The sequence below is a fragment of the Sciurus vulgaris genome (assembly GCF_902686455.1).
Source record: "Sciurus vulgaris genome assembly, chromosome: 4".
Classification (NCBI taxonomy): Eukaryota; Metazoa; Chordata; class Mammalia; order Rodentia; family Sciuridae; genus Sciurus; species Sciurus vulgaris.
Genome location: NC_136464.1, coordinates 11717140 through 11955371, shown reverse-complemented (window position 1 = coordinate 11955371; position 238232 = coordinate 11717140). Strand labels below are relative to the sequence as shown.

The 238232-nt window shown below is 51.0% G+C and overlaps 2 protein-coding genes across 3 annotated transcripts; one reads left to right on the top strand and one right to left on the bottom strand.

Moving 5' to 3' along the window:
• Positions 1-1012: 1012 nt before the first annotated feature.
• PRDX3 (peroxiredoxin 3) lies at positions 1013-10111 on the bottom strand. The gene is made up of 7 exons (XM_079137171.1): positions 10009-10111; positions 8802-8937; positions 6330-6471; positions 5649-5784; positions 4439-4542; positions 2339-2504; positions 1013-1901 (listed from the first exon to the last, which is right to left on the bottom strand). The coding sequence occupies exons 1-7, from the start codon at positions 10042-10044 to the stop codon at positions 1848-1850; spliced, it is 774 nt and encodes a 257-aa protein (XP_078993297.1). The 5' UTR covers positions 10045-10111; the 3' UTR covers positions 1013-1847.
• Positions 10112-36075: 25964 nt separating this feature from the next.
• GRK5 (G protein-coupled receptor kinase 5) lies at positions 36076-233029 on the top strand. Of its 2 annotated transcripts, XM_079137153.1 has the most exons (16): positions 36077-36351; positions 119557-119652; positions 168634-168746; positions 179083-179160; positions 205188-205288; positions 207409-207501; positions 210897-210960; positions 211771-211911; positions 214618-214808; positions 216915-216952; positions 218530-218619; positions 219941-220149; positions 222815-222952; positions 226821-226958; positions 227471-227602; positions 230063-233029. In XM_079137153.1, the coding sequence occupies exons 1-16, from the start codon at positions 36300-36302 to the stop codon at positions 230159-230161; spliced, it is 1773 nt and encodes a 590-aa protein (XP_078993279.1). In that variant the 5' UTR covers positions 36077-36299; the 3' UTR covers positions 230162-233029. The 2 variants fall into 2 exon arrangements, with proteins under 2 accessions (XP_078993280.1, XP_078993279.1); XM_079137154.1 differs by lacking the exon at positions 119557-119652 and having other exon boundaries at positions 36076-36351.
• The last annotated feature ends 5203 nt before the right edge of the window (positions 233030-238232 follow it).

Here is a 238232-nt window from a genome sequence, read left to right as displayed (position 1 = left end):
CATTATACCCAGAAATACGCCCACTGCACCAGTGTTTCAGCAGGTGTACGGTCCCCGTTGGTTCTACCCTCACGGTGTCACAAAACTGACCCCGCTGGCCTGCCTCCCCACTTTGGATTGACCTCTAGCCTAGACTTTATTTTTTTTTGGTACCAGTTATTCAGGGTTTGAACCCAGGGGCTCTTAGCCACATCCCCAGCCCTTTTTAGAGTCTTTCTCAGTTTCTCAGGGCCTCTCCAAGTTGCTGAGGCTGGCTTTGAATTTGCGATCCTCCTGGGTCACTAGGATTACAAGCGTGCGCTGCAGTCTTTAGAAAACTGACTCTTCATGGCCTTCTGACAACCCTCCCTAGAACCCTGCAACTCTGCCCCAGACCCTCAATTCACCTAACTTCCCTAATACTCTATATTACTTTCTGTCGTTTATTGTGCTTTCCCTCTGCGTTGAGTGCATAAGGCTAGGTGTCTTTTTTATTCACTCTTATGCTTCCAAAGCAGTGCCTGGCACATGGTCGGCACTGAAATAATGAAATAATGTTTGCTGAAATAATGTTTCCATATCTGCCTAGCCCCTAAATGAGTCCCCGAGTGTGGGGCCAGTATCCCAATCATCTGTGTGGCTCCTGTGGCAAATGCCCAATAACTATTAGTTGACATAATCAGAGAAGGAAGAGTAGAGCCCAGAATAAGTTAATCCAACAGCTGATGTTAAAGATGCAAATACTCTGCTGGATGCAGTGGTGCCTGCTGTCCCTGCTGCTTGGGGGACTAAGGCAGGAGGAGCACAAGTTCAAAGCCAGTCTTAAGTGTGACCCCGTCTCAAAATAAAAAAATAAGGGCTAGGGACATAGCTCAGTGGGTAGAGTGCTTGCCTTGCGTGCACAAGGCCCTGGGTTCAATCCCCAGCACCACAAAAAAAATAAAAATAAAAAATAAAAAACGGGCTAGGGATATGGCTCAGTGATTAGGCACCCCTGCGTTCGATATCCAGTACCCCCCAAAAAAGATGCAAATATTTTAAAATGTTTATTTTTTATGATACATTTTACATTGAGCACTTCAAGAAAGCAAATAATTACAATAATTTCAAAAAAATCCCTAGGTTTAATAATTCAATGTATAAATTTTGCCTCATCAATATCTAGGAATAGCACTGCGCATGTGGCTCAGTGGTAGAGTGCCTGCCTATCATGCATGGTGTGCTGGATTTGATCCCAGCACTACCCAAAACAAATAAATCTAGGAATATATGTAGACACTAATTCACCTGAAGAGTAAAATAACTATGTAAACGATAAATCTCAGGACAGGGATCATGCATGATCAGTTAAGTCACTCTGCCACCGTGTTTTTTAAATAACATGATTCACTTTTCTTTCCATCACATGTACATCCATTTCGAGAGTTAACTTGGACTACTGAGGTTAATAATGTAAAACTATGATCTCTGTTGCGTTAAAAAAAAAAAAGCAGTTTAACATAAAGAAATTCAAGAAGAAATTTTCAGGACCCTTGATCAGAAGCTTTCAGTGCTTGTTGTGCTACTCAGGTGTAGACAAAGGTTCAAGTAAGGTTAAGAGAGTTTCCTTTATCCACTGAAGACCTGACCTAAGAAACAGGGAGGCAGGCCTTCGGGGAAACGTACCAGCCATCAGGATGTTCCCAACAACTTCTGATGTCCGCACCTATTGTCAGTCTTAGCCAGCGTTTCGAAACAAAACATAGTCATATTTATAAATGCAAGCATAATTAGGTTTTGCCTTCCATAAATAATCGTCTTTGAAATGCTGAAAAGGTTCCAGCTGTGGTTCTCTTCTGGCAGAAGCTGCAGGGGGCACAGGGGGCCATCTATGGATTTACCTTCTCAAAGTACTCTTTGGAAGCTGCTGGACTTGGCTTGATCTGAAAATACAGAAACATTCAGCTGTGTAACAGCGACTTTGGGAGCTGATAAGTTCCCAATTTTTAACATAAATTTATTTTTTTCTGCAGTGCTGGGGATTGAACTCGGGGGCACTGTACCACTACCCCCTAGCCCTTTTTGAGACAGCCCAGGCTAGCTTTCAACTTTTGACCCTCCTCCTCAGCCTCCCAAGTAGCTGGGATTATAGGCGTGTACCACCATGCCTGGTTTTCTTTATAATTTTTAAAAATCGGTCTGTTTTCTTCACAACATGTGGTCTCTGGCTTTGCACTTCCTCCCCAACTCTACAGCTTCACCCACTGTACAGTCTGTATCCTTGTTCCATGGTAGGTTCCCTTTGACAGATACTCCCTTAAGACAGAGAGGACCTGGGACCCTATGCTCGGGTCCCGTTACTTTTGGGAAAAGAACCTACTGTAGGGGAATCTGGTGTCCAGTTTGCTGGGCAGACTTCTCCATGGGTTTCCACAAACTGGAATGCCTTCACCAGGCGGAGAGTCTCTTCCACGCTCCGGCCCACAGGCAGATCGTTGACGCTCAGATGCTTGATGACTCCATTGGGGTCAATTATGAAGAGACCTCTGCATAATTTCAGAATTTCTCCTTTAGCACCTCAATAGTACCAGAACTAAAGTAACAATCTAACTTCTACACTCTTAGGTCTTTAGTTTTCCTTTTAATATGACATTTATTAAATTAAGTTCTGTCATATGTTTAAAATTGGAGTATATACTGTACAAAGAGCTCATCATCTCTTATAAGGATAGCAAATGATGCAGGACTGGACCAGGCCGCCATGGAAAGCATACAGTACAGTCCCTGAATGTCACACAGTATCTGAAAGTCACTGAACTAGAGAGAGCAAAGACCTCTTTACTTATTAATGACTTGGCCAACTTCTTTGAGCTGCTGTACCAAACCGTGGCAAGAAACCACAGGCAAAGGGGAAGGGACAGAGATGTATTTCATCTGTATCCAATAAGTATTTATTAAATGAGCAGAGTCTTGGATGGTTAGGGGGAAACCCCATGGGAAATATCTGTAGCAAGAGCAAGCTGGCCCCAGTCCACGAGAGAAGATGTGTGCTCCTCACGTCTCGTCACTCAGTGGTAGTGCGGAGGGCTGCCCGCCCGCTGTTGACTGTTCTCATGCTCCATGGTGCTGTTACTCTGATGCACTCAGTGGTTTTAACCCCACTCAGTGGTTTTAACAGTCCCTCTTTTTAGGATAGAGGAATTCCAAGTGGCAGGCACTCAAGGAAAAGACAAGTTAAAGAACAGTCCAGGTGACAGGGACTTGTCCCTCCCCAGGCCTGGTGCTTAGAGTCCAGGCTCTGAGGCTGAACCAGCCCTGGTAACTGCTTCTGGGGGGGAGCCCCTGGCAGCAGCAGAGGCAGAGCTGGAGGGTACAGGGCCCACAGACTCCAGAGGTTAACTTACTAGCCAGATGTAAGATCATTGGTAATCCCAATAATGAAACTGGTAGGGGGTGACTTCAAAATTAGCAGGACCCTAAGGGAAAATAAGCTGACACTCTTTCTCCTGCTGCTGCCAGTGTTGAGGGAGCCAGGCTGTGATTTATTAAAGGACAATCACAATGACCTTGGCATCAACCAGAGGCAACCCAGAGCTAAAATCTCAGGTGTAACCCAGGAGGAGAGTAGGTCAGAGGGCAGTGATGAGAGGGGGCAGGTTTCCTGAGTTCAGGGTGAGGTGCCTGGGGCTGGGGCCTCCTTCCTGAGGTCAGCTTCTGCTGGGTCCCTCCCTCCTGCTCTGTCCTCCGCAGGCCTTGGGACACCAGCGAGCTCTAAGGCTCCGCTCCGCCCCTCCTAGGAAGGCTGCGTCTGAGCATGTGACTGTAGGAGAATGAAGCTTCTCACACTCAAAGGAGTCGAGGTTTAGCCACAGAACAAGGGAGGGCAGAAAGGGCACTCTGAGGGAGACGTCAGCTGTAGTTAAAGGCAGACTGGACTCTAGAGGTAAATAACCTGCTCAAACACAGACATTAAGTAGCTGAGTTAAAAAAAAAAAAAAAAATCAAGCCCAGATTTACTTGATTCCAGGGACAGGAGACTGTCACCGTGCCAGAAGGTGGCCTCTTTGTCCCGCTACAACCCCTTCTCCAAACAGCCTGAGGGCTTCAATGCCAGGAGTGAACCCATGAAGGGCCTCCAGATGGTCTGGAGCAGCGTGCCCACGGACACGGACATCTTTCTCCAGGAAGAGACACAGGTTGTGGATGAAGCACACCTGTGTTGGTCATTCCTGAGAGATGGCCAGGTCCTCACAGGAGGATTTCATCAATGCTTGTTCGGACTAAAATTAAGGAATTTTTGTTTTTAAAAATGCTTTACTAAAATATTTTGTTTGGAAAAAAAAGAGAAAAGGAAAAAAAGACTTTCCACCACAGCAAAAACACACAACACACTTTGCCAGGGTCCATGTAAATTCTCTGTGGAGTAGGATTATGCTGAACACAGAAAACTATTTTGAATTCATAAGGAACAGACTCTTACCTGAGTGCAAGACCAGCACCTTCCAAAAGCACACCATAGTCCCGAGAAATTTGTTTGGTTAAATCTGACAAGAGTGCGATGTTCATGTGGCCCAAACCGCCATTCTAGTGAAAACACAAAGGTGACTGGCTGTCTGTGCCACTCTTACAACATTCTTGACCATGTAACAATGTTTGAGACCAACAAGTGGTAACAGGTAACAGTAACAGCACAAATGAATTCTTCCTGTTAAACCACTTCCTCCTGGAGCAGATACTGTTTTACGGATGAGGAAACTGAGGCACAAAAGGCTAAATTCCTTCCAAGCAAGATTTAAATTGAGCTGATACTATAGACTTTTCCTAATTCTTAAAACATTCTTTAAATTGAAGACCAATTTCTCAAACACAAAAATAGAGTAACAGACACTGAATACGATCACACAGAACAGTAAAACTGATCACACAGATCACCACAGTTCCATGCCACCCAGGGTACATGGCCTCTACAGAGTGTAGGCCTGAGGGGAGGCAAGAGACCCCAGCTGAGTTCCCTGTCTGCTAAACCTGTTTCCACAACTATTTGTACCATAAAAAATACAAGTGTAGTGAGCTGTGAATATATGTCAAGAAACGGTGTTCAGCAGACTCTGTAGGTAGTCTATAAACGACCCATTTTAGACGGGCCAAGCTTTGACAACTTCTAGGCTGTTTTTTCATGAGGCATTTCTGTTAAATAGTAAATGTCGGGGTGGGGAAGTCGGGAAATGGGAAGAGACTGGGCAATGGGTACAAAGTTACAATTAGGAGGACTAAGTTCAGGTGCTCTACTGCACAGCACAGTGACTACAGTTAATGACAGTATGTTCCAAACCAGATAAAAAAGAGGATTTTATATTTCCTCACCACCAAGAAATGATAAATATTTGAGGTAATGGATGTGTTAGTCTGATTTGATCTTTCCACAACATATGTACAGGTGTAACAAACCATTACATTGTACCATATAAATACATACAAGGTTTTGGGTTTTTTTTTCTGGTACTCGACCACCAAGCCACATCCCCAGCCCTACTTTGTACTTTACTTGGTCTCGCTGAGTTGCTTTGGCTGAGGTTGGCTTTGAACTTGCGATCCTCCTGCCTCAGAGTATATTATATATTATTTGTCAATTAAAAAATAAAATACACTTGGAAAAAGGCATGTGCAACGTAAAGTGAGCAAGGGCCTACCTTCCGCGGGGTGTTGATCCAGGCGAGGTGGGTGAAGTGTGAGTCCACCGAGACTGCAACCACTTCACAGTTCACGTCGTGAAACTCATTGGCTTTGTCACTGAAAGCAACGATTTCTGTAGGACACACAAAGGTGCTTGGAAGAAAGTAAAATGTTTTATCAGATAATTTAAAGTCAAGAATTTAAGATCTGAACAATAAGTGGCATAAAAACTAGCTTGATTTGCTTACAGGGGAAAAAGGCAAATCAGTTAACCATTCACAGCAGACTCCTGTGTTAACACCAGAAGAACTACTCTCTTCTATCACTTTCTTATTTAAGGAATTATACCATAAGTGGGAGGGCACATTTTAAGAATGTTTTTAAAAACTGAACTTGAATAAAGAAGCTTTATTAAAAAAAAAAAAAAAAACCCCTCATTTTATTATCCTTAGTCTTTCCCTAGACCAGCAAAAACACCTTCACAGACCGACCTAGGAAACCACTGCTCCAAAGCACCGAAGACTGAGCCATGTTAAGACACACCTGCAAAAGGAATGCCACCAGCTGCATTTACCACTCGTAAATTAGCCACAGATTAACTAGGCAATCAGTGACCAGTGGCCAGAAAGATTCCTCCCCTCCATTGGAAGAGCAACTGAAAACAAAACGACATGAAAAGGTGACAGAATCACACTTACAAATCCAAAGGGTAGAAGAAAAGCACCAAGTATTTCCCTTTAAAGTCATCAAGGCTTAGCTCTTTGAACTCTCCATTGACAACGGCAGTACCCTTAAAATAGGGCGCGTGCTGAGTGACAGCAGGAGCATGGTAGGAGGAACCTGAAAGAAGACCCACACCCACATGTAGTTCACCATTGGCTCTGCAGCATCCACGTGATTATATTTAAACTTCCCATGATAATTAATTTGCAATATAAATTGTTTAGCTGTATAAATCAATGAAGAAATTCAACTGTACTTCTTTTTTTTTTTTTTTTTTTGGGTACTGGGGATCAAACCCAGGGCCTTGTGCTTACAAGGCAAGCACTCTACCGACTGAGCTATCTCCCCAGCCCCTCAACTGTACTTCTTAAGTAAATTTTCCCTCCACAAAGTTCTCGATTGTGCACAAACTCAATTCAAAGTGCTATGGAGAAACTTCAAAGGGTTCAATCCCCAGGCCATAATAAATGAATAAACAAAAGGATGTGCACAGAAACCAAAAGAGGAAGACAAAGACAGAAGGGACAGAATGAAAAAAGACAAGAGACTTAGAGCGGGATTCTAAATATTGTTCAGATTCTGTCAAGGCCAAAGGCATGGAGGAATGGCAGGCACAGGTCGTGTGTGTCAAAGGAAATGCCTATGGCAGTTTGATTGGAATGAACAGAAGCTAAAGTCTGGAGGGAAGAACAGCTGGAGACACAGCAAGCAAGAATGATGGAAGGCCAGGCCTCCATGTCACACAGCTGAGTTTGCTCAGAAAGAGAGCACTGGGAGTCAGGGGGAGGTTTTTCTGAAGGAGATGGGCCAAGACAGCTGTTTTCAGGCAGATTAGTCTGGCCGGAGGGTAAAACTGATGGCAGGTGGTGATTTCAATTATCTAAGTAAGAGGTACTGAGGAGTGGCAGACAGAATGGGGGGGTGGGGGGGAGATGCAGGAGATATGTTAAAACCGTAAAGGAGGGCTGAGGTGTAGCTCAGGGGTAGAGTGCTTGCCTGGCATGCGCCAGACCCTGGGTTCGATCCCAGCACCACAATAAAAATACTAAAAAAGATTTGCTTCTGCCTGAGAATGGGAGGCAAAGGAGCTCCAGTATTAAATTGTTTAGGATTGACACCAAGAGAAACAGAAGGAGCTGCTGAGGGCAGGCGATTGGGACCAGTGGAGGAACTGTGGCATCAAATATCTACTAGAAGTATTTTCAAAACTGAAAAACTTGAGACATCTTGCCCACAAACACTAAAATACGTGCCCCCAAACCATTGCATATTAAACACATGCTTTTCTTAAAGGCAAGGCAAATGTTAAGGAGGTATTTTCAAGTACCACTGGTTGTCCGAGGCTGATCTTCACAAAGCCCAGTCTAGAGAATGGAGTAGAAAGCTCAAGAAATGTCTAGGCTTCACACAAATCTTGGAGAATGCCATCGAATAGGTCTGGTTCCTAAGGGGCCAGTTGGAGCCAGCAGACAGGTTTGGTTCCCTGAAGACGGGCCACCACTCATACCCCTTTTTACACAGGCGGCCCAAAAGGCATCTGAGTCCCCTCCATGCCTCTCAACAGAGGCAGCCAACAAGGAAATGCAACACAGGCTAGGGCAGTTTGTCTCAGTGATTCTCAGTCCTAGCTGCACATTAGAACTACCCGGGGAGCTTTTCAAAAATACGGAACTACTCGTCTCACCAGAGACTGACTTCACTTGTCTGGATGTGGAACTAAGGCACTGCTGTTTTATTTTATCCAGCTGTTTGTCTCTTTATTGGGCTATTATAATTCTTTGGCTATCTCAGATAATAATCCTTGTTAAATATATATTTTATGAATATTTTCTCCTAGGTTATGACTTGCCTGTTCATTTTTTCTTTTACTTTTTGTTTGTTTGTTTGTTTGGCAAGTACTGAGGATTGAATCCAGGGGTGCTTTACTACTCAGCAACATCCCATCCTTTTTATTTTAGACAGGATGTCACTAAGTTGCCTAGTACTTGCAGTCCTCCTACCTCAGCATCTTCAGGAGCTGGGATCACAGGAGCATGCAATTGTGCCTAGCATCTGTTCATTTTCTTCTTAGGGTTTTCTAATAGGCAGATCTTAAAGTTTTGATGAGGTCAGTTACCTACTGTTTGGACACAATTTCCCTGGGATCTGCCATTTCTGAACATCACCATGCACTGCTTTAATGCTCCAAGGAGCTGGGTGCAGCAGCCTGAGTAATCCCAACAACTCAGGATGCTGAAATAGACTGAGTTGAGGAAGTACCTCAGTGGTAGAGTACCTACTTAAGCCTGCGACCCTGGGCCAATCCCCAGTACTGTGCACCCCCTGCAATCCAAGAAAAAGCTCCCAGGAGTGTCTAATGGACAGCCAGGGGTCAGAGCTATTGTCCCGTCCAGAGAAAGTAATGTGTTTCCTTTACCTGAGTCCAACCATGGCATAGTAACACTTACTGGTACTGAAAGTGCAATTTGATAGAGCAGAGCCAGACCACTGTATGTTTGTCAAGTGTGTTCTCCTAGAAGCAACAGGTCTAAGGACTGCAGAAGCGGAAATGCCCCGAGAAACAGCACTCACATGTCGAGCAACCTGTAAAGAGAAACACTTTCTATGAGGAAGTCTTTCCAAATGGTGACTGAAGGCTGGCCTTGCTGAAAGGGCTTCATGCCCATGATGGCCTTAGCTGTCCTTGTCCCTGTGAACCAAAGACCACATCCAAACTCTTAAGAGCCTTTGACTCCCCGTGTTCTTAACATTCCCTTCTTTTTCCTTCTCCTTCAAGACTGTAAGGTGGAGGGAAACTAAGAACACAGACTCAAGGATCAAAAACTCCATACTCTTAAGAGCAACACAGAGGGTTAAAAAATTAGACTTGCCTAGGCCCCAGGTATTTAAGTCCCTTCCTTGCACTATCTGCCACGTGTGTTCTACCATGTCAAGGTTTTCCTTAGAAAAGGCAAGGTCTCTCCAGCCCAAAAGACAAGCAAATAAGTAGAGCAAAGTTCGGCCTCTGGGAAAGTTTGGACAGGCCTCAAGGGAAATGTGTGCTCAACTAACATCCAGCATGACGCAGGAAGAAGACGGGGCCGGCCGTGAACCCTACCAAGAGAAAGGAGAGGAGGCTGGGTAGCAAGAGGGCACTAGGAGAAAAGCAAGTAACAGAGAACACCCAAGGTGGGAGGAGAAAGTGGCTTTTGTTACTGTAGCACACTGTGTTTCCATCCACCATTTAAGACCACGCTCCAGCAACGCCTTGATTTAGCCATCGCTCTTTCCAACTTAAATAAGAGGAAAGTAAACTGAGGTTCAGAATGGCGAAGTCCCCTGCCCAAGGTCACTGAGTCGGTGACGGAAGCGGGACCGCCGACCAGGACGCCTGTCTCCAGCGCCAGAACCAGGTGCTTAAGGGGAGCTGGCCCTGGGGACCCGCGACTCCGGGCGCGGAGGGACTCCGGGACGCGACCGCCAGCGCCGGGTGGGGGAGGGGGCCCTGCGCAGGCGCAGGGGGCCCTCCGGGAGGAGGCCTCCGGTTCGTTACCCGCCGGCGCCCTCCCAGAGCGAGCAGCGGCCCCGGGCCCAGGAGAGCACGATCCCGCTCGGGAAGCAGGTCGCGGAGCCCCCCAGCCTTTCCGCACCTGTCCCCAGCTGGCAGCCACTCACCGAGGCCCGGAGCAACCTTCCCACCGCAGCCGCCATCTTCAGCGCACGCGGGAGTTGCGGGGTGGGCGGGGCGCGGAGGCGGGGCCTGGAGGGGGCGTGGCCTGGGCGGGCCCTCGGCGGGGCGGGGCCGGGCGGAGCCACCGCCTTCCTCCCGGTTGGGACTTCACCGGGAAAGTGTCCTTTCAGCCTTTGAGTAGCTGAACGCTTGACCTCCTTCTTGTCGCCCCCACCTAAGAACTAATCTAGGCAGGGAGCTAGATGCCTTTCTCCGCGTTTCCTACTGACTTGTTTTCTGGTTCAACTCGAGTGGATTGCCGTTCCTATCAGGTGTAAGAGAGCACTGCTGTTTCAGGCTCTGGCAGAGCGTCTGGCTTCTACAGGAAATGGAATTACTTATTAATTTAGCTTTAGTACGTTAATAAGGTGTGTGACTAAGGCATATCGAGGTTTGTTTGCCTGCAGACCTTTAGGATTGTGTCCTCTCTTCTCAAAATTGAAAGAATTGGGACAAATTTAAAATTTGACTTTTGCCAATTAAAGAAACCAGGGGCTCAGCACAGTACTTGGAAAAGCACCTCAAACATACACAAACATCACACAGTGGCCTCACAGTAAATGCGACAAATTGCAGTCTCTTAAGTTGATTTAACCCCAGGCACTCCATTACCAACTGGTTTCTCAAGTCTGCATGTCACCTGAATGTGATTTGCTTTTTCTTTCAACTAACTCACTTTTTAAAAACATAAATGAGTTTATTTGAAAGAAAATGGGGTTGAGGATATAGGTCAGTTGGTAGAGTGCTTGCCTCGCAAGCATAAGGCCCTGGGTTCAATCCCCAGCACCGCCAAAAAAAAAAAAAGTTGGATAACTTAAGTGGAAAAACTTACAACTTGCTGTACATAGCAAGTGATTTAAAATAATCACCCTAAAGCAAAATGTTATACAGTTCCAGCTGTGATGGCAAAACCAGACCTGATTGTCAAATGAAATTATAAAAATGTGATGGTAAGAAACCAGTGCCTGGGGAAGGGGTCTGTCTCTCTTCCCTCTGGCAGCCTTTCTTCAGGAAGCCTGATTGACCACAGGTCCCTACCTTTTGGATTATAGATAACTTCCCCTGGGAGGCAGGCTACTCTCCTTTGAAGTGTGAACGCATCTGTTGGAGGCTGCCACTGGCCCAAGGCTGGAGATTAATTGAAGACCTTGTAAAAGGAGCTTCCCTTACCACCCTGCTTCTGTAAACATGCTTCCTGCTACAAACCCCTGCACAATCGTATATCGGGTACACTAGAAAATTTATGACACTAGATAGCCTATAGATACCGTGAGAAACTGTGGATAGGGGCTCAGGATTTGGAGCTTTGTTTTTCCTCTGGGCCCACCAGGATAAAAGGCAGTTTGGTGTTCTCCTGTCCCAGGGCTACTTGCTGCTTCTCCACCAGTCTGTTTCCTGCAACACAGCTAGATACAGTCTGCCAAAAGTCCAAGCTCTTTTGTTACAAAGCGAGAATGAAAGAAGGTAGTTAGAGACATTCTAAGCTCACATCAGATCTTTTCATTGATGTAATCAGAAGGATTGAAAGAGAATTAAAAAGACAATAATTGAGATTTGATGTCATTTGTTCTTCTGCTCCCCCACTTCCCCCAGCAGCCTATTTCCTAAAATTATCTCAAGTAGCACCAGGTGCCACCATGGGCTCCTGCCCCCTGCTTTAGAAAGAACTGCTTTAGACTCAAGGAGACATGTCTTCCCAACTATTTCCGCTCAGCACCTGCCTTGTACTTAATTGGTGCTCATTATGTGTGTGTAGAGCAGATGATTGGAACCGGAAGGGGATCATATTGGAGCTCAACATGGAATGGAATATTATTCAGTCATAAAAATGAAGTACCAATACATACTACAACTGTATGACCTCAAAAGCATTATGCTAAGTGAAGGAAACCAGGCATAAAAAGTCACCTATTTTTGGTCTTATATGATAGACAATTGGTGCTTGCTAGGTCCTGTGAGGACAGTACTGACAGAATTTTCTTTTGGAGTGATGAAAATATTTGTGAACTAGGTGGAGATGTTGATTGTACATTGTGAATCATAAAGACACTTTAAAAAATTTTTGGGGGGCAGTACTAGTGATGAATGAACCAAGGGGTGCTTAACCACTGAGCCACATCCCCAGTCTTTTGGTTTTTATCTTTTATGTTGAGACAGGTTCTCGCTAATTTGCTTAGGGCCTCACTACATTGCTGAGACTGGCCTTGAATTTGCAATTCCTCCTTCCTCAGCCTCCCAAGTGATTTGGATTACAGGTGTGTATCATTGCACCCAAAAATGTTTTTAAGTGGTTAACTTTTTACCATGTGGCTTTCACTCAGCACAACAAAAAACAAAAGAAAAAACAGGGACATACAATAAATAAATAAATATACTGTAGTCTAGCCCAGTGATTTAATAGACAAGAAGATGGAGATTGTGGTTTTGGAAAGACCTTCCCTAAACCACATAGAGGAAGAACAAGAACCTGTCCCTGACGGTGGCCTGAGGTTCTCAAGAAGGGGAGCCTCAACTCAGGACACCAGGATCCTTCTTTTCTTTTCTTTTCTTTCTTTCTTTCTTTCTTTCTTTCTTTCTTTTTTTTTTTTTTTTTTTTTGCATTTTTAAATACTTTTTAGATATATGTGACAGTGGAGTGTATTTTGACATATTATATATGCATGGAGTATAACTCTCCATTCTTGTGGTTGTTGTATATGATGTGGAATTACACTGGTCATGTGTTCATATATGAACACAGGATAGTTATGTCCAGTTCATCCTACTGTCTTTCCTATACTCATCTTCTCTCCCTTCCCTTCATTTCCCTTTGTCTAATCCAATGAACTTCTGTTCTTCCTATCCCCTACCCCCTTATTGTGTGTTATCATCTGCATATCAGAGAATATTCAGTCTTTGATTTTTTTGGAATTGGCTTATTTTACTTAGCATGATAGTCTCCAGTTCCATCCATTTACCTGCAAATGCCACAATTTCATTCTTCTTTGTGGCTGAGTATTATTCCATTGCATATAAATGCCACATTTTCTTTATCCATTCTTCTGTTGAAGGGCACCTAGATTGGTTCCATAGCTTAGCTATTGTGAATTAGCTTCTGCAAACATTGATGTTGCTGCATCACTATAGTATGCTGATTTTCAGTCCTTTGGGTAAATGCCAAGGAGTGGGATAACTGGGTCAAATGGTGGTTCCATTCCAAGTTTTCTGAGGAATCTCCATACTGCTTTCCAGAGTGGTTGCACCAGTTTGCAGCAGCAATTGCAGTCCCACCAGCAATGTATGAGTGTGCCTTTTCCCCCACATCCTGGCCAATATTTATTGTTACTTATATTCTTGATAATTGCCATTCTGACTAGAGTGAAAAATCTCAGTGTAGTTTTAATTTGCATTTCTCTAATTGGTAGTGATGTTGAACATTTCTTTCATGTATTTCTTGACTGTTCGTGTTTCTTCTGGGAAATGCCTGTTCAGTTCCTTTGTCCATTTATTGATTGGGTTATTTGGGGGGGGGGGGGTTGGTGTTGAGTTTTTTGCATTCTTTATATATCCTGGAGTTTAATGCTGTATCTGAGGTGCAGGTGGCAAAGATTTTCTCTCATTCTGTAGGCTCTCTCTTCACATTCTTGATTGTTTCCCTTGATATAAAGAAACTTTTTAGTTTGATATCATCCCATTTACTGATTCTTGATTTTACTTCTTGCACTTTAGGAGTCTTGTTGAGAAAGTCACTTCCTAAGCTGACATGACAGAGTTGGGTCTACTTTTTCTTCTATTAGGCGCAGAGTCTCTAGTTTAATGCCCGTGTCCTTGATCCACTTTGAGTTGAGTTTTGTGCAGGGTGAGAGATAGGGGTTTAATTTCATTTTGGTACATAGGGATTTCCAGTTTTCCCAGCACCATTTGTTGAAGAGTCTATGTTTTCTCCAATGTACGTTTGTGGTGCCTTTGTCTAGTATGAGGTCACTGGATTTATGTGGGCTTGTCTCTGTGTCTTCTGTTCTGTTGCATTGGTCTTTCGTCTGTTTTGATGCTAGTACCATGCCATTTTTGTGACTGTGTCTGGTATTGTGATGCCTCCTGCTTCACTTTTCCTGCTAAGGATTGTTTTGGCTATTCTGGACCTCTTATTTTTCCAAATGAATTTCACGATGACAACGGGGTCCTTGATGTATGTGACAGAAAATAATTGAGCACAGTCAGATGCTGAGGTTTACTTAGGAGAGCAAGACATGAGCATTCCCGGGAGGAGGGACTTTGGGATTCTCCGCTCTCCTTTTGAAAGACACTGGGTAAGGGCTGGGTTTGGGAAGTTGTGTGGGTGACATCAGTCCTGGGGTCACAAGATGGATTGTGGTGGTCTGGCTGTTCTCAGGATCCTCAGTTTGATGTTCATTATCTGATCACTAGGTAATATTGGGAAAGGGCCCCAGACTGTAAGGGTCTGTATTTCCCTTTACTCAACGTATTCAAAATTCTGTGTACTTATGGGCTAATTCACAGTGCACAGAGCAAATTTTGCTAAGTGGATGAATTTCCAGTAACCTGAAGACTGTGAGTGAAGATGTGTAGATTTCCCAGAAATGTGGGTGTCAAGGCCAGGGAGGGAGAACTGGCGGCAGGGAGGGAAGGTCTGAAGACTGAGATTAAAGCTACGATCTCCTTGTTTTTCCTTTGTCTCCAGCTTACCTGCCTTTTTACACCTCTTTCCTACCTCAGAGCAGAACTCCCTCACACCTGACAGCCAGTGCGGCCTCAGAGCCAGTCACCAGCCCTGGGAGAGATGGCACGTGTCTTTGGCCTTCTCCTCTTTCCCTTCACACTGTGGTCTCCACACAGATGCCACAGCTCCCATTAAGACCAAGTGCAAGGCCAGGAAAAGCAGGCGCCCCGTCTCTTTCCTCCTGCCTGTAGGCCTTTGCTGCTCCCTCTCCCTCTCCTCCTGTGCTTTGCTTTGTTTTTTGGCGCTGGGGATTGGACCCACATGGTTCCACCACTGGGCCTCAGCCTTTCTATTTTTTATTTTAAGACAGGGTCTCACTGCATTGCTTAAGGCCTCACTCAATGGCGAAGGCTGTCCTTGAATTTGTGATCCGCCTGCCCCATGCTGCTGAGTCGGGGATCCCAGGCTCCCCCAGCACCTTGGAGGGCCCCTCTCTCCCAGGGTGCGCAGGCGTTGTTTAGTCCCCGCCCACAGGCTGCTGGGTTCAGGACTAAACTTCACCAAACCAGCAGGCGAGGGTGCGCCTCAAAGCTCAGCCCTTCCTGCCTGCGCTCAGCAGCAAACCCTGGATGCACGAAGGAGTGGGTTCTCCTGGGCCAAGCCTATTTTGGCTTAAAGGCAGGATGGCTTCCTGCCTCACCCTAGGTCCATCCTCCTGCAGGTTAGATGCATCTCCTGCATGCTTCCCACCGCACCCTGTTGTAGCCTCTGGAGTAATATACTGCCTCTCCTGCTCAGGTCCCAGCTAGAGGCCTCAGGTGTCTGATGGAAATTGTATCTACTACGAAGGTAATTTTAATCAGTTAATAAACATGTGTTGAACACATCCCTGGGGCCCTGCTCTAGAGCATTTCTGTGGACATCCAGAGAATACTGACCCAATCATATAAGGAACCAAAGTCCAAGATCCAACATTTTCAGGGGTATGAGAAAGGCTTGGTGGTGGAGCGTGGACAGCCTGGCTCCAACAGCAGTTGCCACTTAGGAGTCCGTGGCCTTGGGCAAGCTACTCGACTCTGCTGTTTCCCATCTGTAAAATGGGAATGAGATGACTACTTCCCACAAGGGCTACCTGAGGAATGAACGAGTTAATATTTCAAAGACATTTAGCACAGTCAGCAGGCACACAGTGTTTATTAAATGAAATAAAGGAGAAGTTCAGTGCTAGGAGAATTAGAAAAAGAGAGACCAAGAAGGCTCCATGGAGAAACCCATCAGTCCTGCTGCATGTGGAGGGACAATAGGGAAGGTCAAGGGGGAGATGACAGGCAGTAGTCAGTGACCTCCATTCCTTTGGTTTATTATCATCTTGGTGGACATCTGGTGAGCACGGGCCGCAGGGCCAGGCTCTGGTTTGGTGAACACAATGTTTCATGGAAATCTTCACACGAGCCTGGAGACGGTGCTGTGTTAATCTGTCATTCCCCTTTCATAGGTCAGGATGCTAGACTTGGGACTCTGACTCATTTGCCCAAAGTCCCACAGCTAGAAAGGGAAAGAGGCAGAATTTAACCCTGAACACTGACCGCGGAGCCCCTGTTCTCACCGCGAGCACCACCTGCTGCCGTGTTTGCTGGAGTAGACCGAGCCTCACAGATGCTGCTGTGAACAGGAAGGAGCACTGACCATCTCTCATCCTGCAGCAAAACCCCTGGAATACTCTCCTGCCGGGCTGGCTGGGGGTCCACTCCTTTATGCTCTTTTGGCTGAACAGTTCTAGTGGGTTCTGCCCCTGAAATTGATGCTCCTTGTCTTGGGGACTTGCCTGGATATTGTCTGCTGGACTCCCACCCCTCTTTTCCTTCTCTAGGATCTGTCTGCTCCTGTCTTCCTGTTTAACTTGTGGCACCCACTTAGTTGTTAAAATCATCTTCGGATATTGCCAAATGTCACCTGGAAACAAGTCACCCCAGTTGAAAACCACTGTTGTAATAGTAATGGAGCCACTGGGGCAGGTAATCAGATGCTTGCTCTGTCCCTGGTAGTCAGGAGGGCAGGGGATGTGTCCAAGGCGGTATGGCTACAATACTTAACTTTCTGCACCTCAGTTTCCACATCTGTAAAGCTCCTACCTCAGAGTATAAGCTGGGGGAGTGAGATAATGTCTGCATGCTGCTAGGGGGTGCTACGGTTTGGATAAATGTGCCCTGAAAGGGCCAGGTGTTAAAGGCTGGTCCCTGGGGTGGCGCTATTCAGAGGTGCTATGGACCTTAGAAGGAGAAGCCTCGTGGGAGGTCCTCAGCTGGTTGGGGACGTGCCCGAAGGGGATTGTAGAACTCTGGCCCCTTCTTTTTTTCTCTCTCTTTTGCTTCCTATTCATGAGGTGAGCACTTTGCTCTACCACATGTTCCCTTCCATTGGCATCCAGCACGCCCACCAGAGGCCCAAAGCAGTGGGACCACTCACTCTTGAACTAGAACCTCTAAAATTGTGAACCAAAATAAACCTTTTCTCCTTATAAGTTAGTTATCTCTGGTATTTGGTTATAGTAATGGAGAGCTAACTTGCACAGGGGCAGTAACCACAGAGTGTGTGTTAAATAAATGGTAAATCTAAGTCTGCCCTGAGACAGATAGAATGTTTTCCCAAACAAGAGCACAAGGTGGCTGAGGATAGGATATAGCTCAGTGGGTAGAATGCTTGCCAAGCACAAGGCCCTGGGTTCAATCCCCAGCATTGCAAAAACAAACAAACAAACAAATAAACAAAAAAACCAACACAGGCTTGATTTAACTTTGTTTATCTCAAAATGATTAAGGTCCTCTCCCTCATTTTATTCTGGAACGCAGGAGAGGCATTTGTGTGGACACTGATCCCCAAACAAGCTCATATTAGGATCTTCTGGAAGCTAAGAACACATAGATAAGGCAAGGAAGATACCAGGTACTGCCCACCTGCTCACCACAGCCTGTCTGCCTTGGCCTCCTCCTGCTGGCTCTGCTCTTACTCAGGAAACCCTGACATTTTTTTCCTTCAAAGCTCATATCAGACCACATATCAGACCTCCAAATACTTGAAACAGACTTTAGGTATGATTAAAAAGCCATCTTGAACTGGTGTGGGGGTGGGTGCCTATGATCTCGGTGCTCAAGAGACAGGAAGATCACAAGTTCAAAGCCAGCCTCAGCAACTTAGTGAGGCCCTTTCTCAAAACAAAAACTGGTGATAACAAAAAGGCTCAGTGATTGGTTGGGTGCCCCTGGATTCAATTCTCTGGTACCAAAAAAAGAAAAAAGAAAAAGAAAAGAAAGCCATCTTGCACCAGGTGCAGTGGTGCACACCTGTACTCATAGCTACTTGGGAGGCTGAGGCAGGAGGATCACAAGTTTAAGGCCAGTGGTAGAGGGCTTGCTTTACATGCACAAGGCCCTAGTTCAAGCCCCAGTACCTCCCCTGCCACACACACAGAGTCATCCTGACCATTTCTAAGATTGATACTGACTTCTGTTTCCTACTTGCTGGGTGTACAATAGCTTGGTACTTTTGAAAAACATTTCTTTGTCAGATGAGAAGACCTAACTTCCACTGTATTAGCTTGTGCATGACATTTTTAACATCTTTCTTTCTTTTCTTTTTTTTTTTTTTTTTTTTTTTTTTGCGGTTTATCTTTCAGTTCTTTATTTAATGGGCAAGGTGTTAAAGGGAGGGAAAGGAAAAATGTTTGGATGCAGGAGGAAGACCCATCAAAGTTATTAATGGAAAGCCAGGGGACAGTATTCTGGTGACATTTTAGCAAAGAATGTATAAGGGAAGCTTCTATTGAAAGCCATGACCTTTTATGAAATCTACAACAAAGAATGAGTAGTCTGCAGATTAAGAGAGCAGCATGAAACTGGGTGGGTGATAGCATTTCTTTTCCTTTAATGAAGTATAATAAATCAAAAGGTGATGCACGTTCTACTCAATCTACACTTCTCTGAAAACCTCTCTACCAATAAATTTTGCAATTATATATATTAAAAAAAGTCTGAAAACATGTATGACTCCATCCATACATTTTTTTTTTCTTGCTGTTTGTTATTCCTTATTTAAACTCCAGGTTCTCAATTCCCAGAAGACAAGAGTGGGGAGAAAAGAAAAAGGGGGAGAAGGGAGGGAGAGAGGGAGGAGAGGAGGGGTTGAGAGAGAGAGAGAGAGGGAGAGAGAGGTCTGTCTCATAGGAAGGGTCTCTGGGACTCCCTCCTATTCCATGTTTTCCTCGAAGATCCTTCAGGAATCCTCCACTGCAAGATGAACAGATGTGTCCTACTGCAGGTTTGACATTTGGCAGCGGTCCAAGAGAAAAAAACGTTCCACTTCTCCAACACTATCACCTATTCAAGCCATGCCACCATCCTTTGCAGACGGAAGGAGAGAGAGAGCCAAATGTCCTGGTATTCCAGGCCGGCTGAGAGGAGAATATCAAGTTGAACATCAGCATGAGCAATTGTCCCATGAGTGGTTCAGGTTGGGACAACTGGTTGACCTCGCTCGCTTTGTAATTTTTATTTCTATAAATCTCATCCATTCGACAGTCATTCCTTACATTCACATTTTAGGCATGCTCAACAGAATACTACTGTTTGCGTCTCACCAAGCACAGAGGCCCAACACAAAGCCCAATTCCCAGCCCTGTCTTCACCCATTGGAGATGAAGTCTCACTCTTATCACTCCTTGACCAAACAGAAAGCTGAGGCAGTCACCTGTGGCTAGATAGCTCGCCTCAAGTCACATGGCAATTCATCGGCTCAGGGACCAGTCAAACCTGGAACTCTCCAGGGTCTATGGGGATCTCCTTGTCTCCAGGTCCTCTGGTGTTGGCCACTTATCTTAAAAAGGATTGGAAAGCACTAGAATGTCTCAGAGGCCCAGAATTCCAAACAGGAGCCTTCCAATGGCATGTGAAGGCTTGCAAAGTTAGGGCCTCTAGTTAACCTTGGGCTGCAGTGAGCAGCCTCATCTGGAAGAAGCAGGTCCCTCACTAATCATCCCAAGAAAAGATGCACCAATATCAGGCTTCAGGGGAATGAGCAGCTGTTCTGCCATCCTGGTTAGACAGCGGTCCTGAGAAAGCACTGTGTGCAAGCCCTTCTCGCTCTCGTGGCTCCTGATGAAGCCCTGGAGTCTTTTGTCACCTTACCTGGGTCTAAACCATCCTGTGAACGTCTTGAACATAGAGTCGTGACTGCTCCCCTGATGGCCAAAGTGCTCTTTCCGGGCTCATTCTAAAAAAACAAATAAACAAGCAAAAAACTTTTAATTCAGCTTTCTCTGGCTGTCCCGACAAGGACCAATTGTTCCTCTAAAATGAAAAGCTGAGCTGCCTTACCCTCGTCGCCAAAGAGTAGAGCGTAAGTGGAATTCTCTCTTTTGAGTCAGGGAGAAGAAGTTTTGGATCTAGTGGAGGGGAAGGGAATTGAAGAGATACATGCTGCTTTTTATGATGATTAGGAAAATACCTCCCTGCAACCACAAGTTAACGTTCTGGAAGCTGGGGCTGCAATTACGGATGGCAAACCTTACTCTGGGTTTTGCTGAGTTCTTACTCTTTCCGTGGCAAAAAGCATTCGTTTTCTTTTCCCCTGGAAGAGGAGCCCTAGAATTGCTTCTCTACCCAGTTCAGGGAAGATGAAGTCTCAAAGCTGAGCCACGACTCCCTGTGCAGACCTCTGTCTTACCAGGCCCTCGTGTTCTCCTGCAGGATGTTACGCTTCTGCAAGACCATCTTCTGGAAGGCAGGTTGCAGTGGAGTGGGAAGAGTGAGGCTGTCCTCAGTTCAAGCTGCCGTGGACTGTTTCACCTTGCATAGTCTGAGTGCCTCACCCTGGGGGCATGGCTCGGTGTTAGAGGGGTGGTGCTTCCTGGTAGAGAGTCTGCTTGGCATGCGGGAGGCCCTGGGTTTGATTCCCAGCCCTGCAAAACAAAACACTCCCATCACAGGCCAGTTGTGAAGCGCCTGCCCAGGACAGCCCCTCACCTCCTGTTCATTTGTGCTGTGTAGCTCCCTCCTCCGCTCAGCCTCTACCCTGCTGTTCTTACTTCTCTGTTGTTCTCCCCCTTATCCTTATTGCCTGTCCTAATCCCCTTTTTCATAGTCTTTTTTTTTAAGTGCAGTTTGAAACTAAACTTGTGCAACCCTAAGCAAAGACAGTTTTCACACATCACTGTATTACTCTGTTTTTCATTACTGTAACAAAACATCTCAGGTTACTTCGTAAAGAAAAGAGGCTTATCAACAGGCGGGGGGGGGGGGGGCGGTGCACGCCTGTAATCCCAGGGGCTCAGGAGGCCGAGGCAGGAGGATTGTGAATTCAAAGCCAGCCTCAGCTATAGCGAGGCACTAAGCTACTCAGTGAGACCCTGTTTCTAAATAAAATACAAAATAGGACTGGGGATGTGGCTCAGGGGTCGAGTGCCCCTGAGTTCGATCCCGGGTGAAAGAGAGAAAGAAAGAGAGAAAGAAAAGAAGGAGGTTTATATAGTTCATAGTTCCAGAAGTTCAAGAACTATGGCAAACCTAGTGATGGCGTTCTTGTTGGTTCTTGGGGGCACAGGGCATCACATGGCAAGAGACAAGAAGTGTGAGAGTGTATGTGTGTCTGTCTGTCTGTCTGTCTGATCTCACTGGCGCTCTCTCTCTCTCTCTCTCTCTCTCTCTCTCTCTCTCTCTCTCTGTCTCTTTCTCCTAGTAAAGCCACTCGGATGAAATTCTGGGGCTCCACCCTAATGACCTTATCTAACCCTAATTACCTCCCATAGGCCCCACCTGTAAACCCGATAGTCAGTCTAAGCTTCCATTCTCTTAATACCTCAAAATTCAAATTAAATGTCAGCACACGAGGCTTTGGGGGACACCCTAACCTAGCAACCCTGCATCCCCATCCTCCACCCAACAATATCCCAGGACATGCTGGGAAGTTTGTTACAATCTACATCCATGTGCCATCATCTCCCAAGTCCACATCTTCTCTTGGGGCTCACTCTTGGCCTTGTACATTCTATAGATTTGGACATGTGTCCATCTTCAGAGTTTATACAATATAGTTTTACTGCCCTAAAAATGCTCTGGGCTCTGTCTATTTATTCTTCCTCCCCATCCCAAACATCTGACAATCTGCAATCTTTTAGAGTTGTCTCCAGCCCAGGCCTCTCCCTGGGGATGCCTCTTACACACCTCAGACTTCTCTAGCATGAAACCAGTCATCTTCTTCACTCAATCTGGTCTTCTCTGCCCAGACTCCCAATGTCCCAGGTCAGTAAATGTCCCCCATTCCATAGAAGCATTCGAGCTAGTGACAATAGAACATCAGAACGAGATGACTCATCGTTCTGAGCTCTGATGGGACACCATCGAGACACCTCAAAATATGACACCGTGGCCTTTGGAAGACACAAGGTCACTCTCTGACCTTTGCCTCCTCTTCTCCCCTGGAGTGGAATCCCCTGACCTTCCTTGGAGGAGACCCCCATTCCAGAGGTGTTTAACTTACACCCAGAGGAAAGGAATGTCCTTCCCTCTGAAGACAGGGACACAGAGAAGAAACTGAACAGGTCTTGCTAATCCTCCCTGGTTCATCTAGTGCCCCTGGGTCCGACCACACGGCTGCACACCTGTTTGCTCTTTTCAGACCTCAGCTGAAGGTCTTCGCGGCTCCTTCATTTCTTTGGGTCTTCGTTTCTGAAGGTTCACTTGCCTTAGGTACATTTGCTTTTCTTTTGCTAATCTGTCTTTTGTTGGGAGCGTTTCAGTTGTGAAATCTCCCCCGTGCAGTTCCTCCCTTCCTCTCCCCCAGATGACCTGCCAGCACCCAAAAGATACACTGTCTCACCGCCATTTACAGCTGCCTCAGTCCAGGCCACCTGCAAATTGCAAAGATTTTTTTTTTCTGTAGTGGGGATAGAACCCAGGGTCTCATGTGTGCTAGACTAGCATCCTACCACTGTGCTACATCCCCGACCCTTAAATTTTATTTAATTTTGAGACAGGGTCTTCCTAAGTTGCCCTTGAACTTGTGACCCTCCTTGCCTCAGTCTCCCAAGTAGCTGGCATTACAGGTGGGCACAACCAACCTGGCTTCCAAGGGTCTTTGGGGGTTCAGAAGGGCTTAGGTTACCTCCATAATGTGTGGTCTATTTTTATTTATTTATATTTTGTTTTGTGATGCCTGGGATAGAACCCAGGGCCATATGCATGGCAGGCAAGAGCTCTATCCCTGAACTACGTCCCCAGCCCTGAGGTGCATTTGCAGAGTGAGAACAAGATACAGGAAGGCCGACTCATTGACATCTCTCTACTATTCCTTAGACCCTGCCCCTTCTTTGGGCTGCAGAGACTTTCATCAGACAGGATCTGCATTTCTGTATGGAGATCTTTCTTCATAACTGCAGAACCCAGCCTGCCTGCTCCGTGAAAAGGCAAAGATGCTGGTGAATTAGCACCCTCTCCCAGCATCCCCAGAAATGGCTGGGTGGAGGGAGGTAGTGCAGAAATACTCCAGCTCCCTTGCCTCTGGGTGACAACCCAAGGCATGTGCTTCCCAAAGATTCCCCACAGATAAGTTCTAGTCTCCCCCTCCCCCCGCCCCCGTCGGGGTCACTTAACACGCCCTTTCCTGGCTGCCTACCCAACAAGCTACTTGCATTAGTGTCCTCGTCTCCAGACTGAGAGGGTCTTGCTAAGTTGCTGAGACTGGCCTCACACCTGTGGTCCTCCTGCCTCAGCCTCCCAAGATGCTGGGATTACAGGCGTGCACCACGGCATCCAGCACAGTGATTCGTCTTAAAATCTCAACCAGGTCACTTTCTGGTAAAAACCTTCAGTGGCCTCTCATTTCATTAGAGGAAAGCTCAGATTTGTACAAAACCTGAGCCCCTGCGGGTCTGTGCCTCTTCCTCCTTCCAGATGACTCCTTTGGGGAGCCTCCCCACCCCACTCCGACAGCCATATTGGTCCACTTCCACTTCCCCAACACCTGCCTCTCACCTTGGCACCTGCTGTCCTCTTTGATTGCTCTGGTCAATCATGCTTTTGCCTGCCACGTATCTGGCTGACTCCTCCTCATTATTTGGGCTGTGGCTTTGCCATCATCCTCGCCGACAGGACATTCCTAAGGACTGTGTCTGTTCTTCTCATGACCCCTTTTCTTTTTTGTCATTGGAAACTTACAATTGCAATTTCTTTGTGCATCTGGTTACTGGATGAATCGTGGTTTGTTTCTTAATCATCTCTTACACCTACCCTCGTTTGTAGATTAAATAACCATCTAATTCACTTTTTAAAGCCTCTCAAAACTCGAGAATATATTTTCTAAAAACAAGGATGGTCTTACATAATAACAACAGTACGACACTTAAGATGAGGAATTTTAATGCTATACACAGTCCATATTCAAATCTCATCAATTATCCCAAAATCTCTCTCTCTCTCTCTCTCTCTCTCTCTCTCTCTCTGTCTCTCTCTCTTTTGCAGTACATGGGATTGCTCCCAAGGTAGGGCTTTACCACTGGCTTACCACTGGTATGGCTTTTACACCCATAGTCCTTTTTATTTTTATTTTTAAATTCCGAGACAGGGTCTCTCTAAGTTACTGAAGCCGGCCTTGAAGTCAGCCTCAAAATTGCAATCCTCCTGCTTCAGTCTCCTAAGTGGCTGGGATTAGAGATGTGTGCCTGTTCCAGGCAGCAATGTCTTTGGAATAGACATCTCCACACTGTGATCCAATCCAAAATCTCACGTTGCTTTTAGTTGCCTTGTCTCTGATCTCCTTCCATCTGGACGGTTCCTTAGTCCTCTTTTATCTTCCTTGACCTTGACATTTTTGAACAGTCTGCCTCTTTTGTAGAAGGTCCCTCAGTTGTTTGTCTGATATTTCCTCATGATTAGATTCAGTTTAAATATTTCTGGCAGGAATACCACTGAAGCCTCCAGTGGTATTATGGAAATTACTGTCCCATAATTTAACGGATCTGTGATTGTTGGAGATTTGTGTTGTTTCAAATTTTTCTTCACATTAGAACCAATGCAGTGATGTTTATATAGCCTTATAGTCAAATCTTTGCTACCTTCTTCTCTATTACTATAGGGTGTGTTTCTAGAAAGGGAGCTTCTATAAGAACTGAGTGTTTTTGTGCTTTTGACATGTACTGACAAAACATCTTCCAGAAAGGCTGTGCTGAGTTACATTCCTTCTCCAGTAGTGGAAGTTTCTAGGAGATTCTGCCAATGTTGGATCCAAACCGTTTAAAATGCCCTTCTTATAGAAGTCTGTACATGTCTTCTACTCCATCTTCTTGCATGTGTGACTGGCTGGTCCTCAGAGCCCAGAGGCTGTTTAGGGGAAGGGATGGCACGTCTTCCTCATGTTTGTGGTCTCCCCTGGTGCCTAACTATACTTCCTGCTTTAACATCACTCAATAAATGTCCAAGAAAGGAAGGAAGAAATGATTGAATAATAACATATCACTGTCAGACTTTGCATTAACCTGCTGGGTTACTATCTTGGTTTGGGATGCTAGAATGGCCTGAACTAGGTGGGTTATAAACAACAGAAATTTATTCCTCACAGTTGTTGAGGCGGGAGGTCTGAGATAAAGAGCCAGTGTGGTTGGTTTCTAGTGAGGCCTGGGTTACAAAAGCCAGCCTCTCATCATTTCCTCACATGGCAGAGAGAGGGTGAGAGAGCTCTTTGGGATCCCTTTAAAAGGGCACCAATCCCATTCACAAGGGCTCCCCTGCCATAACCTAACCACCTCCCAAAGATTCCCCCTCCTATCATCACATTGGGAGTTAGGAATGCAGCCTATGAATTTGGGGGTTGGGCACAAACATTCAGTCCATGTAGCTACCCAAAATGTCACTAACTTTGGTGTCCCAAAGTCCCCAAACCAGAGCTTCTATTTGCCTAATAGTTCTGTTTGCAAGTAGTTCAACTCCCAGAAACCTCCTCGGTGCCCCATAGAATCTTCAGATTTGGTCAATGTGGATCCCGGGCTTGCTCTGCGCTTCTCAGCTCTCCTCTGGTCCTTCCTCCAGGAGCTTCTCTGGCCTGCACAGTTGTCTTCAGTGAAAGGCTTAGGGATAACAGACAGGAGCTGCTGTAAGTCAAGGATGGGAGTCACCCATAGGTTCTGTCTCCTTCCAGCTTCACAGGGGTCCCTTAGCGACCACTCCAGATTGTAGATTGAATGTTTCCCTCCTTGGAGATACTCTCTCCCCGCACCCTGCAGGGTACTCACCTGGGAGGACATCAGGTAGACTTCCCTTGATCTTCACTTTTCCTCCTCACCCCCCAGCCCCTAGCTTCTCTCAGAAAGACAAAGACCTCCAGGGGGTCACCCCCCAGTGAAGACTTCCTGTCTGGAGTAGTAAGCACCACAGCCATTTGGGGATTAAACCCGGGCCTCGCTAGGGCTAGTCAAGGGCTCACCCCTAAGCCACATCCCCAGGAATTGCACTATGGTTTAATTCCTCACAAGTCCCAACTTCTCCACTTCAAAGTGAAAAGTTGACCTGATTTTCATGTACTTCTTTGGTTTTTGTGGTGCTGGGATTTGAACCAAGGACTTTGCATAGTGGAGGACAAAAAACTCTACCACTGAGCTGCACTCCCAGTTCCTGATTTCCAAATAACTAAAAGCTCCTCAAAGTGTCTTTCCTAAACAAAAGAGCACTGATGAGCTTTTCCTACTGCAACAGAAAAAAAAAAAAAAAAAAAAAAAGTAAAAAGTTGATCTAAATAGTTTGTGACCCCTTTTAGTCACCAGTATTTCAGAAATATTGGTGCCTAGTCACAAAGCATGCAACATAAATACAAACCCTACCACTTTCCAAGGCTTTTATGGGCAACATCTCCCTGTTCTGTAGACTACTTAGTGAGGACCTCAAGTCTTGTTCAAAGTTGGGCACAGTGGTACATGGCTGTAATCCCAGGGACTAAGGAGGCTGAGGCAGAAGGATCGCAAATTTAAGGACAACCTCAGCAACTTACCAAGACTCTGTCTCAAAATAAAAAAAAAAAAAATGCAAAGAACTGAAGATGTGGCTCAGTGGTAAAGCACCTCTGGATTAAAAAAAATTTAAAAACAAAACAACAAAAACTCATTCAGGACAAAGCAGCTCCTCTTGTCCCCAAGGACTTGGGAGATGGGGCGAGAGGGTGAGAGGTTGCATACAGGTGGGGCAAGAGATTGTGCTGAAAATGAAGATGCTCCTCAGTGTTTGCCTTGTCCTTGGTCCTTCCCAAGTGTAAAAGATGACATGTCTCAAAGAGAGGAGGGATGAGAGGAACACCAGAAGGGAGGTTGGGAAGCAGCCTCTCCACGGCAGTGGGGTGGCAAATGTCCAATATGGACTTCCTAATGGGGGTGCTTGTGACGACCTAAAGCCGCTTTCCTTCTGAGTCCCTCTCCACCCTTAGGCAAGGCAGTTGGTGCCCTGTAGTCTCCAGTCCTGTTCCATTCTGCACGCTAATGCTTAGGTCCCTATTGGTTGATTACTCCCTCCTCTCTGTGTCTCCTTCTGCGGAGTCACCTGTGCCTGCAGACTCCAAGCCTCCTGCCACGTTTCTCTTTCAGGCAAAATCAGTGCCACTTGGTAAAGTCATTACCATTCTCCCATCACTCAAGCATACCACGCTACTCTGAATGGACATAACTTTCCTCTGTGCATATGTGAATACAGGGCCAGTGAAATGCCACATGTACAACCACAAGAACGGGATCCCAGTTAGAGTGAGTTCTACTCCATGTATGTGTAATATGTCAAAATGCACTTGACTGTCATGTGTATCTCGAAAGAACAAATTAAAACAAAAAAAAAGGTCCTTATAAGACAACCAAGTACCATTGCTAATTATGTCACCCTATTTTATTGATAAAAACTTCGTTGATAACTTTAGGGACATAATGACTGAATCACAGTAGTTACTATGTTATTATTCCATAATTTATTAAAAGTGGAGTGAATTGTTAAAGCATTTAAATAGTAGATATTTAACATGTATTTTGCTTTTTGTAGGAAATAGATTTCAAATATTGTTATTAATTGAAAATGTTATAACTCATTATGAGACAACTGTAGCACATCTGTATTATTCAAAATTGTACTAGAGAATCCAAAATAAAATTTAATGGAAAATATTAAAAAAAAAAAAAAAGAATACCATGCTGCTGAGTAGCGGTAATGCTGCATGGAATCAGGGCCTGGTCTTAAGTCCTGACTCTGAAACTTTCAGGGTCTTTTATTTCTTTGGCCTAAAATTTCCTTATCTCAAAAATTAGAATAGTAACACCTACCTCCTCATCAGGTAGGCACAAACATTTTGTGTACTGTATTCATTGTTGAGCAGATTGATGTCATCCATCACTTAGTCCAATCCAAGAACTCCTCAAACTTTTTTTTTTTGTAGTTGTAGATGGACAGACAGCATGGCTTTTTTTTTTTTTAATTGATTTATTTTTATGTGGTGCTAAGAATTGAACCCAGGGCCGAGTGCATGCTAGGCAAGCACTCTGCCACTGAGCTATAGTCTTAACCCTCCTCAAACTCTTAATTGGATTAATTTTTTTTTATTAAGGTAAAATTTACATGACATAAAATTGACTGCATTTTGTTTATCTGCTCATCCATTAATGCACATTTGGGTCATTTCTCCTCTTGTCTATTGTGAATAGTGTTGCTCTGAACATTTATGTACAAGTTTTTGTGTGAATATATGTTTTCAGTTCTCTTGGGTAGATACTTAGAAGTGGAAATGCTGAGTCATATATAACTATGTTTCACTTTTTCAGGAACTCTGATTTTTTTTTTTTTTTTTTTTGGGAAAGAAAAATAGAATGTTTAAAAAAAATCAATGGGGATGGAATTAATTCTCTATCTTGGTTGAGCTGGTGATTACACAAGTGTGTGCATATGTCTAAACTCAGAACCAAGCACCAAAAAAGAGTGAATTTCATTTCATTTTACTGTATGTCATTTGAAAGATTTATGACATAAAGAAAGAAATTCTCATTAACTCTGTGTGTGTGTGTGTGTGTGTGTGTGTGTGTGTGTTGCTGGGGATGGACCCAGGGCCTGGTACATTTCAGGCAGGCACTCCAGCACTGAGCCACATCCCTAGCCCTTCAGTAAATCTTTAAAAAATTAATATTTGTTACAGAAAAAGATGGGAGATAATGAACATATTCACCATTGGATGACTAGGGTTATAGTCCAGCCATCTAATGGACAGAATATTTTGTCATGCTTAGATAGAACAAGGCACAGCTGGGCACTGAGGTGCTGTAATCCCAGCAACTTGGGAGGCCTGAGGCAGGAGGATTGTAAATTCAAGGCCAGCCTCAGCAATTTATCGTGACCCTGTCTCAAAATAAAAAAAAAAATTAAAAGGCTGGGGTGTGGCTTGGTGGTAAACTGCCCCTGGGTTCAATCCCTGGTACAAAGAAAACCAAAACCAAAACCAAAGCCAGGCAGGTACTAGAGATGTAGCTTGGTGGGTAGAGCACTTGCCTAGCATATGTGAGGCCCTGGGTTCTGTCCCCAGGGTTGGGGAAAAGAAAGAAAGAAGGAAAGGAGGGAAGGAAGAAAGAAAGAAAGGAAGAAAGAACACCCAAGAAAAAATGAACAAAGCAGCCCATGTGTTACCATGTGGAACATTCTCTAGGATATATTGTGAAATGAAGAGAGAAGTGGAAGCAGGAACATGCTTCTGTTTATACACAGAAAGAATTCATGCATACAGGTCTGCATTCATAGGACATCTCTGGATGACATGTAAGAATGAGATGGCTGGCTGCCTCTGGAGCGGGTAACAGGGCCAGTGGGAAGGGCAGGAGCTGGACCTGCTTTGAACATGCACCCCTTGGGCATTTCCAGATTTGCACCCAGTGCTTCTGGGACCTATTTAACAATGTCTGTGTCCTTCCAAGATTCATGTGTTGGCATTAAGAGGTGCACCTTTGGGAGGTGACTAGGTCATGAGGATAGAGTCTTCATGAATGGATTATAAAAGAAACCCGAGGAAGCTTGCCATGTGAGGACACAGTAAGAAAGTGCCATCTATGAAAGAGAACCCTCACTAGACACCACAAATCCGTGGGTGTTTTGATCTTGGATTACTTCCCAGCCTCCAAAACTGCCAGCAGTAGACATCTTTGGTTAATAAATTACCCGGCCTAAGGTATGTATTTTGGTATAGAAGCCCAAAGAGACTGAGACAAACCATAACAAAAGTGTCTCCAGGCCAATCTCCTCTCATCTCCCACCAAACACAAAGAAGTCAGATTCAGCCTGGAGAGGAGAGGCTCATGGGTATCCCAGTCGGGTCCTGAAGCAAACATAGGTTAAGGAGCTGGAGCTACAACAAACAGATATGTTTTATGACCTGGTGACCACTTCATGAGCAGAATTCCCTTTGTAGTAGGTGGGAGTTGGCCCAGCATATTCATGGACCCATTTTAGACCACAACATGTGGAATCTGAGATCTCCTTTTGCTCTGTGGCAGCTGGCTGCAGCTCCCAGAGTCCATGCTAGATGGCATCCTCTCCCTATGCAGAAGACTGACAGCAATGTGGACCGGGCCACTACCAGTTCCTGCACGGCTCATTTCAGTGGCTCATTAGCCCACACCTCTGCTTTGAGATGTCACTACAGAAGAGAACCAACTGCTCCAAATCAACTGGGCAAATTAGATACTATAGTCTGTTAAACATAATTGTCAAAAGCTCAGTCTGTGTAAAGCATTATGTTCTTTAAACGCCAAGGATTTGCTAGGTTTCATTTGGCATATATCTAGCCAGCTGAGACTTCAATGTGGGAAAAAGTGCATCTTCCCTTGTGTGTGTGTGTGTGTGTGTGTGTGTGTGTGTGTGTCGGTCAATTAAATACTCACATACCTGTGATATAACCTGTCTTAGGACAATAATAGCTTTATTCTAAGGTTTCCAAGATAATTAGATGCAGTCTCTGGAGCAACAGAAAGTTTGTTAGTTTTGCATTTGGGTTGCCTTGTGAGCCCACCTCACCTATGAGTCATCTGGTTATAAGGGCTCCTAAGGTTCCAGTTAATTCAGTTTGCCTCCTGCTTCTAAGAAGTACTTCTGCTTTTATTAAGATTGCATCCACATTTCCATTCTAGGCTACCATGCAAAAGAAGTGAACCTGGCTTTGGTCATGTCATTCATTCATTCCATGACAGATGGCTGGTCATAAAAGGACCACAGGCGATAGGTGAGCTTATTTCGTGATCTATTAATGAAAAACCACAGGATGTTAACTAAACTACTGGAGAAGAGGCATTTTTCCCTCTCCTGCTCTGAAAGTGCAAAATTAATTTTTATGCTTTGTGTAATTTCTTTGCCAATTTGAACATTTTTCTTCCATCTAAATCTATTGACTATTCAGCACTAAACCAGGGATGGGGGAGCTCAACTTTCTTTGAGCCATTTTGTGGTAAATATCTTTGGTATTTCACTCAGTTTGAAAATTGAATTGAAACCGGTCTGCCTAATTTTTTTTAAAACTGGGTGACCACTTGAATTACTGGGTTGATAGTAGGAAACAGCCAGATTTGAGGACAGAGGTCCAATCAAAGACCTGGAAGTTGTAGGGACAAAGAGACTGCCTTTGGCTTTCTATAACAGATGGCTCTCTGATTCAGGAGGCCAGTCTCTTCTACTTTTCCCTTTAAACTCTGGTCTGGTGGGAATATGGGAATTTTGATAGTTAACTAGCATGGTGTAACAAGCACTGCCAGGCCTAGGTGGGGCTGAGGTGTGCCATCTGTGGTCCAAGTCAGCAAATATTACCAAATGCTTACCGTGTGTTAGCATGTACTAGATTCTACAGAGAAGAGAATCAAAAGGTGCAAAAGAAACATTTCAGGTCTCTGGGTAGAGAAGGTAAATACTTTCCTAAATAGCTAGCCTTGCCACTTATCGGTTGACCTTGGGCAACAGACCAAATTCTCTGAAGCTCAGTTTCCTTATTTACAGTAGAGGTGACAATTAGTGCCTGTCGGTATGACTGAGTGAGGAATAGAGGTTCTGGGTACATTAACAGGGTGAGTATTGGAGATAGGGTTTGTGTCAGGACTGAAAAAGACATCTCATTAAAATTTGTAACACCCCAGGGCCCCAGTAAGTCTACTGTGGGGACCCTCCTAACTGAACACAGTATCAGGGGAGATGATCTTTCTTTTTCCCTAAAGAAGACCATGTTAAATTACTTGGCACTTGTGTGGCTGGGACCATCAGCAGACAGGAGCATTTCAACAAGAATCTATTTGCAAGCTAACTGTAAAGTCTTTCTGTGGAGCTGGGTATTCAAAAATCTACAGGAAACAATCACCTGGCTATACCAGAGTGAAGCCTCACAGCAGGTTTATTAAGATTGGCTGGTTCATCTTGAAACCAAAGGCTGCAGGACTCCAGGTTTTGCTCAGAGGTCAGTTTTTTCCAGTGTGATACTTTCATGACTCCACATTTAACCAACATTATTGATTAGGATGAGACTATGGTTTGTTCCCTCTGACACTCATGTTGGAGTTTAATTCCCATTGTGAGGCATTTGGAGTGTGAACTTAATCTGACTATGATGTTTAGAGATGGGAGGTGGTTAGGGTTAGGTAAGCTCCTCAGGGTGCAGCACCCACGATTGAATCCTGGTGGCTATAGAAAAAGAGACAGACCTGAGGACATATGCACACTGCGTCCCTTATCTCTCACTAAGTGACATTCTGCACCACCTTTGGATTCTGCCAGCAAGATGGCCATCACCAGCTGTGACCCCTTGACTTTGGACTTCGAGAACTATGATCCAAAATAAACCTCTTTCATTAAAACTTATCTAGTCTGTGGAATTGTGTTATCATGACATAAATTGGACTAAGACAAATGAAAAAAAGTTTTTAGAAATGAGTCGACTTCAAACAAAACAAGTCAATAGAATGTAGGTAGGCTACATTCTATTGGTAACATTTTTAATGTCAAATTTGGTAACTACTGGGAGCCACTGATGAAGGGACTTTCAGAGTGGAGGGAAGGTGAACTGGAAGCCTCAGGCCTCCAACCCCCTTTCAGCTCCCATTTCTCCTCTCTGGGAATCCTGCGCGCCTGAAATCACCTCTTCCTCTGTTTGCAGGGTCCTTTGTGTGTGGCTACACAATGGCCTTCTTCTATTGTGGAGGTGACTGCCTCCTCACTTGCTTTCCTTCCTAGTGGTGGGCTCCCTGGGGAACTGTCTTGTACTGCCTGCAGTGCCTGGCACATAATAAAGTTTGCAGAAGAGAGTAAATGAGAGCTTGAAAGCTCTATATCCAGCTGCTTCCTGAGAATCCACAAGCTGAGACGCCAGCAAAGGAGGGAAACTCCAGTTCCAGCAGGATTCTGAATGTCAAAGTGATTATTCAGACAAAGGGAATCCACATTTTAGGATAAAGATAGGTTGTGGCTTCCCAGAAGAGCAGATTCCTATTTACAAGGACTCTGACCCAGGAGCTTTGCCCATGGGAGAAACAGGTGCCTATAGAATAAGATTCCCTGTTTCTTTTGCATTTTTGGTTGTATTAAAACTGAGTGCAGTTGCCTTCCGGGTATTTCCATCCCTCTCATTCTTACCAGTACCTTCCATTTGGACTTCTATTCTTGCTTTCAGCTGGCTTTCAACGAGTCCCTTCTTAGCTATTGATATTTAATAGATTATTCTTCCTTGAAGCAAACCCATTTTTCAAGAGGACTGTGAATTGTTAATACAGTTAATTGAAAGGAATGAAGCTATAATGGTGGAATTATGGACCAGAAGGGAAAACCCCTTGTAGTCCGAATCATTTAGTCAACTCCCTGCTTTGCCTTGTTCTGTTCACTCTGGCAGCCAAAGAGAACAGTCACAATCATGTCGTGCCTGCCAGCCTGAGACAGCTAGAAACCAAGTAGCAGACTCTGAGTCAGCCTACTGGGTTCAAATTTTGGACCCTTTACCTGTTAGTTATGTGACCCTAGGCAGATTAAATAACTCTATCTATAAGGTAGGATTATTCCCTATCTCTTCTGGGGATATGTTCATTGAAATAACCCAAGAAAACAGCAGAGGGCCTGGTCCCTAGTTGAGGATATGTAAATGCAATATCTTAATTTCCTCATGGAAGCACAGATATTTGACCTGCAATCATTTATTTTGTAAGCAGGGTGTATCACCCTGTATTGGAGGGAGAACTGGACAGGCTAACATCTTGCTGAGTGATCTGCAGGACTTATTTATTCTCTCTGGGTCTGTTTCCCATCTGCAAAATGAGGGGTGGGGGGAACAAGGATTTTGAGGGTTGCAAACACAAATGTCTATAGAGGCCAGACAAGTAAAATCACTGGAGACTTGGACTGATAAAAGAGTGGAGGGGACTATGATTAACTAAAGAACTTTGTTACTCAGAGTGTGGTCTATTGATCTGGAAGATTCAAAAAATGCCAAAATTTCTTGGAAATGATGAAATTTCATACTTCAGAACTACGTCTGCATTTTTTACTAGAATTGGCATTTGTATGAGATCACCAGGTGATTTGTAGGCACACGAAATTTCGAGGAGGTTACTATGGAGTATGAGCCATCTAAAGGTATTAAAATTTATTATTTTTTAAAATGTCAACCGAATGAACTTTGGGCTGCATTAGGCCTCAGGCTGCTGGCAAGTGTCCATTAGAGTTGGTGGGTTCTAATATGCTGCCAGCTTTTAAGAGACTTTCTTCCAAATAGAGTCCCTTTCATCAAAAATTAGTGCTCTGGGCATGTGGATAGGTGGCTAAGTCCAAGGACTGAGCTGCTCAGAACAGTATTTCCTGAAGCCCAAGGTGCCTAAGAAGTTATCTGTTCAACTCTGACTTCTGACAGGCAAACTGCCATTGGCCCTACTTTGCAGTAAAGTTAGGCCCACTGACCCAAATCCAGACACTAGGAAGTGGTGGCAGGAGGGTATTTCCACCAGAAAAGAAGACAATCCCGGGCTGCTGGAACCAGAGACCATTCCGCTATCCAAGGCCCGGAAAGTTTGTTCTCCATGCATAATTGTTCTTCGTTTCTCAGGGCACCTCCCTGCTATTTCCTTGCAGCCCTGGTGACAGAAGGTTTCCTCCTTCAGGACAGAGAAGGCCCACAGCAGCCTTCGGAACGGATATCCGGCCCGCAGCACGCAGAAGAGGCAATGGCCTCATTGTTCCCGGGGCCAAACGGCCCCGCCCCCAGCCCGTAGGACACTCGTCGCAGACCCTAGTTGACCGGAGAGATCTCATTTTCCGAGTGAGGCTTTCGGAGGAAGCAAGGAAGCGGGGCTGAGCCCAGAACGGGGTCTGCGGTTCTGAGCCTAACAGTGGACGGAGCTGAGCCCTGAGATAAACAAGTCCGGAATCTGAATGCATTTCCACACCGGCTCGGAGCTGGCCTGGCTGTTGCTCATTAACGCCCCACGGCGGACTCGGGCGATCCCGTCTGCCTTTTCATACCCTCATCTCAATGGGTCTGAGTGTAACGATGATAGTTGGTCTGCGGGCCCGAGAGCGCACGCAGATTTATTAGCAGAGCGCGCCACTTCCCACGCCGGGATCCCCGAATCCTCCGGCGCTGGGGGCGCGGCCCGCGTAGACCCGCCACCGCCTGGGGGCGCTCGGGCCGCGCGGCCACGAACACGGGCGCCGGGAGGCTGGCGACTCGTGGAGCCCTTCCCGCCCTCCGAGGAGACAAAGTGCACTTTTGTTAGGTCGCTGGCTCGTGTGCGTGTGCGACGGCGGGCAGTGGCCGGCCGGAGAGCGGGGCTCGGCCCCTCGTGGGCCGGCTGTGCTCTGAGAACGCGGGTTGAGGCGCGCAGCCGAGCCGACGGTCTTCCATCCGAGCACGCCCTGACCCGCACGGCTCCTGCCGGGCCGCGGCGCTTCGCCCGCCGCCGTGGCCTGTGGGCCCTGGGAAAAAAGTGAAGGGGGCGAGGGAGCCCCCGCCCCGCCCGGCCGGGATGCGACCGACTAGCCGGCGCCCGCAGCCGTCCTGGGGCACGTCTCGGGATCCCGCCGCCGCGCACCCGCCCCGCCCCGTGCGGGGCCAGGACTACAAGTCCCAGCAGGCCCTGCGCCTCTAGCGCCGCGGCGGGAGGTGCGTCCAGGCCGGCGCCTGCGCAGTGAAGGGGCCCGAGCTTGCGAGTACCACACCCCCGGGAGGGACGGAGGGGAGGCTGAAGCATCCGAAGCATTAAAGCATCCGAGGGAGCCGGAGGGGAGGAGAATGGAGTGACAGAGACACGCGGAGGGTGGGGGGTGGGGGGGAGAGTGTTGAGGGAGGGGGGAGGGGGGACACAGAGGGAGGAAGAAGCGGCGGCGGCGGCTCCTCTGTGCAGAGGGGGAAAACTCCGAGGGCTCGGAGCAGGAATAATGCGGTAGGCAAGGCGGGCTGCTGGCTCCCGGCTCCGGCAGCGCGGCGGCAGCCCGAGCAGCGGCAGCAGCAGCGGCAGCGCCCCAGGCGCTGACAGCCCCGCCGGCCGGCTCCTTCGCTGACCGCCGACTGTCAATGGAGCTGGAAAACATCGTGGCCAACACGGTCTTGCTGAAAGCCCGGGAAGGTAAGCGGCAGGGCTGGTGCGTGCCTGGCGCATTCACCGCGGGCCAGGGTGCGGGTGTCGGGCGGCGTGTGTGCTGGGGCTGTGCGCGAGCAGGATGCCCGCAGTGAGTTGGTTGCGAGCAGGACATCTCCGAGAGCTGCTCTGCAAACCCTTCAGGGGTCCTACCCTTGAACTCAGAGAATTTGAACTTGGGCAGAGAAGGGTGCAAGGATTAGGATGCTGAAATATTCCCTAGTTTCCAGCTCAAACCCTACACATCGTGCCCTCTAGGCAGCTGTTGAAAGGTCAGCTGAAAAAGCATTCTTTCGGGGAGAGCAAATAAAATAGCTTTTCGAGTCGGTCTGAGATGGTCTTGTGTGATTGGTGTGTGTGTGTGTGTGTGTGTGTGTGTGTGTGTGTGTGTGTGTTTGGGGGGTGTTGGAATTAGCAGAAGCCGAGTCTTTGCCTGTTCAGGCTGTTGATATAGACTATTGCTGGAAACCATCCGCTGGGAATGTTTCTTAGGGAAATCCCGTCGTGTGGAAGGAAACCTTTTAAAGGCAAAGTGAGATGTTGAGAAATTAGCATGTTCGTGGATTTACCAAAGGACGACTATGTAAATCACACGGAAAATAATTCAGAGGTTCAGAGGTGGTTATTACTATATCTTTCTGAGGTCAGGAGACAGATAAAACTGAATTATTTGGCTTGGGCTCGGTTAAGAAAGGTAAGTGTACTTAGATGCCTTTTGGATGTAAATCATGAAATTTCCTGCTTTTAACTGTCAGGAAATGTCATCTAAATGGAGTGGATAAGATCCTAAGTCATACCTATAAACATATTTTGACTCTTCCTTGATATAAAAAAAAGAAGAAGAAAAGTGGCCCAGAAACTTACATGTTTCCTAAAAGGCTTGTGTATACCTAAACATACATTTTAAGGAATACCTGGAATTTATGTAACATCTCTTTTGCCAAGATTCAGGTTCTGGTGTGCAGCTTTTTTATAAAAGGGGAAGTGGTTTTTCCCTTTCCTGGGAGGAGGCTTTATTTGATACCCAAGGTGGAAGACTAAGTAAGATCTTGACTTTAGAAGGATCCTCGGTGTGCAGCCCATGAAAATGCCATACCTACTTCTTAATATTTTCATTCACCCACTTTGATGAATGAAGGAAGAATTTCTGGCCAGCAATAAAACGATCCATGTTTATCCAGTCCATTCCATCCCTTGTGGCTCCGTACATGCTGTGCGGGTAGGTGATGTACAACCCGCTGTGAGCTGGGTTTCAGCAACTCAACCTGGTTCTTGTCGCACTTTCGCGGTCACTTGTCGCTCCAAAGCAGCCAGCAGCCACCCGGAAGGTTTGTTTTGAAAGCCCCAAAGGGAGGCAGTTCTTTGAAAATCCTGAGCAGAGTTTAAAATATGCAAGTCTGTCCCCCTCTCCCCTTGGCTCAGCTTTGCTGTGAACAGACTTTAAGGGGAGACAGTTACTTGGTGACTTCAAGTTCTAAGGCCTAAGATCTTTTTGTTTTGTTTCTTCCCCACCTAACTTGATATGTTTAGTGAACTAGATCAAGGTGTCCCCACTGGACAGGGTCTCCCCTGGGCCAGGCATGCAGTCCTGAAAGGGGAAGGGGGGGTGAGAGCCCCTGCCTGCAGCCTTTGCAGCCAGCCACCTAGTGGTGGGACACAGTTGTACATCCCAGGGTCCTAGGGCTGGGAAAGTTTTTACCCTCCCTCCATTCTGAAATTTCTTGGGAAATCTTTGTGTATGATGGTGCTGGAGGCCTTACAAGTTTCACTGGTTCCTCCTGTTGCCCAGGGACCCTGCTTCTCAGATTTGCTGTGTTGGACCTTTGTTTGCCTGGAGGGATGCTCTTTTCTTCTCTCAGCATTTGGTTGCTACTTTTAAAATGGTTTACTTAGATATCCATTATCCCCTTCTTCCCCTTCCCGGGTTGTTCTTCCCAGTGTTTTTCTCTGAAATGAATTTTCCGGCTGATATTTTTGCTTGTCAGGTTTCCAAATAGGTTTTTTTCAGTGCCTTAGGGAGGGACTGCAGGCCAGAAGCATGTGGAATGACTGACTCCCATTGGGGCAGAAGTACAGTGATTAGAAGTGCTTAAGAATGTGCCTTTCGCTTTTTTTCCTTTTAAAGTCTTTTTCAATTTTGCTGTGAGGTTTCGCTAGTCATCTCATGGTGAGAACTAGCTCTTGACGATGGCTTTCAAAAGGGGAGAGAGGGCTTTGCCTATAAGGACGCCGGGATTGACATGAATGAGAAATTGATCATTTACACGGAGGCTTCATTTTAAAATTTGCATTCTCCCCTTTCTCTATTATTTCTAGAGAGAATGTGCAATTTCAAGTCCTTCTATTTAATAAGGGTTGGGACTTTATGACAGGCTTAAACCCATATATCCTAAACACTGTGGAAGGTTTTAGAAGTAAAAGCAATTTATTTTTCTCTTTGCAGTGCTCTATTTGGGGTTATTCTATTAAATTTAGTAATTGTCCACATAACCATATTACATACATATTCAGAAATGAAAGCTTCAACCAGGTTAATGAAATAGCTAACATAAAATTTATAGGACATGAAAAAATAAAGTTGTTTTAAAATGTTTAAGAACACTTCTTAAATATTCTTGTGAAAGGTTACAGATGAGAAATAATTGGCAAATGTGCAATTTAGTTTAGTTCACTTAACAAAATACATTGTAAACAATTTAAAATGTGGCTTTCAAGTAAAAGTCACATTTGTCCCAAACAATAAAGAGACCTTGAAGAAAGACACACTTCGTGAATGCTGTAATTTGTAGTTGTCCATGTTGGTGGGTGACTTTGGAACCTATCATTTGATATTATTATTATACATTCTTAAAGGCAGATGACTTGTAAATTCATTGTACATTCAAATTCTTACCATAATAAGACATATCTAAACTAGAAAGCATTAATGAGGCAATGAAGTAGAAAACCAGTAAGTGGATTAAAGTAAAAATTATTCTTTTTAAATAATTAGAAAACAGCAATCAAGCTTCACCTTGTGACAGTTGTTTTAAAATAAGGAAAGACAGACATCTAAGTTTAAAATTCTAAGTCCACTGAAATGTATTTTGTGGGCTGTTTTTTTGTCCTGATCTCATAGGAAAACTTCAACTTGTTCACTCTTAGAGACTGTAGGTTACTCTTCTAAAAAATGGTTAAGGAAAAAAGAAATAAGTCGAGATTGAATTCATGCCAATTTATGGAAATGAGCTAAGTGATTAAGCATTTAATGCAAAAGAGACCCAGACTTACTCTTCTATCTATTTACATTTCAGAATTTCAGAAAATTGGCAGGCAAGCTAGTGTTGAAATAATGTTAGCAAAAAGAGTGTTTGCAGAGTGCCTTTTGTGTGTTTCTTTTTGATTTATTGTCGCAGTAAAAGTTTGATTTTTCCTCGGTCTAGATCTGCTGTCTCACTACCAAGGGAACCCTGTGAAGAAGAAACTTAGCAGGGACCCACCTTTCCTTTCCTTTCAGGCCCTTAGTAGCCATATCTGGTCAATAAAGATGTCAAAAGGCGTTTTGATCACCTTTTCCTGAGCTTGAGCCTAGCAAGCACCCAGTACAGGAACTGAGAAGTCAGGACGATGTGATGATTTTGCCATTTGTCACAAGAATATGCAAGAATAATTTTCTCAGATAACTCTGTGACTTGTTGGCCTGGATCTTCCTGATGATCAAGATTAGGGACCGGAGGGAATGTGGAACTGGGGCCAGGGGGAGAGGTTAGGGAGGGCAGCAGGAGGGAGTGAACTGGCATCCAGCCCTGGGAGGGGCAGGCTGGGCCTTGGGTAGACCTGACATTCCACAGCAGGGCCAAAGCCAGCGCCCACTACCCCACCTCTTTCCCCTGTACCCCTTGTTCCCTTGCAGAATTTCTTTTCACCGGCTGAACTGAAACACGGCTATAGTAAGTGATTAGTGCACTGAGATATCTGAAGCTCACAGCCCCCTAAGAGCTTCTCTGGGGAGGCAGACTTAACATCCTCCCACCTTCTCCCCCCTTGCCCACCCCTGCTCTCCCCTTCAATCTTAAGGCACAGAAGAGCAACAGCTTTCATCCTGGCAAAGGCCGCTCAGCGTGTGAAAGCGTCTGGCCTAATAAACACAATGCTGTTAAATGAAACTGCCTTTTATTTTTTTTGTGAATTTCCTTTTCAGTACTGACAGCTTGGAGGTAGAGAAACCAAAAGCAATGTTTTCAGAAGACCTTGCTTTCTAAAAGAAAGTTTTCAAATGATGATTGTAGTTAATCTAGCTGCCTGTTTTTATAATCATCAGATAAAGGCCCACAAGACTCTCGTCTTTCAGTAGCTTAGCTGCTTCTTGTCAGATTCTAAACTCTAAAAAGCATGATTCTTCCAGTGCCCAAACTAATCCTTGTTTAAATTATGTCTTCAGAAGCCATAACTCTTGTAGTGGCTTGCTAAATGATACCCTTTGGGTCTGCGCTGAAGGCTTTAAGAATTCCCAAGTGAATTTCAGGAACGGCTCTAGCACATGACTAAATTCACCTTTTTACCAAGGACCATTCAACCCATGTCTGGCAGAGCTCAATGTTCTTATGAAACCATTCAGGAATATTTAAAGTTAACATTTGTTAATATTTGTTTCTCAAGATGAAACATAATATTTAGTCATTTTTGAAATAAAAAAAAAAAAATCTTGGGCTGGGGGTATGACTAGTGGCAGATTGCATGCCCAGCATGTATGAGTCCCTGGGTTCCGTCATCTCCAGTACCACCACATACACACACAAAAGGCTGATGATGACAAAAAGGTATTATTGCCATAAATCATGCCATTCAGAGGGGAACCTTGAGAAAACAACAGAGAATCACTAGCACCAGGGGACAGGCTGAGAAGACAGTTAAGAGTGCCTTGAGTCCCTCCACCTTCACCTTGGGCCTGGTCCTTCACGTCAAAATAGAATAGTGAGGACAACGGGTCTTAAGATGTGATTTCAAATGACAAAAGTAGATTGTGGACTTTAAATATAAGGATAATTTCTACTTTAAAATATATCCTGTTTTACTTAAGTGTAAAACTTTTTAAAATTAAAATATCTTAAATATCGACAGGATTTCTTTTTCCAGGTTCCTTTTGCTGCTATTCAACCCTGGAGGAAGCATTCCATTTCGTATAAATCATGTTACTTTTTAAAGAGAAAGCTCTTACTTCCTGACTGGACCCGCCTCCACCCCCATTTCTCATTTTGAGAAAATGGCTCTTGTCTTTTGAAACTCTTTCAAGAGTAAATAAAGGCCTTATTCATTCATTCACCATTTGATTGTTGAAGAACCTTGGGCAGAGATGGCACTTTGGGTGTCAAACACAGCAGGAGATGCAGTTGGGTGCCACCAGTAACTTTTTTTTTTTTTTTTTTTTTTCGTGGTGCTAAGGATTGACCCCAGGGCCTTGTGCTTGTGAGGCAAGCACTCTACCAACTGAGTTATATTCCCCAGCCCCCACCAGTATCTTTTTAGCCTTTTTTTTTAAAAAACTTTTATTTACTTATTTATTTATTTATTTTTGTGGTGCTGGGATGGGGCATTTGCATGCCGGGGAAGTGCTCTCCTACTGAGCTACATCCCCAGCCCATTCTTACACTTTTAAACTTACGTAAACTAGATGTGAGCCCAAGTGGATTTTCCCCCCCAAAGAGCTGAAGCTGACTGTGACTTGAAGTCCAGGGACTGACTGACTGTTGTGTGAACCCTGTGGCTGGGGAGGCTGTATTGACTCTGCTGTGCCTAGAATTTGGACAACGACTGGAGGGCCAGTATGTGATTTAAGGATAATTAAAAGGTCATTCTTGAGGGATGGGCCTGAATCTGCAAGGCAACTGCTGATTTTCTATACCATTGTGTTTTTATGAAGGTTAGTCTGTACAAATGGAAACCACTAAAACAACAGCAGGAAGACCCTTTGGGTGACCAAGGCCAAGATCTGGGAAGAAAGCTGGTGTGTAGGGCTGCTTTCCACCCAGAGCTTTGGTGCCTCTCCAGGCAGAGGCCGGTGCAGGCTTATGCACGGTGATTCTGGTCTGGAGAGTGTGGCAGAAGCCTTCCTTTCTGTGTTGGGGTTGGGTTAGGTATGTCCTGTGACTGATCTGTCACTGGGGGTGACCTGAAAAGATTAAGGCATCTAGGCCTCTAACCAGTGCTTGTCCATTTGTGGTATCTACTAATTGCATGGCACTGTTCAGATTTAAGTAAAATAAATAGATAAATAATAAAAAGCCAGCTCCTCAAGTGTGCTAGGCACATTTCAGCATTCATTAGCCACATGAAGCGAGGGGCTGCCATTTCATACAGTGCAGTCTAGAACATTCCTGTCACTGCAGAAGGTTTGTTTGGATGGGGCAGCTCTGGAGTTTTATACGGGAACTGAGTATGATAACCCTGTAACTTCTGATGTGAAACACGAGGGAAAGATGAGAGGAGGGTGGGAGATGGAGACAGGAGAGAGATGGAGGAGGGGAACAAGAAAGATGAGAGGGGAAAATGGTAGGAGGGAAAGAGAGAACTTGGGAAGGGGAATTGGGAAGAGGCCCAGGAAGGGAGGGGGGCTGACCAACTTCTTGGGACCATTTCACCTAAGAGGAAAATGCCATTTGGGCACCATGTGGGTATTGATGGTGGTAAGCTGCACAATTCCTTTCCCTTCCTTTCTGTTTTATTTGTTTATTGTGGTGCTGGGGATTGAACCCCAGGCCTTGTGTATGCTAGGCAAATGCTCTACCCCTGAGCCACACCTGCAGCCCTCTGTTTTTATATTTTATTGAAAATGTTGCCTAAATGGAGCAATGAACTTTTCTGATTCAAACTAAACGCACTGTGTAGACACATACAGACCCCATGTTCCTCCTCAAAACTCCTAATGTGAGGATATTTTTGAAATAGTCATTAAGAAAAAACAAGTTGTGTAAGGACAGCAGATCCACAGAAGGAAGAAAAAGAAACTTCCACAGACTTCAAAAAAGTGATCTAAAATCAAGGCGAAAATAGGCAAAACAATTTGAAGGGCTGCCACTTCTTTCCAACAGGACAGACTGAAATAAGTAAGACCAGGAAGAAGATGTGTTTGAAGACGTCAAAGACAGACTGTTCTTGTAACCACTTCAAAATGGTTTCTCTTTCAGAACTGTTTCTTGTGAGATTTGAAACATTTTAGCAATAGCACACTTATAAAGGAAAGGAAAGCATTTGAAACAATTAAGCAGTTAGTTGCTTGTCTTCAGTGTCCAAGCCAGAGGAGCTATTTGAAATCGTGCCAGAGTCCACTGGTAATGTCCTCCTGACACGAGGCCATAATAAATCAGGCCATTTTGATAGGCCTGGCCATGTCTCTAGGAACTTGTAATCTGTGGAGGATCAATATTTTTTAAAAAGGCAATGATGACATGAACCTTTGAGGACAACGTCTGGGACCTGCATCGAAAGCAAAAGAAACTGTGATGAACAGATAAGAACATTCCTGCGTCTAGAGGTGGCAGAGGCCATAGGCAGTGGGGCCTTGGCTGAGTTAGGGCTTCTCAGCCTCCATTTCCAGAAGAGTACTCACCCCTGCCTGAACCGATGGGGAGCCCAGGAGCAAAGAAAGGGAGTCCAAGGTCATTTGAGCTGTGAACTTTTTATGAACCATTTAAGGTAGATCTCCCTCACTCTCCAAAGCATCTCCAAGACCAAAACAAATCTCTCTTCTCCCCTGTAATAACATAAGCCAAAAACCAAACTCATTTTTCAGGGTTTATGGTTTTTAAAATATAAATTCTCATGAGGTTGTAATTGTGGAAGAGAGCAGGTCTGTGTCAGAATCCCTGGGAAAGGAGACAAATTGAGAACATAATTTTCCTCACAGATCCTGATTTGAGAGCAGTTGGGTAAAGCAATCGCTACTAGGTGGTGAATGACTGATAGGTGAGTCTTTGCAGAAGGTGTTTCTGTTTTAAAAGTGCAACTGTGTATCAGCTCAAATGAGTCTGGATTGAGGGGCAGGTGGAATACATATATACCCTGTATACATGTGCACACATGCATGAACCTGTAAGGCTATAACCTTCCTGGAGTCCTGTTACCTGAGTTCTTCCTCCACCTTTACCCCTCCTCGTAATGCATCAAATGTGCAAGCCTAGCCTTTTGGTATTCTTCCTCCTAGCCAGGCTAGTGTCCAGAGACTTGTCCCTAATGGACAAAGCATTAAAGCAGGTGGGTGGTGGTGGTGGGGATATGATGGGAGGTTTGATGTGGGCCATGTAATTGGCAATGGTGCTACTTCCTTTTCCTGGCAGAACTCAGAGGGACGGTGGGTAGGCTAGTTCCAGCTTGGCATGGGCAGGTCACATCTGCCCCACATGCCCTTCCGACTCCTTAGACATCCTTGCCTTTAGGTACCTAAAGGCACCCAGTGGTGGCATCTTAGCTGTATGTCCAGGTTCTGTAGCTTTCTTTTCTTAAAAAGAAAGTAGAGGACTAGAGTGGGGGAGGTGGGAGGATTCCTCTGCCAGAGTCTCCTAGAGAGAAGGCATGAAGCAGCCTTTTTCCCTAGAAAAGCTCTCTCAGGGTTAATTACTTTCCATTTTTTAAAGTGCTAACGTGTTTGCATTTAGAAACATGCCAGCCTGTGTGAGTGTGTGTGTGTGTGTGTGTGTGTGTGTGTGTGTGTGTGTGTGTGTGGCATTAACTTTAGCACCTTTGTGAGGCAAGGGAGTCTCTGAGAACTGTGGACTTCCTTGGGGGCTGTTGTCGGACTCTGGGATACTGGCCAGGAGGTAGTATGATGTCACTGACTGATAATGAGGGGACAGGAAGTCAGGCCTTTGATCTGCTCCTGCAGAGGAGGTAAAACTCTGAACTTACCCACCTCAGGAAGGGAAGTGGGGTGAGGGATAGAATTACCCAGCTACAGGATGGAGAGTGCCCAGCCGGGTTGTTCGCCTGCATATTTGATTAAAAGTCTTGTGAAATCTCATTTGAAAATGGAATACTATCTTGGCTGAGTCTTAGCAGCACTTCTGAAATGGAAACAAGCTGAGAAGAGTCAATGAGTGGCCCAGGAGAAGCAGCTTTAAATGGTTGATGCAGAAATGTGTTCTGCTTGCTCAGTGTCCTTGGTTAATGTGCCTGGGAAGAGCATGGAGGGATGTACAGATGGCATCCCATGAGAAGGAACAAGGTCGGGAAGGGTGGGGTTTGGGGCGAGGGTAAAGAATTTAGCTGTTGACTTGAATGGCAAAGGATGCCCAGCACCCACTTTTTCAAAGGCCCGGTGCTATTGTGGGCGGATGCCACTTGGTCTGTGGCCACAGATTAGGGGTGTGCCTGGGACATAACAGGTGTTCAGAAGTTTCCAGAGTGAGTGATTGGTGAGAGTGGAGAGAGTAATATCTTAAAGAAAAGGCCCTGGTGGTATTGTAGATAGTTAGGAAATGTTTTGACCTGGTTAAGAAAAATTAGCTAGGTGTGGGGGTGCACGCCTGTAACTCCAGCAATTAGGGAGGCTGAGGCAGGAGAATTGCAAGTTCCAGGACAATCTTGGCAACTTAGAAGACCCTGTTGCAAAATAAAAAATAAAAATTAAATAAATAAATAAATAAATAAATAAATAAATAAAAATATGCTGGAGATGTAGTTCAGTGGTAATGTGCCCCTGGGTTCAACCCCTAGTACCAAAAAGGAGGGGAAAAGAAAAAAGAAAAGAAGGAAAAAGAAAAAGATTGATGAAGGGTCGAGGGCCAATAAGGAAATGCTTTCTAAATGTTTGTTTGGCAAGGTCCCCCGTGAGTTGGGCATGTTTTGTTTTTGTTATTTTGGCAGACATGAATGTGTTTGCATTTGACCAAACATTGGAGGTGATGGTTCTCCCTGTTTCCGAGGTTCTGTGTCAGTTTCCGAGGTTCTGTGTCAGTCGTAGGAGGTGCTTCCTGCTGATGACACTCATCCCTGGTTTGGCCCATCGAAGGTCTGTGGGATGTGATCTGCCCGTGCTTCTCACACCACTAGAGTGAGGCCAGCGATGGAAAGAAAGTGGGAAATGGAGCAGCCATGCTTCCAGACCCAGGAATGGCTCACGACCTGGTATTCAAAGGATGTAATCCTTAAAGAAAAATTGCCTTTCTGCTCATGGGTGGGGAGGCTGGATCCAATTAAAAACAAGGAAAACGTATGTTAACTCGAAGGAAAAATTTCTAAACAGTCAATTCTGTAATCTCTCTGAAGGGGAAGAGGCCAGCGTGGTGGTGCTTTATGGATGATGCCAAACCCTGTGATATATAATAATTAGTAACCGCTGGTTATCCTGCCACATGCTTCTTCTCCAAACCACTAACCATTGCTTGGGGTGGAATGCACCAGGCCTAGATATGTCCCCAGATGTCTTCCTTCAGCAGAGTCCAATTAGAGGGAATTTTTAAAATTAAAGCTTAATTCTTTAGAACAGATAGCAAAATATAAATTATGGAAGGAAAAGCCTGACTTCCTTGGACAGCTGACTGGGTTGCAAAGGTGAGGCCTGGGCTTGGGGTTCCTTCAAGTACGCTCGTTAGCTTACCATTCGGTGGCTCTCGGGTGGCTGGCTGTTTTATATCATGGTGCCTGGTGTTCACACTCATCTTTTTGGTAGTTTAAAAACATTTCAGGAATGACTGTGAGAAGGTAGAGGGTTTGAGAGGCCCAGCAGAGTCAAGTACTTCCTGGGTAAGGGCTGAGACTGGAACCTGGTTTGGAATTCATTGCCCTGAGAGGGCCTGTGCGCTCCACCTACCTACATGGGCTGTAAGAACGGGACCGTTCAGAGGGAACAAAATTCTGTTGGGAGGAGTCCTGAATTGGCTTCTGCCTCTTCTCTAGTACTACGAATCCAGCATCGGGTTGGTGCTTATTATCTACTGAACCCTGTGCTAGCCTCAGAGAACAAGAGGCATCTTAAGCATCTTTGTTCTAAAACAAATTTAAAAATTATCAGGCCCATTGGGGCTATTGTAGTATTTTGTATTTCCAGTTCTGTATTTATTCTCCATTGTTACAGATAAAGAATCAAGCTCGAGAGGTGAGTTGTGTACCCCAGAGCACCCTGTTATGTTAGTTCCAGAGCCTGGACCCAGTACCACACCTGGTCTGACTCTATTCCACCACAGCTGCTGTCCTCAGTAATTGTACAGCTATTTAGAACATCATTGCTAACGCACATGAGGCACTAAATGATGAATCAAGAGTGCAGCTGTGACTCACAGTGAACTAGGAGTCGTTCTATCCAGTTGTTAAGGTTTCAGAAAATCTGCACAGATAAGACCTGCTCTCTCAAGAAAATTCAGACAAAGCAAAAAGCATCAAGAAGTAAGTCAGACTCTCTCTACCAATCCACCACTGAGATGACAGCAGCCAGTGTCTAGGTGGATGCTTGCGGGTTCTCTGTGCGTGTACACACGTGAGCGAAGAGACGTAATTCTCCACAAATGGGATCCGTGTGTACATGCTGTTCTGCAGCTGTTTTCAGTCAACAGTATGTTGCAGAGCCTTTCCGTATCTGTGTTTATAGTTTCCCATGAAGTGAATGGGTGTTAGGAAAAACTGTGAGAGGCTTTGGAACCAAGTGTGTTTCAGTGGAATGCTGGCTATTTTCTTGCAGACCCTTAGGGGTTATCTGGTTCTAAGGAGGTCTGTGCCTTGATCGTCTCTGACTAGTTTTATATTTAACCAAGTCCCATGTAGGTCACTTAGGTTTTCCAATTTTCAAGTGTATTATAAGTAGTGTAGGAATAGCCTGCCCATTGTATATTTATCTTCAGGCACTTACTTTAAAGATCTTTAATCCCCCCTTCCCCTGTGGGAGTATCTGCCTAGTAACTTACTCCTTCCTTTGGGGAGAATAGTTGTAATTTCTGAAATAGAGTTAAGTGACCCTTGGGGTGGCCACAGCACATTTTCTTATGAGAAAAAAGCATGATGCATGTGTTGGGACATTTTTGAGACCTTTAGGACTTAACTTCCCTCACCTCTGAATAACCAGTCATATTTCCTGTGGTATTCAAAACTTGGATCAGGGAAATCAAGATGGAGATCAGTCCAAGACCTTACTTGTCGGTGACTCTTTGCATGTGTAAAGCAGGCAGGAAATACAGGTCCAGAAAACAAGGCTACAGCTTTGTAAAGAGGCCCTAAAGGGAATCCCATATTTCTTACTTTTAACCCTAGTTGCAACCCCATTGGGTAGACCTGGGAGTTGTGGCCTTTCTTGTTATTCTAACTTGAGACAGAAAGAAAACAAACACAGAGAAGTAAAGCCCTTTTCCGACATCACACAGCAAGGTCCCACTTCCCCTCTTTCCTCTGATGCTGACTTGTGGTTCTCACGTCTCAGACTTTTGTGTTTGGCTGCGTGCTGCACAGCTCTGCCGCAAAGGCAGCAGACAAGTCAATGCATTAGGACCCCAGTCAGAAACATTTTGAGGAAGGGGCGCTCTTTCCTCATCTTCTCTAAGGTGCTACAAGTGCCCCTGCTGGCTTCACTAATGTCCTCTGCTCTTTTTTTTTTTTTTTTTTTTTTTTTTTTTTGGGTGCTGGGGATCGAACCCAGGGCCTTGTGCTTGCAAGGCAAGCACTCTACCAACTGAGCTATCTCCCCAGCCCCCTCTGCTCCTCTTTATAGATGTTCTCCTCAGTGTAATTTTGTAGTTCTTCTGTCCACCGTCAGTAACTGCTTTGGTTGAAAGTTTGCATGTGATTTACCTATTTGGTTCCCACCCTGAGAATCGAAAGTACAAATAAAAACAGTACAAACCAAGTCCCAGGCCCTTCCTGCCCACTCTCCCTCCCTTCTAGATAAGCTTGGCAGGAGGGCATAGTCCAAAGCCCAGGGTCTTCAATAATTTTGTAAATATTAGAGGAGAGAATGGCATTTTCTTCCTGGAAACATTTGTGGGTGTGTGAGCTCATACTCTGGTGCTCATGGCTGCCTGGAAGCCACAGGGTGGTCCACAAGGAAAGGCCATCCCTTAATGGACAGGACTGAGACTTAGTGTCACCTATGGTTGCAGGAAGGAGCTCACTGTACTACAGCCAGTGCCTTCCCTGGAGAAGAGATTGAGGTCCAAAGGGAGTCTATGTGGGTTGCCACACCAGGGCAGAAACAATCTCTAAAACAGAACGGGTCCCCAGACCTGAATCTAAGAGCTCAGTAGCTCTAATAACACAGATTCCCAGGCTGTATGGGTTTTGTAGGGCTGCTGTAACAAAGTATCACAAACTGGGTAACTTAGAACAACAGACATGTATTGCCTTACAACTCTGGAGGCCAGAAGTCCAAAGTCAAGGTGTGGGCAGGGCCCTTCTTCCTTGGAAAGTGCTAATAAGGATCTGATTGGTTCCAGGCCTCTCTGCTTGGCTTGCAGATGACTGGTTGCTCCTTGTGCCCCTCCACTTCATCATCTCTGTTTCTGTGCCAATTCTCCTTTTTTATAAGGACACCATTTGCGTTGGATCAGGGCCCATCCTAAAGGCCTCATTTGCACTTGATGGCTTCTATAGAGGCCCTATTTCCAGATAACGTCACATTCTGAGACACTAGGGGTTAGGACTTGAGCATGTGAATTTTGAGGGGACAGAATTGAACCCATGACACAGGCCCTGCAGGTGGGTAGGAGGCTTATCTGGGGAGCCTGGCAATCTGTTCTAGAAACTCTCTAAGAGGCTCTCGGCTGAGCTAGGCATGGGAACTGCTCCTTGGTTTCTGGAGTCTCTTCTGAGACTGTCTTGGAGACTCAACCTCAGCGTGGCTCCTTGTACAGTGCTCTGCTCTGCAGTGCCCCTGTGGTTGGTTTCTGCCCTCTGCTCAGGTCTGTCTAGTGATGGAGAGAGAACCCATACCCTCTCCCAAGGAGCCCATCCCATTTTGAACTGTCAGATTAAACAGACAAACAAAATAACCCCGTCAGGTTAAAAAGATTATTATTATTTAAAAATATACACATATGCATCATATAGGCCTCTTGTGTCACTCATTAAATTGCAGATTCCCCAAGGGCTGGAACTAGGTCTTTTTCTATACATCTGCCTTGGCCTCACCTAATGCTGAAGTTATCCCATCTGCCTCTCAAGGCCAAGCATACCCAGTGCAGATTGACCAGTGGTTCCGGTTCTGCATTTGGAGACGTCAGGATGAATGCAGCACTCTTTGCTGCGGGGCCTGTCTAATACTAGATGACAACCGGATACCCACTGGAGAACTAAAGCCAGAACCCTGCCTCCAGATTCCCAGGCCCGGATCTGTTGTGTGCCACTGTGGCACAGAATCTGCTAATAAATAGCTGAGAACAGTGGTACCATTAATGTCTGGCAAAACTCAAAGAGCAGTTTAATAAGTCACCAGAAGTAGGATAAAGATACCCACTTTTATGGGCTGGGGTTGTGGCTCAGTGGTAGAGCACTTGCCTGGCACATGTGAAGCACTGGGTTTGATCCTCAGCACCACATAAAAATAAATAAAATAAAGGTATTATGTCCATCTACAACTAAAAATATTTTTAAGGAAAAGGATACCCATTCTTTTCTTCTTGAGGTTCTATGGCATCTTCTCTTGTTATTAAGTACACCACATTAACATGTTTCAGTTCCCACTGAAAGTGCTAGTAATGACTCTGTGAGAATTCGATAAGAAGGGAAAATGTGCACCGACATGCTGTGTGACCTTAGGCACATTGCTTGACTTCTTTAAGCCAAACTATCCTTGCAGTGTAAGTGTGCAGCTTGGCCTGGGTAATCTCTGGGGCTCCTTCAGCCTTCCAATCTCGAGAATTTGCTGGTTCATTTTTCACTGATAGTAATTCAATTGTGGGCACTTCCTAATAGAATTTGATATTAATTTGAAGAGCAGGCATTACACATTAAAATGAAAAGTACCCTGGAGGAAAGAATTAATAGCTGGGAGGGGTTCATGTGTAATAGAAACAAACAGGACAAAAACTTGTTACTGCCAATTTAACTGATGCCTACAGTCTAAGAAAGGGAAATGCATAATTCTAGTATTTTCTTTAGTGGATCATAGAAAGAAAAATTAAATAAAAAATAAAAATAAATAGTTTAATTGTTTTGCACTGTATTATCTTAATAAAGAATGTTCCTGGAAAGTTTTAGAATACACATTACTCTGGCCAAAGAGAACAATAAGTACATATTGTTCAGAAAATGTGAGCATTTTCCAGCTAGATGTGAGCGTTGGAAACCTTGCCATGTGGACTTGAAGCTGTCCCATGAAGAGTCAGATTGGTAGGTGGTTCCTTCTTTACAAGGCTTGTGATTGGCATCACTGTCGCCATCCACGGGGGACCAGCTGGGGGTGCGAATGGGCACTACAAGCCCTCCTGTGGGATCTGGGCAGATGCGGACCTGCTTCTTCATTTTCCTGCACTGTTTTGTCTAGATGTCTGCCTTATCTTGACAGGTGACACACAGATTTCATTGTCTAGGGTGATTCGAGGAGGACTGCTGGTTTTCTGCTGTTAAATTTCCTACAACCGAAGTCACAAAATATTGAGACCATGATTTGTGGCTGTTCTGTTGCTTTGTCCCTAACTTGCCCAAGGCCACCAGGCTAATAACTTAGCCTCTCTGCATCTTTATCATCACACAGGGATGATGCCCTATGATCATTAAGTCATAGAGACCCAATAACCATATGAATAAAAGTCCAGATGTAGACCCAGGTACATTTAAAAATTTAGCATATAATAAAGAAAGCATTTAAACCTATGGGGAAAGAGCCTTACTCAAGAAATGGGGCTCAGATTACTACCTAAATAATTGTTGGGAAAGATACAATGTTAGAATCCTACCCTAAACTAACTAAAACAAATTATAGATGCATTGATGATTTACAGTTTACAAAAATGAAACTATAAACATTAAGAAAATGTAGGAGAACATTTCTTATTTTGGGACATGGTGGTAAGAAAAAAGAAGTACATATTTGACAATTTTAAAAAGTTCTCTATGACAAATAAGATCATAACACAAGTTCAAAGTCAAGTGACAAGGTGGGAAAATAGCCTTAACATATAAGATACCTGCAAAAATCAATCAGAAAGAGGAAATACTAGTAAAGAAGTGAGCAAAGGACATGAAGAGGAAATTCACAAGAGAAGAGATAACTAGCACACAGGATAGATCAGGCAGGAGTCTTGGTTGCAAATGACAGCAAATCAGTCTGAACTAGTATAGACAAATGGGAAGCTGGGGTGAAGACTTTGGGGTATCTTCATTTCAAAAGAAGGGCAGGTGGTACAGGGCCACTTGCCTCTGACCCCTGCAACCTGGAACCTGGTGGCTCCTGGCATTCTTCAGCCTCTTGTCTACTTCTCTCCATCTGCTAGCTTCATAGTTTTTGACTGCTTTCTGCATATGATGGGGAAACCTGTTATGGTTTCACATTTTCCAGTTTCCACCAGTGGCCAGAGATTGGCACTTTGTTCCTCATTCTGATTTGAAAAATCTTAGGAAATGACTGGCCTGTCGTGTGTCCATTGATTATTCTGGAACAGTTAACTTAGATTGCAGGCCACAGGCATGAAGTCATAAAAGAACACAGCAGCTAGCTGGATGTGGTGGAACATGCTTGTAATCACAGAAACTCGGGAGGCTGAGACAAAGGATCACAAGTTTGAGGTCTGGCAACTTAGTGAGACCCTCTCTCTAAATAAATAAATAGGAGAGAGGGTATAACTCAGTGGGAGGGCACCCCTGGATTCAATCCTCATTACCACAAAGGGGAAAAAATATAACTCCTATTACCAACAAAGAGAATGATGAACTATGTGGGGAGATGGTTTCCAGGGGAAACCAGAGGGTGCTGGTCAGACAGGCAGTAGGTAGGGATCTGCCACATGTGAAAACTGTTTGCAGTTTCACTACTATAAATGGAAGACAAAATGCCTCATTATGAAAGAATGGGTAAATAGGTTCTTTCAAACATTACACAGCACTGCAGATAGGAGTGTAAATTGATAAGCCTGTCTCAAGGGCAGTTTGGCAGTACTTACATCAAAAGGTTTGTGTAACCCTTGACCTCGAAATTTCATTTCTAAGTCTTTATCTTAAGGAAATGTCAGGGTATAAATGACATGTAGGAGGTTGTTCAGTAGAGGGATTTTTTTTTTTTTTTCAATTGTAGATGGATACGATATCTTTATTTTTTTAATGTGGTGCTGAGAACTGAACCCATTGCCTCACACTTGCTAGGCAAGCACTCTTCCACTGAGCCCCAGCCCCAGCCCCAGCCCCAGCCCCAGCCCCAAGAGGGATTTTTAACAGTGAAATTGGAAACAATTTTAGTGCCCTACAGGAGAGCATTGTTAGAATGAATCTTGGCAGGTTAGCTAATGGGCTCATGTAGCCATTAAGAATTATAAAAATCAATTGTTATTGGCATACATAGATGATATCACAGTGGACAGGAGTTGGGGGGAGCCAAGCTATTTTCATTTGGGGAGGGGAAATGCCTTATAAATAAGACCACTTGAGCCAGGTGTGGTGGTGCATGCCTGTAATCCCAGAGGCAGGAGGATGGCAAGTTCAAAGCCAGCCTCAGCAACTTAGTGAGTCCCTAAGCAACTCAGTGAGAACCTATCTCTAAATAAAAGAGTAAAAGGACTGGGAATATGGCTCAAGTAAAGAGCCCTTGGGTTCAATCCCCAGTCCAGGGTGGGGGTTGCGGGGAGGGGAGCCCAAAACAGAAAAACACTTTGAAGGAACCATTAAGAAAGAAAATCCTTAAAAGAAAAATAAACATGCCAGGTCTCTGACCTGAGCCTGGGCTGTCCTCCTTAGCATTTCACCAGGGGAAATCATCCGATCATTCCAGCTGTGCTACTCCAAGGATTTTGAAAACTCTCCTTGGACCCTTTTTTTGACTGACTTGTTAGAAGGAATGTATGAAAACCCACCTTCGTGCATCTTGCACACTTTTTTTTTTTTTTTTTTGTGGTGTTGGGGATCGAACCCAGGGCCTTGTGTTTGTAAGGCAAGCACTCTACTGACTGAGCTATCTCCCCAGCCCCCTTGCATACTTTTTGCACTCTGCTCAAAGGTGACACATCTTTGTATTTCGAGTGTGAATTTGATTTGGGGCCAAGCCTTCATTGTTAGACTCCGTGCATGGAGCAGGCAGTCTGGGTAGTGACTCAAAACTGGGGAGTTGTGAGCAAGATGGAAGAGTGAGAGGAAGAATGGATGGGACCTTCCTAGTGCCCTGGGCAGGTTTGGGGTTTACCTAAAATTTCTGGGCACTCTCTTTGTTAAGCTGGACTCTTCTAGGTGTGCATGTGTGTGTATTTGCTTTTACGGTAGCCACCGTCGTGCACTTGATTTGATAAGATGACACTTTGTGGGAGGCGAGCACCGTGATTCTTGCTTGACAAGCTAGGGAGCTGATGAAGGCAGCTGACCGTGAGGAATCCTGTACCCAGGGATGTGCCAGCGGACGCTGGGTTCCTGTTAGCGCTATCTAGTGAACTAATGACCTACTAATGGGCAGGGAGGCTTTGGGAAGTGCAAAACCGGGAGTCCACTGAGCTGATAAGATTCAGGACCTCCGGGTGTGTGCGGCTGGGCTAGGTATTTCAGGAATGCAAGGATTAGAGACCCTGCTCTTCCCCCTCAGGGCGGATGTTCTTGTCTAATTGACGGAAGGATAGGTACTCGACCAATTCCCTTGCAAGGTAGATGCTAGGTACAAAGTCTCGGTGAGGACGGGGATCAGCAGTGTCAGAGAAGCCACCCTGGGCTGGTTCTTGAAGACAGGTGGCTAACGGTGTGAAGCAGGTGCCAGGCACTGTGAGGGATGGCATATAGAGATTGATGTATTTTTATGACAGTCTGATGTGTTAGGGATCATTGTTTTTGAGAGTCTAAAACACTTTTTCAAGGGCTCATGGGAGATAAGCATTGATGCTTGGATTTGACCCTCCAGCTTGTCTGTGGGGAGAATTCCTCTGCATGCCGTCACTGGTTGGAGTGCAGGGGACACAAAGTTTCCTGGCTGTGGGGAGGACAGAGTGGTACCATGGTGACTTGAAGGAACATTGCAAGGTGACTCTGTTTGCTTGGAGTACAGGCAGGCTAGAGAAGATGTCACATGGGAAGACTCTCAATGCCAGGCCAAGAAGTTGGGAGTTCACCTTTTGGGCAAAAGGGAGCCATGAGAGTCTTTGGGCAAAGGAGGCTGATAACAGCTGTGCTTGAAGACACCAGATCTGGCTGTAGAGACACCAGGTCTGATGGGCATTGGTTCTGGGAGGTATGTGGCCCCCTCCAGGGTCTGCAAAAGGGGGCCAGGGTAGATGAGAGCAGCTTTGGGGAGGCCGAGTAGATGGAACCTGGCGCCTTTGGGACTGGAGGTGAGTGGAAGGTCAGAACTATGAGATCTATGCCCAGGTGACATTGCAGGGTGCTGCGGACAGGCTGCTGGCCCTGGGTAAGGGGCAAGCTTGGCTTGGGCCTGCAGGTGGAATCGGCAGCATGGAGCCTCCTCCGGTGAGGCAGGGGTCCTCCAGGTCAGAGGCAGCGGCACATCAGCAACTTCAAAGACACATAGGAGGGTGGCATCTGCCATTTTGCTTGCCCAGCACCTGCTCCCTCTGCTGCTGACGGTACCTCCCTTGTTTCTTTGGGGGATATCGCTCTTCCCATGCTTCACCAACCCTGGGTGGGGATGACTCCGGCTGAGAGCATGTGACCCGCCCTGGCCAATCAGCGCCCTGATGCTCCCGCGGCCCTTAGGGACTGGTTCAGGGTCGGGGTAAGCTGCCTTCCTGCATGCCACAACCTGCGGGAGGTAAAGGCCGCCTGGTGCAGGCCACGTCTACGACCTTGGGGAGGAGGAGGGTATGAGGAAGGGGGAGAGACAGGACAGAGATATTGACCGAGAAATTGAGAGTCCTCATTGCGTTGATTTTGATCTCCAGCCATCCTGGGAGGCAGATGTGTACCCTCATGACTTCCTGTTTGGGCAAAATGATGACTAGATATAGTGAAAGGGTCATGACTCACTCAGGTGAGAAGCCACACCATTAGGGGACACGTGCTTTAAAGGAGGCAGGCACAGAGGGAAGGCATGGCTACATTTGCCCCCAACTTTGCACAGGGGCAGGTGCATTTGATGTTTGCCACAAACAATGCCATCCCCAACCTGGCTGCCCTGTGGGGCTCCAGTTGCAAGGGGGAAAGAAATCAGGAAATGTAACCAAGGTGTCAGGAACCATAGCTGTGTGAGCTGGGCAGTGGATTCCCCCCTGGGGCACACTGCTTCCATCCACATCTGCCCTTGCGGAAGCCTGGGCATGACCCTAAACTCAGGACATCCCAGCTCCTCTAGGGCTGAGTGAGCCTCCAGTTGGCCTTGGTTTCATCACTATCAGAATAGCTATAAACCCAGCTCAGAGCTTACACATGCCCTGGCCTCCTCTCACCTCCCTTTGGGGCAGATGCTATTTTTAACCCAATTCTACAGATAAGAAAATGGAGGCTCAGAGATTCCTAACATTTCCGAGGTCACTGTAAATAATGCAGGACCCGGGATTTGAACCCAGGCCCAGAGTCTGTGCCCTTTTACCCTCCATGCACCAGGACAACCTCATGTTGGTGAAAAAAGGAATCAAGCATAGCAGTTCATCCTCACTTTACATGTCTTACTTCATTCACTTCCCGCTGCAAACCTATTAGCTGGGTACAACTGGGGAATCTCATTTATACATGAGGAGATCGAGGCACAGAGGATTTAGGAATCTTGCCCAAATTCCACTGTCAGTAGGAGGCAGAAGTATATTTTGGGATTATGTTTTTCAGATGGATTTGAAATGCTAATGTGCTTTAAGTTTAATTTGGAAGCCAGGATGGGTGATAACTGTAATTTCTAAATCTGGCTTTCATCAATCGTGATGTTCTTCATGTGTAGATTTATATTAAAGAAGCAGATCAGGGGAGGGAACAGGGTGGACAGAGGAGAGTGGTGACTTGTCTATTGATGGAAAACCATATTCTAGAGCTCACTCACCAACATGTAAGGAACCAGACAATGTTAGAGCCAAAGATGAGGTTCGAAAACAAAGTCACACCAGTACGTCTATGCAAATTGGTTCCTTGGTGAGGAAAAAACCCGATGTACTACTGTTTGTGGGCCGTCTGAATGTGTTACGACTGCTGTGGAGGGGGAGTGTGTGTGTTTTTTTCTTTATTGAGGACCTATTACAGGACATATTTGGGTGCAGCAACTCCCCGAGGCTCATGAATTGGTTCAGAGACAAAAAGCATGAATCATTTTAATGTGAAGGTTCATGGACATCTGCTTGAGTAATTTCTGACACTTACAAAAAAATCTTTTTTGAGGGCTGGGGTTGTGGCTCAGTGCTAGAGCAGTTGCCTGGCATGTGTGATGCCCTGTGTTTGATTCTCAGCACTGCATATACATACGTACATACATACATACATACATACATACATACATACATACATAAAAATAAAGGTCCACTGACAACTAAAATTATTTTTAAAACACTTAAAAAATTTCAAAAAAAAATTTTTTTGAGTCTGTGTTATATTGAGGACTTAACAGTTTAAAGTAAGGTGGATTTGGGGACTGGTAGCCTATAAGCTTTGTGAGGGCCTGTGTGTTTACTGCTTTTTTCTGGGGTGGGGGGTGCCGGGGATTGAACTCAGGAGCACTCAACCACTGAGCCACATCCCCAGCCCTGTTTTGTATTTTATTTAGAGATAGGGGCTCGCTGGGTTTCATAAAGACTCGTTTTTGCTGAGGCTGACTTTGAACTTGCGATCCTCCTGTCTCAGCCTCCCGAGCCGCTGGGATTATAGGCGTGTGCCACTGTGCCCAGCCTGTTTATTGCATTTTATTGTGTGCCTATATGCAGTACCTGCTCCATAAATACTTTTTAAATAAATGGTGAGCGGAGGAATATCCAAATTTTGCCCCACGTCAGAGCACGTAGAGTCGGGCACAGTGGTAGCCTGCTCAAGGGAGACTGTCTACTCTCCGGCTCCAGCAGTGAGGGCCATGTTAATTAAGCACCTTTTGCTGGTTATTTGCTACTGACCCTGTGGTAAGTACCAAGTGCAGCTCACTGTGTTTCCTCTTATTTCACTGTTTCCTGCTCTGTTGCACAGGGAGCATTAATGCCCCGCCACCATTCTGCATTCTGTGTACAAGCATTCTATTAGGGTCATGCTGTCAGTAGGCCCATTTCACAGGTGAGGCGATTGAGGCCTACAGTAGTAATAACCGGTCCAACATCATGTCTCTTTTTAGTGTCGAAATCAATCAAAGGAGCATGACTCTTAAAGGGTGTTTGCTTCTCTGCTGTGTCTAGGGAGGGAGGTTCAGGCCTGTGGTGGACTTTTGTTCAGTCACTGGGGCTGGAGAGTTTTATGCTCGAAGGACTTCATGCTCAGTGTATCTCACATGTTTTTATTGGAAAAGGGCCACTGCCTGTCATCTCTCTTACAGATCCGATTAAAGCTGGCTGTAAAGGGAATTTCTGTAAAGTGAATGCAGGTAAAGTGAACACGAGTGAAGCAAATTCCATTTCCTGCCTAAAAAATAAGATTGCTCACAGAGAGGTCCCAGGAGGCCCCCCAGCCTGCAGAGGAGCTGGGCTGTGAGGAGTGGGGCTCTAGGACCTACCTGCTTTTGGTCATATCCCTATGCCCAGGCCTGGCTGTCCTCAGCTGTGGATGCTGCTCTCAGGACTGTATTTTGTGCAGATGTTAACAGTGCCTAGGAGTGCCGGGGTCCACTTTGCTGCTTATTGTCTAACTCGGAGGATATAATTGTGCAGAAAATTAAAAAAATAAGAATATCTCATATGACCTCCCTGATTTAAAATTGGTTATCTTTTTTGGGGCAAGATTCCCCTGTTTCCTCTTTTGTTACACCAAGCCCGCTTTACTCATTTCTGTCTCTTGACCGGCCTCTGGCTCCAGGGCTTCTCTCGTCTTCCATAGTGTATTTGCATTGCAAATTTTTTATGTAAAAAGAACACATTTTCCTTTTGACAGGCATAGGACTAACTTAAAATGTAAGTTCCATAGATACTGATTTTGTTCCTTTAGTGTGGAGAATAGACCAGGTTCCTACGTGGAGAATTCATAGAAAAAATATATGGGAACAGAGGAGACTCTAGGCATTACCTGGGTCCCCCATGCTAGGTCAGAGGATTTCCTTTAAGAAGTGAGAAGTTGCATGGTGGTGCATGTCTATAATTCAGTGACTCCGGAGGCTGAGGAAGGAGGATCATAAGTTCAAGGCCAGCTTCAGCAACTTACAGAGACCCTGTCTCAAAATAAAAAAAAAAGAAAAAAAAAAAAGGACCGGAATGTACTCAGTGTAAAGCACCCCTGGATTCAACCCCCAGTACAAAAACAAAAGAAGAAATAGAAGTTTACAAGGCTGAGGTGATAGTAATATTCTAGGAGAGGGCCTTAAACTCCAGGGAGATGGAGGGAGGAAGTGAGGCGGCCTAGAGTGGGTAAGATAGAGGTGGAAGACCCTCCCCTCTGCCTTCCTTACTCCCCAGGAGCATTCTGGGACAAAGGAAGTGGAAGCAGTGAGCGGGGAAGTAGCCCAGGCTTAAGCTGGTGAGGTGCTGTTTACAAGTCGTCACAGGAAAGACCGCTGTGGGCGGGCCCTTGCCCTCCCGTCTCTCTGTCAGGAGCTCTTGGGGGCAGGGGTGGGGCTCAAGATGGGGGATGGCAGTGGCTCTGAGATTTACTTCTTGCATTTCCTGTCTTTCCATTCAGAATCTTCCTGGGGGCTCAGGGGCCTATGGGCCAAGCTGAGGAGGAAGGGGATTTCTCCGTGAATGCACATGTCTGTTTCATGTTCCGAATATTTCCTGGGCCCAGAGAGGGTTTTCTGGTCTGAAGAGGACAGGATGCCCCTCGGAGTTCTGCCGGTGGAAGTGGCAGACTATGGGTTTCCTGGGTGGAGGGTGGACCGGAAGGAGTGGGGCCTTGGTCTGAAGATCTCAGTTGAACTTCGGACTGGCTGTCCTAGAGAGGTAGCACGATTTCCTCTGGAGGTTTAAAATAAAGAGCAGAGATTGGCTCCCATCTGGCTTGAAGGGTGTGGCCTGCCTGGTGCCCGGGTGGACCCCGTGATCTCCCCAGTCTTCTTTGTTCTGAGACTAGACACCCCACCCCTCATGGCCCTGAGAAATTCCTGGGAGGAGAGAGGTTTCTTCTCAGCTAATCAGGCTTACTGCTGGAAAAGAAAGCATCCTGAACCCTTCTGCTTCTTGGGCGACAGGCAGGAAGCGCCCACTCCACGCTGGCACCTCTGCCTGAGCTCTTGTCAGATGGGACAGCAGGGCTGTGGGTCCTCCAGACCCTGGGTTGACACACCCTGCTTGCTGTCTGGAACTGGTTAGCCACATTCTTCAGGGCTCTGATGTCTGATGAGAAAAGATGACCCCAGAGAAGAGAGATCTATGGCTAGAGTCAGGATTCAGTGTCTTCTCCCATCCTTGAAAGGGCCCTTGTTTGGACAATATATTTCAGGGTCCTTCTACCATGAAAGAGCAGAAGCAGCTCAGTAGAAAACTTGATTTTGGAAGGTGGGGGTAAGGTGTGGGGCATTTGGAAAACATGATTTTCCATATATAAATATTTTTTCTTTTTTTGGAATCTAGATGACACAACTTTCAGAATCCGACTTCTTGCTAGAAAGAGAGGGGTTTTTGTTTTCTGAGAAGTTTATTTAAAAAACCAAGTAGAATGTGAGTGCTCTAGCTGCCCATCAGTGGGGATAGGCAGCCCCTAAGGAGCTGAGAAGTCCATGATCGTGTACTGCACATCTGGAACTCCCAGGAATGCAGATGTGCTGGCCACAGGGCTCTGGGGATAGAGGGAGCAGAACTGTGCTGGAGCTGGCTGACCGCACTGGGGTCCACTTGGTCCATCTGTGACTAAAACTGATTGCCAGGGGTGGGGACGGGGAATTGAAAATTCTGTGTGCCCTCTCCTTGTCCACATCTTCCTGTGGAGCAGAGAGGCCTCCTTTGGCTTCGGCTTCCTCATCTGGAAAGTAGGGCGTGGACCGTCACTTGTCCCCAGGGCTTCCATGAGAACCTAAGGGAGGAAACAGAGGGTACAGGTGGGCCGGGATGAGCGACCCGTGAGGGGTTGGCTCTGTGGCTCCTGTGTGTTCACTGGGACTGCTGCCTCCATGGGCCAGGAGGATGTGACTCTCAAGCACCTTTGTGTCAGCGGTGCATGGCAGGTGGTCTGCAGCACACTCTTTCCAGCCCTGCCGGCTACCAACAGGTTCAATGAGGCTTTGCCAGAATGTTCACCTAGCTCTTCCTAACAGGGGCCTTTTTTCAGATTCTGTCCCACACTCCTGACCACAGACTTCTCAGGGAACATATATTTTTTGCTAAAGTGAAGCTGGCCTAGCTGTAGTAAGTTTTATGGCAGTGTGGTGTCATTGTGGAAATGGCATAGTGGCCGGCTCATAGTGGACATTCACTCATTGACCCAGTGAACAGGCCTTGCGCCTCCACTGTGCCCAGGCACTGGGGTCGCTGGGGTGCTAGGTAGATGTGGCCTTTTTCTTGATCCTGGAACTGGCCTTCTTCAGGGATAGCCTGCAGATAACACAAGTGAAGGGGAACCTTTGTCTTCTTAGGTTCAGTGCCTGGGGGCTACAAATTAAATTGACAAGAGACAGATGAACAAGTGGAAAACCCCCAGATTTAATGCATAACTTAGGCCTGGGAGTTCTCAAGGAAAAGTGGCTCCAGGAAGTGGTTGGAATCTAGGGCTTATATACCATCTTAGGCTCAGCAAAGGAAAATGGATTTGGGCAAGTTATGGGAAGGTAATGGGAAGAAATATGTAATAAATAAGGGTTGTTTAGTAAGAGTTATCTCAGGTGCTAAGAGTTGTCTAGTCATCTTCCTGCTATGGGAAGAGGAGGGAAAGATCTTTAAAGATGGAAATTTATGTCTTGCTTGTAGACAGACAATGGGGAAGGCAGAGAGCTAATTGCTTTCAGCTCAGAACAATCCCTTGCCAAAGTGGGGTGGCATATCCTGGGTCCCTCCATTAGTAACTTAGATTCTATTAAGGAAACATGGCTTGGAGACCAAAGATAGAGCACTGAGTGGAAAAGTTTTACTGCTGGGTGGGGAACCCAATCTAGCATTGATTCGGGGCTTGCAGGGATGCCGTCTATACCGGGAGAAAAGGCATAGGTTTTGCATGGCTCAGAACCCCTGAGTTGCATCCTCTTCGCATTTGGAAAGCCTCGTACTGAGCATCGGTGCGTGACTGGCCACCCCTGGGTTTGCAGCTCACTGAGTATGCAGCTGTCTACGAGTGGACTCCTGTGTACCACAGGGGCTACACCGGCATTGTAGTGCTCAGCTGTGTCTGTCGTGTACATGGTATGTAAAGACAGGATTGTGGCACCCAGTAAGGTCTGCACTGGGATCAGCAGGCTAGGGGGTCAGATCAGGTTTGTCTCATTCGATGAGTTATGTACCCACCCAAGATGAAAGTTGTCAAAATAATGTAGAAATGTGAAAAATAATATATGAACCCTGAAGCACAAGGAATAGAGCATTAAAAAAAATCCCAACTGTAGTACTCAGAAATCCTTTGGCAACAAGTGATATAAACTAAAACCTAATTAGTTTAAACAAAAATGAGAATTTATGGAGTCATGTGTCTGGGAATCCAAATGTATTTCTGGATTTCTGGATCCAAGGATTCAAACACTCTCCCTGGGGTTCTTTCTCCCCATCTCTCAGCTCTGTTTGTCTCTCCTCCACTTAATTCTTGCAAGGTCAGGAGGTCAAATAACAACTCATTTACGGGCCCCAAGGCCAATAATGCTTCTTTTCTGCAAGCCAGCAGGAAGTCATGGAAGGGACTCTTTGGTGACAGGCATCTGATCCTTTGCTGAACTTGGAAGGAGCAGAGGGTGAGGGGTGAGCTGGGGTCCTGTGGAGTGGTCATTACTGAAGCAGGGGATGAAGGCATGGCATGTGTGGAAAATTTCTTTTATCCCAAACCTGCAAGAATGAGGTGGGTCCTTGGTAGGACTCAAATGCATCGGTAACTTATCTGCCTTGGTGGTAGGAGCTTGGATTTTAAAGATGTATCTAATGATAGAAGTCACAGTGTATAAAATAGGATCATCTGGCCCAGAGGTGTCCTTCCTGCATGTTACAGTTGAAGCCCACCTTTGGCATATGCTGAAGCCTTGCTCCCATACAGCCAGGGTTTGGCACACTTCTCTATAAAGTGTAGATCATAAATGCTTTAGGCTGTGGGCCATTAGGCTCTGTTGTAGCTACCCAGTTCTACCATGGTAGCTTGAAAACTAAACAAACCATATGGCTGTGTGCCAATAAAACTTTATTTATAAAAACACATTCTACAAGATTTTGGCCCAGAGATATCCTGCCAACTCCTTGATATAGACATGACCAAATTTTTTTTCTTTCTTTTATTTTATGGTGGTACTGGGGATCAAATCCAGGGCCACATGCTGAAAATTATATATTCTCATAGGCCATAAGATGCTGCTCAAAATTGTATGTTTGCAAACCACATATCTGATAGGGGGCTAATATTAAAAAAAATCCAAAGAGGCCAGGTGTAGTGGTACATGCCTGTATTCCCAGTAACTTGGGAGGCTGTGGCAGGAGGATTGCAAGTTCAAGACGAGCCTTGGCAACTTAGTGAGACCCTCTGCAACTTAGCAAAGACCCTATCTCAAAATAAAAAATAAAAAGGAAACTGGGAATATAGTTAGTGTTAGAGTGCCCAGAGTTCAACCCCTAGTACCCACCACCCCAAATCTATCTATAACTCAATGACAGAAACCCAAATAATCTGATTTTAAAATGGGCAAAGGGCTTGAAAAGCTGTTTCTCCAAGGAAGACATACAGATAATCAATGGGTATGTGAAATGTTCAACTAATCATCAGGAAAATAAAGTCAAAACAATGACATGTCATTTCATACCAGTAATGATGGCCATTGTCAAAAAAAAAAGAAAAAAGAAAAGAATAAGTGTTGGTGAAGATGCAGAGAAATGGAAACCCTCGTGCCCTGTTGGTAAGTGTAAAATGTGCACCTGCATGAAAACAGTTTGGAGTTTCCTAAAAAACGTATTATAAATCGAATTACCATACGACCCAGCAACCTCACATCTGGGTGTTTATCCAAAAGAATCGAACTCCTATCTTGAGGAGATATCTGCATTTCCACATCCATTGAAGCATTATTCACAATAGCCAAAAGATGCAAACGACCTAATGTTCTATTGATGGATAAATGGGTAAAGAAAATGTGGTATACACGTATAACGGAATATTATTCAGCCTTAAGAAGAAGGAAATCCTGCTATAACTACAGGGGGAATGAACCTTGAGGACATTATGCTAAGCCAGTGTGATTCCACTCATATGAAGAACTTAAAGTGGCAAAGCTCATGGAGAATAGAATGGCCATTACCATGGGCAGCGGATGTTAAGTGGGTGTGGCTGTTCGGTTGTACAAGGGGAAACGTCCTAGAGCCTGCTGCCCAACATTGTGTTTACTGTTACAGTTCCATACTATACACTTGAAAATTGAGGAGGGTAGCCTGGCACTTGCCTGTCATCCCAGTGACTTGGAAAGCTGAGGCAGAAGGATTCCAAGTTTGAGACCAGCCTCAGCAACTTAGTGAGACCCTGTCTCAAAGTAAAAAATATAAAAGGACTGGGTGAACGCAGCTCTTGTTAAAGTTCCCTTGCGTTCAATCTTGAGTAGGAAAAAAAAAAAAAAAAAAAACAAAACTGAAGGGTAGGAGGATAGCCTCACGTCCTTAAAGCACTGCATACATATATATGTGTATGAAATAAAGTAATTTTATGACAGTTTATTTTTTTGTTTCTAACGTGGTGGGAAGTTTCGGGAAAACATAAACTTTATCCCATCACAGAACTGAGGAATCGGGATTGCCTCATCCAAAGAGATAAGTAATGTCCTATTGCAGTAGATAATCCTCAGTATTATCTACTGAGGATGTCTACCATGGCCACGTCGAAGAGGTGGCATCTGGAGGACACAGGAGATGGCCCAGTTCACACACTGATCAGGACATATTTTTCTTGGTGGTTTTGGCAATGCTTATAGTTATGCCACACATTGGGGATTAGGTTTTATTTTCAGTATTGGAGATTGAACCCAGGGGCACTCTACCACTGAGCTACATCTCCAGCCCTTTTTGTTTTTTATTTTGAGACAGGGTCTTGCTAACTTGCCCAGACTAGCTTTGAACTTGTGCTCCTCCTGCCTCAGCCGCTGGAGTAGCTGGAATTACAGGGGTGCACCATCAATCCGGCACAAATTTTGGATTAGGGTGGCATGGCTACTTGAGGCTTAAAGCTCCCTCTACACCCTCCAAACCAGGTGCTCCTTGGGTCTGAGAAGGAGCATTGTTTGGTCAACAGAGGGCTCTGGAAGCTCTGATAGGACTGTCACTTGAGAAGAGCAGGCTCCTCAGGGATTTGCATTTCAGCACCTTTAAACTTTTTCAACCAGCTGCTGTTTTAAGTAGCACACGATGGGGCCAGTGGAGGGCCCCTTGGGGATCCATGCAGATCCTAGAATGATTCTGAGCCCCAGAGGTCAGACTCAAGCACTAGTCCTGGCCTGAGGAGATGGGATTTCGAACTGAGCTCCTGTTTTCTGCAGCTGTGATTAGGTGATGCAAGGGCAGCCTGGAGTTTGGGGTCTGTGTGACCATCCCAGGTCATGGGACTCCAGGCCAGGGAGAACATTCCATTTGAATAAGATACATTTAATAAGAGCAATGGAAAATGGCAAACCTGGCTTAGGGAAAGGGAATGTGCTCTTTCATGTAAAACAAACAAACAAAAATATGTGACTGTGGGAAGCTTCCAACAAAATAAGATGACCTGAAGGCTGGATTTAAGAATTGGCACTGAGGGAAATCTCATTTCCACAGCCGATGACTCCCCCTTCAGCTATGTTCATGCCAGTAGAGCAAACAAAAATAACTTCATAAATGAGAGTGTATGCAGCCCAGCACGCTGCGCCCCGGCTGTCACACAGCGGATGAGAACCTGGAGACTCTGTTTACAAACCACATCCTTGGTCTAGAGAAGGCCAGATCAGGCACTCCTGCAAGTCTTTAGAAAAATCCCTCTAGATAGAGAATCATGGCCCAGCTTGCTTCTATCTTTTATGCCACCTTGTTTATTTATTTCCCTTTGGGAAGAATGTCTTTGTCCTGCCATAATTAATTGTAACCAGCTTTTGTTTAGATTGGGGTACATGGAAACTGCTCAGAGTGCTCCAAGTGTGTTTTCGAATGGTGTTTTGTAACTAGGACCTGAATTATTTTTTCTTTCATCACACAAGCAAGAGAAGGATGCATTTGGAATGGAAAAGATTCAAAGTATAGAGCCACATACATCCACAGGCAAGCATGAAAGCCCTCTCTGCCCTTCCTGGCTCTTGAGTGTTTATAGGTGTGCAAACGTGTACATACATGCGTATACACATGTACATAATTGCTGTCATTAAAATTGTTAATTCATAAATAGGGCCATGATGTGTGTATTGATGCACAACTTGCTATCTTCATTTAAAAGTACAGAGCTCCAAAGTGTCAGCCTGTGTGTGTGTGTGTGTGTGTGTGACCTTTTTAATTCTGCAGAGCATTCCATAATCTAAATTCCATTCATCATTTATCAAACTATTTCCTTACCCTTTCTTTTTGCCGGTAACTGGAGAATGATAGTGTGAGACTGTGTATGTATCCTGTGGAGCTTTTACTTCCTGGTGTTGAAACAGGACTTCCAACTAGGTGAAGACCTGGGCCACAGGTTGGCAGATTGCAGCTCTTTGGGCCAATCCCCTGTCCTTGTGTTTTTTGTGTGGTTCACAAGCCAAGAATGGTTCTTCATTTTTAAATGCTTGAAAAAAAAAAAAAAAAAAAAAAAAAAAAAAAAAAAAAAATTAAAAAGGATAAGTAGTTCCTGATGAATGGAATTCAACATTCAATATCGTAAGTAACGTTCCCTTGGGACTGAGCCATGCTCTTTGTTGACCTGCTGTCTGTGGCTGCTCTCTTGTTATAGTGGTTGGGACAGACCATATGGCCCCCCTAAAATATTTACCATCTGGCCTGTTACAGAAAACATTTGCTGACCCCTGACCTAGGGCAAGTTACTAATCTCTCCATGTCTCAGCCTTCTTTTTTGTTAAATGGAGATAATAAAAATACCTACTCTGTAGGATTTGGTGACTTAATACATCTATCTAATCAATATGTACAACACACCAGATGTGTGTGTGTGTATATATATATGATATATACATATATATATATGTATATATATATACACAAATTGCATGGAAAACTTTGCGTTTCGTGATTGCTCATTTAAGTTTGGCTATTATTATCGTATTGTTATTGCTGTCGTGACTCTGGGTGCACAGGTGTGAGGGCATCACTGATACCTGGAAGTGGGCCTAGGGTGAAGGAGGCATTGGTTAAGTACTACCAAATTGCCTTCCAGGTGGTCGTCACCAAATTATGCTTCTGCAGCAGAGCCTCTGCTATCCTGTCTCCTACGTGTGTGTGTGTGTGTGTGTGTGTGTGTGTGTTTAGTTGTCGATGGACACAATACCTTTATTTATTTATCTTTACATGGTGCTGAGGATAGAACTCAGCTCCTTGCATGTGCTAGGCAAGTGCTCTGCCATTGAGCCACACCCCCGCTCTTTCCTGGGTTCTTGACTCTGGTGGGGCTTGAGGCTCAGAAGGAAAGCTCAGCTGTGGAAGAGCTCAGTCTCGACCTCCATCAGGCTCCTTAGAGCCAGAAGATCCCCATCCCAGCACCGTGCGCAGGCCTTAGGCTGTCTCCTCGGTTCAGAACTGCTCGTCATTCGTTCAGGGAGGGCTCAGCTCTTGACCTTTAATTTTCATTTGACAGATGAAGAAGCCAGAGGACTTGGAGGAATGCAGCTCATTCCAGGTCTCGAAGCTCAGTGCAGAAGTGGGGTTTAAACCCAGATGTGGGAACCCCGTAGTACTTTCTACTCCACTCCCCTGACTTCCAGGAAGGTGGAAGCAGGTGTCAGACACACGACATTTTCTATCTGTGTGTCTTCCAAGTCAGCATCTTGGTCAGCGGGTCAGAGCTGCACAAAAAATGGGAAGCTCATTTTGGAGAGCAGGGCTCAGCCACGGCCACAGTTCTTGCCTGACCAGAGAGTTGGGGATCCTGCGTGTTGCTCTTTCTAGTAACCCAGTGCCCTGGTCTTCACTGCTCAGTCAAGCTGAGACCGAAGCAGTCCTGACAGATGGCCGTGGTCTGGGTGAACTGTGCCTTCCCAGGCCTCCCCTGCACACCAAGGGCCTTTGCTTGCAAGGCTATAGAACACAGAGCAAAGTTCCCCCACCCATTCCTGACCTGGGGCTCCAGGGAAATGTTTCTGGTTTTGTTTTCTGTGAGGAACAATTTGCATTTTTTCTCTTCCCTCCCCTTTTTCTCACATGGATGTTAAGAAACACCAAAATGCTGCTGGCCCCAAAACTGTCTGCATTTCAAACTCTTAATTTGCATAGACACTAGTTCTCTAGGCAGAATGTGAAGCATTTGACAGAGTTTCCCTGAAGGAACAAAAAACCACGGGTTGCTATTAAAACGGGGGCAGGCAGCTCCCACCAGCTGCGGAAGTCTTACCCCAGGTTTGAAGGCAACCAAGCTGCGTGTTGGTGACGTGCTGGTGATGTCACAAGGCCTTTCTGGGATGCTGAAGCTCATTAAGAATATACTCAGGACTTCGTCCTGATTTCACTCCCAACTGTTTTCCCAAAGGGTTGGCCCTCCAGTTTGCAGCCCTGTCACTCAGAGTTCCTGTAACAGAGGAGACGCCAGAGCTTTTTGATAGTCTGTGAGCATTTATCTGGCATTGTGATTGTCGTACACCCACATTATTTTCTTGCTCTCTTACAGGGCAATGATGTTAGGTGTCTGGGGGAAAGACAATTAAAGAAAAAAACCTTCCACTGGATATAGACTACGTAGGTTGTGAACTAGCACCATTGGCATTTGGGGCCATGGGATTCTTTGTCATGGGGGCTGGTCCGTGCACTGTAGGATGTTTAGTGGTACCTTTGGCCTTTACCCTCTAGATGGTGGGAGTACTCCTGTAGTTTTGACAACCAAAAATATCTCAGGATATTGCCAAATGATCCTTGGGAGGTGAAATTGCCCCAGGTTGAGAACTATTGGCTCAGGTTTGGTGGTCTTGAATTTGCACACTGGTGCGTCTGTGACCCCTCTGCACAGCAACGGGCAAATAGGGGCAGCTGTGTGGGAGCCAGACCGCCCTGGGAAGCATTGGGGTGTTGGGGGCGGGGCTGGAGGCCCAGCTGCTGATCCTGGGGTTGTCTGCAGCTGATGGATCTTCATGCTCTGATCCTGGGGAGCCCAGGCCTGTGATGCTCAGAGTCGCCCTGTTGTGCCCCCTTTGGGATTCTGAAGGGCATGGAGATGGTGAAGTTCCTGAGAGATGCTCCCTGCTGGATCCCAGTGGCCAGGACACAGCCTTTTCCTAGGGATGAGGGTGGGGTAGGTTCTGGTAGCATCTGTCTCTGGCTCATGTGTGTCTGTGAGAGCCCCATGTCCCAGGCCCTGGGTCCCAGGTACAGTGGGCTGTGTGACTGGGAAGGGGACAGTCCAGGTATTTTGAGGCCTGAGTTCCACCCCAGTGGCAGCTCAGCCCTGGGCTACTGTTTTCCACCTGGAACATTCCACCTTTCTCTTTTGTGCCTGGTTTATAGGCAAAGGTGGAGCCAAGAGCAGATGGCAGCGTGACTGCCTCCATTGGTTGTCAGCCCCGAGTTCCCGATCGGGGCGGTGGAGGCATGTCAGGGTCAGTTTGTGGCCTTTACCCCACCTTTGTAAGGCCCCAGAGGAGATGCCAGTAAAGAACATTCCTTTTCCCTGGACAAATTTGAGAGGCAAGGCCTTGGGAACTTGCCCTGATTTATCTGGAAGTCATCCTCCTCACCTGGGGCCAGTGAGCCAAGTGTCCAAAGGGCCAGGTGTTCTCAGAGAAGATGGAAGACACTGGGACACAAGGGTTATGGCCAGCGTGTTCTGCAGGGGCCCTGGCCCCACACCAGGTAGGATATGCTGCCTGGTTTTCCTGACCTGCCCTCAGTGCGCAGACCAGCTTCAGCCCTGGTGTGCTCACCCACTGATGAGGGTGCTGCTGCCTTGTCTTCTCAGCCTAGAGACAGCCCAGAGGTGGCAGCCCAGGGTGACATGGTAGCACCCACACCACCCACTGCTCCTCTGAGCTCAGGTCTGGGGGGCTCTTGAGATCATGGTGGCCTTTGATGGAGTCCCAGAATTCCAAGGAACAGACTCCCATGGATCAAGTGGGTTTTAGCCTTGCATCAGGACAGGAGCCACATAAGGCCACGACTTCTGCTGAGTCCTGCTCAGTGGTCTTCACAGCCCCTGCACCCTGCCAGGCTGTGGGTAAGAGGGACAAGCCTGCCTGCCCCCTCTTTATGTACGTATTTACTCAAAACTTTATTTAAATTTCCCCTTTTATTTTAAGCCAGAAGTTTGGACTCCTTGATGCAGCGGCTCTGCTTTCTGTGCCCAGTGATCGAGCCCAAGACCGGGGTGGGTGGTTCCCTGACGTGCTCACCAGGCACCGCCTTGCTGAGCCTGGGCCAATAGCCCGGGCTTTGTCCCTGGACACCCACTCGTTTGGAGGTCACAGCTCGCCATAAAAATGGTGTGAGTGGCCAGCTCTTTCTTCGCTGTGGCTCCGGGCAGCCCCACCCAGCTCTGGGATGGATGGAGGCCTGAGAGTGAGCTCCCTGCGAATCATGACACAATTCCAGAACTATGCAGCATCTGCGGGAGGCTGTGCAGCTCCGTCTGGGGGGCAGCCCCAGAGGGCCTCTGTGCTTGTGCTCCTGGTGGGTCTTTGCCTCAGGGTGTGTGCATGTGCACATGTGTGTGTGCACACTTAATCTTCAGATACTCACGTGGGCCCTTTCTGAGTGTCTCCTGGGAAAAGGAGAAGCAAAGAAAACTCTGCTACCTGAGGAAAATGCTTATGCCTTAAGTTAACGGGACTGGATGCTTCTTCAGGCTCTCTTGCTCTTAACCAAACCAAAACAAACCATGGTGGGAGAGGATGAACCGCAGTGGGGTCTTCTAGACTGGTGGTCATCCCGTGGAGTGACACTCCCATCTTCTAAGTGCCTTTGAGAAATGCTCTCAGAATCAGGCAGTGCTTGAGTTGGAGGAGACCTGAAAGGTCATGGTGGCCAAGTGGATCATTTTAAGGGAAGAGGACATTGAGGGCCCAGGAAGGCCATGACCCACCCAAGGGTTGCACAGCCAGAACTTGGATACGGTGTCCTGATGTCCAGGAAAGGGTTTCACCTGCGCTTCCCCCTTTACTTTTCAGACTGGCTATTGTGGTGGGTTTAGACAGCACCTCCTTTTGAACTCTGATTTTATTCATTTGGCAGTTCTGAGTGTCCCTTGGTATTCCGGGGTCTGGGGGTTGTGTGAGTGGGGAGCAGGCGGACCTGGTCCCTGTGCTTAAGGGGACCATCTAATGGCCACTCTGCCAGCAGGTGTGCTGACCCAGCCCAGGTCGTAGGGAGACAGAGGAGGTGGAGTTGGTGATAAGGGACTGAGGGTGCCAGTCCAGCCTCAGGACCTGGCCTCATCACCACTTGTAATCCCAAAGCACTTCCGTCACCCCAAGAAGAAACACCGTACCTGTTAGTAGTCATTCTCCATTTTTCCCACTGCAGCCGTGGCAACCACCAGTTTGTATTTTGCTTCTATGGATTTACTTATTCTGGACATTTCACAACGGAATTATGTACATGTAGCCTTTTGTATCGGATCTGTTTCACTTGGCATGCTTCCAGGCTCATCCGCGTTGTAGCCTGTGTACAGATTTCTCTTGATGGTCAGTCAAATAATATTCCACTGTGCGGCCATGCCAGCGTTTGTTTATCCATTCATCCACTGGTGCTCTTTTCATTTAAGTTCCAGTTACAGCCCCCAAGGTCCCCCGGCGTTCTCTGGTGACTGTTTGAAAGTTAATTCTAATTTCTCTAATGGACACATGGATCGACATTCTCCACCTGCTGGACTGGCTGTATTTGACCTGTTTCCAGGTGGCCTTAGGAGACATGGAAGAAGTAATTTTGAATCGCAAAGTGAATATTCTCTTCCCCTGCCCCCAAATCTGATATAGCTCCCCTGGGGGCGAGCGCCAGCAAGGGCAGCACTGTCACTCCTCAAGAGTATTGGGCCAGGTGGCCGAGCCCACGAAGGGAAGGCTGCTAGCGACGGGCTGTTGGTGACTCAGGTGAGTCTTTCCTTACAGCCACGCTTTGGTCATAGTGAGGAAGGTTGGGCCTCAGTTAGTCCAAGAGCATGTTTTGGGGTCCTTGCTTAGAGTATTGCCTTCGTTTTAAATTTTCCCATTGGTGTCATTTATGTACAGTGACATTTACCTTTTTAAAGCACACAGTTCTGTGACTCAGCAGATACACAGTCATGTGACTTGCTGCAGTCAGGAACTCTTTCATCCCCTCCTACCCACAACATGCTCTCAGACCCCTTTGTGGTCACCTCCTGCCCCTGGCAATCACTGGTCTGTCTTCTGTCCCCGTGTTTGTCTTTACAAGAATGTCACAGAAATGGAATCACACAGAAGGTGGCCTTTGGGGTCTGGTTTCTTTCACTTAGCACAGTGCCTTTGAGATCTCTCCACGTTGCTAGGTGTCAGTTCCTTTTTGATTCTGAGTAGTAAGCAGTCCATTGTTTGTTTATCTCTTCCCCAGTTGAAAGGCATTTGGGTTGTTTCCAATTTTTGGTGATAAAAAATAAAGCCACTACAAACATTCACAAACAGCTTTTTGTGTGAACATGAGTTTTCATTTGCTTGGGTAAAATACCCAGGAGTGGGATGGCTGGGTCATATGGTAGGTGGATATTTAGTTTTCAAGAAACTTCCAAGCTGTTACCAAAGAACTGTATAATTTTGCCCACCAACGATGAATGAGCATTCTCCTCTTTTGTTACTTCCAGGCCTCTGAATTGAGCAGAACCTGTGCTTGGCTTTCCAGTTGCAAGAAAAACACTCTGCCTATCACTCCTGTTTTAGTTTGGGTTTCCCAAAAGTGAACTCCAATGATTTGTATGTAAGTAGTGTATTTAGGTGGGTGGGGGTCCCAGGAAATTCCAGTAGGAGAGTTAAGTGACAGGAAAAGGAAGGATGCCGGTAAAGGTGGCATCACCTTACCATTTTGGTAACTGGTGATCTAGCCCCGCCGCCCCGCCCCCGACCCCTGACCCCGTCCAAGTCCTCTTCCAACCAAGGGTCCAGGGACTTGGCTTTCTGTAAACAACCCCATCAATCAACTGAGTGCTATGGTGGGCTTTGGTGGCTCTGTGGTGGCACTCCCAGCCTGTCCCGTGTGCAGGGAGACCTGGCTTTGGCAGCAGAATTGCAGGTGTCGGGTGCTGGGAAGTCTGGCCCAGGTGAGTCAGTGAAGGGCCCTCTTCTCAGGTCCCAGATGGTTCTGCTCTGCCCACTCCTTCCTCCAACATGCCCCTGTCCACCTGTGGCTTCCTCTCTGCCTCATAATTTCTGCTTATTGTGTGTCACTTCTTTATGTTCCCACTCCCAGCTGACTGCAGAGTTCCAACTCTCCCAAGAGAGAAGTTAGTCGGTGAGTCAGTCACTGCTTTTCTATTGAACAGAGCCCTCTCTTCAGGCCATCTGCAGCCACCCTGGCCATCTGGCAGCTGCCCTTGGGTCAGGTGGCCTGTCCTGGGCCACCAGCTCTGACTAGGGAGGTGGGGCATAGAGCTGAGAGCACCTCTGTCTACTTTAATCTCCCGTGCTGGTGGAATGTTCACCGTCTGCACTGGTGGTCAACCATGGGCCTGGGAGTGGCCTTGGTGTCTCTCTCCAGCATATAATGTGATGTAGCACTTTCTTCAGATCAGTTTTTTTAAAGTCAATTAATACCTGATTCAGAGTCTCTGTGATTCTGAATCCTTGAAACTTCCCTTTTTACCATCTGCTTAAAAACTTAGAATGTCGTCAGTTTGGGCAACTTCAGTTGCCCCATGGGCACCCACCTACTCCGTGCTGTCAACTGTAGGCGTGTAAGTTATCACTTTGCCCTCACACATTGCTTGGTGGCTGACTGGGCACACCTGAGGGTAGGGCTGACGCTGTCTCTTGGAGTTCAAAGCCACAGTGCGTCCATGATGCCGCCTGCAGTTCCTCAGTTCAGAGCCTGCCTGAAGGTTTTATGCCACCGTCTTCAACTTGATTTTACTATTGCTTTGTTTTGGCTTCAGGAAATGACCAAGAGACGCCTGATGAAAATTATTTTGGAGTCATTGTAATGGGATGGGGCCCCGCTTTGAGGAGCACCAGACAGGGAGTCATCTCTTGGCATCTGCTAGAATACGTTCTGTTCCATAGACCCATCAACTTGGGAAACAGGAATAAGTGATTCTTCTACTTTTCTACCATAAAAGTCTAAGGGTCCTTGCAAAGGAGGAAGTTAAGTCTCTTTTCAATCATGCTTTCAGTTCTTCCTCTCCGGTTCTTTTCCTCTTCTCTTCCCCTCTCTTCCAAGTATTAAAACCTCTTGGCTCATTACTGTGGGTCTTTCCTTTTCCTTAAAGAGGGCTGGGAGAGCGGCAGGTGGGAGGCACGCTGGAGAGAAGCTCAGGGAAGCTCAGGGCCGGCCCACTGGGCTCTGCATTTGTTACCCAAACTAGCTACGTGCCTGCCACCTCGAGCACCCGCCATGGGCATTTGTAGCTTGCTTCTCTGTCATTTTGCAGCCGGGTTCTTCTGAAGTCCAGCAAATGACTGTGATTAGGCGTGCTTCTCCCCACCACAGTGACGGAAGCCCAGCTCCAACTGGCTTAAGTAAACAAACAAACAAACAAACAACTCCAGGGAGCTCACTGGCTCATGAGTCTGAGAAGTTTGGCCCTGGGTGGGGCTTAAGTGATGTCATCTGGTGTTTGTCCCTCTCTGTTTCCTATCCGCCTCTCTGCAAAGCTGCTGGCTCTGCTTCTGAGTTTGGCCTCTTTCTCTTTTGCCCCTGCTCGCCCTTTTCCCCCTCATAGGAAACATGGCTAGCTGCTGTGTGTCCTGAAGTCTTGATCTTGGACTTGCAGCCTTCAGAACTGTTATTAAACAATAACGTCTAATTTCCTGTCTGTGGTACTTGTTACAGCAACCCTAGTGACCCATGCAGCTGGGTTCTCAGTCTCCACTAGAGAGCCTGGGTTCTGCTGTGCTAGAAGCAAGGAGTCCCTCCACTAGAAGCCATGTGCATATTTCCAGGCATTCTTGGTCCTTTCAGAAAGTCTAGACCCTGTCGATCCTAATCTAGACCACTGGGTCCTTCTATCATGAGCTGAGCTGCCTTGATTCCTTCTCTAGGCCCGTTAATGAGGGTTTCTGAGGGTCCCCAGCCCTGAGCTGAGCCAGGACCACCTGGAGACAGAGGACATCCCTAGCCTCTCCCAGGAGGTCAAGGTAAGGTAGTTGTGCCCACTGTCTCAGGGAAGTATATTTGAGGATGCTGCGGGCCTGCCCAGTCTGATTTCTTAACCTACTTTTAGAAACAATGCTGACAATAACAATACTTTTAAAAACAATGTTTTTTACCAAGGAGAGCCCTTCCCAAATGCCCAGCCGCCCTCCAATAAGCTTTTCCTTCCCTTTCATAACTTGTATGTTTTTAAGGGTTAGGAAGTTAAATAGTAAAGCCAGAGGGAGTGCAATATCTAGCCCTTGCAGCTGGGGCAGGAAGCAGGAAGGCCGACTCTCCATGGAGCCAAAGAGGCCTTCACGACGCTCATTGCCCTGCTGGTTGCAGGCAATGAGAGGGCTTTGTTTTGTTTTGTTTTGTTTTTTTGGGCACTGGGGATTGAACCCAGGGGCACTTTACCACTGAGCCACATCCCTAGCCCCTTTTGTTTTTTGTTTTGAGACAGTCCTGCTAAGTTGCTTAGGGCCTTGCTAAGTTGCTGAGGCTGACCTCGAATGCAGTGATCCTCCTGTGAGTCACTTGGATAACAAGTATGTGCCCCGTGCCTGGCCCAAGAGGGCCCTTCTTGCCACTTTTCCACTAAGTGTGGACTTGGTTAGTTGGTGGAGTTGGGGCAAGGTGGGGACATGTCTAGTTATCTGTAATTGGTACAGATGGTCTCTTCTATCAGCTTCCAGTCTAGGCGCTGGGGCCTTAAGTGATGGGTCAGCTGGACATTGGGCCCCTCTTGGCTCCTTGAACTGGCCAAGGCCAGGGATTTACATGCTGAGTTGGGCAGTCCTCCCCACAGGTGACAAGGGGCTGAAGGCTGAACTCAGGTCCCCTGATTTAGGGAGTGGGAAGGGTGACAGGTAGAGACAGAAAGCACTGGTCCAGTCTCGGTTCCAAAGCAAGGAGGTCCAGGCACTGCTCAGACCTGGGTTCTCCTCCATGGAATGGATCGGATGCCCTCTTGCATCTCGGAGCTGTGGAGGAATGGGTGTCCCTACTTGGCCTCCACACAGTGGTATGTGGGACAGGGGAGACTGATGGCAGTCCTTCCCAAGGTCCTGCCCAACTCAGTGGAAACTCAAGGTACTATTCACTGGAAACAGGTCACCTGGGGAGCCAAAGCTGACTGAATTCTGCAGTCAGCGGGAGAAGGGGAGAGTGCCTTTGCTTGTGCCGACCCCAGTGAGCATCCTCTCTGGGTAGAATTGGGGGTCTTGGCCACTGGCTGATTGTAACTCTCTTACCTCATTCCAGACTCTCCTAGGCAACTTTGTTCTCTAATTGAAACACAGAAACAACCAGCATCATTTCTAAACAGAGAGGGACTTTTCCCAGGAAGTTTGGTGACCTGGTGTGTTCTCTTCGCTTGTTGAAGCTTTGGCCTAGTCTCCCACGATCGGAGTGACTTGCTGCCGGAACAATCAACAGTAGTCAGGGCTACTTCCCACGAGCAGGAAGAACGGGTTCAGGTGGGTGTCCGGAAGGGTTTCATGAGCGCATCCGTAGACCCTTAAAAGGTGCCAAGGATTCCTGTGACTCCTGGTGTTGGGCCCAGTGATGAGAAGCAGTAAGGGCTGTGGTTCTGGAGCTGGCGGGGCAGGCCTTGTTCAGAGAGCACCATGCACCTGAATTCTGCAGGGGCAATTCTGCTTTCCAGGCCTCCTCAGAATTGCTAGCCCCAGGCCTGGGATGTGGACGTTGGAGGGGCCGTGCTGCCCTGCCCCTGCCTGCTCTGCCAGCTGCCCCCGTGCCAACCTGCTGTTTTGTTTGCTCCCTTTGGTCTCCATGAGTCCCTTGAAGGTGCTGGAGCTCCCTGCTGTGCTCTGTGTCCTCCACCCATCTGATTCCTTACGACTTCAGGGTTGGGCATAGGCAACCTTCTCAGGAGGCCTGCCTTCGCCGGCCTGTGTGGCTTGCTCCTTTGCAGACCACGCCCAGCACAGATGTTCTTCCTTGCAGCGCCCCCCCTTTCTTTCCTCCCCAGGGTTCAGAAAGTGCTGGTGTACCACGTGCTGTCGGCCTCTATCCCCCATCAGCTGGGTGTGGCCCCGTTGTGCCACCCACAGCCCCCTTTGCTGAGGTCCCTCAAAGCTGGGTGAATGCATGAGTTAGCTGGGGGCCGTCTCTAGGGAGCAGCAGTTCCTTGGGGGAGGCTGAGAGGTAAATGTGGCTTTTGTAGGTGAAAAAAAACAATAGGCGTTTTCCCTCCAGCAGCTCAAACCGCAGAGTGCTTGGCACTCTAATTCAAAGGGGGAAAAAACACTTAAGAAAGTTCTGGAAATTTCATCTGACTTTGAGTGAATGGGTATGCCCTGCCTCTGGAGGAACACAATGTGGAATTTGAACTCTACCCTACCTCAGAGAGAAGGCTGCAGCGATAGGGTGAATGCATTCAAATGTCAGGAGTGTTATTATTAGTTTTAATCTTATCTTTGTTAATAATAATAACAAGACCCGCCTAGAAGTTACTAAATAGCAGACAGGCGCTTCCGTGAGCCACACTGTCAGATAGCGCAGTGGACCTGGGGAGGCGGCGGGCCAGGGCCGGGGTGTTTTCAGGAAACCCCGCCCTGCTCACTGTGCAGCTACATCCTCCACCCGCAAAGGGCGCTGGTCATTCAGAGATGTCCTGCATGGCCATGGCCCCCTCGGACACTTGCATGGCCTCTTTGGAGGCTCTTTCATCCCCTCAAGCTGCCAACACAATAGGGTCTGCAGGTTTGAGAACTCCAGGCAGTTCTCTTTGCAGAGTCCTCTGGAGTCTTTCCCCTTCTATTGTCTGCTGTCCCAGAGACTGGCTCAAACAATGTGTTTCCTACAGATTTTGTTTGCCTGCATTGACTTCTTTGTTTTGCTCTAGTAAACAGACCTTAGCATATACAGATCTGTATATTTGACAAAGAGAAATCCGGAGCCCTGGACAGAGAGACTGCACTGAGTCACCAGCTCCTTGAACTTGAAGACCTTGGACGGTCAGAGCTTGTACATGACTCATGCCATCAGTGCTGGGCCTGTGTGAGTCTTCCATCGCCAGCTGTGGTGATGAGGGGGTGATGTGCCTGATGGGCGAGGGGAAGCAGATGTTTGAGTGCTAGGTTATGCTGAGGTGCAGCAGGTGGACTCTGGGCTCGGCTCTCAGGGCTTCTGTCTGAGCTAGCACCTTTTTTAGCTGTGTGAATTTGGGTACTTAGCCACTTAACGATGTCAATCCCCTTCTCTGTCAAAACAGAACCCCCTCAGGTTGTTGGGAGGCTAAAGGAGTTGTTATTTGGAGATCATTTGGCACAGAGCCTGCTCTTGTCATTTGTCTGTTGGACCCTGTTTTGTGGACTCTTCACAGTCTCTGGTCCTGCAGAGCTACTTGACTTGGAATGGAGTTTGAGTGTCTGTCCCTGAAGGTAGATATGATCGTTCTGGTTGTACAGGGTCTCTCCTTTCATCAAATGATTACGAATGCTGGGTGCAGTGGTATATGCCTGTAATCCCAGTGATTGGGAGGCTGAGGCCAGAAGATTGTAAGTTCAAGGCCAGCCTCAGCAATTTAGCAAGACCCTGTCTCAAGAACACCAACAACAGGCTGAGGCTGTATCTCAGTGTTACAGTGCTCAGTACCCACCCTCAAAAAAAGGAAAGAAAAAATGATTCAGAATGTTCTAAACTTCTATCTCATATGGGACCTGTTCCAACTGAACAGGGTGTAACCAAGGGCATAGATGCTGAATGGGACAGACCCAGGTTTGCACCCTGGCTCCTGCCCTTCCCACCTGCATGAGCTTGGATGGGCTCTTATCTTAGAGCCTTTCTCATGTGTGAAACAGTGCGTGATATCCTTCTTCACAGGGTGCCTGTGAACTTTAATGGCAAGGGGGATTTGTGAAGTGCTCTCTGGGGCTGGAACGGAGCTGGCTCACAGGGAGGGGTGTTGCCCTGGTCTATAGGGGGATGTCAGGGTACCATGGAATCTGGAGGGTAGGTCTGAGGAGATAATTGCAGTCTTTAACTTCCTCTTGCCTGACCCCATCTGATATTCAGGATGTATATGTCCTTTGCAGTCCCTGGAAACACAGGGAGGCATGGCCATCCAGGAGGGGCCTGAGCTGGCTGAAGAGCAGAGATTCCTGTCACTGAGAAAGCATCATGCAGAAGGTGGGACTCAGCATTCCCTTCTGATGGCTTTTAAAGCCCTTCTCAACCTGCTAAGATTCTTCTACAGAACCAAAGAGTACCCCCTCTGATGTCATGCACATATTCTACGTCGCAGAATGTGAACGAAACTAGACAGGGTGGCTTTACTCTTGAGAGGCCCCATGGGAGAGGAGATTGCCCAGGTTGGTGAGTAGACAGAACGTGGGTTTCCAGAAGGGACTTGGCACTTCACTCTAAGAGCACTAGAGGTGATGTGAGCTCTGTCCACTGGCACCCCTTCTGAGACTGGTCATGTCGGGGCCTGTGGTCACCCCTGGTGGCATAAAGGGGGTTTTGATGGCTCCCTCGTGGGATTCTGCCGCCTGCCTGGGTCAGCAGGTTGTGCACAACAGAGCATGTAGACTCTATGTGAGAGAGCGTGTAGACTCTACGTGACGTTCTAAAAAGGATTTCAAGTGAATCCATCTGTGATCACTGTGTGTAGTGGATGTTTAGGGCAGGATGCCAGCCTCAGGCTTCCTCAAGCCTCCCAGGGGACCCGGCACTGGTACCCTTAGGCCACAGGTTGTGTAGGCAGTGACTCTGACCCACAAAGTGGGACTCATTTCCCCAGGCATTGTCCCAATCGGCCACCTGCTTTTCAACTCTGTTTTGGGACTTTTGTCTGATGGTTGGGAAGTGGCTGAGTCGTGTATCTAGGGATTTTAATGGTGTCATCCTCATTTTTTATTGAGGGTTTCAAGTAGCTTCTCCTCTATTTCTTCAGCTAGCTGGAGCTGGGTTTGTGAGTGAGAGAACCCTGAGGCGTTTGGTTTGAAGCAAAGCTTGATTAGCCATTGGCACCTAATCGGAGACTGGTTCCAAGCTAGCCGTGCTGCCAAGGATGGGGACCTGGGCACTGGCCAACACCCGGCTTGTAACACTGACCTGCCAGATGACACGGGAGGCCACGGTCTCCCTGTGGCACAGAAATACAAACCACACTTACCTTTGAGATGTCTGACCCTGACAGGACTGGAACTATGAGCTTGCCAGCATGGCGCTCAGGGGTGGACTGCCCATGGATGTGGAAGGAAAAGCACCCAGGCTGGAGAAGAGCACCCTGGCCAGAGCTGTGCAGGGGGATCCAGTAGGTGTGGCCGTCATCCCAGGCTCCTATGGGGCCCTTACCTGCGCTTCCTGCAGCGGACATCAGCCCATTCATTCTGCCTGCTACCACCTGAGACTCAGGAGACTCGTCTGACCAAGGCAGTTGCTTGGCTTTTGTCTCATTTGGTGCCACTGCCAAGCCTCCTGAGGTGCAGGCTAGTGTCTCCTCCTCCAGACTATTACCTGAAGCCCTGTAGCCAGAGGCCAGAGGTAGACTCTGAGGCTCAGGCTGCAGCCCTGAGAACAGGGATGGGGCTGTCAGTCCCCGAGAGTTACAGCCTCTGTTGCGGCTCTCAGTGGTGGCCCTCGGCGAGTCTCTTGGCCTCTGCTGTCTGCAGGTTCTTATTGTTACAGGGAACTTGGGGGGGAAAGCAAAGATCCTTTAGTTTAAAATTTCTTAGAGCAATATTGCAAAACAGTTAAGGACCTAGGATTTGAATTCTGGTTTGGCCATATGCTTGCTTCCAAAAGCTCTCTGTTTCTTCATCTGTATAATGGGCTAATGATGGTCCCCACCTCCCTGGATTTGGGGAAGATGAGATGAGAGCAAAGTAAGTTCCTGTCACACTGGTATGCCTGGCTCAGTCGGGTACTTCTTCCCGCGTTATGAGTGTGACTGTCCTAGAAAGCTAGATAGCTGATTGTAGCTGAGGTTATAGCCAGAATGAGCCCCCAGAGCAAAACGACAAGGGGACTGGAGAACGTGCAGACTCTACACCCTTGGTCAGTATCTCTAGTTTCTCTTCTCCAAGCAGTGGAGCAGCTGTGACCTGTGCCTGACCTGTTAAAAACGGGACGGGCCACCTGGGAGGGGAGCCATTTCTTCACTTGGGGCAGACCAGGAAGCTGAGTGGCCTGCAGATGGTATTTCCTCTCTTGAAAAGACCCTTCTTTCACATCCATGTTCTCTGCATTTGAACTTCCCGATGGGGGAGACTTGATACAGGGAAGAATTCAGGGTGAGCCCTTTATTTCCTATGTAAACGATGGCCTTTGGCTCTGGAGTCCAGTCTGAATTCTCCAAGGCAATATTTTTTTTCCCCTGCAGTGGTTTTAAAGTCACACCATGCCAGGCTCTTGGCTGCTGCTGTTTCTGGCTGGTGACCCCAGTGAGATGCCAAGAAATTAGGTGGGTGCCTTTGGAAGGCTTTCAGAAACTGCTCATTGACATAGAAATGCAGCATTAGGGGAGGGGGAGAGCTGAGCCCAAGCTCCAGTGAGCACTGCGCTTAGCTTTTGGAATTCAGTCAGGGAAGACAGGAGGGGTGGGCAGTCTGGGGCCTGGCTTCTGGGTGATACTGAAGAAGCAACTGGGGTTGAGTGTGCACAGCTGTCTCACTCTGCACTAGGTTTTGAGAATGCCCCTGGTTGGGGTTTGAAGATGGTCTCTGTGTCCTGTCACCTTCATTTGCCAAATTAGAATTTCATGCCCCGGGGATGATGGAACTCCCTGGGCTTTTGTAAAGGATTTTTTTTTTTTTTTTTTTTTGGTACCAGAGATCGAGCCTAGAGGCACTTAACCACTGAGCCACATGCCCAGCCCATTAAAAATAATTTATCTAGAGACAGGGTCTTGCTGAGTTGCTCAGCGCCTTGCTAAGTTGCTGAAACTGGCTTTGAACTCGCAATTCTCCCGCCTCTGCCTCCTGAGCTTCTGGGATGAGATAGGCCTGTGCCATTGTGCCTGGCTGTCAAGAATGCATTTTTTAAAAAGTCAAATCACGAAGTGTTTTGGTTTCTTGAAGCCACTGTGCTTCAGCAACAGTCAGCAGAGGCAGGTAGAAGCCTCCAATAGGAGGGAGATGAGCTCTGCCTGTCAGTCAATGAGGTCTCGGAGGTGGGCTGAGCACCTCCCTTCCTTCTTCTCCCTTCCTCTCCCCAGTCCTCCATCCTTCACCCACGTATCCCCTTCCTTAGGTGTCGTGTTCATTTGCTACGGAGAATATAACCAAGTGCCACAGACTGGGCAGCGTGACTAGCAGAATTTTATTTTCCCCAAAGTCCAAGGTCGAGGTACCAACAGGGTTGGGCTGCTTGGAGTCTCTCTCCCCATGGCTTTGCACATGTCCTCGTTTTGCTGTGCCCTTACTTTGTCCCTCCTCTGTGCATTCATTCATGTTGTCATGTGCGTCCTTATCCCCTCTTGTTGTAAAGACACCAGTCACATTGGAATCGGGCCCACCCTATCAATTTTAACCTGACATAGGCTTCTCTTTAAAGGCCTTGTCTCTAAATACAGTCACATTCCAAGACCTTGTGGGTTAGGGCTTCAGCATATGATTTGGGGGACGCAGTTTAGTCCTTAACAGGAGCCAAGCCCTGAGCTAGAGGCTCCTGATAAAGAGATGAACTGGGCAGCCCTTCCCGGCCGAGCCCAACACCCTGGGGAGACAGGGCAGGAGGATCCAATCTTCTGGTGAAAGAAGACCCAGGAGGGGCTGGCTCTGGAACACAGAGTGGAAGGGTGATTAGGATAACTTGTGACAAAAGGGAGGACTTCCTATCCCTGTCCATGGTGCACCCTTCTAAGCGTGCTGTGGTCCTTGAGGAGTGAGCAAGTAGCGGTAGCCTGAACCCCCTGGCTCTGTGGCTAAGGCCAGCTCCGGCCCTGCAGGGAGAGATGGAGGCTGCGTGCCTGTGCTGACGTACATGCCAATGACTGCCTGGTGTTTTGGCCAGTGCCTTCCATGGAGGAACCTGCTCCACTTTCTGAGGCAATGAAGCAGCAGGGAAGGGTGTAAAAAATAGAGCGTCTATGGGAAAGTGTGAAGTCCTTGTTCTGTTGCTGAAGTTGTGACCTGGTGGTGGTGGTAGTGAAGGGGGACAGCCCAGCTGCACGGGCTCACTTTTTTTGTTTTAATGTTTTTATTAGTGCATGTAATTATACAAAATGGTGGAGTTGATTGTGACATATTCATGCGTGCATGTAATTTGCTCCAAATCATTCCCCAGTCCCTCCCCTTTCCTTCCTTTCCTCCCTTCCACTATTTTCCTTTTACTCTTTTGATCTTCCTTCTATTTATTGATATGTGTGTATACATTTTCATTATTGCATTAGAATTTTATGTAGAAGTGGGATTTATTACTTTATTCATATATGCATATAGCAAATTTGGTTGATTTTTATACCCCAGTTCTTCCCCTTTCCCTCTGTCCTTCCCTTCCCCTTGATCCGCTGCTTCTCCTCTGTTGATTCCCCTTTTATTTCATGAGCTCCCCCCTTTTTCTTTTTTTCTTTCTTTTCTTTTTTCTTTTTGTGATGCTGGGGATTGAACCCAGGACTTTGTGCATGCTAGGCAAGCACTCTACCACTGAGCCACATCCTCAACCCCTCCCCCATTATTTTTAAGTCTCCCCCCCCACCCCCCTCTGTAGCTTCTGTGTATGAGGGAAAACATTTGGCCCTTGAGTTTCTGAGTCTTGCTTATTTAACTTACCACTATGTTCTCCAGGACATCCGTTTACCCACAAAGGACATAATTTCATTCTTCTTTATGATTGTGTAGAACTCCATTGAGTATATGTATCATATTTTCTTTACCCATTCCTCTGTTGACAGACACCTAGGCTGGTTCTGTCTACCAGGTGTTATAAATTGTGCTACTGTAGACTTTGGAACGTTTGTATCACTAGAGTATGCTGATTTCAGTTCTTTTGAATAAACAGCAACAGCAAAAATAGCAGGATACACAAACAACATGCCCAAATCTGTAGCTTTACAATAATAAACCTCATGAAAAAGAAAACAATTACATTCACAGTAGTCTCAAAAAAAATGAAATACCTGGGAATAAATCTGACCAAGGAGGTGAAAGACCTCTAGATGAAAATTATAGAATGCCAAAGAAAGAAATTGAAGAAGACATTAGAAGATGGAAATGCTTCCCATGTTCATGAATAGGCAGACTCAATATTGTTAAAATGCCCATATCAATAAAAGTGATTTACAGATTCAATGCAATCCCCATCAAAATTCTAATGACACTCTTCATAGATCTAGAAAAATAGTACTAAAATTTGTATAGAAGACTCAGAATAGCCAAAGCAATCCTGTGCAATAAAAATGAGGGTGGAAGGGGCTGGAAATGTAGCTCAGTGCTCAGTGCTACCTGCCTAGTGTGTGTGAGGCCCTGGCTTCAGTCCTCACCACTGGGGGGAAAGAAGGTGGGGGCACCGGGAGGCTGGAGGCGTCACAGTCCTCACCCTGAAATTATACGACAAAACTACCATCACAAAACTAGCATGGTACTGGCATCAAAAACTGAAGACAAGCGGAAGAGAAGGAAGACACAGAGATGAACGCTCGCGGACAATCACCTCATCTGTGACAAAGTTGCCAAAAACGAAGATGAGTCATCGCATCTTTGACAATAGTGGGGACAAGGCAGCCTTTTAAAAACAAAGGTGCTGGGGACACTGGATATCCATCTGTAGGAGGACGAGCCTAGACCCCTGTCTGTCACTCCGTACAAAAGTCAACTCAAAGTGGATGAGAGCCCCAGGCATTAGACGAGAAACTGTACCACTGACAGGAGAAAAGGTGGGGCAACACTCCAACGAATAGGCGCAGGAACTGACTTTAATAAGACCTCTGAAATGCAAGAAATAGAACCAAGAATCAACAAGTGGGATAGCATCACCTTAAAAAGCTTCTGCACAGCCAAGGGAAAAAGCACATGCAGAGAGAGCCTGCAGAATGGCAGAAATCTTTGCCAGCTACCCTTCTGACAGAGGGTTAATATCCAGACTGCAGAAAGAACCCCAAAAACTTAACACCAAGACCCAAATAACTCAATCAGTAAATGAGCCCGTGAACTAAACAGACGTTTCTCAAAAGAACAAACACAAATGGCTAATGAACATGTGAGAAAATGTTGAACATCCTTGCCAATTAGGGAAATGCAAATCAAAATGGCACTGAGATTTCCTCTCACCCCAGTTAGAATGGCAGTCATCAAGAATATAAGTAACAATTAATGCTGGAGAGGATATGGGGAGGAAGGGGTATTTATCTACTGTTGGTGGAACTGCACATCAGTACAACCACTGGGGAAATCGTTATGGAGATTCCGCAGAAGTCTAGGAAGGGAGCCACTGTGTGACCCAGCTATCCCATGCTTTGGTATTTGTGCATTGACTTTTTTGATCGTTGGAGTCCTGTGTCTGGAACCCTACAACCAAGTACCTACAGTGTTGTTCTGGATTGCCTAGGTGTGGGCTGGGTTGAGATGGAAAAAGCCCTGAATGCAGAGGTAGGCAGAACTGGCTTCCCCTGTAGGCAAGGGGAAGTCCCTGCTCTATGCCTTGGGTGTTGGAGGCCTTGAACCTTTGACTCCAGGGAATTTCCCATATCAGTGAGAACACCTGTAATCAGGAGGCAAAAGACTTTAAAATTGGTGCAGGGACACATTATGTTCAGTAGGGGGTTAACCCCAGCATTTTTTGAATGTTTTCAGTCCGGTGAGAAACATGAGTGCCCGGATGTGCATATGGTCCATCCCGCAAGGCTGAGGCCTTCCACTCTTGTCCCTGCCTCGCACGCTCAGGGTGAAAGGATGGAAATACATGGGTGTATAAGTATTCGATTTCCTACTTTCAATTTTCTTGGGTATCCACTTAGAAGTGAAATTGCTGGATGAGATGGTAGCACTGTGTTTAATTTTTTTTTGGAGGCGGTATTGGGGATTAAACCCAGGGATGCTCTACCACTGAGCCACCCCTCACCCCATCCGCCTTTTTTATTTTAGTTTTGAGATAGGGTCTGGCTAATTTCCCAGGCTGGCCTCAAACTTATGATCTTCCTGCCTCAGCCCTGTGAGTTGCAGGGTTACAGGTCTGGGTCTGTATACTTGTCTATCATTTAATGTTTTCAGGCGCCATCAAGCTCTTTTCCTCCCAGAATGCTTTGGGGGCAGTGACTTCCCACTGCCTGCAGGTCGGAGCCCCCTGGCTGCCTCTTGCATGAGCACTAGTCTCACTCTGGTCCCAGCATAAGGCTGCCAGTTCGGAGTGATTTACCACATGTGCTGCCTGCACCCTCGGGCCAAGTTATCCCTCTCACCTGGGGTACCTCTTGACCCCCTTCTAGGGACTCAGCGCTAACCCCACCTTTATAGGCTCCTGTGGAAGGAGTTGCACCCCCCCTGCTGCCCCTACGCAGGTTTATGGATCTGCCTAGTGACCCCCAGTCCTAGTTTGGTAATGCCTATGTTGATGGTCTGTGCTTTGAGCTCTCAGTTCCTCTCCTCTGCACGTCAGCTCTTGGTAGGTATCAAGCACCCAGAGGCCGGGTGGATCATTCACTGTGGCCGTGCTGTGCCTGGCTGTGCCCGAGGCTTGTGCGTGGATGCCTGTGTCTCTGTTGCCCTTATCAGGCCACTGCTCTGCCATCAGCCTCCTGTGCAGTGGCATCTTTGTCACAGGAGGGATCTGGCTGGCTTCAGACTCTGGTGTCAGCGGCTGAGCCTCTAATGTTGGCAGGCTGCCTTGGATTCCCGGGGTGGTGGCTGGCTGCCTCCCTCTTGGGCCCCTGCCCGTTTGGAAGTGTGCCCTTGAGCACTGCCATCCCTGATCCAGGCCATCAGGTCATCCGATCCCGAGGTGGCTGAGAAGCCTGGCTGAACGCCCCTACTGTGAACTGATGGCAGAGAGGCAAATGGCTGCTGTGACAGCTCTAGGGCCGCTTTGGTTGGCTAGAGACCGAGCCTCTTATTTCTGAGGGGCTGTCTCCTTGGACTGACCTGTCACTCAGGTGGAAAACCAGGGGTCCTTCTCTGCAGCCCCTCCTTTTCACCCACACTGATGACCCTCCCCTAAGTGTCTGTCACCTCTGGCCCAGATGGTCTCTGACAGATTCCCTGGGAGTTTTCAGTATGGGTCCAGAGTCAGGCCCTGAAGGCTTTGGGAGACTTTCTCAAAGCCTTTGAACGCCTATCTCTTGAGCAAACAGAGTCAACTGGTAAAGCTGAGTCCTTTTAAGGTGGCAGGACTATGAGCCGGCAGGGCTGGTGGTCACTCCAGTTGGTGTAGTCTAGTCAACTTGGCTGCTGACCTGGTCTGGTTCCCCTTCAGGCCTGGACAGTCACAGTGCTCCCTAGGGATTGGTCCTTCTGTGAAGTTGGGGTACATTTGGGGGCCTCTCAAAGCTGGCCTGCTTCTGAGTTTTTGGTTTTGTTTCGAGACTCCCAGTTCATTAAAAAATTTTAAAATGCCACAGAAAGGCCGTAAATACTATGGTATTTTAAACTGGCCAACGTTTCAACATGAAGCTTTTCAAGCAAAAGCTGCATAGCAATATGATTATTCTAGTCACAGGTAATGACAGTATGTTTAAGGAGTACAAATTCCTAGTGTGCTCCAGGCAGGCTGGACCTGTGAAGGAATGTATGTGTCCCTGGCCCTGCAGCCCAGCGTGGTCACTTCTAGAGACATACAAAGTATTTGTCCTTAAGGCTTCGGTGAGATGGAGCCCACATCCTCTCTCCTTTTCCCATTCGCAGCCTTCCACCTCACCCCTCATCCCTCCAGGCCCTGCAGGCCCTTCTTCCAGGCTGGGAAATGAAGACATGGGGGCAGGATGCGGGGAGGCTGGGGAGAGACACGTTTGAGTTGCCAGGTGTCAGGAATGCCCCATCCCTGGGCTCCTTGGCCACTGCCGGTGGTGCCTTAGGCGAAGTTGGCTTCCATGAGATCTCCGAGTCATTGAGGGACACTCTGCAGGCTGGGCCATAAGCCCTGTTCCCCAAAGGGTGACTCGTTCGAGGTCGTGTAGGTGGCAGGAAGGCCAAGACCTGAAGGTGGTTTTTCAAGGCCTGTGTGGGGCTTCCTCTGGCCGAGGGGTGTTTCGGGTCTATCTCTGTGATCCCAGGGCTTCGATGGAACCTGGGTGTCCCAAGGAGATCAGGATGCGTAACAGTGGCCAACTCCCCGAGTGTAGAAACTGCCCCAACTCTGCCAGTCGGTGTGATTTCACGGGCTCCTCTCTTACTCTGGCAGCTGGTGCTTTGATCCCTGTGGGCCCATAAGGCAGTTGGAGTACAGGGGGAAGGAAAACTGCCCAGAGTCCACCAACTAGAAAATGGAGCCTTGGTTTGGACCCATATACTTTATCAGAGGCGATGTCTAGACCAGCACTGTCCAATGAAAGTCAGCCTCCTATGAAGCTGAAAAAAACATTCTAGTAGCCACATTAAAAAACAAAAAGAGGGAAGCAACTGGAATTATTTTAATAATGATTTTATTTAATCCAACATATGCACGATTATCATTTTAACACGTCATCGATATAGAAATTATTAGTGAGATACTTTGCATTCTGCTTTTATGCTGAGTGTTCAAAATCTAGTGGTTTTGTTTTAATTTTTGGTGCTAGGGATGGACCAGGGACCTCGCACATGCTAATAAGCATGTGCTCTCCCAGTGAGCTGCACCCCGGTCCCCCCATATTAACTCAGTATGTCTGAGCTCACATTGACCATTTTAAGTGCTCCACAGCTAACCAGTGGCCTTGGCACAATTGGCCATTTGGAGCTGAGGGAAACATGAGGAAGTGGTAAAGGGGACCCCAGAGATACAGGGTGCATTTCTGCAGGACAGGCCCCCATAACACCCGAGGACTCTCCCCACGGGTGTGTGCTGGGTGAAAGGGAGCTGCCCTGGCAAAGGGAGGCCCTGATGTGCGAATGTGTGGTAGGGATCATCCCTGGAAGTCCAGGGCAGGGCCTGCGGGGCTGTGCAGGGCCTCAGCCCCTGGGCTGTGGGGGCGGAACCAGCCGTGTGCCCGGGGAGCTGGCTTTGAGCTCTGTTTCTTTTGGCCAAAGACTGTTGCAAAACTCCCTTGAGCCTGGAACAGGTACGATGTGTTCCTCAGAAAAGGTTACGTGTTTTCAGACATAACAGAGGTTTTGAGTATACAAAGAGAGGACGACTCAGCACCCGTGTTGAGAGTGAAGTCATCAGACCCATCCATCATGAGGGCGGGCGGCTGCTACCTCTAAGGGCACCTTAGGCGCAGAGGCGGCTGGGGAGACCAGAAATCTCAGATTGGGGTGGGCTGCAAGGAACTAGTGTTTTCTCAAATGAGTTGCGATTGAAAGAAGTGAAAAAATGGTTGCCTGCAACATTTCCTGGAGTGGTCTGAGGCACAGTGAGGGCAGATGAGGAGGATTCTCCCCAGGTCGGGCTCCCTGCTCACCCTTCCTGACTTGGGGGCAGAGTCGGGCAATGTGGCCAGCCCCTGCCCAGGCCAGGTTTCTGCAGAGGGGAGTTGGGGTTTGAAACGGTGGAGGAGTCTCGGTAGGACTGGACTGATGCTGCTGGAAACTGTGCACGGGCCCAGCAAGCCCAGCCTGAAGGTCTGTCATCCAGTATGGGTGCTGCGTGAACAGGCCTCGCCACACACTGGTGGGGACCACGGGTGCCTTTCCTAAAATCCTGTACTGTGATGCAGAAAGGGCTAGGATATGGTGACAGGACAGATGACAGACATCTTATTTTTAACATAAAAAAAAAAAAAAGAAAACCTATTTGATCATGGCCAAACCCACAGGGCAAGGCAGGTAGCAGGGCTGGGGCTGGGGCTAGACCAGGGAGCGTGGTCCCTGCAGTGGGCCCTGTGCCAAGGTCCAGGCCTCATTTCATGGCTTTCTCCAGGAAGTTCTTGTGAAAAGTGAGTCTCCGCTTCCCTATCTGCAAAATGGGGCCAATAACCCCAACTTCCCTTGTGAGCTAAAATTAGGTGCTGCATATGGAAGTACTTTGTAGAGCAAAGCACCCCACAGGTTCAAGGGCTTATTCTTTTTATTAACCCCACTGTAAATATTTTAAGTTTATTTATAGCTTTTAGGTATGGGGTTTTATTAGGATTTAGAAAAACTTTTCATTATGAAAAATTTCAAATACACTCAAAAACAGAGAGGACAGTATAATGAACCCCCTGTGCCCTGCAGCCAGCTTTGGGGACTCTTAATATTTCATTGGCATAATTTCAGTTCACTTTATAATAATCTTTCATTAATAGAGTTCCCAAAGTGCTTTAAGTTCTTTGAAGTTAAAGTCTTTCTGGAGAACATCTGCCCCCTGGTTTGGGAAAAAGTTTCTGAATGTTAAGTTTTTTGGATTAACATTCTTGCTATGATCTGTGATCTGATTCTGCAGGAGCTGCTAATTGTGGTGTAGTATGGGGGTCAAACTTAGGGCCCAGAGGACCCCCGGACGCTCCTTGCTCTTCCTTGAGTCACAAGGTCAATTCTCTTAGGAGTTCGGGAGCATCTGTTGACTCTGCTTTCCAATTGGATATAATTTGAAGTCTGTTCTGGAGCCTAAATGATTATTTACCCGTGAAACTTGGGAGTGGTTGGCAGGAATAATGAGGGAGCTCGGGATTCGGCATCTCCCTTCAGTGCCACGCAGGCGCCCCTTGGAAGTGGTCGCTTTGAGGCCGGTCGCCCATTCCCTTGCCTGGGTGGAGAGGTTTTGGTGGGAAAGATGGGGAGGCGGGGTGGGAGGGAAGGCTGGTTGGATGGTCTCTCCCGGGCTCAGGGGGTCTGTGTATGTCATCAGGCGGACGTGCCAGTTCTGCAACTGATAAAATGGAGTTGGTGAAGATACTCAGCCAGACTCACTCTGGGTGGCCATGAGGATCCAGTGCCAGGTCCAGGAGACGTCCTCTCTGCAGCATCTACGGCCGTGGTCTTCAGTGTGGGGGATGCTGTTTATGGCATCACCTTTCACAATAGCCAGGATGGGGAGCTGTTGCCACAGGTGGCAACAAAGAAAATATGGTCTGAACAACGCGGTATCATTCGGCCATCAAAAGAATGGAAGCTGTCATTTGTGCAGTGTGGGTGACCCTGGAGGACATGAGGTGAAGTGAAGTAAGTCAGGCTCAGGGAGGAAAATGCCACTTGAGCACACTCATGTGGAAGACCGAACAACCGATCTCACGGAAGTAGAGAGCAGAACAGCTTTAGCAGGGTGGGAAGGCTGCCGGGATGGAGAAGTTCATGGCGCGGGAGGTGGGGGGACGGCTCCTGCGCCTTGGAGCACTCTTGGATCATATGGTTAACAATGATTAATTAATTGCTCCAGCATAGCGACGTAGAGCTGACTGTGGAAACGGAGACTGCTGGAGGTGATGGATATGCCAGGGACCCTGATCTGATGTATTGAAATGTCACCTCTTACCCCATAAATATGTACAATTCCAGGTCAATTAAAAAGAATCATTTTTGTACTGGGGATTGAACCCAGAGATGCTTTACCACTGAACCACACCCCCCTACCCTTTTTATTTTTTTATCTTGAGATCGGGTCTCACTGAGTTGCTTAGGGCCTCACTAAGTTGCTGAGGCTGGCCTTGAACTTGCGATCCTCCTGCATCAGCCTCCTGAGTCACTGGGATCACAAGTGTGTGCCACCGTGCCTGGCATAAAATATTCTTAAAACTTTTAAAAAGAAAAATAATAATAGTGAAGGAGGGAGGAGTGGAAGGGAGGAAGTGCGAAGGGAAGGAAAAGCTACCTCTGTCCATCCATTACCAATGAGCCTTCACAAATCTTTCATTTCAGGATAAGGGAATGTCATTAAAAGAAAGCCCCCAAGATAAAACGCCTGTTTCCTGTGGGCTTGGAGCGCCTTTCTCCATTTTCCTTCCTGTGGAAATTGTATTCCCATCTCTGGGGCTCGGCGCAACTGCCACATCATCTTTGAGATGTTCTGGATCTCTTCCTGGGTGCCCCTCACCAGGCTCCCACTCTGCAAGGCACCCAGGGGAGGGTGGTCACTGCGCCCCCTCAGTGTGGTGCCGAGTGGGTCCTGTGTGTGGTCAGGCCAGCAAGGTCTTCTCCCTGTCACCACAGGAGACACGGAGGCTCAGGGAGGTGAGGGGACTCGCCCAGGCGGACCGTGAGGCTCAGCTCCACGCCAGGCCTTGTCTGGTTCTGTCGCTCCAGCGTGCATCCTAGTCCTGCACTTCAGGTCCCTCCTCTCTTGGACTGGGTGGTGCTGCCAGGTAGGAATGGCTCTTGCCGTTGTCCCTTGTCACCAGTCCTTGCCCAGGAGCTGGAAGCTGGGGCTGCACAGGTCTGCGGTCATCAAATAGTGGCACAGCCGTGAGGGTCTGTTCCCCTCCCCGCTCTTTCTGCCTGCAGAGCCCCCAGGAGCTTGTGCCCCCCGAGGGCAAGGTCACGGCTTCCCTGGTGCCTCTGATGTCTTGGCACACAGAGTACCCAGCTCGGTTGGCAGATGTCTCCCAGAGTGGGGAGAGGGAGGGGCTGGGAGCAGGGCATGGCCACCCCACGCTGGCCGGACCTCGCCCGTCCGCTTGGCGATTCCCGCGCTTGGTTCAGGGCCTAACGAACAACAGGTGCCTCACAGACATGGCCGGTGAATGGGCGCTGTGAGCACAGCTCGCCTGCTTCCCCGGAGCTGGCTTGGTTGTGGCTGTCTGTGGGTGCTGTCCAGGGCGGGTAGGTGGCCCTGCTTGGAAGGGCGTCTCTACTGCCCCTCGCCGTGTCACTGTCCCAACAACCTGGTGGCTCCTCCTGCCTGGGACTTGTCCCTCAGCCTGCTCGGGGCAGACGAGCATCCTTCAGCAGACTGGCTGTGCCGCCTCCTTCCCATCCCGGTGGTCGGAGAGGAGCAGGGTGTCCGAGCTCCTGGTCCTGCCTCGGGAGCGCTCTGGAACTTTCCTTCTCTGACCCCCCGCGGCCTCTCAGGCCACATTCCCAGAGAGCCTGCAGATGAGGGTTGAGTCTGTTTGTTTTCTGAGATTTCAAAAAACATGCCTTCCCTCCTCTGACCTTCAGCAGAACTTTTTTTCCTCCGACACTTGTATTTTTAACTTCATGAGAAAATATGGTAAGGGAGCACATTTATTTTCAGAAATATCATTTTTCAAGATTTTTTTTTTAACTTAAAGGCTCTGGGGACAAGGACAGTGAGGGTGTTTGGTGCTGTGATTCAGCCTGGGGGCTGCGCGGAGCTAGAGTTGTGCATGAGTAGCTCTGGCTTGGCTCTTCCAGAGCTTGCCGCATGGCCCACCTGTGGCCCTTTTGGTCATTGTCACTACCTAGGATGTCTAGGCGCCTTGTCCTCTAAGACTTAGCCCTGGGCCACTGAGGACTTAAACAAGCTCTTCCCTCCCAGCAGGAAGTGCTGAGTCTGCATTCTGGACAGGGTGGAGGTAGCACCCTTCTTGCTGGTGGCCCTCCTCCAGCTGTGGGGGGCAAAAGATGGTCCAGCCTGCTGGCATCTGTAGACCCTGATGTCTTATCCAGTGGATGTAGGATCTGAGGCCCAGAGAGGGATGGTGACTTGAACATAGTCACACAGCAGCCTGGCTAGTGGTAGTGATAGGTGGAGAGCATCTTCCTGTATCCTGGTCTTCAGGCCAGGTGGACACTTTCCTAAGTCTTATGGCCCAGCAGTGGCTTGTTGGTGGCCTTCCTGAAGGCTGTTTTAGTGCCTTCCTGTCCCTCTGGCTTGGTTGCTGCCTGGTAGGTGGCTCCTGGTCCCAGCTGCAGGGGGCCAGGAGGCGGGCTGCAGCATGGTGGTGCTGGGGTGAGCTGGACAGTATCTTCTCCATGATCTTCACGCTTCTTGCAGAGCGATCTCTGGCGCTCTTGGAACGTTGACATTGGAGGCAGAGGAGTTGCCTCCGAGTTTCCGAAGTGTCACCAAAGCAGCAGGAAGCTCAGGGAGGTCTGTGCCCCGCTTTTAGCCGTACCCAGGTTTGGGGGGTCACCTGGAACCTGTGATAAACAGCTGTCAGGGTGCAGGCTCACTTTGGCCACTGTGGGACCGTGGGTTCCGCCCGGGGCCAGGTGCTGCCCTGGGCACGGGGCTGCTGCTCAGAGCCAGAAAGGAACCCCTGGCTCGGGCCACTGCCCACTCCTGCTCCTCGGCCTTCGGTCACCTGCGCTGGCTTCGTGAGGACAGCACCCACACTCATCCGCTCATTGGTTTTGGGTTGCTGCCTTGGCTGGTAGCAATTTGGGGGGTCTTTTGGAGAATTCTAGAAAACAAAAATCTACTTCAAACCTAGTTCTTACCCTCAGGGAATGAAAACATGCTGGAGTTACACAAAAGTCTGTTGAAGTTGCCGTTTGCTAGACAGGCAGGGTGACGGTGGCTCACTCAGCACCTCGTGGGTCACCCGCCTTTGGGTAGCTTGGAGTCCTTGCTCGGGCTAGGGCTTGCACTGTGCTCTCGGGGGCGTCACCTCAGGTCTGCCTGCGAGGGCTTGGGCAGGGATGATCTCACCGTACAGGCAAAGGAGCTAAGCCCTGGAAAAGCCAAGTTTAAACTGTCATTGGAAGTTACATGTCTGGGGCTGGCTTCTTCTCTTCCTTGAATCTTGCTGTGACCTTGTGAAACTGGGGGGAGGGACGTATTTTTACCTCCAATTAAGCAGATGGGGAACTGGAGGCCTGGGGGGTCATGTAGTGCGTCCAGCCTGAGCCCAGGTGCCTGGCTTCTCACCCGGCACGCTTTCTTCTAGCCATGCTGCTCGGCCCTGCTGCCTTTGTTTGGTGCTGGGCATTGAACCCACGGTCTTTTTACACTGAGCCACATCCCAGCCTGAGTGGCCCCCGCTCCCACGGGACAGTTGGAAACCGGCGTGCAAGGTCTGCATTCAGTGAGGAGCTGCAGGGGGCATAGAGCAATGCTTTGTGTTCCAAGGGACGTTATTTCTTGTCCACCCCTGTCCCCTAGCTGTCTCCTCTCATCCCTAAGTACATCACCCACTGTGCTGTCACTCAAGTTGGTCGTGGTGTTGGTGGGTCGGTCTCTGTACCTCGGCGCATGCCAGGTCCAAGGTGTTGGCCCAATAGGCCTCTTCTGGGCGAGGCTGGGCCTGTGCTTCTCCGCCTCCCTTGGAAGGAGACCTAGTGCCCACCTCCTCACTGCCCATTACATTGGCTGGTGGAGTGGATGGAGTGGATGGTGTGGATGGTAGCCTGGAGGCCTGACTCTGTAACTTCTGCCCCAAGGCTCAGTCAGTGCCAGGAGGGTGGGTGGGTACTGCCCCCTCCCTCCTTAGCTGACTGCAGGGTGGCAGGGGTGGGAACAATACTCTATTGTCATGTTGAACCTGAAATAGACACCTGTAGAGGAGGGCGGAGGGATGAATCTATTGTGGTCTAATGAATACAGGAGCACTCTGTCTTCCCAGGTGCTTGCCAGCTGCCGATCCCCAGGGATCTGGGAGCAGAGCATTTCCCCACAGCCCCAACCTCTGCTTTCCAGAGCCCAGAACACTGAGGGCTAGGCGCTGCAGAAGGGCCGGGACCCGGCAGCAACCCCTGCTCTGTGTGGAGCGCGTGGCCTGTGGATTTGCTCCGGACCCTGCGTGGAGGTGGAGAGGGCGCGTGGGCCTGGGTGGCAGGACAGTGTGGTGCCGGGAGAACCTTGCACAGACCCAGGTTTGCATCCAGGTCTGTCACTCGGGCATTTTTCTGAACTTTTCCTAGTCTCCTTAAAATGAGACGATAGCCTCTTTAAATGGGCAGCCTGTGACGTCTGGCCTGAGCCCGGAGATGCTCCAGGATGTGAGGACTGCACCCCTCTCGCTGCCAGGACGCAGGAGTTGGGGTGAGGGGCTGGCTTCAGGGAGTGGTTTGAATCCTGAGAGGGGACTGCCCAGGCAGGAGCTCCCTGATTGGTCATCTGGGGAATAGGGCCAAAAAGGTGACCACATATCTGCCTTTAGCCACCTATCAGGCCTGACCTGGTTTTTTCACTGAAGACTCTCTTGTTTTTTTGGGAAAGGGTGGAAACACACCCAGGGCACAAAGTAAGTGGGGCACAGGCATGGTGGGTTGTCAGACCTGGTTCCAGGCCTCTCTGTGACCAGGACTGTCCCTTTGGATCACTGGGGTCAGATGGATAGGTCAGGAGAGACTTGGATGGGTTCTAGAACTTTTGAGGTTCTAGACCAGGGATTGGCACACTCTGGCCCCCAGGCCAAATCTGGCCTGACTTCTGTTTTTATAAATCAAACCTTATTGGAACACAGCCATACCTAATTGTTTAAGTATGGTCTGTGACTGCTTTTGCTCTACAATGAAGTAGGGTTGTGTAGTCTTGGCAGAGAACATGTGCTCTGCAAAGACGAAGTCCCTTTTGTAGGAAAGCTTGCCGTCCCCAGTGCAGACCTAAAGCTTCATCAAGGCAGAAAACATATCTTGTTTCTGAGGCCCAAGATACAACACTGGGCTGGGAGAGCCACAGATAAAACTGGATGAATAAGTAGAAAACCTGTCAGGAGAACTTGGGCTTCAAGGAATTGAACTTGACTAAGAATGGTTTGAATAATGACAGGTGTTTAGCATCCTAAATAGCAAGGAGTCTGGAGCTAGGTGGCCCCAGGCCAGGCTTGCCGCTTAGCAGCACTATTAAGAATTGGGCTCCTCCCTTCTTTCTCTATCTGGATCCTCACGGTATTGGTTTGGTCCTTAGTCTTGTCCCCTTATGTGACAAAATGACTGCCACAATTCCAGGTATCATGTCTGGTCCTGTTTAAACGCCTAGCTACAGAACAGATGTTTTATCTTCTCCTATATTAGAAAGGGACTCCTTTCCAAAAGCTCCCCATCAGATTTCCCTCAGTCCCCCGGCCAGAAACATGGCCCAAATTGCAAGTCAGGCCTTTTTTCTCTCTCTTTCTTTCTTCTGCTTCCTCCTCCTCCTCCGTGGTACTTGGGATTGAACCCACGGGTTCTCTATCTATGAGACACATCCCCAGTCTCACTGAGTTGCTTAGCGCCTCACTTTTGCTGAGGCCGGAATTGAACTCATGATCTCCTGCCTCAGCCTCCTGAGCTGCTGGGATTATAGGCGTGCACCATGGCGCTGGGCTCCGGAGCTCCTCATTCTGACTTCGTGGCCTCCCAGCTGCTTTGGGCTGAGACTGTCTTTGCGTGAGTCTGCTTCCTTCCGCGGTCTGGGAAAGGCGCCCCCTTGCCTTTCTGGCAGGTTTTTCTTCCTCAGATGTTGACAGCCCCAGGCTCAGGCCTGACCCCCTCCTGTCATGCGGCGGCGCTCTGGGGAAGACGTGTGGCTGACTGGTGAGCACCTGCTACATGCTCCGCCCGTCTGTGCTGGGCACTCTCTGGTCTCCTCCAGCCCTCGGGGCACAGCTCTCCCAGGGCGGTGCCCTGCACTCATTCACTCCCCAGTTCTTTCACGATGACTGAGCGCCTACTGTGTGCCAGGTGCATCCCAGGTGCTGAGCACGACAGGCCCATTAGTGCCCCGGGGAGCTGGCAGCCGCTGGGAGGGGTCCAGCCTCACAGGAAGCAGCCGAGTGCTGAGGGTCCCTGCCTGTCACAACTGGTGGGCAGAGGCCGTACTTCCTCCCAGCACCCTCGTCTCTGCCTCTGGGACAGGCATCTCAGACATACAAGGTGTTTCCAGTGGGCCCCGTTGTTATTGTGTTTTCATCTTGTGTGTGTGTGTGGTACAGGGCTCAAACCCAGGTGTGCTTGGTCGCTGAGCTATACTGCAAGCCTTTGTTATCATCATTTTAAAATTTTGAGACAGGGTTTTACCCAGGCTGGCCTTGCACCTGTGATCCTCCTGCCTTGGCCTCCTTCGTAGCTGGATTACAGGCGTGCCTACAAGCCAGCCATGCTTGGTTCTTTCCACGTGCGCTCCTCGTCTTCACCTGGCCTCCACAAATGGCTCGGGAGGCCATCTTCTCCCTCATCTCCAAATCTGTCATCAGAAGTGGTCAGTTCTGCCTCCTTGGTGCCTGTCCCCACTGTCCCTGCCCCAGCCCTTCCTTCCTGGGCTTCCTTTCCCATCTCACGTCTGGCTCTAACACGTTCAGCCTTGCCCTCTAGTCGCAGGCTCTGTGCTCGGCTGTTCCCATGGCTAGGAACATTGCTCACCTCCAGTGACACCTTCTTCCCGGGCTCACTCCAGCCTCTGGTGCAAACACCACCTGCTACGGGCCCCCCTCAAACTGTGCCCTGCAGAGGAAGCAGCCCCGCCCTCATTGGGCACCCGGCAGCCAACTGTAGGAGTCAGCGACGGGAGTTTGGATCTTTCTTTAAACTCCAAGCGTGGTTCTCCCTAAAAAGTACCACTGACAAGGGCAAATAAGCACACCCGTGAGCCTGGTTCCGGTTGCCCAGTTCTGGGGTGAACTTGGACGTGGTCTCGCCTGCCTTTTGGCCCCCAGGATGTGTGGCCTGTGTTTGAAGGTCTAGTCCTGCGATGGATTCACCCCCAGGTCTGTAGAAACCTTCCGGGCCTTGTTTTGGGGCTATGACGTGGGGTCTGTGTAGAGAAGTGCAGGGACCAGGAGCGCACGGCTGGGTGGCTCTTCACCAGGGGGACATCGTGGACCCTCATCAAGAAGCGGTGCCCAGGAGCCCCTCCAGTCAGCAGGCTGCTTCTGCCCACCTGGAGCCCTGTGCCGTGGACACGGACGCTTGCGCTGACTCTGCGCCGCTGTGCGTTTGAGGCCCGCCGCTTGGTTGCACGCAGGTTTCCTTTATTCCTTCCTGCAGCTGAATCATGTCACTCTGTCCTCCACACACGTGGCACTCAGGGTCCCCCCGGGAGACAGGCCAGGGCTGGCTCCTCACGCTTTGTAGAGAAGGAAACCCAGGTACAGTGGGGCCGAGGCCCAGGTCACAATGTCGGCAGAGGTGGCTGGGACTGCCCCTGGGGTCTCCCCAGGTCTCCACACCCTGGAACCGAAGTGTGCGTGGACAGCCTTGGTTCCAACTTCATGAACCATGTTCTGGAATGTTCTGCTCAGTCTCACATGAGTCCTCCGTGCAGCAGCAGGAGCTAATGTCCATGTAAGCTTTTCTTTTGTAGAAACAGGAATACCTCTTGTCCTTCCGTGAACACTCCTGGATGTCCCCTCTTGTCCAGCAGGCGGGGGACAGATGAGGGACACTGGGTCTCCTTGAGCACACCCACTTTCTGACCCTGGGGTTATATGAGCTTCTTGAGCTGGGCTCCTGCTAGAAAACCTAGCCGGGATGACTCTCCCAGCAGGTTGCCCGGCGTCTCGCTGGCCTGTCCTCTGGCCTCACACGAGGGCAACGACACATGAGGGTGACTGCCTGGTCCTCAGCAAGTGCCCTCGGGCTCAGTGATGCAGACTGTCTGTCAGCCATGGACCCCACTCCTGCCCAGCCACCGACCGTCAGAGCCACTGTCCCATCTGTGCCCAACGCTGCCTTCTCTCTCTCACATGGGACATCTACCTCCAGGGACACTCGTCTCCCCTCGGTAGACAAAGACTGTGTTCCTAACTCTGGTCATTTTCTTCTGGGCCCTAAAAGTTGAGCGACTTCTCTGTCTTGGCGTGATTCTGCCTGGAGCTGTGTGGCCCCAGGGGTTGGGAGAAGGTTGTGACAGCTTAGATGGGGCGAGGGTGTCACCCACACCGTGGAGGTGACTTTGTCACACACTCCACCCCAGAGCCACTGTGGAAGGGACTTACTCTTCCTGGGAGTGGTTTGTTCCTCTGCCCTGGAAACTGACGGTGACTCTCTACTGAGCGTCTTACCCTGGGTTTTCTGAATTCTTGTGCTCTTTTGGCTGTTTAAGCTCGAAACCAAGTAGTGTGTGAGGTGCCCCCCATGTTCCCGTCCACTGAGCCTACACCCTGACCTTGGACAGGACTCTGGCCGCTGTCCTCTGTGCGGATCTCGTGTCCTCATCGGCATGTTTTGCCACTGTGGCTCCAGGAGGCGAGAAGACTCTCACTTTGCTTCAAGGAGACTTGCTTTCTTTTGAAAGGGCCAGAAAAGTAGGAACGAGGCGTTTTAGAAGCATTTCTTCATTTCCTGGCCCCGTGTCCTTGCAGGTGGGGTGGCAGGTGATGGGGCACATCTTGCCAGAGGGACGTTTGAGCCCAGGAGTTCAGGTCCCTGCGCATGAGTCCTGGTCTGGAGTGGTCCCTTGCTTTCTGGGGGGGGTGGGGCAGGTGACCGCCCCTGGCGCGCAGGGCCCGGGGCGGGGTGCTCCTGGAGCCGGTTTGGTGGGTGCAGGCTCACTCTGGGGCTCACTTGGTTCCTTTTCCTCCAGGGTGGCGTCAGGTGGAGGGTGAGGTTGGAGACCTGGGGATGTGGCAGCTTTTCTCTCAGTTCCCCCTTTGTTACCTGCTCCCCTGGGCTCGGCCCTGGGGAAACCTGGCGGTTTCAAACCAGACTGAATCAAAACAGGGCCAGAAAGCAGGAGCAGCTGCTTGAGCAGAGACCCCAGAACTCAGGGGTCTCAGGAGAGGGCGGGCCTGGCTGGCACCCTCCACAGAGTTCTGGGTTCCCTGGGGGCCCTCCTTACTGCAGTGGATGCTGTTGCTGGGTGACAGTGTCTGCCCTTCTCTCCTTCCCTCATTACCCTGCCCCAGGACCCCCACCCTAGAGGCAGTGAAGGAAGGTGGCTCAGAAGTCACTGAGTTCAGTCCTTGGCAGTTTAGAGGGGGTCCCCAAGGCTCAGAGAGGGTCTGTGACCCTCTGCAGGTTGCACAGCAAGTGGGAGGATGGGCACCATGTTTGTGAAGGGCTAGCATGTGTCTGCAGTGACCAGGGCAGTGGGTGTGGATGGTGGACTGAGAGTAAACCAGTAAATAAACTCGATTGCGTTGCTCATGAAAACCATCTGTAAGTACACGAACAAGTACTTTCAGAGGACACTGAACACTGGAGTGGAGGATCTGCGGTAGGACCAATGAGAGAATGAGGCTCCTCTGCAGGTAGAGTGTCCATGTGGGAAGGGGGCCTGTGAGCTGAGATCTCCACCAGAAGGGACGGAAGGGACCATCGGTGGAAGCACCGCCAGAGTGACTCGTGGGAGTGGGCGCAGCTGCAGGATCCACCTGGACTGGAGGAGGCCAGAGGGCCTGGAGGGATAGGGAGAGAGGCAGGCAGGTCCAGTCCCAGGAGCACGTTAATGGAGGCTTTGTGGAAGAGAATTGTAGGACCTGATATGGGATCGAACTACCCTGGCTGCTGGGTCAAGAGGGTTTGAAGGGGACGGGAGGGGCAGTGGGGGAGAGGCTGGCCAGGTCCAGAGAGCAGCCCAGGGCTGGAGGGAGGGAGGGCAGAACGGGAGAAGAGTCCAGAGCGCCTCCTGGCTTAGGGTCCTGGGACCTGCTCCTCTCCCTTTCTGTGGTGTGCCCTCCCAGCCAGCCCCATGCCCTGGCTTAGCTCTGTCCAGTGGTGCCAGCGAGGTGCTGGCCTTGCTGCTTCCATTGTTGCCTGGAGGGCCTGACTCACTGACTTTCTGGATGCAGAGGGCGGAAGGGTGTGGTGTTACCTGGAACTGAGGATAATGGAAAAGTCTGAGCTTGAACTTCATCTTTTTTTGGCTTCAGGAGCTCAGTAAGAAACTAGGCGTGACCCAGAGGCAGCTTTGCTGGCAGGGCAGGGGTGGGTCCCAGGAGGGTCGGAGCCTCTAGACTGAGCAGGGGGAAGCGCTGAGGGCTGCCCTCATGTCCTCCCCTCGGGCACAGTGCGCGCCTCTGGGTACCAGTGCGCCCGGGCTCTGTTCACCTCTCATTCCTGGATGGCAAAGTAGACGTTCTTGTTCCCATTTTGTAGGTTCAGAAATTAAGGCTCAAAGAATGTTCAGCCCAAGGTCACCCAGCTAGTGAGCGACTAGCTCACCACAGCCTCTGCCTCCAGGTTTGTGAAGGCCCTAAGCAGCTCCCAGCACCGTCACAGGGGACCACCCGCCTCCTCGCCAGCCACCGGTCTGGGAGAGAACTGACCCCACTCGTCCCCACCGGTGCTCTTCCTGAGGACCCTCCGGAGTTTGCAGAAAGAGCAGCTGTCTGTGGGGGTGCGCGGGCAATTCCCTGCCCCTCTTCCCCTTCCCGCTCCCTGCCTCCCATCCCCAGCCCTTCCTCCTTTCCATCTGTTCCCTGAACCTGTTGTCTTGCTGACCCTCTTTCTGGAAAAGTCACCAAGCGAGTTCTTCCCTTCTTGCAGGGGGAGGGGCCGCAGCTGCCTTGGCCCCAGAGCCCTCCCCTGGTCCAGGGGCCCTCCGCTACCCGCGCCCCTGGCTCCTGACAGTGGCTGGGCACGAGCCTCACTCCTGAGGTCAGGCGACTCCAAGGACTCCCTTGGCCCGTGGACGGGTGTCACGGGGGCGTTCTCGCGCTGATTGTTCTTCAGCGGGAGGCTGGGCGTCGGCGTTGTGAGGTGCCCACGCTCTCCAAACCTCACAGCTTCCTTGACCGACAGGTGACCACTGTGCCCTTAGGGGCAGCATGTGGGACTTCGATGGAACCTCGGAGCCCTGCTCTTGGGATCCAGAGCACAGCTAGCTGTAATGCTGCGCTGAGAAGGGTGAGATCCCGAAGTCACTGTGACCCAGGAAACAAATGTGTCACAGGAACGGGAGGCACAGAGGAAGACTTCCTCCCAGGCTGGTGGCCGGCCAGGAGCAGGAGCCAGCGGGCCACCCCGACCTGTCCTGTGGTGTGCCGGGCTTCCCTGTGGTGGTGGGTGGCACTTGGGTGTCCTTCAGCAGCCCTGTGTCACAAGGAGCCTGGCTGTGTGTCTGTGAGGGCACGTGTGTGACAGAGTGTGTGAGCGAGTGTGACTTGGGGTCCCCGCATCGGGTTCCTCGCTGTGAAGAGGGCGGGGTGGAGCATTGGAGCCGTGTGCCGCCCTCTGCTGTGGGAGGCCCTGCGGGCTCGGTGCAGCGCACCCTTCCCTCTTCACGGGGGCCTCCGACATCAGCACTTCCCCAGAGGGGACACCCATGAGAGGGGAAGCAGCTCCCCAAAGTTACACTGTCACAAAGGAGAGGGGGCCAGGACTGGAACCTGGGCCTGCCTGGGGCAGGAGGCCACAGGTGAAGGCATCACCTGACCCCAAGTGTGGCCAGCAGGTGGGTGCAGGTCCCGCGGTCCCTGGCCCATCGCTACCACTTCCCAGGGCAGCTGCTTCTCACAACAGAGTGAGGCTGTGGGCCATGTGTTCCCCAGGCCCGTGTGGCTGATGGACCAGGAATCAGTCTGTGGGAGCCCTGGAAAGCTGGGTGCAGTTCTCCAGGGCCTCACCTATGCAGGATACCCAGGGCCTGGCTGGGAGCCTCTGATGTCCGGCTCCCAGGGCTGGTGGCTCTTCCCTGCCTCCTTCCTTCCCTTCGAGGGCAGAGTTCCACATGGCCTGGGCCTGGGCCTGGGAGTCGCCTCTGCCCACTGACACTCAAGCATTTGCTCATTCCCAGACACCTTCAGAGGTCTGCTGCCCGTCAGGCAGCACTGGCGAGTCACTGGGGAGCAAGACGGACGTGTCCCCGTCCTCTTGGATGTGAGCCCAATAAAGTCATGAATAAATGTCTAGTGATAAATTGTACCTGCTTTTCAAAGTAAAAGATGGGACATGGCAGGGGAGAAACGTGGTAACACTGGCTTGGGATGGAGGGGGCAGTTCAGGGAAGGCCACTGAGACCCAAGACCCGAGGACCGGCCTGGAGAGCCGGGGCAGCACGGAGCGCCACTTGCACGAGGAGACTTTGTCAGGGCGTGGACAGCACTGCCCGTGGCGGCGAAGACCTGGCAGACAGCGCGTCTCAGCAGGAGAGGGCCCAGTGGGTTATTCTGGCAAAACCTGTGAATGCACATGTTTTTAAAATTTTTATTCTGTTTCTGTGAGCTTCAAATGTTTCAGTTTTACCAAATGGTTCTGGAAGTGAGAGTCTGGCAGGGGGAGTGGCGTGCGCAAGGCCCAAGGCAGAACGGGACCTTCCCAGGGGAGGCAGGGAAGGCTTGCTCAGGCCCGGAGGCCAGCCCAGCACGGGCGGGCCTGTCTGTGGTTGCAGTTCTGCTCCCATTTTCCCTGAGACCCAGGAAGGTCTGTAGGGCGTCTCTGAAGGCCTTTCCTGGTGTCGACCATCGAGGCCCACTCGTGCAGGGAGGCCTCCGGGATAAGTCGGCCCTCTGGTAGAAGCTGAAGGGTCTGGTTGACACTGCCAAGGACCGTGGTGCCTCCTCCTTTTGTGGGGGAATCTGCTGTTAAACAGGCTGGCGTGAGGTGACTCACCGTTTCCTCACTTGCCAATCATTGACACCGCTGAACGGGTCCGTTCAGCCTGAACTGTGCACATCCATGAACATCACTGCCTGGCTCTGGCTGGTGCTTCAGCTTTTGAGTCCACAGGAGGCTCCTCGGGTGCTCTCTGAGATGTGGGCAGGGCTCCTGGGCCCTGGAATATGGGTTTCAGATTGAGAGTCACTGGGTAGGTTCAGGCTTTGCTCTTCTGATGTGGGAAGGTGTCCTCTCTAAACTGAGGTCGCGCGGCCAGGGCAGGCAGCCAGGGGCCTGGCTGACATTTGCAATCCAGAGCACCTTCTCCTGGCCCTGAACATGGGTCTCAGTGTCCCCAGCCAAGACGGGCCTTGCAAGCATCTCCTGGGGGAAGACATGTTGTGTCTGATCTGGGCCCTGAGCCTGGGGGTGGGGTGGGAACTGCGGGTGTGAGAATCTGGCTGTGCAGCACCTGCAGGTGCTTCCTGCTGACATTACGCTGGGGAGCTCCCCCACCCTGCGACTCACTGGCTGCAGAGCCTGCCGGTGTCTGCTGCTGCAGGGTGCTGGGGGCCATGCAGGACCCTTCTTTGGACTGGTTTATGACAGGTGGTGGTTAGAGGGCACTGGGGTGGGGGGAGGTCACCTGAGAACTGTTCCATGACCGGCATGACTCACAGATCCTCTCTGCATCTCTGTCCCCAGCTGTTCACTGAGTGTGGCCGGCAGTCACCAAGGTTCCCCTGAGTTTGGCTGTCTGACTGTTCCAAGGCTGCTGGAGAGAGCCGGGGATAATAGTCGTCCTCATTCTTTGTTCTTAACTGTGCTAAATGCTTTTCATGCCTCAGCTTATTGACTCCTGTGTCTTTGCAGTTATAAAGGAGTCAGTGGAAGCCCAGAGAGGTTGAGTAACTTGCCCAGAGTCATGCAGTTAGTACACGATCCAGATGGAGTTTGAACCCAGTCTGACTCTGCAGCATTTGCTTCCCTTATATCCACTGCAGTAGGCTTTCATATGTCACCTTCCTTAAGGTATAAGAGACACTTTAGATGTGATCAAGTTAAGGTTCTTGAGATGGGAACATTATCCAGGTATCAAGGGTCCTTTGAAGAGGGAGGCAGAGGAGATTTGACTACTGAGAAGGTGATCAGGGTGATGCAGCTCAAGAGAGACCTGACCAGAGACTGCTGGCTTTGAAGGTAGAGGTGGGACCCCAAGTCAAGGACTTCAGGTGCTTCTAGAGGCTGGAAAAGGCCAGGAAATGGACTCCCCTGAGACCCCCTGAAAGCAGCCAGACCCGTCAACACCTTAATTTAAGCCCAGTGAATCTGGTTTATCCTTCTGACCTCCAGAACTGTTAGATGGTAAATTCATGTTGTTTGAAGCCACTCAATTTGTGGCAAGTTGTTACTGCAGCAGTAGGAAACTCATACAGTCATGTACCGTTTGCTGACTTCCTGGTGGCTGGTGAGCCTTTCTATATGCATGTTTGATTTTGAATTCCTAGGGGTAAAAACCTACCCTTTCAAATAGAGCCCTCCTTGGCCATTTTCCAACTAAAGAAGCATTCAGAGGAAATTGTTGTCATCCAGCTGTCTGCTCTGCTTACTCTGCCCCTAGGAGGGAGGAGGAGGGAGAGTGCAGAGGACAAAGGTCATGGAGAACTGGCCCAGCCTGGAGCCCGCCTCTAAGTCTCCAGCTGGGCACCGTTCTCCAGGCCTGGGTCCTGGTGAGTGGAAGCCCTGTGCCCTCTAGCCTCAGGGTCTCCCTGAGTTGTTGAGGCTGGCCTCAAACTCACAAACTTCCTGCCTCAGCTTCCCGAGTAGTTGGGATTACAGGCCTGAACTGGGGAAGGATTTCTATGGTTTGTTCAGCATCTTTTAAGTAGGTGATGCAAAAATTCTGAGAACAGAAGTAATTATTACTCACAGGGAAATGCAAATATTTTTGTGACTATCCTATGAAAAATTGGGACATTTTTCCTGAGCAAACAGTCCTGTTTATTTCTCTAACAAAATAGCCACAGTCAGGCTGCAGGGGCCAACCCACAACCCTGGGGGCGTTTCTCAGGGGACTGCTCCCCTCCCTGCCCCCATCTGCTCTTCTTAACCCAGAGGAAACATAATGAAGACACAAGTGACCGAATTTGGGCTCTGCAGAGGGGAGGGGTTACTTTTGTAGTGAAAAGTTCATTTTTGTGGGCAGATTTTCTTAACTGTGAAAGTTGGTGTAGGCAAATTATCACGAGCCCAAGAATATGTTTAAAAGTTACTTTCCTTGGAAAGACACTTGGGGAGGTTCAGGTGACTGGCTTTGAAGGGGAGGGGAGTCTGCCTCTTTGAAAGAAAGAGTGGGGGTCAGCACACACCCTGTGCCTGGCACGCGGTAGGGTCTTGAGTACACTCCCTGACTGACCCAGCACCGGGCATTTGGCTCTCATACCGGTTAGGAAACTGTGGCTCAGAGACATTGGGGATGTGGCCCGTGGTCACTCAGCTCTTGAAGTCCTGTCAGAAGTCCTGTCCTGCCCGTCTAGTGAGGGCTCTGCTCTTTCTGCAGTGTCCTAGGAGAAGGGACTCTTGGTCCAGGGTTAGGATGAGGGACCGAGTGAGCTGAGGATACACACACAAGAGGCTGTGTGTGCCCCACCCTTGCTGGGAAGGCGAAGTGTCCCATTTTCAGAAAGGAAAACCAGAGGCCCAGGTCAGACTGGGGTGTGCAGTGTGGCCGGCTGGCCTCTAAGTCCCTCTGGGAGCTGTCCCTTCCCTTCTGTTCTGCCTGCTCATCTGCTTGTCCATCCACCCATGGAAGACCCATGGAGCAGTCACCAGGGTCAAGTCAAGCAGGCCCCAGACAGCGGGTGCCTGCCCTCGGCAGGTCTGCATTCTAATGGGGTGGGGCGGGGACAGGCAGGAGGGCCAGCAGAACAGCTCAGCAGCCAGGCCTTCTGGAAGACAAGTAACTGCAGTGGAAACTGAGAACTGCAGGTCAAAGAAAGGCGGAGGGATGGGGAGCCGGGCCGGCGGCTGGGGCAGGTGCCAGGAAGGGCAATCAGACGGGTGGAGGGCAATCAGACCTCACAGAGGTGGAAACGCAGATGCGCCGCCCCTCGATTGTTTGGTTTAAAGTCATTAATTTCATACTCTACAAATCTCATTTCATTAAATTGTTTTTTGTAAAAAAGTGGTCAGGTCCGCCTCATGGAGAAGCAGAAGCTGTGCAAAACCTCAAGGGGGCCGAGGCGGTAACCCTGAGGAAGAAGGTTCAGGCAGAGGGAGCAGCCACAGCAGATGCACCAGGACACGCCCCAGTTGCAGTCTGCTTTTGTAAATTAACTTTTATTGAAATGCAGTCACACCCATTTGTTCACATGTTGTCTGTGACCCGGAGTCGTATGTGATCCTATACAGAAAAGGTTTGCTGGCTCCTGAGCCCAAGCAAAGTCCTCAGGTGGAGCGCACCTGCACTTGAAAGGGTGTGGAGTGGAGGGAGGAAGGCTAGAGGGGGAGGGGAGTGCAGAGAGTCACAGGGCGGATCGTGCAGCCCCTACATGACATCCTGTGCCACCTTCTGGTGTTGTCGGGCAGCCCTTGATAGCATGCTGTGTGCAGGTGGTGGGGTGGGGTGTAGTAGGGTAGAGATGGGGCTAGAGTGGAGTCAGAAGGCCGAGACTCGAGACCTACGGTTTGCCAGTTCACCCATCCCCAAAGCCTGGTGATGCTGGTGCTGGTGGTGAGGGAGGCAGGAAAGATGATGGAGGTGGTAGCGATGGTGGTGTAGTGGCGATGATGGTCATGATGAAGATGGGGGTGTGGTGATGCTGGTGGTGGTGGTGATGGTGGTGGTGATGGTGCTGATGGAGGTGGTAGCGATGGTGGTGTAGTGGTGATGATGGTCATGATGAAGATGGGGGTGTGGTGACGGCTCCAGTGGCACCTGTGCTGTGCTAGGTACTCTGCGTGTGTGGTGCTAATCTTCAACACAGCAACGCAAGGTGGGTAGCAGCAGCATCTTCCTGCGCAGGAGAAAACACAGAGTGGATTAACCAAGGCCACACAACTAGCTTGTGACAGGGCTGAAATAACAATGCAATGACACACTCTTTGTGTTGCAGTAAGAGACTGTGGGGCCGTGGATGTGAGAGTTCCTGGTCAACAGGAGGCTGTCCTCAGAGAGGCAGCTTTGGTAGGAAGTGGCAGGGTCAGTACAGTCCGCAGTGTATGGGTTTCCTGGGCAGGACTGTGCCAGCCTCTCCACCTCCCCCAGCCGTTCCAGAATCCTTTCTCAGGCTCAGTGTGCTGGGGAGGGGCCTGTCTCCCTGTCCCCATGGTGACCAGTTAGCGGGTCTGGTCTTGGTTTTGGTTTTCCTAATTTGAGGTTGTGGGATCCTCTGGTTGTGGCTGAGGTTTTTCTGCCCTGGAAACCCCAACTGTGGCATGACCATGAGGGGGGGCCTGGAGGTGCTGGAACCTGCCCACAGACCACAGGCCCCACATGCCCTGGGCCACACCCCACATGACCCTCACTCTGAATGGGAGGTTTTGGGTCCTTCTAGCTGAAAAACTACAGTGCCTTGGAAATTTCTGGGGTTAGAACCGTGTCTGTGCCTCCCCACGTCCAGTCCTGCAGAGCTGAGCTGCCAGGAGGCCTGGGAAGAGCTGTGGGCCCTGGTCCCGTTTGTCCACCATGACTTTTGTCTTCCTGCCTTGTGGGAAGGAAGGTGGAAGCCCCTGGCTGAACGGCCAGGCGGGCTGATAGGGCCAGCACAATTCTCCAGTCCCTGTCCCTTGCCAAGCCTCCTCCCACCATGTGGAGTTTGGGCAGGTTACTCCCTGGCCTGACTGCCCACCTCAGAGTGGAGTAGATGGAGCGGCGTGACCTAACCCTGCGTGATTTGGGCTCCATTCCCGAGTCTTGGAACGGGTTCTCCTGCATGAGAAGGGCGAGTGCCCACCCTGTGGAGAAGTTGGCGGGTCGGGCTGTGGAAAGCACCGTGGGTGGGGAGAGGCTGTGTGCCCAGACCTCCAGCGTCCCCTCCTGCCCACCCTGGGCTGCTCTGCCAGGAGGAAGGCCCTGGACACTCCTGGAGACACCAAGGTCATGGCTCCTACAAGCTCCTGGGGGTCCCTGCCCCAAGGACAGTGGACTCAGGCCACCAGAGTCCGTGGGGTAATGCCCTCTCAGGAGGCGCTGGGCCACGGTGCCTTTGCAACCCCTCCTGATAGGTTTCCCCAGATACCTCAAGCTGTGGACGGGGAGCAGTCTCCACCTGCCCCCAGATCTTGAGCTCCCCGCTCAGGCCCTGGGGAACTGCGGGCAGGGGAGGATCAGAGCTGGACTTGCCTTGACGGCGTTTGTGCCGAGGCAGGGACTTGGCCACACGTGGGGGCTTCTAGAAGGGGGAGCTACAGAGGCAGAATGGGGCCTCACCCGCCGCTTGGCTCCCATGTCATCCAAGGGATCTCAAAGAAAAGCTCTTGACGCAAAGGGCCGTGTGTCCATCCTGGGCTGACCCTCCAGATCCCCGCTAAGGAGACCCGGCTGAGGGCGGGGTGTTCTCCTAACTGCCCTGGGCCTGTCTCCCGTTCACACGGGTACCCGTGCCCTGGGTTGGGAAAGTTCCCTGTAGTCCTAGTTCCCCGGAGTACACTTGGCTGGAGTCATGTCACTTCTGCAAAGGTGCGGGTCACTCGTGACCTGTCCCCTGTTGGGCCCTGCAATTGGAATCTCACTTTGTTTGAGACCACGTTAAAAGAGACTGAATCCATGAGAAGCCACACACCCACCTCATCAGCTTCAGGAGGAAGTGCCACTCTGGTGGCGGCAAAGCAAAGGCAGCCGAGCCCAGCTGGATTGGAAAGAAATACTGATGGGGGGTGGGAGGTCGGCAGTAGATGCCAGGCAGGGGGCGGTTGACCTCATCAAGAAAAACCAACCTCCTCTGCTTTGTCTGGCCTCATGTGACCCCAAGGACTCGCATGGCCTCCCACAGGGGTTTTCTGGCAACCAGCTGGCCCAGTGGAAGCTGAGGCCTGAGAGCTCAGCTGGGTGAGAAGGTAGGGCAGGTTTGCAATCCCAGATGGCCCTGGTCCCAGTGGTCGGCAGGAGCAGGTGTCATCGGTCTTCTGTGGCTGGGAACGCAGTGGAGTGGTCCTTCTACACTATCACCAGGGCAACCGAGACCCTCCCGAACTGTGAGCCAGGTGTACCGAGAACAGTTCCTCCTGCTGTCGTGGCTGTCCCCGCCGTGCTTTGTGTCAAGAAACACATCGTGTGTTGTTCTGAAGACCTGCTTCACCGCTTAATCAGAGTTCCTGACAAGTTTGGTCCCTTGCAGTAGCTTCCCTGTTGGGAAGGCTGTACCAGGCAGCCTTAGGATCTCTGTAGACCTTGTCCCTCTCTGTCCTATCCTTGTGCCCCTGATCAGCCAGCAGTGGCCATGCTGTTTGGAGGTGAGGCGGTGGTTTCTGTCACTACAGCTGCCTCTGGTTATGCATGCCACCACCCTGAGCTTGCACTCTGCCTGAAGGCTCAGTGTGGTCTGCCACTTACTTGGTCCTGCTGTGTCACTGTCTTCTCCATCGACAAGCACAGAACTGCTAGGAATGTAGCAGACTCTGGATTGGCCCACGACATGTTGCCCAGAGAGAAAAGATGGGTCAGCCAATCAGATTTGTTCCTTGGTGTTCTAGAACCAGGACTCTGGGAGAAGACTCTGGAAGAGTTAGTGGAAAGGGTCTCTGGCAGGCGGGTCCTCAGTGGCTGTCAGTGTCTTGCTGTGAGAATGCTCAGCTTGTGTCAGGCAAGACCCAGCTACCTGAGACCTGTCAGAATCAGAGCCCAGGATCACCAAATTTTGGAGCCAGGGGGAATATTTTTGGTCAGTATGTCCAAGCCCCTGTGTATTTCTGCAGATCTCTTTTAGAAGTGGGCAGCAGAGATAAGTCGGAGGGCATTCTCAGGAAGAGCAGCCCATCTTGAGGTTTGAGCTAAGTGAGGTTGGGGACTTTGAATTTAGGGCAGTTCTCACACTCAGGGTGCATCAGAACCACCTTAGGACTCAGTTGCCTGCCCTTTCCAGAAATGTCTGGGTGAAATGTACATTTCTAACAAGTTCCCAGGGAGGTGCCACTGGTGCGGGACACTCGGAGGTGAGGGCAAGGAGAGAGCCCTGCCCATGATTATGCAGAGCCTCTGCCTCACCTCTCTGGCTGCTTGCTCACTGTGGCCACAGAGGAAAGAACCCTAGTGTGACAGACAGAACACAGCCTGGTTCAGGTCGTGACAGATGGCCTGGGTGCTCGGAGGTGGAGTTCTTGCTTTTCTGGGATTCTACTTCCCCTTCTGCCAAATGGACTCAGTAGCTATATCTGCGCACCAGGGCCCATGTGAGGAGCAAGGTTGATGTGCCATTAATGGGACCAACTGCTCCCTGACTCTGAGTGTATGAGAAATGCTGCCTTTCTCTAATTTCCAAACCACATACACCACCAGACCGGCGCAGGCAGGCTCAATTGGTTTGCGGTGGCCTGGGCCAGCCCTTGGTGGCGTGGAAAGCTGCAGAGCGCAGAGGTGTCCAGTAAATTCAACTCATGCCATCCAGGTCTCTGCTGTTGCTAGTTGTCAGTGTCATTTTGGAGGAGGGCTCTGCTGGCCGCTCCACTCCACTGAACCCCTTGTGCGGCTCTGGGAGGCCGGAAGCTCCTCACCATTCAGAACCCACGCACTGGATGCCACCTCTCACCGGGGTCAAGCCTTCCTTTGGGTCCTCCCCACCACCCTTGCTTGCCTGAAGCCTGGCACCTTCTCGGTCCTCTCTTCTGCAGTCCCCTGCCCCACAGTCCAGTCTCCCTTCATACACAGGCAGGATCAGTGGAGGAAGGAGAGTAACAGAAGCCACCTCTGTCTGTCCCACAGTGGCAGATTCTCTGTGACAGAGGCGTTTGGGGAGACGATGCTTTTATTCTTCCCTGGGGCATCACAGGAGCAAAAGAAACAGCAGCTCATCTCTGGGGAGCTGGCTCTGTTGGGGTGCCTGCCAGGCTTAGGAATTGGTAGCGATTTGTTATGACTTGGTGTTCCCCAAGTCCTGCACATGTCCCCTGCTGGGACATGCCCCCTTGCTAGAAGTGTTTTGCTGGTCCTCCCCTCCTCCTGCCACCTCCTCATTACACTTCCCCAGCCTAACCCAAGGGCACTTGCTGGAGGCTGTAGCGCCAGCAGCTGAGGGGCCCCAGTGCTGGAGCAAGAAGGTGGGATTCTGCAAGCTGTATCCTTCCCAGAGGCCGTCCCTCTGAAGGGTCTGCAGGAGACTGAATCCCTAGTCTAGGGACACGCATCATCCTGGTGTCTACCTCTCTCCAGGTTTTGCTTGGACCCCCTCCACTCAAGGTTGAGAACTGCCGCCTTGGCCCTTTGCTTCCTTCACCAGAGCTGAGTGGGCAAAGTTCAGCCCCCTCCTTACCCCCCACTGTGGCTTCTTCCCACCCCATGGTGGGGGCCTCGGTGACCGGCCCTGGGCGGCCTCTCCCCATCTCCAGGGACAGTCGCCTCGCATGCCAGCCTGCCTGGCTTCACCCCTGCTGTGGGGCTCATCTTTGCTCATTGGTGCGTGGAATGAGCTGGCCATCCTCAGGAGCAGGGGCCGAGTCCTCTTCAGTGACTTGTTCCCAGCACATGAGGGTGGTGGTGCGTCCACTGCCAAGGCAAATGAGGTCTGTGGCTTCTGGTGATGGGAAGGGGCTGCTGCCCTGTTGGATGTGTGCTTCATCCACTGACCCCCAGCCCGGGTTTCTCATCTGGGAATGGGGCTGGTACCACCTAGAGGAGGACTGAGGTCTTCACCGATGTACTACAAACCTTTGTTTCCCGTCAGCCAACATAACGAAAGCTTGCCCTTACTGGGCATTATACCAGGCACTGAGCTGCGTGCCTGCCCCACCACCAGCTCGGACATGAGCTGGGGGCCAGACTGGGGCAGCATGGGAAGGAGTTAGAGCTGGGTTTAAGAACAGGATGGGCTCTGGCAGGTGGAGGGGTCAGGAAAGGCCACTGGCAGAGGCCTGCGTGTGCAGGTGTACAGAGGCAGAGGGCACACACTTGCACCCACCCGCAGGTACTGACTGAGCATCCACTGTGGGCCAAGGACAGAGTAGCAGAGAACAAGAGACCCCGTCCCTACTGTCACGGTAGGCAAGTACCCCAGTGCTGTGTGCACGAGAGCCAGTATTGGCCTGGGCTTAGCCATCCCTTGGCATGCCAAGGTTGAATGAGTCAAAGAAACTGTGCCAGAGGATGGATGAGTGAATCTGTAAACTGATGCGTGTGCAAGATGGATGGACTGACCAACCGCTCTCTCCCAAACTCTCCAATGGTGGAGACCAGTCCTGCTTCAGCTGTCCAGACCAGAGGAGGCCTCCAGGACAGGGTGTTTGGGCTGATACTGGAAATGTGGGTGAGAAACATGCAGAAGTGTTGGGAGAAGGTGCTCCTGGCAGAAGGATTGGCAAGAGCACAGGTCCTGAGCACAGTGGCAGGAGGGAAGGAGAGTTCCGGAAGAATGTGACAAGGGACCTTGAATGTAGCCAAGGGGAACCGGCCAGTCCATGGGCACTCCAAGGCTGGGTGGTGGGCCTGGAAGCTGGGCTCTCAGGGTCGGGGGGAGGAGCAGTTCTGCAGCAGCACGGCTGGGCCTGGCCACCACTCAGGATACAGAGAAGCCATTACGTCCTGTGGAAATAACAAACGGCATCCACCCTTCTCATCAGACCTGTGGTCTAGCAACCCAGCGGCACTGAGGAGCCAAATGTTTTTCTAGAAAGCAGTGACCTCTTTGTGGCAGGTGTGCTTGTTGGGAAGATGTGAAACTGTGTCCCAGCACATCTGAGTTGTACAGGGCTGGGTGTGTCATGGGCCCTTCAGAGGAACTGGAGGCCAGATGCGGGTGGGGAGGTCCGTCAGGGGTCCTGCTGAGTGCAGCCTGCATCCCACGGCCATTTCCTATGGCTGCTGTAACAAATTGCCACAAACTAAGGGGATTAAAACAACTCACACTTATTATCTTATGGTCCTAGAGTCCAGAGTCTGACGTAGGTCTCACTTAGCTAAATCAAGGTATCGGCAGGGCCAACCCCTTCTGGAGGCTGTGGGTGGTGGGGAATCTGTTTCCTGGCCTTTTCCTGCTTCTAGAACTGCCCACAGTCCTTGGCTCGGGGCCTCCTCCAGCCTCAGAGTCTGCAGTGACTGGTGCAGTCCCTTTCATATCCCCTCACCCCAATCTGACTCTTGCTCCCTCTTCCACACCAAAAGACCTCTGTGGTTCCATTGGTCCCCCTGGGTAATCCAGAACGATATCTGATCGTTACCTGTCATTCCCCCCACTTCAATTCCCCCCTTGCTATGTAACTTAGCACATTCACAGACTGTGGGGATTAGGATGTGGACACCTTGGGAAGCTTTATTCTGCCTGTCATAGCCCCTCTGCCCTGTTCTAGAAGCTGAAGAAGTAAAGATTAGAAGGGGGAAAAAAAAAATCCAAATCAGCAACCAGGGAGCCTGCACCCTGGGCCTGGGCAGTGTCCAGGTGGCTGTGTGGGGCCTGCCCTCCCTCCCTTGACACCACCTCATCTGCAGCATCATGTCCTCTGGTGACTCGCCTTTCCTGCCTCCTCTACCCCCGCCCGGCTGCCCCATGACTAGCAAATCTCCGACCCCCGTTCTTTTCCTCAGTGTTGGTCAAAACTCTCATTAGCCAGAGCAGCATCTCTCCGCAGCATTACAGCTGACATTTTGGAGCTGATCATTCTTAGTCCTAGGGGTCTGTCCTGTACTTGGTACAATACTTAACCACATCTCTGGGATGTCCCTCTCAAATGCCAGTCTAGCTGTGACAATTGAAAATGTCCCCAGACACTACTGGCTCTTCACTGGGGAGGGGGCCATCTTGGGGGTTGATAACCACTGGAGTTAAGTGTTGATGTCTGTCCCTGCTGCTCATCAGAACCGTGTCCTGACACCTGCCTGTCACTTCGGAGTTACTCAACGCTGGTTGAATGAACTAATGAATGTGTGTCAGTTTTCTTAATGAATAAATTAGTCTGTAAGAACTGTGCACTTGTATGTGTGAGTAAAGTAGACCCCTAGTTTCCAGAGCCTCACTGCCTGAGAGACACCTGGGAGTCTTATAAGAAGTCACATTCCTGGGTTCCAGTCAGAGAGTTGGACTGCAGCCTGGAAATCTGGTTGTCAAGAGTGAATCTTTGAATCCTCAAAAAGTTAAACATTGGCTTACTGTAGGACTTCGCAACTCCTCTCTGAGGTTTATGCCCAAAAGAATTGAAAGCAGGGGCTCAGACAGATATTTGCCTGTATACAAATTATCTATGGACAGCACTGGTCACCAGAACCTCAGAGTAGAACCAACTCCAATGTCCATCAACAGATGAGTGGGTCAACAAAATGTGTATCCGTACAACCGAGTAGGATTTAGCTCTAGGAAGCAAGGAAATTGTGTCACAGCCTGGTGAACCTTGGCAACGTTGTGCTCTGAGACAGGCCAGCCACAGAGGACACGTGGTGTGATTCCACCTATGCGAGGTGGTCCAATTAATGGAGACAGAAAGTCAAACCGAGACTACTAGGTGCTGGGTCGAGGGAGAATGGGGAGTTGTTTAATGCATACACAGTTTTGTTTGGGATGCTGAGAAGGTTCTTAATGCCCCTGGATTATATGTCTGAAAAGGGCTAAAATGGTAAATTTTGTGTTATGTGTATTTTATCACACACAGCCAGGGGCCTTGTCCCAGCCAGGCCTGGGAACCAGTAGTGTGGGAACAGGGAATGGGCAAGATGTGACCAGATGAGATCTAATGACCCATGTGGGCCTCACAGGCTGTGAGCTGCTGGGACTGCCCTGACCTGGTCCACCCAAGATCTAGGCAGGTTTCTTGAGAAGGTGGCCCTTTCCTGGGGGTGCACGTGAGACCCTCAACAGAGTCCAGCTGACCACCCGAAGAGGGCCCCATCTGGAGGCTCATCTGGAGGCCATGTGTCCTGTCCACAGGGCAGCTGCTGCCCAGCTCCAGCTGGTTCTCGCATGTGGGAACCCTGGTTGTGGGTGAGAAGTCCAAAAGTTGGGTTTGTGTGTGAAACTTCCTAGTGTTTGAATGTTGGCAACTGGCTCACTGAACAGCAGGCAAACAAACAAGCCACATGTGGGTCAAACCCACGAACCCTGCAGGGCTCTGGTCTGCTCGGCAGTGTTTCTGGAAGCCTGCCGCGTGCACCCTGGCTATGTTGCTCCTGCCCCGTCATCATAGGCTGGGTTGCACCCAGCTCTCTTTGATCCTGAGAATTTCTCTTGCTTTCGGTGCACCCAGAAGGGAGGTGTATAGACTAGACAGCGAGGGCCAGAGTCCAGGTCCGAGACTCCCCTCAGCAGGGGTCCTGACCTGCCACCTTGCTTCTCTCTTCCCTCTGCCTCAGTTTCCTCATCTGTCAAGTGGGAATAGAGTCATTCCCACCACACACAGTGAGGGTGAAGAGTGCAGAGATATGCAGTGTGGACTCGCCCAGGCAGGGGCAACCTGAGGGCTCTCAAGACGTGTGTGTGCACGTGTGTTTGTGTGTGTGTGTGTGTGTGTGTGTGTGTGTGTGTGTGTGTGTGTGTAGGCTCCGTGGGAGGAAAGAGTAAGTGTGGAGTGGGATGCTCCCCAGCTGGTGAGTGGCACAACCTTGCACGCCTGTGTCTTCACCTGTGACATGGGCCCATGAGTTCATCCTTGTTCTCAGGAGCCACAAGGTCTTGTTCAAGTGAAGTCTGGCTATGGCAGTTGCCCAGTGCATACTGTTCTGTCCCTTGAAGTTCGAGGCCTTTGCCATCTGCAGAGACCTGGGAAGGGGGAGCTGGACCTGGCCAGGTTGAGGCAGGACCAGCAGAATGGAGATGAGGTCCTGCGTACGCTGCCCCATCAGTTCCTTGCCCACTCCCTGGCTACCAGGTTCTCAGTTGGCCCACTCACTGAGCAGGCTTCTGCTTGGCTTTCTGGGGCAGTGGGAATGATAGTTAAGGACCCCAGCCCTACTCTGTGCCTGCCTTTGAACCCTTGCTACCTCCTTATCCCCGCCAGCGTCATGAGGACTGCCTTCCCCTCTCTAGTTCTCAGAGGGCTCAGAGGGCTCAGAGGGGCAGGCTACGTGCCCAGGTCTATGCAGACAGCAGGGAGCCCACGGCCTGAGCAAGGCAGAGCATGGGCTTGCTGGCCAGCAGAAGGGGCCCTGGCCTGGCCAGACCCTTCCTGGGAGGGCCAGAGAGTGGAAAGGCCACATACCCACCTGGAACAGGGAGCCAGCCCAGGATCCTGAAGGAGTACAGGGCCCTTAAAATCCTGAGATACCGGGGGCTCAAAAGACCACGTGAGCTCTGGCAAAGTCACTGGCAGATGGTAACTGAGGCCATGAGGGGGATGGGGGGTAGTAACAGCATTTTGGTTCCCAGGGACTCCTGGCCACGTGACATAAAGACCTCCAGGTCCAAGGTCCAGAGGCTGCTAGCTCAGGGTCACTCAGGCACAGAGGTGGTACCCATTACTATGTGTTCCCCTGAGTTTGCTGATGGCTGTCCCCTGTTCCCTGGTTGGGAGGAGTGGCAGGGGTGGCAGGAACCCAGTGTGCACCTCATCCAGCTCCGTGTGCCCATTACACATGCCTGTTTGTGGCGTGTTTTCATTACACATGCTTGTTTATTATGTCCGCACACTGTGGTGGACATAAGGAAACTTTCAGGAGTCCTTTCTTCCAGCCTTGATAAATATGTCCTCAGAGGCTCTGGGTTGGGGAGGAGGTTGAACGAGAAGTACCCAGGACAAGTGGAAACTGAACTCTTGGTCCCCACATGTGGCCTATTTGAGGAAGCAGCCTTTCCATAGGAAACATGAGGGCAGCGAGGGGGCCGCAGTCTCCTGGCTGATGGCCGTGTTCCGTGAAGATTGCTAAGGCCCACAGGGAGCGTTAGGATTAACAGGCCTGGCCCCGCCAGGGGAAGGGCGAGGTCTAACCTGGGGCACCCGGGGCTGAGGAGCAGAGGTGGGATGCCTGCACAGGTGGGGGTGCGAGGGGCTCCTGGCCCAGGGAGCTGGGACACAGGGGCTGGAGCCTTGGACAGCACAAACATCTGCCCACCATCTTTCTCCCACCTCTGCAGGGGGCGGAGGGAAGCGCAAAGGGAAAAGCAAGCGGTGGAAGGAAATCCTGAAGTTCCCTCACGTCAGCCAGTGTGACGATCTCCGAAGGACCATAGGTAAGCCCGCCTGACCACCTCGAGGGGCCGGGGGGCCAGGCGCTCGATGACCACCAAGCCCCTGTGACTCCCACAACGCAATGTGGTCTTTCCAGAAGGCCCCCGAGGCCAGCATCTTGGCTAACGGCGTAAAGATGCAACCAGCGTTCCCTGGCTGCTTGGCAGAATTCCTGCTTCCTCGTTACCCTTGAGGCCAGTGCTGTTACTTCACTCCGTGTGCGGAGGCCAAGGTGCGGAGTGCTGCAAGCTCATGGCGGCCGCCGGCTCTGAGGAGCCTTCCCCTTTTCCTTCCTGGAGCCCGTGCGTCCTGCCCTGGGGAACAGCCCTGGCTCTGGACTCTCCTCCTCTCTTGCTGGAGATGGTGATGCTCAGCAAGGAGCTGCCACCCCGGGCGCAGCCCAGCTGTCCTTCTCCAGTGCACGTAGCCACCTCCCACAGCAGGCGCTCACTTCCCATGGGAACCGGCACCACCAACCTCCCAGGTGGCCCCACTCAGGACATGGCTGGGGGAAGGGGCGGGGTGACGGGGTGAGGCTGGGGGGCCTGCTGGGGGTAGTCTTTGTTCTGGTGGGACTGGCCCTCCTCCCCAGCGTGCCCTAGGGCAGGCACCCCCCTTACACAGGAAGCCCCTCAACTGCTTGTGACTGTCAGAGGTCATGAGCATGCTGCACACATTTTAGATACACGGTGGCTCTGTTACCCACAGCTCCATGGGCCCAGCTGTTTGGGGACTTCAGGGTTTGGGGTGAACTACCCCATGCCTGCCCTGGAATGTGAGGCCACTTGTGGCATTTCTGTGGCTTTTTTGGAATATGTGGCCTGGCCTCGAGTGGTCCTCCAGGCAGGTGGGACTTACATGCCACCCCCAGGCTTGCTCAGTCCTGCATACCCTCAGGTGCCCCATGGGGACAGGCAGCTGCTGTGCCTCTGAACACCCCACAGTGCCTAGTATCAGGGAGGGGTTCACTTGATTATGAGAACACAGGATGATGTGAGCAGATGAAGCAAGGTAGGTGTGCAGGGTGGGGCGGTCTCGAGACCCTCCTGCTGTCCTTCACGTCTCCATGACATCAGAATCCCCATGGTGACCTTGAGGCCAAGAGTAGAGCTGGCCCAAGGAACTACAGCTCTGGATCCGGCAGACTTGGGTTCAAATCCCACCCTCTCTACTGGCCCTATGGTGGCTTTGTCTCCCTGGCTGTCACATAGTGACTGTGAATGCAGTAGAGGGACCATCCGAGGCCATGGCTCGCTCTTCTCAGCTCTCCAGTGTTCTTTCTTTCTACGAGTCCCAGCAGCCGCTGCCCCGCTTGGCCCCTTCTGAGTCGTGGCCTTGGGCACCCGTATTCACACTTGAGAATCAGTGGGTGCAGCGGAAGGGGAGGGTCTCTCTCCTGGAGCTGGAAGAGCTTGCGGGAGGGTTAGGCCTCCCAGAACTCACAGAGATGGAGAGATGGTGGGCAGATCTTCAAGAGAGATGGAGAGATTCCTTCGTGACTGGCCATTACCTCCCTAGGGATCACTTCGTTCTTCATCACTCTGATTTAGGTCTGCAGAGACTGGGACCCAGAGGTGGGCTGGGGTGGGGACCTAAGCTGCCATGGTCACCACACATCCGAGGACAGAAAGGCCCTCCTTGTGGGTGGCCCCAGCCTCCTCGGTCATCATCTTCCTGGCCACCAGATGCCTTTTCTGGAGGCAGAACCCAGCTTTCTTCTGAGGGAAGGATGTCACTCCCCACTTACTGTGGGCCCCAGGGAACATCTCACACTCCTCCTTGGGGCCAAAGGGCTGCTCTGAGACCATTCTGATGTGTTTCATCAGAGGAGAGAGCTTAAAATGGGAGAAGAGCCCCCCAAAAGAGGAGATGTGTGGAGAGGCAGAGCAACTGGGTTAGGCCAGGCTCACCTGGGAGGGGCCTTGCCTTTGAAGTCCACCCTTGGAGGCCATTTGCCTTTCGTCCTTGGCTAAAATATCCCAGGTGGTGTCTGTAGGTGGGATGTCTGAAGGCCACTGCCTTGGAGAAGTCTCCCCTAGCCTGAATGAGAAGTCGCTGTGGTCAGAGTCTCCCAGAGCCTCCAGGCCTTTCCTGCTGGATCGCCTCCCTGAGCTGCTGTCCCACGTTGTGAGTGGCTCTTCAGGAAGGGGCTGAAGTTCCCCACCATGTGGCTGGGGTGTAGAGACGTCAGCTGGAGGAACGAGTGAAGGAAAGGACGAGGGAAGAGGTGACAGTGAAGTCAGGCTCGGGAAGGGCTTCGAAAGGAGGGTATTGAGAGTAACAGGGCATCTGCCACCCTGCCATCCAGACTGAAGAAATCTTAGTATTCTATATTTCATTCACATGTTTCTTAAAAATATGGAACAAAATGAACTGTAGGACTTCCGGTTCCAGACAGAGGGAGAGGACACATTGTTCCCTATTCCTCTTGCTGAGGGCTGTTGAAAACCCTGGATGTTGTGTGTAAAACAAACGTGAGAAAGCTCTGGAAGGTGGAGAGAAGGCAGACTGGTTGGGGACCTTGGGACATCACTGTGAGCTCCCTGGGTTTTCTTTCTTGCTTCCTTATGTCCCTGCCTGGGGACTGGAGAAACTCAAAACCAGAAATTCTGTGGGTTATCCGCAACGCCACCAAAAAACCTGGACGGTTTTCTCTAGCCAGTGGCCCTGGAAGGGGCAGCCAAGCTGAGCTGGGGCTGTGGGCACAAGGGCTGCTCCAGACCTGCCGTTTCACCCCATGTTGGCCACCGGTGCCCATCTCCAGACTTTCTTCTCAACCTGTATCCGACTCTGGCTGCTGTAACCAATCACACTGGCCAGGAGGCTTCGACCCCAGATGTTTATTTACTAGTTCTAAAGGCTGGCAATCCAAGCTCAAGGCTGCTGCCTGGCCCGCAGACGGCTTCGTAGTATCCTTGTGTCGTTGAGTGAGAGGCAGCAAGCTCCCCCAGGCTTCTTACCAGGGCCCTGATCCCGTTCTGGAGGGCTCCACCCTCACAACTGAGCCCCCTCCCCACACCATCACAGTGGGGTTAGGCTCCAACATGTCAGTTTTGGGGAGGACACAGGCATCTAGTCTAAGGCAACCTAGTTCCAGATTCGAGGACCTGGCTCTGCTTCCTCTGCACTTGCCTCCTGAGACGCTGCTCTGTTGCCTTGAGGTGAATGAGCCTCTCAGATACCCTCCATGCAGCCCTCTTCCCCAGGAGCTTCCAGGCATTGCCCCAGGAGCACCCAAATGGCCCTCACCTTGTAGTGCCCTCCTTGCTGGGAGGGACCTGGGAGTACAGGATTTGACTCTAAGCTTCTCTCTGTCCATGGACTTCATCCTGTGGCCTGGGCAGCCCATTCTAAGCCCTTAAACAGGCCTCTTGGCAGAGCCCAGGACCCCAGGAAGGTGTGAGAATCGAATGTACTGCCGTATGGGAGAGATGCTTTGTTTTCTGAGGCGTTTTGAAAGGACTGTGTGTTTGTGCAGTGTGTGGAGAAGCCCAGGAAAACAGGAAGGCTGACATAGACCAGGGGCTGCAGTGTGTGGGCCGGGGCCAGGGCCTGGGCTTCGCGCCTGTTTACAGTTAGTCGCGGTGGTGTTTGTACAGCCTCTGCTGGGGTCCTGCTGGAAGCCTTCTTAAATCAAAATCTCATTTCTTCTCTAGACCAATACACAAACCAAACAGTGGCAAATACCACATTTGTTTTTCTTGTGGACACATGCGCTCACTTTCTGCATCGCTTTGGTAGGATGTCCCAGGCAGGCTTTGTGCCGAGGCTCCAGGGCCCCGTGGGGCCCAGAGAGCAGTGTAGGGAAGGCTCAGGCTCAGAGGGAAGGACAGAGCCCCAGTGGGCCCCCGAGATGCTGGCCTCTCTGGATCATCTGTAACGGTGCTCCGTGGAAGCCATGACCTTGTGCTGCCTCAGTGCTGCCCTGGGAAGCACAGGCCTTCTCTGCTCAGCAAGCGGGGTGATTTTGAAAAAAGGAAAACCGCCCTGTGAATCATTCCCCTGCCAAAACCTATCCCACTTGGGGTAAACCTCCAACTCTTTTCTGTGGGTAGCAAGCACTTTGGCCACGGGTGAAGTCCACAGACCCCTTCTCAGAACGAGGCTTTTACATATGAAAGGGAACATAGGGGGTTACCAAGGAAACCAGTTCTTTTCAAATGCAGTTATTAAATACTTTAAAAACGTTTAATATAGAAATGTATGTGCTTCTTTGTTCATACTTTAAATAACAAGATCTAATAGCTAGTCTAATAGCTATTATAATTTTGAATTTGTGATGAGCGTAAGTGATATTTTCAGATACCTGCAACAACTCCGATGTGAGTGTGATTTGTGCTGGAGAAGCCCCAGGCACTGCTAGCACTGTGTGGGCCACTGTCAACATCTGCATGGTGGCCCCTGGCATTCCTCTCCCTACCCTGCTCTAGGTGATCTGCCCTGACTTTCTCCTCCTGTTCTCCTTTGCGTTCTGTGACTTCCACTGGCTTGTCTTTAGCTGGGAGCTGTGGCACCTGGTATCCTCTTCCCCAAACTTTTAGGACTCAGCCAATATCACCTCCGAGAGAAGCCTTCTAAGAAGGAGCCATCTTCCACGTGGTGGTGTTGATTTAACGTCCTCTGCCCGTACCTCCATGTGAAGTCATCTTTTATTTAGTCATTGACTTGTGTGCATTTTCTGTCTCCTCCCCTGGACTGGTTGTTCTGTGTTAAAAGTGACTGTACTGTGTCTTGCCTGGTTCACTCCCAAACAGTGCCTGGCACATAATGGGGTTCATTAAATATTAGGTGAATGAAGGATTGAAGGAGGTGAAATGTTTGAAATTAGGGCTCTTTTTAAAAGTTTATGACATGTGTTTGCTGTACCTAAATTTAACCTTAGCCAGTTACTTAAAGTAATGAAAGTTTAGCTTCAGGAGGCACCGTAGAATGTGCCCACTTGAAGCCCCCCACCCTGGCCACACGGATGAGGAGGCTCAGCTCAACCCCAAGACTCCAGCCACAGTCTCCTGTGCTCCGCTCCTGGCCATCCAGTTTTCCCAGAGCTGCCGGTTGAGTACTTATCGTAGTCACGTGAGGTTTGCCCAGAATCCTCAACTCAAGGAAACGAGTATCTTGTCCATTTCAGAAGTGAGTGAACAGGCTCCTGGGGCAGGGTGACTGTCTAGGACAGTCCAGTTCCTTGGTCCTAGCAACAGATTCCCACTGCCTAGAATTTATTGACTCATAAACATTTGGGGCATGAGCCCCGGCCACTGCTCAAACCAGACTCACTGCAGGCTCCAAGGGGTGGACGTTCCTGTTGCTCTCTTTCTGTCTTTATTGTATCTTTTAAGTATGTGCTGCTCACTTATCCAACAAGTGTTTATTGAGCACCTACTGTGTGCCACCCATGGGGAAACAGCTGATTCTTGCTCCCCGGGAACTCAATCATAGCTGAGCTTAGGAGATTGACTGGGATGGCAATGTGATGACTGAGTGAGAATGTTCCATGATGGTGAGTGACAGGTCACCAAGCTGACGAATGGCGGTGAGGTTCTACACCCATTAGAACATCCCCAGAGGAAGTGGCTTCACTCATATCCTCCCAGAATATCTTTGTGTGAGCTCCCTGGGGATCTAGACCACTTCCTGCCCATTTGAGAGTCTTCACTATGGCACAGTGTGGATGGATGGATGGATGGATGACAGGCAGATGGTGGGTAGATAGATAAAGTGCCTGTTCCTTCCTCTTCCTCAGTCTGGAAACCAGAACAGCAGTTGGTGGCAGTATTAGAACAGAGGTTCCTTGCCGCCTGGATCTGCTTCCAGTGTGAGCCCCAGACACGAGCTGCCTGATTGTAGACAGAACTGGCAGAGGGCAGACAGACCGTGAGAGGAGGGAGAGGTCCTCTAACGTCTGCTCGTCTGCTGGTGAAACATCAAGGAATGACATTATTGGTTAATAGGCTAATTGTTCGTGTAAGATCATTAGTAGGCCCAAATCAAAGAAGTTCTCAGAATGTGCAAAGCTTGGAAGGCTGGAAACGTCATCACGAAGATAAAAGATTGTTGAGGTCTGCAGATATTTCTCAGTGACGCAGAAAGTCCTGTTGGGCAAAAGTGTGGCCTTTTTATTTATTTAGCTCCGACTCATTGCGTACTTTATTCTTTCGTTAAAAAAAAAAAAAGTAGGAGGGGGCTTGAGTGAAAGAGTTGATTATTCCAGTGTTTGGCAGTATTTCTGTAGGAACTGTCCAAAAGCTGTGTAATAAATCAAGGTCCCTCCTCACCCCCCGGCAGGACGAGTGTTGAGGAGGAGGCTGTTTGCAAAAGTGTCTGCTGAGCCTGGCGTGCCACCACACTGCCCCAGCCTCGTGGGCAGGACGGAGGTTGAGCTGCCTCCTGGGACAGCCGCTTGCCAAGGCTTAACTCTTCCCGGGAGCAGGAGCGCTTGGCTGCGGGGGATTCCTAGAGGAAAAGGCAGGATCTTAACATGGAAGAACCACACCCCCCCAGCTTCCCTCAGAACCCCGAGACTTCCTTGAGCTACCTTAGTGCTTGTTCACTCAATGTCAGTCAATAGACACTCCTTGAGCCCCTACTGTGTGCTGGGCATTGTTGTGGTTGCTGGGCTGTATCACGGGTCACCCTCATGAAGTGGTATGGCGTCACGGAAGGAGCTTCATTGTCATCATTAAGGTCAAAGTCAAGGTCAAATGGTGGCTGTGATGCACCCAGCTTTGACTTTGAGCAAGTCATTCAACTTCCCTGGGTGGCAGTTTCTTTATCTCCAAAATGGAGACACCAGTACCCACCTCGCAGAGCTGCTGAGGGCCAGCGAGTGGCTGGCAGTGCCGCTGTTGTCATTGCCAGCACAGTGGCGGTTTGAGGGCAGAGGGGAGGATCCTTGGAGAGGGCTTTAGAGCTCCCCAAGAAAGCCGAGTTGCCCACGAGTGATTAGTGGGCCAGCTGTTTCCGTGCTGACATGAAGTGGGCACAGTGCGGGGACACCTGCCTCTTCCAATCTGTCTTCCTTGAACGCTGGCCCCAGCCTCCTCCTCCTGGAAGCTCACCCTGATCCTGCAGCCCCAGGCCTCCTGCCTCCTCTCAGCTGCACAGCCTGCCCCAGAAAGCTACAGCACCACACCTCCTGACCTGGAGGGTTTCTTTGAAAGGACACGTGTATGTCCTGGAAGGCTGCAGCCCAGAGTCCTCGCCCTGGTTGCCCTGGGGCAGGCGTGGAGGTCCGCAGGAACCCCAGCTCATCTGCAGGGTAGTTTTGTAAGCGGAGAATGAATTGGCATGTTATTGTGTAATTAAAAGGGGAACGCACAAAGACTAGATTCCACCATGGCTAGAGAGAATGGCGACCCTGTCTCTCTCCTGGTTGACTCTGTGCCCCCCAGGCATCTGAGGCCCGTGGGGACAGTCAGAGCTTCTCACTTCTCCATGACCTCGTCCCCTGCAGGCTGCCAGGCTGGCACCCGAGCTCTTGGTTTCATCGCCAGGGAACCAAGTCTCTGCAGACGTCATTGCTGTCCTTGGGGTGATAAGGGCACGTCACTTGTCGTCCTGCCACTTAACCCTGCTCGGGGAAGGCGCAGCATCTGCTCGGCCTTGGAGGGTGGGATAAATTTAGATGTGGCAGAGCTGGAACATGAGGTGGCCTGTGTGCAGCTGGAGCTCTCAGGAGGAAGAGGGTGACCTGGCCTGGCAGATCCGTGCTACGGTGTCAGCCTTACCCACTTGGCTGGCGGCGGCCCCAGGAGGAGGCCTGAGCTCAGGGCACCATGGCGCTTGTCCGTGGGTTTCTCCTTCCAGGCTTCTTAGAGTGGGGTGCTGCAGAGTTTTCCAGATGATCTGGATGTGTGGTTTCCAAAGGCTGCTCTGTTGGGAGGGTGTGATCTGGACCAGGCTCCTACCCCGTCAGGTTGTTTTTTTTTTTTAACCTTTTACATTTGGGCTTCTATGTAAGATTTTACTCTGGGGCTAAAACTAAAACCAAATTTGAAACAAACAGTTCCCATTTTCTAGATAAGTAAACTGAGTCCCAGAGAAACAAGTGACATGCTAAGGTCTCCCTCTGGCCTGACTCCAGGCAGGCCTTCCCCCACCATATTAATTTGCCAGGGCTGTGTAACTAAGAGCCACAGACTGAGTGGCTTCATTGACAGAACTTATTGTCTCCTAGTTCTGGAGCCCAGAAGGCCAAGAACAAGGTGCCAGCAGGGTTGGTTCCTTCTGAGACCTCGAGGGAGCATCTGTTCTGGGCCTCTCTCCTAGCTTCTGGGGCTTGCCTGCTGTCTCTGCTCAGCCCGCAGGTGTAACACCTGACTGCTCCACCTTCACGTGGCTTGTTCGCTGTGTGTCTGCAGGTTTTCCCTTTTATAAGGACACCAGTCTCGTTGGATTAGGGCCTGCCCTGATGACCTCATTTTAAACTGATCACCTCCATAAAGACCTTATTTACAAATAAGGCACATTCTGAGGTACTGGGGGCCATGGCTGCTTGTTTTTTCAGGGCCAGGCCACCACTGAACCCAAGTGAAGGGCCTACCTTCTCCAGTGGCCCTAACAGGGCACAGCATCCTCTGTGGGAGGACTTTTCCAATCCCTCTTTTTGTTGTTAAGTCGGCAATTAATAAATGACTTTGCTAAAAATCATATGGAAAATTTTAAGGCCACTGTCGCCACCTCAGGTGCAGCCGTAGTTAAACTTTCATGGACTTTCTTCTAGCTTTTCCCTGCATGTGTACATACAGTCCTGTTCTCACGTTTCCCCACCCCCTCCGGTGCTGGGGATTGAACCCGGCCTTGTGATCTTGAAGCACGCACTCTGCCAGCCCCCGAGCTGCACCCCAGCCTCTTCCTGACATTTCTCTTTTCTTTTTTTTCCTTTTGGTACCAGGCATTGAACCCAGGGGCACTTAACCACTGAGCCATTCCCAGCCCTCTTTTTCTGTTTTATTTTAAGATTATTGCTAAGCTGCTTAGGGCCTCACTAAGTTGCTGAGGCTAGCCTTGAACTTGTGATCCTCCTGCCTCAGTCTCCTGAGCGAGCTGCTGGATAACAGGTATGTGCCACCACGCCTGGCTCTGACCTTTTTTCTTGACATTATTAAATGTGCTTTTCATCATTAAAACTTCATAAATGTGATTTTATGTTTTTCCATTGACATGTTTTTGTCGAGCAGCAGGTACCAGGGCTACATCAGTGAACAAAACACAAAACTTCCGTGTGCTAATGGGCAAAACCCCCCCACCCCCCCACCACTGAGTGACCACACCAGGGGACAGTTGGAAACTCACCTCTTGCCCCGAACCCAGCATTGGTCCAGGTACCCAGTCTCTCCCCCGGCTGTGGCTTGTCTCCTATGGGGGAAGTTTGCCTTTAATCTATCTTGAAAATAAGGCTTCACCACGAGTGCAGCATAAACCTGATTTTTGTAGGTTCCACATCTATCACTTGTGTAAGTTGTACTACTTGGGTTTTTGGTCGTTACAGTTGGTACTAGGGATGTCTTGCACCTCAGCCTACAGCCCAAGGGTGAGAAAGCCCGTGCTGTCTTTTGGAAGGCTCGAGTGCATTTAGCTACATCTGAGCACTCTGTCCAGTGCTCTCTGCTTCCTTCGCCTCTTCTGGAATGTTCCATGTCCAGCTGTGGACACTGTTAGCCTGACACGGGGTGGGTGGAGGTAAGAGTTGATATTTGGTGAGCAGGCTCTGCCCCTCTGACCAGCCCATCCCCTGCAAGAGAAGGACTTTTCTGTCTGCTTTAGGGCCCTCACTGGAAACAAGAAAAACAAACTGGTTTATGTAGCAATGGGGACCTCAGACCAACACAAGGGGCCAGCCGACCTGTGGCAGCCTTAGCGCAACAGTGTTCTGCCCCATAAAGAGACGCTGGGACAGCACTCTTAATGGTCTCTGCCCAGACTCTATTTACAGAATTTATTTCCCAGGGCTCAGTCTGTTCAGCAATACCTTGGCAATGGAGCCCACAAAGCAGCTACTCCCGTCTCCCTCAGTGTCAGCCCCAGCAAATTAAACACCCCTTGTTCTTTGTACCCCAGAGTAGCACCCAGGAGGGAGAATCAGAAGAAAGCATGAGTGGTTGGATACTTGGGGCCAAGTGAACTTTTGAAATTAAGAGCTAAGAAGAGCCACCACCAAGTGATCCCCAAAGAGCTCCTGGAGGCACAAGTTCCTATTGGTTTCCAACTCAGCTCTTGCCAGCCACTAGCAGGGAACAAATGAACAATCCGGAGGCATCTAGAGTGCTGCTTTAAAAATATTTTCTGTTTCCCAATTGTGCTATGCTTGTTTCATCTTTAAAAATTATTTATTTTGCCATCCTGGCAATGAAACACAGGGCCTCATAGGTGCTAGGCATGTGCTCTACCCTGAGCTGATTGTTTTATTTTGAGATGGTCTAGGTATATTGTCTAGGCTGGCTTCAAACTTGGCAATCCTCCTGCCTCAGCCTCCTGAGCCACTGAGATTACAGGCATGTGCCCCTGCGCCCAGCTAAATTATTTTTTGAATGCTCTTTTGGCTTTTTTTCTCATGACAAAAACAATAAACATCCATGGATAAAATTTCCAAAATGGAATTTAAAAAGAGGAAAATAAAAAATTGCCAATGCAATGACCAATTATGACATTTTGGTCTGTAACCCTCTTGTCTTTGGTTCTGCTGATAGGAAGAGAATTGCCCAGGCTCGAATGTCATCTGTCCCCCTGCCCAGAAGTCAGATGTGGTGGAGTCCTTGCTGGACTGGGGGCCGGGAGACCCGGGTTCCTGTGTCAGTCCCTTGGTTCCGAGGCCCCGGGAGGGTCATGGGACCTTCCTTGGCTCATTTTGCGACGGGAGTCAGTTAGTGGATAGTCAGGGGGTTAAAGGAGTCACTGGTGGAAAGGGCTTTGCAAAGTTCTCTGCAGATCATTGTCAGCCGCTTTCAGTGTGGTGCTGTGACCCCGCAGTGAGACCAATGGCTGGAGTAATTCCTGGCTTCCTGGTGAACAGCGACTCTTTTTTTTTTCTAAATTGGCTCATCCTGGTCTTGGTGAAAATCTCTGCTTCCTCCAGCTGCCCAGTGACCTGGGGCCTCCCTTCCCTGTGCCCTGCCACTTGTTCTGTGACAGTGACAATCACAGCCTCTCCACACCCAGGGAGCTCAGCCCCCACATCACCTCCTGGATTGTTGCTCTCTGTGCATTTCCTGTTTCCTTTGCTCTAACTTGACCTAAACTCCTGTGGGGGCTCCCCCCCTCCTCCCAGTTGGGCTGCCTGCAGATGCCAGCAGACCCTTCCATCTGGTCCAGGAGGGAGAAGCAGCCGCCGCCTGCTTCAGGAGCACGCCATCTTGCCAGGGTGGAATCTTATCGAAGCTGTCCAGACTCTGTCTTACCTGCCTTGTTTGCCCCTCCAGCGTCACCCCTCCTGCCTGACCCGGCTCAGTATTCCTTGGTTCTTTACTCCAGGCGTTTGTCGACTCTTCCCTCTGCTAGACTGTTCCCTCTTCTCTCACTCTTCCTGGTAGCTGACTCTCCCAGGCGTCTTCCTTACCATCACCCCCTCCAGGAAGCCTTCCCTGGTGACCTCAACAGCTCAGATTTCCTCCCCACTCTTGTGCTGGCACTGCCCCTGCTGTGGTGTCTGACGGCTCCCCTCAGTCCTCTACTTGGCCATGAGCTCCATGAGGGCAGAGGCTGGGCCTGCCTGGTGTGTTTCCAGCACCACCACGAGGGTCGGCTGGGCGCCGTTCCTTTAGCACCTTGCCTTCCTTCTTAGCATCTTTGCTCTCTGCTGGAGGTGGAAGTAGCATGTATGCATCCCCAGCTCTGCACTCAGTGCTGATGGGTCTCATTTTTACCCTGAGTTCTTTTGAAAGACCTGGAAGCATGGACTAAGAACAGCCATCCCACGTTAGCTCCGAAGTTGCCGCTTTAGAAATCGTTCAGGGAAGAAATTTTCGATCGCAGCTCCCTCCTGGGGTAGTGACCCCACTCTCCTCTCCCCTTCTGGGCCTGCGCCTGGCCTCGAGGGGAGGCCTGGGAGAGTTCGAGGCAGGGGTGATCCTGCCAGCATAGATGCTTGGTGACAGCCCCACTGACTGGCAGAGATGGTTACCAGGGTGATGTCACTCAGGGCCTTTGGCTGAGCCCAGCTTGGAGCAGAGCAGGGCACCTGAGAATGGTTTTGTCATCAGGCTTGGGTGTCAGTGACCTGCTCCAGCAGAGCAGCTGGAGGCACTGTCAGGAAGTAGCTGAGACGCAGCTGTCAGGTTGCTGAACCAAAGCAGTGCAGCCGGGTTGGGATGGCCGCACAGTGAGCAAGCAATTGCAGGCGAGGAGCCTGGTTTGAGCCAGGTTCCATTCCTTCCCGATTGTGACTTGGGCAAGGGAGTCGACTTCCCTGAACCTCAGTTTCCATATCTGCCAGGTGGAATTAGGAGAGTGGGGAAGACCAGATGAAGAAGCACCTGGGGAAGGGGCTGGGGGCCTGGCCCCTGCTGTGCGGCATTCCTCTTCCTCCTGCCACTTGTCCTCGCAGTCAGCAGTGCTGTTCAGCCCCAGCTTTGCCTCTTGGTCCCCCGGCTGGTGGCTGCCAAGTCCTGCTGGCTAAGTGGATCTGCTCATTCATTCGTTCATTCATCCGCTAAGCCCGTCCTCTGTGCCAGGACCCCGGTGCTGCCAGGTGCTGGGGACGGCTTCCGGAAGAGGCTCTTGGCAGCCTGGGCTGGGCCATCTTTGTTGCCTTTATTTTATTCTTATTATTTTGGTGCTGGGGATTAATCCTGGGGTTGCTCTACCACTGAGGCACATCCCAGCCCTTTTGATTTTTTGTTTTGAGTCAGGGTCTTGCTAAGTTGCTTAGGGCCTCCCTAAGTTGCTGTGACTTGGACCCTCGTGCCTCAGCCTCCTGAGCTGCTGGGTTTACAGGCATGTGCCCCCCCCACCCCCTTGCCCACTTACTGCCTTTATGTCACCTGAGCGGACCCAGCTTTCCCTCAGCCCCATTGGGCCCCTCAGATCTCTCTTCCCCAATCCTTCCTCTCACCTCCTCCAGGCAGGAGGGCCTCACCCTCTGCAGTCCTGGGAGGTGACAGCCAGCACCACCTGCAGGCCCATGTTCAGATTGTATTCTGCACAGGGTCCAGCAGGGGGTTCCTGGGGGAATCCCCTTAGGAAGCTGTGGGAGAGGGGTGGAGCCCCTGTGTGGAGTGCAAAGTGTCAGTTGAACAGATGAGAGGAAGAGAGGCTCCATGCCTGATAGAGGCACCTCATCAGATCATTAGAAAGCCCTGGGGGTCAGGTGCCGTGTCCTTTCCCCTATTTTATGGACTAGGATGTGGAGACTCAGATTTGTGAATTTCTTAAAGTTCCAGAACTCTACCGGGAGAGGTGGCACAGGCACCCAGCGCCTCAGGAGGCTGAGGCAGGAGGGTTACAAGTTTGAGGCCAGCCTAGACAACTTAGTGAGACTCTGTCTCAATATTTAAATGAATGAATAGGGCTGGGGACGTGACTCAATGGTAAAGTGCCCCGGAGATCAGTTCCCGGTACCATTATAATATAATAGCAATAATGATGATAATAATAATAATAATAAAAGTCTTAGAGCTCTGGCCAAAACAGACCTTGATTCAAACCTGGGCCTGAGGCAAGGCTGTGCTGCCTATGAATTTCCTCCACGTTGGCCATGGAGATGGACAACAGGGGCACATTTGGGTGGTGATGTATGCACTGCTTTGGTGGAGAAGTCATGAGGCAGAAGGTCTGAGTGGGGCCAGGGGAATTGTTCATGTCTCCAGCCTGAGACAGTAGGGAGCCATTGAATGTTCATGTCTGAGAGCTCCTGAAGCCATCCTCAGGGTCAGAGGGGAGACAAAGGGGGGCCATGGACAGAGCAGGCCGGGCTTTCAGGGCCACATGAGGTCCATTCCCTTCTGTTACTTTTTACTGACCGGCTGTGTGCCAGGGAGAGAGATGGTCCAGACCCGGAATGTACTGTCCCTGGCCCCCACTCTGATGACCTGAGTGCTCCAGCTCAGGTCACGCCATGGGAGACAGGAGCGGAGAGTCGCTCTCACCTGCAGGCCGGGCAGGAAGGGTCTGTGACGCTAGGTCACAGGATGCGTTGGCACCACCTGTCAGAAGTCTCGGCTGTTCCCACTGCTCACCTGTCTCTTCTCCGTTCTTTTTGGGATGGTTTCTCACTCCCCTGCTGTCTGTCCTCTCACCCTGCTCCCCCCGCAGGGCCTGTGGGCAGGCGGCAGATGGCATGAATGTCACCTGGCCGTCTCCTCCTGTGCCGAGCACGGGTGCCTGTGGGGTAGGCGCGGGCGTGTTGTGGGCGGGGTTTGTGGGGGGCGTTCTCAGAGGCCCAGGTGACGGGTCTGGCTGTGGGCGCGGTTCCCCTGAAACCCCTCCCCGCGCGGTCCCCTGGCCTGCCTGGCGGCCAGCCACGAGACCCCTTCCTTGGGGTCCCGGTCAACAAGTGTCCTGCCACCCTTCACCTCATGTGGCTTTAGCATGAAAGGAGTAATTCTCAGCTTGCTCACCTCCGTCTCCTGCCTGCACCTCCCTGGGTCCCTGCTTCCCACGATGGCTTTACCCATATCGCCAGGAAGAAGCCTGGGAGTCCCTGTCCCCAGTTCTTTGGGTCCACTTCATTGTCGTGCTCATCACCCTGCTTGGATTGGTGCAGTCGCCTCTTGGTTGGTCCTCTGCTTGTAGGGGTTTTCTCTTCCTCTCTTCCTATCCCATCTCACAGTCCTTAGTACTCAGAAAGTTCTTGACTTCTCAGAAGGTGTCAGAGTTGAGACTCCTCTCTGCTGCCTGTGGTTCCCTTACCATACCCCACCCCACCCTGACAAAAGGCAGGATTCCTGGGCCCTTGGGCCAGCCCACCAGAGTGGTGGGTAATAGCAGGGTTTTCAAATCACAGTGTCAGATTCCTGCTCTTCCGTGTAGGAGCTGTGTGACTTTGGGCAATTTGCTTAACTTCTCTGAGTTGCAGACACAGAATAAAGATGAGAATGATGAGAGCTCATATTTGTCAATTTTTTTTTATATGCCAGACACCCTGCCAGACACTTTGGATCACCTCTTTACACCCATTCCATAATTCTAGGAGGGAGGCACTGTTTTTAGGTTCATTTTGCAAATAGGGTAATTGGAGTTTGCTTCGGTTGAGCTCCCTTCCCAAGGTCACGCTCCAGCCCTGGGTCACCAGGTCACAGGCTGCAAAGAGGCAGACCACAGCTCCTGTCTGAGCGCTGGTCCCCCTCCTGCAAGTGGGGACCACGTTGCTCACTTTTCAAACAGAAGCTGGGGTGCGGCAGCCCTTTGGGAGCGCCTGCCTTCGCTGAGCACTCGAGAGCAGGAGAAGTGGGCTTTCTTCCTGCCTCTGGGCCGCTGCTGTCCTTGGTCCTCCACCTGGTCAAGTCTTCCCTTCAAGGTCAGTGGACTCCTGCCTAAAATAACCTCCCACCCCTCATCCCCTGCCCAGGCCTGGCCGTGGAACTGTCACGGTGAGAGGAGGACTAGGCCTTAGGCGTCTGTGCTCCCCCGGTGTGGGTGCCTTCTCCACCTCCTAAGCCGGGCCCTGCAGGAGCTCAGAAGGTGCACATGAGCCTGCCAGGGCATCAGCGAGGAAGGAGAGCAGGGACCAGGGGTAGGACAGCATCACTGCAGAAGGAGCAAGAAGGGTTCTCGAGCAGAGCAGCCCAGGGCAGGCCCTCCCTGGACCTGGGGAAGCTCAGCCCGCCCACACATGGTCCCCAGGGTCTGCAGGCTTTTAACATTCAGTTCTTCACTGACCATGACCTCCAGGTCAGATTTATCACTTACTAGAGCAGCAAAGAAAGGTCCCAGGCCAGGTTCGCGGAGGATTAGCCCGCCACCGAGAAGCTGCTTCCCGCCTGTGGCACGCTGCCGTTGAGCCTCAGGCCTGTGTGGAGCTGACAGAGCCAGCTGCTCCCTGGGGTGACCTGAGGTGTCTCTGGGACATGTGGCCCAGAGAGTCAAGCTGGGATGCCTTCTGCCACCTTGATGATGTCTGAATGCCATCAAAGAGAGCTGCTCCGCTCTGGGCCTTGCAGGAAGACCACACAGGGCCTGGGGTCCTCCCTGCTCATCTGATCCCCAGGCCTGGTGGAGGCAGCTGGAGCATGTTCCCTCCGAGGACAGAGCTGGCCAGGCCTCCTGTTAGGCCTGGGTGGGGGCTTTGACTAGAGTGGGTCTCCTGGGAGTAGAAGGTAGACGGTCTTTGGAGACTGGACTGATTGCTGTCTATGGTGTATTCCACCCACCTCAGCAGTGAGGTGTACAAACCATTTGGTTGTCTGCTCTGTGTTTAGAGCTGAGGTCTAGCTGGCACCTGGCTCCTCTGAGACCAGTCAGTCCTGTGCTCCCTGCTACTTCCTAGCTTTCCAGAAGGGTCTGCAGCCTTCTATCTTGTTGATGGAACACAGGTTGTCCTCAGCCTGGCCTTCGTGGTCCATGTATTGCGTGTGCCTCGTGGGCGTGCTAGCATGGGCATTGGCATGTTTGCATGTTTGTGTGTGTGTGTGTGTGTGTGTGTGTGTGTGCATGTCCATTACTAGACTGTTCTGAAGACACATGCTGGCTGTCTTGGGTCCCTCCCACCTCCACAGATACCAGGGGAAATGACTCAGGCCTGAGACAGGACCAGCAGTGAGGGAGGGAGGCCTCATGGAGAGTCCTGGGCTGGGAGCTAACTGTTCCAAGTGCCACCCCCGTCCCACTGAGCTTAAGCTCTGGCCTTACTTAAGCAGGCCCTTTCCAGCCCATCCTGCCTTGAGGTGACCCTTTCTGGGCAAGTAGGCCTGGCAGTCTGCGTCAGGGATGGGCTTTCTCTGGGACCAGAACCTTTCCTAGAAGGCAGAGATGGCTAGGCAGCACAGACAGGTGTAGCCAGGCAAATGCCACTTGAGGGCCACTGTCACTTGTCCCTTTCTGCTTCAGTGTCCACCCTTCCTTCCTCCATGAGGGAGAGACAGTGATGTCCTGTGAGTTCTTCTCTCTCCACTGTAGTTGTCCTAACCCTGCCTGGCTTCCTTCGAGATTAGGACTAGGTCTGAGTGCCCAGGGGGCCCAGCATGGTGGTGGTGCCTGCGCACCGTAGGTACTGTTGTGTTTAACCATGTGCCCAAGAGGCACCTGAGACCTGGCTTTGAGCGTTGGCTGCTCTGCTAGCCGCCCACCTGCCTCCCTCTGTTCCGCCTGCTGGCAGTCTGACCTCAGCTGGGCGCCAGGGCAGAACCTCTCCCTGGCCGTCCTGGGGGAGCCTCTCCCGCTCCCCTCCCTCTTTGCTGCTTACATCCTGTTTTTTGTCTTTCTGGAATAATTGAACATGTGCTTTTATGGGAAGATGCAGTAGATCCTTTTGGGAAGTAATCAAGCATTAAATAAATCTGTACATTAGAAATGCAGGGGAGGAAAAGCACCCTGCCTGGCGGGGGAAGCAGGTGTGGCCGAGCTGTGTCCTCCACTCTGGAGAAGGCAAATCAGCATCTGCCCTGCTGACTTCCAGGAATGGAGGCGCAGAATGGCTTCTGATAGCCAGCATGCTGGGCACTGCCAGGTCGGCCCCTACCCAGGCTCTGGAGGGCTGGGCCCTGGGCATTTGCTATAGAATAGGCTGGGCCAGCACTGCAGGTGGGCATCACTGGCCAGCTCCTCATTCTGAAGAGGTTGGGTGGACGCTTGGCTAGACAGGCCTGAGCAGAGTGCCCTGGAGGGAATTAGATGTCCTGAGTGGGGGTCCCCATGACAGACCCTTGCTGCTGCCGCTCTGCATGTCTTCTCCATCTCTGGGAGAGATGAGTGGCTGGGTATCCTCAGTGCACCAGTGACCTTGGCCACAGAAGGAGACTTGTGTAAGGACAGGTGTAAGGGAATGCTGGGAAGTTGGCAGCTCTGCTCACTCCTCAAACCACCACAGGAGGGCTGCTCTTGAGTCCTGGCCACCTCCGGCAGGCAAGCGACACATTTTTTTTAAGAGATTGGCAAGAGATGAGGATTGAGCAATCTCCCCTCGCCCTCCGCCCTCCCGCTGGCTCCGTACCCCAGCTGTCATAAAGAAGAATTGAGTATTGTGCGCTCTAGGTTGAGAGGCTCAACGTGGGTCACTTGCTGTGTTCAGAGCAGAACTCGTGGCTGGGGGACAGAGGGAGAAGAGGGTCAGGAAGGAGGTGCTGCAGCCAGCAGTGGGGGAGGCAGGGAGGAGTGGGTGGGCGGAGCCTGACGTTGTAGAGATGCCCACCCACTGAAGGGAAGCATGGGGGGCTGTGGTCAGACTCTGGGGGCTCTGGAAGGCAGTTAGTGGCCTTCAAGTCAGGCGTGGGGCTAGTTCCCTGCTCTTCCATTTACTCACTGAATGGCTATGGGTCAGTCTTTGGCTTTCAGGAGGTAGTTCCTCACCGGTACCTAATAAACCATCTCTCAGGGGGTCTCCCTGAGCTAAGACTCGTGTGGGCGGTCCTTGTATACAGGACCTGGGGCACAAGGCTGTGGGATTTGTCTGGAGATGGTTAGAAGAGGGGGCATTAGGCCTGCTTCTCTGCGGTCCTGGTGACAGCCCTTTCTGAGGTCTTGGCCAGCAGCCCTGTTTTTCCCAGGTAGGCCTAAATGCTGAAGACCAGCTCCCACCCAGGACCGACCTGTCAGCCACCACCTCCTATTCCTCCAGGTTGCAGAGACTCTTGGGATCCTCCAAACTGCTTCTGGCCTTTGGTGGCTCTTCACACACAGCTGCTGCCCTGGAGGGCTTGCTCCCTGCAGAGGCTGAGCTGCTGCCCTTTGTGAAGCTCTTTACGCAGGCCTGAGCTTGCGTATCTCCAGCAGGCCTGCTGACCGGGTGGTATTTTCACTCTCCCCTTACAGAGGAGACTCTGAGAACTGGCCTCAGTTGCCTATTTAAGGGTCTGACTGGCCCTTGACAGCTTATTGATGCATCTCAGGGATTACTGCCAGTGGTGACCACTACGTGGTCTGCCCATGCTGGGGCAAGGACACGGTCCAACAGGGCCGGAGGTTGTGGCCTCTTCCTGCAGGATGGGCTCCCTGTGCTGAGCGCCATCTCCACTGGGCTTCTCCAGCTCTGGCCCCATTTGCAGGTTGATCTTTGAGTCTCTGGTCCTAAGCAGCTGCCGCCACCACCTGTCTTATTTCTTCAGCCTGGCATTTGACCACAGGAAGGTGAGGTGGTAGCAGAAGTGAGTTACCTTCCAATCTGAGTTGGTGTGAATTTGCCAAATAAAACATATAATAAATGCCAAAAAACATTCTACGTGGTTAGTTCTCAGCAGGCCAAATGCACCGTTCTCCATCGGAACTTTTCCATCACTCAAAAGTGTCTCTGACACAGCAGCTGGGCCCAGCAGCGTCCTTGTCACAGCTCACATTTTATTTGGCCTCTGCTGTTTTCAGAATGTCACCACCTCTTTACGTAAGGACCAGGTTCCCTGATGGAAATATTTCCCCAAATGTTTTCAGCTGTCCAGGTGGTGCGAAACACCTCCTGAAGGTTTTCTTTGTCCAGCTGAGAAAAGAATCACTTTTCTGTGAAGGCCCTGCCATGCCTCACTGGCCCGTACAGGTCTTGCCAGGGCACCAGGATTGATCCAATCCTGTCACAGTAAGAGCCATTTGAATTCCATGGCGGTGTCTGTGGGAACAGTCGTGGACTCCTGTGCTGACAGCCCACTTTCGGGTGTAATATTTGGTAGGACCTACATCCAGCATGGCAGAGGAATTTGTCAGCCCTCGGAATGTGCTGGAATGGAATTTGGCTGGGTCCTCCATCCAGGTCTCTGATATGAGAGAGAACTTTGCTTGGTGATTAGAAAAATATATAATGGGTCCCTTCTCTGTTCCCCATGCCGAGCTACTCATGGGAACAAGTGCAGCCCGACCCCGCCCTCGGGGAGCCTGGCTGAGAGGCAGCAGGGCCAATGCATTCGATTCCTAAGCGTGTTCAACAGGACCGCGCAGGAAGCAGCCATGCCTCTTGGTATGAGTTGATCTGGGGTACCACACCGTGAGACTGTGTTATGCATTTATTATAGTGTATGTCATAAAAAAGAAACAACAACTATAACGCAATTCCCACGTGTTATCACTTAGAAAGACTTAGTTGAGAAAAGGTGGGAGGGGTAGTTGATCAAAACCCAAGTTAAAGGACAGTATCAGGCTGGGGGTGTGGCTCAGTGGCAGAACACTTGCCTCGCACGCCCGTGGCCCTGGGTTTCACCCCCAGTGCTGCAAAAGAGAAAAATATGGGGTGGATACATCATGAGTTGCTTAAGAACAGGACAAACCCTGCATCCTTAGCTGATTCATCATCGTGCAAAGCCCACAGGGTGTAATTATACGAATTAAGATGGCCACTACGTCACTAGGGTGATGTGATCTTAAGGGACCACTGTTGTGTGCATGATCTGTCATTGACTGAAGTGTCATTATGCAGCACATGACGGCAGTGTGGTAACAGTGACCACCACGGGTAGATTTTGGTAAAAGTGGCTCAGGAATGGTGTATGCATGGAAAAGTTAATTCAGGTATAATTAAAAAATCTCCTGGTGTGCAGGGTTTGACTCGTATCATCCTCCAGCCCTCAGGATCCCCTGGGTGACGGTAGTGTTCCCATCCCACTGATAGCTGATGAATCGGGCTCACGGAGGTGAGATGCTTTGCCCAAAGTCACGTGACTAGTTAAGTGTGAGGACTTGGATTGGAACCGAGCTCAGCTTGACTCCTGATCCTGAGCGTTTACCCACTGTGCTACATGGCATTTGAGCAAATAAAGAAGTGCTTAGTGCCTCTCTAGGGTGTAATCCAGGAAAACTTCCTAGAGCAGGAGGCCTTGACTGACTGATAGGCTGTAGCAAGGGAAGAGTGGGTGGAAGGCAGAACGGCCGTGGATCAGGTCCCGTGCTTACTGGCTGCATGACTAGAGTTACAGTGACTTTGGCATTTTTTCCCTCATATCCATGAAGTCTTGGGTTTCTGTGTCGTCGGGGTCCCAGGCTCCTCTCTTTGCTCCACTGGACATTTTCTGGTCTAATATGACTGACGCAGCTCTAGCCTCTGCATTCTTGTTTCAGGGAAGTAGAAAGAAGAAAAAAGAGGGAGAGGATTCATGCAGAGTGCTGTCCACGAGCTGGCCACCCTGAAGAGCTCTTCTGGAAACTCATGGCTTGTCCTTGCAGCTCTCTGGCCAACCTTGGTTATTAGAGAGGCTGCCCACTTCCGGGAGATCCGGCTGCTTCCTGCTGGGGCTGGAGAAGGGAAAGGCAGAGAGTGGAGAGGGAAAAGCCTCCTTGAACAGGGACTTCGTCTGGAGTGGCCCCCACACGCTCCTGGGTCTGTTCTGGTTCGTTCAGACATGTATTCAGTGTCGAACTGGAGCACAGAGTTGCAGCAATTAGGCCACTGGAGGCAACCACTGCCCACCATGCCATCAGCCCCTCTGAAAGACAAGAGTCACTCTTGAGTGAACCAGTCCAGCTCTTCAAGCTGCCACCCCCTGGTGCACATGGAGCAGGAGCTCAGAGCCGTCTTTGCACCGGAATCCTGGGCTGCCCATCACCTAGGCTCATTGGAGCAGTGCAGACCGGTGGTGATGGGCCCAGAGTGAGGGGGGACCTGGCGCCACACCCCTGCATCCTCCCTCCTGCTCTCCGTGCCCTGGGGCCTGGGTTCACTGCAGTATCTCACAGGAGTGCTGCTGGCCAGCTGCCAGCCACGTCAGGTTCAGAGTCCTTAAAGTGGGCAGTGTTCTTCAAAGTGGCCAACCTCGTTCTCTGGCTGGTTCAGAGATCGAATCTTGTTCTTAACAAGTGCCCTCTCTTGGAATTGGGGCTCATGGGGTCTGAAGTGAGCCATTTTCAGGGGAACAGGATGCCACACTGTGGAATGAAGAAGAGGTAAATCAGGCACTCGCGGTCGGGTCCAGTCCCCATACCTCACTTTCCTCATCAGGGACTGCTCCAGCTGGTTGGCACACACCCGGGGGAGCTGGTTCCTGCTCCTCATCCTGCACTCTTTGTTCTGTAATTACCTCCAAGCACAGTGTGGTAAGGAGGTTGGAGAGGTGTTGCTTGGGGCGTTAGAAATCAAACTGCTATTAATATGCTAATTACAACAGGTTCCTATTTACCATTTAAGCAGGTCCTGCAGAGCCTCCCCTTGGCAACACTGTCAGACATTTTGCTCTTGAAATAGAAAGCTCATATTATTTTAAAATGAAAGTTCTAAATCCAAGCTTTCCCTATGATCAGCCAGCGCTTTCCCTTGGATTTAGCAGGCCCAGCTGTGGCCCCTGGCGATGAAGACGGGGTGGGTGGGGTGGAACAAGGAAGATCTGATGCACCTCAAACAACAGGCAGCTCCCAGAGATGTCCATGAGTGCTGGTACACCGTGGGTCCCAGGCCAGTTACCTGCCAATGTCATTGTACATCTAAGTATTATTTTTAGCTGTGGCATCACTGCTACTAGGTTTATTTTTGGATTGATGAGGCAGGTGCTATTTGGAAATGTGTTTTTTTCCCCACATCACTTTTGTCCTGGAAGTACCTGGTATATGAGAAAAACAAAATGGCAGCCACCCAGCCAAAAGCAATATAAATATTTGGGAAACTGAGAAAAGAGTGGTATGTTTGCTTTGAGGGTGGATCCCAGAGGGCAGAAAGCAGGGTTGACCTTAGCTTTCTGAGGAAGTGGGCAGGGCAAGAGTCCTCCCTCTCTTTTATTCACTGTTCCACCCAAGGGTTGAAGACATCTAATGAAGGGCATGGAACTTCTGAAGAAGTGGCTATAGGTTCTAGAAGAATAATTCATTGCTAATATATTTTATATACCCAAGAAATCTTTATTAAGCATCCATTACATGCCAGACCTAAATTGGGCAGTGGAGATAAAGTGGAGAACATTCCAGTTACCACGTCTGAGTGACAGAACATAAAGCCACCACTTGTGTATTCATAGATTCTGTGGGTTAGGAATTCAAAGGAGGTAAACAGGGATGACATATTTCCACTTCCCATTGAGGCCTCAGTTGCCAGAGCGAAAGACTGGGAGCTGGAAGGCTAATTCATTCACGTATCTGGCAGTTACGTGATGCAGGCTTCTGATGGACCCTCAGCACCTGTAGCCTCTCCACGTGGCCTTGGGCTTCCTCACAACATGGTAGCCAGTTACAAGGAGGAGCATAGAAGAGATGGAGAGCTAAGCAAAAACGACACCTTTTTGTGACCTAGACTCGGGAGTCACAAAGCATCATGCTCTCCATGTTCTGTTAGTTGGAATAGTGATGAGCCTCTACCAGGATACAGAGGCAGGGAGCACGAATCCTACCCCAGTGGGAGGACTGTTGGTCCCCTTGTGTGCTGAGCACATGGGATGTATGTGGATTCCAAGAAGTAGAAGAGAGACCTAAAAACGTGAGCAAGAAAATAGAGGCTATAACAAAGGGCAAAGCAAACTTGAAAAGAATGAAATAGAAATTTTAAAAATTGAATTTTAATAAATGGAAGTGAAAATTGAAAGGACGTGTTAAATAGCAGATTAGACTAAGCAGATGAAGAAATTAGAAAAGTATAAATAAATGAACTACAACAGAGCCTAGAGATGGAATAATGAAAGACAGGTGAAGAGATGTGTAGGAATCAGTGAGAAGGTCTAATATATCTAGCTGGCTTTTGAGAGGAGATAATATAGAAGAAGATGGAAAAGAGGCAAGATTTTAAGAGATAATATTCTCAGCATATGCAAGGCCCTGAGTTTAATCTCAGTACTGGGGGAGAAAAGAAGACTCAGAATATGGCAGTCTTTGAAAGGTATAGAAATTCAGTGAGTCCCAAGCATGATTAATAACATGATTTGGGAGGTTGAGGCAGGAGGATCAGAAGTATGAGGCCAACCTCTGCAACTTAGTGAGGCCCTAAGCAATTTAGCAGGACTCTGTCTCAAAAACTAAAAGGAGCTGGGGGTGTAGCACAGTGGCAAAGCATTCCTTGTGTTCAATCCCTGGTACAAAACAAAAAAACAACAACAACAAAAAAATTTGGGCAAACCTACATTCCATCTAAGACAAACAGATGATTTTAAAAGCAGCCAGAAAGATTAGGAAGATTTCCTATCTAGGAATGGCGATTAGTTTGTTGATAACCTCACAACAGTCCTGGAAGCCAGAAAATGAGTTATTTTCCAAGTGCAGAGAGTAACCAAGTCGTAAACTATAAGTCTATATCCACTGGAAGTACTTTTCAAGAACTAGAGCAAAATTAGAGAACAAAATGTGGATAATTTATCACAAATTTCTTTCACATAGGGCCTTCTAAAGGATGTGTGTCAGGCAGAAAAAAATTCCAGATGAAGGTCTGAAGTACAAGATAGAATGAGGTGTAAAATTTTTGATAAACATGTGGCTATATTGAAACAAATGTTGGTTGTATAGAATAAGGTCTCAATTGAGGGTTAAAAAAAAAAAAATCAAGATAGAACTAAAATACTTGTCAACCAGAGCATGCAAACTGGGAAGGGATGAGTGGAGTCCAATCACACCAAGTTCCTTGTATCATTTTTGGAAGGAAAGGAATGGTACTGACTGACTATGGAGTTCTTAAGAACAGATAGCATAACCTCCAAAATGTTGAGTAGCAGCTTCTAAATGCCAACCAGGACCCTCGGGGATCCTTGAGCCCTTTGGTGAGGTTAAAGTTGTTTTCATAATTCACCATGGTGGCGTTTTCCCTTTTCACCCCATCTCCTATGAATGTACAGTAGAGCCTTCTAGAGCCCACTGGGTGTGATGACATCACCCTGTCAGTGAATGGGACATGTGTTTGTGTACTTGAGTGTCTTAAATTTTTCTCTATTTTTCTTTTCTTTTTTATCTCGGGGTGCTTAAATTTTAGTGTGAATATCATTCATTCATTTGTGGAAATAATATGGTTGATTTGGAGGTGCTTGATATACATGGCATGCACATAGATTATGTTCTGAATTCTGAAATCCAAGTTCTGAATTCTGAAATATATACACTCTCAAGGATTTCTTTTGTTTTAGAAAAATATTGTTTAATTTTTGTTTTTGTTTTTTGCAGTGCCGGGGATGGAACCCAGGGCTTTGTACATGCTAGGCAAGTGCTATATCATCCCTAACCCATATTTGACCTTTAAAAAATAAGACTTCACATATAAGTGAGATAATGCAGGGACTGTGTGTGCGTGTGTGTGTGTGTGTGTGTGTGTGACTTATTTCACTTAGTATTTCAGTTCATTCATGTTGTAAATGGTAGGAGCTCCCTTCTTCTGACTGAATAATGCTCTATTGTATATATGTATCACAATTTCTTTATCCATTTGTCCATCACAGACACTGGGTTATTTTCATATCTTGGCTATTGTGAACAATACTGCAGTGAATGTAGGGGTGTAGATGTCTCTGCCAGGTGTTGATTTCATTTCCTTTAAGTGTATACTCAGAAGAAGGGCTGCTGGGTCATAGAGTAGTTGTATTTTCTAATATGGAAAACATTAATAGATGTAAACCCCATGAACAAAAACTTCTTGGGGTCTTTAATACTCTTTAGAAGTGTCCTGTGTGTATATAGTTTGAGAATCACCAAGGAGAGGGAAGAAAAGGATAATAGAAATAGTGAGACTTGAAAAACAATACTTGTGTAACAGTATTTCCTGAGCCTGAGGGTCCACCTGGTGCTATATAATTATTTTTCAGTCTAAAATGAATCAAGGTAGAAACTTTTAAATCTAGAGGTCTAATAAAGAAAGGTACTATCACATTCTGCAGGTCTAAGAACCAGAACTGGAGGAATCACAAGACTGGGTCATGTGCATCCTGTTAAGACAGTGACACCTGCTGATCCACAGGGATATTACAACCCAGCCCTATGAAACAAAGTACTAGCAAGAGTAATTGCTGGACTCAGACTAAAGGACATGGAAGAGCAGATTCTGCCAGGCAGGGTGTGATGTCTTAGGCAAAGCAGAAATTCTCTAGGTGCAGAAGGCAACTTGAAAAAGATATAATGACTATTGCTTTTCCTACGTACCCTCTTCCACAGTTAGATGGAAAGCTAGTGATCCATCAGAAAATCCAAAACAGAGACTGGAACCAGAATCACCTTGAAGCTTTTAAGAAGCAAATAGTTCCAAGGCTTTATAGAATCAGAGTCATGGGTTCTAGAATCTTACAATGATTAGATTTTAAGATTTTTTGACTTGATGGTATAAAAGTGGTCTGCATCTGGATATCATACTTCAAATTTGGAATTCTATCTTTTCTCAGGTTAGCGATATGCATTAGGATACTCTCCATACTCAACTTTGGGCTAGTAAGTGTTCTGAGCACATTTAAGGTCGGCTGAGCTAAGTGTGATGTTTGGTAGGTGTATTAAATCCATTTTCTACTTAGGATATTTTCAACTTACAATGGCTTTATTGAGATGTAGCCTCATCATGAGTCAAGGAACATCTCTAGTCCTATTTGACCATATCTGGCCCAGAATCTCTCTGCTGAGCATTTCTGCCTCACAGGAGCCATGTGAGGGCTGGACAGCTGAGCTGTGCACCACATCTGTGCCAATGTCTGTTCCGAGATCTCCCACTGATTGCTGCCTTATTCTTTCCACTACTGTCAATGCCCAGGTTGTTGGCCCTAATCCCTGGACTTAAGGCCTTATTCATGGCTTGTACCTTTTTGATTTCCAGAGTCCTGGGCCAATTTCCAAATTTATGCTAAATGTAGTCCTGTTTTTCTATCTTCCTGATGTCCATTAGGACCAAACCCTTAATTGCACCTAGGCTTTGGGCTTTTCCAGTCTTTTCTGTTCTCTTGAATCCCAGCATCGCCAACAGGGAAGAGCCTAGAATAGAGAGAGCTATCAAAAATAAACAACAATGAAACCTGACTGAAACCCCCTGCATAACTTCAACCTCTAGCAGGCTCAGCCCAGGCCCCCGTCAGTCCCAAGTGTTCCACAAAGTCTAGGAGGGTTTGTCTTCTCACATGGGAACTCTTTGGAAAACTGACAAAAGGAGGAAGGCTTTGTTTTGCCAAGTTTGCTCTTCCTTCCCTCTCTTTAGCACCCTACCCGTGCTGAGCCGTCTCCTGGTCCCTTTATGGCAGTGTTAGAGAAGGCAGGGAGTGTCCACCTCCACTGAAGAACAACATGTGGGTGAGGGCCAGGTTAGGGGTGGAAAAATTCTAAACAAGCAGTAAGGTGTGGACAAGGCTGGGGCCACCCGGGGCCTTGCGTCCAAGCAGTATGAAGTGATGCCAAATACCTCACCTCACCAAGGTCGTGAAACTGATCTGGAAGTGTTTATCCTCCTTTTAATGACAGAGTAAGGTTGAGTAAGGAGCAGCGATTTGACCATACATGCAGGTGAAGCTTGTTTATGCTCCACAGATAAAGCACCAAATGAGAGGCAGGATGGGCCATGATCTGCTATGTCTGGAAACCATTCCTTGGCTCTGGGAAAATTCCCTTGAGCCAGAGACCATCTAATACTATGAGGAGTTTCCTTCAGAGGGACCTGTGTCCTGTGTGCAGATCTGTCCCCAGGGAAGCGGAGACTGCGGCAACAGTGTCACGGCACCTTGTGGGAGTGTCCTGCTCTGCAGTTTGCACTCAGGGTCAGGGAGTTTGGAAAAACCATGGCCACCAACAAGGAGTTGGCGGCCCTGGTGTGATTGTTCCCTCCTGGTGCACACCATCCCGGCTGCCTCATGAATTCCCGTTTGGGGGAGGCATTAGTCTGGGTTGTTGTTGGTTTGGCTGTCTTCCAGAGACCCATGTCCAGGTGCCAGGGAAATTCTGACTAAGGCTCATTCGGTGATAGCAATGGCAGCACAGACTCAAGCTCGCTGGCCCCAGCATTTACGTTTATAGCTCTGCACGCAGTTCTTTCTGGACAAGTGAGGGTCCCTGGTTCACTCCCTATCTCTCCTGCCATTGCTGGTCTTCAGCCAGATGGTAAACCCCTCTCCCCCTGTGCACACTTTTGTGCCCCTTGGTTGGCACGGCTCCTCCATCATCCACACCCATCAGTTGGGTTTGTTGGGGGAGCAGTATGTTTGTGACTTGGTTGCCCCAGCCCCAGGGACTGGGTTGTGGGTACAGTGTGGTACCTTAGGGGGCAGTGTCTGCTGAGCAGATCTGGTCCTTCCGGGGAGGCTGCATTTATCACACCCAAAGAGGAAGCACTGTGGTGTGGAAAGCAGGTGAGCCCATGCCTACCCAGCTCCTCTTTTCAGGTCCCTGTTGGTTCCCTGTCGTGCAGCATGGGGACTGCAGGGTTAGCTTGTGTGAGTTCCCGGAACACCAGCAAGAGGCAGAGGCAGGGGCAGTACTCTGGGGTGGCCACCCAGCGTGCATGATTGGCCTGCTTGGGTGCTGTGCTCACAGTGGCATCCAGCAGTAGCAGAGGAAGAATGGCCCAGTCCATAGCCAGTGTATCGCAGAGGAGAGCTGCTGTGACCCTGTGATTTGCTCGGACTTGCCTAGATTCTGAGTGGGGACCAGGATTGAACTGTGTCTGCCTCACACCTTCTCTGGGGCCTGGTTCCCTGGCCCCCAGGTCCCCAGGTGTCAGAAGAAACCATGGTGGGTTCCCACCTCCCCAGTCTCAACCCTGTCTCTGCTCCCATCCACTTCTCCACAGGACTCTCAGGGACACAGGCAGGGCAGAGGGAGGCAGCAGTCCCAGTTTACAGACCAGGAAATCGAGGCCAAGTGATTTATCTGAGGTCATCAAGCTGGTAAATGGCAAAATTAAGCTTCGAACCTTGCTCCTTTGATCACATACTTGTATTAGTCTGCTAGGACTGCTGTGGCAAAATACCACAGACCCAGTGGCTTTAACAACAGGAAGGTATTTATTATTTCTCAGTTTCAGAAGCTGGAAGTCTAAGACTCAGGAGCCTTCAGAATTGGTTCCTGGTGAGGCCTCTCTTGTGGCTTGTGGACAGAGCTTCTTACTGTGTCCTCACATGACCTCTCCTCTGAGCTCTCTGTTGTCTCTTCCTCTTCTTATAAGGACACCAGCCCTATTAGATTAGGGCCTCACCCTTATGACCTCACGTAATTGCCTCCCAAAGGCCCCGTCTCCAGATACAGTCGCATTGTGGGTTAGGCCTTCAACAAGAACCGCAGGGTTGTTATTTAGTGCACATCATGCCTTGTGCCCCTCCTCTGTCTTGGACCCCCTACTCGCACCAAGAGATGTAATCCGAGGAGTTGGAGAGATTGCACAGGAGGCCAGGAATGGAGCTGGAGCCACCTGGAAGAGTTGTGTGTGCGCCCATGCTGGGTTCGGGGTACTGCAGGCACTGAGGGGAGTCTGGCCTGCTTCAGGGTGATTCTGTCTGCTGTCCACTCCAGTCATTCAAATGAACTGCTGCCAGGAGCTGTTGTCTCTCTGCAGACGTAGCAGGAGGGGACCCTCCAGTCCCTGCTGGGGCTAGCAAGGAGTCAGGTTGATGCAGCTGACCTGGTAGAGTTTCCAGGTCTTGCCTGTGGAAGAGAATGGAATCCCAGCTGGGCAGCCAAGGACAGAGATCGAACTGAGCATCCAGGGGCAGGGGAGAGGGGTCCCGCAACAGAGGCCTCTGCGGAGTGGGCCCATTGCGTGTGACAGCCAGCCCCCAGCCACTGAGGTCCAGCTTCTTGGAGGATTTTTGTTTTTTGTAAAGACAAGCTAAGTGGGGTAGCCTCTCATTTGGCAGAGTCCTTGGTATAAATTCACTTGCCTGCCTTATCTAGAGTCTGTCCCTTCTTCTCTTCACACTGAATGTGGCCATTGAAGGGAAGCTTACTGTCAGGTTTAGAAAATTAATTTTTGAAGCGTCTGTTTCGGGTATGAGGGGATGCTCCCAGGGCAGAGGTTTGGGTTCATGCAGCGAGTCGCATAAGGGGTCCAGAGCAGATTCAGGTTCGGATTGTGTTACTGTAGGTACCATGCCAAGTGAGCCGGCAGGAATGCTGAGGGAGGATGAGGGCCTGGACCCTTGGGAGGACTTCCTGTTTCTCATGGTTCCTCTGTGGAGGCCACAGGGTCAAGCCCTGCCTCAAAGCAGAGTCTGTGAGCTCATCACCATTTCTTGGGTGCAGAGCTTGCCTGTCTTCTCTGTCCTCCTGTTTGGCACAGCTGGGCCCCTGGTAGAACTCTGAAGGTCACTTCTCAGAATTTGGGTCATGGCCTGAGTGGGAAAATGTCCCTCTGGCAACTCCACAGTAAAGCACTTGGAGCTAAGTTAAGAGAAGATGCACTATTGCCCTCCCCACCTCCCGTGCCCTTATCTTCTCCTCTGCGCCCAGGCCTGTGCTCTGTGTCATGCTCTGTTCCCAGGCCCTGTGGGGAAAGCTGGGAGCCCTGGGAATGAGTGTCCTTCCTGCCTGAGGGAGGTTCCTGTGTGTTTCTGGGACTGTGGCTCCAACTGCTTCTCTGGTGGGAACAGTGGTTTCCTCTTGAGGGAGTTGCAAGTGGCCGTCCTTCTTTCCCTCTGATTCCCCAGGGTAACTCTGGGAGAGCTGAGGCCTCTGGGAGGGCCAGCCTTCTCAGGTGTACCTTGGGGAGCCCCAAAACCCTGCATCTGATCCCAGCTGCCCCGTGATGCATGAAGACTTGTCCTGGTCTTTTGTCTGACAGGACTGGGCAGTGCTCTGTACCCCATGGCAGGACTGACAGCATGTAGAGGGGTTTGTGGCTCATGGCAGGTGAGCCTCTGGGGGCAGTGGGTGAGTAGAGTGAATCCGTGCAGCCTTTGATGTTCCCTGGCTGCCCACATGGGAGGCCTTATCTTCTTCATCGTGATTGAAACCATCCTCTTACTCAGCAGGTGTTGACCACCACCCACCTACCTGCCCTCCCATCCACCCATCCGGCCAACCAGCCATCCAGCCATCTAGCCATCCAGACAGCCACTCCTGAGACCCTTCCATGTGCCAGGCCTTGCTCTTGGCACTGGGAAATGCAGCTGTGAATGAGATAGGCCCTGTTCCACCCCAGTCCTAGGTTGAAGTGGGCTGAGTCAATCAAGCAATCAGCCAAGCAGGGTTCCCAGGACACCCGTGTCAAGTGCCTCCAAGAAAAGGCAAAGGAGTTTTGGCTCAGGGCCCATGCAGGGATTCAAAGTTGAATGGTGGCCTTGCCCTAGAAGCATGGACACCAGCTGCAGGCTATCCTCACTTTGTGCTCTGTACACATTAGAGGATATGGTTCTATAAGAAGAAATGGTCAATATTTAAAGAAAACAAATGTTAGTTCTTAGGAAGGCTTTAGTAGCCCTGTGACAATTTGTAGTTCAACTGTGTAAATAAAGCCCCAGCCTGGGTTCAAACACCACCTGGACCTCTGCACCCTGGGGTCAGACACCACCTGGACATCTGTACCCTTGCATGCCACACACCACTAGCTTTCCATCTCTCTGAGCAAAGTCACTGTGGTCTCGTACTTGGCATGCCCAGCTCAGCATTGCCCAGCCTGTGCCCTTGAGGAAGCCAGGACACTTGTGTCTGAATGACCTAAGATGGCCAGGATGAGCAGTCTTGCACAACTCTTACATCTTGGGAAAATAAATGTGATCCCTAACCTGTTGCCTTGGATTCCTGGAACCAGGGTGTTTATTTTATGTAGTATACCACAGAAACCATTCTGTTGACTTCAGAACCTTCGAGCATCTAAACTGTAACTCTTGGTGAAATGTTCTCCAGTGTCAATGACCCAGAATACCCGAGGGAAGGAAGACTAGCATTCCACAGGGAGGAAACATTCTCAGCATCTCGGGTCACCATCTTGAGAACTGAATACATGCTTTTTGAGATTTGGGGACCTTAATTCCACCAGGGAAACAGTCTTCTATTTGCTCAGGCGCAGGATCTGCCAAAGGAGCAAGCGGCCCCTTGTGCCCTATCACGGTACCCTAGGCCAGACTGAGGGAGGCTTTTGCTTTCACTGTGTTTGACACCTGGGTCTCCCAATCCTGGCAAAGGAACATCCAAAACCATCCAGAGTTAGTATGTGAGACCCAAGTGAGTGAACGTTTGTTTCCAGTTAACCCCTCAGGGACAGCCTGTGCTTCGGCTCTCTCCTGGTAGGCAAATGAAGAGGGTGGATAGAGGGGATTTGGGCAAGAATGTCCTGTGGTGGCTTCTTATAATCATAGCAGATAAGTAAGTATTTACTGAGGATCTAGTCTGTTCAGGCAGGTCCATTTTAGGACCAAGAAAGTAAGTCTCTGAGGTAGTCATATAGCTAGTGCACGGTTGTGTCAGGTAGACTGTAGGTTCAGCTGCTGTAACAAAGACCCACACTAGCACTGGTTTCAATGAGGTAGATTATTTCTCCCTCAAGGAATAGTGTGGGTTGGGGTCTAGGGCTGTTATGGAAACTATCTGCATAGTCATTCAGTTTCCAGTCCCCTCTGGCCTTAGGCTGCTGCCCTCATTGGCATGGTCCAACATGGCCCTAGCCCTTCTGATCTCTTCTCTGGGGAGGAGAAAAGGGAAGGAAGGGGCACACACTCTTTCCCTTTAAGGACATAACCTGGAACTAATGTGGACCCATTATTTCTGCTCACATTTCACTAGTCAAAACTTGTTCCCTGAGCCACACCTAGCTGTAGAGAAGACAGGGCTAAGTTTTATTATGGGTGGCCACATGTCCACCAGGGAGATCTGTTACTATTGAAAGCATGAGGGTCCCGCCACTTGTTTCCATCCCAGAGCTGGAGCTGGGCTGTGAGTCCAGGTGGGCTGTGGCCAGCTCCACATCCCTCCCTCCTCCCAGTTCCTCCCTGCAGGGTTCTAGGTCCGTGTCTGGGAAAGGTTCAGAGCTTGACTGAGTTCCCTGGGCAGGGCCAGTGGGTTTCTCTGCTGATCGCTTGATCCTCTGGGCCTAGCATTGTGTAGAGTGCAAAGCAGGTGTTCAGTTAATCCATCTTAAAGGAGGGGTGGGGAGATGCATCCCCAGCTAAAGAGCTGAGCAAACCTGCTGCCAGCATGGAAGACTGGAAACAAGGTACTAATGGCTGGAATGCAGCAACCGGGTCTGAAGGGCTTCCCTTCTGGGGCGGAGCTCTGCTCCTGCTTTGGTCTGGCCCAGAGGGCCGTTGGCTCCCCTGGCTTATTCCTGACTTGAACAATATATGTGCGCTATGCTTCCAGAATGGAAATTCAGTTACGAGTGGCCTTTGGGAGGAGCTGGTTGCTCAGAGCGTGTTGTCTCGGGGTGGCGACTGCTTGAACTATGGGCACACGTTCTGCTTTGATTACAGCCACATGTGGGTCCAGGTGTCTCAGCTGCTGCTCCCAAGTAAGGATCCTGTCTACAAGGAAGGCCCCTGCCTGCCCGCTGCTGAGTCCAGCACCTACATTAGCTGACCCTGACTCACGAAGTACAAGATGCAGTCACTCCTTGTGCCTTCAAGAACCCAGGCCCTGTTAGGGTATTCTTGGAAGGCTTCCAGGTGGCCAGCCGAATATGAGGAGACAGGGGTTGCCTGTCCCTGATATTCCATTTTCTGAGCAAAGCTCCTTTTTGTGCAGGTGCTCAGAAGGAAAAATAAGTAAGCATTGGAGCTTCCAGTTTGGAATTTTTCAATAATCTGAACATTGTTCTTGGCAGGGAATGATTTAAAGCAAACAGCCATTATGGGTTACATTTTTAGACCAGTTAGAAATGGGGACTTCACCGCAATCGCATTCTTTGATCACCCTGATCATTTGGTTTTTCTTTTTCCCAGTTATCCATCTTGTACTATGTAACCAGGGAGGGTGCCTCCTGGGATTTGCATCTGTTACATGTCCGTTAAAATGCCTGCTTCGAACCTGGCAGGCAGAGTGAAGAGGAAAAGCGGTGGGAGAGAGCGGTGCTCCAGGCTGCCTTGGGGCTTATGGGGTCTAGACAGTTGTGAGATACACGGGCTTAAAAAAAAAAAAAAAAAAGAAGAAGCAAAGAAAAGCGTGTGTTCAGGATTTGGGATGTGTCTGATCCGTATGCGCGCAGCTGAGAAAGCTTTAGTTTAAAATAAGCGGTGTTTGGCAAGAAGCTGCGCTGCGTGCTGACAAATGGATTGTGCTTTTTACTTAGATAAAAATGAAAATGCATGAGGCATTTTGCTTTCCTTCTTCTTGATGATTAAAAGCGTCTACTTGGCTCCATGCAGAGAAAGCCCTGGAAGATTTATACGAGACACCTGTGTGGCACCGATCACAGGCCTTCAGGCTGGAGAGCAGCAATGCTTCATGGTATTCAAAATGCCAGGTCTCAGAAGGGAGTTTGGAAAGGCCTCATTAGGGGTCTCTGTGCCAGGCCTAGGTGGGACCCTTGAGTGGGGATCTTTAAATTTTAATAAATGACTTAGCCACTCACCATTCACATCAGAGGGCTCCATTTCCTGGGAGGTGGACAATAACCTACTGCAGCGCAGGGAGAAATTTGGTAAATGCCGTTTGGAATAGAGCCACCAGCTAGTCACTGATACGTTGGGTCGTTAATCTCTTCCTTCACTTGCTGGTCAAATGTGATTGTGCCAGGCTCTGTGCTGGGTGCCGGGATGCTGGGGAATGAGACAGCCTGGTCCCTGCTTCTGCACCGCAGGGCTGGCCCCGTCTGGACTCCTGTCCTGTTGGCTTAAGGACCTGTCTCCATGTAGGTCCCAGCGCAGGAATGTGCTATGAAACGCAACTCCAACACCCTGTTAAAGCCAAGCATTTACTCCTGGACACCGGAGACTTTGAGACTCTCTCTTAAAGGAGCAACAGATTTGTTTGGACAAAAGAAGTGTAAACAGGACCCTGGTGAATGACTTTTCTCATGGCCGCTCCTGCTTTAATCAATCGTATTTTTATTGGTGACCTCATAAGTGTCTAGACTGTCCCAGGCTCCACAGGGGAGGTGCAGGGGGTGGTGGAGAGAGAATTTACAGCTTAGCTTAGGTCGGACAGCAGCCAGAGACACGAGACAGCACATCAGCTGCATAATCCACGCGTGTGCTGTCCACAGGGCTTCAGGGGTTTGGGCAGAGGGGCATTCTGAGTCCCCCCGCTGTCTGGCCCCACTGGTGCATGGCAGTGCCAGTTGATAGCCAGCCCTGGATGGCTGCACTTTTCTAGGCCTCATCTCTTGGAGGCTGGAGCCTCTGGTCTCAGAAGGCAGAGCAGCTTCGACCTGCGGGAATGCAAGGACCAGCAGCCATCGGGACATCCAGGTTACTGGGGTGCCTCCTCTGCCCCGTGGAGCCATTGGTGTGATGTCATCTGTCTCTTGTGCTCCCGGGTCCTTGTCTGCTGTGGATCCCTAGAAGCTGAAGGATGAAGACCTGTTGTCCTGCTGTCCAGGAGCTGAGATCAGCCCCAGTGCTGCCTCTTGCCAGCTCCACTTCTCAAGCTTCTAGAATGTGGGCTGGTGCCGTTCTGTAGGGCAGTTGTGAGCCTGAGACAAGATGTGCGGTGCCTATCATGGGGCCTGGCACACAGCAAGTGCCTGGTCATGCCAGCTGCTATTCAGGTATTATTATAATTATGAGGTGGCAAAATGGGAAGGCCATTGTCTGGCCCAGACCTTGTCTCTAAAAAAGCTCTTGCTGCCAAACGCCATTAAAAATCCAGGTCTAAAATCGCAGCAGCACTGAGCAGAACTCTAGTCCCCATGCTGGGTTCTCTAAAGTCCTGGGCCTTGCCTCCCTTCTTGTGTGGAACATGGGCAGTAGGTAGCTCTGCGCGCCTGGGAATATACCCCCTTTCCCTTGTTAGCAGCCCCAGCCCCTCATGAGACTAGGGCCGGGCCAAGGAAAGATGGAAGGAGTTGACGTAGTTGACGTTTAATCACCAAAGATCTGAGCTGGGTTCCAGAAGGCTGTACCAGCTGTGCTTTGCTCCTTGGGGAAGCAGTTGGGGTGTGGTCCTGTGGCTGGCTGGGGTCAGTGGAGGTTTGTCTTAGAGAAGACTCGAAGCACAGAATAACACCCTCAAACATTTGTCCCCTCCTTCCCAAGTGTCCCCTGCACTGCCAAGGGCAGTGTCACAAAAGACAGGCTTCGTTTCAGAGTGAGAGTGGCCTCTTTGCACAGCACTGAGCAAGTGCAGGGACACTCTGAGGTAAAGTGCTTTCCCTGAAGTGTGCAGCTAAGCTTGGCTGAGTCTTGTGTGGGATTTGCGTCAAGAGCTGGGGGCTGGGGGCTTTGGATCTGGAAACCTCAGGACCTTCAGGAGATGGCCACTGCCCCCACCTTCCCAGGCATTCACTTCTCAGGCTGCTTTTGGCCCACACAGCTGTGAGCCTGCCTAGGCCCTGGCCAGTGGCCCAGGAAGAAACGGGGCCACCTCATCAGGGCTGGGCAGGACAGCCAGGGCTGGGCAGGACAGCCAGGTCTGCGTAGAAGCTGCTATTTGCCTTGGCCCCAGCTTGCCCTCCACTTCCTGGCCCCACCCTCCTGTGGCTTGTGCTCTATTAGCTCATAGCTCCAGGTGAAGCCAGGCCGGGCCCTGGAAGGCAAGGTGGGCCCAGCCTCTGAGCTTTGGCGCCCCACCCTCCCAGCTCTCTTCCCTGGCAGGCCAGGGCGGCCTGCTGAGGGTGGGCAGGACATTGTCATGCAAGGGTGACTTGCAGTGCTTGAAGAGAGACCGAGGCATGGAAAGGGGCAGTACCACCTCCAGCTTAGCAGCAGACTCTGCCAGGGCCCCTCTGTGCCCCCGCCTTGTGGGAAATGCTGGAAGTGCAAGAGGGAGGCAGCTGGGGGGGCTGGACGGCCCCAGCAGTGACACACTCTACTTAAGGCCCTGAGGTCTCCAGTCCCACCAGCTTACAGCCTCACCCTGGAGCCATCAAAAGAGGAAGTGGGGACACTTAACATCCCCTTGTTCATCAGCCACATTTTGTAAAAGGGGAAAGCGAGCCCCAGGGAGCGTGCTGTGGCCACAGGTCACTCCGGGTCAGAGGTGGAGCTAGAGGCAACTTCCCATGCCCTGACCCAGCCACAGTCCCAGCCCCAGCCCCTGTTGTGGTTTTCGGAAGCAGTCAGCCAGGCAGTGTCCAGGTTCAGGTCACCTGGCTGTGGGGGCCTTGGGCTCACCGCATTGCAGCTCTGAGAGTAATAGACAGCCCTGTCCAGCCTCCTCGGCTCAGGCATCCGAAGCCCCGTGAGCCACATGGTCCCCATGTTGCCCCTGAACAGAAGCTATGTCACCTCCCTATCAACAGTGCTTTAGGAGGGGCTGGGGCTGTGGCTCGGAGGTAAAGCGCTTGTCTGGCATGTGTGAGGCACTGGGTTCAATCCTCAGCACCATATTTAAATAAATAAGTAAATAAAGGTCCATCAACAACTTAAAAACTATTTTAAAAAAACAACAACAGTGCTTTAGGAGATCCTAATTTCTGGCAAACTTATCATAGGCTGTCAAGGGAACATTGACCTGAGATTTAGAAGTGTCTGGCTTCCCCCCACCCCTGTTCCTTTGATTAGTTTGTTCTTTTGTTCATTATTCATTCATTTTATATGTATATATATTATATACACCTGCATCCTGCTAGGGCTTGGTGCTGTTGCAGGTGTGGAAACACTGGTGGATTGGACCCTACAGTGAATGCAGTGAATGCCGGATCACCCTGGAAGGATTAGAAATCACAGATAGTCTTCCCCAAGGTTGATGCAGTTGGTCTGGGTGCAGCCTGGGAGCTGCAGCTTCTAAAATGGCTCACATCTACACACAAATTTCTTTTCAAGGAGAAAAAAAGGCTATCGGAAGAATGTCCTCCTAAGCAGGTGCTGTCCCTGGGATGGTCGAGAACAGGGCATGCTCAAGGGCAGGAGTCACCAGCGCCTGGGCCACTGAGCAGAGGGCAGCAGTCACCAGCCCAGGCCGTCCCAGGCACTTGCCATGTGGCAGGCGGCCCTCGATCTATGGAAGGTTTCGCTCAGGTCATGCAGGGCAAAACACAGAGATCCGAGCACCCACGTGGTGGATGTCCGGTGGTCAAAGTCCTCTGCTTTCCAGGCTCTTCAGTGATTTTGCAGCTGTGCTTTCAAAATAGTTGCTTTCTCTAGTTTGAAAAAGTTTCAACATCCACAAAAACAGAAGCAAGCACAGGTCACAAATCGGTGTGCTTCCTCTTTCCCCAGCATTTAAAGAAGAAACCCCGGAGTCCCAGGGGCCTTTCTGCCCCAGGCTGTCAGTCTTCTCTTCTTGCTGCTGTGCATAGGTCTGCAGTATAGGGCACAGGGCTTTGGGTCAGAGCCCAGGGCTTCGGATCTCTCATTTAGAGACATCAAGTAAGTAGATCTGGGTCTAGAACTCAGGTCCCGACTCCGTACCGAGGTCTTCCCAGTGTGCCAGCCCTGTTCCAGCTGTGGCCTGTGCAGCCTCTGGCCCTGGCCATTCCTGCCATCTGTCCTGCCCTGCCCCTCCACTCACTTGCCCGATTCTTCATCCCGTTCCTACCACCAGCAATACCTAAATTTTTCTTGGCCTTAAGAATAAGGGAGAGGAGTCAGGGGTGGTGACCACACCTGAAATCCCGACAGGACATGAGGATCACAAGTTCCAGACCATCCTGGGCAACTGAGCAAGACCCTGCCTCAAAAATAAAAAGGGCTCAGTGGTAGAGACTAGTGGGTTCGAGCCCCGGGGCCACACACACACACAAAGAATGAAGGAGAGGTCACTGCCTGACTCTGGGTGCCTTTTGTCACAGAGGGCCATGGTGATGGCACACGCCCATGCCATGTCTGGTGCCACACCCTCAGCTTCTCCCTAGACTCCCAGGCAACCTCTTTGACTGCGTGGTTCCAGCCAGAGAGGCCGCTGGCCTGGGCCCGTGAGTGCCCTCAGCACACCTCTCCTCTTCTTTCCCGATCCCCAGGCCCACACCCTCTTCTCCCCAACCCTGCCGCCCAGCTCAGTGGTTTTGACCTGCAGCTTGTCCGGGTGCCACCCGCCTTGTAAGACGCAGGCTTTGTTTTTGATGCTGCAGAAACATGGAATGAGCACAAGACATTCCGTGATAGCAGAGACCAGAATGAGGGGACAAGAGGCACAGACAGGAAAGTGGGGTTTGGTTTGGGTGTGTTTGTGGAACGTGCCATATGTCATTTTTTATTCGCATGAAAACATCTTTCTTGAAGTAATCGGAACCCACTCGGCTGTTGCTAACCAAATACCAAATGTTTCCCTTTTCCTCTCCTGTGCCTTCCAAGAGGCGGCTGGTGAGGAATTGCCCGTGTCCACGATGCTATCTTGCCTTTCAAACGTCACCGAGCTTTTTCCTCAGAGCAAACACCCAGTTGTTTTTTCCAGCTCTAGCAGGAATTTTTAAGAAGGAGCTGATTGCAAGTCACCCTTTCTGTTTATTGTTTCAGACCTGGCATGTGGCAGGGGGAGGGAGGCTCTGTGGTCCAGCCCCGGCTACTCTCATGCCCTCCGCACTGCCTTGGGAACCTTCAGGAACAACCCTCACAGAAACCTGGGGTTACTGAGAAACGAAGTTAAATAAAATAAAATGAAAGAGGCTTCCGTTGGTCAAGAGATGGCTGCAGGGGTCACGTTGAGCCCCTCCCCCCTTTACCATAACATGTGGTTTCACTTCCAAGGGCTCCGGTGTTAGCATTTCCATTTCCTCAGGAAGCCGCATTTCGTCCCTGCTCTTATTTCTGAAATGGAATGCAGGTTTTCCTTGGCCCAAGTTCAAGGAGTGCCTGGGGCGGTGGTGAGCACAGTTGCAGGCAGGTCTCGGTCTCGGTCACCCTCCCCCCTCAGCCAGCCAGGCTGCTCCTCAGGCCCGCTCTGGGAGCCTTGGCGGGCGGTGGGCTGCACTCGGGGCTTGTGGCCACCGGGGAAGCCATGCTGCCTCGCTGCCTGTGTTCTGGCCTTCTGGTGGGAAGCTCTGGTTGCCCTCCAAGCGACACATACCACAGACTCTTAATTAAGAAAGTATGTTCCCATTTCGTGTCACTCGAAAAGAATGAAAACAATGACAGCATTTATTTGTCTTCGCTATCAATATCATTCCTGCTTCTGAGTCTACTGGGGGTTCTGGGTCTTGAAGGAATTGCCTGGGTTGTGAGATTTTAACCTCAGGCATGTGCTGTTGGGACACATGTGGCTTCTTTCAGGGAGGGGGCTCCACACAAGGCAGAGGAGGCCGGCAGAGCCCTGCCAGGCCCCTCCAAAACCTGGAAGCCAGCAGCTCAGGGACAGCGGGTGACTCTGGCCTTCAGGGCTGGTGGGAGTCTAACCCCTTTCCAGTTTTACATCCCATCATCCTTTTGAATCTTCAGAGAAATAAAAGCCACGTTTTCTTGAGTCTCGTAGAGGAGACAGTGGGCTGAGTGGCTGCTGCTGACATAGTGCTTGTAGCTAAGACGGGGCTGGGCCCAGGGCTGTCACCGGCTGATGGGATGGCCCATCTGCCACAGGAGGCAACAGGGCCCAAGGCAAAGGTTGTCCGAGACTGTGCAATGACCCAGGCTGCTCGGTCGGTGGCGTGATTGCCACGTGGAGGTGAATAGTTGTGTGCTGCGTGGGGCTGTGCGGTACACTGGGAAGTCCAGCTGTATGCTGTCTCTACCCACTAGTTATCATAGTACCTGCAGCCGCAAGGACCAAAGAGTCTGCACGTTGCCCAGAGTGGCCCAGCTGAGATCCTCTGAGCCCTGGGAGAGCTGGGAGTCAGAGCCAAGCCTGCGCAGCTCTAGGGAAGTCCTCAGCTGCCTCCAGGCTGTTGGCAGGGCGGAAAGTGCTTCCTGTTTCTAAGATGCTGCACTAATGAGCTGTGATCACACACCTTCCAGAAACTCCACTAGGATCCAGCAGAGGACAAGAATTCCTTGAGCATGCTGCTGGGGCAGGCCATGGTGACTCCAGTGGCGCACTGAGCAAAGCCCGTAGGCTGTCATTTTGGGTCTCCTAAGGTCAAAAGCCTTATTATTCCTCACATTTTTGGTTGCAAGTGACTGAAACCCAAATCAAACTAGTTTAAGGACAAAAGGAAATCTGTTGGTTTATCTAAGTGAAAAGTCCAGGGGTAGATCTCTGACTTCAGGTATGGCTGTATCCAGGCCTCAGACGTCATTGGGACACTGCTCCTCTTTGTTCTCTAGCAGGGTCTTCCCACATGACCATAAGATAGGTACTAGCCACCCCAGGCATAGTCCTAAGAGTTTAAGACCTCAGAGAAAGAAAACTGGCTTTCCTCAGAGGGTCAATAAAAGATCAAGGAAAGACCTGGGTCCTATACCTCTCTGGGGCTGAGGTTGGCTTCACCGAAGAATTAGCATAGTTAGGAGGAGTGACTTCTAAGAAAGGGACACAAGACAAAACCCACTTGTGTGTCCAGAGCAGCACTGTCTTTACTGGTCTGTGATAAGAGAGAGGCTAGATGCACTCCAGCCATCGACTGTCTATGGCAGCCAGGTGTGTGATGAGGAGACTCATCTCAAGCAGGTTTTAGACTCAGCTGGGAGGTTGTGAGCAGTCAAGTGACAGAAGTGTCAATCCACAATGAGCTGGAAGTGTTGGAGACTTGGTCCTTTCCCACAGAGCTGGGAAAGCACTGCTCTGCACCGAGGGCGTGCTGAACCCCACTGCGAGGCCACCAGTGGATGTGGATGCAGCAGGTCAGAGCAGGCCCGAGACCCTGCCCCTCCAGTGAGCTCCCAGGTGACGCTGACACAGCCCTGCTCTGGGTGAGTCCAGTTAGGATTCTCTCATTTTATAGTGGAGCAAACAAACTCAGAGAACTCAGGTGACATGACTTGAACTTTCTTTTTCCATTGATTAGCTTCATTGAAGTATTATTGCTTACCCGTAATTAAATTCGCCAATTTTAACTATATGGTTACTTTTGAGAATCTCTATTTCTCTTTGTTGAAATGATCTTTTGCTTCCTGCAGGTGCTCTTTCAGCTTATTGGTATTATCATTCATTGCCTGCATTTGCTCTCTTATCTCATCCTTTGCTTCACGAATCATCTCAATCATGTATAATCTGAAGTCCTTTTCTGACATTTCTTCTAACATACTGTCATTGGATTCTATTACTATAGAATCTAGATTTGTTTGGATCATTTTCTTCCCTTGTTTTTTCATGTTGTTCACGTATCTTCCCCTCTAGCAGTGCAGATCTGGGGTATTGCAGATTCCTTCCTATAGGCTTATAGTGGCCCTATAGGTTTCCAAAACCCTTTAAGGGAGATCAATATTAGCAGTGCCCAATTCAGACACTATGCAATCCTAGACCAAATAGCCCCTATGAGGACAATAACAAAATTGTCATAATAAACAGAATGAGTTAAAATATTATCTTCAATAAAACAAACAGATTTGCAATAAGGTCTGCAGTTTCTAATGGAGGACAAAGAGGATGCAGAGGGATGTAGAATGTGGCTGTTAATGGGATAAGAAAAGATTATACAGAAGTTCTAGATAATAGAAAAGGGGAGAGTGTAATCAAAAGAAATTGGATGTTAGCATGCAAAAAAGGGAGAAAGAGACTCTGAGGGAACAGGTAAACAAAAGGAAAAGAGAGCAAGAAAAGTAAAGAAATTAAAAACAAATTTTTTCTATAAGGAGAAAAAAGAAAATCTACAGTATAACAGTCATATAGTAATGAAACCTCCCAGTGTTCAGTAGCCTGATGCATGAGAGGTACCTGACAATGAGCTTCAAGCCTCCAGTAGGCATCTCAGGATGGGATTTGCCCCACCTAAAGATGGGAGCTCCGGCTTCCAGGATTATCCAAGATGGCCGCTCTGGCTTCAAAATGTGTTGGCAAATGGGGAGCTGCAGCTCAGGGTGTGGACGTGGTCCGCTGGAGGTCCTGGAGGCGGGTGCGGTTGGTCAGGCAGGGGTCCTGGAGGTCTGGTGTGTTTGGTGTGGTTGTGGGATCCTGGAGGCTGGGTACAATCAGTTGGTCTGGGGTCCCGGTGATAGGGCACAGTCAGTTGGTCTGGGGGTCCTGGTGGCAGGGAGCAGTCAGTTGATGTGAGGGCCCCAGAGGCAGGGAGTGATCGGTCGGGCTGAGGGATCCTGGAGACGGGGCTCAGTCAGTCCGGCCAGGGGTCCTACAGGGCCTGGCTGTTGTCTCAAAACAGCCAGGCAGCCACGTGTAATCAAACCTGCAGGTACTGTGACAGAGAACTTCCAGGCAACAGCAGGCAGCTGGTGCTCCACCGGTGGTCGGCGATCAGTTTGCTGTTATAGGAAGATCGGGAGGTGAACCTTGTGCGTTGGGTGATGGATAGGTGTAAAGCAGGCGATGGACTGGGCAGAGGCAGGCAAATGGCGGATGATAGGCGCCTGACAGTGAGCAATCTGCACTCAAAAAAGGCGTCGATATCCTGGCAGACTGCAGGTGATCACAGCAGACAAATGCGGTAAACACCAAAGAATCAATAAGCAGCAAAAACTGCCTCACCAAGAAACAGAAATCCTCTGCTTGAAACCAGAGTTATGGAGCGACAAGGAATGCAGCCTCCCTCTAGTCCGCCATCTTGGATCCCCCTATATAGTTCTTTTGAAAAATGTGTACAGCCATGTAGCCATCCCGATCACCCCAAGAACATTTTTAACACCCCAAGAAGTTCCTTTATGCCGCTTTGTTCCCTTGTGCTTATCCTTGTCCTGCCCCCTGTATCTACTGGTCTGATTTCTGTCACTATGGGCGTGCCTTTTCTAGAATTTCCAATGAGCAGAGTCTACTGCATGGTAGTTGCCTCATGGCTGGTTCTGTGACGCGGATGCTGTTTCTGGGATTCGCCGTGGCGCGGGTATTGATGACTCGTGTTTTCTGACCAGCGAGTGGTATTCCACTGAACCAATGTGCCACCATTTGTTTTCCCATTTGCCAGTGGATGGACATTTGGATTCTTTCCAGAAGTCCCTCGACTTTGAAGGGCCTTGGGTTCAACCTGGAATGAACCTGGGTTTTCTGACTTCACACCTGGGTTTTCTGACTTCAGTCCTGGTTTCCTTTGTGGTTGACCACAGACTCGGGTGACATGGACACTTCAACCCTCAGAAGCTCCTCCCTGCTCTTTTCAAGGCAGCAGGGGTTCCTTGACCCCAGGAAGGAGACAGGAGTCAGAGGAACTGGGTCAGCACCCCATTGTGCAGGGTCAGGCGTCCAAGGCCCCAGGAGAAGCAGGGATCGGCAGGTAGGCCAAATGTGGCCCTCCACCTGTTTTTGTAAGTAACAGTGGACACAGCCATGCCTGTGGACAATTTGTGTATTGTCATGGAGGCTTTCATTGCAATAGTTGTGACAGAGACCATATGGCCTCTAAAGGCTAACAGATTTACCACTAGGGCTTTATAGGAATTTTTGCCAACTTTGCCTTAGAACCAGGAATCCCCAGGGGGCTGGACAGAGCTTTGGTGTCCTGGTTAAAGCTGAGCTCCAAAGATGACCTTGGAATCTGCCCAAATCCCTCCAATCATCTGCCGTTATGAAGCTGGCAGCCGAGAAGCTCTCCAGGGTGCAAAGGGACTTAGAGACTGTTACTCAAACTCCCCTGTGTTGTAGATGAAGAAACCGAGGCCTCCAAGGTGACGCAGAATCAGCAGCAAGGCTGAGACCGTCCTTGGCAATGGCCTGAGGTCGGAAGCCCGTTATGAGAACAAACTGGGAGGCCCCTGGCATTGCTGGGTGAGGTGGTGAGGGCAGGGCCCTTGTCTCCGTGCGCCCTCTGTTGACAGCATGGCCAAGGACAGTTCCTTGCCGACCCCTCCCTCAGCATGACTTGCTGACGCCTGCTCCTTTGTGCCTAATCTCCCATCCCCGAGTAACCTCCCACTTTCTGTGCGTTTTCCTTAAGCCACTCTGGAAGGTCTACTTGGTGGCACTTTGCACTGTTCAAGCCCTATCCCTGTGTTCAAGAGACCTGAGACAAGAGTTGAATGAATTAAGGGCCCAAAAGAACAAAGAATGGTTGGGCGATTTGTGGACACTGGAGGCAGGGAACCTGGAACTCCCTCCTAACTTATGTGAAGACAGCTTCTCTCTAACTTAGAAGAAACATCGATGAGGCCCATGGCCCACAGCTGTGTGTGTGTGTGTGTACAATGAGTATGCAGCACTTGGTGCCTGTGTGGACAGATCCCAGGTTCTCCCCACCTGAAAGACAGAGAGATTGAGAGGCAGAGGCTTCTGCTTTGCTGGGGCTTCTGCTCCACTGCACCGCAGCCACACCAGGGAGCAGGGTTGTGGGCAGCCCCTTGCAGCCTGGATTTCAGAGTCTGGCCAGCTTCTGCTGAGACAGATCAGAAAGGGTCTCTCCCAAGGACGTGCCGTAGAGCTCCACAGGCCTCTGATGTCAGTCTTCTGACTTTCCAGAAGCGACCCGCTCCTCCAGTTTGCTCTCATCACATCAAGAACTTAGATTTGTGTCTCCCCATCACTTTGATTATTCCCAAACACACACTGTCCCTCCCAGGGCTTGTCCATTTCTACTACAAACATTGCACTTGGATTTTGCTGTTTTGGGTGCTTCCTGGAAGACAGACCCATTTTCCAGGCACAAGGATGCAGCCTGTAATGCCAGTGACTCAGGAGGCTGAGGCAGGAGGATCACAAGTTTGAGGACAGCCTGGGCAACTCTCAGAAAAGAAGGGAAGGGGCTAGTGATGCAGCTCAGTAGTAGAGCACCCCTGAGTTCAATTCCCCGTACATTAAAAGGAGAAGGAGATGGGGAGAAGGATCAGGGGAAGAAGGAAGAAGAGGAGAACCCATTTATCTTTGAGGCTGAAGGAAAAGAAAACAAAAACTCTGAAAAGATGATTACTGATCCTTTCATTCCATTCCTGGGCTTCCAGTGCATGGCTTTCTTGCCCGGGATGCCCCGTGCTGTTGGGAGAAGCACGGAACCCATTGCTGACAGCTTGTGTGGGAATCACATGATGTTTACTGTGCAAGTTTCTAGCAGCCTTGTTTCCATACTGACGGCAGGCGCCATATGGAGAGGGAAGACTCCTGCTAGATGCACTCGGGAGGAATCACAGTTTGCTACGGGAAATCTCACCCTTGCTTTTGGAAATGGGGCGAGGGTCAGCTTGCTCAGTCACACGTGAGGTCTCCCCCTTAGTCAAATAAAACTGAAGTTTGTCGCGAAGCAATTGACTGTGCATCTGCGTTTGTGCTGGGAAAGCTCCCTGACTGCCCAAGGACGCAAAGCCTTGTTTTTCTCCCATGGCAGGGTCGGGTCGAGTGGGAGGCAGTGGGAGGGCAGGCTGAGCTGCAGGCCCTCACGCTCATAGGCGCAGGCTGCAGACCCGTCACAGGCCACTGCGCCCAGGTTCCCTCCTGTGGCTGACAATGATACTCATCTAACGTGACATTTTGTAACTGTCACTTGGGATCTCGTCTGCTCACCCACACACACCCCTGCTGCCCTTTGCAGTGAGCAGCCCACCCGCCCTCCATTAGAACCTGGCAGGCGGCGAGGCTAAATGCTCGCTGGAGTGGCTCTTTGTGAACCATCTGTCTTTGCAGCGAGGTGCCTCTGCCCGTGGTTGAAGGGCAGAGTTGAGGCAATAGTCCAACTCCAGTTTGAGCCACCCAGCCAATGGAGAAGGGCCAGGGGTGGCAGGCCCAGGGTGGGGCACTTGGCTGGTGGCTCATCCTTGTTGATCAATGCGTCCACTTGAGAGAATGTGACACGTTTGAGTGTCCTCTTCTACAGGATACTCAGAACACGTGAATTCCTACGAAAAACTACCTGTAGGCACTTTACCCATGAAGGAAAAGTGTGTGTCTGGTCACTGCTCTTTCTATTCCAAGAGGCGGACACGGCTGCCACTGGCTGGAGCGGCGTCTCAGTCAGTGCATACCCTGCAGCCCGGGGATGGCCTCTGGCAAGGCTGCCTCCAGGGGCCCCTCTCCGCTCAGCTGCTTCCCTGTGCTGCCTTCAGTCTGATGGGTGCTCGCTGCCTGTGTGGAAGGACAATCTGACCAGCCCCATGGCCTTGTCATCGGGATATGAGCCAGTACGTTCCCAGGAAGTTTGGGCAAAAGCCCTGCAAGGACTCCGGGAACTCAGGTTCTCTCCCGGGGTCTGTCACTCTAAAGGCCTCTGATTGGCTATAGTTGAGGCACGTGTTCATACTTGCGACTGGGAGGCTGAAGACTGATTGGCTGGTGTTGATCATGTGCTCATCCTTGAACCTATCATTATGGCTAGAGGAACGAGCACCCTGATTCACATGTGCATCTTCCAAGGCTTGGAGGCATCGGTTGGCCTGGAACCAGAAGACAGGGGCAGTGCTTGTTCAGATGTGGGGAGAGAAGGGCCCTTAAAAGATGGGAGATGGAACAAACCCAAAGCACCCCACATCCAGGACAATAACCGGTGGGGTTTATTGAGCATATTCTATGTGCCAGACTTGGCTCTGAGGACTTGCTGGGCATTGTGGTATTCAATCCCCATGACAGTGCCAGGGGATAGATACCGTTATTCTCCCCAGCCCGCAGATGAGGACCGGGGTTAGATGGTAGGGGGAAAGTATGGAGGCAGTTGCCCCTGATCACTCGGCTGAGTGGTGGGGCTGGCATTCGAACCCTGGTTGAACTCCAGAGCCCACATCAGCCATCATGAGATGTCCCCTCCCTACAGTAATAGCGTCACATCCTGTGAACAGACTCTTTATGAGCGTGAAAGTGAGCTGGCACCATGGTTGTGTTCAGAGCTTCTTGTTGGGCCTGTCTCCAGAGAAACCCTTTCTAAGGGTCCTGACCGGGCTCCCCTACACCCAGCAAGGATGCAGTCGTTCCTTCCAACCAAGTAGCTCTCTAAAGCTACATCCGTGCAACTGCACATTTGAAGGCCCATTGCTCAGGGCTTGGGAGGGTCTGAAGCAGCAGGTCTTAGTGCTGGGAGCATCTTTCTGACCAGGGAAAACTTCTTGCAAAAGTTTCAGTGACACTGAAGGAAGAGACAGAAAGGACCTCTGTCCCAACTCCAAACATGTACATTTGGTATTCAGAGGAGGAAAAACACCCTGAGAGGTTGAGTGAGTTTTTAGAAGTAACTCAGCAGATCTTAGCTAGCACTGCAGTCTCGAGCCCTTGCAGCTGAGAGTTTTGCACTGTTTCCTCTTCAGAACCCTCTTGGCTGCTGAATGACTGAGGGCAGATGACTTCCTGTCTCCATGCCTCTAGCTCCTCAACTGGAAATGCAGGGTTTTCATAGTTTGAAGCATTCTGAGAGTAGACTTTGTTCCAATTGGGTAAAAATTATTTTTTCTTTTCTTTCTTTTTTTTTTTTTTAAACTGTGTCCACTAGGATGCTTTGAATTATAAGTAATTTGAAATTTTTCAAATTGTCCTAAACAAAGAAAATATGTTGCCTTATAAATAAGCTTTTCAGATGTGGTTTGGGTTGCAGGCGTGGTTTGATCTAGAAGTCTATAACATCACCAGGGGACCAACTCTGCTTTTGTCACTTTCCTGGCTCTTCCAGAGGTCAGTCTCTTCCCCAGCAGCTTTCCTTGAGGTGTCAGTGCACCGCGGCAACCCTGGCCTCACCCTCCCACCCCTACACTCAGCTCCAGAGCAGAGTGTCCCTACCCTGGCTTCCCGTGCAGTCTGACGTTTGCTCCAATGGACTGGCTTAGATCACATGCCTGCCACCTTACCCATTCTCCAGAAACAGGGCCTGTGCTAGCTGACTAGCCAGCCAGGGGACAGAGCCGTAGTCCCCAGAACCATTGACATCTCTGTATAGAAATCCGGTTGTTGGTAAGGCAGAATGGATGGGGAGCTGGGTAGTGACTGGCACCTATCTCTGCCCTGACCTTGTCCCTCTGGGTCTGCAAAGCCTGTGAGATACATAAGCCCAGAGAGTTTGTGGTCACCTTGCTCCATCCAGCTGGGGATGGAGGTCAAGATGTGGGATGGGGGCGGCCTGCCTGGCTTCTCTGGAGTCTCACCACACTCTCTTCTCTTGCCTCCAGACAGAGATTACTGCAGTTTGTGCGACAAGCAGCCGATCGGGAGGCTGCTCTTCCGGCAGTTCTGCGAAACCAGGCCTGGGCTGGAGTGCTACATTCAGTTCCTGGACTCGGTGGTAAGTCCCTCTCCTGGGGGTGGCCCCTGCGTCCTCTGTGATCACTTTTTGCTTAGAGAGAGACAGATAGAGAGAGACACAGAACTCATGGTTTAGAAGGCCTAAGAATAAACTACTGCTTAAGAAACCCAGAGGTTGGGCCATTTCCCCAACACCCCTGAAGTAGCTCTGGGGTTCTGTGGCCTTCCCCCCACTGCGAAGCCGTTTGATACAGTGGGAAGCTGGGCTGCTTTGTCCCCTGGCTTCCTGTCTGCTTCCCCACTAGGAAGCAAGCTCCTGGGCTCTGGGCCTCCTCTCCGCCCAGCCCAGCGCCCGGAGTGTTTGTGGGTGAACGTGCATCAACCCTTTCAAGCTGGCTGAGCGCTGTGCTCTGGGATCCAGCTCGGGTGCCCTGCCTGATGCTGTCAGGGCTGCCTTCAGCTGCTGTCCCCTGCTTGTTTGACAGATGCTCTGATCTGCAGCTTTGAGGGCAGGGAGTGGAAATGCCTCAGTGCTTGCCCAGAAGGCATGGCCCCTTGGCTTAGCCAACTGCCCGGTGGGTCGCTAGCTGAGGCAGAAGAGGGGTGGGAGGTGAGGACTGGGTCACCCGCACCCGCTCCTAGGGCAGGGCCCAGGTACTGTTTCTTATAGGCCCTCATGCTGCCCTGGCTGCCGCTGTCCCCTCCCCGTCTCAGTTTGGCAGCAGCCCCAGTTTCTGTGTCTCTTCAGGTTCTTCACATGGCTCACTAGACCCACGAGCCAAACTGCCCACTGGATGTCTCCACCAAAATCCCACAGGCCCCATCAAGGTCCTTGTATCCAAGACACGCTCAGCACCCTCCCCAGCCCCCAGAGCTAGCAGCCCTGACGCAGCACCCCACAGCCACCTGAACTGTTCGCACCGTCTGGGACTCCTCCCCGCCCTTGTCCTTCCCACGGTCAGGACCATGCGCTTGGCTCCTGGACCTCTGGCCAGTTCCCTCCCGGGACCCTCGCCTGGTCCCAGAGCAGGCTGTGGGGTATCTTGCATGAGTGATTACAGTGGTCCTGAACCTCGGCTGAGGTAGGACACCGGGAAGCTGTGAAAGGTACCAGCGCCAGAGCCGAAGCCCAGACTAATGAATCTGGATCTCTGGGGGTGAGGCTTCATGTTTTTATAACTTTTTATTATGGAAAATTTCAAGCTATAAAAAGTAAAAGCCAGCTGAATGTGCCCTTCACCCCACTTCCACGGTGACGAGCTCCAGGCCAATTTTCTTTCCCCAGCCCCCACCCTCCCTCAACAGCATCTCATGGCAAACCTCAGATATCCTATTATTTTGCCTGTGAACTTTTCAGGATGCATCTCTAATGTTATCAAATATCAGTGTTCGAATTTCTGATTTTCTCGTTCATTTAATAAGATCATGTTGTAGCTGTTGGTGGAGCAGATCTGGGTAGGGCCCACACGTGGTGCCTGGTTCATCAGCTTCCTGACTCTAGTCCCCCAGTAACTGTCTCCCACTGTGATGGGTTTCTGTTCCTCCAGAGCCCCCCGTCCCCTGAGTCATTTAATAGGTTTCTCAATATTTCTTGTAAATCTCTTAGTTGGATCTAGGAACTGATCAGATTCAGTTTCCCTTTTTGGAGTGTGCGTGTGTGACTGACTTTGTAAAGTGGCTATGTGTCCTTCTGTCAGGAACCATGTCAATCTGTGTCTTTCTTTGTGAGATGATAGCAGCCATGGGTATTCAACCCCTAAATCTGTTGATTAACAAGGGGTTACAACATGGCAGAATTTTAATTTGATCATTTGATCATGCCTGACTGGAACGCTTCTTTCAATCACTATCTGGTTACCCAGCGGTCAAGAGAAAATGACTGGTTGATTCTTACAGAGGAAATGACTGGTTGATTCTTTTCCTGCATTTATATTTTTAAGACCCCGATTGGGCAAACTTGCATCCTCCAACAGGAGGCTCGGCAGTTTCTGACCAGTGGGTCTCCATGTGTTGGATGTACTTCGATGCACCATCATCCTTGTCTTTGCTGATCCTTCCTGCCATTGTGGCTGGCCAGCAGTAGCCCCTTCAAGTGGGCTTCTGAGTCCTTGGCAGGTCCCAGGGATCACTGGCAGCTCCTTGCTGTCTGGATCAACAGCATTCTGGGCTCTTCTTGTACCACAGACCATTGGTTCAAAAAGACCTGGTCCCCTTTCCTGGGAGACGGTTCTTGGAGATCCAGCATGGTGTTTATCACTAGACTGACCACAGTTTCTAGCAGATAATGGCATTTTTCAAATCTCCCAGGACTTTAATGTGTGTCTGGGGTTGGGAAGCACTGACATCCAGGATGATGCCTGGCTTTTGAGGATGACTTAGCCGAGCTGCCACCACAGGGCCCTGCCTACCTTTCACCCGCAGCCTCCGTCAGAGTCTTTGTGACTCCTGGTTGTGCCCTGACCGGAGCTTCATCTTGCTGGCTAGTGTCAGCCTCCCTACCTGAGATGCCCCCCATGGTCCATCAGCCTGGCACCTGCCTGCTTGTCCTCTGTACCCTGCCCCCAGAACTTCCCCACCTCCCTCTGGGTGCCAGCCTGCAGCACTCTCCTGAGACTTGCCCTCACACCACACTGGCAGCATGGAGGTTGGTGGAGGGTGCAGGCTCTGGAAATGGGCCACCAGCTCTCAGGAGACCAGGGGCCCCCTGAATGCTTAGTTCACAACACCGTAACCAATAGGTGGTCAACTGAGACTTAGGACTTTGGCCTAGTGGGATCTGGTAACTTGCTTAGAGTCACAGACTGAGGGGCAGAGAGTGGCCTAAAACCCAGCCCCATGTCCTACCAGGCTGCCCCTGAGGCCAGTGGATTTCTAAGTCTGTGGTGGGTATTAAGTGGAGACCCACCAGGACCCTCCTGCAAAGTGAACCTCAGCCCCCAGCGAGTCTGCCTGCCCAGTGATGCAGTCGTCTCCCCAGATTGGGTTTCTTCAAACAAAAGCTGAAGTCTGAAAAGCCAAGCCTCTGATTCTGTCCTCAGTCCTGCCCCGGTGGCGAGGCTGGGGGGACATCTGGTTGTCTGAGAGCTATTATCCTTCATCTCTGTGAGGGTCTTTGTGGCTATTACACTTGGGGACCTCTGGCCAAGATTGCATCTAGGGTCCCCAGCATGGCCCGTCTCACAGCTTCCTGACCTGTTCACCGCCCACATGGCCTGGCAAAACCTCGACAGCACTTGGTCTCAGTTTCCTTTCTTCAGGGGTCACAGAACATGGGGCCATGCAAGGTCTTCACTTGGCAAGACAAGAAGCCCCAGGACCGGGCTCTTAACCACTCTCTTAGCCTCTTATTCATTCAGCAAAAGTGCTCTCTACAGAAGGGTTCCAGACCCTTGGGATACATTGGTGAATAAAATGGACCAAGCTCTCCACCTTTGTGTCATTGACCTTTCTAGCCAGGAAGGGGCAGGCCGTATATAATACGCCAATGATAGAGAATGTTGGAAAGTGATAGATGGGATGGAAAAAGATAAACCAGAGCAGGTTACAGAGGTGGGAGGGTGGGCCTGGGGGCCTGGTTGTATTATGCAGTAGGCAACATTTGGCTGAAGACGAGAAGGAGTTGGAAGAGCTGGCACGGGGTGGAAGGGCATTGCATGCAGGGAGCAGCCAGTGCAAAAGCCTGCAGGTACGAGCGTCCTTGGCGGAGTGCAGGGGCAAGGGCACAGGAGGGTAGGAGAGGCGTTACTCGCCCGAGATTTGTGCCTTTGCTGAACTGTGTCTTTTACTGAGACAAGCGAGGAGCCACGGACGGGTTTCCAGCAGTGTGCAGTGCAGTCGGACTTGGATGTTTAAAGGATCCCTGTTTTCCACATTGGAAACAGGCTTTGGGGGCAGAAGTGGGAGCAGGGCCATCCGCCAAGAGGCTGTTGTAGCAACGCAGGTGAGCGTGCATAGTGGCCGAGCCAGTGTGGAAGCAGGTGGACTGGGGACGTGTTTCGAAGGCAGAATTCCCAGTATTCCTGATGGATTGGGGATGAGAGAACAAGTTCACTGTTCTGACAACTGGAAGAACGAAGTAAGGACTGGCGTCAGGAAGACCCTGTTGGGGCAAGATCGGGAGCTTCACTTCCCACTGAGCTTCTTCAGCACTCTGTGGAGAGCCCTAGCAGCCACCCCAGGGAGGTGTCCAAGCCTGCAGCTGGCGGGGAGGGTCTGCGTCGGGAACAGAAACCTGGGATTGTCCGCATATGGCTGGGCCCTTAGGCCCCAGGCTGGCGACCTCACCCAGGAGATAGAGAGGCGATGAGGGCCAGGGACTGCTGCTGGCTGGAGAGCCGCTCCGCGTCTGGGAAGTTGGGGCGGCGGCAGCTTTGGGACCTGTCTGGAGAGTTGATGAGGCAGAGCGGGGTGAGGTTGAGCCCAGGAGCAGTGGAATTTTCCAGTCGCCTGTTCTGCTAGCCGCTCGCAGTCGGCTGGAGAAGGAAATATAAACGCCGTGGATGCCCCTTTCATCCTGGCCGTGTCGTCTTCCCGTCGCTGGGCCCGCACCAGGAGTGTTGTTGGAAAGGAAACATGCGTCTGGCTCCCGCGTTGGGCGTGAGCGCCCTTTGCGTACGTCTCCACCGGGTCACTGCTGGGAGACTCACCGTCCCTTCTGCACCCTTCTCTGTGTCCCTGGGAAATAACGAGGTTATTTCATCGCCTGACTTGACGTCAAGTGACCGGCCTTTGGATGCTCCTTTTACGCACGAAGGCTTTATTGAGTTTTCCAGAGCTGGCGTAGCTTCTCGTCTGAAATTCGTTTTTTCTTCCGTCCTGACTGGAACTCGGGGAGGAGGAGGCAGCGGTGCCCTGGGTGTGCTGCGGTACCGCCCGGCGCTCCCGGGCTCAGCCAGCGCCGTCCACGCTGTTCCCACCTCGCTCTTGAATTCCCACCAAGCGGAGCTGATTAAAAACAACCCATCCTCAGGCTCTGAGGCAGCCCCAGGACGGGCTCTTCCCTGCCCGATCTTAATGGCTGCGTTTCTCGAGTGGAGCAGAGGCTGTGGTGTTGTCACGGGGACCGGGTGATTTCCCGGGAGCAGAACTGTTGGTGCATCGTTCAGGAGGCTGCAGGGGCCCAGTCAATGATCTCTGGATGGCAGCGAGGGTTTGGCCCGCTGGTTGGATGGGGAGGGGCTCAGGCTACTGTGAACCCGCTGGCCCCGGGTCTTGCCTGAGCATCTTCTACATGGAGGGTCTGCTCTCCAACCTGCTCTCTGGGGTCTCCCCCACATCGTGGCCCGTTCGAAACCCTCCTGTCCTCACACTTGAGTGTGACCTGAAGTTCTCAGGTCTCTTCTCGTAGGAGGTGAGAGAGGGTTGGCCGAGCCGGGTTCACTTGGGGCTCTCTCTCGCAGTCGGGGCTTGACCTCATGGAGCTTAACCTTCTGGTTAAAGGAAAGATGGAAAAGTAAATAAGTAATGAAAATTTTAAATGAAGCAAATCGGCTATGAGTTTGAACCCTGCAGAGTATTATTTATCACATTGCAACAGCTCAAAACAGCAATGAGCAATTTATGATGCATGATTTTGGTGGGTTGGGAATTTGGGGATGGTTTAGCCAGTGCTCTTGGCTCGCAGCCTCTTGAAGGGTCGCATCGGTGGCTCGACCGTGATGGGAGGTTCTGCTTCCCAACTTGCTCGTGTGACTCGCAAGTAGGTGCTGGCTGTGGACAGGAGGCCTCCGCTCTTCTGTGGCCTCTCCATGGGATTGCATGAGGGTCCTCACACCACAGCTGACTTTCTGCAGAGTGAGCCATCCAACAGAACAGAGCCCAGTTAAGGGCAACATCCTCCATGGCCTTGTCTCACCTTCCACGATGCCATTCCCCCAGGTCATACAGGTCAGACCTAGTCAGTCTGGAAGTGTCTTCTCCAGAGCATGGATGGAAGGAGGCCAGGGTCACCAAGGGCCATCTGGGAGATCGGGGCTGCAGCTAGGAGGTTATAGCAAATGAAATCTCGCGTCTGGAAATGGTAGAAGACATTCCAATCATTCACTGATCACAGGCGATCGGTAGCTGTCACCTGGTTTAGGTGTACTGAATTATCTGCAGTGTCATTTTAAGTGATCTGCCCTGCCTCACCAGGGAAACTAAGGACTCTGATTCTTATTTATGGGCCATGTCCATCGTTTGTCTATCTTTCTATCACTGCTTTGAGCTTCCCAAAGGGAGAGGGTGAGGGATGGAGATAATTCCTCAGATTCACATAGAGACTCTCAGAACTGTTAGTAAAGCCAGACCCTGGGTACAGGGTCATCTTGAGAAAATGGGCCAAGTGGACGTCTGTGGGGTAGTCTGGCCTCCTGTGTGCCCTCTCAGGGCTGAGACCCCTATTTCCAAATTATGTGACTGCCTTTGAAGCTGCATGTTCTGAATGATGTCACCCCAAAATATAGTGGGTTGAAGAAGACCGAGCCAAACTGAGCCAACAGATCCTTTCTCTGGAACTGACAGACTTGAGGTGAGTTCTCTGTAGAGAGACCTAAGTGGACACCTTGCAATGGTTGACCACCATATTTCCTGCCACAGCTACCATGATGGAATGGCCAGTTGGCTCTGAGGAACAGTGGAGCCTCCCCACCCCTCAGATGAGCCAGTGGGTCCAGAAGGGCTGGTGCCGCTGGGCCCAGCTGCATTCCTTCTCCATAGTTTGGTCCTAGGAACCAAGAGACGACAGTTTTACCTGAACTGGGTTAGGTTGGGTTCTTTCCACTCACACCCAAGAGTCACAGGGAAAGCCCAAACCCTGTGCATGGTGTTGGGATGACCCTTGGCTGTGGGCGAGGCCAGGGAAGTGCTCGAGGGGAACAGAACAGCGGCGAGCCAGGGGTGAGGGTGGGGAAGCCCCTTTGGCTGGGGACCACGACTGGGCCTCTCCCCTCTCCCAGAGAGGTGCCCCTTGCGGCACCTGCCTCTAGCCAGGACTGATTCACAAGCTGGGAGTTGTGGGTCTGTCAGGAAGACCTGGGGTCACCTTGGGGCCACTTCTGCATCCTCATTCTCTACTTGGTGTGGACAGGGATCCACTCTTCCCTTCCTTGCCTGGTCCCATCCCATCTGTGGCCCTGAGGTGGGCCAGTGACTCCTGCTGACCCAGCCTGAGAGGGCTGCTAAGATGGAAGCCATGGACCAGAGGATAGCTGCCCAGGTGGGCACAGGGTTTGAGGCTGACCAGGCCCATCAGACCTCAGCCCCTGGAGGACACCTCTCCATGCACTGCTTCTGCATTCTAGCTGGGAGGCCGACAAGAAGCAAGATCAGTGCCCACTCACCTTGCCTGCTGCCGGTCAGTCCTGGGGAAACGTGCCACTGGTGCATCAAGGCAAGTGTTTGCAAGGGCGGTTCACAGAGTGTCCGCCGGGTGAGGGAATTGGTGGCAGCTGATGCTCTGCCACCTCTCCACCTGCAGGGATAAGAGAGCAGCATGGAAGAGGCTGGCCCGCAGGAGCTGGGCTCAGAAGAGGGGTCCAGGGACTCGCGGTACTAGGCAGGGAAGAAACAGACAGAAAACTGCCCACCGTCACTCTGCCTGTCCACATCTGCATGGGAGGGGCCCGGAGGGGCAGCCCTGCTGACAATCAGCACAGACAGCACGCTGGGGCCAGCGTGGGTGGACCCATGGGGAGCCATGCTGCTGACCAGGCATGTCACTGGCCTCTGCCTCTCAGACGCTGGAAAAGCTGACCACATCGACAGTTACAGAAGCCTGAAGTGGCAAGGCCTCAAGGCATCTCTGACTTCATCTTCCTGCCAAGGCAGGAGAGGGTCTCCAGGGAGAAGGAGAAGCACCAGGCCAATCAGGGCCAAGCAGAATCCAGTGGCAGATTCTGCTCTTTGAAGCAGTGTGGCTCCTTTGGATGCATGGCAGGTCTTAAAAATCATCTGGGGCAAAAGTGTCTTCCCTGCCAGGACCTGTTTCCCTGGCGTTTTCTGGAATGGATGATGCAGTGCGAGCTGACCAAGGCATGAAGTGCCAGGGGGGTGTCAGCTGGGCTGTCCAAGACTCCCTGCCCTGGAGCCGTAGATCCACCAGTAATCCTGTGTACTCCAAGCTCAAGGGGCATTTCTATCCCCACATCAGGGCAGCACCTGCTCCCCAGGGCAGTTCGTCCTTGTGTCTGTCACGAATCTCAGCACACGGAAGCCCAGCCTTGGTTGGCACCTGCAGTGTGTCTGGGCGGGAGTTGCTCTTGGGGCTTTGAGCTCGGGGCAGGGCCATGGAGACAGATGGGCAGGAGAGCCAAGAAGACTGAGAGTCCCTTGTTGAGGGAGGGACAAGGCCAGCCTCCCACTCTAGCAGCAAGGGACTCTGGTGCAGATGGAGTTCAGCAATGTCCCTTGCATCGTGTTTACCTCTGTTCTTTGAAGGGGTTGTCTGGTTGCCGTTTCCTGAGTCAGATCCAATACCCGGCCAGGCATTCCCAGCACGGTGGTTCCTGGGGTGGTCCCACCTTGTGTCATGGGATCTGCCTTGAGCTCAGCCCGTCTAGCCCAGCTGCCAGGGGGCCTTCTCTCTGTAGGTGGCCTCTCAGGATTGACCCCCACCAGCCCTGGACCCCCACGGGGGTCCCTGTGAAGACGTGGCCTGTCACTGCAGGTGACTTGATCAGTGTGGAGAGCCCAGCCAGAGGCCTTCTGTCAGTTTCTGCCTCCCAACACTAATGCTCCTGTGGTGGCCCAACATGGACTCCTCAAAGAAAGGTCTTTTGATCCTGGGCTGGGGAGGCCTGTCCCCATGTGCTCCTGGCTGCCTCCCTGCTGAGCTGTGCTCCCATCTGGCCTCTGCTGGGAAGCAGCTGACCTGAAAGTGATGTTATTCTTTTCTTAGCGTGGGTTTCAGTACCCAGAGCAATAATACTTTCAGCTGGTCATTGAGGCTGATCAGTGAGCCCAGGCCTCCATTCGGTTAAACGGAACCACCTCCACAGATGTATTTTGGGACAGTGCGAATCCAGTGTTCTGGATAGGGTGGAGTTACCCCAAAAGATGGTCGGCCATTTGCCCAGAGCCTGGGTCTGCAACCTGACTGCATTCCTACATGCCCAGTCATGAGGAGGGACATCCAGGGGAGCAGGACACTGGTACTTCTCTGCTGTCCCTGGGGAAGGGCAGTCAGTGGCTGTAGAACCCTCACCCTTGAGACAGGAAGCTGTTGCTTAGCAGCTCTCTTGGATTTGAACCAGTTGTTGAGCCTCTTGGAGCCTCGGTGTCTTCTTCCATCAATCAGGAAGAGCCATGCCTACCACAGGAGCCTGTCAGTGCTCCACGCAGTGTGTCCGTGTGTGCCTGTGTGTGCAGGCACGTGAGGGAGAGGACTGTCGAGGAGAAAGATACGGGAAAAGGTCTCCATAAAACAGCCCACGAAGTCACCACCCAAATCAAATCATCAAGAAAGCCTCCAAATTTCACAATTCATCTTGATGGAGAGGAGTCATTGCCTCTGGAGAGAGGCTGTGACTAGGTGGTTCAATGGGAGTCAGGGAATGGCAGGCCAGGCCTCACTCTTCTGGTGCTGGCTGTGTGACCTTGGGCACGTCCTTTGCTTTTCTAAGCCTCAATTCCCAGCCCTGTAAAATGAGAGGTTAGGTTCCTTCTGGAACCACCATCCACAGCCCTAGGGTGCAAATGGTTGTAGGGTTTGAATTTCCCCATTGGGGATTGTGGCTCTTGGCTCTGTCATTGGAAGAGAAATGGCAAGGCAAGGATTCTCGCTCCCCCGTAGCCTGGAAATGGGCCTGGCTCCTCTGGAGCTTCCAAGTGCTGCTGCCTTTCCCTTCATCCAGGAGGGTCTCCTGACTGGCCTGGGAGGAGTCGGACCCAGGACCCTGAACTCTGAGGTTGCCTTGAAGGTACCACGGTGCCAGGCCCCTCTGCACTTGAGACAGGTTGAACACACTGTCCAAGGGTGTGTGACTTGTAAAGTCTGAGTGACCCAAGGCAGCCTTTCAGTGGGTTCCAGTTGGCTGGCCCATTATTTTCTAGTGGTTTCCTTTGATTCATCTAAATTGGTGCTCCTCTACCCCAGCTTCCAGATGTGCCCTCCTGGCCACCAGAGGGTCTAGCCTGCTGCTTGGGGTACCAGTGTTTGTCCAACTCCGGTGGTTCTCATATGCAGCCTGCATGGAGAATGCTGCTCTTAGAAGCAGACTTCTGGGGAGAGCGTGGAATAATGTGGACTGGACGTTGAACTGCTTGACAGGTCTTCCCCTCTCTCTAGGGGAGAAGATTGGTCAGGTGGCCTCCAGGGGGGCCTTCTCCAGGGATTCCAAGGTACTCTAAGCAAGCTCATGAGCAAATCTGTTATTGTTCTTTTTCTCCTTCTGTTTTAGGCAGAATATGAAGTCGCACCAGATGAAAAACTGGGAGAGAAAGGGAAGGAAATCATGACCAAGTACCTCACCCCAAAGGTAAGAGGTCTTCCAGACCCTGCAGCAGGAGGAACAGGAGGCCCTATCCAGAAATATGGGCCCCAGGCCGCTGCCAGGCCGTGTGCGGCCCCATGAAGTGCAGGGCTGGCGGCTTCCACTGGTCTGGAACCAATGGAAGCTGGAACTCTCATCTCCTCCCAGAGGGCATCCCCAGCCAAGCAGTCAAGAGGCGGGGGTCCAGACCAGGCTGGTGTAGGGGAGGAAGCCTGCTTATTGAGGGCTAGTGCCTTCCATGGGTGGTTGCCTACCACCTGCACCTGTGTGTTTGGGGCGGGACAAGAAGAGGCCTAGCTGAATGGGAAGTACCTGGAAGAAAGGCTCACCAGGGGCGGCTCTGAGAGGTCAGAGAGCAGAGGGGCCGGGAGCCATCAGGAAGGCGGGCACAGGCCTGGGACTGGACAGTCAGCAGGGCACACGGGAGAATGTGGAGCATTCCCAAGTGTGTTCTGGAGAATAACAAAGGGTGAGGGGCACCCTCCCCCTACCTCAGCACCCACTGGATGGTTTAAGGAGCCAGGTGGAACCATCCTGCGGGTCCTGGCCACCTGGGTTCTCTGGGACCTACCCCCTCTTGACCCAGCATGACAGAGAAGTCTGTTCTCGGCCTGTTTAGTGTTCTGCTCACTTGGTCAAGCCAGTTTCCCTCACTGGGCCTCAGTTTCCCTTTTCTAAAAGTGGTCTCCCTGCCAGACCCACCTCTGAGGCAATGAGAGCCAGGGACGAGACCTGCCTGTGAACATGGGTCCCAGGACCCATGGTGGCTTCATCCTGCTCAGATCCCTGATGCTGTAGGCACCAGCCCCTCAGAGGGCAGTCCTCTTGGAAGCCACCCCAGGCCACGGGACCAGGTCCTGTCTAGGGTATGCAGTAGCTAGTGGCTGTCTCCTGTCTCAGTGAGCCAGGCTCTCATCCAGAGTGCCGCTCTGTTGGGTCCTGCTGAACGCCACCACACGCATGTGCACACAATGGCTGTCAACATCACACTCATGTCCTCCTCCCTCCGTGAACTGCGCACACTCCCGGTCCTTTTGCACAGTTCGGATATGGCAGGATCAATGTTTGTGAAATGCCTCCAGGTGCAGAGCAGGCCCAGCTCACTCTGACCAAGCCGTGGCTCAGGTCAGATGTGGCTGCTGCTCCCTCTGCGGGGACGTTGGGCAGTGTTGCCTGGCCTGCTTCCATGCATGGCCTGTTGGAGTCTGTGAGGGTCCTCAAGGTACACGTGGTCACAGAGGAGTCATTGAGTGGGCCCTACTCATCCACTATTGCCGCCAGTGGCTTACCCATGGGGCTGCAGGTGGATGCATTTTTGATCTATTGATCACACTGTGAACACTGTGAACACCCTTCACATAAACAGGGACCCGAGTCCAGAGGAGGCAAGCAAGCGCCCCAGGGGGATGATAAGAATAGCAGCTCCCTGGCTACTGTGGAGGTGTCAGACACCTCCAAGACGGTATTGCTGATGGCATCCTGGAGATACTTCCGTTCAGACAGGCTGCCAGGCCCCACAGAGGCGAGTCACTGATAGGCTGCAGCAGATAGTGTCTTCAACTGCCCTCTGCCAGGTATCTTCTGCTGCAGCTCAGCTAGGCCCTGCCCAGCTCTCCATTCACACCCTCTTTGAGGCTGTGTCCCCAGAAACGATGTTGACTAACAGGCTGAGGACCTGCTGTGTCAGAGTCCTTGTCTCCTGCAGATGCTCCATCTTACCACTGAGGAAGAGGTTGCTCCAGTGAGCTGTCACCTCCCAGGGCAAGTGGCAAGTGGCAGAGCGAGAACTCGAACCCACCTCTGGGTGATTCCAGGACCGCAGGCCTTTCCCCTGGGGTGCATGGCTTCCTGCTCTCTGAGGGGGTGGAGTGCTCCCTCTTCCCAGCCTTGCCGTCGGTCCTCCCCTTGTTCAGCTGGGGTGGACTCTGGCAGCCAGAGCAGGACATGGGCAGGCTCCGGGGCTTCCCTGTTGCCCCCCGACCTGCCTCATCCAGAAGCCTCTGCCAGCAGACCCTGATTTGGGGCCTCCAGCCCTGCCTACCTCTGCTCAGAGCAGCCTCCTCTCCTGGAGGCTTGGGCGCAATGGCCCCATCAGCTCAGATGGTTTTACAAGTGCCTTCGTGCCTGCCAACATTTCTCCTTAAGTACTCCTCAATTTTTGAAATTTAAACCACACCATCTGTTACAGCCCCAGGGCCTGGGGGAGGCCGTCTCTCGGGTCGACTGCTTTCCTACCATGAATTTTGCCCTGCCCCCACCCTGGCCTTCCACGAGGAGCTAAGAGCCCACCGTGCTACTCAGTACCGCCGAAGCCCCAGGTGCTGCAGCGAGGGACCCAGTGAGGAGCTGAGCTAGTGGATAATGCCCCTGCCAGCCCCCAGAGCCACTGTCCCCACATTTAGATCATGCATGCCCAGGGGCCTTCTCAAGGTACAGCTCACAGGTCAGCTCCAGGCAGCGTTTTCGGAGTGCAGCTGTGGGACCCTGACCAGTCGAGAGGCCCTGGGCAGCACGGTGTAGGCCGTGCTGCCTGCCATCTCCCCAGCGAAGCTCGCCCAGCAAGTCCTGCTACAAGGTTCCTATTTACTGCTAACAGAGCATTCCCCAAACTAATTTGACCACGAAACTTTTTCCCCGCATTCTGCTGGACACCCCTGGGGCTGCGGAACTCATCTCGGGGCCTTGACCATTCCTCCTCCTGCTCCAGCTTCCTCTTCCTTGATCGCTCCCACAGCCCCACGCTGGACTCCAGCCATTATCACTTCCCAACATTTTCTTTTCCCCCAGTCCTGGAGTTGAGCCCAGGGGTGCTTTACCACCGAGCCACGACCCCAGTGCTTTCCACCCTTTATCTTGAGAAAAGGTCTTGCTGAGTGGCCGAGGCTGGCCTGGAATGTGCGATCTTCCTGCCTCAGCCTCTTAAGTCACAGAGGTGCCGGCACGTGCCACCACACCCGGCTACCCGTCTCATCCTGGTGTCCACATCTTCTTGGTCTTCGTCCAGGATGTTGATCGGAAGGCGCTGCTCCCTACTGGGTCTTTGTCACTTCTGTTCTGTCCCTGCCCAGCGCTGAGCCCTCCAATGCACAGGGCTCTCCTGCCCCCGTCAGAATCAGTGTTCCTGGTCCGGCGGTCTCTGAGCACACTGCTGCACGGTGCCTCCTTGTCCCGAGGTGGGTTCTGAGCAGCCCACCCTGCGGAGTAGGAACGGCATATACACAGATGAGTTAATGCAGTGTGGCTGGAGTGGTGCCTGCACTGGGACGTGGGGTCCTGAGAAGCCGTCCCCAGCCCTGCCTGGGTGAGTCAGGGGAGGCCTCTGAGAGGTGAAGATGCTGACACGGGTGGGAGAGAAGGCAGCAGGGGAACCAGATTCAGGAGGGAAGAGCCTTTCACAAGCAAAGGCATAGAGCAGTGGTCCTCACCTGGGGACTTTGGCCCCAGAGCACCTGGCAGTGTTTTGGGACATTGGCATAATCGATGTGGGGGAGGTACTACTAGTATCAAACGGTCCAAGCCAGGGATGCTGCTGAGCGCCCTGCACACCCGGCTGCCCCACCACGAAGAATGAGCCGATGGCAAGTTAGCCATAATACTGAGGCTGAGGGCCCTTGGTACAGAGCAGTTCAGGGATGGATGGTCACTTGGTAGGAGTGAAAGGTAGGGAGTGGCCCTCTGTGTCTGACACTGAGTATTTGCCCTAAGCCAGGATGGGAAGTCCCTGCTCCAAGGACATGCCAATGCCTGGGGCCTCATCTCCCTCCCCAGGGCGGGGTGTCTTCAAAGCTTCTACCCCCAAGGCAAAGGCCACTCCTGGGCACTGCTGCTCATCCTGCAGCAGTTGCCCACACCTGGCCAGCTCTGCTCTGGGGCCATTATAGGACGTGAGGCAGCAATGGGCTTTGGGACTGCCTGAAAGTGGCTGGAGATCTAACCAAGAGGCAGCGGAGTGAGAAGGTGAGATTCAGTTCAGGGAGACCTGGGTTCAAAGCTAGATGCAACCTCTTTTGTCAGCACAGCCTCAGGAAGGTCACTGAACCTCTTGGTCCTCTGGTTCCCCATCTGTGAGTGGGTGGGGTGCTAATAAGGATCACAGTACAACCAGCGAGGGCAGCACGCTGCTGGTGCATCCTAGACGTTGAGCTGGGTCCTCTACCTTCCCTTCCTCCTCTGGGCTTTCAAAATCAGGCTGTTGAGTGAGGAAATCATCCCACGTGGAACCTGAGCTGCAGCACTGAGAGGCCGGGAGGGCCTGGAGGCCCCAGCCGCGGAGGGCGCCAGGGAAAGGCTGGACTCGTTAACATGCAGTGTATCCATCCAGATGATTAATACAAGCTGCCACAACAAACCAGCCCCAAATCTCAGGGGCCTCGCACAACAAAGGTTTCTTTCTTTCTCACACACAATCCGATTGGGTCATCTCACTCCTGGGTGCTTCTCCATGGGTGACGTAGGGATCCTGGCTGTTTTTGTGGCTCCTCCATCTTGAACATGTTGTCTGGTGGCCACCACCAAAGGGGAAGGGAGGGATGAAGGGGGCACAGGAGCTTTAACTGCCTTGACCCAGAAGTGATACGCATCACTTCCTCTCAAGGTCATTAGTCAAGAGGAAGGCTGGGGAACGTCCAAACACCTGTAAAACCAAGTGAACACACCCAGGAAGCCTCCTCACCCTCAACCGCCAAGCTGAAAACATGGTCTGCGTGGCAGGCGAGCCTCAGGCGCAGGGTGGAGGGCCAGGAGCCCTCTGAGCGTTGTTCCCAGGCTCCTTGGCTCAGAGGCCCTGGAGGAGAGCCCCATGGTCAACCAGATGTGCATGCTGGGCCCTTAGGACCTGGACCAGAAGTGTTGCCAGCGGCGGAGAACGAAGGGTCACCCTGATCTGAGGTGAACCGGGAAGTATTCCTTACTCTAGTAATAAGTAATAATAAGTGACCATGAAAACAGTATTGTAGGGCTGGCGTCGTGGCTCAGTGGTGGAGCACTTGCCTAGCATGTGTGAGGGACCGAGTTCGATTCTCAGCACCACATAAAAAAAGAATATCGTGTCCATCTACAACTAAAAATATTTTTTAACAAAACAGTATTGTATATCACCTAGCATTACAGACTTCATTTTTAAAATAGCAGCTTTATCAAGATCTTATTCACATACCATAGAGTCACCTTTTCTAAATCTACAATTCAGTGGTTTTAAAAATATTCAGTCTTGCAACCCCTAATTAGTGTTTTTTGTTTTTTTTTTGTTTTTGGTACCGGGGATTGGACCCAGGGGTGCTTAACCACTGAGTCACATCCCTAGCCCTTTTTATATTTTTATTTAGAGACAGAGTCTTGCTAAGTTGCTGAGACTGGCTTTGAACTCACAATCCTCCTGCCTCAGCCTCGAAGCTGCTGGGATTATAGGCATGGGCCCCCACGTCCTGATACCGCTATCTATTTCCAGGACATTGAGCACCCCAAAAAGAAACTTCATCTATACCCATTAGCAGCCTTGCCCTGTCCCCTTCCTCCCAGGTCCTGATAACCACTCACTAACTGTTCGTCTCTGGGCCTATTTTGGACATTTTACATCAGTAGAATATTATGTGGTATGTGGCCTTCTGTGTCTGGTTTCTTCAGCAACACAGTGTGTTCAAGGTCCATCTGTGTTGTAGAGTGTATCCACATTTCATTCCTCTCTGAGACCAAGTAGTATTGCCTTGTGTGAGCATTTCACGTTTCGCTTACCTTCTCATCGGTCGACAGACAGGGTTGTTTCTACTTTTGGCTGTGATGAATCACCCAGCATGAGCATTCACGTGCGAGTTTTGCGGAGACTCGTGCCCTCTTCTCTCTTGGCTGCAGACAGGTGGGCTGTTGCAGGTCAAATGGTGACAGTATGTGATCATTGGAGGAACTGCCAGACCATGGCCCCCAGTGTGACCACTGTCCTTCCCAGCAGCGCCGAGCGTTCCGTTTTCTCCATGTTCCCATCACTTGTAATTTTCGGTCTTTTTCACTTTATCCATCTTGGTGGGTGTGAAGTAGTATCTTGACATAATTTTGATTTGCATTTTCCTAGTGACTAATAAGGTCGAACATCTTTCCATATGCTTGTTGACTATTTGTGTATCTTCTTTGAAAAATGTCTTCAAATCCTCTGCCTGCTTTAAAATTGAGCTGTTTGTCTTTTAAATGTTGAGTTTCTGGAGTTCTTCATATGTTCTGCTTGCAGGTCTCTTCTCAGATACACAATTTGCAGATATTTTCTCCCAGGCTGTGGGTTGTTGTCTTACTTTCTTGAGGGTGCTCTTTGAAGCACAAAGGTTTTTAACTTCGACTTCATTTTTGTTAGTTGTTTTAAAAGTATTTGTTTTGCTTTGTCTTATCTATTTTTATATGCAGTCCTCTTTTCCTTGGGGGACAGGGCATGTACGGGGACAAAGTAAACAGATCCTCCCGTCCCATGAACCATCCCTCCTCTGGAGAACGAAACCCTGTTGACTGTCAGGAAGGTCAGGGCCAGGTGTGGTCCTTCAGACACCCCCCGCCCCCCGCCTCGTCCTGCTGACGTGACAACCTCCTCCGAGTCCAGCGCTGCACTGGCTTCTTACAGACCTGCCTGTGGACCTTCCCAGAAGCTCCCTAAGGGGGTGTTAGTGTATGCATTTTACAGACCAGACAGCTGAGGGTTGGGAAGAGAAGAGCTTGATCCGGAATGGTGGAGCCTAGGACCCACCTCAGCAGTGCCTTCTGAGACATTTTGCTGTGGTTCACTTTATTGGGCCAGTGAGCCACTGTGTCAGGTCCCCATCATTGAAATGCTGACGATTAAGGTCTGGCAGGTGGTTCCCAGTTTTGATGTGATTTTACTAGGAAGTAGCAGTGGATTCCAGAGGAAGCTCAAACCTGTTGGTTGGTTCTGAAGGAAGGGCCTGTGTGGGGTTCTTCTTGGACACCAGGGTGAGCAGGGAGTGGGGACAGGTTCCTGATGTGAACTGCCCTGACGTTCCTCTGTGTAAGGCTGGGACTGCCCAGCCCAGGCAGCTCTTGGGGAGTGTTGCTTGCCAAAGATTTGCAGGCAAAATATTGTTTTCTGGTCCCTCCATAGACACAGGGCTGCCTCTTTGTTTCTCTGTACAGTGATAAGGGAAGACAGGGGGGCTTGTCCCTGTTAAGTGGGAGGTTACCCAATAGCCCACTTTTCTGCACAAAAGAAATCTATTCCTAGTGTTTGTTTGGCCCTCAGTAAAAACAAGATCTCTGGAAAAAAGAAATACCTATTTCCAGTTTGCTTTTTCTGTGCCTCCCCTTGTCCCCACCTGGCTCAATCACCCACCACCTCAGCTACCCGTCCACCCTGCGTGCTCAGCCAGCACCTGGAGTCCAAACAAGCCAGGCAGGCTGGTGCTCTGCTCCTTGGCCTCCGGGTAGCCAGCTTTACTTCCCATCCTCACCCCAGGACCAGGTGGAACTCAAGTCCTACCAGTTTCCTTCTATGCACCCTTGGAGCCTCAGCTTCTGCATCTGAGTATGGGGTTGATAAAAATGGCACAGGTATGGGCTCCTGTCAATCATTCTTTTTTTTTTATTTTTTATTTTATTTTATTTTATTTTATTGTAAACAAATGGGATACATGTTGTCTCTCTCTTTGTACATGGCGCAAAGGCATACCATTTGTGTAATCATAAATCCACATACAATAATGTTGTTTGATTCATTCTGTTATTTTTTCCCCTTCCCCCCACCCCTCCCATCCCTCTTTACCCTCTATACAGTACTTTCTTCCTCCATACTTGCCCCCCTCCCTAACCCTAACTCTAACCCTAACACTAACCCTTCCCTCCCCCCCATTATGTGTCATCCTCCACTTATTAGCGATATCATTCGTCCCTTGTCTTTTTGAGATTGGCTTATCTCACTTAGCATGATATTCTCCAATTTCATCCATTTGCCTGCAAATGCCATAATTTTGTCATTCTTTATGGCTGAGTAATATTCCATTGTGTATATATACCACAGTTTCTTTATCCACTCGTCAATTGAAGGGCATCTAGGTTGGTTCCATAGTCTGGCTATTGTGAATTGAGCAGCTATGAACATTGATGTGGCTGTATCTCTGTAGTATGCTGATTTTAGATCCTTTGGGTATAGGCCAAGGAGTGGGATAGCTGGGTCAAATGGAGGGTCCATTCCAAGTTTTCTAAGGAATCTCCACACTGCTTTCCAGAGTGGCTGCACTAATTTGCAGCCCCACCAGCAATGTATGAGTGTACCTTTCTCCCCACATCCTCGCCAACACCTGTTGCTTGTATTTTTGATAATCGCCATTCTAATTGGGGTGAGATGGAATCTTAGGGTGGTTTTGATTTGCATTTCTCTTATTACTAGAGATGTTGAACATTTTTTCATATGTTTATTGATTGCTTGTACATCTTCTTCTGTGAAGTGTCTGTTCATTTCCTTAGCCCATTTGTCGATTGGATTATTTGTATTCTTGATGTAGAGTTTTTTGAGTTCTTTATAGATTCTGGAGATTAGTGCTCTATCTGAAGTATGATTGGCAAAGATATTCTCCCACTCTGTAGGCTCTTTCTTCACATTACTGATAGTTTCCTTTGCTGAGAGAAAGCTTTTTAGTTTGAATCTATCCCAGTTATTGATTCTTGCTTTTATTTCTTGTGCTATGGGAGTCCTGTTGAGGAAGTCTGGTCCTAGCCCGACATGTTGAAGATCAGGACCTACTTTTTCTTCTATAATCTGCAGAGTCTCTGGTCTGATTCCAAGGTCCTTAATCCATTTTGAGTTGAGTTTTGTGCAGGGTGAGAGATATGGGTTTAGTTTCATTCTGTTGCATATGGATTTCCAATTCTCCCAGCACCATTTGTTGAAGAGGCTATCTTTTCTCCATTGCATATTTTTGGCACCTTTGTCTAGTATTAGAAAGTTGTATTTATTTGGGTTTGTGTCCGTGTCCTCTATTCTGTACCATTGATCTACCTGTCTATTTTGGTACCAGTACCATGCCGTCTTTGTTACTATTGCTTTGTAATAAAGTTGAAGTTCGGGTATTGCGATACCCCCTGCTTCATTTTTCCTGCGAAGGATTGCTTTAGCTATTCTGGGTTTCTTATTCTTCCAGATGAATTTCATGATTGCTTGCTCTATTTCTGTAAGGTACGTCATTGGAATTTTAATTGGGATTGCATTGAATCTGTATAGCACTTTTGGAAGTATGGCCATTTTGACAATATTAATTCGGCCTATCCAAGAACATGGGAGATCTTTCCATCTTCTAAGGTTTTCTTCGATTTCTTTCTTTAGTGTTCTGTAGTTCTCATTGTAGAGGTCTTTTACTTCTTTTGTGAGATTGATTCCCAAGTATTTTATTTTTTTCGATGCTATGGTGAATGGGGTGGTTTTCATAATTTCTCTTTCTGAGGATTCCTCACTTATGTATAAAAATGCATTGGATTTATGAGCATTGATCTTGTAACCTGCCACTTTACTGAATTCACTTATGAGTTCTAACAGTTTTCTGGTGGAATTTCCTGGTTCCTCTAAGTATATAATCATATCATCCGCAAATAGGGATAGTTTGAGTTCTTCTTTTCCTATTCGTATTCCTTTAATTTCCTTGGTCTGTCTAATTGCTCTGGCTAGAGTCTCAAGAACGATATTGAATAGGAGTGGTGAAAGAGGGCATCCCTGTCTTGTTCCAGTTTTTAGGGGGAATGCTTTCAGTTTTTCACCGTTTAGAATGATATTAGCCATGGGCTTAGCATAGATGGCCTTTACAATGTTAAGGAATGTTCCCACTATCCCTATTTTTTCTAGTGTTTTGAACATGAAGGGGTGTTGTATTTTATCAAATGCTTTTTCTGCATCTATTGAAATAATCATGTGGTTCTTGACTTTAAGTCTATTGATATGGTGAATTACATTTATTGATTTCCGGATGTTGAACCAACCTTGCATCCCTGGGATAAAACCCACTTGATCGTGGTGCACTATCTTTTTAATATATTTTTGTATGCGATTTGCTAAAATTTTATTGAGAATTTTTGCGTCAATGTTCATTAATGATATTGGTCTGAAATTTTCTTTCCTCGATTTATCTCTGTCTGGCTTGGGTATCAAGGTAATATTGGTTTCATAGAATGAGTTTGGGAGGGTACCCTCCTCTTCTATTTCATGGAATACTTTGAGAAGTATTGGAATGAGCTCTTCTTTAAAGATTTTGTAGAACTCAGCTGAGAACCCGTCTGGTCCTGGACTTTTCTTTGTTGGTAGGCTTTTGATGACCTCTTCTACTTCATTACTTGAAATTGATCTATTTAAATTTTGTATGTCCTCCTCGCTCAATTTAGGCAATTCATATGTCTCTAGAAACCTGTTGATGTCTTTGAAATTTTCTATTTGGTTAGAATATAGATTTTCAAAATAGCTTCTAATTATGTTTTGTATTTCAATCGTGTCTGTTGTGATATTTCCTTGTTCATTCCGAATTTTGGTGATTTGGGTTTTCTCTCGTCTTCTCTTTGTTAGAGTGGCTAAGGGTTTATCAATTTTGTTTATTTTTTCAAAGAACCAACTATTTATTTTGTCAATTTTTTGTATAGTTTCTTTTGTTTCAATTTCGTTGATTTCAGCTCTGAGTTTAACTATTTCCTGTCTTCTGCTACTTTTGGTGTTGGTCTGTTCTTCTTTTTCTAGGGCTTTGAGCTGAAGTGTTAGGTTGTTTATTTGTTGATTTTTACTTCTTTTATTGAATGCGCTCCATGAAATAAATTTTCCTCTAAGTACTGCTTTCATAGTGTCCCAAAGATTTTGATATGATGTTTCTTTGTTCTCATTTACCTCTAGGCTGTCAATCATTCTTATAGCACCTTCATGCCTTTTACCATACTTGCCAACCATGCTCATAATTATCTACACAACATTTTTCTTTAAGTCAACTCATGTTTCAACTTAAATAAGTTTTAAAAGGAAACCTTGATTCAGAAATTTACCTGCAAAACCTGTATTAATTTGTCATACATAAAGCTAGCTGGAAAAATTGGCATTAAATCCAAGCTGGATACATCAGCCTGCTTTAGTTTCTGAGCTGCAAGCCTCCTTTCTGGTGTTTTGAAGATTAGAAGTGTCAGATTGGTTACAAGACAGTAGCACTGTGCTGAGATTTTGTCTTGGTGATCACAAGCTTGAAGGAGAATTGAAAAGAATAAGCTTTTCCTCGACTGATCCAATATTATCTAATAGTGTCCCCGAAGCTCCTAGGCCACTCATCATCTCTGGAAATGCTGGTCCAGCTCTCTGCTTCCAGCTACAATGCACTATGGTGGTGGGGACAGCCTGGTCTGGAACAAAGAGCCCTGGACTAGGAATCAGGCTCCTTCAGGGTCCTTCCTGGAGGCTGGCTTTGGCAGAGGTGGTGTAAAGCCCACCTAACCATCTAACCACCCGCTGGTCTCCAGAACAAGCAAGGGTCATGGGTTACTTGGGCAAATGCCTCCTTTGAAGTTCCTGGCCTATTCTCCATGGGGCGTGGACTCTGGAGACATTGGCCTTGGACCTGATCTTTCATTTCTGCTGCAATCCTTGTCCCTTGTCACCCAGCACAGGGTGACCTCCATCCTATTGTCAATGAATCCAATAAGCCCAGAGTCCACCTTTGCCTGTGTGAAGGGTCTGGCTGGATGGCTGGACAGGGCAGAGGGCAACTGGGCCACGAACCGGGCTTTTCCAGCTTCTTGCCACAGCACTGCAGAGAGCCTCGAGAGTGCAATAGGATCGGAAAGAAAACTTGAGAAAGGGTCTTCCTGGGGTTCCGCCATCCAAGTATCAGCCAGACCTGGCCCTGCTCAGCTCCCAGGTCAGACAGAGTGGACTCATCCAAGGCGCCATTATCCTAGACACCTGGCACCTTCTTAAGCAGCGGTAGCGAGGGTGGGGAGTGGGCCTCTCCATCTTCTATTTTGGGGAGAGGCAGAGATGAATTCAAGAGTGGATTTGTGTGGGGTGTGGAGGGGTGCACACCTGTAATCCCAGTGACTCTGGACACTGAGGCAGGAGGATCATGAGTTCAAAGCCAGCCTCAGCAACTGCGAGGTGCTAAGCAACTCAGTGAGACCCTGTCTCTAAATAAAATACAAAATAAGGCTGGGGATGTGGCTCAGTGGTCGAGTGCCCCTGAGTTCAATCCCCAGCACCCCCTCCCCCCAAAAAGTGAATTTGTACTCACTAGGTGTCTGGGGCAAGACAGAAACGAGCTAGCATTTTTTGGGCAACTAGTCATTCCTGGAACTTCCCGGCTCTAAGTCCTCATCATAGTCTTCCCATGAGTTACAGACTCACCCAGGACCAACAACGCTATCTGTAGCTTTCTCGTGTGCAAACAGATAAAGACCCAATGTGGTTGACCAGGCTGGGGGCTAGAAGCCCCTTTCACCTTCCTGTTCCCTCTATGATAACAGTTAGGGTTCTGTGGAACCCAGTTTGAAAACCACTGAACTAAGCCAAACTCTTCATTTCCTGGGTGAAGAAACTGAGGCCCAGGAAAGGACTGAGCCCCCACAGTCACACAGCTTGGAAGAAGAGATAGGAATGTTCCTTGCCTGGAGAGAAGGGAGGGCCAATAAGTATCTAAATACTGAGGAATTATAATGCCTGAGCAGAGCGGAGAAGGCGGCTGGTGCCAGCCCGTCCACCACTTAAGCACTGGGCCGTTGACTCTTGTGTACCTTTAAAGTGGGTTTTAATGGAGGAGGCGGGAGAGAGCAACATTTATTTAGCACCTACTGTGCTACATGATGTACACAGGGAGCGTATTGCATCTTCGTGGCAGTCCTGGGGGTAGACACAATTTTTGCATTTTACTTTGGTTCTTTAGAAATAGGGATGCTGGGAGATTTAAAAACAGGGACTCAGAGACTTTTGCATGCAAACGTTCATAGCAACTGTTACGCACAGGAGCAAAAGGTAGCAAGAACCCCGGTGTCCACCAGCAGATGGCTTGATGAGCAGAATGTAGCATACTCACACAGTGGAATGGTATTCAGCTGGGAAAAGGAACCGAGGGACCATATACACCACAATGAGGTCAGAGCTTGAAAAACTGTGAAATGAAAGAAGGCTGAGAGGAAAGGGCACACAGCGCATGGTTCACACATACCAGGTGTGCAGAGAAGGCGACTCTGCAGGGGCAGAGAGGACTGGAGTTCACCAGGGCCTGCTGGGAGGGAAGGAATGGGGAGCTGTTGCTTATGGGGTACAGGGCTTCTTTTTGGGTGGAAATTTTTGGAAAAAAGATAGTGGCAAACTGTATACTTAAAAGTGGTTGAAATGGCACTTCCATATTTGACCTTACAAAACAAGAGTGAGGCTGGGGTCCGACGTGGTCGTTCAAGAGCAGCGGGAGGTGTGTCGTCTTCCAGTGCATCCACTCCCGCTGCTCTCTCCTGGGCCCCTCCTGGGCTTGCCCTCCACCCGCACAGTGTGGTCAGCACTGTCTCCTGTCCCGGGCTCCCTGTGTGACGATTTCAATGACTGTGTCATCGTCCTTCAAGTAGCTGTACCCCTGGAAAACCCACAGCCTGATTGCACTTAGGTGCCCTCGAGGCTGACGTGCCCACTGGGGCTCCTCACAGCGGGCCATAGCAAGTCCCTCCAGGTCCCTTTCCTTTCTCATGACCTTCCAGGTCAGAAAATCGGTGTCCCTAGATGTTGGTGGAGTGGGCCCTGCCTCTGACCCCTGCACTTCTGTGTGTGGAGTATTTCCTGCCCAGAATTCCTCTCTGGAGTGGCTTCCTGAGGGCACCCTGTCCCCAGCTCTGTCTTGGGTGGGCAGGACACTGGTCCCTGTGGTGCCTGTGTTTGGCCAACTTCCCATGTGGCCCTCCCCACCCATGGACCTTGGGCAGAGAAATGCCATCTCACGGGGAGGTGGGTAGATTCCGTTGAATTCCTCAGATCTGAGGAGATTCCTGCTGCTTCTTTAACCCAAGGCCCGTGGAATGAATCTTCACTGAAGAAAAATCCAACCCAATTTCAGATCGAAGCTCCTTTGGCAGCTGTGGAGCAGGAGGGCAGTGGGTGTTCTGGAAGACAGGAAGTGGGCAGGCTGAGCCCTCGGTTCTCACACACACAGCCTGAGGGATGCTCCCTGCCCTGAGGGTTCTGCACTCATACCCCTTGGGACCAAGCTCACTTGCAAGGTACCCACTTGTGGTGGCAGAAATGGCTACACGCAGACCACTCGCCAGGAAAACCCTTCTGCCGCACAGCTGCTCTGGGGCTGCGAGCCCCCGTGTGCAGCCTGTGTAAACAGCACGTCATCTCTGGTCACACACTTTGGGCCTGCAGGTCATGACCGGGGATTATCAAACTGACAGAGTTCGGCTGGCCCCTCACTCCATGTCCGGGCACATCGCATTTTGTTAATTATCATCTTTTGCTTTTGACGTCAAGGATCGAGCCTGGGGTCAGGGTCACTATGTAGTTTCCTCTCCTTCTCATTAAGGCTGTCCAGCTCTCAGGGCCCCTAGGTCCACTCTGCTGTTGCTTAAAAACGTCCTCTCTCACTTCCCGACCCCTAAAAATTCTTCATCCTGATTTCTGCAAAGCCACTTAACTAGCAAAGGAAACACCCATCTAGGTCTCTTGAACCCAATCTGCTTTCTGCTTTTCAAGGGCTGAGGCTGATTTTAGGGGCTGAGTATCTTCACTTTGCTGACCCAGGGAATGCCTGAGGCCTGGTGGCCAGGTCAGCAGGGCCCATGAAGGGGCTAGAACTGCACACTGCCCCCCAGTAGCAGGGCTTGCGCAGACATTTCCTGGCCTTGTGACCCCCTCATTCTGTGACTGATACCTTTGGGGGGTCCTCAGCAGCAATCTGCATGGGAAAGTGTCAGTTTCGCCATATGGAAGAAATGAAATTTGCCAGCCCCTAGTCTTCTTGGAAGACTTTCAGGGCAGATGCCCAGAGTCACAGTTGGAAGGGTCTTCCCCAGCACCTGGCCAAAGCCCCTCACCCTTTGGGGCTGGGCCAGGCCTCACCTTAGCCTGGAAGTCATCTGTGTCTGATGAGGCCACCTTTATACTCTTCCGTCCTGGGATGGACAGGCTGCCCACAGTCCTCGCTGGCCTTGAACTCTTGTCATTGGCCACCTGAGTTGACATTCTGAAACTCATCACCTGGGCACAGAATGCACACTCAGGGAACCTGCTGCTGAGGAACCACCTGATTCATATCCCAGCCCAGAACCTTCCTGACCTGTCACATCAGTGTTCCCTCCTCTACCACTGATCACAAAGACAACGCCCAACCCTGGCTGTGCCTTGCTGTGCCTGGCAGAATCCCCAGGGCCACCACTAAAGAGGTGTAAGAGGTTGTAATCCAAATAGTGGTGGTCATGTTCTGTGTTGTAATGGATTGTGGACCTTACATAGGGCACTGGGTTACTTCCAAACAGTGTCAGTGTGTCTTTCCTGACCTCCTCCACCAACCACATGATGCAGCAGAGAGCTCTAGTTCTAGGTCTTTGGGTTTTTCATCAAGGAGAGAAAAAGATGGCAGATTGGGCACCATCTTCCCAGAGGTTTGGTGACCAGCAGAGACAGGAGGTGGGCTCCAGAAAGCCCCCAGAGAAGGACCCTATGAGACTGAGTACTCTGTATTGGAGACATGGGAAAATAAGATCCAGGTTTTGAGCCAGGGAGGTGGGGTCTGGAACATTCATAACGTGGGGAATAGAACATTATATACCAAAGTGAATGTTGAGAAAGAGAAAAAAAAAAATCACAACAAATTACTAGAGGCTTGGAGATCCAGGCCCTCTTCATCCTCTACCTCAGTGTACTGGAAATATTTCTGTAGAAATGCTTCCTGCTGAAGCCTGGTTTCTCCTCACTGCCTAGAACACTCTGTAGCTCCCAGGACTGCAAATAGAGAGCCTCAAAGCTTATGCTTCCTGTGAATCCATGGTAAATCCACTTCGGATTGGAGACCATGCCCCTCCATGGCAAGCAGTGAATGTCACCTCCCTTAGGACTTTGGAGAGGCCCAGGGCACTACCCAAGGGGGGAGATTTTTATTTTTCCTACTCGTGCCACATGGACCTCCAGCTACCAGCCATCTATCTGGCCGGGTCTCTGCCCTGTGGAGCTGCAGCTGGTACGAATGCAGACCTTGCAGTCCCCCAACCAGGCCGGCCATGAGGACGCTGTGGTGAGCAGTCGGGTATCCCTGCCTGGAGCTACGGGATACAGACATCAGACCCAGAGTGGAAGGAGCTTCACTCGTGAGCGTGTGGCTGGGCTGATTTATTTTCCCTCCAGTGACCCAGAAAACAAAGCCCTCCTCTTTCCTTTGATCCGGTCTTGTTTGGGGCTTGTGGATTGTGTCTCCTGCCTGGCCGCGGGTAGAGGGAGGAACTACTGCAGACAGACTCCAGGGCGTGCGGCAGTGGCTCTAACACATGGCCCTGAGGTTTTGATTGAAAAGGTGGAAGAACGGCGCTTTTTCTTCCTGTCAGCCAGACCTTAAATCAGCCCCCGAGTGAGGAAACACTCCCCAGAGGCTGCTGGTCAACAGGCCTTCGCCTTTGTCTTCTGAACTCCCGTGATTGATTGTACAAACGTGTTTAATTTCAAGCCAGGAGTTGGGCTTGGAAAGGCCCCTTGTGCCTCACCCCTCCTGGATTCCTGGCAGCAAGAGGCAGGCGCTTACCTTTCAGTTGCTCCAAGGGGAAGTTATTGGAAAGTTAGGGATAGGGGTTCCTCATATGGTCCAATGAAACCACGAGAGACATGGTGGTACCTGAATTAGGTACCCCGGGACCCAGGATGTGTCCTCCAAGGGCAGCTCCATGTTCTCCCTTAGCCTCCAGCCCACAGTTTCTACCTCAGATGAGCACTGACCTTCCATCCAGGACTGGTTGGGAAAACTCCAAAGAATTCTGTTTGACCCAGCTCCACCAAGGCAGAGGGTAGACCAGATGGCCCTGTGAAGTTACTTCTGATGCACTGGAAAAGGACTGGCTTCCTCTTCTGCATTATGCACCTACATGCATGTGCTCACACATTTGTTCAGCAAATATACTGGGAGCCTGCCATGGACCAGGGACACGGTTGGTTCATGTCAGCAAAGTGAAGCAGAAAGAGTCCAGGTTTAGAGCCAGACAGGCCTAGGTTTGAATCTTAAGTCCACCGTTCTGACTGTTCTGTCTCCAAGTGCTTGTGGACTACTCCCTGCACTCCATTCTCACAGACAGGAACAGAACAACAGTCCTGCCCCTCACCCAGCTCTCCAAGGCTCAGTTTCCGTGTCCATGATCCTGGAACAGTAAGCCCCACCTCCCAGCATTCTACTGGAAAGCAACCAAAGCACAAATCTGTGGGAAAACCCACACTGAGGGCCAGCACATGCTGGCCCCTGCCCAGAGCCATGGCTGTCGGACTGTCCCCTCTCACAGGCTCACAGCTACCCCAGCTCTGGCTCCTGCTGATGCCTGATTCCCACCCCTGCTCCACCCACAGCCAGGCTTCCCATAGGTCAAAGGGTGGGAGGGTATGGTGGTAGGAGTTACCCTGCCTCATTCCCATCCTGGAGAAGTCAGGGTCCCTAGAAATAACTGCTTTCACACTGGTCCATCAGGCAGGACAGCTCCCTCTCCTGGGAACCCCCACTTTTTTTATTCCAGAGTCTTGTCTCACTCCTCCTCAGCTTTTCCTGAAAGCCAAGTCTGTCCACATTGGGAAATTGCAAACAGTTTACATGGGGAAGGTCAGCTGCCCACATATGAAAATACACACATCATCGAGCCTAAGTGCTTGCGTCTGGAGACAGAGTGGACTGTCTCCTGGACTGGCCTTTTGTCCACTGGCAGAACCACTGCTAATGAGCCCTGAGCTCCTCAGTGGGATGTGTCTGTATGTTGAAGCAAAACATATGTTGGACGTCGGTCGTGTGTGTGTTTGTGTGTGTGTGTGTGTGTGTGAGTTGCAAACAGCGTTTGTTAAGACATGCAGGACCCTCTGCACTTCCTTATCCAGCCCTCCCAAAACAGGGCCTGCTTTTCAAGGCCAAGGTCAAGATCCTCCTGCAAGCTACCTAGGAAGGAACATGGCATCCTTGGAGGACATGATACTGCTTAGGGATAAGGTTCTCTGGACAGATTGCCAGGGTTTGAATCTTTTCTTTGCTCTCAGGCCAGCTGTGTGATGTTGGGCAGGTTACTTAGCTTCTGAGCTATTTCTGCATCTACAAAATGGAGATAATAATATTAAAATCTACCTTGAGAGGATCAAACAGCATAACCCCACGTAAGGCTCCTAGACCTGGCGTGTAGCAAGTAGGTGCTCGAGGAATGGTAGCAACGGCAATGCTGTGACCGTCATCCCTGGGTGGTGGGATTTGGTGGAAAGTCCTAGCTGCTCACAGTGTCGGAAGCAGGTCTTGAAGACTAGTGGGATTTGGATAAGCCACGGTGGGTGGGAAGGGCTCCTTCTAGAGGAACACGTGAGAGCTTGCCCAGAAATTGACAAACGTGGTGCCAGAGCACAGGGAACAGAGGGAGAAAGGGGCACGGCGCTGGGAATGGGTCTGGGGCCAGGTCCAAGCAGACCCTGTACTCGATCCCGCAGGCAACGGGAGCCGTCAATGCTGTATGATGCAGAAAAACTCCATTGGGGACTGTGGTGTCAAATGCAAGAGCAAGGCAGCCCAGATCTGTGAGGACACTCCTGAATAGTCTGGGAGAGAATTCCTGAACGCAGGGCAGTGAGGGGACATGGACAGGAGGCACATGGGCAGGAGGGATTCCGGGCCAAGCCTGCTGGGTGTGTGTCCCCACCTGTGAGAAGGGGTGAGCTGCTGAAATGGGCATGTCCTTCCCAGAATGCCGGTCCAGACCTCTGGCAGCTCAAGCCCCTTTCCCCACACAGGCACTTTGAGATGAAGATCCTGGCTCCTCCATGGGGGAGGGTCCCCTCCTCTCAGGCTCCCCCTCTGTGCCATGTGGGTTGAAGGGAGAGCCCTGAGGGGTCCTTCCTGGAGAGTTCTCTCTGATCGTGCCCTCTTCCCTCCCCATCTTGGGTCCTGACCTCTGAACAAGTGCAGGGCATGTGTTTCCAGATGGCTCTGAGGAAGACGCTGGTGCCGGGTGGGTTATCGATGGCTACCGAGGAGGTGTGAGCAGGGTGGGGGTGGGGTAGGTCTTCCAGCCTTTCCAGCTCCCTCCAAGGACACCAGCCAGTACAACTGATCCCATTTCCACTCTGACCTCTTGGAAGAAGAGACTTCAATGCAGAGAGAAGCTTCACGAACAAGAGCCTCAGACGTCTGGAGTTTCTCGCTGAGGCAGAAAACGATGTCCTTTCTTTCTGTCAGTCATTCATGATGCAGAGGGAAACAGTGCCCTGGAGAGCAGGTGCAGCCATGGAGGCAACCCGTGGCAGCAGCCTTTGCAGTGTCCCCCTTAGGGCTGATGACCGAAGCTCCCAGGATAGCAGTGACCCTGTCAGCCATCCCTGTGTTCTTTCTTCTTTTTCCTTTCCTTTTCCATTGTGCAGTCCTGGGGATTGAACCCAGGGGCACTCTACCATGAGCTGCACTCTAGCCCTTTTTATTATTTTGAGACAGGGTCTTACTGGGTTGCTTACAGCCTTGCTAAACTGGAACTCTCAGTCCTCCTGCCGCAGCTTCGGAGTCACTGAGGTGACTGGCACGTGGTGGAGAGAGTCTCCCTGCTGCGCAGCATTTTCCAACTGCTCCCAACTCCCTGAAGCCTCGGGGCCTCTGTCATGCAGTGGGTTCCTCTGTAAACCCTCCCCCTGCTCTGAGGGCCTCCCCAGGACTCCCTCCAAAATTGGCCTCTCATTTTCCGTTCAACTGTTGGTGTGAAGGGAGCGCTGCTCAGGGATGAGAGTGATCCCCTGCTGACTACTTCAGGCATGCCCACGCGTCCTCCCTAAGCCTGGAGGACAGGAGGCTACTCTCCCCCTGGAGCGTCTCCCTGGACTCTGGAGGCCCAGTGGTGCAGGGACTCAATAGCGACACCTTGTGGGCTGATGGCTTACCTGGCCTTGGCGTTATGGGCTGAAGCTGAGAGGGACTGGGGACTAGCCGCCCTGAGGTTTGGATCCCTCTGTGAGGTTACGCAGAGTGGACATTTATTCATCACAAGGAGGTCTTGGTGTGGTGGGTGATCTGGACATGCTTCTGGGATTGAGTGCTGAATAAAGACCTAATGAGTGGCTTCATCCCAAGGCCAGGTCCATGCCTCCCCCCTCAGCCTGCCTTTGTACCTGCATTTCCCTGGATATTCCGGCTTGGGGTTGAGCACTTCGGCTCTGTGAACCTGAAAGGGTAAAGCTCTGAGCCATTGCCATACTAAAGGCACTGGGGCGAGATCGCCTCCCCTTGTGTAACCTCTTAGTCACTCCGGACGAAGCAGCACGTATTCACGGAAAACCCACTGCTATTCAAACGCAGCTTCAGCCCATCCCATAACTCTTCCGTCTAACCAGGCTGCCCCCCAAACTGTCCCCCTAGAACTTCCAAGGCCTACCATGCATTGAATCATTACTGGTCTCCCCTGCTGTACCTGACTATGGCAGAGGCTTCATTCTGATGGTGAGGAAGACGAGAGAGGTCTGACCTAGCCAGCGTGTTGAAGTTAGGGTCACAGCAGTGGAGGACACGTGAGAAGAAGACAAAAGGGAGGAGAGGGGCCGAGAGAGGAGAAAAGGCACACAGAGACCCTTTACACAGCACGTCATCCACTGCCAGGGGCCTACTCTACTTCAGAGTGCATGAAGGACTTTTCTCTGCCACAGCAGTGCCCAGAAAATCTCCCATGTGTATTTCGCCTCTTGCTGCCTGAAAAGGTATGTTGTAGTTAACCATGACTTTGGAGCTGCCTGATTCCAGAAGCACAGTGGTGTGAGCATCAGGAAGAACAGAGGAGTCAGGCGGGCACAGCAGGCAGAAGGGTAGTTGGGAATTCCTGGGGGAGAGTGATGGACCTAAACCACGTCTGCTCTACCCGCGGCAATCACCCGGGCAGCCTGGGCTACCATCCAACTCAACCTCGACATCCTCAATTTCTCATTCCCAAAGCAGGAGAAGGATCAGGTCTTTCCCCTCAGGGTGAAGGGGCTTTTACCCAGAGGCACAGCTTCTGAGCAGGTGAACTGTGCCCAAGCTCTAACGCCACTGTGTTCCTCCCCAGCATCAGAGGGGAAGGGCAGAGGAGGGTCCTTAACCAAAGAGCAGGCACTGTAGAGGCTGTCAGAGCCTCAGGCCCAGCTGCAGCGGAGGATGGGTGGTCCCAGCAGCTCCAGTTCCTCCAAGCAGCTGAGTTCCTTCTGGTCAGGCCAGAGGGGTCAGTGTCCCAGGGACACTCAACAGTGTTTCTGAGGCATATCGTGATGTTTTCAGCTGTCTCAGCTCAAGGACTTCTTATAAGGGCAGCTGGGTGTCACCCTGACTGTCACCAGAGTGACTTGCTGGCAGAGCCAGGCAGGCTGGTTAATGTCAGAAGACCAAGCGTTCATGGTAGCCCCTCGAGCAGAGAAACCCCCAGTCCTTCCTCCAGCCTTCGCGCTGTTCCACCCTGAGCTCAGGTCATACCTCCCGAAGGACCCTTGGTAGGCTGGGGTACAGCTCAGTGGTGGCCCTGGCCTAGCATGCCCGAGGCCCTGGGGTCCATCTCCAGCAGTGAGAAGAGGGAAGGACACTTGGTGCCTAAAATCATACAATTGCGTTAAAAGTCAAAGCTTCAGCTGGAGGTGGAGACCATCCAGTGATCGAAGAAATAAAGTGTCACTTCAAAGTGTTGTTGGCCTGAGGGCTGCCAGGCCCCTGGGGAACTCTGCAGACAACTTCACCAAGCCCCCACTCCAGGTCACCTCTACCCCTGAAGACAGCTAAGGGCCTGGAGGCCCTCACCTTTGCATGTCTGCTGGGAGGGAAAGCAGAAGACCGTGTGTGGCATGGAGCACAGCCCCTGCCTTCCTCCCCACCCTGGCACCCGGCTTCACCCCAGAGGACAGTCACCACCCACAGCTGAGGCTCCTGGAGTCCTGAGTCCTCATTGCACTGAGGACGCCCTCAGGCCTCCTGGCAGGATCTGGAACTGCAGGGCGTTCACCTGCCAGGGAGGGGGGTGGGGATGGGTGGCGGGTGCTGACTCCGGTGCTGGGATCCCAGGACCCTCTGAGCAGTGCACTGGGTCCACTTCCAGGCCGTGGAGGGCCTTCTCACTGGCTCTCTCTTTGCAGTGGACTTTTCTAAACTGGAGGGGAAGGACCAGACACCCCCAGTTCCACTGATGCACAGAAAATGCCTGGCTGGCGCGCCCCGGGAGCAGCTGCTCACCCGTGCCCTCCTGGCGGGTTTGGGTTTTGCTCCAGGCTCACGCTGCCAGCAGCTTCTTCTTCCCGTCTTGTTGGCAAAGCTGTCACTCCCTGGAGTCTCTTGAAAGGGGTTTTAGTTGGAATCACTTAATCTCTTCATGTCAAGCCAGAAGCTGCGTTTAAAGCAGTGGTCGTTAAACCACAGGCATTATTATCTGCTCCTCCACTCCTGCCAGGGCTTGGCCTGTGAGAATGGTGTGACTTCATGCACAGAGCTGGTCACCCCTGGACTCCGGACCACCCCTACCATCCACTGCAGGCTATCCTCGCCTGCAGAGGGGAGGCTGATGACGGGCGGGAGGTCTGAGGCCAGATCTTACTTTGCCTTCAGTTCTAACTTCCATAAAACCTTTCCCAGACGGCCCCAGCCCATAATGATCTCCATCTTCTGTGAGCCCTGGGTCTTGTTGCCCTGGGCTGCACCACCTGCCTCTGCTGGTAGGACCTGGCTGTGACCTAGTATTCATGCTGGCTCTGCAGAGCCCCATCCCACCCCAGCTGAGAAGACACATAAGGAGCCCCCTGAGAAATAGGGAAGGGGATAGAAAGGGGGCCCAGACAGCACACGACCTCCAGCCAGATCACACACAGTTCACATCCCCTGTCACTTCTTGGCTGGGTGATCTTGGGCAAACTGCTTAACTTTTCTGAACTTCAGTTTCCTGATCTGCAAAAAGGCCATCATGCTAATATATATCTCAAAGACCATAGTGTAGGTTAAATGAGAGAATGGCTTGAGGTGCTTGCATGCAGTATTGGCCAGGGTTAGCCCTCCATATATATAAACCATTGTCGCCAACTCTTCTCATTGATTTTAAATATTAAATCTATAGATAAATTTCATTTGGAAAAGGAGAAAAGTTTGAGGCTAAAATAAAGAAAGAAAGAACAGCTCGAAAGCCACTGAGTTCCGCCTGGCCCGTTTTGTCCATCACCATACATGGCCAAGGTGGCCACAGTATGCAAGAACGTTCCCCTGAGGATGCGGCCTTGAGTGTGTTTATCCATGTCTTGCAGGAGGGAAGTGCTCTGAGGCCAAGGACCATACTGGCTTCGCCTTTTCACCCTGCCCCACGTCAGCGCCAGCTGGGCCTGTGGCGGGAGGGCGGGCCCTCCTGGTGCAGGTGAAGGCAGAGCTCTGGCAGGGTCATATGTAGCCCAGTGCAGACAGGTGGGCACCTCAGGTCCTAGAAATGGTTCCATTGCTCCCCACAGCCACACGCCCAGCATCTGCTTGTTACCCAGCAGCCTAACACCAGCCAGCAGAAGAGGCTACCGTGCTTGCTGTTCTGCAAACATTTAAATTGGTAGGAAAATAGGTTTTATTCAAAGCCAGCCTTGTAGAAAAATAGGAGAAACTTTTTAAAAAATCCCATCTTTGATGGCTCTGGTGGGGAACAAAGCTTTTTAAAGAGAAAAGGTAGCAAAGTGAGACAAAAGGAAATGTCCATGTGCGCATTTAGTCCCTGTGCTATACAGGAGGGCAAGGGACAGACTCGGGTCTTGGCGCTCTTGGGCCTGTCCCCTCTCAGGCCAGGCTTGCAGACTGCAGGCCTCCGCTGGCGCACGAGGAGCTTGCTCCCAGACGTAGAGGTCCGGCTTCAGTGTGTTTCATGTTTGGCCTTTGCTGACGCGAGGTCAGATCCTGGTGCATCTTCATCTCACCAAATGTGCAGGGAGCATCCCTCCGGGTCGGCACTGGGTCCTCCCCACCAAGGCTGCCCGGCCCTCACTCTCTCCTTCCTGAAGCAGATTTGCCCATGGACAATAGTTTGCCCTCATGTGGTCACTTTTGGTACTGGGTATTGAAGCCAGGGCTGCTCTACACTGAGCCACAAGACAAGGTCTTGCGAAGTTGCTGAGGCTGGCCTCGAACGTGTGATCTTCCTGTCCCGGTCTCCCAAGTCCATGAATCACAGTCATGTGCCACTGTGCCCTGTTCATATTTTATCACTTTAAAGTAGCTTAGAGTTACTGATTCCTAAGAGTTTGAAGTACAGAATTCCCAAGTCTTAAGTTCACCCCTCACCCCACCCTCAACTGTCAACTCTCCAAGGAGCAACTCTCTCCTGTCACACAGGAGTCAAAAAATGACCAAGGTCAGAGGTCAGAACAGGCTTGGGGCTCCTGCCTGGTCCTAGGCTCCTTCTACCGCATCAGCAGGAAGCATCTTTTCTCCAAGAGGGTGGCTGTAGCTCTGGAGACCAAGGAGGAAGGGACCGTTCAAAGCAGGAAGCTGCCGCCACCCAGGACAGCCCAGGACAAACATGGGAAGACATGTTGGGAGCCTGGTGCTTACAGATGCTTAGGATGACTGGCTTTGCACCCACAGGCTGCCCCCTCCCAGCTGGAGCCTCTCAGTCTCCCTGAGGAGGGAGAGCCCAGGGCAGGGGTGAGCCTGCAGAGGGTGGGGCTGGGAAGTACAGAAGGGAGGAAGGAAGGAGTTTGGTTATAGAGAACCGAGGGGAATAGAAAATGAGCCACTGATGTCATTCAGCAGGGACATGCCAGCTGCCACCTCCCCACCACCACCCCCATAAGTCCCCCAGCACGCACCGCCCAGCAGACCTAGAGGAGTAATGAGCCCGAGTCACATCTCAGTAGCTGGGAGAGAAGCGGGCCTTCCAGACTCCAGCATTCTCTGGGCAGAAAGATGTGTTCACACCCGTCTTTCTGAGCCCATTCGGGTAATTTTTCTCAGTTTCCCCTGTAATTTATTAAAAGTCCACCTCAAAGCCCCGCTGGTGAGTCAGGCGCTGGGAACAGCTGGTAGAGGGTGTGCAGCGGGCAGGACATGGGTGGGCGAGGCCCGCCCAGGGTGGGGCTGCTGCTCAGAGCCACCCTTTCAAACCGGAAGACTCAGGCCAGCTGGGGGAGTGTGAAACGACGGTGGGGACATTCATTTCACAATTTGCATGCGTGTGTGCCAGGATCCAGGCCAGATGCTTTTCCTGAGGGTCTTATGGATGGTTCTGGGTGAAACGGTTCTTCCTGTCTCCCTGAGAGCCGTGAGGCCAATGGAACCGAGCCCAGGATCGGCACCCGGACCTGCTGGCCCCAGAGCTCCCCTGGCATCCAGGAGCTCCCTCCCCTGCCCGGCCTTTCCCCACTGCAAACCCTCTCACACGCACCCCCAGTGGGCAGGTAGCCGCCCTCACATGTGCCTCCGGGGAAACAGGCCAAGCAGCCCAGGGATATCACCAAGCTCGCTGGACTCACAAGGAGTCGCTGAGGCCACCTTGCACAGCTCCTTGCAGCTGTGTGCCTTTGCAGACCTTGTCAGTTCTGACCTCAGGGCCCAGCCACAGGGACTATCACCACACAGGTGAGCAGCAGGTCTCAGAGAAACCGTGAACTCTGAAGTGGCACAGCTTGTGGGTATCAGAATCTGTACCCTGGGCATATGGTTTTCTGGCCCAGCAGCCTCCCTGCACCACTGGACACTGTCCAAGTGGCCCAAGCCAGGGGTATGGGCAGGAGGCAGGGACCACTCTGGGACTGGCAGCCAAGTACACCCTCACAGGGCATCCGACTGTCCCTGGCCTGGCAACTATGGGAAAGCCCTGGCCCCCCGCGCCTCCTCACATTTCCCTTTCCTTCCTCCTTCTAGTCCCCGGTGTTCATCGCCCAGGTTAGCCAAGACCTGGTCTCCCAGACAGAGGCGAAGCTCCTGCAGAAGCCCTGCAAAGAACTCTTTTCTGCCTGTGCTCAGTAAGTGCGCCACCCCTCTGGTCTACCTGGGCAGGCCCACCTCCCTCCCTGGGCTGGGGCATCAGACCACCAGGAAGGGTGGCACCCCCAGCCCTGCCCCCAGCAGCCTGCACTCCAGGGCAGGTCTTCGGAGCCTGAGGCGCTAGCCTGGGCACCCCACTGCTGTGGAGAGTCAGCCCAGACCCGCAGGCCTGCTTCCCACTGTCAGCTGTGGTCTGAAAATTTTAAATGGAAAGTTCCTGAAATAAACAATTCACAAGTTTTAAATTTCTTTTATTACGGTATAGTGTTATGATTATTCTATTTTATCATTAATTATTGTTAACCTCTTACTGTGTCTAATTTATGAGTTAAAGTCTATCATAGGTAGGTATCCATGGGGAAGTCAGTACAAAGAGTCCGACACTCTCCGGGGTTCCAGCATCCTCTGGGGCTGTTGAAACAAGTCCTCTGTGGATAAGGGGGATGGCCGCGCTTCTCACAAAGGGAATGAGATACCGGGGTACCGCGTCCAAAGAAAACATCTGCTACAAAGATGAAAGCAAGTAGCCCTCCAGGCTATTGAGACAGAGGAATGTGCAAAAACTGATCTGCTTCGGAGGCTTGGAAAGCTTTCCAACCCCCGCTTCTGCCTTAGTGGCGTCAGTGCTGCCCGTGCAGCCTTCCCAGCACCCAGCGCCTTGTCGCCAGCCCCTCATCGACCCCAGGGGAGGGCAAGACCAGTCAGAGTGTGGTGCCCGCCAAGCACCACCTAAGCCCGCACCCATCCTGCACAGCACCTCCCAAAGGCGTGTGCACCCAGCAGTGCACACGTGTGTGTGCGTGCACATGCACCCCTGCCTGTAACTGACACAGCACACGGAGACATGTGCCACCAGGACCTGGCTGCAGCCAGCTCGCCCATAGCTGGTTGAGTCTGGGAGATTTTCGTGGGTTCTTATTCAGCACTCAGACATAGAGCTCCATTGTGTCCCCCCACGTGAGGTGCTGGGGGTTCCAAAGTGGGCAAGGCCCCCCTGCTAGCCCTGGTGGTGTTCGGGAGAACCCTAGCCCCACCCTCATCCAGTGCTGCAGAAGCATGCAGGGCTCACCTGCTGGCTGCTCTGTAGAAGCCGCTGAGGGTCTAACTCTGGGCAGGGGCATGGCTGGTGACCCCGACTCCGGCCCTGAGGGAAGGGCCAGCCTGGCCTCCCATGTGGCCTGTTTTCAGGTTTGGCCTGTCCTCACCCTTTCATGATTCTTCCCTCTCCAGGTTCCAAGCACCTGACTGGCCAGTTTTTTTGAGAGGGGGTAGGGTGTGGGGGGACCAGGGGTTGAACCCAGGCATGTTTAACCACTAAGCCACACCCCTAGCCTGTCTTTTAATTTTTCTTTTGAGACAGGGTCTCACTAAGTTGCTTAGGGCCTTGCTAAGTTGCTGAGGCTGGCTTTGAACTTGCGATCTTCCTGCTTCAGCCTCCTGAGTCACTGAGATTACAGGTGTGTGCCACCTTACACACCTGGCCCAGTCCTGCCTGCAACCAGGTTTGAACCCTACCAGGCCCCCTTCGGCCTTGCCTAAGATATGGAGACGTGCTGGGCTCCCGGGGCCTCTCCTGGCACTCAGCCCACAGCAGGTGACAGTAAACTGGCTTTACGCATGAGAAACTCATGGTGACTTTGCTGGTCCTGGACCAATTCCAAATTCTCAGGGACTGAGACCCACTCTGCACCCCCACCCTCACCTCTGAGTCCCAGCCCCTCCCTGCCCCTCAGTAAGTCTGCTCTGTCCTCACCTCAGCTCGTGGGTCCCTTCTGCAGAGAGCTCTCCCCTAATTGGCGATGACATATCTCTGGGATTGCTGGTTTAATGCTCATGACTTACTGTGCATCTCTGATCACAGTGCCCTTCCCATGCTCCCTGCGCATCCTAGGACCTAGAACAGAGCCCAACACATGGCAGGCACCAACCCAGGTTTACAGGATCAGCCAGTTTCAGCAGATGACAAGACCTCTGGGCAGACGTGCCGTGCCTCTGTGGTTCTGTGTTTCCAGAGGCATGGCCTCCAGGAGCAGCTGTGCACGGCCGCTTCGAGCCTGGGCCATACATAACACGCTCATCCTCTGTCTCTCTGAGCCAGGTCTGTGCACGACTACCTGAGTGGAGAACCGTTCCACGAATACCTGGACAGCATGTATTTTGATCGCTTTCTCCAGTGGAAGTGGTTGGAGAGGTGAGTGCCCCACACCCCACGCATGAGGAGAACGCGTGCGAGCAGTGGCTTGCGGTTCCACCTGAGGAGTCACATAAAAGCCAGTCAGTCACCCTGTGGGCCCATGGCTGCAGTGAAATTAGCCATCCTCCTCTCATTAATTAAGTTCTTGGGGATTCTAGAAAGGCTCTGTGCTTATTAACTTGTGCACGTGCGTGTGCAGGTGCACGCACACACACCCACGCACACATACACTCAACACCTTGTTCTTGCTTCTTTGGTTCACTCTCCTTGGGAATTCTTTCTTTGCTAGCAAATGAGAGCTACCAGAGTCTTTGCAGTAGTTGCACGTTCTTTGTTTAGCCCGGTGCCCTGTTAATAGGCACTGAGGCTGTTCTCAAGTTTTCACGCAACCTTCCCCCAAAGAATGAATAGCTTCATACATAAATCTTTAAGTACTTTTGCAAGTACAGCCATAGAAATTCCCAGCAGGAGTTTCTGAGTCAAAAGTCACCTGATTGTAAACTGCAGAGGACTGTTAAATTGCCCTTTGAAACAGCCACCCCCAATTTCCAGTCGCTCCAGAGCTCATGCGCCTGTTCCTCCCCACCACGATCAACATTGTGCACGTTCCCCCCAGTGAGTGCACAGGGGGCTTCCTTCTTTAGTTTCGCTAATGGCGGGTAAGACTGGGACTCCATTCATGGTTTATTTCATGACTCATTCTCTTCAAAGTGCTCTCACATGCATGGCTGTCACTTGGGCAGATGTGGCCTCACTGTGTTGGATGAGGAAGGAAAGACCTAGAGGGGACCCGTCTCCTAGCAAGCCAGTGGTGCAGCCAGGGGGGAACCCTGGCCCAGAACTCCCAGCACAGTGCTCAGTCTATCTACAGCGTTCCAGGATTTGCAGAAAAGGGCGATACCTGCATGACATCCATCCTGGGCTCAGCTGGTAGGCGAGGTGGGAGTGTCCCCTTCCACAGCCCCTGCAGAAGCTCAGGAGCTGCAAGCCAGAAGCCCCTTCATGCCCTGTCACACTCGAGGAAGCCCAGCAGGAACACGCCCCGTGTACAGCTACTGGATGGGCCATTTCTCTCCACTCCGACCAGTGGTGCTGACAGAGAGACCAGAGGATGGCCACCCTGCACGTGCACCCAGCCCAGTCTGAGTCCTGCTTCTGCCTGTTCCCAAGGGGCCTCTGCAAGGCTGGTTATCACACCTCAGTTCCCTCATGGGTGACATGGGGACCATAGTGCCTGCCTCGTGGGCTTGGGGTGAGGGCAGACAAGGTGAGTGTACCATGTGCTGGAACAAGGCTAACAGAAGTCAGCCATTGGCTGCAGGAGGGACACCGCTGGGCACTGTGGCAGTGATGGCCAAGACCGCCACCCTCACCTCTCCGTGTCTGATTCTGCTGCAGTCACCCACTCTCATCGTAGGGCCAGTGCTGGCTCTGACGCCCACGGGACAGGCCGGTGGGGTGCACTTTGACCATGCCCACTCTGCAGCCCTGGGCTGGGTCACACGTGCCCTCCCAGGTACCCGTGAAGGTGGAACAAGGCTCTGTGGATGAAGCCTCAACCCCCATGCCAGCCCCTCCACTTACAGCCAGCCCTGGACAACTCATTCCCACCCCCAAAGCCTAAGCCCTGTCCTCTGTAGGACCGGGGCAGCATGAGGCTGACATGAGCCCACGTGCAGGGTGCAGCAAGCAGCAAGCACTGTCACCATAGGGACCCCAGAAGCTAAGCATTCGCTCTTTGGAAGGCATTACATTTTTGGAATCCATAACACAGGATCCTGGCTTAATGACTGACAGCCCTCCCCCCCCCCATTTTTTTCTAAACGAGATCCTCGCCTGTTGGTGCCGTACTGTTGAAATATTAAAGGGGTTTTTCCCCTCCCAAGGTTAACCAAGAAATTCCTGGGAAATTGTATTACACTTATTCCCCCTCGCAGAGGAGCTCTGCGGTAAGGCCGACCGGCTGTTTGTTCTCCATGTATCATAAACTGCTGGGCCTCAGCCGCCTTCCTGTGGCTTGGGGGCTGCTGTAGGAAGGCTCCCAGGGCCGCGTGGGGGATGCAGGCGCGAGGCAGGTTTTCACCAAGGCTGCCCAGGCTGCTCTTGTGTGCAAGGAGGAAGCAGAGCCGTGGGGAGTCCTAAGAGGGACAGCTCTGTGCTTCCAGTGGGGATCGACCCAACTTCCTGCAGAACCTCCAGCGAACAGAGCAGCGAGTTACAGCGCGTGCCTTGGAGACAAGGAGCAGGGGTGCCTGGTGTTCAGAGTTGATCCAAAAAAGGAGCTGTGCTACCGAGGCCATGGTTTCCAGGAAATCCAAACCCTCCTCAGGCTCCAGCAGCAAGATTTCCATGCAAGATACGCATTTTCAAATTGTGCCTCATGCTGGGCCACCACTCGCTCGGCCTTCTCCAGCTGACCCAGTTCAGCCCAATTCAGTCTCACTCCAACCCCTGCCCCAGTCTGGACTCCTGGGGAGCAGGGCACTCAAAAATAGTCCCGGGGATCCAAGAGCCAATTGTAACATTTTAAGCTAGTTATTTGCAGCCAAAAGACCAGGAAAGAACAGTAAACTCCCCACACATGGAGTCCTTAGCTGACTACATGACCCTCCATTCAGTTACTTCCATAAGTACTGTCCTTGCCTAGTGATGAGAAGTCCTGCCTGAGTAGACATTATAAGTGGCTTTGCTAATGAAAACAGGGAGTCAGGGGACACGAAGTGGAGATTACTTCACAGACACAGCGTTGGGCATTTAGGATCTCCCGCATCCTGGATGGATGGGGAATTATGATAAAGGGGTTCCCAGTGGTGGAGAGATTGGGAACTGACTGTCTAAGAGTCCTGGGAGCAGACCTGAAGCCAGCAGCCACTGGCCCTGGTGAGGCTGGGTCTTCTGGAGCGTGCAAGGAACCAGGGCAGAAAGTGTGGTCCTGCTGGGGAGGTTGAGGCTTATAGGCCTGGGAGGCTGGGCCCTCCTTCTGTCCTTGCATCTGTCTGCAGAGGGGTTCTTCTGGCCCCTGCCCAGCACCCTGCACAGGTATCACAGCTTCCTCCTGTGTCTGGCCGCAGGCTGCATTTGGGAAAGAGAGGGAGCCCTGGCACTGGGTGGTTGAGCACTCTGGGCTCGCTCTAAAGCCTGCTGCCCTGCTCTTCTGAGCCAGCCAGGGCTGCTCATCTCCAGTCCACCAGAACCAGGACTGTGACCTGGAATTTGGACACCAGTCCCACAGTCCTTGAAGGCTCAATCTGCCGCTGCGGGTCCCAGGGGCTGATGGAAAGTCGTGGCATTGTGCCCCACACAGGCTGCCTTCTGTGGTTCCCTCCTGTATTTCTTATGGATCCTGAATCCTACCTCCAGGAGACCAACTGGGATTCTTGCTTCTTTTCCAGGCAACCGGTGACCAAGAACACGTTCAGGCAGTATCGAGTGCTTGGAAAAGGGGGCTTTGGGGAGGTGAGTGAGCCCATGCTCTCCACTGAGGTTCCCAGACTCCACTCCCCTTTCCTGTCCCTCCTGGATGGGCCTGAAGGCCTAAGCAGGGCTTGGGGCAGGGACAGCTCTGCCCTGGGTCCCCTGATGGCAATGAAGGAAGGTGGAGGGCCAGGCCTTGGGGTACATGAGGTATGTGAGGTGGGAAGGAGGGTGGGGAGCGGGCCTGCTGGCGCAGGCAGGGAGGTGGAGGCCTCGAAATCTTTGCCCATCTGGACGATGCTTGGCTGTGTGCTGTTCTGTGGGATTGGAGTTTGCTGGGCATTATCTGACCCAGTATGTGAGGCCAGCCTTGTTACTTCCATTTTCAGGATGGGGAAAGCTGAGGTTCAAAATAGTTGTGTGACCTGGCCAAGGTCTCACAGCCAATCAGGGCCCCATTCCCAGCTCTGAATGATGAAGTCGGGCTTCTCAAGGGTCTCCCTTCACTGCCCCCAGAACAATCCTTTCCTACCAGTAGTAGCTGGTGGAAGAAAGTTCAGTTGCCTCTAAGAGGCGGGCAGCATCTAAAACCTCTGCCAGTCTCCTACCCAATGCATGAATGGCCAATTCTGTTTCTTCAAGGACTGGGATCCTCCTAAGCAGCAAAGCCGACAGCAAGGGTAGTGCCCAAGACAGGAGTGGGTACAGCCCGGTGTCATTGGGTCCTGTGGGCCTGCAGCACCCACAGAGAGCCCAGCTGGCTTGACCTGTCAGTTCCAGCCCTGCTGTGGAGGGGCCTGGGCAGATCATGCATGGCGCCCCCTGGACCTTGGTGTCTTTCTTGCACCTCAGGTCTGTGCCTGCCAGGTCCGGGCCACAGGCAAAATGTATGCCTGCAAGCGCTTGGAGAAGAAGAGGATCAAAAAGAGGAAAGGAGAGTCCATGGCACTCAATGAGAAGCAGATTCTCGAGAAAGTCAACAGCCAGTTCGTGGTGAGTGTTCAGGGCCCAACAACAGGCCCACGCATCTCGCGACTCAGACCCGTCACCTAATAGTGGGTGGTATTCCAGTGTGGCAGGTGCCACCCCCAGGGAAGCAAGGAAGCTACAGGTCAATCATGGATGATTTTGTCCCATCACCAGAGCTGCCCAGTGCCTGGTTCCCCTCTGCATGTGAGCCTGAGACCTCTGTTCCCCAGGACCACCTTGTAAATTCCCAAGTGAACAAACAAGTCGACCCCAGGTTCAACCAAGGAGCTTTGGGTCCCAAAGATCCTCTAGACTTGTTTCACCATGTGGAGACCATCATGGTGGAGTTTCTAAGAGAGACACCATTTTGTTTGTGTGTATCATGTCGGTTGGTCTGAGCTAGACTTTGCTGCAGTAACAAATTAGCCCCAATTCTAAGTAGCTGAAAACAATAAGGTTTATCTGTCAACCACATCAAGTCCAGTCAGATTGGGCCACACTCCGCCATCTGACAGCTACTCCATCTGCAGCTTGGAGAGAGTGCTGGGGGTGGGTCTCCACAGGAACTTTTCACTGCCCAGCTGGACTGACATTGCATATGAACTAGTCACCTCAAGGGACAAGCTAGCTGCAGAGGAAGCTGGGAAGTTGGAGGAGTACATTGATATTTGATCAGCTCTAAATATCTCTATAACATGTTATTAAAAAACTAATACATGCACAAGGTAGAAATTCAACCAGCACAAAAGGGTACACAATAAAAATAAATGTGTCCCTCTTTGAGAGACCATTCCAGACATGTGTTATGCATACACAGGCTTTGTTATTTTTAGCTACCAGTGTCTTCCCATACATCTCATGGTGTATTTTTCCCTTAAATTGTACATCTTTACCCTCTGTCCACCTCTATAGTTCACCACTTCTCTGAAAGCTTTTCCTCATTGGTCAGAAGAGGTAAACCATGAACTGTACAGAAATCATTTCTCATTTTTAATCCACTGCAAACAATGCTGAATGTCCATCTTTGAACACTCCTTGGTGGGTTCTGGGTGGACACCTGTGAACATATCCACAGCCCTCTAGTTCCTGGGGAGGAATTGCTGTGGCAGAGGGCGTGCACACTTTTCATGTGATGGCTGTTCCCAAGTGGCCGTCCATGAAGCTTGCCCCAGTTAAACTCCCGCCAGCTGTGTGTGAGGAGAGAAGCCACCATCGACCCACACTTTGGTCATCCCCCCCAGGAAGGTGGTTTTATAAAGTGACATATGGGAGAGAAATTTGGGTCCCTGGGTCTCATCTCAGGTTGCCCCAGCTGCCCTCCTGGTCCAGGGGGAAGAGGTGAGCAGTGCCTTGGTGGCTCCCAGAGGAGGTGCACACGCCAGCACCTCCAGTTTGGGCCTAGGCCTCTTTGACTGCCGAGTCCCACCTCTGCCGCCTGTGGGGCCCTCCTCTGCAAGGGGTGTGCTGGTGGGTCCTTCTCCAGGAAAAGGATCGTGTGCTTCACAAACCTGGGCTGATATCTTCACGGGCCATCGGTTTTGATAGCTGGCCCTTCCTTGACTGTGTCTCATCCCCTGCCCCGCAGCAAGTTCCAAGTGACACTTTGTATCAGTCCGTTTTCCATCACTAAAGTGACCTGAAGCACTTACCTTTATTTTGGCTCACAGTTCTGAAGGTTCCAGTCTAAATCAGCTTGTCCCGTTGCTTTTGGTCTCTGGTGGGAGCTCATGGTGAAGAAAACCACCCAGGAAACAAAGAGGGGCAGGGCTGGGGCTCCACTGACCCTTCAGGGGTACACCCCAGTGACCTAAGGGCCTTCGACTAGACCCCTCCTCCTAGGTCGTGCTGCCTCCCAGGAGCGCCACCCTAGGAACCAAGCCTAAACACACGGTCCTTCAAGGACGCTCATGCAAGCCATAGCGCTGCCCCGGGCTCACGTCCTGGGGACCACCCTGGCAGGTTTCAGTTGCGCCTACAGCAGTTGGTGGCAGAAGCACAATTCCATGAGATTGTGCTCCCTCTGCTGCCATTTTGTCACCTTTCCTCAGAAGTTATGATGTTCCCGATGTTTACCTCCAAGTGTTACGGTCCAACTTGTGCCCGCATGGTCTGCAGTGGTCAGATGGCACTGTGCGCACTCTCAGGTGGAGAAGAAGGAATTCCACCCGGTGTGATTTGCAACCCCAATACTGCCCACCGCTCCAGTTGCCCCATGGCCTCAATCCACAGTGCCCCAGGCATCTGGAATCCACCGGCAGAGAACCAAATCCACCTTGCCCAGTGGCTCCCTTGGCAGGTGGACAAGATAGGTCTTGCTTACAAGAGAATGTTTGGGCCAGTCTGTGTTCCTCTCCCCAAAGCTCCACTGGCCATTTCCTAACCCCTTACCCCTGTGATAATGGGTCCCCACATCCCCAAGGGCAGCCGAGTCCCACTTTCCTGACCAACCAACAAGGCCACACCAGTTCTAACCAACTGAGGAATGCAGGTGCTTTTGTGGTGTGAAATTAGACAGCACCCTGTGGGAATCCAGGAAGACCCCTCACCCATGTCCCCTCACCTTGAACCACTGAGGAGTCGTTTAAGTCCTTCATCACCAAGCGGGGCAGCAGAGAAGTAACCAAGAGGCTCTCGGGGTGCAGGTAGCCTCCACCATCTTCCTCCAGCGTCAAGAAACCTGAGAAGCGGCTGGCGTTGCCATGAGCTCACCAAGGCTGTTGTTGCACTCAGGTCAACCTGGCCTATGCCTACGAGACCAAGGACGCCCTGTGCCTGGTCCTAACCATCATGAATGGGGGCGACCTGAAGTTCCACATCTACAACATGGGGAACCCTGGCTTCGAGGAGGAGCGAGCCTTGTTTTACGCAGCTGAGATCCTCTGCGGCTTGGAGGACCTGCACCGTGAGAACACTGTCTACAGGTGAGCTGCGCTCCTGGCAGTGCGGGTGGGGCTGGCCCCTGCACCAGGTCAGCACAAGGGAAGATGCAGGAGTCAGGTGACTCTTCCCACCATGGAGCCCCAGGGGTCCCAGGACCAAGTAAGTGAGGAGGGCCTCTCTCCAGCCGGTGTTCTCTGGCCTCCGAGGTATAGGGAAGCCAAGCATATGAAACGATGCTCCCCAAACTGACTGCTCCCCCAAGTTGAGGACCAGGGGCCCCATCTCCATCCTTGCAACCCAGCACCGAGGAAGCAGAGGAGCCTGGTGGCTGCCACCTAGAATCAGCCCCAGGAGTCTTGGGGAAGGCCACCGCCACAGGTAGGCTTGGGGGCACCCCAGCCTCAGCCTGCTCAGCCTTCAGCCCTCGCCCCACTGACCTCAAAGCCACAGGGCCCCGACTACAGGGCCACGTGTCCAGACTCTCCTCACGGTCAGCAGTGGACTTCGCTGCTCATGACTCTCCACAAAGAAATTTGAAAACCTCTACACCCCTTGCATTTTGACATTGAAATTGTCAGCTTGCCCCTATTCATGATGGTTTGTCATTGAAATATCCCAACACAGGTTTAAATAGTGGCAAATATTGATATTTTGAAAGTGAATGCTTACCAACAGATCTAGTGGAATCTAATCACTGTAGCAAACTGATTTCCACCGTCATCCATCTAAAACGTGCGTGGGAAGCTCCTGAAAGGTGGGAATGACGTCCAGAATCCCCAGCCCTGGAACTGCGGTGCCTGGGACACTGACATTCCCAACAGACCCACGTGGCCCAGGTTGAAGGCCTTCGTGTAGAGCCCGGCCTTTGGGGAGCCTAGGAAGGTTTTGAAAACCAGAAAGAATGGGCTTGTGCAGGCCCTCCCCCACCCCATTGCCCGCCTGTGTTTTTTGTTTTGTTTTCACTCAAGTGAGGAGAGAACATTTCCCCTAAGGGTCGGAAAATAGAACCCGCCACTGGATTGCCTTTCGCTTTAAAAAAAAAAAAAGGTTGGGGGAGAGAAAGCCCTCCAAGCCCAGCAACCCTTCTTCTGGGGAGGCAGAGAACCGAGGTGCCTCTTCCCAGGTCCTGACCCTCTGCATGGGCTTGGTTCTGGCCCATGTCCCTAGGGCCTTCCAACCAGGCAGCTGCTGGTTTTTTGAGGTGGTGTCTCTTGTCCTTATATGGAATTGTTAACACATCAATAGAAGACAATGTAAATAACAATAGCAACAAAAGCATTTCGTAATGAACAAGTATACACAGACACCAGTTATCACTTTGTGAGGCTCCCAGGGGATTTGGGTACATTAACCACTCCCCATGAGGACAGCTGCCTTCAGTTAAATAAACAAAGCCTCTTGCTTGAGAACTGGAACCCCATCCAGACGGGCTCTCTTGTTATCCCCAAGGCAGAACTGAGCTGCGTGTGCCCCCTCTGGTCTATTACCTTTTACTAGGAAAGCCAGAAGTTTCTGGTGCCCGTCCCCCATCCTGGGAGGCAGAGGTTTCCCGAATTTTGAGCACTATCCTGCATAAAGGAGGCAGGGTCTGGGATAAGGTGAGGCAGTGGCACCTGCTTATGACCCTCTGGCTTGCTTCCTCCGGGTTGAGGCCCAGCTGGGTTGGGGACATGCCAGCCTCCTGGAGCCTGGTCCCACTGGGAGTCTGTCCTAGGGCCCCAGCTTCTCCTCTGCCTTCTCTCTTCCCAGCTCTGCAGCGGGAGCTTTGGACTCAGTGACTTCTCTTCCTTCATTCCCAGGACCTTCAGGCATCCTGAGACCTCAGGGTCTTCCCAGCCCTCAAGAGGGTCTGTCACCACACCAGCCAGTCTCCCTTGCCCTGGGGGCTGTGGTGTGGGGTCAGGTGCCAAGACCCGCCTTTCTACCTTCCCAGAAGGGTCGGGAAGTCTGCCTGTGGCAAACAGCAGCTCTGCTCTTAAGGACCTCAAGATTACCTTGACTCCGAGGCCCTGGGCCTGAGCCCAGGTGGGGTGGGAGGGACGCCCTGTGGCGCTCAGGCCTAGTTACCCAGGGGTCAGTCCAGGCGCCGGTCTGTCCTTGCTACCCAGGATGGACGCACTCAGGTGCCTGTTGTCGTTCCCTTTCAGAGACCTGAAACCTGAAAACATCCTGTTGGACGACTACGGTGAGTCCAGTCGTGAGTCCAGTCGGGGCTTCTCTGCCGCTGCCACTGTGGGGAGCCTCCTGGAGCAAAGGCCCAGCCCCGGGGCCACTGCAGGGGAGTGACCGGGAAGACCACTCCCGCTTCTCAGTCCTGGGCCTGGGGAGGCAGTGGGTGTGGATACAGCTCCCGCTTGGTGAGGAAGAGGGTGGCTTGGCCCCGAGAGACAGCACTGAGCCAGGAGCCTGGCACTTCAGAGATGCTGGACGACAGTGTCATGAAACTTCCCTGCCCCTCACGCAGCTTGTGAAATGGAAAGCAGGGGCAAGCTGCCTCTCCAGAGGAGGGCAGCACGGGGATCCCCTGTGAGCGAGCCAGGGGTCGTTGCTTGTGGTACCATTGTTCTTTTCTCCTGGGAGGGAGCACAGGGACAGCAAGAGCGGCCACCATAACCCCTCAGGACCATGGAGCCTCTTGCACCTGCAAAATAATTTTCATTCCTGCTACCTGACCAGAATCTCCCCTCTCCACAGAAGGGCAGGGTGGCATCCCAGTGCCCCTTGCACAGATGGCAAGACCGAGGCTCCAAGGACCCAGGCTATCAAGTTCAGCTGGCAGCATCAGTGGGGAACAGGGAGCAGGACCCAGGCCTCCTGCATGCCCCAGGCCCCGTCAATCCCCAACAAAGGGACAGGAGAGAGGGAGCCAGGCCTCAGGACCTGGAGGGAGGTCTGTGTGGGTGCCCTGAGCCTGCTGTCCCTCTGGATGGGCCCAGAGCCCTGCCACAGTCCCAGGCCACGCCCACACTGAGGTCCTGCTGCTGACTGCCAGCACTCACCTGCGCTATTCCCCTTTCCTGAGTGTCAAGCTCTGGCCTGGCAGGGGGTTTTGGACTGGCTCTTGCTGAGGTCCAGGCTGCAGGGGGCCCTGGTGTTCACAGGCAGGAAGGGGAGGGGACACATTCCTTCCTGCCGGGTAAGATGTAGCCATGCCCCTGCCAGTGGTGAGACAAAGGCAGAGCTGTGCTCCCAGCATGGGGTCGCCTGGGTCTTCGGGTAGGTCCTGGACTCTGAGGACTCCGAGACCCCAATGGGTTCCATCTCCAGACATTTGCCCTTCTTTTTTCTCCATAGGGAAAAAAACAAGCCACCTCCAAAGACTAACCAGGCAGGGCAGGGAGCTGCTTCCCAAATTGCTTTGTAATTTTTTCCCCTTAAGCAAATTGTTGCAAAATGTCAGGAGAATCTCATACTTTTCCCATGAAGCAATCGCAGAATCAGGCCAGCACATTTTAAACTTTGTGACCTCAGCCTTCCAGAAAGCCCATTAGGGCATTTTATGAGGCAGGTCGGCCAGCGCCCAGCCAGATCTGGGCGTCCTTTTGCATCTTTCTGTTTTCCTCCTAAAAAAGTGTAATTCACCCACATTATGTGCCTGGACTCTCCCAGGCCTTGTGCTCACCCCGAGAGGCAGACTAGGGTCACATCTTCACTGGACAGAGGGAAAACCGAGGGCTCACGTGCCTTGCCAGTCTGTGACTGGGGTGGACCAAGCTTCCACGAGACTGTCCTGAGGCCCGTTGACCCTGCTGTCTCCCCCAGGCCACATCAGGATCTCAGACCTGGGGCTGGCTGTGAAGATCCCGGAGGGAGACCTGATCCGCGGCCGGGTGGGCACTGTCGGCTACATGGGTGAGTGTGACCCTGCCCCATCCAGCTGACCCTTCCCGAGTGTGCCCCAGGGGGGCCCCCAACCACTGTGCATCACTGGTCAGAGGTAGTCATGACTCCCACTGACTTCCAGGTGGACCCTAACCAGATAGGGTGGCACATGAGACCCCGTGTGTGGCCTGACTAAGCAGAGCTCTCTGCAACCCCCACCCCCACTGTGTGTCACAGCCTCGCCATTCTGGGGTATCTGTGGCCAGAGCCTGGCACTCAGCCCTGCTGGGGAGGCCTCACAAAAGTAGGGGTCTGGGTGGGGTGGCAGGCAGGTGGCCCTTTGGAAGGGAGGGAGGCCATTAGGAAGTGTCCATAATGAGTCTGCTATGTCACCAAGCATGATTCTAAGTAGGGACCTGCCTGCCCACCTCAGTCTGCTCCAAGACCAACATCCCAGGGGTTGTAGGGAAGTGACCTGGAGCTAAATCCAGGCCTCTAGAGCCCCGCTTCCAAAGAGGGGCCTCCCCCAGCTTCTTACACACCTTGCAGGCATGCCCCACTCACCCTGGGACACAGGGACCCCATGAGCTCTGGAGCCAGGCACCTTGTTGCCCTCCACCCAGGCTGTGCGGGTGGGATTCATACTTGGTCTCTGGTGCTGAAGAGTCCTTCGCAGACTGCATGGTATTTGGCGTCCTGGGTGCACGTGCCCATGGAGTGTGTGCGTGCCCATGTGGACACACACACAGGGTGGTGGGTGATGAGTCGCTCTGTGTCCCTGCTTGCACATGGGCCTGGGCATCGCGCACTTGGTCTGTAGCATTCGCCTCTGCCAGATGACGTGCCCCTGTCTTTTTTGGGCTTCTCTGGTGAATCTAGAATTGATTCTATCAAAGTGGTAGGAAAGTGGGAGATTGTTTGAGTTCTAGATTGACTTTAAATCTTCTTTAATTTGGGTGGACATCTTATTCACCACAACAAGTAGGTATACAGCACCTACTATATGCCAGGTGTCAACAGTGGGGACACTGCAGTGGAAAGGCTGCACGTGTTCTGGTGGGGGGATTTCACGGGAGCAGGACCTCTTGGAGTTCTGACGCTACAATCAGAGCCCTCCATGGCACAGAGCACCATCAGCCAGGCACCTAGGGAGCTGAGGCCTCCGGCAAATGGCCCAGGGGCTGGAGGAGGGGGAAGTCCCGCTGAGGCGCTCCAGGTCTTCCATGAGCAATGTTTCTTTGGGTGCAGGACGCCCAAGGCTGGCTGGGGTGAGGAGCGGCTCTGGCCCATGTGGCCAGGCAGTGTCCCGCTGCTGGCTCTCACCTCTCCTGCCCCCTTCTCCTGCCCCCAGCTCCAGAGGTCCTGAACAACCAGCGATATGGCCTCAGCCCTGACTACTGGGGCCTGGGATGCCTCATCTATGAGATGATCGAGGGCCAGTCACCGTTCAGGGGTCGCAAAGAGAAGGTGAAGCGGGAGGAGGTGGACCGCCGGGTCCTGGAGACAGAGGAGGTGTACTCGCACAAGTTCTCTGAGGAGGCCAAGTCCATCTGCAAGATGGTGAGTCCTGGTGAGCCCAAGCTGTCCAGGGCTGGCTCCCCCACCGGCCCCCAGCCTTCCCCAGAAGGAACACGTGTCAGGGCACGCTAGGCTCTAGTGGGGCAGCCCACTGAGCCCAAGCTGCTTGTGCTCCTTGCTGAGGACCAGGGTGGTCAGCAAAGGCCTGAGAGAAGCCTGGGGCTGGAGGGCACTGTGTGGGCCAAGGGGAAGGGGACCAAGGTGGACAGTGAGACAGCCTCACTCCCAGCTCTGTGGACAAGTTAGCTGCTCCCTCAGCTCTGGACCCCAAGGTGCTAACTTGAGACCAAGGTCTACAGGAGGCAGTGACGTATTCAGTCTTTGAACACCTGGAGTTCTCCATCCCCTAAGTTGGGGGCAGGTGCCACCGGCTCAGGTTCTGCATGAGATTTGACCCATCCTGGGCAGAACACGTGTGGGAGTGATGTTTACACACGGGTGGCAGGGCCAGGTCTGGGTACGGGGCAGTCAGAAAGAGGCAGGAGCGACAGGAGCGTCTGAAAGTGGGAGAGCTGGGGTCCACATGGGCTGCCCCCTGCCACGCCCTCCTCTGACTCTGTAGGGAGGTGGCCACTTACTGCTCCCATTTGGCTGTTGAGCTCCCAGGTCCCAACCAGAGGCAGCTGCCCTCTGATGCCAGCCACCCGGGAACCAGAAGGATCTGAACGTCAGCTCTGCTCACCCGCAACCCAGACTCCCTGTTCCTGGAGTCCCGCTGCACCTGGGGCAACCCAACCTGGGGGACTGGGGGCCGAGTCCTCTCTTCCCTTCTCCGGCCCTAGCGAAAGGTTAGGGAAGCACTGGCTTTCACCAGTGAAAAAAAGCTAAGTTTCTGCTTCCAGAAACCTCAGGCTGCACTGCTAGTGCCCAGGAACCAAGAGGCTTAGCTCACCCAGCCCAGGAGGCCCCTTGGCTGCAGCCATCCACCCTCTGCCCGGCCACTGCTTCACTTATGTCTTAGAGCTGTGCGAAGGATTGGGGGCTGGAGCTGCATCTGACCACGACCAAAAGAAGTGGAACTATAGATCCGTCATTAAATGTGAGAGAGACCCTGAGCAAGGAGCACTGTGAGCCAGGCAGCACACACCCAAACCCCACAGCCTGCTGACCAGCTGTACAGGAGGCCTCCAAGAGACCCAGATTGTCATTGCAGCCAGAGCCAGGATTGGGGACTGGAATGTTGCAGATCAAGGTCATCAATTCAGAAAACAGGTTTTGAGAGACATCAACAGGGACATGGTGCACGCTGAGAGCATAGGAGAGAGCGAGAGGACCCCTACTCCCAACCCTGCACCCCAAACATCCACTCTAGCTTTGGGCTGGGATCGCCTGCCCCAACCAGCAATGCTGATGTCCCTCTGCTGCCCCCTCGTGGCCATCAAGAGAAAGTAGGTGGCCGTGGCCAAGCCTGCAGCTCCAGTGAACCAGGCCTGTGGGTACAAAGTAACTTTCTCCCGTGGAAGAGCCAGCAGAGCCCTCTGGTCTTTTACAAATGATCCTGGGGCCTTGGGACTCTAGTCTTCCGCCTCCTCCTCACCCTTGTCTGCCACCTCTCAGGTCTGTGCCTTCCAACAGGCTGAAGGTACTGCAGGGCCTGACTTGTAGGGAAACCCTAGAGGCCAGGGTCCATGGGCTGCTCCTGGGCTCTGACTGCTCCAACCACAAACAGCAAGGAAGAGGGTCTCAGGCTTGTCCCCATTCTGTCTGGGCAGCCACAGGACCTGGAAGCCCTGGCCCCTGAGGTCCAGAAGTTAATGCATCTCACTGCTTGTCCCTTGGGTCCAGACCCTAGGCCCAGACCTCAGCAGCTGCCTTCTTAGGCCCTTGCTGAGTCCCAGCCCTGGGCCTTCCCACCCTCCCCGCCGCCCCCAGGAGGCCTGCTCCCTGCCTGTGCCGCCCACCCCAGCTCCTGCCTTGGCTCCCCCTGAAGTACACCTGATATCGCTTTGCAGACTGGCAGCCTGTAGGAGGGTGTTTTGTTCGGCCTGGATGGAATGTTTTAGAAAGAGATGAATAGTGGATTAATTGCCAAGATTTAAGAGCGAGGAAATTTCACATAAAAACCAGAGTTTCTGACATCTCTTGGAAAAAAAGCAGAAACCCTGGGTCCTGGTGACATTCCTGCCTGACAGGAGCTGACGAGCAGCCTGGGTTGCCCCCCACTCCAGGTCCCCCTCACCTTTAGTGCCCTGTTTGTGCCACAGTCTGGACGCCCCTGCCAGCTGTGGGGGCTACGGCAGCACATCCAACCGCTACCCTGGGAGCCTTGCCTCTGTGGGAACACATGGTGCAAAACCCAGTCCCCTCACCTAGAGAGAGATCGAAGTGTGGACACCAGGCCTGGGCCACCAGCCCCGTCATCAGAGGAACAGAGTGACATCTTCAGTGACTGAAGGTGCTTAATCCTTGCGAGGATGTCACCTGGTTCTTGCCCTAATGCCTCCTTTGGCTCTTCTGTTCCAGTCCGTGAGCTTCAGGAGGCCAAGACTGAGGAGGCTGGGACAGGAACACCTGGGAGGGCTCAGAGATACAGGTGGGAGTGACGGTGTGGCAGTGACCACAGATGTCCCTCCTCTCCCCTGCCCTTCTGGCCTCTGGGCGTGAGGAAAGGCCCAACCGCATGCCTCATGGTGCTCTTTTGTCACAGCTGCTCACCAAAGATGCCAAGCAGAGGCTGGGCTGCCAGGAGGAGGGAGCAGCCGAGGTCAAGAGGCACCCGTTCTTCAGGAACATGAACTTCAAGCGCTTGGAGGCCGGGATGCTGGACCCTCCCTTCGTTCCCGATGTAAGTAGCCCCCCAGGCCCCCAGCAGCTCCCAGCCCGGCTCCCTAGCAGGCCTGTGCCCAGGGCCATTCCTCACATACCGCCTCCAGGCTGCAGAGCGTGGGTCATGCCGTTGTCCTTGTGGGGACCATGTCCCTTCCCTCTGGCTACTTCCTGCCAATGTTGCAAACTTCATGCCAGATAATATGAATGGAGCGTGGGCCCGGGAGCCCCACGCTGGTCGTCCAGACACTTGGGTACCTGGACTGAGGGACCTGGACAAATCTCTCCTAAGCTTCAGTTTCCTCCCCTAACGAGGCCAATGATGCCACTCTTCCAAGCTGCCAGGGATAGCGAAGGGCGAAGTGAGAGCTGCGTTTTCAACAAGAGCACATTCACTTCAGTTTAGCATGCACTGAGCACCTACTGTTTACGCCAGGTTCTGGGCAAGGCACAGCCAACTCAAATTACAGGGAGGCCCATGTCCTTCATGAGGTCCCTAAGTCAAGGTGTGAGGCAGTAATCCAGCTGGGCAGAGTCTCAGGGACCCAGCCCTGGCAGGCCAGAACAGTCTCAGGCTGCCACTCCAGGGTCGAGCTGTGTCAATCAAGGAGGTGAAAGTCAGAAAGACCCACCGATGCCTCTGCTCCTTCACAGTCCCCTGAGACTGGGAAAACACCCCAAGTGGGGAGTGGGGGCTACGCTGAGACAGTGGGCTGGCTTCCTTCATCTTGTGAGAGCCCAGTATGCACTGCTCCTCCTAATTCTGCTGCTCAGCCTCTTCAGGTTGGTTGCTTGTAGTAGGTGAGGTGAGAATATTTACACCGCTGCCATTGGCAATGGATGCAAATCAGAGCCTTGCACCCCCTCCCCTAGAACCAGCCTGTGTGGCAGAAGGTTGGGTCAGCCCTTGGATCTCTGGCATCTAAGGTGATGCCAGTGGTGAGGACTCCCTGGTCATCTGGGCAGGGAGCAGAAGTTTGAGAAGCAGGGCCAGCTGGGTGCTGAATAGTGGCCATGGCAGCCACACCACTGACCCCATTTGGCCAGTTAGAGCATCCATCTTATGGGCTGACCAGGGAATGCTTTCTGGGGAAGAAGGAAGCCATTGAGCATATAGCGTAAAAGACACTGAGTGCTACAAACTTAGCCCAGCTGAGCTTCAGCAGGTGGTGGAGAGAGTCCCAGTTACAGCCTTCAATCCTAGTCGTCCATTTGGTATCCTCTGGGGTCAGGGGGCATGACAAACGCTGATCTTGGACCTGGGCCCCAGGGACCAGGCCCGGGCATCAGGGATTTTTAAACCTCCTCAGGTGATTCTAACGTGCACTTGGGGTTGAGAGTGACTGAGCTATAGGAAAGGCCACCAGCCAGGAGTTTGTGGCTTGTTGATTTTGGTGTTGAGGGCTCTGGGCATGGCTACTACTCAGTATCCCTGGCAACCACCCAGAGTGACTGCAAGGACATGACAGTTGTGTTACTGGGTTAATGTGCCAAACTGCAGGCGAGGTGGACACCCAGGCTGGGTCTGGGGTAAAGGTTTGGAACCATCCCCCCAACCCCGGTTGTTACCATGGCAATGGGATGAGATCAGACAAAACGGGGACATGTCCGCCACCTCCCGGCACTCTCCAGGCCTTGAGCCAGGCCCCGGGGGACCTCGGTGAACAGAACGCTGGGTTGTTTCTATCAGGGAACCCTCAGTCTGAAGAGGAGAAGTGTCAGCAAGCACCTCTTAAATGAAAGTGGGAGTAGAGAGAGCAGAGGACAGGAAGCCTGGGAGGAGAAGGTGGCGTCCTAACGGCTTTTGCACAGAGGCGAGCCTTCCAGCTGGTTGAAGGTGGCATCTCTGATACTCAGGGTGACCGGTCTCCAGGTTTGCCCAGGACTGTCTTGGTTTTAACACTGAAAGTCCTCTGTCTGAGTGAACAGGGATGGTTGGTCACCCTGGCTGTGACCCTTCCTGCCGGGTTGCAGAGCCCCTTAGGGTGCTGTGTAAAGATGAGCTCACCCATCCCTCCCCAGGTCCACAGCACCCTGTGGTCCCTGTGGTCCACGGCCCCTGCTCTGGGTGGCCAAGGCCCCAGGCCTACCAACCAAGTGTGGGGTGAGCAGAGGCTGCAGGACCCTGTTAACTGGGGCTTTGCCCTACCGGCCAGCCTGTCCCCACTGCCCCAGCTGGCCTTTCCTGCTTCTTCCCACACCACCTGCAGGCTGTGGCCACATTGCAACCCTCCAGGGCTATTGCTGACTTCATCTTTTTCACATCATTTGACTTTTATAAATGTAATCCAAAAGGAAACTTCTCCAAGAAATAATAGCCATGAGATGGTAAGTTTTGGCAAGTTAGATAAATTTCTATGCCAGTACAGATTTTTTTTAATACCCTTTTTGAAAAATGTCCATCTTCATGTCTCCCAGGGCCAGCTTCAGGGGCTTTCACAAACAATCACACTGGCCCACTTGGCTCAATGACCCACCGTTGCCATCTTGAAATTCTAAGTCCATTTCGAGCACGGGATCCTGTGTTTTCATTTCACACTGGGCCCCGCGCGTGACCCAGCTGGTCCTAACTCCATGCACCCTGGGCCTTGGGAACAGAGAAGGGGAGTCATGGCCGTGCAGCTGGACATCCCCACCCCACCCTGCCACTGCCCACGCATGCTTCGGCCCAGTGATTTGCAGTGCTGGGGACTAAGTGGCCTCCAAGCCTCCTACTTATGCTTTGAGCAGCAAATAGGACTGGAGGCCCAGAAAGTACCCAGTCCTGAGACCAGATCTAGAGCCCTCTGAGTGATTGCTGCCCACACCAAACCTGTGGGCTGATGCCGATTTATGACCTTTGAATTAGCCAGTGTCTGTGCTGGTCCCCAAGCCTGGCCTCAGGAGGCCGCTTCTGCCCTCCAGACAGGCACATTGCCAGGTCTAGGGGACATTCTGCACCCACCTGGAGTCATCTATAAAGCCCCCGTCTCCACACCCCAAGCTCCTAGAGCCCCTGGGGGGCCACCTCCAGCAACCAATGCATCCAGCCAGACTCCTGTTTGTGAGCCCTGACCTAGAGCAGTGAGGTAAAAGTGAAGCCATCAATCACAGCAGCACACACTCATGGTGCTAGGGGTACACGCCACTTACAGTCGCTCTGTGGCCCGGTGCTTCTGTTGTCCCCATTTGCAGGTGAATAAACTGAGGTCATGAGGGCATATGTGACTTCCCCAAAGTTTTTAAGCACCGCAGTTGGGACTCCAGCCCAGGTCTGTGTGGCCACAGCGCCGGTGCTAACCCACAGCGCCGGTGCTAACCCACAGCCGTTCACCACCTCTAACATGAGAAGGTGCCAGAGCTGTGCCGAGCACCCCAGGACATCCTGCATCTGCAGCTTGGTCACCTGAGACAGACGCCCATGCGGGCCCTTACTCTGGCCCTGGGTCCCTGGCACTCATTCTCTCCATGGAGTGGTGGACCAGAGACCCCAAACTGTCCAGGGCAAGGTGAACCAGAGACCCCAGACTGTCTCACCCAACAGAGATGACACTGGGAAGCTGCCCCTCCCGAGGCTGTGATCCTCAGGGTAACTGAGATGTCTGAGGGATGTGGGGAGGCCAGAGGCTAGAGACAGGGGGTGCCCTCTCCCTGCTCAGCCCAGCTAGACTGTGGGGTAACCCCTTTTGCGTGCCAGGGAACAATGGCAGGAGAAGGCCTGCGCAGAGCAGCTGGACGCCAGCTGTTGTTTCACCTCGGCTGGGCTGGCCTTGGTGTCTGAGAGAGAGCAGGGCAGGCTGGGGCAGCCTCAGGAAGATTTCCCTCTGCTCCCCATCAAAGTCCCAAGGCCTGGCTCGGGGCCCACCAGCCACAGCAGGCCCGTGTGCAGCCAGCCTCTGCTCCCGCAGCCCCGGGCCGTGTACTGTAAGGACGTGCTGGACATCGAGCAGTTCTCCACCGTCAAAGGCGTCAACCTGGACCACACGGACGATGACTTCTACTCCAAGTTCTCCACGGGCTCCGTGTCCATCCCGTGGCAGAACGAGGTGGGCAGGGTGGGATTGGCTTCATTCTGGGAGGGAGAGGTGGTTAGCGGTCAGGACACTGCTGAGAGCAGGGTGAGACAGGGACAGAAGAGTGTCTGCCATGCATGCCACAGGGACAGTCCCTGGGGTCTGGGCCAGGCCATGGTGCAGGGTGGGGTTCAGAAGCCAGCCAGGTGGGTTGCGAGCAAACAGGAGGCAGGACCACCAGCCTCCCTGGAGAGGTTGGGCTGGGAAGGAAGAGGAAAATAGCAGGCACTGGAGGCAGGCCGGGGACTGAGCTGGAGGAAGTCAGAACAGATTAGGAATGGTGGATGGAGAGGCCAGGGGGAGATGGTTTGGTGGAAGAAGATGAGCGCACTCCTGTCCTTATGGAGTCTACACATGGGCAGACGGGGGCTATACCCACCCAGGGAAGTCACAGGGAGCCTTGTTTGGGCCCTGGAGGTAGAGGGCAGGCAGGTCAGAGAAGATGAGGCCTAGGTGACAGGCCATGTGTCTGCTGGCCTCTCCAGATGATAGAGACAGAATGCTTTAAGGAGCTGAATGTGTTTGGACCCGACGGTACCCTCTCACCAGACCTAAACAGAAGTCAGCCTTCGGAACCACCAAAGAAAGGACTGCTCCAGAGACTCTTCCGGCGTCAGGTGAGATCTGGCCAGTCAACCTGGCCTCAGCTCTGGACCCCTGACCCACATCTGTGTGAAGTAGCAAGACCAGAGCTGCAGAAGGGACCCCAGGGCAGAAGGGGCAGGGCATCCCAAAATCCACCCGACATCAGGGTCTTTCCCTCCACACTCTTGGCATTTGGGGCTGGTTCCTTGTTGTGGGCTGTGCTGTCCACTAAGGGACGTCAAGCAGCAGCCCTGGCCTCTGCCACAAGATGCAGAAGCACCTCCTTCTATCTGGAAGCCCAAAATGTCTGCAGACATTGCCAAGTGTACCTTGGAGGGCAAAACACCCCTGGATGAGAGCCACTGCCCCATGTGGCCCTGGTAAGATTCAGCTAGGTAAGATTCATAGATGAAGATGGACAGAGGAAGGACAGGGAGGACTGGCATTGGGGTGATCCCTGCAGAACCTCATGGCTCCTGGGGCAGACCCCAGGTTTAGTCAGCCTTTTCACTGCTGTGACGGAAACTTCTGACCAGAACAACTTTAGGAGGAAAAGTTTATTGGGTGCTCACGGTTTCAGAGATCTCAATCCTTAGCAGGCGCCATTCCTCAGAGCTCGAGGTGAGGCAGAACATCATGGCGGGAGAGCGTGGCAGAGGGAGGCAGCTCACATGGTGATCAGGCAGCAGAGTCTCCACTCTCCAGATAGAAAATGTATCCCCAAAGCCACGCCCCCAGTGCCCACCTCCTCCAGCCACCCCACCAGCCTTCATTCACACTCCGTTCATCCCATCAGGGATTAATTCACTGGGTTAAGACTCTCTCAGCCCAGTCGTTTCTCCTCTGAACCTTCCTGCACTGTCTCACAGGTGAGCTTTTGGGGGACACCTCGCATCCCAACCATAACATCTCCCTTCATCATTTAATGGGTTCCCTGCAGCTTGCAGCTGGAGAATGACCCCTGGAAAAACATTCTTCCCTCAAAGCCAGTCCCTGGTGTTATGGTTGGCATAGACCAAAGCGGAGAAATCAGTAGCGGGGGCAGCAGGCCCAGGAGTGAGGACCCTGGGGTCCCCACCCCACAACCACAAAGGTAGCCAAATAGCACCCTCTTTTAAGAAGCTGTGGCTCAGGATTCTCATCCTGGAGCCCGGGAGCCTCCCCAATCTGGCTTCTCCCCTTCTTGCCTTCCTCCTCCCCGGGAGGATGAAGAAGAGGCAGGTGGAGCTCAGGCACCTGGCCCCAAATCCACCCCCCGCTTTGATAGCAGGGGTGAGGTAGCTTTTGGTGAAGCTCCACCGTGGACCAGGCCCTGCTGGGCTGGGCCCTTTTCCAAGGCTTCTCCTATCAACATCCGCCAAACCCCAGACTTCATTCCAGCAACATGTCTTGGGCACCTCCTGCGCACGGGGCTGGGCCGTGCGTAAGCATGTGGGATGTGAGCCCAAACTTGTGCTGCTATGGCCCCATCATACAGATAAGAGCACTGAGGCTGAGAGAGGCTAAGGAGCTCGCCCAAGCTCACACATCTGGTGAGCTCCAGGAAGGCCTGGGGGACCGGCAGATAGGGAACACACTCAGCTCATGGAGAAAAGCACAGGCCAAGGTTTTATCTGAAAACTCCATGTAAGTTTTACACCCCGTTCTACAATACACTCATGTTTGCATGACATAAAAACAAAACTTTTAAATTGTTCCATCAAATGAAACTGAAGTTCAGGGAAGAAATGACCTCTCTCCTCACCCAGGTGGCTGAGCCCCCAGGGGATTCCTCTGTCTGGACAGCACTTGCTGTGGAGTCTCAGGGGCCCCTGTTAAAAGGCAGCCGTGGCCTTTACTGGTTGGGTAGCAGCTTTCTGAACCTCTCCCAGCCTCAGTTTGACCACCTGAAAAATTGAAGTGGCTGCTGCCCAGGGTTGCCAAGAGGATGGAGTGAGGTCACAGTGCCCAGCTCTTGCTCTGTGCTGCTCCCCTCGCCCTCTCCACCCTGCCCCTCGAGGGGCCCAGCGCCCACAGGGATGCTGGGAGGTGCCAGGCTGATGATGAGCAGCCCAGCATTTCAGGGCCAGGCACTTTCTAGAGCCTTCGCATACATGGCCTCGTTTCGTTCTTCCAACGATTTCATGAAGCTCTCATTCCGAACTGCATGCTGGGAAACCAAGGGATTAAAGAAATCACATGAGGTCAACTAGGAGGAGGTCAGATCCCAGCCCGGGCAGTCTAATTCCAGGTCTGCAGGCTTAGCCAGTGCAGATGTTCCAGGAGGGGCTCTTCCTCCCTGAGTCAGGCTTCCCTTAATTCTAAGGCTCTTCCCACGCAGCCCCAAGGGTGGCCTCTGGCTCCAGGTCTGCAGGGGAGAATGCAAAAGGCAACAGAAAGCGAGAGAAGCGGGTTGGAGCAGCCCCCACTTCCAGAGCCCCCGCAGATGTGTCAGCACCAGGGTTTGACTTCAGGGAGAACTGACGCATGTTCTCTCTCTCCCTCCACCCCAGCATCAGAACAATTCCAAGAGTCTGCCCAATTCCAAGACCAGTTATAACCACCACATCAATTCAAACCACGTCAGTTCAAACTCCACTGGAAGCAGCTAGTTTTGGCCTTGGCCTTGAAGTCCACAGTGGAACCAGCCCAGACCCTTCTACTTGGAAGCAGAACTTGTGGCCAGTGGGGCTTCCACTCTGGCTGGGCAGCCAGGGGAGCCCCCAGGAGCCAGGGAAGGGGACCGTCCACCTCCTCAATGAGGCGCGAGGTTTCTCAAAGAAATTTCCACTCAGGTCTGTTTTTTCAAGACGGCCCCATGCTGGGGTGGATTGGATCTATCCTCACTGAACATTGCAATAGAAACCCAATGGGACACGGTAACTTGCACGTATTTTAATAGCGTCCTAACTAGAACTGAATTTTTGTCTTTATTATTTTTAAAGAAAAGTTTTGTAAATTTCTCTATTGTCTCAGTTTACATTTTGTATATTTGTATTTAAATGAAAGTCCAGACTTTGAGGTGTAGATTTTCTGTGCAGCCACTGTTAAGCCATGTGTTTTAAGACATTTTAGAAGGGGGGCGGGATTTAAAAAAAAAATGTGACTCCAGACTTCCAGAGCCTCAGATGAGAAAATGTTTTTATTAAATGTAGAAAATGTTTCACCTTTCACCTTCAAAGGATTGGTTGCGTCTACCTACGTCCATCTCTAACCTTTCCCTCACGTTGGTATCTTGCTTCTATTGGCTTGTAATGATCTGAATTAAATGCTCAAGACCCACTTGGAATCCCCCTGAGAAGGGCCTCTCTGGGGCCATGGAGCCAGCCCTATGGGGCATAGCCGCCATTGCTGCCTCCCAACCACCCCTTCTTCCTTCTCCAAGATGGCCAGTCTGCACAGCAGGTTGCATACGGCCCAATGAGCTCCGGGCCTCTTTCTGCACAGGTCCCAGCTGCTAAAGCCAGTAGTTTCCAAAAGCTTTGTGCTGTGTTTGGAGATTTCTATCATATAGTATTTTTAAGGGAAGGATAGTAAGGATAAGGATTAGGCATGGAATCTCAAAGTATCCCAGACCCTGAGGACAGTGGCAGCATCGGGAAGTGAGGGTCAGTGGATCATGCTCAGCCTTTGTGTCTGCAGAGGGTCGGGAAGCTTGCCCAGGGCTCGGAACACTCCTGAAGTATCTGTTGAGTCTTGAGTCTTGGCACCTTCACCAGGGCCCACAAATTGGCCAGTGTGGCATGGATGAGGTTGTCCCTCCAGGCAAATGGCATGCCTGGGCCACCGAAAAAACTCAAGACAATCTCACTGTCACTTCCCCCAGGAGAGCTGGGGTGGAGACCAAGTCTAATCAGACTTCTCAGTTCCAGGCACAAGTAGACCCTGGAGGCACAGAGGCTTTGCCAGACCGGGGCCTCTGGAAGCATCCCTGGACCCTTGTGGCCTGGCTATCCAGCCTGGGGAGCTGCTGTCATGCCCTGCTATCTCACAAGGTGACAAAGCAGATCTACCCTCAGCTCCCTTCTAGGACAGGGCAAGTGGCTGGCCTACTGCTTCTTGCCTAGCCTAACCCTGCTTCCCATTCTGCCTCAGAACTGGTCTCAGCCACCAGCAGCTGCCAGGGTGTCTCACAGGGTGGGCTGGGCACTGCACACCCCAGTAGTACCTTCTGTTAAAAAAGCAGATTCCCAGGATCCACCCCTGGAAATCTCAGAGTGGAATCCAGGAATCTGTATCTTTTAAAGGCTCACCGGATTATTCTGATGATCCTGGAGTGTGAGAACCAGCACCTTAGGCCACCAGTCACCAATGTGACTGTCCCAAACAGGTGACCCAACAGCTTTGGGACCTGAATATATAACAAGGAGCATTAAGGGGTACGTCAGCCTAATGTCCCCATTTCCAAGTTCTCCCAGCAAACCTCAGTGGGAATCCCCAGACATGCTGCTAGAAAAGGGCCTGGGCTTTGGGACTGGATCATCCTGAGGTCATTTAGAAACAAATGGGAGAGAAGACTAGTGGGCTCCTCTTAAAGCCCCTAATGTGCAGGATTATCTTCCAGAGCAGCCCAGGAGGCTGCGCCACATACCTTTCTTGGACTGAACGTGAAGCGAATACAAACAGCTCATTCAGGTTCTGCCGGGAGAGGGGACGCTCTCGGATCAGTTTTTCAAGATCCTCAAGCATTTGCTGATGCTTCTTGAGGAAAAGGCCCATCCTCCTCCTGGGATGGCCACCAGCCCAAGCCACCACCCCAGGCTCCTGCCCAGAAGATTCCTTCCTTTTGCTCAATTTGCAGCCGCTCTACCCCTTCCAGATGGCTCAGGGCGGGGCTAGTGGCTCTTCATGCCTCAAAGCCAAGGCACTGTCCATAAGCAGTGGAACTCCCCAGGGAGGGAGAAAGAAAGCCAAAGTCTGGCTACCAGGGTTGCACATCATAAAAGTGCCAGCGATCCCGAAACGCAGAACTTTGCACTGACTCAGGATCACTTGTCTTCCTTCATGGTCATCACCTGTCCCTGCAAATTCCCAGGAGAGGCAGGGGCAGTCACGAGGCCTGTTCAGTCCTCCTGTTCCTTTTGGCCCATCATCCATGGCTTAACAACAGAAGGGACTCGAGAACAGTGCCTGAAACCAGCCCTCGCCCCATGGAGTTCAAGTCCCTGTTCTTTCCCTGACTCGCTCCTCTTCCACCTTGGTTTCTATACTTTTTGGGGGGTGGAGGGTACTAGGGATTGAACCCACGGGTGCTCTACCACTGAGCTGCATCCCCAGCCCTTTTTACTTTATTTCAGACAGGGTTTCATTAAGTTGCCCAGGCTGGCCTCAAATTTGCCATTCTCCTGCCTCAGCCTCCCAAGCAGCTGGAATTACAGGCATGTACCACTGTGCCTGGCATTACAGCTGCATTTTTTAAAGATATTTTTAAATTGAAAAAACACAAACCCTCCTTCCCATTTGCCTGTAAGGAGAAGGCATGTTGGATGGTGGATGGATGTAATCCTCTCGTGCACTTGAGCTCTTTGCAAAAGAGCCTTTCTTTCTCCAAGCGTAACATTTTTCTTGCCCCGTGTTCACTGACTTTGTGCCTTTGGGCTGAGCCACAAGGTCTCCCAGAAGCATCTCTGCTTCCACTGTTCAGGTATGCTGTTGTGCCAGGTGGACAGGGCAGTCTCCACCATGATCACCCTAACTGATGGGTGCGGGGCTCCCGGAACGTCACGCAGAGTTTCAACGAGACCTGCTTCCCGCTTTTGCAGAGGGTGCCCTCCATCCCACATCTGCTCCGGGACTGCTCACTTGCACTGTGGCTGAGTGTCACGTGTTCACAGCAGCTGCAGGGCCTTCCTGCTCTGCTGAAATGCATCGTCATCTCAGAGGAGTGAGCCCCTGTGATATGCCACCTGACAGGTAGCCCCACCCCAGGAGGATGTTGGTGTGAGCTCTGGGGACATGCACATGAACATCGTTTTGCCTCGGGAGGTAAAATGAGAGGCGAATGCCTGTCCTGGAGCCCCAGCAACCTCCTGAGAATGCTGAGGCCAGGAAGCGTCCATGCCTCCCCACGGAGCCCAGCTTCACTGTCGGATCCATCCTTTTCTGCCACATCCCGTCCTTTCCTCAAAGGCTCAAGTCCTCAGCTTCACCTTCCCACCAACTTTCTTGCTGAGCTGCTGACAGTGCAGAGGAGGCACCACAGGCTCCTTCCCAAACCTTGCCAAAGGGAACAACTTGGACAACTGGAAGTTTCCTTAGAGGAAGAAGAAATGCCAGCCTGAGTGGTATTGCTCTGCTCATGGGCGTCTGTGTGCTTGCCTTTCTGGCTGAATACTCGTATCCTGCCAAGGGCAACCTCTTCCGGTTGTCTCCTGTCTCCAGAACTGATGCCTTGGGAGCAGACCCTCTAACTTCTTAGTTGTTGCTATGGAAAGATTGTGAGTATGAAATCCTTGTGCATTTGGAAGCGGAACAGCTGTGTGAGTTGTGGACAGCAGAGAGCTCACTTCTTCCAGGTCACAGGAGACCCCAGCTGGGAAGCCTCACCCCGAGGCAACTACTGCACCTGTTTGCACAAGGAGCCACTTAGCTGTTGAAGCTCAGTCTGGACCCTGCACAGCCAGCCACTGCAGGGAGGGGGCTCCTCTGGCCTAAACTTAAAGGCTTGTGCCAGGATCGGTGATTTAAAACAGGTGAAAAGCTAGCCCTGCCTGGAGGGAAAGACGCTCCCCACAAAGAGAAAACCTCGCTAGCTTTCCCCTGTCGATTCAGAAGTTGTTTTTGTAATAGATCAAAAAGAAACGTTCTCAGTTAGAAGAGCTTCACGGCCATTGGCATTGTTAAAAATAATAATCATTCTAGTAGCCAAAAGTTTTTATTTTGGAGGGGAGATTTTATTGTTGATGGGTGGAAACGGCTCCGTTTTGGAGGTCATTCCTGAGGATGACCGCTTCTGTTCCGCTGCTCTGAAACTTTTACGTTCCGTCTAACGTGTCGCAGTGCTGCTGTGTCTATATCCAACCACTGTTGTCTTTTTTTTTTTTTTAAGAGAAATAAATTCCTTAATGAAAACAGCAGCGCCTTCTTTCCTTCTGCCATGCTCTCACCCCGTCTCATCTGCATGACACTTCCATAGGGTGCCCGGACCTGTTGCTGGCCTGTCCTCAGGTTGACAGCTCCATCCCACCCAGATGGGCCCCGCACACTGACCACTCCCTGAGCCGCCCACAGATGGCCCCACTCTGTGGGCAGGACTAGGATGCCAGCTGAGTTCACCAAGCTACCAGCTTCTGAATCCAAGTCCAGAAGGGCCACAGGTGGCAAGAGTCCAGCCTTCACACCTGCCCAGAGGAATCTCCTACACCAGAGCAGCCTCTGCAGGGGCATGAGGCTCCCCTGGCTGTCCAGCCTTCACATGGGGCAGCCACAGGGGCAGGTGGCCCTCTCTGGAAATGGACAGAAAGAAGGGCTGGCAGGCAATGGGGCAGGACAGAAGGACAGCCTTAGCTGGGAAAGGGCCTCTCCTGGGAAAGGGCCTCTCCTGGGACAGAGAAGGAACCAACAGCCAAAGGTTTGCTGATCATCAGGGATAACTCAGGAGAAAATGGAAAGGTAGAGGAGAGGGAACACTCTGAGCCTGGAGCAGGAGCCCCATCAGGGATGGGGAGGACCTTCCCCAGCCTCACAGGCCCCTGCCCTGTCGCTGGGACTTTCTCCCACCACGCAGATACCCCCACTGTCCAGGCAGCCTCCTGGGCAGAAGCCAGCACCCCTCCTGCACATGGGATTGGAGGGAGGAACTCCAGCCGCAAGGACTGCCCACCAGTGTCCCCTCACACCACTCACCATTTACACCACTCTGTCCAGGCAGATGGTGGGGCTGGGCGGGAAGAGGTGCCTATCTCTCACCTCCACCACCCTCTGCATGGATTGGCCGATGAGGTCACAGAAAGGTCTCCATCTGGTCCATTTCCAGTAGAGTCTGGAAGTGGACACTCGAAACCAGAGAATAGCCAGGTGCTATTCCTCGGGAGGAGTCCTTCAGAAGGCCAGGATCCCTGAAGACAGTGAAGAGGACGGGAAGTCGGGCCTCAGGCCACAGAAGCTCGGGCTTCGTGCTACTTTGCCCAGCAGATCCTCAAGCTAAACACTGCCCCAGCTGGGGCCACTTGTCATGGGACCCTGATTTTACTGCCTTGGGGGGAACCACAGGAGAGAAGTCTGTTCCGCTGGCTAGAGGCAGCTCTGGAGCTCCATTCCAGAAGCTACCCCAGAGGCAGGGCAGAGGGCACAGCCGCCTCACCTGGGCCCTGTGACGAACGAGACTGAGTCAGCAGGTCGGGACCATGTGGGAGCCCCACATGTCTAACACGGTCCCAGCTGAGGCCACTGGTCCACGGATTACATGCTGAGGAGAGAGAACTCAGAGAGCCCAAACCAAAGTCAGGCCAAGGTCTGTGTCAAAAGATCCTGTGCTCCCAGGGTCTGGTGCTTTGTTATGGTGGCTCTGGGAAACAGACACCCCAGCTCAGATGCACCTGCTGCCCCAGGATGTGGTAAACATCTGGATATCCTGACTCCATAAGCTGATGCCATAGAGTAGGGGTCAAGGACCTGGGCTTGGAAAGATTTTACTCGGGCTTTGCTGCTTGCTATAAATGGGAAGCATAGTCGTTCTTCCCCAAGAGGCGTGAGTTGACAGTGCTGAGTCTGGGGCAGGGGGCTCAATAAATCACAGCTGCTAATGTTATTATCATTCTTCATCGACATCACCCTTGTAGACACTTCTACAGCACACACAATGATAGAGGAGGGGAAGTGGGGTTGGGGTTCTCAGACATGCCAAGCTTCCCCGTAAGGCCCCCACAGGTGGCCCTGGGAATCTGTACCTGCCCCTTTGGTGGCCACAGCGCTGAAGGATGCAGATAGGGGAGGCCAGCCACAGGAGGCGGGGCAAGGACATTCTCCACCCTGCCTCTCCCTGGTGCCAGGGCTGGGCATGTGGCACACTTGCCCTCCAGTAATCTGGTGCCATGGTCTTTGCTGAGAGTTATTGTTTGTTCGGATGAGGTTCTGACGAAGCCAGTGACAAATGTTCTTTCAAATTAGCAGAAACTTGGATAATGAAGCTGGGAACAGCTCCACTCCAACACTCAGCCATGAGCCCAACCCAGAACAAGGCTTTCTGGTTGGCCTGTGTCCTCAATCATTTCTATTGTTACTGTTTTATGGGGTGAGGTGGGATCATGTGGTAAATGACATTAATAGACCAGACCCTTAAAGCACCCTTGAATCTCAGGTCCTGGCATTGCCCGTCTGAGCCATGCTGTCTTTCTCAAGCCCTTGCCTTTGGTCTGGAGAAAGTAAACAATGTCTTTGCTGGAGTCTCAGCCAGCTCCAATGGTTAAGCACGCCGGAGGCCTAAGGCCTGGATTGGAGTCCCAGCTTCTCCGCTTATGTCCCTGCGGGAGCTTGGCCAAGTTGCTTCCTTTCTTTAAACCTTGATTTCCTAACTCACAAATGGGTATAGTCAGAACCCCAGCTCGCACGAGGTGATTGAGAAGGTTAAGTGAGTCAGTGTGCATGAAGTACACATCCATGCTCGGCAGACAGGAAGCACTCCAAGTACAGGAGGGATCGTTAAATGCTAAAGACCGGGTGGTTAAACAACAGAAGCTTGCTTTCTCACCATTTGGAGGCTGGAAGGCCGAGATGGACAGAGAACGGATAGAGGTTCGTGGGTTGGTCAGGGGCTTCAAAGCCTGGGCTGATGGGCTTTCTCTTCTGGGCTGGGAGGAGGCAGGGGATCCTCGGCCCCAGACTGCCCTCCTTAGAATGCAGGCTCATAAAGGCATTCAGAGAGAGCTTTTATTTTAGCTAAGACTTTTTTCTGCTAATGGGCTTCCGTGGGGGAGAAAAAAAATTCTTTTTCCATCTGCCCTCAGGTTCCCCAGTTGGACACTGTGAATTAGACTGGCCAAAGGGTGATCATTGAGAGCCCAGGACCCAGGAGTGCATTAGCACGTGAGCCACCTCACACGCGGCCACGCTGAGGTGAACAACAGGAAAGGGTGGTTAGGACTCAGCTTGACAAAGCATCTTCACCAAGGAGCACTGAAGTGTCAGAGAAGCAACCAACGAGACAAAGGAAAGGGACTTTGCTTCTCCAGGGGTGGCGAGCTGTGGGGAGGAGATCCACGTGGAACTGCTCAGGTCAGGTCCGGTTCCTTTCGTGGATTCCTCTGTCACCAGCCCTCTGGATCTAGCGTAGTCTATGGTGATTGGCTTCTGCCCTTCCTGGTGGAGAGGGGAGGGGGTCACCTTTACAAATCCATTCCAGTTTGGGGCACACAGGGGGAAGGCAATCTTTCCCTGTATCTTCTTCTCCTCCTTTGCTTTCAGCTCCAAATGATCCTCTCACCAGGGCGGTACATTCTGCTGCCCTTCAGGATTTTCCCCTTAGAACTACGACGTGAACCCTTAGTGTTTCCTCCCCACCCCGTCTCAAGGGTTTACCCCAAAGTGGAAGCTAATACATTCTTAGTGGTCTACATTCAGAGATGAGGGCTGGAGTGACAGGGGACACTGCAGACCAATTCACCTGCCAGGAGTGAAGAAAAAAAATTCCATCTCCAGGTTCCTGCCGGAGTCCCTAACAGCAGAAGCCATGGGGCATTGGCGGGC

Excerpts from the sequence above, each read along its gene's own strand:
- GRK5 (XM_079137153.1), top strand. The coding sequence starts at position 36,300 with ATGGAGCTGGAAAACATCGTGGCCAACACGGTCTTGCTGAAAGCCCGG. Across the intron at positions 179,161-205,187 it reads CCAAGTACCTCACCCCAAAG|TCCCCGGTGTTCATCGCCCA; the intron begins GTAAGAGGTCTT and ends TCCTCCTTCTAG. Across the intron at positions 211,912-214,617 it reads AAGTCAACAGCCAGTTCGTG|GTCAACCTGGCCTATGCCTA; the intron begins GTGAGTGTTCAG and ends TGTTGCACTCAG.
- PRDX3 (XM_079137171.1), bottom strand. The coding sequence starts at position 10,044 with ATGGCGGCTGCGGTGGGAAGGTTGCTCCGGGCCTCG. Across the intron at positions 8,938-10,008 it reads GAAGGTTGCTCCGGGCCTCG|GTTGCTCGACATGTGAGTGC; the intron begins GTGAGTGGCTGC and ends TTCTCTTTACAG. Across the intron at positions 2,505-4,438 it reads GGTGCTGGTCTTGCACTCAG|AGGTCTCTTCATAATTGACC; the intron begins GTAAGAGTCTGT and ends GAAATTATGCAG.